Source organism: Girardinichthys multiradiatus, chromosome 19, assembly GCF_021462225.1.
Source record: "Girardinichthys multiradiatus isolate DD_20200921_A chromosome 19, DD_fGirMul_XY1, whole genome shotgun sequence".
NCBI lineage: Eukaryota > Metazoa > Chordata > Actinopteri > Cyprinodontiformes > Goodeidae > Girardinichthys > Girardinichthys multiradiatus.
In genome coordinates this window covers 27771208-28051421 of record NC_061811.1, presented here as the reverse complement: position 1 = coordinate 28051421, position 280214 = coordinate 27771208, and the positions used below count along the sequence as shown (strand labels likewise).

Genomic DNA, 280214 nt, shown 5'->3' with positions numbered 1-280214 from the left:
TTTAGAAAATAGCAGTGAGTACAAATACTTTCCATACTCCTGCTACCTGTCTGACCCCTTCTCTTTTCCAATGGTTATAATCATTCTGACAGAGGGAGGTATCCCAATCCTTGTGGTTTTTAGTATAACAATGACCATCAGTGGGACCCTTTGTGGGGTTCCTTGAGACGACATTGTTGTAAATAAGCGCCGTTTAACTAAATAATCTGAACTGAAACTTTCTGTGTAGTTATGCTGCTATAGGCTTAGGCTGCTGGAGGACATAACAACCACTTTCACCCTCTTTGCTACATTCTCACACTACTCTCCAATTTTGCATTATTTGCTGTTATTTCAGTTTTTAACTAAATGTTCTCTCTCTTTTCTCTTCCTAGAAGCTACACCTGGCCTGACTCTGTGTCTACCTGTGACACCTTTCTGGAGGGGGGAATCGTCCAAGCTTCTGCTGGCAACAACTTAATGCTCACCCTCTACCGATGATCTACATAGCCCTGTCTTTCAGTGTTTAACCCTTTCTCTCTCCTAGACATGGCGATTGACTGAGCTTTACTGTGACTAACTCTATGTGCTCTCTTTCAGACTCTTACCTTGAAAACTGGCTCAGAGTTTATCTGTTCTTTCTTTCTAGGTGAAACGACTAAAGGAGCTACATCCATTAACATTTACTTTTCCTCCCCATAGAAAGGATTCCTGGATCAGTGCTTCTTTGTTCTCTTTGTGTCTCTGCTCTGTTCTCTCAAACCCCCAGTCGGTCGTGGCAGATGGCCGCTCACACTGAGCCTGGTTCTGCTGGAGGTTTCTTCCTGTTAAAAGGGAGTTTTTCCTCTCCACTGTCGCTACATGCATGCTCAGTATGAGGGATTGCTGCAAAGTCAACGCCAGTGACTGTCCACTGTCTCTACATGCTCATCCAGGAGGAGGGAATGCTGCAAGTCACTGACTGGATGCAATCTGCTGGGTTTCCTTAGATAGAAAAACTTTTTTTCCAATTTGTATAAAAAGCTAACTCCGACTGCACTGTTCAATGGTTAAGATTAATTGGAATGTATGAACCTGACTTTTGTGAAGTGCCTTGAGACGACATGTGTTGTGAATTGGCGCTATATAAATAAAACTGAATTGAATTTTTCCATTCATATCCTAGACCTGGAATATACTAGAATCAAATTCCAGACCTTCCCCAAAAGCATAACCCTGGAAAACCTGTTAGACACTGGCTAAGACTTGAAACTGGGACGGAGATTTACCTTCCAGCAGGTCAAATATTCATGTTTTCAAATGACCTAGTCAAAGTCCAGACCTAAAGTCAGACCTGAGAATATGTGGCAAGCCTTAAAAATCACTTTTCAGAAACGCTCTCCATCCAATCTGAATGAGTTTGAGCCATCTTGGAAAAAACTAAAAGCTCAGGGCAGTCTCTAGACGTGTCGGCGCTTGTGGAGACACACCTACAAAGTACTAACTTTGAAGGATTGAATACAAATGTAATAAAATCCCAATAAAACATATTAAACACAGTGATTGTAATGTGACAACAGCTGAAAAATCCAAGGCGTATTAATACATTTGCAAGGCAATGTGTTTAAACCTTTATGCATCCAAGGTCTGTTTTGAATATGGCCACAAATGTGCTCGTCGGTGCTTTACAAGAACATGCATATGAAGTAAATGATACTATCTAGAAACAATTGTAAAGAGTTGCCAAGTGGGGAAAATTCAGGTTTTCAGGCTGAGGAGAGACAGAAAAATGTATCTGTGAGTCAGGCTCAGGGTGCAACAGTGTAATTACTGTCAAGAGGAAGAGTCGCTCTTGCTGTTGTCGTGAAACAGAGGGACAGGGCCTGTCCAGGCTCGGTAGACCAGAACCACGCTGAGCACCAGGGCCCACGTACGGACGGGAGACAAGAAAAAGGCAGTGACGCCGTAGGTCTGCAGGAGGAAGTAGCAGGAGTGAGCCTGCCAGGTGAGCAGCAGCAGCATGAGGAGGTGCACCGCCACAGTCCAACCGTGGCGGCCTGGCTGCACAAAGTGGGATCGTAGGCTGTTGCCGTGCCAACGGTGGTGAAGGCTCCAGCAGAGGTAAGAGGTGAGGGGAATGTTGAAGAACAGCAGCTGCCAGAAGGAGAACAAGAGCACTTGTGAGTCTTTTTTTAACCACCCAAGTCTTGACAAAATTGCATTTTCATATAAAGATACGGTCCTTGTACATGATCTGAAACACACTTGTTTAACAGTCGCCTTAAGTTGGGATGTACTTCTAAAAAAGCTACATTTGGGCAGTGAGGCTTTGAGCTAGCTAAGAACTGCTGATGAAATGTTTAAATGGACTTTTCAATGACATATTTATCCTTATTGTTGCACGCAAAAAATATGCCCCCTAGGAGGGGGCACACATGCACTGTAAGAGAGATCAATGAAATCAATAGTCTTACTTGAAAGACTCCAACAACATAAGTGAGACTTCCTTCCAGGAAATGACCATCGATGAACACTCCGAAGGCGAAGCAGGCGCCACTGTGTCCATCTATCAGCTCTCCAATGAACCACGGACCTGACAGAAGGCACATTAACGCTTTATTATACTGACTTACAGGGAAATACTGTATCTGTAATTATAAAAGATCTCTTGATTCCACATTTAAGTAAAAAAAAAAAAAAAATTTGATTTCATTTAATAAGTAAAATAAAGAACTTCAGAAAGAGGCATCTACACTTTTAGCACTTCCCTTAGAAAAACAATATAATTTTATTCTCTTTATTTACAAGTAAATAATTGAAACAGTCCTGAAACTCCTGACGGGATGAATTTATGAAAGGGATGATTCCAATTGTTTGTGGATGGGTCCTGTTAATCTTAGCATTTTCCTGTTTAAATACAGATTAGATGTTTCTGGAGGCTAAAGCTATCACCTAGACTAAACAAGACAGCACCAAAGGGAACTTTTGCAATTTCAAAACAACTCCAGTCTCCAAAAATGTTAAAATTCATTGAACGTTTGTTATTTTTCCACATCAAAGTCAATTAATATTTAAAAAGGAAGACCAATGTGGCTCTGCAATCAGTCACAATGACTCTCCCGTGTTTAATTACCTGGTTGAGAACTTATTGAGGTCAGTTATCTGTTTTGAATGCAGATAAAGAGCTGTGATATATCTGGCAATTATTTCATATGTTGGAAACAAATTAAACTTTTAGGTCCAAATCAGGGCTGCAGTCTTCTGTGGGAACCTCTAAGATAAGAAAATGTTCTAGAAAGATTTTGCATTTGCTTTACAGATATAACATTCATCTCTAAATCCCGCTTATTATTTTGGATATTTTTTAATACTTTTGGGAGGAAATAAAGATAAAAATTCACTGTAAATGTAATTTCAAAACGTTAAATTCTCATTTAAATTGCATTAGATCATTACACAAAACCGATACACTCAAAGTCTTGATTTTTGTTCATTTTGAACAATTATGGCTTACAGCTAAAACAAAAACCCAAGATTCGGTTCTGCAAAAATTGTGATAATGATATAAGACAGATGGTTGATTGTACATTCTGAAGATCTCCATACAAACAATTTAAATATCATTTTGGATAAAACAACATAAGCTTGAAAAGTCAATGTTATACTGAGGAAGTGCAAGTTGCCTACCTAAAGCTGTACAAAGGTTGAAAAGCAGCAGAGGGTAGTAGAAGAAGTCCATTTTACTGATCAGGTGGAGGGATATACATATTTGGGAAAAAAGTGCTGTAAAACAAGAAGAAAACAAAGTGAATGTGTAGCTATTTTCAGGTTGACAGAGAAGGCTATCATGAACACAACATTACAACCGATGGTCTGCAACAGCTCACCTCTGCTTGGGGGAACACGAAGGAACCTGAAGGCGATAAGCCCGCCAACATTCAGCAACGCTGTGAGTATGAAGAGTGCTCGTCCCAGGATGTAGTGGTCTGTGAGCAGGATGAAGGACTGCGCAAAACCGAAAGTGGGAGTCAGGCTGTCCTCCAGCGTGAAGTGCTGCTCCCGCACAACTGACCGGCCTGCTGAGTCCTGATGCAATCCCATGCAACAGGAAATGAGTTAGAAGCATTAAAACTGTGTCTCTAAGCAACAGCCCCACAAAAAACATGTTACGGTTTAGCCCAACAAATCAACTGAACTTAAGACTCGTGAACTAAAAAAAAATTACACATTTTAGAAACACAGTAGACTTATAAGCGGAAGCAGCACAGACCTCCACTTTAACTCTGATTGTGTGCAGCCCAGCGAGGTAAAGGGACGGCTCCCACAGCAGAACATAGAGGGGACCTCCAGCAGAGCGGCCCATCCCCAAAGATTCCCCATCTATGCTCACGTGAACTGCAGTGATTGCAGCCTCTGAGAAGGCCAAGATCCTTCAGATGTCAGAAATCACAATAAGTGAAAATTTAATCAATAAAATGATCACTTAAATCTGTGATTGCACCGTAAAAAACAGTTACGCACAGGGTTCCTGCACAGTATTCATGTCAGCATCATGTCAATTTCTCAACCATTTAAGCACATTTAAGGCAAGGCAGCAAGAAAGAAAGAAAGCAAGAAAGAAAGCAAGAAAGAAAGAAAGAAAGAAAGAAAGAAAGAAAGAAAGACATTTGTCCAAACTCCACCAAACTTATGTTTATGTTCCAGACATTTCCAGATTGTGTAGGAACCCTGTACTCAAACAAAAAGGAACAGAAGGAACAGGCACCTAATGTGCGTTGATCTCCGTATCCGGCTCAGGGGCTCCACCCCTGGGTGGAGGTACTGTGCATCTTTAGGGTTTGTGATGAGTACTGCAGGCCACTGCTCAAACTGGAGGTCAGAGAAACTCAGCAGGTCATGGTCAAAGGCCAGGACCCTGAACCTGCAGGAACACGTCAGAGGAATTCTCTCAGCAAAAACAGCGAGGGACAAAAACTACAATTAGGAGTATTCTGTGATCTCACACACCTGCGGTTGTCCATCCAGTCGCCCAGCTCCAGCTCCAGAGTGCCGAGCGGATGACGGCTGTGGAGGACAGGCATCAGGCCGCCAAGTGTGTGCAGGTGGCCACACAGATACGCTACTGCAGATCTGAACAATAAAAGTCCATACATGAGAAATAAGAGTCTACATGTAAAACTCTGGCCTGTAGGTTCAGCCTTCAGGTAAACATGTGCACCATTACAGCATAAAATAATATACATTTCATTCATTCTGGCTTTTAAACTGGTTTAACTTCCATACCTCATTATGTCTCTGACTCCAGGAGACGGGGAGACGATGGTGGAGGTGGTGTAGTGGCCGAACCAGAGCGACTGGTTGCTCCTCAGACTCTCAGCTCTGAACGTGTCCAGCAAATCCATCTGAGTCTAACAGATAAATCCAGAAAATAAATAACATTTCTTCAAAGATAAAAAAAACAAAAAACAGAAGAGTAGCAGAGTGATCCCAATAAAAGACAAATGACTAAATGTGAAAAGGGGACAGAAATACGAGTGCTGGGGACTAGCAGCCCAGTAATGGTTTGAGTTAGACCTTGAAACAATGTGGAAAGAAAAACGAGGCTGCGAAGGATTGATCTTTGCTGTTTCGCCAAATCACCAATATGCTTCCTAAATGTCAGCCATTCATTAATCTGAAGAGCCAAGAAGCCTTAAAGCTACAATGAGAATGTTGCATGATCATAAAACAAACATATTTTAGGGGTTTATTCCAGAATGTGGATTGCTTTCAACAAAAATGAAGAGAGCAGTTAAAATGTGTAACTTTTTTAAATGACATCCAACATAATCGGATAGTCTATGGTGGAGATTTAAAAATAGGTAACTCTCAATGACAGAAGCTCATAAAGCTGCGTTTTTGTTAAAGCAGTCCTTGCTCCACAAGGCTAAATCGATTTCAATTAAGACAATGCAATTACACCTCTATTACCTGATTTAATGGGCAACCTGAATTTACAAGAATATTATATGATTTGACAAAACTGCTCCAGGCAGTCAGTTGCAAAATAAATAAATAAATAAATTAGAACATGTTAAAAACTGAGCTTACCTGACTGAGGATGCCGAAGAAATTGTATGGTCTCTTGGGTCCCGGGGTCAGGGTGGCATCCACACACACGAAGGAGTAGTTGCCAAAGGGGGTTGTGTGAACATAATGAAAAGAGCCTACTTTCTGATTGGCTGAGTATTTTCTAGGAGAAAACAAAACCAGAATAGACAACGTGAGCTGCAGGACGACGGCACAGCCTGAAACTCTGAGATAATCCAATCCATTCTAAATAAATAAATTAGCATTGTCTCACAGAGGAAAAAATCCGGACATTAGGGATTATTAGAGAAGCAGAAGACAAATGAACAGTAAAAGGGGATGCAATGTCACCATAAAACATAATAACTGTCAAAACACAAACACAGTGAGTCTGATCGTGCAGATTCAGGTTCTATTTTGGTCCATGTGAACTTCAGTCAGCTTATGCTTCGAGATTCATGTTTCAGGAGCAGCGGAGACACAAAACAGACTGATTAAATTTAAACTGTGAATGCTTGGGTAGACCTTAGCTGGACGCTAACCAGGAATTCAGCGCCATTATGATTTTAAACATACCTGTAATAATTGTTGACGCTGTCCAAGGAAATGATGTTGAAGGCATCTGTAGGCAAATTGAAACGGGAGTGAGAAGCCCTCGTAATATCTAAATCAGAGATAAACTAACACGATATAAATAAGCTGTAGATGATAGTGACTGTTTGAGACAATAGAAGTAGCCGTTTTGTGAGTTTTTTTTGTGGCAAATTTAAAGTAAAGATATCTTGTTACACATCCTCCTTCAGGGATCCTAAAGGGGATTTCCCCACCGTGATTTCCACGAATGTCGATCCACTTGGTGCGCTCCATCACTCGCGATGTCTTCAGGACGTTGTGGTAGGCCTGCCATTCCACCTCATGCTGGAGGGAACCCACCTTACTCTCAGTTTTAGCATCTGTCAGATCTCCTGAGTAACAACAACAACAAACAGTCATCTTTTTAGACTGTATGAAAAGTACCTAAACCCATTCACTCCCACACACGTTTCCAGGGACTTCACCTGTTGCAAGCACTAGAGCTGGTTTGATCACCTCCATGGTGTGGCTGCAGAACTTCTCAAAATCCGGAATACGTCTTGGGTCGTGAAACCGACTGATATGAATGTCAGACACCTTGAATTGGGATAAAAACAACAATGTAAACTGGTGTTAGACTACAGAGTGTATGATGTGTTTAAAAAGTATTCACACCCCTTGAATTTTTCTCATATTTTGTCCCTTTTCAACCACAAATAATATATTTTATTTGGATTTTATGTGATAGAGTAAAATGGTGTATAGTCGTGAGGTGGAAAGATGGAATGTCAGGTGGAAAAGTAAGATATGTTGAAAACATTTCTTACCTCAGAAAAGCTGAAAAATATTGCATGCATTTATATTCAGTACTTTACTCTGATTGCCATCAGAGTAAAGAAGTCACTAATGTGACTGCTCGAGCAATTAGAGCACGGGTGGACAACTCCAGTCCTTCAGATGTGTCTCTGCTCCAAGACAGCTGAATTAATAACTGAATTGTCTTCAAGTTCTGCACCAGTCTGGTAATTATTTATTCATTTGTTTCAGGTGTTCTGAACCAGCAAAGCATGGAAAACATTTAGGACACTGGCTCTTGAAGAATGGAGTAGGCCACACATAAATTAGAGCATTATTCAGACAAGCAGCCAAGAGGCCTATGGTAAGTCTGGAGGAGCTATAGTGATCCACAGCTCAGGTAGTAGGAGAATGTGTCCACAGGTCATGCATTAGTCTTGCACTCTACAAATCTGGATCTTATGGAAGAATAGTAACAAGGAAGCCATAAGAAGTTTGGACACAAGCCATGTAGGAGACAGGTGTAGGAGACTGGTTTCACCTTCCACCAGGACAACAGCCCTAAACATAGAATCAGAGCTACAATGGACTGCTTTAGATCAAAGCAGGTTCATGGGTTAAAATGATTAAATCAAAATCCAAACCTGAATCCAATTGAGAATACACTGAAAGGTGTCATTTTAAAGTGACAAAGGGTGAAAAGGTTAAATACTTTTGCAAGGCAATACAAATATATAAGCAAGGACAGCTGTAAAGCAAGAGGTCAAGGTATGTCTACAACCTGCTGTGTTGTTGAATCTCTTTTCATCTGCCATACTTCTGTGGACAGTGACCCCTTTCTGTCAATCATTCAAAAAGCCAAAGCCGGTTTTTAGCTCCGCAAAGATAAAATCCATCATGTTCATACGAAAGCACGATTATGGGTTTGTTAAAACTGCAACCTGGTGAAAAAATAGCTAGAAAAACAAAATGACAGCCCACCTGTACAAACCAGAATATATTGTTCAACTCGTCGCCGGGAAATGGTGGCGAGCTCTCTTTAGATTCACCTCCATCACTGACAGCCGGGTGCCGAATGCTGCGTTTAGGGTGCCAAGCCGTGTCATAGCTGTCCAACAACCAGGAGGTGAGACACGCCAGGGCCAGACCGAAGACAACCAGCGCGCCGAACAGCTTCAGCATCCTCCTGTAGTGGCGAGAAAAGGGGGGGCTAGCTGCCGCCGTCTATCCCGGACAGAAAAAAAAGCTAGCTACTGGCGGAAACAGCCGAGAGCACGAATCACACTAACATTGAAAATACACAACACCTAGCTACATGGCTAAAGCTAAGGCTCAGACCGTTTCTGTCGCTGCCATCGCGGCCACAGGAGATGCATGGATGTGCGTGGTTCATTCACGGCTCCGTTCGGCTGCCTTCAGGGACAGACGGGAGGAATGTCGGAGGTTTGGCCAGCTGTTAACTTCCTACAGCTCTATAACCGGTTACAGGGGAAACGTCACCACCAGGCGAAAAGAGATTATGTGACAGCAGGAGCTCCCACTCTGGCATTATTTTCAGAGTATCGCTGAACCTGCCTCTCTCTTCTCTACAAATCCTTTAGTTGGTTGCCTTCGGTAAAAGAAATGAACATAAGATTTTACAAGCCTTGTGAGTAATGAGGAGTCTAATAAATAAATATAATATATAGCCAACCATTTTTAAGATTGTAAGTGAACCAGTCTACACGTGACCCGATCATCCAGCGGTCTACTGGTGAGAAGCAGGGTACACCCTGGACAGGTCGCCAGTCCACCGCAGGACAAATAACCATCCACACCTAAGGGCAATTTAGCGAGACCAACAATCAGACCTAACAGACATGTTTTTGAACTATGTGAGGAAGCCGGAGTACCCGGAGAGAACCAACGCAGGTGCGGGAGAACATGCAAACTCCATGCATAATGCATAATGACCCAGGGCTGGCTGCAAACCTACGGTCTTCCTGGCGAACGGCAACAGTACTACCAATTGCACCACCACGCTGCTCCAGGTTTGATCAATCTGTAAATGCATCAACTAACAGGGTCTTATTTGATGCAATTTGTTGTGAGTTTAGCAGAAATAAGATAAAGGTTAAGGACCTATCATTGGATGCATGAAGATGACCTTGCAGTTTGTTCATTTTCTGTTGGATTGAAAATGTCAACCTCTATCGAGGATCCCGAAGCACATTTTCCATTTCATGGCCAGTGTTTGTTACGATAAATTATTGAACTGAATTAAAGTTTACACAAATGGGTTTAGATTTGGTATATTCCTTACAAAGACATTTGGAATCAGTAGCTTCAAACCCAGGTGCGTCGTTAGACCTGGGATACAGTAAGCCCCGGATGTTTTCTGAATAGCCCCGGACTTCTTGATAGAAGAAATTTAGAAGTATTAAAAAGATTCAGCCACAAAATGGTATTGGACTTTACATTTTTAATTCAAATTAACCAGTTTTTTTCGGTTGTGTTCCATATAATCACTTCCCACTCCACCAAATCTGACAATGAGTTAAAAGGAGAAGACAAAAAATACTTATTTGCGCACCGCGAATGCGCAACTACGCGCACAGGAAGAGACGGACTCCATTCTGGAGAAGTCCAGAACAGCAGTTTACTCCAGGGCCGTCGACCTCCCTCATTCATTACCCGAAAAGTTACACTGAGCGCCTCGAACAGGGCTCATTTAAGAGCAACCGCGGAACCAACGTGAGAGTGGGAGCCTGGTGCGTGTGTGTGCAGGAACACGTGGAAGCAGAGCGGTAACACCTGAATGCTCACTCAGAATGGCCTAATTGTAAATTACAGCAAATCATTTATTCACCCAGCAAGACGAGGTGGAAGTTCACTCTAATGAGGATCATCATGGTCATGATGAGGAATAGAGGGAGGGACTTTCCTGTGACATTAAAACGCCTTCAGATCAACACATTGCACCTCATTGCAACAGCCAGTCTCATAGTCTACACGTAGACAGAAAAAAGTGTTGCTCAGTAAACCAGGAAAATATCTCCTGGTGCCAGTAAGACGTAGTAGAAAGAGCAAAAGTAAGCCTCCCTATTCTCTTTCATATCTTCTGTGCTGATTCTAAACATACAGCTCTGGGTTTAAAGGTGCAGCATAATTAAGAAATAAATCATAGCTATTAATCACAGGTGGACCATTAATTAGTTAACTATTATACTTTTCTGAATTACACATGTAATATTATATAACTAAACTAATTAAACAAGGATACAGTTTTACTGAAGGTGAGCCTGATAAGGTCCAGGATGAGGTTCTATGCTATATTTTAAACACCACAACTTAACACCGTTTCCTCTCAGTTTATTTTTGGCAGGCCAAATTTCTTTAGAAGTGGAATGAAGGGCTGAAAAGATGGCGGTAAAAGAGAAAAGGATAATAAAAGAAGGAACAATTTTAATATGTTTCAAACCCTTTTGGCATAATTAAAATAAATGTAGGATTTTACCATTTGACTAAGATTTAAGAAAATCAACTTTATACCACTTTTGAAATGTAAGAATAAAGACAATGGAGCGTTAGGAGTGGAACAGTTTGTTGAGAATGTCATGTTTAAAAAGGTAATTTTCATCAGTCCTTAACTTTCTCCTTATCCTTCATTCAGCTTCTAACAAAAATAAAAACCAAGTAAAATTATTGTAAACCTTTTTTGTTTGATTCACGATAATTTACATTCAGTCTAAAATCAGCCGAGACAGAGAACTGGTACAATATGTCCTATGTTATTTCAACTTTTAATTACTTATAAACTGTCTTATGGAAATTTAAATATTTTGGGTTTGGGCAAAAGCCCCCAATGTTTTGAGACTCTAAAACACCCCTGTTAAAACCTCTGAGAAAAACGAGAATTGGTACTAGGACAGGATCTGAACGGTGTTTGTTTGAAAAATAACCACATACATACACTGAACATAACACACACATGCAAACAATTTAGTTAAAAACTATTTAAACCATTTTTGGTTTATCTGTAAGAGCTTTTGAGAACATACTTAAAGTTCATACAAACAAGGTCTTTAGATGTGCCGTCAAACACACTGTGATTACTTTTTTGTAACGTTTTTAGCTATGGTAGTTGTGGGTTCTTCATAGAACATATAATCCCTGTATCCTTATATCAGCTGTTTTATTACGCATTTTGTGAGGTCAACACCTGAGATTATACCAGAACCCCCTATACAATTTCCGAACATTAAAAAGACACCAGAATCCAATTTCTCTAAACCAGATTCTTAATGGTAGATAGTCCAGCAGCCATCTTTCTAAAACCACTGTTTCTAAAAACACCTGATACAGAAGAGGACAAATTTGTTCCTCATCAACAATGAAGAAAACAAAGAGTCAGAAATTACTTGAAACTGACCTATGTTAATGGCACCCTTTACTGTTTATTCCATAATTACCACAGACTAAATCAAACTTTGCTTTCGATGCCCAGTAGAATAATTCAAATAAATCAAATAAGAAAAGCATGGAAAAAAAAGATAGTAGCCTGACGCTACTGTATTGTGGCAAAACATTTAGTAGTATTACTAGGTGATCCCCATACTTCACAATGAGACATCTGCAAATGATTCTTTTGCTTCTGCTTAAAGCCTGTGATCTTCTTTGTTTCTGACCACACTTCTCTGAAATTTGTTTTGTTGGAGCTTCTTCTTGTACACCTCCTTGCTGTCTCTTATCTTGACTTTAAGTTGCTTCTGTAAACTCCTCAATAATTCTCTATCTCCCTCTCTGAAGGCTCTTTTTTTCCTGTTAAGCAGGTCCTTCAGGTCACTGGTGATCCAGTGTTTGTTATTGGGGAAGCATCTCACCGTTCTGGTAGGGATGATGTTATCCACACAGACGTTTATATAGTCGGTTACACACTCAGTCATGGCATTGATGTCCTCTCCATGTGGCTGGCACATTGCATCCCAGTTTGTAGCCTCAAAGCAACCTTGCAGAGCTTCTTCAGCTTCCTGTGACCATCTTCTCACAGTTCTCTTTATTACAGGTTACCACTGAACACGGGGCTTATATTTCAAGCAGAGAAAAAAAAGATTGTGACCTGATTTGCGTAGAGGAGGTCTTGCTTTATAGATGTATGAGTCCTTCACATTTGCATAAAACAAATCAAGCGTTTTGTTTTCTCTGGTGGAGCAGCTGACAAACTGTTGGAAGTGTAGCAGAGAGTGAAGCATGGTTAAAATCACCAGATATTGCCACAAATGCATTGGGGTGTTGTGTCTGTAGCTTACCAACAACTGAGCTGATGGCATCACATGCAGTCTCTGCAACAGCTAAAGGTGGAACATAAACTGTTGTCAAAATAACACTGGTGAACTCTCTGGGTAAATGATATGGACCAAACCTTACTGCTAACATTTCAATATCTGGACTGCAGAGATGACACTTCACAGTATCAAGTCCTGGATGACACCATCTGTTGTTCGCAAGTACTGCCAGTCCACTTCCTTTGCATTTGCCGCTCCTCTTTAAATCTCTGTCTGCTCATATGGTTAGAAAACCCGGCAGAGATACGCTGGAGTTGGAGATATGATCCTGCAGCCATGTCTCAGTGAAACACATAATACTGCATTCCCGATACTCCTTTGTAGGGCTTGGAGTTCATCCAACTTGTTTCCCAAAGATCTCACATTGCCCTTTATAATCGTTGGAAGAGATGGTTTGAACTTCCTCCTTCTCTCTCATCTCTTTGCGCCTGCTCTGCATTCACGGCGCCTCCTTTTCAACTCATCAGGGATTTGGGGCTGTAGTTGAAATATTATTAGAGCTTTTGAGATATTAATCAGCTGCTCCCAGTTGTAGAAAAAAAACAAAAAAACACCTTGATGCCATGGTGACGCATCATAACTGATATCCAAAAGTCAAAAAGTATCAGCAAAAATCCTACCAACTGCACAGCATCTGACACCAACGAGGATAATCGTCCAACAAATCAATTTAATCCATCAGAAGAGGAATTTGAGTTCCTAAAAATAATTAATATACTAATATACATACAAATTATATGTATGCTGTGTCTACCAATCAGCGAAAGACAGTCTTCTGACGTCGCATTTTCAGCACAAGTTGGAACCGCATGCAAGCAGGTACTAAAAATAGTAACAGTTCCATGTAACCATTACTAATGGAAATGCCTAAAAACGCTGTACAAACTAAGCTGAGGGACTAGTGGAAAAGGGGCATATCACTTGTTTACAAGACACCGAGATGTTTAACTCTTCTGGTTCAGACAGGGACTGAATCCCGACTCAGAGCATGGTCTTTTGCCCATTTGTCAAAGTGAGTAATCCACATGTTGTGGCTGAGAAACATGGCCTCAGACTCAGAGGAGCTGATTTTCATCCCGCCACTTCACACTCAGCTATGACTGCACAGTGGAGGTCATAGCTTGAGGACAGAAGCACTTCATCTGCAAAAGCAAAGAGAAGACTATGAGGTTCCAAAACAAGAACCTTCATCTTCAAACTATGCGTTAAAATCCTGTCTATGAACACCTCACAAAAATCTGGATTGTAGACAGTGAGGAGCCCTAAAGGGCCATAAGCAACTAGGAACAAGCTCGACTTTGTGCTGAGAATGTGGATACAGCTCTTAGTTTAGTTATAAAAAATACTGAACAGCCTTTACAAAGCATCCATGCCACCCCAAACTCCCATAACAGACCCCAAAAAAAGTCATAGGGAAGATGGTCAAAAGCCTTCCCCAGATCTACAAAACCAGACACCCAAAGTCCCATGGTCACATCAGCAGTACCATGGGGGGTAAAGATGTGCTTCACTGTTTCCTACCCAGAAAGGAACCCACACCTCTCCTGAATCTGAGGTTTGATAATTAGTCAGAAACGTCTTTCCAACACCTTTGAGTAAGCTCTCCCTGGAAGGCGAGGAGTGTTATCCTCTTTCTTAAAAACTGAGCAACCATCCCCATCTGCCTGTCTACAAGGGTTGTCCTAGTCCTCCATGTGACATTAAAAGGGTGTGGGATACTAATTAAAGTTAAACAGTTTGAAACATGACTATAATGCAAGGGTTAACAGTCTACTTAGGGTTACCAACAAATCTGTCCCTACTGTTTTTAGATATCATTGTCAAATAAACAACAAATAGTTTATTTTAATAATTTACTTTCTTTACTGCATCAAACACTGATAGATTTATTGTTGAATATTGTTTTTAACTGAAGAATTTTCTGGAGAACTTAAGAATTGTTTCAATGAACTCTAAGGCTCCAATCTGTTTATTGTATCATGAACCTCAATGATGCCAAAAGCTGCCCTATTTATAGCACAGGAACACTGTTACAAATCAGCTCACAAGCGTTGAATAAGATCATTTTACATATGTATTTATCATGGGATATCTGCAGAAACCTGCCTCACCTCATCAATTGCGCCACCGTCTGGAGTTCCAGAAGTTACCCATGTCCTTGCAAGATGTTTTTCCACTGGTTTTCACGAAGGGGAACTTATTTCTGCTGCAGCTTTAGACAAATTTATCCTTGACTTAGAGAGAATCCTGCATTGAATCAAATTTCTCACATAAAGACAAGTAAAGTGAGACCAGAAAACATTCACTTTCTTCTTTGTAAGTTTATTCTGGGCATTTTATAATTTATAATAATTGTTTTCCCTTAAAATGTTACATTAACTCTAAAAAACAACAACCCTCTCAAACTTTCTACACTTTCAGCAATGTAAATATTAAATCCTCCCAGCAGGTCCTGAAGTGCTTTAAACATTGACACTTCAGTGGTTTCCATTTTAAAGTAAAATATAAAAGCAAATACTTAGGTCATTGGATATTTTTAAAGTGAAATCTTGATACAAAATAATAAAATTTCTTAGACCTCTGCATCTTATTGGAAAGTGACCAAATCTGAAGGCCTTGGTGGACTGGTTCTAAACTTTGTCCGAATTCTACAAAGGAAATGGGTAAAGTTACTCCCCTCCGAAATGTTGTGGTTACAACATGATTTAGTATTTAGTATTTTAGTGGTAAGCGCACCACTAAACTGCTGTTATGTGTCAGGATCTGCCATTTTGGGTTTTTTGTTAGCTTACTTTTTCTCTGTTAGGTGTTTTTCTGTTCCTTTCTGATTTATAGTTACTTCTGGTTAAGTTATCACTTTCGAGATTATGGTGTTCATGTGTTTGTTTACTTTTCCCAGTTAGGTTTTTCCTCATGTACTCAGATTACTCTTGTTAGTTGTTTACTCTCCAGATTCTTATATTTTATGTTTGGTTATAGTTTTCCTTAGATCTGGTTCCCTGAGTTTGTCATTAGTCTAGTTTCTTTCCAGGTCTCTGTGTTGCCCCTGCACATGTAGCCATAGCAACCTTATCTCCCTCAGTTCCCTGCAGCTGGTTCTCACACCTGTTCACTATTCAGCTGATTACCTTTCTCCCCTTCTCATTGGTTCATACTCCACCTCCCTCTGTATATAAGCTTGTTCATTTGTATTATTCCTCACGTTAACTACCCTGTATCTACCCGAGTTCTTCCTAATGGTTTATTTTTTTGTTGGCCTCCTGACCTGTTCCCTAGGATTACCTGTCTGTACTGCACTTTGTCTGCCTGCCTGTAAGTCTGCTGAGCACCATCTCATTAAACGACATCTACTCACCATGCGGCCTCCTCGCCATGTTCTGCATTCCGGTCCTGCCACCAAACCCACGACTTTGACAATATGTTATTTGTTCTGTAACTTTCTATACGGGAATCATAGTGATTATGCTCGCATCACTGTTTATACAAAACCGTTCATTTTCTTACAAAACAAAATCGGACTAGGTTGCCGTCCATTTGATACCCCTAAATAAAACCCATGCAACCAACTAGTAGCAGGAGTTGCCTAAGTAATAAATGTAGTCCACCATTGTGTAATATAGTCTCAGTATAAATATAACTGTTCTGTATAGACCTCAGATGCTCGTTAAAGTCGACAGGTCAAAGGTAAAGTTGCGGAACTGTCCCTTTACTCTGATGAACATCACATAAACGCTGTTCAATCCATCATCTGAAAATGGAAAGAGTATGACAAAAATGCAAACCTACTAAGACAAGGCCATCTACCTAAACTAAGTGACCATGAAATGATTGCATTAATCGGAGAAGGGACTAAGAGGCCAAAGGTTACTCTGGAGGAGCTGCAAAGATCCACAGCTAAGGTGAGGGAATCTATTGACAGGACAAGAGCAATGCACAAATCCAGCCTCTATGGAAGAGTGACATAAAGCTATTGTTGAAAGAGAGCCATAGGAAGTTCTGTTTGCAGCTTGCTACAAGCTCTGGTCAGATCCGACCAAAATTGAAATTTGTCTGCTACTTGAACCTCCTCCCCACAGTGAAACATGATGGTGGCAGCATCCTGCTTTGGCACTGCTTTCCTTCAGCAGTGTCACAGAAACCGGTCAGAGTTAATGGGGATGTGATTGGGGCTAAATAGCAATCTTGCAGCATACTTTTTAGACTTTTGTTTACAACATTTTTTGTAATTATGGATTTCTTTGTGTTGGACTTAGTTCCCATAAAATACATTGCAGTTTGTGATTGTAGGGTGGCCAAATTTGAGAGTTGTGAATATGTTGCAAGGTGCTTTACTTACTGCCATAAGACTGTACGCATGTAGGCCACTGTTTTGCAGTGTAATTTTAATAGAAACGTTCGATTTAATTTATACTTTTTTTCAAAGAGGAAGAAACACAATCTATAATATCCTATTATAATCTGCAGTTCTACAGATTCTATTTATCATTTAAGTATTTTAATAGGGTTCACCTGACTAACAGTAAGACTAAAATACTTATTCACGAGTTCTCTTGTTAGACTTATTTAAAATATAACAGGTTTTCTAAATCTTAAACTGAAGTTACAGTTGGTCCTCAGCTCACAGGTTCCCTCTAGTGGCATTTTTCAAACATTGCATCATCGATTGCGTCATTAGATAAACCGTTTTTTTAAATAATACGTTTTTTAAATTCAGAATTTTGCATTGCGTCATAATATGTCAGCTGTCAAAATAATACTAATAAAAAAAAAATAAAAAAAAAACAGATTCAAACACCGCCTACTGCGCGTGCGTGGGACTGTAAACTGTCAGCGCGCTTTAAATGTCTCTCCAGCGCGCGACCGAGCTGTTGCGAGGGGCGATCAGATCGGGGCCGCGCGCAGGAAAGCGGATGACCACCAAAGAGCTGTCACGTCACGGATCCGCAGCGAGATGCTGAGGTGACAAGCAGAAGAGGGAACGGCACGACTCTTTTTACCCACAATAGTCTCCCCCTTCTCCGGTTCTTTATCTGCAACCACCAACACCGCCTCCCTCTCCCCTGTGGACGGTCCGCGCGTCATGGCATTCCTCTCGATGTCGTCCTCACCGCTTCAAAACCTTGAGGATATTTTGTAACCACACCCGGCTGTTTGGATCAAGCATTGCCGAGGTAAGGTCTGTTCGCCTCTCTCGGTTATGCCTATTTCCAGCACAGTAAACAGCCGTTCCTATGCTGCTGCTGCTGCAGCATGAGCAGGGTTTATCCCGCACGGCGCCAGGCAGGCATTACAGCCTAACCTCATCAGCGCTGTAGGCAGGACGAGTTTGCGTGGCCTGTGGACGCGCCTGAGTAAAGAGGTTTGCTAATTTTTCGATGCAGCATGATAAGTAATGGCCTTTGGCTTATGCAGCTATGTATTAATCACAAATCTGATATTTTTCATTGTCATTATTATTTTACGTATACCTAATGGATTAATACGTTTAACAAACCAAATGCAGCTGTTTAGGTGCCATTAAGCGCGCAGATTCAGGTCTGAATCTCCAGAGCCGACCCAAGGTGTTGTGAGGCCTAAGGCAAAATCCCCCCACCCCCCAATTTAAAGGTACCGGTTTGGCTTCTCTGTAAAAACAGTAAATCTGCATATATTGCAAATTCTATAATACATGAAAATTATGTATAATGTTATGTACATATTTCTCACACTTATCAGTATAATCAGTCAATCAGTCATCTTCTATACAGCTTCTTCCATAGTGGGTTGCAGGTCAGCTGGTGCCTATCTCCAGCAGTCTATGGGTGGGAGGCGGGGTACACCCTGGACAGGTCGCCAATCCATCGCAGATTATTATTTTTATTATTATTATTATTGTTGTTATTAGTGGTATTGGTAATTAGTATTAGTACTAGCACAACATTACGATTGTGCAGACCAAACACACACAACACCAGCATTCAGACTGTTATGTTTACAAGCAAAGAAAATACTGCAAGCTGTTTTAATTGGCTTGAAAAGGTTTGTTTGAGAGTCCAGTATATTTACACACATATATAATCATTTTAAAGGTTTACAAGATGTTCTGTTGCAGTTCATTGTCTGTATTTTTCTTTATTTTATTCCAGTCAATCGTTCTTTTCCACCAGAAAAAATACTAATACTGAAACATAAACCCAAAACCAAAAAGGTTCGGTTTAAACAATTATTTTACTTACCCTGTATCCAATTATCTTTTTAAACAGATTTTGACAGAAAGTTAACAATACTTTAGTCAGTTTATAATTTGCAAATTCTCCATAACAAGTTTGATGAACAATGGAACCGGCAAAAAAGACCAAATCATCATTATTTACAATTCTACCCCGCCTCAATATGAATTAAAATCTCTGCAAAGTTTTTGAAATGAATTTCACAATTTAACCCCTGCAACTGAAACGTGCCGTTTTTCAAAACTTCAATTTTCTCTCACGTCATACTTATTTTGTTGGATCTGGAACAACTTCTGGACCCTATATTTACACTTTTACCAAAGCAGACGGTCATCAGACTGCTTCAGGCAAAATGCTCACATTGTTTTGGCAGCTGAGCACAATGCTGGTAGTCCAAGAACTCTAAACAGACAGACACAAGTTAAACACAAAAACTGGTCCGTCCCGAACATTTGCAAACATTCATTCTTTGCTATGTAATGAGCAGTAAACTACTCACGATGTTTCTTTCTGCAGGCAGAAAAAGCAGAAACATCTTTAAAGTCCAAGGTAAAGCTACATTAGCACTCCTTCCTTATTTGGATAATCTAGATAAAATCTGCTCCCCCAAAAAACAAGGTAACATACCAGAACTCATTTTAGTTAGTACATCCGTTTGTATTTATCTTGTTGGTTATTTTATCTAAACTAGTTTCTTTAGAGGCGTGGTGGGCATTTACTTTCCTTGAACAGTCACATACTCAACTGTGAATGACAAACCGATGGCTGTTCCTCAACACATATTTTCCAAATATTTATGTGCTAATAAACTGCAAATGTCACTTTTTTCTTCTTCTCGCAACAGTAAAACCCTGTAACTAAATGTCACATTAAATAAATGTGACATTTAGAAAAGAGCTTTACAAAAACAATTGTCAAAGATTACATGTTTTTTTTAATTTTTTATCACTATAACTTCAACTCCTGTAAATATATATTTAGTTCCATTTTAAGAACCCTAGATTATGGCTTTTTTTTTTTGCTGACATCTTAGGGTTTATGACACTCTCTGTTTACTGATGTAAAACCTGCTTACATTGGCATACTGGAGGATCGTATGGGTGTGCGTTACCAAAATACAGTAAGTCAAAGATCTCAGTTGAAATTTGAGATTTTGCTCTGAGATGGACTTCTGGCTTCTGTTGTATTCAGCTTAAAAAAAGTATAGTTAAAACCCTTAACGCAGGGCAGTTAAGTATTGGGCAATTGTGACAGAGGCTCTGTGTAAGCTTGGTTTTTGGTGGTTTGTTGCTGCTGTTTTTATGCTTAAAAGGGTCATAATGTTTTAAAGGAGGTCTGCTTCATTCAAATAGGATGCTGTAGCCCCTTTTGTTTTTTTTATGTCAGTGTACATTTGTTAGTGAAAGAACTACATGCACTCATAGTATCTTTAAGCTACCAGCCACCACTGACCTCCCTTTTGTATTGTCTTAGCTTGATAATTTTGTATTACATCAGTCACAATAAATAAAGACCTTATTCTAAACGTAGTAGATTTTTTCAGAAATAATTTCCATATTTATTCTCTAAAGCTTTTCTAAGCTCAGGCGTTAACATGGGGCAGCAACGATGAGACGGGATCTTGAACTAAATTATTATGTGAATTATGTCAGTTCCCATAAAGGAGAGATTAATACCAGAAAAAGAAAAGGAGAGAAATGAATAAAAATGTACAATATTCCGAAATTACCAGGCTACAAACAACATTCCTAGCTCCCCAAAAGCCTCTAGGTACAAATAATAAACAACAAAGCTCTGTGTGGTGCTCAGGGCGCACCAAACGGCCCTGATAGGTGGATTCTTTTTTACTTTTATACCGTTACAGAAAGCCATAGAAAGCCAAATAGTTTATTGGTTCAGAAAAAAACACAACCAAGTCAGGAATTCCTTTAGGTTATTTTAGGCAGTATCTTACTCGAAAAGTATGAAACTGACCCGTTAGTTATTCAGATCAGATGAGGAGCCATGCTTAATGTTGTACCTACAAACAGCCACAGAAAAAGCTCTGTTACTCGCTGTTCTATACGCAACAGTTCAGGCTTGCGTAATACGCTCCTCAGAGCAGCAGATATCATTCAATTAGCTTTATGTATGGATATGTGTTGATAAGTTTTCAGCTAGTTTTTCCAAGTCTCAAGTTGGTGTCTAAACATTGTCTCGTGAACACTTAAAATCTCCATGTTTTTCAGAACATTTCGTTCAACATGTAAAAATAACCTTTGTATTTAACTGCTGTGAATTATATTGAGAATTAAAAAGCCAAAATATTTACATAAATAAAACTTTTAGAAAAGGTTAAATAATAACCACAAAAGAGGAAGTGCTTTTATTTTGAAGAGCCAAAAGTGTCGTTGGAATGACTCAGAATGGGATGTTGGAAATAAGCTAAGCTCTATTTTTTTCTGAAAGGACCCAAAGTCATTTAACGTGGAGTTGGGTTTGAGAGATATTCATGTGATTATGTTACGATGCTGCTGCAAACATGAACAGGTTGTCATGAAGTATTAAAAGTCTGCGGTCTGTAAGGTCCCTGGTAAATAAATCAAACACACCCTATACCAGGGGAATCTCTGTCAGAGCTGCCATCTGTGGCTCACTTACTGTAAATACTTGCATGATGGTAAAAAAGATGGCCCTGGTAGATACTCTTGGCACGTACTGTCAAGAAACATTACAAAGAAGCTATAAATACTGAGCGTAATGTTACGACAGACATTTGTATACACTACGGTAACTCAGAGGGGACAACATTAATCATTTGAGCTGCAATTACTGCCTTACTTTCACCACTGAGCATCTTTGAGCATCAAGACCTGCAGTGTGAACATAGCCTAAGTCAGGTCTAAAGTCCTCATGTTTGCAACTTAAGTCTGACTCGAGTCTAGTACGAAGACCCAAGTTCCCATCTTCGGTTCACAGTCACTATTCAATGCTGCTACTGCAGTTCGATCATTTTAGCTGTTTGTGTCTAAGCTTGGGTCAAATTTAATGTACATTGTTGGTGTCTGCAAATGAATCTAAACAAGTACTTGATTATTTCCTGTGTGCACTTGTAAGTAATTAAACCTGAAACATCCCAGTCCACTTTCTAAAATACTCTGTCCCAAGTCTCATTTTGTGAATAAATGGTCTATTTAGCATATTCATTGTTGACGCACCAGCTCTTAAATGGATAATGTGCAAACAACTAAACAGTTTGGAGTTGTAGTAGCTAGTGGACAGTCATCTTATTGGTTAGTGGGCTCCTAATGCCCAGATCCTGCTTAGGGCCCAATTCAACCTAGAGCCGGCCTCGGTCTTAATCATAACCTGCAGCGTCTGCCAGTGCTGGCTCCTATCCAGTTTCATACCAAACTCTTCATCCAGCCGCAGCCTGGATATGCACCCTTATCCAACTAAACTGAACTAGGCCATTCTAAGATTAGAGATGGAATACATGAAACATTTGAAGTTCCTGCCAAATTCTCCTCATTGGATTCCTGTCCTCACGCACATGCATGGACTCCAGGTTTTCATGATGGTTAAGCTAAAAATTTGCAGTTTCCAGCACAGCAAAAGGGCAGAGGTGATGACGAGCTACATCAGCAAATGAAAATGGCTCTACACCACTGTCGCCATGGAGATGCTGGGTCAGGAAGCATGATTCATGATTGAAGAGGGGAGCAGAGTGCTGGGGGTTTTAGGTCTGCTACTTCTGGTTTGTGTTTCTTTTTCTATTCATTGATGATGAGTGGCATGGATGAAGAGGAAGAGCATAGCCTTGCCTCTTTGTGACGTGTTAGATTAGCCACTGTATGTGCAAACCTCCACAATGCGTGTATAAGCTGGAGTTTAAAAGCATGTGTATATATGCAGGGGTGGCTGGCAGGTATTAAAACATCAGATTACAATAATCTGAGGGATTCAGGTTGATTTTTGAGGGAAGATTACTTTTTTTAACATTTTCATACCTCCATCACAAACGTTAGTTGTCTTTAGCTTTCTTTTTCAATCTTAGTGCTTCTCAAATCGTCAACACTCCTATAGAAAAAACACCTTTGACTATGCATGGCAATTAATTGATCAATAGACTTTAAAAACTGCCGGGTTACAACAGCCCAATATTGCTTATTTTGCTAAGCCAGACCTGGATCAACCAGTGAACCAATCAGAAGGTGGGTTGATTTAAGACCACAGGGATGACTCATGAGTGTGACCCAGCATACATGGTTGGTTGTTTAGCCAAAAAATGGCTTGAATTGCCTAATGCTTAACAATAAAGCTAGAGTTGAAAAGAATAGCCCATAACCTAGATTTCTAAACAAGTAATATTTGGTTTAAAGTGAACAGGTTTCATATTTCAGTTTGCACAAAAAATATGTGACAAATTAAAATAACTTCTTAATTCCTAATAGGGTTTCCAAAATTATAAATATTTCGATATAAATGATTCTAGAAAATTAATTATTCAGCTAATTCGATGTAAGCTGACCCCTTCACATTTACCCAAAATTGTTGCATTTCTTCCAGCAGCAGCGCTGCAATATCAGACAAACTCAGTCCCTCGCTGCAGCCTCACCTGACCAAAACAATAAGCTGCTGCTGGAAGGTTTAAACTCTGCTAACATTTCCAATACAACGAGAAAACAAACCATATGTGACCCTCTTTAGGCAACAAGGCAAACATAAAAGCGTTGCTTGGACGTACTTTCTCTTTGAGGAACCTAAAGGAAATGCTGAAGGATGCCACGTGCTACCTGTGCTAACACTACAAGCTAACGCTATGATACTGATGTTTGAGAGCAATTCGAAGTTATCTGTTTAAATATCATGGACATGGACAGCCCAATGTCAGTGCTGATGGTCGTAGAAAGCAGGTGCGCAACTCTGCACCACGGAACGCTCCACGTGACTGTGGCTCAGTGGGAAGAGTACTCATCTTGCAATTTGAAAGTTGTGGGTTCGATTCCAGCTTCCTCCTGCTATATGTCGATGTAGCCCTGGGTTAAGTGCCTTACAACTTGAAGCGCCTATCGATCTGCACATCTATGTAAGAATGTGTGCGCATTTGTGAGTGCGATTGGGCGAATGTGGCTCTAGTGTAAGCGCTTTCAGTTTGACTGGTGCTATATAAGTTCAGTCCATTTACTCAAGTACGAATTAACGTTAATCAGCTGACTGCTTGGTCAGCTACTAAATAGCGAAGCAAAAAAACTCGATCGCCATTTCATCCTACATTCCCTGTGTAAATGACTTAAAAAAAACAATCACAGATCAACCACCTTTTAAATCCTAACCCCGGTTTGAATTCCTTCTCATCATCTCCACAGTTTTCCAGTCCTACCTCCATCCAACAACCCTGGCATGGTGCCTCCTCAACACCCAGCTTCATGCCCTGTAACCAAATGGTGTTTTGAAGGTTGTTGCATAACTGTCATCTTCTGCACTTGCCGTGTGTGTGTGTGTGTGTGTGTGTGAGTGCAGAATAATGACTCGAGGTCGGTCTTGCTCCGAGTGTTTGAAGGCAGAGCAGAGAAAGTTACCAGCATGTGCTCTCCAAAGGAAGGCTTATCCATGTCATGGATGTTGAATAACACAGGGACAAAAGTGCAGCTAGGAGTTCAGACTAGTTTTATAAACACAGTTTTTTAATGTGAAATGAGCATGCACAAACACAGTGATATCTCTAATTTATCAAACATTATAATGTTACAAATGGCTTTATTAAAGTAGTAGTACTCTGTACTATTGTCCAAAACCAAAATATACTCCAGCACGAGGCCCTCTGTTGTCTCTCTGTGCCTTATTTTATTAAATATTATTGGTCCAAATAATATATCTAGAGGGAAATAAGAAAATATATATTTGATGCAAAAATGGCAGAAACCTGCTAATGTCAGCAACTCAGAGTGGCCATGTAAGGGTGCAAAGATGATGGCCGTTTCCATGTGAAAATAATAGTATAAGATTAGACATACAATGTCTTGTGAAAGTATTTCTATTCATTTTTAACATTTTGTATGTCAGGACCACAGATTTTAAAACATTTCATTGGGGTTGTATAAGTTAAAAGTACACGACATATAAGAGCACGTTAAATTGGGACCAAAATTGAACTCTTTGGCCAACATGTAAATCACCCTGAACATACCAAACCTCAATGAAACATGGTGGTGGCAGCATTATGCTGTTCTTTTTCAGGGACAGGAAATCTAGTCAGAATTGACTGGAAGATGGATGGAGATAATTACAGGGCAGTCCTGGAAGAAAAGCCTTTAGAGGGTCAAAGGTATTGCTCAGAGTGAAGCATATGCATGTGTTAAAATAGCCCAGTCAAAGTCTAAATCCAACTGAGAATCTGTGAAGAATCTGATGTGACTTGAAATTTGATGTTTTCAGCCATTCTCCAACCAATCTGACGGAGCTTGAACTCTTTTGCCAAGAAGATACAAATTTCAGTTTCTTAATGTGCAAAGCTGCATCAAATGGCTTGCAGCTGTAATTGCAGTAATAAGTGGCTCTAAAAAGTATTGACTCAGAGGTTGAAGACAAATGCAAACCACACTTCTCAGACTTTTATATTTCTTTCTTATATTAAAACCATGTATTAGTTTCTGTCCACTTAACAATTATGTACTGATTTTAGCTATTTTATTAAAAAAAAAACAATAAAATGCATCAAAGTTAGTGTATATGATGTGACAAAGTATAAAAGTTTAAGGAAAATGAATAGGCTGTAACAATTTGGGTATTGCAGTTTAACCTTATTTATTATATTAATCATCCATAGGCCATAGGAAACGTTTTGTTTTTGTGTTTGTTCGTAAAGGTTAACACATAGTAAGTGAAGAAAAGCAAACCTTTCATGATTGTTTGACTGTTGTGATCCATGCAACCAACCAGTCACTGCTGAAAACTGACATCTTAATGCAAAATGCTGCAAAAACAAACAGCTTATTTCAATTTTAAGGTACGTTCTGCTAGTTCACTGTCATGTTGAAAGGATAAACAGCCTGAGAAAAATTATCCAGTTCAGAAATGTTATTTGTAACTGAAGATGTAGGACTTTTGCTGTGAGTTTGTCTAGAAAGACAGCTGCTGGCAGAACAGTTGTTGCAGCTGCTGCAATGGTTGAGGATCAGAAAGCTCCAGCCAGTGAGCGCCTTAGTTCTGTGTTGTTTTTCACGATTTTTGCTGGTGTGTCATATATTTATCAGCTTAACCACAGTTTAGTCAATTTCTTTGTGCTTCTCCCGCACCTTTCTAGGACTCTCCATCAGTTTCCAAATGCCCGGCCCAGTGTGAGGCTCCTGGTCAAAGGGAAGCAGTGAGGGCAGGGTCCCTGATCCACAGACGGGGATGAGTGGGGGAGCAGAACAAGCTGACATCCTGAGTGGCCTCTCCCTGGTCAAGGAACGATGGAAAGTGGTAAGTGTGTTGTTTTCCAGCTACAATAGGCACCGTGTTTGTCCAGCCCCATCTCCGCCTGTCCCAAGTCATCCCCCTTGTCTCATTAACAATGAGTCTTTGTCCTCAAAAAAAAAAGATTTGCCATCTTTTCACCTACGGTTTCTACAGTTCGAGCTTTTACCTCTTTGTCCAAGTTTTCCTGCTGCAGCATGGGAAATACCAAAATAGCCCGTGTTACTATTTGTGACAATGCAGTGTGCTATAGGTAGAAGTTCCCCATAGGCCCGTGTCTCCTGCTGCTGGGGGCCAGTTTTGATGATGCAGTTATTCCAAACTGACAGCCTGGCATCACTTCCTGTCTTCTCAGCAGCCTAGTTACGTAAGGATTCTGCAGCTAATTCCACCCATCCAGCTCTTAGAGCGACACAAAAACTCAGAGACAGCTTGGAGGACAGTGAAGGACACAGGAAGCTTAGGAGAAATGAAGTCTTAGGAGGAAAAGGAGCTGAAGTCTGAAATAAACTACAGAGCTCAATAGATCATTATTAATGATAGTAAAGGATTACAAATATTTCAGCTTCATATAGGACGCAGTTGAGTTAATTATGAAGTCACGTAAGATTTCTCCTTTGTGACTTAGGTATACTTGGGATTTTAGTGGATATTGAATAGACCAACAGAACGGTGTACATAGTTCTTAAAAGTGTGGTGGGCATTTGTATTTAGCCCCCTGACTTAATATTTTTTAGAACAGCCTTTTACCTCCATTACAACAGAAAATAATTTGGGCCATCTCTCTCTGAGCTTTGCACATCTAGAAATTGAAATCCTTGCCCGTTCTTCTTTGAAAACATTGGATGGACACCTTCGGTGAACAGCAATTTCCTCGATGTTCCCCAAAACATGATGCTTTCATCATGTTTCTACAGTGGAGATGGTTATGTGCTGTGTTAGTTTTCAGCCTTACACATAGTTTTGCATGTAGGCCAAAAGCTACAGTTTAGTCTCATCTAACCCACCCAACGTTTGCTGTGTCTTCTACATTGCTTGTGGCAAACTGCAACCTGAACCTCTTATGGCTTTCTTTTAACAATGACCTACATATCACTACATTTTCATAAAGGGTCGATGTTTGAAGTGCACAAATAGTAGCTGTATCGTCTACAGATTCTTCAGAGTTGTGGATCTCTGCAGCTCCTCAAGTGTTACCATGGACCTCTTGGTTGTTTCTCTAAATAGTGCTCTCCCTAAGCGGTCCGTCAGTTAAGGTCTGCAATACGTTTTCCATTTTCTGATGCTTTTTAATATTTTCTGTTGGTATCACATAAAATCCCAATAAAATACATTGAGGTTCGTGGCTTAATGTGACAAAATGTGAAAAGGTTCGAGGCTTATTAATAGTTTGCAGGCTACCATAGATGCATGTGTGTAAAAACAGCACTGAAATCATAATGCGTTTGCTTTTTCATATATTGTTTTGTTGAATGAAAATCTTCTTGTTCTTGCTATAAAAACAACAGAGAAAATAAAAGAAATGTGTTTGCGTTACCTTTCTGGGTTGCCTATCTAGTTTCTGCTCTCCCCCCCACCCCTCAGGTAAAGAAGATAGGGGGCGGCGGCTTTGGGGAGATCTACGAGGCCCAGGACCTGTTGACGCGGGGCAGTGTGGCGCTGAAGGTGGAGTCGGCCCAGCAGCCAAAACAAGTGTTAAAGATGGAGGTCGCCGTTCTGAAGAAGCTCCAGGGTGAGTCGAAATGGGCTCAGTGGATTCAGTTACAGGAACCAATCGATCCGCGCCGACTCAATGACCTATTGAGTCACTTCCAGATGGATGTATCATTATTGTTGGGCAAATGGTGTAGAGAGTAAAATCATTTCTGCACGAGTCTCTCTAAAACACAGGAAATGGAATTTGAAGTAGAGAATCCAGGGGTAGCATGTGTGGATCTGTTCTGGGGACAGATTAGTTTCTTCTGAGGACAAATACAAGTCAGCTGACAGGAAAATCAATGAGCTGGGATCATGTTTGCTATCTAACGGCCTTGACCTGCAGCATTGTGATTCTCTTGCTTCCTAAGGGAGCCTGTATGTAACTTGAGATGAACTGAACTCCAATCCCCCCAACATTGCTGATCCACGCAGCTGTCAAGAGTAAACATTGACCCACAGCCGCATCAAAAGGATATTGGGTCATTCTGCACGTATCACAGGAGCCACAAACCTGCATTAGTTAAACTTATTGTTGCCTGAAATAAGAATTTGATGACAACAAATAAGTATGAATGTTTTTATTCAGAATGTCCTTTAGCTGTTTCTGGAGGACGGCTTTGTGGCTTCACCAATGCAACAGTGTCCGCTGAGGTCATGCGACACATACTTTTATCCCCCAACATGCACTCTGGGCATTCATGGTCTATGCACGTGTTGACCTGTTGGTGCGGGTTTTATTTCGGAAATCAGAAGGGATGGTGCTGACGGGAGAGCAGGGATCCCTAATAACTCAGGAGAGAGAGAAGCAGAAGTATGGACAGTGGCAGTTCTTGCATGAATGTCGCCCTAGGCAGGCCCCATTTACTGCAACCAGAATATATCGAGTACCCAGAAAGATTAACTAGAGTTTTAAGAAAATTAAGGATCCCCCTTTTGTTTGTTTTCACAAGTAGCTTTTATAAATCAAACCTACTTTATGTTTTGGAAAAAATCTGATATCATTGTAGAATAGTTTAGTTTGGGTCCTGAATCCAAAAAGCATAAAAAATGCTGCTTTGTTTGAGAAATGTAATAAAGATGTCATAATATGAAACTGTGTTTTTTCGAGGCTCTCTGTCCGATGAAAAACAATACTGTAAAGATTTGTAGTATTTTTGATTTTGAACTAGAGTTGTTAAAACAGAGTCCAGATTACATGGGGGAAAAATCAACACTAGCTAAATAACTCTTAAAAAAAATATGAATAGGAATATTGAATCAGATAACAACCTTTGAGCCAGCTGCATTATAGAGATATTTTCTTACAATACCAAATCCCTATGGGCTAGTAAACACAATGGATCAAAATAAGCTAACATCCTCTTATTGGAGGAACAATCAATGGTAAGGCTAACAGCTCTTTGAGGAAACCCTCATAATGAGCTACAACAACATTTAATTTCCCTTTGGGATTAATAAAGTATTTTTCAATTGAATTGAATTTGTTTGCAACAAAGTAGTTGAAACTAACTGGAAGGCTGGACATTTAGGCTCTCTGGATACCTATATGTCCAGGCTGGGTAGGATGAAGTTTAAAAAAATGTTAAGGTAAAACAAAGAAAGCCCATGAAGAACAGCTGTGCCCACCTCCATTTATTTTCACCTCTACTGTTTAAAGGCCAAGTACCCGGATGAGTATTTTGAACCGTAAGCAACAGAAAACCAATTTGGACCCAACTGGCACAGTCTTCTGAAATATTCTCGCCCAGGGTGGTGAGCCATAATACCCATATTAAAAACCTTCAGTGAGTAAGGACATCATGTGACCAAACAATGCTGCTGATGTCTGGTGAGGTGGAATTGTGCCTTGTGAACCTTTCCTGAAACAGTTTCGTCCTCCTTTTCTCAGGTAAAGATCATGTGTGTCGCTTCGTGGGATGTGGGCGCAATGACCGCTTCAACTACGTGGTGATGGAGCTTCAGGTCAGTCTTGGTGGAGGAATACAAAACAATCAAGGCCAAGGCCAAACCGAGGGTCAAGTTAGAGTTAGATGACATTAATGGAGATATAACTTAGCATGATGACCTATGATTATCTCTTACTGAGTAGGTTCTTAGTATGATTTGCTGTTGTGACTGAAAAATCCATAAAAGGTAGAGATGAACTGAGCAATCAGTTACTGATGGGAGTGGGACAATGTTTAGCTGGACCTGCCCTGACCTGTGACAGACCACAATCTTTTTCTGACCTGAGTGCCAAGTAGTCCCCCTAACAACACTCTTCAGTGTAGATATTGTTATGAAGGGAGGAAAACTCAAAGTTAACTACGTTCAATATGAGTGAGTTGTTGAAAAATTAAGTTAGAGGAAGCATAGGCACATGTGGAAGAAGCTGGTAAACAGGAAACTATTTACAGAGCAATGCCCATTGGTCATTAAGGGTCTAAATTTCCTAAGAAATACAGGGAAAGCATGCAGAGCCTGCTGTTTACAGCCAGCAGGGTTCTTACACACCTTTCATTTCACAACTCAATACTTTTTAAGACTCAGATGTCTAGATTTTGTTTTTAGTAGTTCTTATAACATTCTGAGCATTTGAGTTCAATGTTTTTAACCTTGAACTGTTCAAATAGTATTCTTATCTGTAGGTTTCTCAGGAAAAAACTCCAAAACAAAATACTGAAACTAGCTTTTGAATGGCATCTGGACTTGCTAAAACCAGCTTTTTTTTAAAAATCTGCAACTATTATTCTTGTCAATTCAGAATTGTAGAATGCTACAATAAATACATGTTCTTTATTGCACAGTTTGTAAAGTTTGGCATCTTTATTTTGCTTTTTAAAGTTCTAAAAAGCACCACTTTTAGTGCTTTCTTTTTTGATACTTTAATAAAGTTTGCATTTGGTCAGAAAGGAAAAACCTAAAATACTAATGGATAAAAACTTGAAATCAAGGTGTGATGACAAAAGATGTCAATTCAAAAACAACTTTATTCTTTAGAAAACTGAAATGAGTTAAGACTTTGGAAAAATCAACACAAATCCAAACACTATTTCTGTTCTTCCGCATTTCATTTCTGGAAAATGGCTGGAAAGGAATAAAATTCAAGACTTTTATAGATTTTTTTTAAGACTGCGTGAGTTAGTGATGTTTGTGATGCTAAATTAGCTAATCACTAATTTAAGAGTCTAAAGAAATAAAGCTGGTTAACAGCGGCTCCAACTACTAATAAATACAAACAGGAAGAGAGGAAGGAAAATATTTTTTATAATGTTTAATTATAGTTCTTGAGAGAAATCGATACCGGCAGGTTGGAGCTTTAGAACTGGAGGTTGGAAATTGACCATAAAACTCAGATCAGTGCATCTCTACTAATAGGCCGTTAAAATGCAAGACAATGACTTCTGTTGTTTTTGGTTTGATTCAGCTTTGCTCATATTGTTCCTGCTTTTAGTCGTTACATAAGTCCAAAATATGATTTAGTTTTCTGAAAAAAGATTTTCTGGATATATGTGTGTTGTTTGCCACAGTATCTCCATATCCCTGCCAATATAGGGTTAGGGTTAGGGTTAGGGTGTGTTTGGATTTTATTTTCAATCAAAATCCCTCATACTTTATATTTAAGACATAAGCAGCTCATATGAGATCTGCATTTTTCAGTCTGACAGATTTCTTATTTTTCCACATTGTTAAAACAGATATATTTTGAGTGAAGGTGTGTGATTTTGCTCAGTGGCTTAATGAGTCTCATTGCTCTGATCTTGGTGTGACTTTGTGCTGACACCTGAGACGCATCATGCACGTCCCCTGCTGCATGTTACTCATGTCTGGGAGTTGTTTACAGGAAACTGAGCCAAATAAATATTTCAGAAAAGTTTAAAAATACAGCTTCTTGTGAATAATTGATTTACTAACCCGCAGACTACCGACTTAAGGGTGTCACGCAGAAACCGTTATCCTGGAAAAACACCAGCAGAGCACCTACCAGATGAGGCCATTAGCCAACTCCTAGTCCTAAACGTATACAGGCAGTTTGTGCTTTTAGCAGTCTGATTTTGTGTTGGGATTTTAATTCAAACATTCACAGAAACTGTTTTTGTACTGTGCTGGCTGCTGTGAAGTTTCCTTTCCATCCAGTCATCAGATATATCATTCAGTAGCATCATCTGATGAGTGAAGGTTGTTCGAGTCCGACTCTTTCAGACCTGCTGTTGGACTAACAAATATGGCGTGCGGTCTTTCAGGGTCGAAACCTGGCAGACCTGAGGAGAAGCATGCCTCGGGGAACGTTCAGCATCAGCACCACCCTGCGTCTGGGCCGCCAGATCCTGCAGGCCATCGAGAGCATCCACTCCGTCGGCTTCCTGCATCGGGACATCAAACCGGTGCGTTGCAACAGCCTGGGAGCAGTTTGCTTCCTGCAATGTATTGTTCTTTCTTTATAGTCTACAGCATATAAACTGTGTGACATACAATGAGTATATAGGAATATTTAGTCTTCTATGGTCTGAAAGCTGCTGTGTGATCACTACTGACTGCTGATTTTGTTGTTGATTACTTTCTGTAAGCTGGCTCAACAGGAGAGTTGGCTAAATGCCCCGAAGTACCAGAATGTAAATGTCGTTTACCCTCTGAGCTGCTGTCAGAGTGCTTATCATCATCTGGAAACTATTTGGACAGAAATAAATATCACAGAAACTCATCGCCTCATTAATTTTTTATTCTCTTACCTTCTCATGTCCGTCCTCTTTCCACTTCAGTCCAACTTCGCCATGGGCCGCTTTCCCAGTACTTGTCGGACCTGCTACATGCTGGACTTTGGCCTGGCTCGTCAGTTTACCAACTCCTGTCAGGAGGTCCGCCCTGTAAGTGGCCTCCTCTCCTACTGTCTAGTTATTGATCATAAAGCCATAGATCAAATTTCTGTATCAATTTCATTGGTGAAAAAAAAGCATCTACCACAGTTTCACTTTGATGCTTTATATTTAAAACCTGCATGTTAACTGTTTTAATTTTTCTACTGAAAAGCTTTCTGATTTGGCTATGATTAATTTCCTAGATTTGACCAAATAACAAACATTATTAATAGAAATCTGTTTATCTTTATTTTTATAACAGTGGACTTTTCCAAATCAAGGTTGAAAATCAAAAGTATTAAACTGAAAATGTGTAAAAACTCAGGTGTGCATCTGTTCCCTGATCTGAAACCTGCTCCATATCCAGAATTACTTATCTCTAATTATGCATAAAAGTTTGGGGTTTTTTTGTTTTTGTTTTGTTTTGCAGAATTTGGCCTTTTTGTACATTTCTTTAGCATCTTGGAGTTAGTTTTTATATGCATTTAATTGCCATACCTGGTTTTTGTCAGCCTCGTCCAGTCGCAGGGTTCAGGGGAACCGTTCGTTACGCCTCCGTCAACGCACACAAGAACAAGGTCAGTACATCTGTTCAGAGGGTTTCACACGGGGCCGTCCAGAGTGCTAACCCAAATCCTGTTAATGTTGCTGAGAATAGACTAAATAGTTTTGTTGTTTTTTTTTAAATCGAGCCCAAAATCTTTTGCAAGCTGGATGCCTTTCTTTTAATGGGAAAAAATAACGATATAATGTTTGTGATTTTTTTGTGTTTAAAATGATAAAAAAACTATTTTGGCCCATGAGTCCTCCCGAGTTGTGAGTACGTCACAAAACGTTTGGTCACCCCTGGTTCAACATCCGTTTAATCCGAGATGCTCCCCTGGGAGGATCTATAGTGATATGCCTTGCAAAAGTGTTCATACTCCTTGAGTATTTATACTTCTTCACATTTTGTCACGCTTCAGCCAGAAATTCAATTTATCAGAATTGAATCGAAGCAGACAAACAGAAAGTAGGGCCCATGTGTTAATTTGCATGAAACGTGGTTCTGAAAATGTATGAATAAAAATCTGAAGAATGTGACTTGAATTTGTATTCAGCTCCTTTGAGTCAATACTTTGAAAATTCACCATTCGCTGCAAGGTTTTAACCCCTTAAAACCAGAATTTATACCCATTTACAGAAATATGTTTTTTGCTCTTGCTCTCTACCAAATTAATAAGAGAAATGCTGATTTGAAAATTGCACCTACAATATGTGTAAATGTGTGTATGAGGCTAATTAGCAACACAAAGCACATACGGTTTACAACAAAGTGTTAACAGCTTAATTCCTGTCCTTTTCTTTGCAATAAGAAAACAGTGTTAAAAATTGAACACCAACAAATGGTTTTAAACATCCATTGATCTTTTTATGACATTACATCATTACAGCTACAGTATTAGTGTATCTAATTATGCTATAAAATATTTATTCATCATCTAACTTAATCATTTCATTCCTTGTTGCATATTTGAAATATGTAGACAGGATTTCTAATTTATAAAATTCTACCAAAATTCTATGTATTACAATTTAATGTTGACATTACTCATTTGCATTCCATTATTACCTGACGTCAAGACAAGACAAACAAATAAGTCCAAGTAAATTTAGGAATTTTGTCACATGTCTTTCCTGATATATCAGTTGTAGAAGACATCAGTAAGCTGGAATGTAGGTTTTCTTTTATTGCCCAGACTCAGTTCTGGAGAATTAACAGAGTTTATCAGCCAAAATTCATGGGCTATGCCAAGTGGCACTTACACGCTCCTGAAACAGATGTAGTTTGCACTTTGACCCCTGGGTGGTGGCAAAACACTTTTGATAGTTTAGTTAGTGAGGGAGACATTATGCCAGAATCAACCAGAATTCGCGGTATACATGCACCACCTTGGCTGTGTTTTATAAAGCTTTAGGAAAAAAAGGTGGATGTTTTTTGTTTTGTTTTTCCATTACAGAATAACGTTGAAATATTGAAAATAAAGTCAAATATTGATTTCAAGGAAAACGTTGGAAAGTTGAGAGAACAGAGTTGAAATCTTGAAAGAAAAGTCAGAAAATCTGTTTTGTGATGACATTCAAAAATAATATCTTGAAGAAATGTTGGATGTGTGTCTCATATCAAGTGGGCATCCACAGGATGTTCAATATGCTTAAAGAGAAATGATTTATTTGTTATTAAATCATATTCAAAAGCATAAAGTTTCAAACTCACAAGGCATGACAACAAAAAAAAACAAAAAAATTCCTCCCTATTTTGTTTCCTCCAAGTGACCCTAACATCCCATCGTAGTATTTAGACCACAACTGGATTGATGCAAATTCCAGAGACCAATCCAAAGGGGGTTCACAGGTTTTTCACTAGAATTGCCCAGTAATTAGCTCCATTCATCTTCCCATCAACTATGCTTCGCTGTTCCTGCTCAAGAAAAGGATCCCCACAGCATGATTCTGCCACCACCATGTTTCACCTCCTGGATGGTGCATTCAGGGCGGTGCGCAGTAATGATACTTTTGCAAGGCACTACATTTAACAGAATATTTTCCTCTTTTTCTTCATCGTGATGAAATATAAACATGGTGTTTATTTAATCCTGCAGGAGATGGGTCGCCATGACGACCTGTGGTCTCTTTTCTACATGTTGGTGGAGTTTTTGGTTGGACAGTTGCCGTGGAGGAAGATCAAAGACAAAGTGAGGCTATTCTCAAATCAATTGCTCTTTTAACTCTCCTCGAGTGATGAAATACAACCAAATTTTTTAAAACTGCTCAATCTCAGGAACACGTGGGGAAGTTGAAGGAGACTTATGACCATCGCCAGATGCTCAAACATCTGCCGGCAGAGTTCGGTGTATTCCTGGAACACATTTCCAGCCTTGACTACTACACCAAGCCAGACTACCAGGTTGACATTTTCTCTGTGCAGCTCTGAAGGATTTTCCTGAATCAATAACTCAGACAAAAAGGTAGATCATGTCTTTGTGTGTTGTTGCAGCTGTTAATGTCCGTGTTTGACAACAGCATGAAAACTTACAATGTTGTGGAAAATGACCCTTATGACTGGGAGCGGACCAGCACAGATGGCACTCTAACGATCAGTACCAGCGCCACAACACCACAGCATCACACACGACTCACTCCTGCACAGATGGGGTATGAGGCTAAAATTCCTTCGTAATCTCTATAGTGCATGAAAACCGGTCTTTGGAAGTTATTTATGTTCAGTAGCTTACTGTGTGTGCGTGTTTTGTTCCTGTAGCATGGTGAATGCCTCTTTGATCCCCGGAGACCTGCTGAGGGAGAATACAGACGAGGTCCTGCAGGACGAGCAGCTCAGTGACGTGGAGAACAACCCCGCTCCCGAACGCGTCCTGGGTTCCCCTCACCACCAGCATCGCATCCAGGAGGCTGACGTCTGGGAAGAGTTAGACCGAAACCGGAATCGGATCAGGACAGGACACTGGAAGGTAGATTACAAAAAGTGCCTTGCACGAGGGCTTATACAGTTTGTCATGTTACATCCACAATTTTCAATGCATTTTATTAACACAAAGTAACACGTTATTATGAAGTGGAAGGAAAACAGCAAGTTTTTTTAAACCTTTTTACTGATAATAATCTGAAAGGTGTGTTGTTGATTGATATTCAGCTCCATTGTGTCAATACTTTGTAGAACCGCCTTTCACTGCATTATCAGTTGTAAGTCCATTCTTTGCACACTCACTCAAACACTTTGCTCCCTCTGCAAAGTCTCCCCTCTTTTAATGGGGAGAGGAGGGAAATAAATTGGAGCAGCAAGATCAGTCTTACAGCATTCGTTCTAGTGCATTTCAGTAACTGGTTTTAACAGTGCTGTTTATTTATGAATATGAATACTTATGAATAAATCATGATCTTGAGGGCCACAGAAAATTATAAATCCGGCTATGTGTAGCCCGCAGGCTTTAAGTTGAATATAAGTGATGTAAACTACTCAGTTGCAGGTTTGATTGCGTGTTATATAATGATTTTCCTGCTAGAAGGTGAGCGATCACTTCAGTCTCAAGTCTGTTGCAGCCTCTAACAGGCTTTATTTCAGGACTGCTCCCTTTCCCTGCTGACAAAAAGCATCGACACAGCATGATGCTGCCACCACCATGTTTTGCTGTAGGTATGGTGTGCTCAGGGTGTTAGCTTTTTAGTTTTGATCAACATAACATTTTGCATATAGGCTAAAGTTAGACCAGACCATCTGACCAGAGAACCCTCTTCCACATGTTGCCTGTATCCCCTTCATGGCTTGTGGCAAACTGCAAACAGGATTTCTTTTGACTTTCTTTCAACAAAAGCTTTCTTCTTGGCCACATTTTTGGAGTGCATAACTAATAATTGTCCTTTCAAATGAATTCTCCGACCTGAGCAGCGGATCTTTGCATCTCCTCCAGAGTTACTGCTTTTCTGATTAATGCTTTTGTTGCCTGGCCTATTAGAGTTGACTGCAATGTCTTGGTAGATTTACAGTTGTGCCATACTATTTTTGGATGATCAAGGGGAGATGTTTAACAGGGTAACGGTGGCTGAATACAAATGCACGCCACACTTTTCAGACGTTTGTCTGTAAAAATGTTGAAACCAACATATCCTTTATCATCTTTATTTTATGGCAAGTACAGAAAGTTCCAATAAAATAAAGTAAATTTGAGGCTGTAACATGAAAAAATGTAGAAAAATTAAAGGGATAAAAATCCCTTTTTTGCAAAGCAATGTCTGATGAATGACCAACTTTTTCACACACAAATGTTGAATCTGAAATCCATTAAAATTTCTAAAACTTTTCTTGGTTACACAGACTGCGGCAGAGGAGGAACAAAGCAACAACCAGGGCAAACAAGGACACCAGAGCCCCTACACAGGACTAAGTCTGGGCTCTCCTGTCAAACTGCACGCAGAGGTGGTGGCTACAGATCGGGATGGCCCTCTGCTGAGAAAGCTCCGCAATATTCACAGCTTAGAGCTGGAGAGGAGGGTGGGTCTGGAGTCAAAGTCCAGCCCAGAGCGTCTCCTGGATAACTGGTAAGTCTGTCCATAATTCAGCTCATTTTTGTTTTTATACAGTATTTTTCTTTAAGTTGAACCAGGAGTTGTTTTTTGCATCTGTCCTTTAGTTCAGGAAAACAGCAGTTTGGCATCCAGCACCACGGAAAGGAGGCTGCAGCTCAGGGTGAAATTGTAACTGCTGGGGAGCGTCCTGACAGGGTCTGGCACTATGACGAGGAGTTTCGGTCCGGAGCTGGTTCTCCTAAACCAGCTTCACCTGGGTCTTATGAGCAGGGAGAGGGGGCGGCCAGTAGTGGTGGCTTTGTGGCGCTTAATCTGAGCTCTGGGAGGCAGGAAATTGACTCAAAAGAGTGGGTAATGGTGGAGCGACCCAGTGGCTCCCCTGGAGCCAAAGCTACAACCAGCCCTTCGGAGGAGGAGGAGGAGCCAGAGGTGCTCCAACCAGAGGAACCATCTCCTGGATGGGAAAAGGGAAGCCCAAGCCCTAATTCTGGCAAAGCTAAGCAAGAAAGTACTGCTTCCTCCAAAGGAAGTGCAAAAGTGGACAAGTTGGAGCTCAGTGTGGGACCTGTGGGGGCTCTGCCTCCTATCACTCCAACCAGCCCAGCTGAAGCTCTGGCCGAGGGAATTCTCACTCAGGTAAGCTCCTTCATTTGAAGGCCACTTCACAACATGGCAAACATAATGATGACTGTAGTCAGCATTTTACAAAGATAAAAAGCTGCACAGAGTCAGAGTTCTAGGTATAGAACTTCAATGCTTTTATCATACAACGATCAATGTTCCACCAGCTGCATCTTGCTGTAGTCTGAAGGTAATTGTTACTGCTTTGTGTGTGCTTGCTCTTTCACTATTAGAAAAAGATACAACACAACCTGACTGCTTTAATGAGATCGCAGCATGGGAAAGGGAGCTTATGAAATGCTGTAATATTCAGTTTTATTTGTAGTAGTTGTGCACATCTTTACTTTGTTTGCAGTATTTTTGTTTCTCTTATTTTGCTTTACAAATTTGTTTCCAAAGGTTTTTTTTGGTTTTCTAAGCTAAATATTTTGCTGGTTTGCTATTCATATTCTCACAGTAGGCCACTAAGTTCAGTGCTATCTTCCTTGTCAATCTGTAATTCAACTTTGAACACATACAGTGCCTTGCAAATGTATTCATACCCCTTGCATTTCTTCATATTTTGTCACTTTATAAACACAAACTTCAATGTATTTTATTTCGATTGCATGCGTTAAAGCCCCCTTTTATAGTCATACTCTTAACATAAAATCCAGTGCAACCCTTTGCCTTCAGAAGTCACTACACTTTAAATAGGATCTGCTTTTGTATAATTTAGAGTTAGGTTATAAAACAATATCCTAAGCTTTGAATGGAGCATTATTGAATCCATCATCTGGAAATAGAACAAATATGGCAACAACTGCCAACCTACCAAGACATGGACGTCCACTTTAACTGACAGGCTTGGGGAGGAGTGTATTGATCAGAGAAGTGGCCAAGGGGCCCGTGGTAGCTCTGGAGGAGCTGCAGAGATCCAAAGCTCAATTGGGAGAATCTGCAGACAAGACAATGTTTACTTGTCCATTCAAGGAATCTGAAAAAGTGAGTAGAAGAAAGCCATTGTTGAAAAAAAGCTAAAAGAAATGCTGTTTGCAGTTTGGCGATAAGTCATGCAGAGGACACGTCAAATGTGGATGAAGGTTCTCTGGTTAGATGAGACTGAAATGTGTGGCAGAAAACTAACGTTGGACATTACCCCCTAACCCACAATCTAAAGGGTGTAACATGGTGGTGAAAGCATCATGCTGTGATGATACTTTCGTGCTTTTATGGCCTTGACAGAGCAGCTGCATTTACACTGGGCTTAAATTGCTAATTAGTTGACTACTGAAAGCTGTTATTTGCAATGGATTTTATTTAGGGGTATCAGAATAAAGGTTGTTACAAATACCCGCCACAATTTTAAGATTTATATTTTCTACAAAAAGAAAGAAAACCTTGTTTTCTTTAGCTTTGTCTTCACACTTATGGACCACCTTGGACTATCATGTGAAATCCCAATAAAATATATTCAAGTTTGTGATTTTAATAGGAGATCATTTATATAAGTACTTTTGCAAGGCACTTTAAGAGCTTATTACCAAGCTTCCTTACCTTGTACAAGCAAAACTACAGCTTATAATTTAAATATATGCACCTCCCCTTTACCTAAAGATCCGGCCTCACCTCCTACGTCCTGTGCCTCTTCTGATTAGAATAACTCCATGTCACACTCCCTGCCAGAGCAGCTCGTCTTTTCTGCTTCATAGCACCTCCATCTTCACACACCCTGATCAATCTCACAGTCCCTCCTTTTTTTCACCCCCCACCCACCCTTAGCTCCCCACCTCTCCTCCATCTCTACCTGAGGAGGTCATGGCCCGGACATCCAGCCCCATCCCACTGCGCTCTCCCAGTCCTCACACCCTCCTGACCACCTTGTCGGACCCGCTGCACCAGCGCCAGTCAGCAGGCTTGAGGCGCAGCCAGTCCGCCGACCAGCAGCCGCAGCAGGATCGCCCATCCTCTTCCTCCTCCTGCCACGCCTCCCTCCCTCTACCAACAAACCCCTCCCCCGGCGCACGCTCACCCAGTCGAAGGAAACTGCCGGCCATCCCCGCTGGTACCGCCAATACCAAGTTCCCCTCAGTCATACGTATCACCCGTGCCCAGCTTCAGCAGGTGATGAATCTCCATCACTGTCCTGTTGAAACAAACAAGCCTCCATTCAGCTTTCTCTACACCTGTAGTAATACATTTGTTATAGTTTTGTTTTCTTTCTTTTCTTCTGTTGCTGGTTATCACTGTTTTTGTTCATTTGGCTTGGCTTTTTGTGCAGCTCTCTCCCAGAACCATGTAGGGGGCACTGTGCAGGCCAGACAGAGCATGGTTTCAGATGTGTCCTTGTCATGTGAATATGGGGTGTGTCTTTGTCTGACTGTGGCATGCGTGTTGGGAATGTGGAGTCATGACTACAGGTTGCATGGTCTCTTTTGTTTCAGATCGTCTTTGTCCTCTCTATCTTCCTCTTCCTCTCTCTCTCCCTGTATTTGTTCCTCACCCTCTCTTCGCTGAAGCCCCCTGCGAAGTTGCGTGAACGTTTCCTGTCCTTCTTGCTGGTTTAGTACTCACAGCTTGACTGACACTGCCATAGCACTCATGTGTTTCGGTCTGATTAATGGTAGCTATAGTATTGCATGCTGTTGCTAAACTAATCACCATTTATTTACCATTTTAATATCAAATTCCTCTCTGTTCACACATCTGCATCTGGCTCTTGCTGCGGATCTACAGCACAACTCCACATGTTGTAGTCTACCAGCAACAGACCTTTATATTATAAGCAATTTATTCCCATTTTTAAGGTTACGTTTAGTTAATTAACACCTGTTTTTGCTTTTTTCCCTTCTCCTGTTCACCTCCTCTCCCCTCCAGCTGACAGCTCAGCGTCCTTCATGTCTGTCCTCGCAGTCGGGATCAGACAGCGCTCCACAGTGCCTCCTTCTGGAGAGGTGTGGTGATGCTGAAGCTGAGGCTGAGGCTCAGCAGATCAAGGAGCTCTCAGGTGGAGTCAGCTCCCAACAGGAATATGTGCTCACCTATCCAGTGACAGCAACGGACCCTCTGGCTGAAACAGTGGTGAATGGGGATGCTCACACCAAAGCTCAAAGCCCTGTGCCAAGCTCACCTCGCTCCCCCCGCTCGCCTCATTCGCTTCACTCGCCTCCCCAGTTCTCTCCTCGCTCCCCTCGAAGCCCCCTGTTTACCAATGGCTGTTCCTCCCCTCCTTGTGATGCCCAAACTGCTGGAGCTCTCTCAAAACTAAAAGACCCTGACAATAATACTACCCCTACTCCATGTGCCGAAGAGGCACAGACCAGGGAGGATGGCAGGGGCAATGTGAATCTTAACCCATCTTGCTCTTCACCTGCTGCTCCACGCAAGGACCCCAGCCGCAGACAAAGTCGCATACCCGTGCTTGAGCCCGCCAGCCTGCTTGAGCTCCCTCCTCCAGGATCCGCCAAGGAGAAACTTTTGCAGAAAAAAGCCAGCCACCAAGGCCCCGTCCCCTCTCCTACCGCCTCCCCATCCCTCTCCGACCGGCGTGGTCCAGTCGTAGCGTCCCTCGTTAGGGATCCGCTGTCGTCCACTTCCGACCGCTCTCAGGATGAGGACTCTCTCATGGGCTCACGCTCCGACCGCCAGGGGGACGAGGCTCCTTCTCTGTCCTCCTCCTCTAGCCCCCTCTCACGGAAGAGCAGGATACCTCGTCCCGTTCATTCGGCCACCTCCGCAGAGCAGCTGACCGCCCAGTTCCTGCCACGCCCACCCCCTGGAAAGCCACCGTGTCGCACCCCAGTGGAGGGCAGGTAACAACTTTGATCTTTCCCTGGCACAATGTACACTGCCCTGCAAATGAAGATGTACCTCTTGATCTTTTTAACATTTTGTTATGTTACAACCAAAAACTTCAGTGCATTTTATTAAGATTTAGTTATTCACCAACACAAACTAAAGTTTAATTGTGAATAGGAAGGATGCATGGTTTTCAACCTTTTTGACAATTGCAAAGAAAACTACAGCATGCATTTGTATTCAGTCCCCTTCTGCTCCAACACTCCTAAAAATGTAATGCAGCCGATTGCCTTCAGAGGTCAATAAATTAAATTAAATTAAATTTAATCTCAGAGGTTTGTTAGAGAACAAGCTGAACAAGCAGGATCATGAAGACCAAGGAACAGGGCAGGGATAAAGTTATGGAGAAGTTCAAAGCATAGTTACATTCTGAAACAATAGTCCGAGCTTTGAACATCACACACAGAACTGTTCAATCCAACATCTCAAAATGGAAATGTGGCATAACTGAAAACCTACCAAGACACAATTGTCCATCTAAACTCACCTAAACGGGCAAAAAAACATTGATCAGAGAAGCAGCCAAGATGCCTGTGGAGGAGCTGCAGATATCCCCTGCTCAGGAGGGACAATCTGTTGATCGGATAACATTTGGTTGTGCACTTTATTAATCAGGACTTTATGAAAGGTTGACAAGAAAATTTGTGCTGGAAGAAAGCCATATAACATCAAGCTTCAACATTGCCACAAACCATGTAGGAGACAGAGGAATTGTGGAAAAGGTGCTCTTGTCAGATTAAACCAAAATTGAACTTTTTGGCCTAAATGCCAAAAACTTTACTGTTAAATCTAAACCAGCACATGACCCTGAACACATCATCCTGCCTGTAAAACATGGTGGTGTCAGGGTCATATTGTGGGGATGCTTTTCTTCAGCATGGACAGGGGATCTGATCAGAGTTGATGAGAAGATGAATCGAGCTCAACACTGGGTAATCCCTGAGGAAACCCTATTGCAAAAGACTGGAAACTGGGGTGGAGGTTCACCTTCCAGCAGGACAAAACATTCTGCCAGAGCTACAATGCAATGAGTTAAATCAAAGAACTTTCACATGTTAGAATGGCCTAGGTAAAGTTCAGACCTAAATCCAAATAAGAACCTGTTCCAAACTTGAAGATCGTCCACAGAGACCAAAAGACTCACAGACTCAAAGTGGTTCCGCAAAATATTGACTCTGGAGGTCTGAATACTAATGCATGCAATGCTTTTTTTAAAGTTTTAAAAGAAAAAATTTTAAAATTTCAGTGGGGATTTTTTCTACTTTAAAGTTAAAATAAATGATGTTGGTATAGCGCAGAGATTAGCACATTTTACAGTCAAAAAAGACAGTTTTGTCCTCAGTCCTACAAAATAACATTTTGTAGTACAGTACAGACGTCCCTCTCCGCAGACACTTCCTCCAGCTCGTCCGGGGGAATCCCAAGGCGTTCCCAGGCCGGCCGAGAGACATAGTTCCTCCAGCGTGTCCTGGGCCTCCTCCTGGTGGGACGTGCCTGGAACACCTCCCGAGGAAGGCGTCCAGGAGGCATCCGGTATAGATGAGATCTGGGATCTCGTTCTTTCAGTCATGACCCAAAGTTCATGGTCATAGGTGAGGGTAGGAATGTAGACCAACCGGTAAATCCAGAGCTTCGCTTTTTGGCTCAGCTCTCTCTTCACCACAACGGACCGGCACAGTGCCCCCATTACTGTGGCAGCTGCATCGATCCGTTTGTAGATCTCCTTCTCCATTCTTCCCTCACTCGTGAACAAGACTCCGAGATACTTAAACTCCTCCACTTGAGGCAGGAACTCCCCTCCAACCTGAATAGGACAAGCCACCCTTTTGCGGTCGAGAACCATGGCCTCAGACTTGGAGGAGATGATCCTCATCCCAACCGCTTCACACTCTGCTGCAAACCGCCACAGTGCATGGTGTCATCTATTATTGAAATAGATTAACTTTTCAATAATATTCTAACTTATTAGTTTGACTATTTATGGAAAATAAAAAAAAAACAGCTTGACTAAAAAACGTTTTTTTTAAAGTAAAGATTAGTGAAATAAAATGTGTCATTCTGTTGTGGCAATTCTTTGCAGATGTTACATAAAATACTTCTTTATGTCTTGGTGCTTTTCAAAGCCACTGTGGAGGACTCAAAGAGTCACATTGATACTTTGGTAAAGTTGAAGGGGTGTGAATGTTTTTGCAAGGCACTGTATGGTGTCAAATTAATATTAACATATTCTTGTCAAATCTGCTGATAAAAACATTTTTATACTTCACCTTCCCTTTGTTCCCGTGTAGACTCAGGCGTTACCGCATCAGGGCTGGCAGCACCAGTGACTCGGACCTCCTGTCATGCATCGCTCAGCTGATGCATGGCTCCCGTGGTTCCCCTCTGCACCACCGCTCCTCGCCCCATCACGGGCCCTCCAGGATGGGCGTCTGCAGCCTGACCAGCTCCCCGCACCACCAGCACCACCGCAGCTCCAGCGCCTCGCCACGCAGCTCCTCCTCGCTGCAGCGCTCCGTCAGCTCCTCGCCCTCCCGTCACGAGCACCGCGGCGGAGGGGGTGGGGGCTGTCTGGGCCGGTGCCACTCACCTCCCAGCTTCTCGGGGTCGCCACCTCCCCGTCGCTTCTACCTCCACCACCAGGAGACGTGTTGCAGTCGACAGGCGCGGACGAGCCCACTCCACCTGTCCAGGGGGAAGGGCTGCAGCCGAGAGGGCAAGTGCTCCAGCAAGCTGAGCAGATAATTTCACACCAGATTGTAATGCCATAGAAATGGAAATAAGGATTAAAGTAATGATTGGATAGACATCAGTCAGAATAAAAGCCTGAGTCTTCCTGTTCAATCAGTAAAATACCTTGTTTCCCTTCTGTGTTATTAGTTTGAGACCTGCTCTTCTTCCAAGCGTTCTTCTCCTCCCGTGTTTGCACACAGGGTTTGTCTAACCTTCCAGATGTTTTGACTACTTTATAACTAAAATATCACCTTTCATGTCAATTCCATCTTTCAAACTGAGCCTCACTGGTATAAGTAACGAGACAAAAAAGTTGCATCAGGATCCTCCTTTTATGTCCGCCATAACATCGACTAAAGCTGTGTCTTTATCATGCTGCAGGCAGTAATATAATGTAGAACAATAGCTTAGTTGAGCCTCTAACTTTGCTCTATCCTGTACTTTGATATACTCTGATCAGTTATAACATTATAACCACTGGCAGGTGACATGACAGCTGTTACTGGGTGGGATATATCAGGCAGCAAGTAAATATGTTGCCCTCAAAGCTGAAGGGAGGCAGGAAAAACTGCCATGTGTGAGGATCTCAGCGAGTTTGACAAGAGCCAAGTTGTGCTGACTAGACAACTGGGTCTGTATTTCCATAGCTGATGCTCTTTTAGGTTGTCAGCAGTCTGCAGTAGTCAGCATTAATCAAACGTGGTCCAAGGAGGGAGCAATGGTGAATCTACGAAAAGGGTCATGATCAGTCAAGGCAGATGCATCTGGGTGGCCTGTGTGGTTCATGTGTTCTGATCCAGCAAATTAGCTACTCCAGCTTGATTTGCTTAAGAAGATCGGGCTGTTTCTGATGCAATGGTGGTTTTGTTGTGCATGCGGCAGCCTGTACCACCCACCACAGCATGATGCTGCCAACACCATGTTTGCCGACCTGTATCCACTGCTGAAAGAACCAACAATGGCCAGGTTGGCATGGAAGAAGGTGGTCTGGTCTGATTAATCACCTTTTCTTTAAGATCAACATTGAAAGCCAGGTGTGTGCGCAACGCTTACCTGGGGAACAGGTGCGATCATAGACATGAGCCATGTGGGCAGTTGCACAGGGTGGCATTCATGCAACAACCGGCACTGCCTAGGAACACATGGGACCAGGATTCCCTGTTGGAAGAAGGCAAAAGAGGAGATGATCCACTGGGAAATTTTGGGTCCTCCCATCCACGTGGTTAGTACTCTGGCAGACACCATCTACCTAAGCGTTGTTGCAGACCATGTACACCCTGTCATTGAAGTGATGATCCCCGGTGGCTTTGGTCTCTTTCAGCAGCCTACATCAGAACCAACCTATTCCAGGAATGGTGGTGTTGACTTAACCTCCAATTTCCCCAGAGCTCACTGCAATCAAACTATTTTTGAATGTCCTGGACCAAAAGGGTCCAGTCCTCATCTCACAACTTAGAGGACCTAAAATATCTGCTAGCATGTTGGTCCTGGATACCCTGGAGTCCAATCTTCGATGGGTCAGGGCTGTTTGGCAGCTAAAGAGGGACCAACCCTCTTTTCGGGCAGGTGGTTATAATGTTATGCCTGATTTGGTGTTAGTAGCAGTTTAATCCTCAGTTTTTATGCACTTGGGAATTGCAGTGTAGTTCACTGCATCGCAATTAAGAATTAGCCTCAGTTGTGCTTTTGGAGGCTGCAGCAGGGTATAATAGTTACTTTTTGCTAAATTAAGCTATACTTTGTTCAATTTTTTTATTGAAGTATTTGTTGTAAAGCTGCTTCAAAGCTCTGCCCCCAGATGTGTGACCGTCACATTAGTTTTAAGTGTTTAATTGAAGGGATCACTGAGTGGCCCTCTATACAATCAGTCGTGTAAAGTGCGTGACGACGCGCTCTGTTTTGTGCCTACTGTGATGCTGTGAGGTTATCTTGAGATCTCTAAGACAGGAATAAGTGGATCATGCTTTTGTTTCCAGTGGTGAATGTTGACGTAGCCTGAACAGCATACGGTGCATTAGTGGTGTGTAATGCACAGACAAAGATGTTTGTCTCAGCATGTGCCTTGGCACTTTGGGCAGCTTAAAGATTCACTCTCAAGTGAGTGTAATTTGGGGAATAAAAGGCCAAAAAGACTTGTGCCAGCACTTAAAAGATGAACCTTTTCATTAATCTTCATTTCTATAAACAAGGTAGCAAGACAAACATTTTTTAGATTTTGGACAAAGTAGCTCTTACTCTTTAAAAAAAAAAAAGGGGGAATATTTTTAGGTTTCAGTGGTGCTGTGCATGTGTGGCTCGCAGTTTTTGGCAAAAACAAAAGCAACCTCAAAAAACCTCTCATATTACACAAAATCTAGGCCATATAAACATGCATTTCACAAAACAAGAGAATGCTTTAAGTCTCCATGTCGAAGTGTTTTGTATCCCTGCACTGAAGATCGATCATGCCTGATGTTTCAGTTTTATCTTTGCTCAGACTCCAGCCCCTCTGCTCATATGATACTGCTAGCCAACTTCAACTCCCTTCACCTGCTACTCTTTGAATGCCAAGAAAACACATACAGATACACCAGCTGCTGATTAAAAAGCTGCACAAAGCATTGAATCACGTGGTATTTTTATTTTACCAAAATGAGAAAAAGATAAATAAATTGAATTTCTGTGACCCTGTGTCTTTGCGCCTGCTGTCCTGATGTGGGTCGGTTGTGTTGCTGCTACAGTGCCTTGTAAAAGTACTGACACGCCTTAAACTTTTTCACATGTTGTCACATTGCAATCACAAACTAACGTATTTTATTAGGATTTTATGTGATGCAACAAAGTAGTGCATCATTGTGAAGTGGAAGGAAGTGGTACACTGTTTTCAACATCTCTGCAAATGAAAGGGTGAAGAGTGTTACGTGCAGTTGTGTTAATACTGCGTAGAACCAACCTATGACTGCAGTTACAGCTGCAAGTGGTTCTGGCGATGGAAGTTTTGGTCCATCCTTTTTAGCAAAGCCCCTCAAAATCAGTTAGATTACATGGAGAGTGACTGTGAACATACATTTTTTAAAGTCTCAACTGGATTTAGGTCTGGACTTTGACTGGGCCATTCTAACAAATGAATATGCTTAGATCTAAACATTCCATTGTAGCTCTGGCCCAGTGTCCAGTCTTTTGCAACCTTTTAATTGTTTTCCCACCTGAATTGCTCTGGATTTACCTCATTCCTTTTATCCACCCATCAAATATGACCAGTGTCCCTGCTAAAAACAAGGATCCCCACAGCATGATGCTGCCACCATCATGGTTTAACACGGAGGCTGTGTTACAACAGCAGACCTCAAGGCATTATATTTGGATTTTATGTGATTTTATTTGACTTCCATTTGTTTTCACCCCCTATTTATTCTGATACCCCTAAATCAAATCCAGTGCAACTGATGTCTTCTGCACAGAACCCTAAAGGCGTGACAAAGTGTGGAAAGGTTAAATTAGTATGAATATTTTTGCAAGGCACTGTAAGGTTTACTGTTTTTACCAGTGAATCTCTCTAATCTGATGCGCAAAATGGAGGAATAGACTAGTCTTGTAAAGTCCTATATCATGGAATATTTGATGGGACGCTGCTGTGCATAAGGACAAAGAAAACAATGATATTGCTAAATATTTTTGATGGATTTGATGAGCTGTGGCGTGTAAAAACAGATGAACCTACTTTGTATACAGATGTGAAATGGGCCTCATTTGACTCACGCAGATTAATCTCACCAAGCAGATCTGATAACACATCCTGAAGGCGGGCAGCGTTCAGTCAGAAAAGCCTTAATGCCTCTTCCTTGCCCCTCTGTGCATATAGCGAGGGATGACTGAGCCTTGTCTATGCTGGAGATCATTTCACCACTAGAGCAAAAACCCAGAGAATTCCTCTCTTCTATGCTGTCCATAAAAGGCACCTGCTACCATCCCTCTGAGGTCCAGAAAAAAGCAAACGTATGCACCACCACCTTGAAATGTACCAATGTTTTACAAATTAAACAACAAAACTTGGGGAGAGTTGGTCAAACTCCAGGGCGTGTGTTTGCATTGTTGTAAACAAAACGATTTTTTTTACTTCAAATCTGTGAACTGTCCCGTGTCAACTCACCGACATCAAGATATCCTCAGCTTTTAAAATTCATTACGCAGACTTTTAATAGCTACCTGTAAGATATTTAAAGTCATATTTAAATAAAAAACAGTGTTGTAAAAAAAACAATAACTTATATGCTTCAGTGAGAGGAAGGAACAGATGCTAAACCATGCTGCTGGTTTTTAATGATAATCAGATTTCTTCATAGCTTTTATTATTAATACACAGAAGTGGTGTGTGTGTAGTCGTAGTGTTAGTGTTTCCGTCGAGGTTAGATTTCCTTTGTCACTTTTGAAAGTGGCTCGCAGGTAGAGGTGTGATATTTACTGTAGCCTTTGTTTTGCTATTAGTGGTCCCTTCTACGCACAGAGCAAAAGAACAAATGGATCTGTTCTTGTTTTTCTTTATTTCTTTTTAAAAAGTGTGAGAAAAGAAAACGCTGCTCATGCCATAACATTGGAATACTTGTCAATGACTTAAAAATGCTTGACTTGAATTTATTTAATGTGACATTTGCCCCAACATTATTTTGAATTTAAAAATCTGGATTGTTTTTTATTTTTAATGTTTGATCATTTTCTTTTTTCAGTGTTATTGTCATAGTTTTGAAATATTACTGTACAGCATCGAGAACAGAATGTAAGTGGGGGTTTGCATTGTATATACCTGTAATTATTTATGTTTGATATTTTCTTTGTATCATAAATGCCTTGTACAGTGTTTCTTTTTTCTTTTTTGTTCGTTTTAGAATTATTTTGTATTTTATTTTTATAAACTGGTTATGAATAAAATACTCATTCCGCATGCAGACATTCTTGTTTAGGATCCTTGGCGCTAGACGAAGAAATAATTTATACAACGCTGCTGATGTTGTGTAGAATGTAAATAAAAACCTTACAGTAAATCACTGGATAACATGTAGAGTTAAAGTGGTAGTTTTTTGTTTTGTTGGGTTTTTTTTTTATCCCGAAACACTTTGCACGACAATCTTATCAAATCCAATTACATTCAACTCCGTCCAGTTCATCCTATTACAATTCAACCCAACAGTCAGTATCATATTCAAATCCAGTTGAAAACACTTCCATCCAAACATATTAGTCTGACTGAATGGATCATGAAATGCCGGTTAGTAAAAATCAGTGAACATGAGCAAACAAACAAACTGCATTGAATCTGCATTGTTGAAAAATGTCAAGTTTGGTCCTGCACTCTGGAAAATACATATAAAATAAAAAAGTTAACTTTCTATTCTTTCATAAAATAATCTTAATCATTTCACTTATGTTTTTTCATAGTTTTTTATCCTTTTGCAGTCTTATGTGGCAAATAACACATATGTGGAGCACAGTCTGGGGAGGGGGCAAAGGACAATTACATGAAAATTAATCCCTTCAGAAAAAAATAATAAAAGCCTAACTTAAGTGGGGCGGTTATCAATCAAGTAAAAACATTAGACCGTAGTTTAATCGTTATTGCAACTACGGAAGCCAATTTCCGTCGAACCAAACGTCTTAACCACCGGCTGTAATAAACAGTAGACACAGAAAAACAGATAGATGCCGCAAAAGCGTCTGGATCATAAGTCAACATTGTTGCCATACTGTGAGTGCCATTTTGTAAACAATAAATGAGCAAATAAATACTCATGAAAATGTACCGCTATAATAATAATGATACGCAAGAATAGATATAACACTTGCTATATATATAATATATATATAAAAGAGGACAAATTGTTGGTACACGTCTTGCTGGCACATCTGTGACCAAGACAGCAAGTCGTTGTGATGTATCAAGAGCCACGGTATCCAGGGTAATGTCAGCATACCACCAAGAAGGACGAACCACATCCAACAGGATTAACTGTGGACGCAAGAGGAAGCTGTCTGAAAGGGATGTTCGGGTGCTAACCTGGATTGTATCCAAAAAACATAAAACCACGGCTGCCCAAATCAAGGCAGAATTAAATGTGCACCTCAACTCTCCTGTTTCCACCAGAACTGTCCGTCGGGAGCTCCACAGGATCAATATACACGGCCGGGCTGCTATAGCCAAACCTTTGGTCACTCATGCCAATGCCAAACGTCGGTTTCAATGGTGCAAGGAGCGCAAATCTTGGGCTGTGGACAATGTGAAACATGTATTGTTCTCTGATGAGTCCACCTTTACTGTTTTCCCCACATTCGGGAGAGTTACGGTGTCGAGAGTTAAAGTTTTAACCTGAGATAGCTCTACAGGTCCTTCTCAAAATATTAGGGGGGGGCCGCCATGTTGAGAAAGGCAAGTTCATACCAAATATATTCCCAAGCAAAAGACAACAACAGGTCCTTCTCAAAATATTAGCATATTGTGATAAAGTTCATTATTTTCCATAATGTCATGATGAAAATTTAACATTCATATATTTTAGATTCATTGCACACTAACTGAAATATTTCAAGTCTTTTATTGTCTTAATACGGGTGATTTTGGCATACAGCTCATGAAAACCCAAAATTCCTATCTCACAAAATTAGCATATCATTAAAAGGGTCTCTAAACGAGCTATGAACCTAATCATCTGAATCAACGAGTTAACTCTAAACACCTGCAAAAGATTCCTGAGGCCTTTAAAACTCCCAGCCTGGTTCATCACTCAAAACCCCAATCATGGGTAAGACTGCCGACCTGACTGCTGTCCAGAAGGCCACTATTGACACCCTCAAGCAAGAGGGTAAGACACAGAAAGAAATTTCTGAACGAATAGGCTGTTCCCAGAGTGCTGTATCAAGGCACCTCAGTGGGAAGTCTGTGGGAAGGAAAAAGTGTGGCAGAAAACACTGCACAACGAGAAGAGGTGACCAGACCTTGAGGAAGATTGTGGAGAAGGGCCAATTCCAGACATTGGGGGACCTGCGGAAGCAGTGGACTGAGTCTGGAGTAGAAACCTCCAGAGCCACCGTGCACAGGCGTGTGCAGGAAATGGGCTACAGGTGCTGCATTCCCCAGGTCAAGCCACTTTTGAACCAGAAACAGCGGCAGAAGCGCCTGACCTGGGCTACAGAGAAGCAGCACTGGACTGTTGCTCAGTGGTCCAAAGTACTTTTTTCGGATGAAAGCAAATTCTGCATGTCATTTGGAAATCAAGGTGCCAGAGTCTGGAGGAAGACTGGGGAGAAGGAAATGCCAAAATGCCAGAAGTCCAGTGTCAAGTACCCACAGTCAGTGATGGTCTGGGGTGCCGTGTCAGCTGCTGGTGTTGGTCCACTGTGTTTTATCAAGGGCAGGGTCAATGCAGCTAGCTATCAGGAGATTTTGGAGCACTTCATGCTTCCATCTGCTGAAAAGCTTTATGGAGATGAAGATTTCATTTTTCAGCATGACCTGGCACCTGCTCACAGTGCCAAAACCACTGGTAAATGGTTTACTGACCATGGTATCACTGTGCTCAATTGGCCTGCCAACTCTCCTGACCTGAACCCCATAGAGAATCTGTGGGATATTGTGAAGAGAACGTTGAGAGACTCAAGACCCAACACTCTGGATGAGCTAAAGGCCGCTATCGAAGCATCCTGGGCCTCCATAAGACCTCAGCAGTGCCACAGGCTGATTGCCTCCATGCCACGCCGCATTGAAGCAGTCATTTCTGCCAAAGGATTCCCGACCAAGTATTAAGTGCATAACTGTACATGATTATTTGAAGGTTGACGTTTTTTGTATTAAAAACACTTTTCTTTTTTTGGTCGGATGAAATATGCTAATTTTGTGAGATAGGAATTTTGGGTTTTCATGAGCTGTATGCCAAAATCATCCGTATTAAGACAATAAAAGACCTGAAATATTTCAGTTAGTGTGCAATGAATCTAAAATATATGAATGTTAAATTTTCATCATTACATTATGGAAAATAATTAACTTTATCACAATATGCTAATATTTTGAGAAGGACCTGTAGTTGTCTTTTGCTTGGGAATATATTTGGTATGAACTTGCCTTTCTCAACATGGCGGCCCCACTAACGTATCGAAAGAAAGCCAATTCAGCGTCTATTCTTGTATGTCTATGGCTGTCGGGCCAGTACGCCTGCGCACACGCTGACCCCGCCTCCTTCTGTCTCCCAGCTACGCATCCCAGAATGGCGGCCCTTTTAGAATGTGTTCTGTCGCGGAAAGTGGGCAATGATAAGGTTGTGGGCTGGTTAAAAAACGTTCAGGTAGGTCTGAATCACTTTGTACCAGTATCTTAGCAACGTTGGCTGCACCTGTGCCCTCACGTGCGGTGCTAAATGAGATGTCACAGACCGCAAGGGATTGTAAACAAAACTTTTAGCTGCTATGCTAGCTAGTTACTGGAGCGAACCTCGCCCGCTACACTCGGTACTGTTGTATTTACCTGTGAATTAAAGGAAACACGCAAGTAGACAAATGTTAGCTGGGGTATTGGGAGCTAGGTTTGACTAACTTGTAAACTGTTACTTTTTCTGATCCAACAGGAGGGTGACAAGTTGTCTTTGAGTGAACCTGAGCTGATTATCCACAAACAAGAGTTTGTCGCTTTCCTTTTAAACTTCCTGAGAGAGCAGAGCAGTGAAGCTCTCACTCATGGTCCTGCAACACCAGCCAAAACCCCCAGCCGCCCCAGACCCCCAGCACAGACTCAAGGCTTCTCTGACAAGACTTCCTGCAGGTCTGCTGGGAGTGAGGTTGGATCTCGCAGTGCCAGTCGTGTGCAGCTGTTCTCTACAGCTACATCTGTGTCACCTGGAAATGAGTCGGATTCTGCTGGTCAGTCAGGTCTGAGTGGAGTCGATGCCTTCAATAGTCACCCCTTGTCTACAGGGTGGAGTCCTGCTTCTAGGCCATCAGGCTCTGAGCGCAGGCATGGCCAGAAAGTCTGTCTCGGCGACTTCATGGTTTCCCCTTCTGAGATGCGGCATAGCCCCAGCTTCCAGCCACACAAAGGGCGCAGAAAGAGTGGTGGCAGCACAGCGATCGGAGGGCAAGCCAGGCAAGGAGGAGGGCGTGGGGTCCCTCACAGTGATGAGGCTGGTGGTAGGCGATCAGCAAGAGGAGCAGGGTATGGCAGGATAAGTGAGCAGGTTTCACCTTCATCTCCAGCTCATCTCAATTTCAACAACTTGGAAGACTTCCCTCCTGTTGGTTCATCGGCCATTTTCCCTGGGTGAGTTAAACACTTCTCTTAAATGAGTAAAATTGAGCATTTAGGTATCTTTTGAAATCGCCTAATTGCTTCCGTTACCCCCCAGGGCATCCAAGCCGTCCAGAAGAATAAACCCAACACCGGTCAGCCCAGACCGGCCTCACTCTAAACCAAAGACGTGCTTCACATCCACCCCTCTCCAGAAAGCTTCCAGTCCTCCACGAGGAATGGAGCCGCTTGAGGGACCGACAACGGTGCGCACTCCAATGAGCCTACAGGAAGAGAGGGAATTACTCAAAATGGAAAAGTAAGCTCACGTGTGTGGTTTTCAAATGCAAAAGATGTAATATGAGAAGCAATCCTTTTACTCTTTAAACCTGCATCCCTTGCCTGTTAGTACTGCTTCTATTTTATTGAACTTTTCTATGCATATGTAATCAACCCGTCCAAGACAAGACTTTGTACAACCACTCTTGCTGCCATTGCATCTGCTAGTGTGAATCTCTGGAGACTAACATGTTTTCAGATTCTTTTTTTCAAAAAGACTCAAAAAGGAACAGTCAGATTGGATTTGGATAATCTGTGTGGGTCAGTTGTCAGGTCTTGCCACAAACTCTGATATGGATTAAGTTTTGAGCTTTAACTAAGCCATTCTATTACATGGATTTGCTTTAATCCAAACCATTCAAGTGTGGCTCAGGCTGTATGTTTAGGATTAATGTTCTGGCTCTCTGTATTTAGCTCCATCCATCCTCCCATCAACTCTGAACAGCTCCCCTGTCCCTGCTAAAGAAAAGCATCACCACACCATGATGCTACCACCATCATGTTTCACAGTGGGGAATCGGTTGTGTTCCTTGCTCCCCATGATGTTGTTACTTTTTAACAAACCTGTAAAGCCTTCACAGAACATCTATAGGCTGTTGTTTGCCCTAGATTTTAATTAGAAGCATCAATGTAAGGGGGCTGAATACAAATGCAGACTGCACTTTTTGTTGTAAACTATTCACAACGTTTTTTCTTCCTTCCATGTTGTACCATGACAAAATGTGAAGAACTTCAAGTTTTAGCAATTCTTTTGCGAGGTACTGCATTTAATTGTTTCACCACCTGCAGCATTACTTGTTCTGCACTCGTGCATCCCTGCCATTTTATTAGGATGTTTCTGTTTGTAGGACAAAGCTGGCCCAGCAGGCGGCCTCTCTTCCTCCGTGCTCTCTGGATCCCTGTACTCCTACCAAGACGGGAACTAGGATAGAATCTAAAGTTACACCAGACCCTCAGACGATGTGTCCTGAACCATCCAAAGTCACCTTCTCCTCAGAGCTCGATATTTTGGCTGAGCTGTACTGTACCTGCATTTCTGGTAAACGACCACACGGTGGTGGTAATGAGCTTCAAATTGGTGCTGATGGAAAATGTTCTGTGCATGGTTTATGAGTGAGGGGTTTGCATTACGCAGGTGTGTTAAAAGGAAATTTAGCTACACTAATTAAAGTGTAGCTAAAAAAATGAACAAATGCTATGACACCTTTTATGGAGGATCATACAAATAGCATTCTTTTAATTGTTTCTTTATGTTTTCACAGAAAACCTAGTGCCAAACCTTTTCCTCGAGCTTTTCTTTGTGATGCAGCTGTTGACATCCCGGTCTCCTCATAAACACAGCGATGAAGAGCAGTTGAGTTTGTGTTCAGTAAATTCAGGTGAGCAGTGGACCTTTTACCACTCATAGCTTAAACAAATCTTGAATTTTTGAGAAATGATCGCCCTTTTTTATTTGCAGATGTCCTAGAAAGATGTTACCTGAGACAAGTGCACAACTGTGTCTATTTTGCAGTAAAAGTTTTGGAGAATCAATTTCAGTGAGTGTTTATTTTAGTTATTATTTACTTAAAGCTTTAAAGCCCACAGATCTATCCTGTCTGGTAGACTTCTGTATAGTCCTACAAGACAGATTCTCAAACATGGTTTCTTCCATTTTATTTTGTCAGGTTGGTCGTTCATTTGGACAAGTGCACTTTGCGTCTGCTGGCAGAGAACGATAGGGTGGCCTCTTTCTCTCCAAAACTTAAAGACTGCTTCACTCAGGCTCAGGACAGAAGCACAGCCAAGGTCTGGCGTTTATTGAACAGCTACCGGGTTTTATGTCATTAAAACATGTTCTTAAGATTCTGTGCTGTTGCATCCATGCATTAAAGATGGAATGGGAATATCTTCCCATTGTATGAATTTAATTTCCATGCATGCCTTTATTTATAATAAAGGTGGAAAAATATTTAAAGTGAATCCCAGTGGGAGCAAAATTCGAATAAACATGGGTTGATAATTGAATCGTTAACTGGACATGCTATATGAGTCACATTCTAAAAATGTGCAGCGATTTCTACCTTGACTTGGAAACTGGAACGTTGTGGTTATTCTTTCATGCTGTGGTCCATCCAGCCATACAGATCCAGATGCAGTTACATTGAAAACGTCTAAGGGCAACTGAACCATCAGCTTTATACATCATACTCTTCCATATCATGGAGCTATGTTGGAAAAACGTTCAGTATTTCTATATTTTACTAAACAGGTTTTCTTTCATCCTCTTCAATATTCAGTAGTGTTCAGCCTCTCTCTGTGTCACTCCTAAATCCTCCAAGTTCCTTCCACTGCCACACTGTTTGCAGACAAAGACGCTTTGGAGAAGTAAAGTAAACATGGAAAAACTTTCTGGAATGAAAACATGATGGCGTAGCGACACTGACAGGGTGTCATCACCTGTTCATCTGGTTTTTTTCCACCGCTCCTGGATGTCTGATTCCACCACAGATATTCTCTGGCTTTAAATTTTTAAATCTGGGGCTCTGTAGGGTTCATGACCTAAAAGGGATCTCTAAGTAAAAACAAAACCCCAAATGTGAAGCAATTTTTGAGTCTTCTACCATATATGAACTGTAACTTGATACAATCTCTCATTTAGATTAAAGACAACTTCAAGATTTGTTTTTCTAGCTGGTGCCAAACACCTTTCAGCTGGATGTGACATTCTGATCCAATGCTTGAGACAAGCAGATAACCAAGCCCAAGCATGATTTCAATGTGCAGAAGCATCATTTATGGGGGAAAAGAAAATGAGAGGGCTGGTCTTGGAGTTAAATATGTTTGCTGACAAAATCATACCTCAAAGTATAAGATTTTAATTATTTCTGATTGTTACTCTATTCCAGCTCTCTCCTTCAGCGTCCACTTTCATCCATTCAGTCCCATTCCAGCCTGCTACTGACAACCGTTCCAATTTTGGAAGCGACAAGGCCTTCCACACCTTTAAGAAACAGAGGTACAACCCAACTTTTTCTTTTGTTTAAAGTGTCCAGACTCTGAATTCAACAAGCAGTGAAACAGTTTTTTTGGCGATTTCAGAACCTGTTTAATTTGACATTTTCCCCCTCCTCAGAGATATTTTCTATGAAGTGCTTCGAGAATGGGAGGACCTTCATAAAGAGCCAGGCTGGAACTTCGATGCTGTACTTGGAACTAAAATCAGGCAAGTCCAATCAGTTATGAGGCTATTTATGCTGTTTCAGTGAATCAAATCTAACTCATAGGGATTTTGTCCTTGCTACCAATCATTAACAAAAACAGGCATTTGCTAATGCAGACTAACAGCTTGTAGATGTTTGAAAATGCAGTAAAATAGCACTCAGCATTTCATCATTATTAAACCCTACTAAACTGGCACCCCCATGATGTTCTGAAGACCCTTGGATCTGTTTCTGCACAGTAGCAGATATTTTGTTGACGCTCATTTACAGTCTTCAGTAAACTCGTATCCATGTCTAAAGCATGTTTACGCTCGGCTTTGATTTGACTCGTTGGCAATTCGGCTCCGAACATTTTTCGACTGTTCAAGTTAGGAATATGTGGACAAACCATCAAGAAAAATAGTTGCTTCTGTACCTTGGTGCTACGCTCATGAATATCCCAACATTTAATGCTGAGATCTTCCCTACGCCGACAGCTGGCCAGCCAAGGCATGCAGAGCATCCTGTAATACAATTTTGCAAACCATACAAATGAAAAAAAGACATTATATTTAAACTTTAGCTCCTCACCTCACAGAAGATGACATCAAATCAGACGGTGTACCAGCTAGAGGGACGAGGAGTTTAGTCCACTAACACAGATCAGTTTAAAGGGTCGTAATAGGGCCATAACTACTAATCAGGATTTAAAAATCTGAGTCCGTAGCAACGATAAAATAATTTCCTGTCTTCTTTCTTAGAGGAATGATGAGTCAACTCACTTCTGCTGGAAATCATTCCCACTTTGCACGTCTGTTTTTGAAGCAGCTGGTTCAGGTAGACTGGCACCTCAGAAATTTGAAATCCAAGATCCTCTGCAGCTTTCCAACTTGCTCCCAGATTCACATCGAACAACATTAAGCTCCTAAATGTGTCGCTTTGCAGATGGGTAAAGGCCCTCGTACGAGCAACCCGTCGGTGGATACACCCGATGCTGACCTGCTGGGAATGCTGGGAGCTGACAGCCTGGGTCGTCTCAAGCGTCTTGAGGAGCGTCTCATTCAGCCTCATGGAGTTGTCGGCCCCTGTCCTCCTCCGTCCTTTCCTGGCCACCAAGGGTTCTTCAGGAACTTCATTCAGACAGCCAGCTGGTGAGGAAGCAGATACCATTGTTTTTTTAAATAATGTTGATTTCCCATTAAAAGGCAACTTTAACTGAATTTGGCCTTTATGGAATAATGGAGGAATAAATAAAAAGAAATGCAAAAAAAAAAAAAAAAAAACCGTGGCACACAAAAACAAAACTTTGTATATCAAATATTAAATAAATAAAATCTTTAGAATTCAAATCTGTCATGCCAGTAAATTGACATTGCTGCATTTGCATTGTAATATTAGCTAAGTTTGATAATTTGATAAGATTACTTTGACGAAATAGCTTTCTAAGTGTCTCGTATCATTATGTCCCAGCTGCCAGATGAACCAGCACCTTCAGGACAGCCTGTGTCAGCAGCTACTCCACTTGGATGAGGTGTCCATCCTGAGTCCTCCTGCTTCCATTGGGGAGGGAGAGGAGGAAGAGGATGGAGATATGGAGCAGCAGGTGTTCTGTTTAAGTGCTTTCTTTACAGCCAGATAGCGCTTTAAGCAAAATGTTAGCATCCAAGTTGCAGTTGAAATGACAGATATTTGGTTATATTTTGTTCTCTTTCCAGGATGAGAAGCAGCGGTTCGCCTCAGTGCTGCTCCTAGCTCGTCTTCTGGCAAAGTTCCTGGGATTCATCTCCTTTCTCCCCTACCAAACATCAGAGAAACCCTCCAAAGAAATACAGGAAACATCGGTAGCCCTACGCAGCAAGGTAATAGAAATGATGCCTGTAATGTTTCTATTAATGAGCCTTTTCCCTTTGAATGAGTAGTTTAATCTCATTAAGGAAACTCTGATGTTTTCTTTTGTTCTGGGTTTTATTAAAAATGGATGTTTTCCCTCCACAGAGTGTTCAGGTGCTGGATGTTTGTGCTGTGCTGAGAAACAGCGTTAGGAGGAGGCGCACCATTTTGACCGTGCCCTGGGTGGTGGAGTTCCTCTCCATGTTGGACTTCGTTGGGCCTCTGCTTCTCTGCTACAGAGTGGCACTGGCTACACTGCTTCTACTATACAGGTTAGATTCTCCTCCTCTCCCACACGGTGGACACCTTCAATGAAAAGAACCTGTAAACAGAGTTTTCTGACTGGTAATTACATTTTTATTTGATATTTTTTCAGGGTTCTTTCCTACTGCAGAAAAACAACCTGAATTTCTGAAAATAATGAGTTTCTACATAGATTTATGTTGGCATTCTTTATCCTAAATTTGTGACACAAACAAAACTGATTATTTTAGTTTTTGAGTTTCAATCAGAACCCACAGATAAATGTACCTTCATTCGGAAATAAAAACGGGCCATTTCGCTGCTTTTCTGGCCTCTAGGCCTTCATTTTTAAACTGGACCTGTGGTTCCTAAACTGGGCCTGATTTAAATCATTGGATTAACATGCTCATATTTTTGTGACTTCTACAAACTCAATAAAAGTATCACAGATCTCAAACTGTGATTTAAATAATTAAGGATGATCCACTCCGGATTTTACCACTGTAAATATATCAAAGTTTGAAATACAGATGATGTGAGCTGTTCCAGATGCCTAAAGAAGCTGTGAAATAGTCCTTCACCTCTTTGCTGTACTGGAAGTCGACTACAGCCATGTGTTGTTTCATGACAGATGAAAACACCTGAATTTGAGTCTGGAATAGTACAGAATTCCTACATGAAAAGTTTGTTGTTTGCTTATAGGAGGCTGCAGCTGAACCGAAACGAAGAAATGTGTTACCTGAACAAGCTGCTGCTGGTGTCAGTGTTGGGATGGCTCTTTCAGGTGAGTCGCAACATGCAGTCCTACAGAGACACGTTAAAGTATGAAACTTGGTCTAGGTATGTCCCAGATTGCCCAGACTTATTCCCTTCAACATTCTGTCCATTCTAGCTAGAACTATGTGCCATAAACGTATTGTAAACTATTATATTTTTTACAAAAATTGGCTGAAACAGGATTGAGAACTCTGGGAAAGTTGCCGTGAAAAATGCGGGAACCCCTGATAAATTGCGATTCCCTTTCTTGTTGTAAATTACAGTTAAACTTGTGCTTCTTACTCGTGTAGATTCCCGTGATTCCTGAGGACATTTTCTTCACCAGTGAGTTTACTGCACTGGTCAAGGAGGAGGGCGGTGACACGGGTTCTCTTGGACTTGTAAGGACAAATGTTCTTCGCTTTTGTCAAAAAATAAAAAACAAAAAAGGTCACAGTTGGATTTAAATTATTTCTTTTCATTTTATTTCTTAGGACTGCATTCCACTGGTGGATCAGCAACTACTTTATACATGCTGTCCATTTCTTGGTGAGTGGGGGTAGCTAAATGCAGGAAAATCTTGGAAGAAAACCTGTTAGAAGCTGCAGCGAAAAGTAGTTCTGCAAAGTGTTCTGGTTTTTTTCCCCCCAGATTTTTATTTGTAAAAAAAAAAACAAAACACAAACATGCATCCATTTCCCTTCAGTTACGTGACATAATGTGCAAAATGTCCCCCTCCTTTCACAAACCACCATATATTTTCTTGCGGGAGCTTTTCATAGAAAACAGAGCAACTTAAGTGTTTAAATTTGCTTTTGATGTGAACCAAGAGACCGTAACATCCTAGTGTTACAGGAGTGGATTAATGTTCTGGCTTGTTTCCGCCTGTTCAGGTGAGTTTCGTAAGCTCCTAGCAGCTTTCGTGTCTGGCAGCACAGCCAGGAGTGGAGGAATTATCCGCAAGATTACCCCCACTTCTGCAGAGCTCAAGGACACACCGACCGCCAACAGATCGCAGCAGAAAATGCAGGTGAATCAGCATCACGGAGATTCTGTGCACACAACATTTGAAGCAGCATCACATGTCTGGGTGTCTGACCGAAATGCCTGAATGTGACAGGTGGACCTGGAGCAAGCCTTCTTCCACAATAAGCCTCCGTCGCTGCGCCGCACAGTGGAGTTTGTGGCTGAGAGGGTTGGATCCAACGCTGTCAAGCATATAAAGTTAGTATTACTGGAATCAAAGGGAGATTTGGGCTGATAGCTCTTCAATATCACTGAAGTCATTAGTTGCCAAATCAAGCTTAACTTTGACAGTGCTTTATTTTACTTTGACATGTCCTCCAGGGCATTGTCATTTCAAATCGAGTAATAACTTTTGATATAGTGATTAATAGACCCGTGAATGTGGTTCGTGGCCCACCTAAGAGGCTAAGACATAACATTACCAGCGCTTTCAGGCTGATTTAAGCTCACCCTTGTTTCTAAATGTGTTTTTTGTTTCAAGTGTATATTAAAAAGCATCCCTTATCCTTTCTGTCTAATTGGTAACTTTCACAGGGCTACATTAGTGCAAGAGCTGGTGGAGAGAGGAGAGAAGATGCTGAAAGACGGGCTGCAGTCGGCAAATTCAAATTCTTCAAAGCTGAACGACTCCATATGTGCTCAGCTGTGTGATGCTGGCTTGGAAGCACTTGCGAAAGCCACCAGGTACGACATGACCTCTGCTGTGATTAGATGCCGATGCTTGATCGGTTTTAGTTGTGGGTTTTTATAAGAAACATAACCAGGACGAATCATTTCAAAACCATCTACACCATTAATGTAACATGTATCTTCTATATTTTATTGAAAAACTAATCTGTGGGAAATGTATTTAAAAAATGAAAAATAATCTGGTTACACAGACGTGTGAACTATTACATTCATCTGTCAGTATTTTTAAAGTTCTTCAAGTCTGAGACTGTAAGAGCATCCCTTGACCGTACAGCTCTCCTGTCAGATTTTATTCTGGACTTTGGCTAGGCCATTCCAAAATGTAGATTGTTCTTCTAATAAACCCTTTCTTCTCTTTCTAGTGGACACCAGTAGAGTTAGGGTCAAAACTGACTGGTATCTTAAATGTTTCACAGTTTCATTCCTCTTTAAAAAAAAAAAAAAGAAAAGAAAAACCTAACCGTTGCATCTGAAGAGAAGCTACCCCACAGCATGATGCTGGCACCACCAACATCAAAACAGAACTTTTTAGAATTTTAGGACAAGAGAAAATTGTTTCGAGAGCCACAAATGTTGGAAACCCCTGGTTTAAGGTTTCACATACATATAGTTGAATTGTACAGAATGTATACAGGCCTTATTGTTTTACGTCTCATATGTGTACAAAAACAGGACTCTGAAGCTCAGACTCGCACCATTAATAATCTCAGGTCGTGTTTGTTTTTCTTTTCTGTAGGTTTTGCAATGAAAAAAGCCCTGACGCCATACGTATACTGCTCCCTGTCGAGACCACGCCGCCGGTAATGAAATTACGTTTTATCAAACCTTTTCTCTAAGTTTGGAAGTGAAAGGGGAAAAACTGAAACCAAAATCAAATGTAACATGTTTTATTTACATGGAAGACTAAGCATGTTATCACGGTGAATATCAGCGTTTATGACCATCACGAACACGACATTGTTTTTTTAGGTCCTGACTACATCTGAAAACATCACCAGGCGCCTAGCTGCTGAGAAAGCGTGCAGCTGGCTTTCTGCCAACATTACGGGTAGCTCGTTTAAGATTCTGAAAACTTGAGTTGGACTTCCAAATTAAAATATAAAAATGAAAAATGCTGTTGCCTCTTGAGGACATGAATCTGATATTTCCTCCTTTTTTTCTTTTTTTTTTTCTTTTTTAAAGCCCTGATCAGGCGTGAGTGGAAGAGCAGATATGACCGTGTGATAAAGGCTCTTGGCAGTCTAGTAGCTCCAGACTCTGTGGATGCAGAAGGCGCTGTGGTTGAACTGGTCCGGCAGGCGCAGATGAATACTCCCAAGAAGAAACAAGAGAAAGCGGAGTCCTGCCCTCCTCTTTGTAAACACAGCTCTTTCCTCCCCTCAGACATCCTCATTGAGATTAAGGTATGTCTTTTATCTTTTTGTACGAGGCTACTTTTCAAAAGTATTTACACCCCATGATCTTTTGTACATTTTGTCACGTACAACAATAAACTTTGCGTTTTGTTGGGATTGTATGTGATTGATCAGCACAAGTTAGCACATAATTGTCAATTTGAAGGAAAATGCTACATGGTTTGATTGAAATTGGGCCTTCACAGAATAGCTGTATTCATACTGAGAGTAAATGACACACTAATGGACTCCATTTACTTGAAGAGGATTTTATGTAAGGATATCAGAGTAAAATTGGGCGAATACAAACAATGACTCAACATTTTGTGTTGGTCTTTGCATGAAACCTAAAAATACTCAGAAGTTTGTGGTTGTGAAATGACAAACTGTAGGAAAGGTCAAGGAGTATGAATGCCTTGGGAAGGCTGAGTGATTAACTTTTACCTCCTTATCTTATTTACTGCACTTTAACCTGACTGTATGAGCAGTTTGCTTGACTCAAATGTAAAAATGAATTTCTGGTATTCATCTGGAGTTTGTCTGATTCAGGAGCTGCTGAGCATCGCGGTGGGGCCCAGAACAGACGAGGAGCTGCCAACTGGCTCCCAACTCAAAATCCTGCTTCAAAGAGTCAGAGACACATTGGAGTGCAGAAAGGTTCAAAAAACCCTAACAAACATGTAACAAACACATATGCATGTGGATCTCACTTTTCTTTTGTTTTTGTCTCGATTCAGTTCTTAACGCCTGTGTCAGAGCAGATGCTCCAGAACTGTACTGTGCTGCTCGCCTGCAAACTGGGTAAGAGATTCAAGGCTGCGATTATAGAGGCATAATCTGTACTTTATAATGTTTTTCAATGTGTTTACTGTTGTTTAGTGTCTGGAGAGCTGCCAGTGCGCTCTTTGTCATGGTGTAGCAGGCATGGCGGGGTTGCCATGGATCCCAGCGCCGGGCCAGAGCCCCCCGAGTCAGATGTTTTGGAGCAGCTTGCTGAGCTGTGGGAGAGAGGCTGCTGCTCCTCAGTCCCTCTTCATGAGCTCTTCACCCCACTCACAGTAACCGCTGTGCTGAAGGCCAGAGACACAGAGGCATGTTAAACACTGTGGTGTTGATTCATACACTGCATCCTCTTTGGTTTTAAAGCTTCTTCAGAACATAACACCTGGTTCTGTTAAAATATTTAGATTACCTTTAGAGAGCTATTATAACGTAGTGATGTTAAAATCTTGCCAGCCCAAAACACCTTTTTGTAAAGGTTTTATTGATAAAACCAGAGCAAAACACCTTTTTGTAAAGGTTTTATTGATAAAACCAGAGCAAAACACCTTTTTGTAAAGGTTTTATTGATAAAACCAGAGCAAAACACCTTTTTGTAAAGGTTTTATTGATAAAACCAGAGCAAAACACCTTTTTGTAAAGGTTTTATTGATAAAACCAGAGCAAAACACCTTTTTGTAAAGGTTTTATTGATAAAACCAGAGCAAAACACCTTTTTGTAAAGGTTTTATTGATAAAACCAGAGCAAAACACCTTTTTGTAAAGGTTTTATTGATAAAACCAGAGCAAAACACCTTTTTGTAAAGGTTTTATTGATAAAACCAGAGCAAAACACCTTTTTGTAAAGGTTTTATTGATAAAACCAGAGCAAAACAACTTTTTGTAAAGGTTTTATTGATAAAACCAGAGCAAAACACCTTTTTGTAAAGGTTTTATTGATAAAACCAGAGCAAAACACCTTTTTGTAAAGGTTTTATTGATAAAACCAGAGCAAAACACCTTTTTGTAAAGGTTCTATTGATAAAACCAGAGCAAAACACCTTTTTGTAAAGGTTTTATTGATAAAACCAGAGCAAAACACCTTTTTGTAAAGGTTTTATTGATAAAACCAGAGCAAAACACCTTTTTGTAAAGGTTTTATTGATAAAACCAGAGCAAAACACCTTTTTGTAAAGGTTCTATTGATAAAACCAGAGCAAAACACCTTTTTGTAAAGGTTTTATTGATAAAACCAGAGCAAAACACCTTTTTGTAAAGGTTTTATTGATAAAACCAGAGCAAAACACCTTTTTGTAAAGGTTCTATTGATAAAACCAGAGCAAAACACCTTTTTGTAAAGGTTTTATTGATAAAACCAGAGCAAAACACCTTTTTGTAAAGGTTTTATTGATAAAACCAGAGCAAAACACCTTTTTGTAAAGGTTCTATTGATAAAACCAGAGCAAAACACCTTTTTGTAAAGGTTTTATTGATAAAACCAGAGCAAAACACCTTTTTGTAAAGGTTCTATTGATAAAACCAGAGCAAAACACCTTTTTGTAAAGGTTTTATTGATAAAACCAGAGCAAAACACCTTTTTGTAAAGGTTTTATTGATAAAACCAGAGCAAAACACCTTTTTGTAAAGGTTCTATTGATAAAACCAGAGCAAAACACCTTTTTGTAAAGGTTTTATTGATAAAACCAGAGCAAAACACCTTTTTGTAAAGGTTTTATTGATAAAACCAGAGCAAAACACCTTTTTGTAAAGGTTTTATTGATAAAACCAGAGCAAAACACCTTTTTGTAAAGGTTCTATTGATAAAACCAGAGCAAAACACCTTTTTGTAAAGGTTTTATTGATAAAACCAGAGCAAAACACCTTTTTGTAAAGGTTTTATTGATAAAACCAGAGCAAAACACCTTTTTGTAAAGGTTCTATTGATAAAACCAGAGCAAAACACCTTTTTGTAAAGGTTTTATTGATAAAACCAGAGCAAAACACCTTTTTGTAAAGGTTTTATTGATAAAACCAGAGCAAAACACCCTGAATGTATCTTTAAGCTCTTAGAAGGTCCAGTTGTATTAATGTTGGTTAATGTTCAGATGGGTCATATAACAACTGAATACGTACAATTTGCTCTGGTTAGCTTAATATGTTTCCTGCCTGGGTGCAGCAGTAAGGCAACACGGTAAAGAGTACATCCACCTACATTTGCAGGTTTATTTTCTTTTAAGCTCCATTGTGGTGTGATACAGTTGAAACAAAATATTTACATACACTCTATATAAAAAAGCAAACATGTATTCTTACCCGCTGACTTTAAATCAGACTGAACAGACAGACTTTCCCTTCTCTTGGTTAATTAGGATTACCAAAATTAGGTCTGTTTGATAAATGCCAAAATAATGAGAATACTTTCTTCAGAGTCTGATGTTTACATACACTTAGATTACTGTGCCTTCAGAACATTTGTGAAAGGCCAGATGATGACATCAGGGCGATGCCAGGGTTGACAACATGCGACATCTGAAATGGAGGCAAACCTGTGGATGCATTTAAAGGCAACACCTCAAACCCACTGCTTCCTTGTGTGACATCACAGAGAAATGAAAAGAAATCAGACCTGATACCAGAAAGAAAATTGTGGACCTCCACAAGTCTGGTTCATCCTTGCTTACTTTTCCAGATGTCTGGAGATTCAACCTGTTCAAACAATCGTATGCGAGTATAAACACCGTGGGAATGACCAGTCATATCGTTCAGGAAGGAGAAGAGTTCTGCGTCCCCGGAGATTAACGTATTTTGGTGCAAAATGTGTGTATTGGTCCCAGAAAATAAACCAAATAACATGGTGAAGATGCTGACTGGGGCTAGGCATTATCTAGTGACATGCCAAGTCTAATCAAATTATAATTAGAAATGACCATTGTTACATTTGGAGGAAAAAGACAGAAACTTCCAGAACAACCAAGTCAATGTTTTTGAGTGGCTGCCATAAATGTCTGATCTCAGTTTCATGTGAAATTTGTAGGCAAAGCTGAGAAAAGGTGGGTGCCAGCAAGGCGGCCTACAAACCTGACTCGATGAAACTGGTTCTGTCAAGAGGAATGGGACAAAATTCCAGTGTGAGACACTTGTTAAAGGAAACCTAAAACGTTTTACCCAAGTCACACAGCTTAAGAGGCAATTCTACCAAATACTGAGGTGTATGTAAACTTCTGAATCTGAAGAAAGTAAAAATAACTAACCTTTAAAAGAAAAAGTATTGTTTTTCATTCATGCATATAATATTAATTTTTGTGTAAAATGCCTAATAATAATAATAATAATGTTTTATTGTAGTAGGGTTATCTAACACTGAACATTTTGGGAAAATTCAACCTTTACTTTTAGAACATAGTGTGGAGAAAGAAACGGTGGAAAAAGAAAATCCCATGTTAAGAAATGATTGTTTTTAATGATCATTAGTGAAACAATTAAAATAGAATAAACAGAAATGAAAATGAAACAAAACTCTCTGGTCAGTACATAGAAAAATAGATCATTTATGTAAAATAGAAGGATTTTGTTAAAAAAATAAAAATGACATTTACACACATTCATGCTGATTGCACTATTGCCACTTTGCCTCCTTCTTTACTTTCAGTCTGTGTTTTGCTGTTGGATAGAAACTGTTGCTGAATCTGCTTATCCTCGCTTTAATTCATCTGTAGCGTCTGCCTGACTGTAACAGACCAAACACAGCGTGACCTGGGGTGAGAAGTGTCATTTATGATGTAAAGGGCTTTTTCGAGACAGCGGGAACTGTAAAGCTCTTCAAGTTTATGGAGAGGGCAGCCAACAATCTTTTGGGCCACTTATATTTATAGCAATAGGTCATTATGCTTTCAACAGAGCACCGATAAAAGGACACCAGCGGTTTTTGTGTGATGTTATTTCTCCTAAGAACCCTCAGGAAGTGCAGTCTCTGCTGGGCCCTTTTCAGCAGCTCAAAGGTGTTCGCGCTCCAGGTCAGGTCCTCCTAGATATGGACTCCCAGGAATTGGAAGTCAGCCACCCTCTCCACACAGTTCCCCCTGATGATCAATGGTGAAATGTCCGTTCTCTTTTTTTGCTGTAGTCCACTATTATCTCCTTGGTCTTAGAGATGTTGAGCAGCAAGTTGTTCTCTACTACGACGAAGGACCAATGATGCTATGAGCCAGTTTCTCTTTCAAAGGCAACATGGTTAGAGTCCATGGCATTGTGAACTCTTTGAAATACCAGGAGATTTTAAATACTAATCTGGTGGCCTCTGCCATAAACCTGAAACTGGTTTGTCATTGGGTCAGGATATCGATCCAAAATATAAAGGCAAATCAACACAGAAATAGTTCACCAGGCACGAAATCAACAGTCCTCCATAAACATCTTAGTCCCCACTTCCAGTTCCTATTGAAAATGTGTGAGGTGAGCTGAAGAGAAGAGATTGTATTAAGAGAAATGTTCATAGGTCACTCTCTGTGTATGCTCCAATCTTGTGAAATTAGTTCTGTCCTGTTGGCAACAGGGGCTTCTACAAAGCATTGACACCACTGACACTGATGCCAACAAATATGCCACTCGCAAATTTGTTAATAATAACCTCATGATCTCAATTTCTATTGAGATTGTGCTTCTGCAATAAAGAGGGAATTTCTGTTGAGGGTTTTTAAGCATCTTTGCTAAAGGTGCCACTAAATGGGGCTGGTACTCTGAAATATGCAACTAATTCACTTCAATTCAAAAATACTTTATTAATCCCAAAGGGAAATTAAATGTTGTTGTAGCTCATTATGATAATAATGCCTTTGTCCTGAACTCTGTCGTGCAGTCTCCAGCATGTTCCAGTATTTCATGTGATTTATCATTTATGTGATTATTTCGTTTATCTTTTTAGAAGAAGAACTACCTGTTTCTTGTTAGAAAGCTGGTCGACAAAGGAATATTGAGTGAGGAAGAGGTCACGTCATACTGGAGGAAACTAACGGACCTGACCTTGCCTGCAGTGAGATTCTGTTTTTGTCATCATAGGTTCCTTTCGCAAAATCTCTTTACCATTGATTTTGACCTCTTTGACACGTTTTACTTATTTCTTGATCATTTCTCTCTCTTCTGCTTCTTTTCAGCAGCTGATTGAGACTTTCCAGCTGCAGTCTCAGAGTATTAAACTCTCTCTGCCTCTGGCTGAGATGCAAACGTGCTCAGACATGCTGCAGCTCTCTCATCAGACAATAGAGGGAGCAACCTGACAACAATACTGCCCAGTGTTCCACTAACAACTTGTGTGCTTTCACCACAGTGTCTTTTAAAGTTTCATCATGTTAAGTCATAAAATGGTCTGCTCCTCACCTACGATTCAAGCAACAAACAGAAAGCCGCGACACTTATGACTGGAAATGATGAACCACATCATTTCTCATCTCATGGAGCATCCTGAGAGGAAGCTTGATCAGAGACTTTTTTTTTTATTTATTTATTTTGGGAACGATACAAAACCCAGAATAGTAATGCTAAACAAACCTAATTATTTTATCACAGAAAAGGCTTTGCTATTTAGATGCTTTTTAAATGAAATCTGAGTGAAATCCAGAGAGGCTAAAACGTGCAAATATTACAGGTTTTTAGATGTAAGTGCAGTTTGAGAGACAGTAGTTTAGCTCTTTCACATATTGCGTTTGACCACATAACTAGTGATTGTTTCATGAATGTATTTACAGCGTTTGTGATAGCTATTGTTCATGTTGAACAGCGATGTTTTCCTAGACTCTTTTAACAGAAGGATGTATTGACACAGACTGAGAATATAAGTAAAGATTTGTTCCAGTGTGCAGCAGCTTTGGTTTGGTGTCTTTTTTATCAGATCTGGAATAAAAAAATAAAAAAAAATCCTAAATGCTGGGTTTATACACAAACTGGAAAGGTTTGGAGTTGGATTTAAGCATTTTACAGACCTGGAGAAGTTTGGAAAAAATAACTATCCATGCCTTCATATATTCTTTCTTACATACATCCATCTGTTATTTTATTTGTCCACCTTTAAAGGTTTTCCTCTAAGGCTGTTTGCCATAAATTTATTAAGAATTTTTGTATTAATACTTATATGTAAAGTGCTTAAAAAAAAAAAAAAAAAAAGGCCAGCACTTTGGAAATCTGAGTCAGGAGAAGTAAATGATTTTGGCATGTCAAATGTTAAGAAACCCTGTAAAGGAGAGACACAAATACAGTAGTTCTATTAACGCCTGGTGTACTGTCTATAAACACAAAGAAAACTGTTGGGATTCAAACCCTGACAGACAGCAGGTTTAAATGTGGTTCAGAGGGAGGGGTGTTCAGCAGCATCTCGTTCCTCCCCTTCCATGTCTGTCCTGGAGGAAGTTTCACTTTTCTGCCCAGTGTTTTTGGAGAGACACGGCGGGCGGTTCGACCTACAACACAACAGGATGGCTTCAGCTGTGAATGTTGCTTTTTCGCTCTGTTTTTTTTCCACATAATATACCAAAAAAAGCCAGTATGGTGACGGGAGGTCCGTTAGTTTTTACCCGCTCCGTCCCAGTCAGCTGCTGAGCGGAGTGAGTTGAACCAAGGCGGGCTGCATCATGGCAAACGTTAAAGTTGCCATTCGGGTCCGTCCTCTCAATGCAAGGTAAGTAAGCTCATTTATTGATGTTTAACTCAGCAACTCCAGCTTTATTTAGACCTATAGTTTTTCTCCTTCCTCTTCATGACTTGATGTGGTGGGTTTTAGTCCTGGCATTTTATGTCAGATGTGGAAAATGCCTCTTTAAAAGCTTTGTGTCCTTATTCCTGCCATATTGTCTTCCTGCGTCACTTCTATAAACAATTGTTAAGCTAGCTGGACTGCTGGGGGTAACAAGTGGTGCACATGTGAGTAATGATGTCCGTCAGTCTGAATGCACTCTGTGTTGAATAAGTGTGGTTTAACACAACATACATTAAGCTAATAGTATTAGTAAAGTATTGGCTTAGAAGCCTATTTATGTTTTGTGTATTGTCATTAATTGTTTGATTTGGGCAGTATGGCTCTTGGCCCAGGGCGCCACTTGTGGGGGACTTCACACATGGCTTGCTTGGTGTATGCCATTCATGCTCATTTTTAGGAAGCTGGACTGGTTTTGATTGGCTCTAATTCAAAGTATACACAAGGTATTGGTTAAACCTTAACTGGATTATTCTATTATAAGAGCTATTCTTTAAAACACCTCTTCAAAAATGCAAAACCAGCATTTTATGTTCTTTTGAAAACTTTGGATACGAACAAATGTGGAAACCGCACTGTATAGGCATAACTGGACTGAATTATTCCACACTGCACTGATTACAGATGTTTGAAACACCCATCGGGTTGTTAAACTAATTTGAGAGAACTAAAAATTCTTATCTCTCTCAAAATACTTAATAGTTACAACTGGTTAGTATCAGTGTTCCTGTAAACAAACCACCTAATGTGGATTTATCTTGTTGAAGAAGCTTTCCACTTCAAAAAGAAATCCAAAAATATAGTAATCTAGTGAGCAATTGGGTTTTACAATTCTACATTAATCAATCAAAATACTTTTTTTATCGCATGACTTTTTAAATAGTTTTAAATTTTAAGCAAAAAAAACTAAAAACTAAAAGTTGGTTGTGGTTGTGAAGTTGCTTTGCTTTCCTTGACTATTTTAACGCATCAGGAACATCGGTGCGGGATGTTAAATGAAAGGTTTCTTTGAACTCCTGCAGGATTGCTTCAGCTGTAGGCCACTACTGTTCCATAACAAAGTATTAATCCAACACAGGGTGAATAATTGTTTCAGTTGGTCATCCTCCTACTTTGCATAACAAAATACTGACTTATATCAAATGTGTGGTGCTCTATCATGCAAATCAGTCCTTCATTGGTGTCTGTATGATTATGCCGTTCTCACTCTTCTCTGCTCATTTCTATTTAAGCAAAGGATGTGTATCCTTCCTTCATGTATTTGCAGAAGAATCTGCTGCCTTAAAGAGATAAAGCGACCACCAGCCTGGTGAGCTGCATTCCTACCTCACCGGGGCAAACAAGTCTGTTACTCATTGTTTTAGTTGACCAGTAGTATGCAGTGGGTGCCCCCTGAGAATATGGGCAGCATCTCACATGTGCGCGAACCATGCCAACCCAGCTGTGAAATTTCTCGTTTGTATCGGAGCAGACTTCTTTTCTTTTTAAGTTTACAGTTTTCCACTCAGAGTTTTTCTCCTTCATGCTGCTTAGAGCCTGACATTGAAGGTTGGTGGTTTTGGGTTGGGCTTCTGCTGGAGTTAGCAAAATCAGTCCCACGTGCTGAAGCACAAGGAGAGCTGAGGAGTACAATTACCTCCTCGTCTGCCCCTTACCCACCACGGAGCGTTTGCACTGCAGCCGTCGTTATCACTCCTGGAGATGGGAGTTCTCTCAGCTTCACGTTGCATTTAGTTTCCTTTGTGTTGCATCAGTCCAGCTGCTGAGGCACATACACAGCTGGGGTGACACACACATTTGTATGCACTCCCTCAAGTTTGTGGAAACGGCTCAAGCTGCCTCACCAGTGAAAGTCTCTGAAGAGCACGGGGGTCTGTTTTCATTTGAATTTCAAACTGGTCAGTCGAACTTTTATTCGTCAATTTCATGGATCAGACACACACACATATACATACAAAGATTCATTGTGTTAAATGCCATATGATGACCTAAGTCGGGGAACTTGCCTAAATGTATCTGGACACCGTCTCAGTTATGTGAATCTCAGTAAAAAGGGGATATTTAAACCAATGAGAAATAGTGTGTAATCTGTTAAAAATAAAGTGTGATGTTCTTGTCCCTTTGTCCGGTTTGTAGTTGGAAAGGGAGATGCTGATTGGCACTGATGGTGTCACTAAAATCTAGCTGCCTACTGTGGAAATGCAGTGCTACGCAAAAGTATTCATTCCCGTTCAGACTTTTCACATTTTGTCACAGCCACGACCTTCATTGTGTTTTATTGGGGTTTTATGAGAGAGACTAACACACAATACATGATAATTGTGTAGTGGAAGGAAAATGATACCTGTTATTCCCAATTGCTTTAAAAATAAACCCCTGAAAAGTGTAGCATGCATTTGTATTCCCCTTTAGAGAATTAATTAGAGGAGCAATCAAGAGGCCTGTGCTAACTCCGGATGAGCTTCAGAGATCCACAGCTCCGGTGGGAGAATATGTCAGCAGGACTGGTATTACATTCCACAAATCTTAATGGCAAGAAGAAAGCCATAAAGTCCGGATATTCTAGCCTACATGCAAAACATCATGTGTGGACTACACATTACCATGAACACATACAACCCCACAGTGAAACATGTGGTACGGGGAAGCTGGTCAGAGTTGATCGGGGGATGGATGGTGCTAAATAGAGGGAAATCCTGGAGGAAAACCTGTTGAAGATTGCAAAAGACTTGAGACTCGGACAAAGGTTCAACTTCTAAGAGGACAACGATGCTAAACATGGAGCCAGCACTACAGTTGAAATGGTTTAGATCAAAGCATATTCACATATTAGTATGGTCCAGTCAAAGTCCAGACCTAAAAACAATTCTGAATCTGTGGCAAGACATAAAATAGATGTTCACAGACACTCTCTACCCAACCAGACTAAGCTTGAGCACATTTTGTTTTGCACAGTTATCTACAACTTTGTGTTAGTGTATCATGTACTGTCCTATTTACATGTAACAGTTGTAATGTGACAACATGTGTAAAGGTTAAATGGCATAAATACTTCTGTAAGCCACTGCCTGGCTTCATGTTTTCTCCATTCTAATGTTTCCACTTTCATCAGCATTCATCGCATTCGCTCACACCTAAATTACATCCAGTTGTTTACCGTCTCATCTTGTTCTCAGGGAGACCGCCGATGGAGGAAAGCTAGCTGTTCAAGTGGAGGGGAAATTAGCGAGGATCCAAAATGTGAAGGTGAGTGTTTCTGCGTGCAAGGTGAACAGACACCTTTTTATTGCTTCAATTGGAAATGTTCTTTTTGATCGGATCAGATACATTTCGAGCAGCAACGTAGAGGAAGATTATCACAACACCAGGATGTTTACAGCCACGGATCAGCCTTTTCCTGCTTGTTTTTGCTGCTGTTTATTGTTCATTTTGAGCTTGCGCAGTCACATTTAGAGGAGCATCCTGTCAAGGACATGTGGTCTGCAACAGCCAGAAGCGTTATTGTTAATCGGGTGATTTAATGTAAAATCCACCTCTGTTATTGATCCATTTGGTCTTGTATTTTACAGTAATTTAAATGGGTTGTCTGTTTATTTAATTTCTATAAAAGTTCATAATTACAAGAGCTTCTCTGCCTCGCAAGAGGATCCCTTTACTACAGTACCAACCAGCCATGTCAGATAGCTGAATAGACTTATATCATTAGTGAACCCTGATTGCCTGCAGACAGTCTGCACACTGCAGACACGGGACACTTATCACCTCTTTGCCTCTTCTTAATATTCTTTAGAGTATCGAGATGATAAAACTCTGCTCCATATTATCACAGCTAAAACCAGCTTCGTGCTTGATAAGCATGTCTCATGTTACCGCTTTCGTTAAAGAGAACCTTTTTTTTGTTTGCATTTTCATTTCTACGCACAGATTTCTGTGAAGGAGTTGGGTGTGGGAGTAAAAATTTGTAAATAATGTGAAAAGAGACGAACCACATATGGCCTCCCTCCGCCATGGAAAAAAAATCCAAACTCCAAGCCTCTAGATGGGCTCCTGGGAGTAATTATTTCTGGAAAGGGGGACAGGATCTGAGACAGAATAAAGCACATATGACTTTTTACAGTAACTATTATAGGGAGCAAGAGCTGCAAGCGATAAAGACTTATTGAATTTGACTTGAATAAAACAAGAAAGATTAAAAAGGGAAGATTGTACTTTTAAGTTGTAACTTCAGTGGTTGGAGGCTTGCTCAGGATAGTTGAGATTGGCTGATGTTCCTCTCGTCTCATCACTCTTGCTACATGTGTCCATTGTTGAATTTCTTAAAAGGACAGAGTAGCTAAATGGTCAACCTTACAGGCAAGCCAACTGCTTGAAGCAAAACTAATTCTGTGAGTTTAGCTTTGCAGTCAGCAGAAGAGAATTTGCTTAGATGATAAAGTCAACCAGCTATTTGGGCTCAAATCTACCACTTCTTAGCAGCTCTGACCATGGTCTTTCAATTCAATTCAATTCAATAAAAAATACTTTATTAATCACAAAGAGAAATTAAATGTTGTTATAGCTCATATTATGTAGGTTTCTTCAAAGAGCCGTTGTAGATGCTGATGGCTGTGGGCAGGAAGGATCTCCTGTAGCGCTCCGTCTTACAGCAGATCTGAAGAAGCCTCTGACTGAAGACACTCTGTTGCTGTAGGACAGTCTCATGAAGAGGATTCTCAGGGTTCTCCATAATGTTCTTCATTTTATGAAAAATCCTTCTTTGCACAATGATCTCCAGAGGTTTTAGAGGAGTCCCCAGAAAAGAGCCAGCCTTCTTTATTAGCTTGTTGAGCTTTTTTAAGTCCCTGGCTCTGATGCTGCTTCCCCAGCAGATGATGGCAGAAGAGATCACATTTTCCACAACAGACTTGAACCATCTTGCTGCAAACACCGAAGGACCTAAGCTTTCTCAAGAAGTACAGTCTGCTCTGTCTCTTCTCATAGACAGCTTCACAGTTGCATCTCCACTAAAGTCTGTTGTCCAGGTGTTTATACTCCTCCACCACATCCACCTCTTCTCCCATGATGGAAATACTGTTTGACCTATTCGGGTTTCTCTTCAAATCTACAAGCATCTCCTTTGTTTTATTCAAGAGATGAAGCCTCTGAACAAGGGGCTTATATTTCCAGCAGAGAAAAAACAAGATTGTGATCTGATTTTTGTTGAGGAGGTCTTGCTTTAGAGATGTATGAGTCCTTGACTAAGTTACTCTTACCAAATGAGATTTTAGATTTTTTATTTTAATATCAAATATTTTTATTGAAATTGATCTCAGTTTACATCATTTATTAATATTACATTTTGTTATTTAAGATGATGGTACTTTCTTGTTATTGTGATTCTTTGCTAGGTAAACTGCTGTATGTCTTAAATGGTAGGTCAGATTGGTCCAATTTAAGCATGTCTTTATTTAAAAAACAAAAGTTAACTTGTTTAAATTCCATTCACAACTTATACACTAACAAAACTATGTAAGAGATGACAACAAAGATGGTAAAACAAATAGAGGGTTTTGAAATAATCAGTAATATATCGTTAGCATAATGGGGAACTTTATGATCAGTGTTGCCTCTCCAAATGCCCTGAATGAGCTCACAGTTTTATGGTATTATTGTCTTGGATTTAATAACCAGATTAAATATCAGGGGGCTAATCAGACAACCCTGTTGTGTGCCTCATTTAGGATCGAAAGATTTTTGATTTTAAATGCATTGTCCATAAAATAAGAATTTAACCTAAACTGAATCTTTCCAACACAGCAAACAGATTGTTCCAAGAGAGAGTATTAATTGTGGTAAGTTTATCAGCAGGAGTGTATTGAAAATTTAAAAGGTGGAGCAGTGACAACTTTTACAACACTGGATTAATTTGCACAACTTAAAAAAAAGGCATTTAACATGAGATTTTTTAAAGAAGACTATGCCTGACGAGTTCTGGATAGAGCATATTTATAGACAAAGAAGGTTTTTCATCTTAAATTCAAAATGGATGCATTTTTTGTAAAGTTTTGGCTTAATTACAGCTCTGAGTAGGTTGTTCTTTCAGCAAATTTGATTACTAAATTAGTTGACAATTATTTCACTAATCGATTAATCACGATTAACCCAATTAATTTTTTTAGTCCAACGTAGACTAAAGGACTGAAATGATGATGGTTATTGATATTTTACTAAACAATTCTAAGTGTGTTATGATTCCTAATATGTAATTACAAAAATTAAGAATTTTGTTCTATTTATTAAAAACTCAAATTTGTAAAACATACCTAAAACAGGCAAATTAAAATAATAGAAACTTAAATATAGTTAGGTTACATTAAAGTATGCTTGGCGAATTGATGGGAGCTTCTTCAACAGACTGGATACAAAGCACCAGCATCTTAAAAAGATGCATGGCCATATTGTTCTGAAGTTGTTTTCCAACAGTAACCTTCATAGATCAAAGGTTTATGATGCAATGAAAGCATAGTGTTTAATCGTTAGGTGTCTCATTTGTATAGTCATGTCATGACTGTAATGATTAACTTTTGCTAAGATTCATCTTAGCAGATTTGAATAACCTGAGCACCACTAGTTTCTATGTTGAATGCAGTGACTTAGGGGAGTTGCTGAGATGCTAGACTGATATGTCATCTGACTGTTGTTTGCTCTAAATGCTGCTGCGCTGTTTTTCCTCTGCCCATTATTTCATCATAGTAAGCAGAAAGGTGCTAAGTGTCAGCGCACTGAGGCATATCAGGGACTGCAGGAGTAAGTGCCTTGCTAATGAATGGAAACAGCTTGCTCGTGATTCCACTCTGTAGTTGGTCCATTGACAGAACATGTTGTATTAGGTTTATCACTGGGATTGATTTTGTTTCTTTTTCCCATACTTCTTGACACTACATCTGCGAAAGTCTGTTTCAATATGCAGTGAAGTAGAATGCTGTACTGGCTGTTGCAGAAAGAACTGCAAACCTAATATTTACTTCCTTTTTATGTGTAAATGAATCATTGCTTAATTAAGCTCTTAACTATATGCTAATGAGAAGTTGCATGTCTTTTGTCTCTTCTCTGCAGTTGGATGGGCGTTCAGAGGGAGCTGTAGATTCCAGGGAGAAGCTCCTGGAGTTCTGCTTTGACTACTGCTACTGGTCTGTGGACCCCGCAGACCCTCATTACGCCTCGCAGGAGGAGGTAACGGCCTTACTCAAAAACAGCCTGTTAATGGAAACTATGGTTCCCCAATGCCAAGCGATGAAGCCATCATCCTGTGTTGCCTGATATTTAGCTTCATCCACCTTCCATTCAGTTCTGACCAGCTTCAATGTTTCTTTCAAAGAAAGACACCCCCCGAGCATGATGTTGCCACCACCATGTTTCACCATGGGGATGGTGTGTTTAATGTGCAGTTTTAGTTTTCCCCATGCATAGTGTTTTGCATGCTGGCGAAGAGTGTTTAATGTTTGTCTTTCTGACCAGATCGCCTTCTTAAACATTTTTTCAGCTAACAAGACTGTATCATGCCTTCACCTTGCAACTTTTCCATAAAGGCCAGATTTTTTTTGGAAGTGAAAGACTAATAGTTGCATGATTCTCCTACCTGAGCTGTGCATCTCTGCAGCTTCTCAGAACTTACCATGGGCCTATTTATCTGATTCCATGATGTAAGATTTCAAAAGCTTGCAATATGGGAGTGGTGGCCTAGTGGTTAGAACAGGAGGTTTGCATTCTGGAGGGGACACAAGGGGCCAGGTTTGTATCCCACAGATTGCCACTCTGGGTCCCTGAGCAAGACTTTAGCCCCAGAATGCTCCCCGGGCGCCGCACAATGGCAGCCCACTGCTCCCTATAAGGGATGGGTTAAATGCAGAGGACAAATTTCATTGTAATGTACATGTGCAATGACCAATAAAGATGGTTATTATTATAATATTGTTTTACACCCTAACCCTGCTTTAAACTTGTTCTTCTATTTCCTTCTAATTTATTATTATGCACTGCTTTGAGTTAGTTTGTTTGTGCAGTTTGTGGTTGTAACCTAACAAAAGGTTTATAAATACCTTTTTTGATGCCTGTACATTGTATTTTCTCATGTTTTGGCATTTTTCACTCTCCTATTATGGTCGGAGGTCATGTTGATGTAGTTTTCTATCAACAAACACATCTCAGCTGTTTAGAAGAGGCACATAGAAATCACCATCCTTGTGGGGAGAATAAGAAGGGATGTGTGTTGTGTGGGTTTTACACAGATGGTCACTTGGGGACATGATATCAGCTCCATCTGTTGCCCAGAAGTCTGTTTGCCTCAGAAGTTGCGTGTCTAGAGTCAGCAGGCTTTTCATGTCCTGGTTGCGATCGGGGCGATTAGATATCTTTGGGTGGCTTTGATTGGAGGGTGTTTCTGGAACCTGAGACGTGGTGGAGATAAAGTGTGGCTTATTCCATTACAGGAAATTTCTCCAGAACCAATTTAAATTGAGTCGTTTTTTTTTTTATCTAAGCTTTTAATTAGTAAATTTTAAACCAGTGTAGCAAGTCAATGAAAGAGTTTACTTCACTTTTTCTCCTCTTTGTTCTTCAAGTTTACTCTTCTGCCACACCCTCTCTGCTTGTCTCCCCTCATGTAAGAGCTGCCTTTGTATGGCAGCTCTGACTTTTTTCCCTTTTTTTTCCACCACGCTCTGGCTCTGGCTTTATCTGCCTCTCTCTTGAGCAGAATTATGTCCACTCACAGTGGCCTGGTTGCCTGAAGGCATTCCTCTGATGACCCTGGGTGGGCGACAGAGCTCTCATGGAGGACAGAGCTGGTGAATTTAAATCTGACCTCTTTTCCTGCACCAAGAATTGTCTCTTTCACAAAGCATCTTCTGTGCCAACACATCAGCTTTATCCATTAAGAATTCACTGAGATTTAAATTGCACATTTCTCTGATGGATGACGGATGAATAAAAACAGTAATAATGAGAAAATCCGAATTGTTCCTAATTGTTTAACAGATGAATCACTTTTAGTTCAAATGGCAGATTTCATCCTTGTAACTATATTTCCGGCAGTGTTCTGTGAACCTCTTATAAATAGTTTTGTTTTAGGTTTTATGGATTTCTTTCAGCTTGATGAGTTGATTCTATTTTTGCGAACCAGTTTTTTTTTTCCTACTGAAGAGTAGGAATGACAATCATTTCTCTTTTACACTGCATTCCCCCTGGGGACTGGGACATTATAAACCAAGGGGCCAAATCAGATACAGAAGAAACCGGTTCTGAAATCCTGCTTTTCCAGTCCTCACAGCACCCAGCTCCCTTCGGTTCCTCAAAGGGCCTCTGGCCCCTCCAACCCCTGTGCTTCCATCTTTATTCCTCGTCTATACTGTGTACAGTAAATACTATATAGCGAGAGCTTACATCCATTACTTTTTGGAATTTTCGTCTGTACTGACATCAGGAAGAAAGGGGAAAAAGTAAAAAAAAACAGTTCCTTGAATATTTTGAATGTCATTGTGTTGCAAGTGCAAAGTTCAGTATAGTTTATTGAGATTTTATGTGATAAACTGATGCCCATAATGACACCATTAAATTAATCATATTTATATAGCACCGTTTTACAATAAATGTCGCCTCATGGCACTATACAAGACAAACAGATCCAGAAATATATATACAATTCAGTCTAGACATTTAGACAGATTCAAAGTCAATTTCAAACATTCCAGTTTAACCCTTGTTATGAAACAGTAAAGTTCAGTTTCTTATGCCAATTGGTAAAACGTTTTCTATCTAGGGAAAGGCACCTTATACTGACCCTGCAAGTGGTGACAGTGGAACGGAAAAGCTCTATTTAATAGGAAGAAACCTGTTGCAGAGTCCAATTCCGTGTGAGCAGACATCAGCCGTGGCACACTTGGAGTTTGAAATGATAGAGCAGACACACAAAAAAAAAAAAACCAAAACACTGAAACAACAAAAATACAAAATAAAAACCCATCTGTACTGTGAAGTCCTCTGTTAGAGAACATTAGTGGACAATCAGCATCTTAAAGACCATCTGAACATGAAAAGACTATGACACAATTACAGACAAACCAACACAGTTGTAACCCTAAACTGACAGGCCAGTAAGGAGAGCATTGATTGGAGAAGCAGAAAAGAGGCCCATGGTAACTCTGGCGGAGCTGCATGCATTCACAGCTTAGGTGGGATAGGTGGGATGTTAATCGTGCTCTCCACAAATCTTGCCTTTATGGAAAAGTGTGAAATAGAAAGCCAGTGTTGAAAGACCGAAATTAAACCTACATATAAAATGTTTTGTGTGGTGGAAAACTTGCAATGCAAATTACCCTGAACACACCATCCCCAATAAAACATGGTGGTGGCAGCTTCATCCTGGGAAGTAGGTTTATTTAGAAGGGACAGAGAAGCTGGTCAGAGCAGATGGGAAGATGAATAGGGCTAAATACAGGCCAGGCCTCGAGGAAAACCTGTTAGAAGCTGCAAAATATTTAATACTGAGGAGGAGGTTTGCCTTTCAACGGGACAAAACCCCTAAAGACAAAGCGAGGGCCGCTTTAAATCAAAGCATGTTCGTATGAATGGTCCAGTCAAAGTCAAGACCTATTACTAATTCTGAATTTGTGGCAAGAGGTGAAAGACTTTCAGCTGTAATTGCACTGACAGGTGGTTCTCCAAAGTATTGGCTTAGGGAATCTGAATGAAAATGCACCCCAAAAAACGTTTTTGAAAACTATACATGATGATTTTTTTGCCTCACATTTACGCACTTCTTCATGTTTGTAAAATACCAAAATATGTAGACATTTGTGGTTGTAATGGAAGAGGATTTTGAAAAAATCCAACAAGTAAACATACTTTGCAAAGAACTGTATGTAACTACATATCAGTGTAAAACACAGTCCCCAGGGGGAATGCAGTGTAAATATGTTTGAATTCAGTCTCTAATTATTTTCCTGTTGGGAATTCAGAGAGTAGGGTAGTTAGATGGCTCTTGCCAAGTGAAGGAAGTTGTTTTGGAAGGGAGTCAAAATTCATAATGGAAACCAGCTGTGGAGTTAAAGCAGAGCAACTAAACACAAGCTTTTTTAGGTTTTCACAACTTAATAACTGAAACCCAAAGCTTATTTATTGTGCCTGACAACAAGACATGGTGAGTATGGTGTATGGACGGAGAGTGAGTGACAATGTGAATTCTTTAAGTAACGGAGAAGGGAAAGAAAGGGGAGGAAATGGACAGTGGGATCCACATTACCTGTGCAGCCCTCAGCTCTCATTTGCCAAAGTCACAGCTGCCTCACTAAGTCATTTTTCACAGTCAAATCTCAGTGTGAAGATGTCATCGCTGAGGACTTGGCTTTGAGCACTTTCTTATCACTGCCAAATGAAGTCAGTTTGCTGGGGTTTTTCCCCCTCCACCTCCCTCTTTCTGTCTCTCTGTCGATACAGTGCGAGGTTTGAAATGCTCGCACTGTTTCTAGGTCTGTGTGTCAGTGGCGCAGCAGAGTAGAGAAGAATAGCGTTTCTGTGTCCTGGAGTAATCCTTCATGCGCATGTGAGAATTCAGTCCTCAACTCAAAGCTGGAGGGAAAGCCAAAAGTGCATTTTAGGCTGGTTGTAGTTGGCCACAAACAAGACAGCAAATAAACCACAAGCTGTCAACAAGGAAATGAGATTTCAGACCTTTGGATTGAGGACACATGCTGTGATATTTTGTATCAGCATTGACCAAGGATTAAAGATTTTTAGAGGAGATAATAGAAGTAACTAGAAAATTTCGGAAGAAATTTAGAAGGGGCCTGCCTCTTGGTGCGTGCTTCTGGGACCACAAAGTTTCTCTGGCCGTTATTTAAAAATCATTATGTATGCAATAATCACCTTAAAAAATTACTAGTAACTCTGGAAGACTGAGGGTTTTATTTTGAAATTTTCAGTAAGCCTTATTTTAAATGGCCAACATAGTCCCATTTCCAACACTGGATGAGCTCCAACATTAGTGTGAAGCCCAGTGCTGCAATCATCTATTGTTTAAAATGCAAAGGCTTTTATTTTGTAGAGCATGTTTTGTCTTATTTTGAAAGTCCAGCATGGTTTTCCCTTCAGGTCTGGGTTAGTTCCATTAGTTAAATAGAACCCGCTTGCTATTTAAAAATCATTTTCTATGCACTTGTCAGCTCACAAAATCCATAGTAACTGTGGAAGGTGTGGGCTTTTATTTTGGAAGTTTCAGTAAGCCTGTTTCAAAGGACCAGCATAGTCCCATTCCCATCACTGGGGGAGCTCCAACAGTAGTGTGAAGCCCACTCCTGCAATCATCTACTGTTTAAAGGCTTTCATTTTGTAGAGCATGTTTTGTCTTATTTTGAAAAATCTAGCTTGGTTCTCCTTTAAGGTCTGTGTTATTTCTATTAGTTATATAGAACATGCTTGCTATTGTAAAACCATTCTGTATGTTATTATAAGCTTTAAATAATCATTAGTAAGCATGGAGGGTTGATGAAAGAAATTGCCCTTTAGGGTTAATCACTGTTGTCTGGGTGTTGGAACAGCAGTACATGCTGTTTAAGTTCCCCACACAACATGGCCGCCATGTACTTGCCCCCTATGAAGCTGGTCAAAGGGGGTCAGGTCAGGTTTAAGCCATAGAAATGAATGAAAATCAATGAAAGTCAATGCAAAGTCCTCAGAAAGATAGTAATCCATGCATGTGTGGGTGGGTGTGTGTCTGTGTGTGGGTGTGTGTGAGTGTGTGTGTGTGTGTGTGTGTGTGTATGGGTGTGTGTGAGTGTGTGTGGGTGTGTGTCTGTGTGTGAGACACAGAGAGGCAGAAAGAAAGACAGAATCCCATCCAGACATATACAGTAGGAGATACACAGAGCTATAAATAGAACAGTGAGGAATGAATCAGCCAATCAGCAAAGAGCGTCAGTGTAACTTGACACCTGCTGTTTCTCACTCACGCAGCACCTCTCTCTCTGTCTCCCCTGGTCTAGGTTTTATAATATGGAGGCGCATGCTCCCGAACAACTGGCCATAACTCGGAAACCGTAGGGGCGATCGATGTCATTCTTGGACCGTTTTTATCAGAACGGACAGGGGAACATTAATATTCATCCTTTATTTTTGAAAATATAATAATAAAGACACGACACTGGGTGAAAAGAGAGGGAAAATGGAGAAAAAGGCAAAAATTCCTGAACATGCTCCCGAACAAAGTCTAATACATGGTATTTGAATTTTTCTTAAACTGTGGGCGACAGCTGTCCCTCGTCCCCAATCATGGAGATTTTCATAGCTCTATGTCATTCACAGTATAAAATAGGATTATGGAAATAAATGGTGTCACTCATGGATTACAGGTCAAGCTCTCATTGAAAATACATGGGAGAAGGCCTACAGAAATCTACTGACTCTTGGCGATCGAGGGGTGTTTGACAGAAAACTATGAGACTTGGAACAATTTTGAAGTTATTGTGTGAAAGCAGAGGCCCAGCCCTACAAACTGACTGAATATTGTGACTTTAGAGCGAAATCTGTGGCCATGAGTACCAGTTAAAAATCATTTTTTCCTGAAAAAATCCCCTTTGTACACTCTTGTTAAACTGCCATCTGCAGAGTGCGATTTTCTCGCAAACTTTGTGTCGCTTGGAGTGTAATTTTAGCGAAACCGTAGCAGTTATCAACAAACCGTTTTCACTTCCGAAAAGCCGGCGGATGTTTCTACAAACTGAAAGTCAAACTGTGTTTCTAGGCGAAAGTATGGCGATACAGTAGAGCCTCAAAAACAGTGAATTTTGAGGATTCCTCCGCCCCTGACTCCATTCATTCCTATGGGGATTTTGGGGGGGGTGGTTTTTCATTAATTACGTTGCCACGGTAACTCGAAACGCCAATAAAAGTAATGGCACACCTCCCGGGACCGAGCCGGACGTTTTGATGTACATATCGTGGGGGTGCGCGCTGCGGTTCGGGCCGCATTAACGGAGATAGGTTTTGACCAGGTGAATAGTACTCTCCTATGCATTGCTATGGCAAGCCCCAATTAGTCAAATAAATATCGCAAAATCTGAGTTTGATTCTTGGAATGAGGAATAAAGACTTCAAGAGACACTAAATTGCCAAAGTATTCCTTCCAAATCTCTAGATTTACTTGTTCCAGTCACTTCGATGGTGACTGGTTTATCAACTCCAGCACCTATGCATGCAGACTGCATCTACAAACACCTTTGAAAGACTGCGTCGCTCTCAGCAGCTTAGTGAATTTTAGCGTGGTACCGCGATTGGATCCCACCTGTGCAAAAAGTCCAGTTGCCCTGCTGCTTAATATTCCACAACTGTTAGTAGGCCACATAGTGGAGGGTCAGTGACTGCTGCACAGTGAGCAGAGGTCGCGAACGTTCTGCAGCAATAATAGCTACAGACCTTCAAACCTCGTGGTCTTTAGATTAGGCTATAGAACTATGCTGAGAGAGATTCATGGCTTTTTCAAGAGTTGGACTCAACCCCTTTTTCCCAATTAATGGAACTCTTAATTCTTCAGCATAGCAACACGTTTTGGACAATATTATGTTTTCCTGTTCCAACAAGACTGTGCACCACTGCACAAAGCAAGGTACATAACAGCTAGGGATGCACTGATATCAAAATATTGGCCAATATTGACATCCAATATTAATATCACTGTTATGGCCGATAACTGATATTTACCGATATTATATACATATATACAGGGGTTGGACAATGAAACTGAAACACCTGGTTTTAGACCACAATAATTTATTAGTATGGTGTAGGGCCTCCTTTTGCGGCCAATACAGCCTCAATTTGTCTTGGGAATGACATATACAAGTCCTGCACAGTGGTCAGAGGGAGTTTAAGCCATTCTTCTTGCAGGATAGTGGCCAGGTCATTACGTGATACTGGTGGAGGAAAACGTTTCCTGACTTGCTCCTCCAAAACACCCCAAAGTGGCTCAATAATATTTAGATCTGGTGACTGTGCAGGCCATGGGAGATGTTCAACTTCACTTTCATGTTCATCAAACCAATCTTTCACCAGTCTTGCTGTGTGTATTGGTGCATTGTCATCCTGATACACGGCACCGCCTTCAGGATACAATGTTTGAACCATTGGATGCACATGGTCCTCAAGAATGGTTCAGTAGTCCTTGGCAGTGACACGCCCATCTAGCACAAGTATTGGGCCAAGGGAACGCCATGATATGGCAGCCCAAACCATCACTGATCCACCCCTATGCTTCACTCTGGGCATGCAACAGTCTGGGTGGTACGCTTCTTTGGGGCTTCTCCACACCGTAACTCTCCCGGATGTGGAGAAAACAGTAAAGGTGGACTCGTCAGAGAACAATACATGTTTCACATTGTCCACAGCCCAAGATTTGCAGTCCTTGCGCCATTGAAACCGACGTTTGGCATTGGCATGAGTGACCAAAGGTTTGGCTAATGCAGCCCGGCCGTGTATATTGACCCTGTGGAGCACCCGACGGACAGTTCTGGTGGAAACAGGAGAGTTCAATTCAATTTAAATTCAATTAAGTTCAATTCAGTTTTATTTATATAGCGCCAATTCACAACACATTGTCTCAAGGCACTTCACAACAGTCAGGTACATACATTCCAATTAATCCTAACAATTGAACAGTGCAGTCGGAGTTAGCTTTTTATTCAAATTGGATAAAAAGTTTTTCTATCTAAGGAAACCCAGCAGATTGCATCCAGTCAGTGACTTGCAGCATTCCCTCCTCCCAGATGAGCATGTAGAGACAGTGGACAGTCACTGGCGTTGACCTTGCAGCAATCCCTCATACTGAGCATGCATGTAGCGACAGAGGAGAGGAAAAACTCCCTTTTAACACGAAGAAACCTCCAGCAGAACCAGGCTCAGTGTGAGCGGCCATCTGCCACGACCGACTGGAGGTTTGAGAGAACAGAGCAGAGACCCAAAAAGAACACAGAAGCACTGATCCAGAAGTACTTTCTATGGGAAGGAAAAGTAAATGTTAATGGATGTAGCTCCTTTAGTCATTTCACCTAGAAAGAAAGAACAGATAAACTGAGCCAGTTTTCAAGGTTAGAGTCTGAAAGAGAGCACATATAATTAGTTACAGTAAAAGCTCAGTCAATTTCCATGTCTAGGAGAGAGAAAGGGTTAAACACTAAAAGACAGGGCTATGTGTATCATCGGTAGAGGGTGAACATTAAGTTGTTGCCAGCAGAAGCTCGGACGATTCCCCTCTCCAGAAAGGTGTCACAGGCAGACACAGAGCCACGCCAGGTGTAGCTTCTAGGAAGACAAAAGAGAGAACAAGGTTAAAAGCTGAAATAACAGCAGACAATGCAAAATTGGAGAGTAGTGTGAGAATGTAGCGAAGAGGGTGAAAGTGGTCGTTATGTCCTCCAGCAGCCTAAGCCTATAGCAGCATAACTACAGAGATAGTTTCAGTTCAGATTATTTAGTTAAACGGCGCTTATTTACAACCATGTCGTCTCAAGGAACCCCACAAAGGGTCCCACTGATGGTCATTGTTATACTAAAAACCACAAGGATTGGGATACCTCTCTCTGTCAGACTGATCACAACCATCGGAAAAGAGTAGGGGTCAGACAGGTAGCAGAAATGGAGGGTGTGTTTGCACCTCAACCATAACTGAGCCGGTTTAGGCTAAACCTGACTCCCCCTTATTCCAACCAACAGGGAGGGAGGACTAGGGATGGGAAATCGCCCTATTTTCTGATCGTAAGATCGAGGCCACTGGCTATCGCCGATAGACGATCCAATCGGCTGATGGGGCGGGTGCAATTATGTCATAAAAAAAAAATCTTGGTGCCGAAAACATGGCGGAGTCAGACAGCAATTTGGTGCCCAAAAAGAATGCTAAGTCGGTTATTTGGGCATATTTTAGGTTCTATCCAAATGCTAACGGTGAGCCTCAAGACCTAACACAGCCTATTTGCACATTATGCAAATTATGTGTGCCTGCGAAGGATAGGCAAACCACAAATTTATTCGCGCACATTCGAGTCCATCACCCCGCCGAGGCCGCAAAACTGTCTCCGACCAGCAGCGCTGCAGGTGCTTCTGGGGGACAGCCACGGGGGCAGCCCACAATGTCAGCAGCTTTTGCTAAATCAACTAAATACAGGCCAGGCAGCGAAAGATGGACCAAGTGTACAACAGCTGTTGCAAGATTTCTGGCGAAGGAGTGCATCCCATTTCAGGCGGTTGAAAGAGAAAGTTTCAAAAAAAATTTGACTACACTGGATGCGCAGTATGAACCGCCTGGGAGGAAATATTTCTCGGAGACTGCTGTGCCAAAACTGTATGAACAGCTGAGAGGGGAAATAGTTAATGAATTAAAAGAGGCCAACTTTATTGCTTTGACTACGGATATGTGGTCAAACATTAACATGTCTCCTTATATGTCCATAACTGCGCACTATGTCTCAAAAGACTGGACATTAAAATCCAAATGTCTCGAGACAGCTTTTACCCCAGAGAGTCACACCGCGGCGGTGCTAGCTGAAGCACTCCAGGATGGGTTGCAAGCATGGGGAATAGGAGAAGAGAAAGTCGTCTGCATTACAAGCGACAACGGAACCAACATCGTTGCAGCTGTTCGTGATCTTAAGTGGCCATGGATCAGTTGTTTCGGGCATAATTTGAACTTAGCCGTCAAAAATGCCTTGAATAAAGAAAAAAACAAAACGGACCGGGCTTTCGGAGTGTGTCACCAAATAAATGGAGCCTTTTCACACAGTTGGCAAAGGCGACAGCAACTCAGGAAAGAGCAAGAGCAACAGGGGATAAAGAAACCGCTTTCTTTAATAACTGTAAGTATTAACATATAGCCGTTATCCCACCAAGCGATAACAAACTCAGTTTCAATCATATGTTTTCTGTTAAAAATGTACAATTTCATCACTAGCTTAGTGTTGCCACTGTATTATTACCAATAATAACATAACATAGATTGGAGGATAGTTTTATCGGTGTCTGCATACAAACATACACACAGAAGACAGCGCATTTAGAAAGTAACAATACGCACATTGCTTTTACTCAGCCTATAACTGCCCTTTGCCCATTATATTTTCTCTTATAAAACAGGATTGTGCAACGCGCTGGGGCAGCAAATATGCCATGACAGAGAGGATCCTCACCCTGCTGCCTCACATCAGAAGGGTTTTTGCTGATGACAGGAGAGGAGTCGGCGCACACTACCAACCATTAGCTGGCAAGATGTAAGCGTGCTGGAGGCTGTCACAGAAGGCCTGAAGTCTGTATCTGAATTTACAGACATCTTGTCAAGTGAGCGTGACGTCACCATCTCATCGCTGCTGCCTCTGCTTCATTTGATTAAAGATACTCTCAAGAAAAAAGAGATTGATGCCAAACTGACTGCAGCCATTAAACAAACGATCCTGGAGCAACTTGACAGTAGATATGACAACGACAAGATCATCCAGTTAATGCGCTCCGCTGCCCTCCTTGACCCACGGTACAAAGCTACTCACGTGGGCAGTATTGACCTGGACTACATCAGAACCCAGCTGGAGGATGAGATGGTGCTGTTCTGGAAGCAGACTACTTCCGGACCACCTGTGACTGTGCGGGACTCTACGGATGACGACGATGCACCTCCTTTCTCCCAGTCTCAGCCAAGCAAAAAGAAGAAAACACTTGGCAGTCTCCTTGGCACAATAAGACCTGCTTCTGTTGCAACTCCTGAGCAGCAAGCGCAGGCGGAAATGGCGAATTACCTCCAAGAAGAGGTAGTTGATGGAGAAACCAACGCTCTTGAATGGTGGAAAAGGAACGAAAGCCGCTTACCCTTAATGGCAAAAATTGCACAGAAATATTTGTGCATTCCTGCGACCAGCACGCCATCGGAGCGCATATTCAGTAAAGCAGGGAATGTTGTAACCCGGTACCGCAGTCTGCTAAAGCCAGATAAAGTTAACATGTTTGTTTTTTTGTCAAATAATTTGTAAAAGTAGGTCATATATTTATTTTCATTTGTTTATCATACGCAGGCTGCAATGTTCTATTGTTTAATGTTTTAAGCTTTAAGTTCATTCGAAATAATTTCTTATGAAAGGCAAACCCCTAAGTAGGTGTCATATTTGAAGTGATTTCATTTTGTGGTAACATTCACATTTTCTAAAAAATTCTACCGTTTAAGCTTTTTTGTTTGTACACATTATTTATTAAAGCCAGTTTATTTCACACTGTAACTCTCGATTTGTAATAAAGTTACTTGTTCAAATGTATGCCTGTCATGGTTTATTCGTTTTGTGACTATACAGGTCCTTCTCAAAAAATTAGCATATTGTGATAAAGTTCATTATTTTCCATGTCATGATGAAAATTTAACATTCATATATTTTAGATTCATTGCACACTAACTGAAATATTTCAGGTCTTTTATTGTCTTAATACGGATGATTTTGGCATACAGCTCATGAAAACCCAAAATTCCTATCTCACAAAATTAGCATATTTCATCCGACCAATAAAAGAAAAGTGTTTTTAATACAAAAAACGTCAACCTTCAAATAATCATGTACAGTTATACACTCGATACTTGGTCGGGAATCCTTTGGCAGAAATGACTGCTTCAATGCGGCGTGGCATGGAGGCAATCAACCTGTGGCACTGCTGAGGTCTTATGGAGGTCCAGGATGCTTCGATAGCGGCCTTTAGCTCGTCCAGAGTGTTGGGTCTTGAGTTTCTCAACGTTCTCTTCACAATATCCCACAGATTCTCTATGGGGTTCAGGTCAGGAGAGTTGGCAGGCCAATTGAGCACAGTGATACCATGGTCAGTAAACCATTTACCAGTGGTTTTGGCACTGTGAGCAGGTGCCAGGTCGTGCTGAAAAATGAAATCTTCATCTCCATAAAGCTTTTCAGCAGATGGAAGCATGAAGTGCTCCAAAATCTCCTGATAGCTAGCTGCATTGACCCTGCCCTTGATAAAACACAGTGGACCAACACCAGCAGCTGACACGGCACCCCAGACCATCACTGACTGTGGGTACTTGACACTGGACTTCTGGCATTTTGGCATTTCCTTCTCCCCAGTCTTCCTCCAGACTCTGGCACCTTGATTTCCGAATGACATGCAGAATTTGCTTTCATCCGAAAAAAGTACTTTGGACCACTGAGCAACAGTCCAGTGCTGCTTCTCTGTAGCCCAGGTCTGGGGAATGCGGCACCTGTAGCCCATTTCCTGCACACGTCTGTGCACGGTGGCTCTGGATGTTTCTACTCCAGACTCAGTCCACTGCTTCCGCAGGTCCCCCAAGGTCTGGAATCGGCCCTTCTCCACAATCTTCCTCAGGGTCCGGTCACCTCTTCTCGTTGTGCAGCATTTTCTGCCACACTTTTTCCTTCCCACAGACTTCCCACTGAGGTGCCTTGATACAGCACTCTGGGAACAGCCTATTTGTTCAGAAATTTATTTCTGTGTCTTACCCTCTTGCTTGAGGGTGTCAATAGTGGCCAATAGTCGGCAGTCTTACCCATGATCGGGGTTTTGAGTGATGAACCAAGCTGGGAGTTTTAAAGGCCTCAGGAATCTTTTGCAGGTGTTTAGAGTTAACTCGTTGATTCAGATGATTAGGTTCATAGCTCGTTTAGAGACCCTTTTAATAATATGCTAATTTTGTGAGATAGGAATTTTGGGTTTTCATGAGCTGTATGCCAAAATCATCCGTATTAAGACAATAAAAGACCTGAAATATTTCAGTTAGTGTGCAATGAATCTAAAATATATGAATGTTAAATTTTCATCATGACATTATGGAAAATAATGAACTTTATCACAATATGCTAATTTTTTGAGAAGGACCTGTATGTGTATACAGCACTATCGGCACCACTTGTGGCGCACAGAGTATAGCGCAAGAAGATGACGAGCGGAGATACGAAGAGGAGCCGCGTTGGCGCTTACTCCGAGAAAAGTGAAAGGAAAAAAGAGAAAGACGCATTTTATTCCCTCTATTGCACAGATCACGGGGATGATGATTAAAACATTTTAAATTACAGAGAAGCGCGCATATAAAATTGATTTTACATCCCCAGCACGGCATTAAATTAATTAATAAAGATCGCCCTTTGAAAAAATAAATCATGATCCAACCCTTCAATCGCCGATAGACAATCCAATCGATAATCACGCCATCCCTAGGGAGGACGGCTCTTGCGTCCACAGTTAATCCTGTTGGATGTGGTTCGTCCTTCTTGGTGGTATGCTGACATTACCCTGGATACCGTGGCTCTTGATACATCACAAAGACTTGCTGTCTTGGTCACAGATGCGCCAGCAAGACGTGCACCAACAATTTGTCCTCTTTTGAACTCTGGTATGTCACCCATAATGTTGTGTGCATTTCAATATTTTGAGCAAAACTGTGCTCTTACCCTGCTAATTGAACCTTCACACTCTGCTCTTACTGGTGCAATGTGTAATCAATGAAGACTGGCTACCAGGCTGGTCCAATTTAGCCATGAAACCTCCCACACTAAAATGACAGGTGTTTCAGTTTCATTGTCCAACCCCTGTATATACCACTATCCTTTCAATATAGTGAAGAAACGAGCACACTGCTGATTCTCTGCTTCAGTTAAACACCCAACAGTCCTGGACTGCATCAATATCACGTGCCCAAACAAATACCATATGTGCATCCCTAATGAAGATTGGGATAAGCACAGAAAGGCATCGTAAGGAAGACCTCGACAGGTCTGCACAGAGTCTATCAAATGTGCTTCTGAGAGAATGGTAAAACAATTTCCATAAATACACTTCTAGGTGCAAAAAGTGGGATTAAGAATCGAACTCCAATCCAATTCATACATGTGTAAAGGCAGATGAGCAAATACTTTGTCAATATAGCTTATGTTCAGTTCCAAGCTGGACAACCTTGCACACCTTTGCAACATTCTTTAGTTAGTATGTTACAGCACACACCTTGCACGTTCGGGTTTGTAGGCAACTGCTTCCGACTCAGCCCCTTTGGTTCAGGAATATGCATTCCGCCTCAGAGAGATCTTATGGGACAATATGGAAGCATGCTTCTCCTGATAGTAAGATACTGAAGGAAGGCTTAAAAGAGAACCTAAAGTAGCCTTAGTTCTTTCACAGTTTAAGCCATTTACCTCACCTATTCACCCTTCTTGCTTGGAAGTGTAGTATCTGGTAGAATAATGGAGTGATGCAGGGCCTGGTTTATTTGTATAAAGAGGGAATCCCTCCTCTGGGCATCAGCATCATAGCTGCCCGGCCCATCATCGCTGGCATAAATAGGTGCGTCTGATGATTACATTGGAGAGGGTACCCCATAGCAAGGCAAAACAAATGCTTGAAAGAGAACTTGCAATGCACCCCACCCTGAGCATTACAATCCCTGCAGTGAAACATAGTGGTGGCAGCATCATGCTGTGGGTATGGTTTCCTTTAGCAGGGACATGGAAACTAATCAAAGCTGATAGTAGGATGGATGAAGATAAAAACAGGGCAATCTTGGAAGATCACTTGTTAGAAGCTGCAAAAGATTTGAGAATATGGCGGAAACTCTAATAACCCTGGCCAGTAACAATAGTATTCCCCCAGCTTATTCCACTGCGGGGAAACCTGTCATGTATCTGTACCCTATGGAGATTCCCCAAGGCTCTCATCAGTCTAAAACCTGGAGAGGTCATTGCCAGCTTGCATAAAGAGTCTGATATGTACCTCTACTTTGTAGTGTTCTACTTTGCCCTCTTTAACAGGAACTGGGGGGAGAAGGAACAAATCTCCAAACGGTTTCCAGATATACCTTTATGTAAATCCAGCCATTTGCCTCAGTGTCAGGAGTGGTCTGTAAGGTCGGACAACCCTCTTCCCTTCCCTTATTTTCCTTCACTCTTTATCCACCATTCCAGTCTGTTCTGCCGTTCATCGTTCCCATGTGGAAACAGAGCTTCCCATGATGAGATGCCTCTCCGTTTGGTCCACACATAACTCTCCCTCCTCCCTCTCTCACAGCCCCACTGCTCTCCCATGCTAATTTGACCTACAAATGCTGTCCAAGTGTGACAAACGATAGCATTGTTGAATTCTGGCCAAGCAGCTTCCTCCCTGTCTCCTCTGGCTGTATGCAATTTTCGTCTCTCCTGTCCTCATTGTCTTCGGGCCTCAGCCTCTTTTTCCTCCCAATATTTCTGGAACTCCTCACAGGAAGGCCAGGGATCTCCTGTGACATTTTTTTCCCCATGTCTAAAGAAAGGCATTTAGTTTTGCTTCAAGCCCAGCTGTTGTGTTTGTGTAACCCAATTGGACACTGTGGTACAAGAACTGAACAACCCTCGCCCCTGCTGCAGCTGTCCCCTCTTGGACGCAGACAGCTAGAAGAGTATCTGATTGGAACACGTTTATGTATAGCTTATACCTGATTTCACAAACAGTCTCTTGTTTCTGCATTTGTGCTCAGTGACGCTCTCCTACTGAAATTGGTTGTTGAGAGAAGATTAATTTTGTTATTTTAAGAGCCAAATTTGTATCACTTTTGCTTCAAACCTGACTCAAGCTCTGAACATTTAAGGTTTTAATTATGACAGAATGTTTCCATGTACTGGCTTTCGCCATCACCCTTGACAACATCTTAAACACACACACACCGCCTAAATACTTTTCCAGGGTTTAGCGTAAAAACAGGCTTCGTAAAGAGAGACCAGCAGTTGGCATTTACTAGTGATTACAGGAGCTGGCTCTTTAAAAAACAGTACACTATCACTTTAGCTCTAATAACCATCTTCTTGTGTATAGATGTTGAGATTTCCAATTCTTTCCAACATTTATCAAACACATAATTGCCCTTAAACATTCTTTTTTTTCAAGTTGATTGGTCAGCAGCTCAGCTCAGTATTGTTGTGTCCATAGTTAAAAACTAAAGTGAAACATTGTGTTCATTATATTCTGGATCTCTGGCATAAACTCCCATCCAGCTCAGTTGGACATGCACAGAATGCTTCAACGTTTAGAGTTTAATGGCTAGTTTGGATTATAACCAAGCCCACATGCTCTTTACAACAACTTTTTTTGTGATGTGTTGTGCAACTGAGTCTTGTGCAGCTGTTTGCATTGTAGCTCCTTTATATGGTGCTTCGCAAAAGTCTTCATACCTGTTGAATCTCTCCTATTTACAATGCTGTCCACAAACTTCAATGTAAATTATTTTATTTCTAATGCAATAGACCAATGCAAATTACTGCATAATTGTGAAGGGGAAGGAAAAGGATATGCTTTCATAATTTTTCTTTTTACAAATGAATATCTGAGAACCGTGGGAGGCATTTATACTCAGTCCACTTCAATCTGATACCCCTAAATAAACTCCAGGTCAACCGACTGTCCTCCAAAGTCACCATGTTAGTAGAAGGAGTCCATCTGTGTATCTCAAGTCTTATGCCGCCTCTAGGAGGGTTTTTTTTTTACGTCCAGGGGTTGCTCTGTTTTCAAGACCATCCATGTTCCTACCAACTCAGACCAGCTGCCCCGTCCCTGCTGAAGAAAAATATTCCCACAGCATGACGCTGCCACCAATATGTTTAACCATGGCAATAGTGTGTGTTCAGGGTGATGGGCAGTGTTAGTTTTCCACCACACATAGCACCTTCTTGCCCTGCGTGGTGAATGGACCGAGGTTTTCAAACCGACCACTGAAAGGTCTTTTAGACTACAGCATCTGCAGGCATCTTGGGATTAAGGGCACGTGAACATGTGACAGCCTACCAGTTGCTCTTACCATTTAGCCACATGGCTTTTGGCTAAATTTTAATAAGACTTTTTTTGACTTCCCTTCAACAACAGGTTTCTTCTTTGCTCTCCTCCTTAAAGGCCAAATTTGTGGAATTTCCAGCTAATTGTTGTACAGTTGTCTTGTCTCCTTTCTGAGCTGTGGATCTCTGCAGCTCACCCAGAATTATCATGAGCTTCTTCCTGCTTTTTTGATTAATGCACTCCTTCTGCGACCTGTCAGCTTAGGTGCACAGCCATGTCTGTGCAGGTTTGCTGTTGTGCCATGCTCTTTCTACATTCCAATGATTCAATGAACGGATCTCTGTGAGATGTTCAACACTTGAGATATTATTTATAACCTAACCCTTGTATTGCTGATGGGATTTTAATGCAGCCCATATTTTGCCTTAGCTACTCTTACATGCGTTTCCTGCATACGACAGAAGTCTATATCCTCCTGTTCCCTGCATTCATTGTACGACTGCCTTCTTTTACTCAGAAAAGGAAGCAAAAGTTTGAGGCCTTTGTTTTTGTCTTCCGCGCTTTTTCCGCTTCGCCTTAACTGAGTGAACATACACACATACAATGAAACGCACTCATGTGCAGCGGTCCACTGTTGAGAACAGCCTTGCTGAGCATAAATGTGTTTAGTCTGTCCCGTGTGTTGTTTTCAGAACTCCGACTGCCCGGCCCACTTTCCGTGGCTCTGGCCCAGTATCTTTATCTTGAAGCTCTTTCTCCTGCTTCATTTGAATACGAGCACATTTCAGTACCCAGAATGCAACCTGCTTTTTACCTCACCTACTTTGTTAGTCCAAAAATATCTCCCAGTGTTGCAGGGTATTTCAAACTTGGAAAGTAGGTAGTGACAGAAGGCCATTGTAGCCAAGGCAGACATAGTACAGGATCACAGTTTGATTTTAATTAGATGTGACAGTTATGATTAAACAATAGTATTGTTTTAATGTTGCCTGACTTTGCCTGTCTAGACGCACTCATGAACTCAGTATTATTTCCCTTAAGATTTTAGAGATTACTTTAATGTTTGTGTTTTTTTCCCGCGGTCATTAAAATGGTTTTGCTCACTTAAGAGTCAAAGCAAAAATGCTAATTATGGTGGAAAACTATAAGAATACTGTTCAGCAGGTTAGGCCTTTTTCAGATTTAAAGGCACAGACAGTTAAAGGAAACCTTCCCTTTATGAAGAGTCAAAGGGGACCCTCAGCATTGCTGTAGCACCTATAGAGAGAGTTTAAAGGGTCAACCTTAACAACAGTCGTATTGATTCTATGTTTGGGAGAGTAGAGAGTGTGTCTGTTTTTGAAAAAAAGACAAGAGAGAAAGAGCGCAACTTTTTCTCTTTTTGTTTAGGTCTCCATTCAGTTAATGGAGGTGGTGGTGGTGGGTGGGGGGGCAGGTGGTTTAATCTCTAGGACTACAAGCTTTATTGAGTCATAGTTACACTTTTATTTACATTTATCTAGATTTAGATGTTCTTCATAAACTCTGTTGTTGCAACATTATAAAGTCTACATTTATAAGCATACAAAGTTGAAGTACCTGTTGATGGGCCCATATGTTCTTAAAACAAAGATGCATCGATCAATCAGCCACAGATGAGAATCAACAGGTTTTCCTTTGATTGTGCCTGATCATTGATTGACAGGTCATATACATAGAAATTCTCTGTTTATTAAATGTATCAAAACTAAGACCTCCCACCATTTTTAGCCTATCCATCTCATACCTGGCAGGACTGCTGGAGTATTGATTAGGTTAGCAACTTCCGGTATGTTAGCTGCAGGAGGTTTGTTTTGGTATGCAGTGAGCTACTCTGTAAAGACGGATCGCTCCTGCGATCAGTGGATTATTTTCCATCGGTTCCCAACAGACAAGGAATCAAAACGAATGTGGATTAAGAATCTAAACTTAAAGTGACCACCAAAAACCCTGCAAGTTTGCTCTTTTTACCTGCAGACTAAATCCCAGGGATTGATGAGCATCCTTGCCCCACGTGTGCTTGGGCCATGACAGATCCCCAAAGAAAAACCATTGGTTTCTGAGAAGGATCAACAGCGCTGCTTAGAGATGGTCGATATGATTTTAGGTTTCACAAATAAGAATGAATAACATAGTTTTGTCATTTTGCTATAGGTAATAATTAGTCTATTAAATCCAGGACTTAACCTGTTACAGAAAATTACCACTTTAACACAACATTTAAACATAGCAGGCTGCTGGAGCTTTGAGAGCATTCCAACTTTCCCTTATATGTGCACCTATTTCGCCTTCTCCATAGTCCAACTTTGAGCCTGGGGCCAGGGAAGGGGGCCCCTCGCTGATCCCAGGGTGTGTTATGGTTCAGAGGTAGAATATGCTGTGTCTCAGATGTGGTTTGGATCCGGTTGCCGCCACTTTAAGCATGTGTTGCTTTTGGACTGTGGATTGACCACATGCCTTCAGGAGCTGGTTATGATAATAACTTTTAGAATATTTCTTGCTTTTTAATTGTAACTGACAAAAACTTCACACCTTTTTAGGCAATTTAAATAGTTTTTTTACATTTACACAAACACCAGCAGAGAAGGAAACACAGATGGACTTTCAGTTAATCTGCTGGGCTTAGAAAAATACTCTCCTAACACATTTTGTGGTATGGCAGATTTCTTACCTTGGGGAGGCCTCCGCTTGCAGATCTGCAAGTGTTGTGCCTTACTTTGCAACAAATATGGTTGATATATGTGTCAATTTAATTTCTAAAAAGTGGTGATAATTTAGTTTTGCAACTAAAGCTCAAAAAAGAAAAAATGAAAACAAAGGGTCTTGATTGTTTTTACCTGGGTTTTCTGGGATCCCCAGTCTCAAAACTGTGCTTCTAAAGCCTGTTTATTTTCCTGACCCAAGCATTTTTCAGCCTTTTAACCCTCACATGTGCTTCAAATTCACATTCTGTAAAGCTGTTTACTCGGGGCATTAGCTGACCTCCTTGCTCCTTGCACAAACACTTCTTCAGGAAGCAGCAGTACCTCCCCATGACTGGCCTGGTGCCGCTGCATTGTGATCATAAAACCTTGGTGTAAGTCTACACTCTTGTAAAAAACACAAAGCTTTTCAGACCAAGGGCATCTATTGCAACACTGTAAACACTTCAACACTCTAGAAGATCTCAAGCCTTTTCACTGACAGAACTTTTTATGTATGCTTCCAGCAATCTTTGTTTTTCCTACAGTTTTCATTACCACTCAGCACTCTCCTACGTCATCTAAGACCCCGTTCTCTACATGCTTCTGTACAATACTTGTTTATGTCTTTGTGTGTGTGTCTTTCTCCTCAGGTCTTCCAGGACCTAGGTGTGTCAGTGCTGGCCGGAGCATCCGAGGGCTACAATGTGTGCCTGTTTGCTTACGGCCAAACAGGATCCGGAAAGACGTATACCATGATGGGAACCCCGGTGAGGATTATGCTATAAACGTTGCATTATAAACTCAATATAGGAGAGAAACAACCTTCACTGTGGAGACAACTACTACGATTTGAAATATAGCAAAAACACGTTTAACTGGACGGAGAAATACCTAGAATCTATCATGTTTTCTGTTTCTAATCCATCCATCCGCATGTTAATTTGTCTGTCCACTCACCCATCAATCAGTTTGTTTGTCCGTCCACTCTAGAAGTCTAGAAAAGTATGGTATTTTGACATGAAAAAATTGTGAGAGCCATTAGAAAAAAACCAAAGTGAACTCTTCTTTGTTTGGTTTTCAGGAGTCCATTGGCTTGACGCCTCGCATTTGTCAGGTAGAATAAATCATTAATGCATGTAGAAATATAAATGAAGGGTTAATTTACCTTCTGAGTTTGCAATGGTTATTGGTGTTGGATGATTTTCAGCTATTATTTCCTTTACAGGGTCTGTTTTGTCCTGAAGACTCATTCTCTGATGGTCAAAACTCAAGCAGAGTGGAAATCAGGTGGGTTAGTGCGGTACTTTGTTAGATCTTTAAAATTAAACTCACTGACAAAAACACCCAGAACACCACCACAGCATTCTTAAGTGCTTAAGTAGAAGGCAACTGGACTAAGCCTTTTGGATGAGAGGCAAAACATCTTCAGGAAATAGGAAAAGAAGTCCAGTTGCCATCTACTGAAGCACGTCCTGATGGCTGAGAATCTACACCAGTGTACCACCACAGCATGGCAACAGAAGCTGAGCAATGTCTTACAGGCAGTTGTCTGAGCGCCTGACAGTCAGGGTTACAAAACACAGAGGATGACGTTTTTTTGATGTCGTTTGCTGTGGGTCACATTTTGAACGAGACAGTGGTGTTATGCAGTTGCTTAGCCATGAAGTGTTGGGAAAACATTATTCCAGTGTCATATGTTAGAGAGATGAATATTTGATGGTACTGTATTCAGACCCGCTGTTAAAGTAGCATGGTTATAGCAGAGATCAAATGTACTTCAAATGATCGATCTTTGACTTTGTCCTCTCTGATGTTGTCCTGTTCTGCAGCTTTTTGGAGATCTACAATGAGCGTGTAAGAGATCTGCTGAGAGGAGAGCAGAAGAAGAGATCTTCGCTTAGAGTCAGAGAACATCCTGAAAAAGGGCCATATGTTCAAGGTATTTAAGCTTTAATCTGTGATATGTTTCACAACTATGGTATACTGTGTTCTTCCTATGGCTAAGCTCAGTTTTAAGAGATGGATTTATGCAATATAATGCTTAACCACTGCACACCTTGGTGCTCTAGAAGGGATATTTTATTTATTTTTGTACTCAAATATTCCTACTCAGTGCATACCCCTATGGTAAAAACTCAAGGTACCATAGTCACGTATAATTTAAGTAGAAGCCTTTATTTCAGCTGCTATATTTCTGGCACAACAAAAATGTTTCTCAGAGAAAATTAGGAGTATTTTGAAAAAGGCTTTTGCCTGTACATAGGGATTATAATTGTAGTCATTGAGATTAATTTGTTTTCTCTGATATACTTGAGACAGATTTCAAAAGTATAATTCCTAATATATTATTTAGGTTCTTGATAGTTTGTCCTTCTTCCATTTTTACATCTGTTTACTTTCCGAACCGTGCAGCTGTTTGTGTTGAAATCCCGACATCCAGTCATTGTCTGCGTTGGGAGAAATCCCTGTTGTCCACAGGAAGTGAGGTCATTTCCTTGTGCTTCTAAGGAGAGCATTTCATCCCATATGCAGACACTCACTCACATGCAGCACGAAGAGTTAGCCATCTCAAGTGCTTTGTTTCAAGGCATTTGCCCCTCTGTCCAAATTTAACCATAAGTTGTATTGATTTTTTTATGTTGATTGCATACCTTCAACGTTGTGACACAGAAGAAGTAACCGCACATGCTGGTTTGATGTGTGCCTGAATGTAGAGCATCGTTACTAAATGTACTGGGAAACCTGTCAGTGGTATCCTTAGTGGAGGTGTCGATATGGATTGTTTGTGTTTTATCTCCCCAAATAAAAGCTGTTTATTAAAAGTTTTACTTTAATGAATCATTATAACAGACCAATATTTTCCTGGAACCTCCCAGTAATAGTTTCAATGGGATTGCTTTCCACTGTGGAAAACTGGGTAATTAAAAAGGTAGATTTCACAGTTTTCTCTTTCTTGTTAAAATCAGATCTTTCACAGCACACCGTCACCGACTGCAAACAGGCCATAGACCTTTTGGAGGAAGGCATTGCTAACCGCATTACAGCAGCAACCCACAACCACGACACCAGCAGCCGATCCCATGCTATCTTTACTATTCAGTACACACAGGTTGTTATTTTTCACATTCTTTCTTAGCTAATCTGTGTAATATGCATGCAGTGATCATATTTTACAGCTTTTACCCGCTTGTGCAGATTACTGATTGCAGATTGAGTTGATTGTCTCTTCTCCACAGGCAATCCTAGAAAATAACCTACCTTCAGAAACTGTCAGCAAGATCAACCTGGTGGACTTGGCTGGAAGGTGAAGCAGTGTCTTTATGTGCAATCGTTACTAAACGTTCCCGCTGGTGGATATTAACTGCTGCCCTCAGATTTTCTAAACCAGGATGGCATTAATCTCATTTAATGTTGATGTTGTGTCTGACAGTGAGAGAGCAGATCCCCAGTACTGCAGGGACAGACTAACAGAGGGATCCAACATCAACAAGTCACTGGTCACTTTGGGCATTGTCATTTCTGCTCTTGGTAAATACAATTATTGTTTAATAATTTTACGCTTGGGTTGTTGACAGTCTAACAAATCAGAATATATAGGGCACATTATACATTGTTTTCACATGATGTGAAAACAATGTATAACAACAAACTTCAATGTATTTCATTGGGATTTTATATAATAGACCAACACAAAATTGTGCCTAATTGTTAAGTAAAAGGAAACGTTACACATGGTTTCGTAGTATTCATCAAAAATAAAAATCTTAAAAGTGTGGCGTGCAGTTGTATTAGTCAGTATTGTGCAGAACCACCTTAAGTTTTTACCAGGGATAGTCTTCACTTTTAGACAGTTCTTTGTAAAATAACTTCAAGGTCAGTCAGATCGGATAGAGAGCATTCCTAAACACCAAGTCTTGCCACAAAATTTCATTTGGATTTTGTTCTGAACTTTGATTGGTCCTTTCTAACACATAAATATGCTTTGACATAAAATATTAAATTTTAACTCTGTATATAGCTCCATCCATTGAATCATCCGTCCCGCCCCTGCTTAGGAAAAGCAGCCCCACAGCATGTCCCACAGAAGTGACTAAGAGGCTATTTGTAATGGTTTTATGAAGGGGTTACAACAAGGGGGGGGGTGAACGCTAATGCATGATCCACTGATCAGATTTGTAATTATCCTTTGCTTCCTCTTTACGGTTATACCTTGTGTTTGTATATCACAAAGAATCTCAATAAATACTTTGAAGTGTGTGGTTGTGATGTAATGAAATGTGGAAAAACACAGTGGGCGTAAATACCAATGTATGGCGCTATATGTTTTTCATTTGGATTAAACGTTACATTATATGTTCCACTGTTCCCGTTCCCTCCTGTTCATTTTACATTCTTTGCACGTCCTTCCATCTTCTTACCTCGGCTGCCGCAGCCCAGAACTCCCAGATGTCAAGCAGCTGTCAGAGTATCAACAGTGTGGCCTCTGAGGGTGACGCCAGCATGTTGGGCAGCCACAGCAGCTCCCTGTCTGGAGGAGGTGGAGGTGGAAGAAGGCACTGTTTCATTCCCTACAGAGACTCGGTCCTCACTTGGCTATTGAAAGACAGTCTGGGCGGCAACTCGAAGACCATTATGATCGCAAGTCAGTATTGCTTTTCAGATTAGAGCCAAATGATTGCTCGTATGCATGTACTAAAGCAAATGACTTGAGTGGGCTAAATGCTATCATTTGTATACACACACGTGCATTTGTAAACAGTGTTGTTATAGTTTTGCTGATGAAAATGTTACTTTTTATTCATGTCAGATGTTTTTATTCTGTTGTTTTTCTATGTGTTATTGTGTTGCAGCGGTGTCGCCCTCTGCTAACAGCTACAACGAGACCCTGAGCACCCTGCGCTACGCTGCTCATGCGAGAAACATAGTCAACAAGCCCCGAGTTAATGAGGTCAGTGGCTCCTCCGGTTATTAAAAGCAACCTGAAAATGTTAGAATTAATAATTTATTCTTAGGTTGTAATCATATATGTTTAATTTGCCGAAACTTTTTTGCTTTTCTTAAGTTTTTAATTTATTGAGTTTTTTGATGTTACTTTTTTGATATGTTTTATCAAAAAATTTTACTTTTTAGCTATTTTGGCTTAATCAGTACCCTATTTTTATCTATTAAACAAAATATTTACCTATTTTATTACTTTGTATTTATTTTATAAATACAAAGTACGCCTACGCCAGGGTATTGGAGAGGAGAGTCCGGCCGATAGTCGAACCTCGGCTTCAGGAGGAACAGTGTGGTTTTGGTCCCGGCCGTGGAACACTGGACCAGCTCTATACCCTCTACAGGGTACTTGAGGGTTCATGGGAGTTTTCCCAACCGGTTCACATGTGTTTTGTGGACCTGGAGAAGGCATTCGACTGTGTCCCTCGTGATGCCCTGTGGGGGGTGCTCCAGGAGTATGGAATCGGGGGCCCTTTATTAGGGGCCATCCGGTCCCTGTACGAGCGGAGCAGGAGTTTGGTCCGCATTGCCGGCACTAAGTCGGACCTGTTCCCAGTGGATGTTGGACTCCGGCAGGGCTGCCCTTTGTCACCGGTCCTGTTCATAACTTTTATGGACAGGATTTCTAGACGCAGCCAAGGGCCGGAGGGGGTGTGGTTTGGGGACCAGTGGATTTCGTCTCTTCGTTTTTCAGATGACGTGGTCCTGCTGGCCCCCTCTAGCCAAGACCTACAGCATGCGCTGTGGCGGTTCGCAGCCGAGTGTGAAGCGGCTGGGATGAGGATCAGCTCCTCCAAGTCCGAGGCCATGGTTCTCGACCGGAAAAGGGTGGCTTGTCCTCTTCAGGTTGGAGGGGAGTTCCTGCCTCAAGTGGAGGAGTTTAAGTATCTCGGGGTCTTGTTCACGAGTGAGGGAAGAATGGAGCGGGAGATCGACAGACGGATCGGTGCGGCTGCCACAGTAATGGGGGCGCTGTGCCGGTCTGTTGTGGTGAAGAGAGAGCTGAGCCGAAAAGCAAAGCTCTCAATTTACTGGTCGGTCTACGTTCCTACCCTCACCTATGGCCATGAACTTTGGGTCATGACTGAAAGAACAAGATCCCGGATACAAGTGGCTGAAATGAGCTTCCTCCGTAGGGTGGCCGGGCACTCCCTTAGAGATAGGGTGAGGAGTTCGGCCATCCAGGAGGGGCTCGGAGTAGAGCCGCTGCTCCTCCACATCAAGAGGAGCCAGTTGAGGTGGCTCGGGCATCTATACCGGATGCCTCCTGGACGCCTTCCTCGGGAGGTGTTCCAGGCACGTCTCACTGGGAGGAGGCCCAGGGGACGGCCCAGGACACGCTGGAGGGACTATGTCTCTCGGCTGGCCTGGGAACGCCTTGGGCTCCACCCGAAGGAGCTGGAAGAGGTGTCTGGAGAGAGGGACGTCTGGGCGTCTCTGCTGAGTCTGCTGCCCCCGTGACCCAGTCCCAGATAAAGCGGAAGACGAGTACGAGTATTTTATAAATTTTGATTTGAATAATTTTAGAAATATTCACAACACAGACATTTTAAATAAATGGTTAATTAATTATTCTTAAATTTCTTCTCGTAGATACAGTGTAGAAAATGTGTTTCCTCTCCAACTATTTAGAGATTTAACATCTGTTGGTGCATAATAATCGATTTTGACACGTGTCAAACAATGTTGTGCTGCACAAAATAGTTTCAGTGGTTGAGTTAAATGTGTTTCGTGTTAAATCAGTTTTTTACACTGTTTTTTTTATTTCAGAGTTTTTGGTTATGCTTTAATTTTTGTGCAGGATGCAAATGTTCGACTCATCAGGGAGCTGAGAGAGGAGATCGACAGGCTGAAGAGCATGCTGCTCAGCTTTGAGTTGGTATGTTAACGTTTCACTCCTCAAGCATGGCGGCTGAGTTTACCCCCTTTCAAATAAAGAACCCCAACACATTTTTCTGTAATGATTTAAAAAAAAGGTGACCCTCAAATCACATGATTTTTATCAAATCTATAATGCAGTTCACTTGCTGTTGTGAGATGTTTATTCTACTGTGGCAACAGCTGCAATGCATTATGATGTGTGCGATGTTTTTTAATTGTGCAGCATGTTGACTGATTCTTTTCTGCCCTATAATTCAACAGCAGCGTAATCCCAGTCCGTCCTTGAGTGATGAGAGGGATGGAAACCTCTCTGAAATAGTGCTACAGAATGAGCTAAAGGTAGCGAAGAAACCAAAAAAGCAAACTCGCATCCACCTATGTCTCAGATTTCCAGCCAGAACTCTTTTATACTATTTGCTTTTTTGTCTCTCCTCGCAGGTGCAGCAGCTGACAAAGGACTGGTCGGAGAGCTGGAGAGACAAGAAAGAGCTTCTGGAGCGGTACAGTGTGGACATCAACAGAGACCGGGCCGGTTTCCTCATCAACTCCTTTCAGCCACACCTGGTTTCCCTGGATAGAGACGTTTTCAGCACTGGGGTTATTTTTTATCACCTCAGGGTATGATAACAATAAGAAAAAAACTTTAAATGTGCAATATCCATGTATGAAGCATTAGGGAACAGACAGTTTTTCATGTTTATGTGGTCAGATATGTTTACAGTAAGCTTGCTAATTACTAATTACCAGTTTTGGCTGAGTTTATAATGTGATAAAAAAGGGTTTTTGGGGCTTGTTTATGTCTGCCTTAAATTTTTTAAACCTTAGAGAGACATATCTATCATACACTGTTAAGAAAACACTTGTAAATACTTTTAAATGAACAGCAAGATCTTGCCCCACTTTTTTTCAACATTGTCGGTTTTCCTGACTCAAACCTTCTCCTTGTTTCTGTTTAGATTCCTCTTCTTCTCCTCATACTGATATTTGTCTCTTCTAAAAAAAACTCTTGACTAAAGGTGCGTTCTGTTGTCTTCCTTCTGTCCTGTCAGTTTCCCCTCTCAGCGTGTTTCAGTGTGTCTCTGCTGCTGTGCACAAAGCTTGGTTGGATCAGACGCTCTTAGCTCTCAGATCAGGATTCTGGGGAGCTTAAACTGTCTTCATTCTGACATTGACAAGCATATCCTCAGGCTCGACAGTCACACTGTTTCATGCATGCGAGAAGATGAGGCCACTTGGGAGCTCATGTGATCCGAACGTCATATAAAAAAACCTTTAAACTCTTGCGATAAAACTAAAAAGTAAACCATGCATCTTTTTTCTGGCTAGTCAGAGATTAGAATGGAAGACAGTTCTTGGTAAGTCGCTCGACTTATGAGTTATCTTTGTCAGCTGCACAGCTGTGTGACAGCTCTGTTTGGAGCACCATGCTTCTGCAGGTTTGTTTTAATCTGAAAATTGGTGGCACAGTTTTTTTGCCACAGCATTAATGTTTTCTCTAGAGTCAAACTGCACTCAAACTCTCAACAAGTGTTGTGTTGGAACTTTAGGTGACAAAGTTGCAAATAATTATGAAGTGAAAGGAAAAGGATGCACGAACAAACAATACCAAAACTCAATACCCTTTAATCTGAAATCCCTAAATAAAGTCCAGTGCAACTAATTGCATCCAAGAGGTCCATGGTATCTATGGAGGAGCTGCTAAAATCCACAGCTCGGGTGGGAGAATCTGTCAGCACAACAATCAACAAATCTGGTTTTATTGAAAAAATAGCAAGACGGAAGTGACTGTAGGAAGAAACCCAAATAAATTCTGTTTTAAGTTTTATGCCACACACTATGTAGCTGACACAGCAAATATGTGGAAGAGGGTTCTCTGGTCAGATCGGACAAATGTTGAAATTCTTGGCTTGCATGCAGAACGCTGTACTTTGAGGAAAGCTAATGCTGCACATTCCACTGAAACACACCAGGCTAGGGGTGGGCGATGTGAAATAAATATTTTATACCAATATGTTGTATTTATTTTGATAAGGACTTAAAACGGGTTCTTTGGGACATCACTAACATAAAAACTGTGATTCTTATCACTAATCTGCAAACAGTAACTGCATTTCATAATATTTTTTGAATTTCTTGATATTTATTTGATGATCTAATGGAAAAAACAATGGAGAAAATAGAATAAAATAAACAATTCTGACAATACAGCCAGTTTTTGAGGGTTTTCAAACATCATTAATTGTAAGTCATTGTTGTCACAATAAATAACAATTCTTATAATGAGAAACATTTATGCCCATTGTAAAAGATGGTGGTAGGAGCATCATACTGTGGGAATTTGTTTCCCTTTAGCAAGACACTGTATGCTAAAGCTACTGAATCAGGAACAGAATAAAAACGTTATGTCAGAGATTTTGGGTCATTAGTCACCCCTTCTACTGAAACGCATGCACTGTTGGAGAAAAATTATTTATTCAGACCATTACTACTACTGTTGTGGCTTTTTTTATTACAACTCCTTCTTTTACATGTTTTATTATAGGAAGGAATTACCCGCATCGGACCTCAGGAGCAGTTTGAAGAACCACATATAGGTATTTTAATTAAGTTGTAATTTCATAGAGGAGATACCATTCTTAAAATGTACAGCTTGCACACATTGTAAAAGCTGAATATCAAAAGTTACGTCGGAGATAGGTAATGAAGTGGAGCTTTAAAATGACATTTAGGCTGCTTTTTATGATCCTACATGTGCAGTTATTTTGTTCTTGAATGTTGCACTGAGTGCTGATCTTGTTGAGCCATCAGGCAGCTCCATCAGCCCAGCTTTCTACATCACAATGTATGAAGCCATCTCTGAATCCTGTTTCCAGTCCTTCAGGGCAGTTCCCGCTGTGAGATTGAAAACCACGGGGGTGTGGTAACGCTCCGACCGCTGCCGGGCTGCGCTTGCCTGCTCAATGACAGAGAGGTCACTGAGCCTTGCAGGCTGGCTCAAGGTCAGTTTTTGTCCTTAAGAAAACAGTTTGATCGCAATGTGTGTTTCCACATCGGACAAAGATACAGAAAAAGGGGCAGTGAAGTGTTATATTTTAACTGTCTGCGGTGATGATAAATACTCGCCTTATCTCACTAGCACCTGTGTAAAATTGTGTCGGTGAACCCAACATAAGACGTTGTTAGGTATTAATTAGTCAACTCAGAGGCAAGAACGATTCAGGTTTACTTGCAGCAAGGGTAGCTCACTTTTGCAGTGCAGACTACAAAGTGTTGGCACCCCTCTCTCTTTATTTATACATGCTGGTTCACACACAGTTCAACAAACATTCAGGGTGTGTGTGTGGGGGGGTCAGAAAGGTTAGGGTTCATGCGTCTTGATTTTAAACAGAGAGGGAGTGAGGACTTGGTAAGCATAACTCACCCGTCTCCCCCCTATCCCTTTCTGTGGCATGTAGGAGGGAAAAGCACTTAGAGCAGACATGAGTGATAAACAATACAAACGTTTTCAAACCCTAACAGACGTAAAGTGATGTAAAATTATATGAGCAAACGTTTTCATTAAAAACTTGTCAGATATAGGTCAGTGTACAGTTATATGCCAGGACTCATCATGTGGAGGAAGGAGCATGCCAACAGACAAAAAACAGCAGCAAATATACACATCTGTGTCCTCAGCTCGCAGCCATTCAATGTGACGAGCTGAGTGCAGCACGTTATAAAGAATACTTCTTTGCACCTACAGGGACGGTGATTACCTTGGGAGGAGTGCATAAATTTCGCTTCAACCACCCGGCAGAGGCAGCAATCCTTCGGGAGCAAAGACGGGTTGGTATTAGCATCTCCTTCCTTCATCATAATCTGCAAAAGTATTTCATTTTGTCTGATAATATCTTTTAAATTAAAGTAGCTTTTGTTTTTGCCGTTTTCAGGTCAGTGAAGGCGGTGTGACGTGCTCCTACGTTGACCTTTGCCACCTCACCCCTGACAGCGAGTAAGTACTATCCCCAAACAGAAGACAAACTCAGAACAAAAGCAATTACCTCTCACATTATTCATCACTCAGTGTGTATGCGTGTGCCGAGTACAGTGGGATCTTTTTGCGGCATATATATTTAATAAGAGTTAAGAGTTATAGCAGCATTCAGGCTGCAGAAATAGGCCAATGTTTCATGTTCCTGTTGGTGTGGTTTTATCAGCCCAAACATATCAAACTGTCCCTGGTTGCTGTTTACAGTTCGGCCTCAGGAGTTGCTTAGTTACTCCTGACGACAGCTTTTGCTTTAAACCTCCCACACAGTCAGCAAACCATTTTCTTGCCTTTGTATCAAACAATCCATGGGTAAAGTGAAAGTATTTTTACATGTTTTGATTGCTTCATTAATTCACGTTTTCTCATTCCTTGAGTCCTGATCCTGTTTTTTTTTAGTGACAAAGAATTGAAGCTTGATTCCACCGAGGAGCTTAGAGTCAGGCGACGTGTGGAAGAGCAGAAGCGGTATGTGGAGAGTTTGCGACAGGAGATTCAGGCTGAGCAGAGAAGGGCTGAAGGAGAGCTGGACAGGGAGCAGGCCCAGCTCCAACAGCAGTACTCTGAGAGTAAGTTTTCACTCTTATTAAATATTCTAGGTATAATTCAAATTTCTAAAGCCAAATTGGACATATTTTAAAACTTTTTGCATCTTTATACAGTGCCTTGAAAAAGTAGTCATACCCTTCAGCTTTTCCACATTTGGTCTTGTTAAAACCATAAATCTTACTGTATTTCATTGGAATTTAATATGGTAGACTAATAGAAAATATTGCATAATTGTAAAGTCAAAGGAATATAAAAAGGACGATGTGTGTCTGCGCTGGCTTTTCTTTGTCACGGTTCTGCTGGAAAATAAACCTGTGCCCAGTTTCAAGATTTCTGCAGCTACACGCAGGCTTTCTTCCATTAGTGCCCTGAATATACCTTCTTTACCAGTTTTGCTGTCCTGCAGAAGAACAACATTTCCATGAGCATGATGCTGCCACCATCATGTTCTATAGTAGGGATGGTGTGTTCAGGGTGATCTGTAGTCTGTTTTGCAGTGCAAAACGTTCAAGTTTGGTGTCACCTGAAAAGAGGTTTGCTGTGTCCTCTTTAGACTTGAATTCTTATTGATTTATGTCAACAGTGGCTTTCTTCTTGCTACGTTTCCATAAATGCTAGATTAGTAAAGTGCATCACTACTACTGTTTTTTTTTTTTTTCATCTGAGCTGTTGATCTCTGCAGCTCCTCCAAAGTAACCATGGGCCTTTTGGCTGCTTCTCTGTTTAACACCTGGACTCCCAGAATTCTAACTCTACTAGAACTCCCAAGCCCGTCAATTTGACGGCGAGCATTCTGGATGCGAGGGCTTTGATGACGTCATCGCGTTACATTGGTCAGAAGGTTTTCTTGCACGCTATAAAATAATGGTTTTGACAAGAATTAATAATAGTGTTTGATCAAAACCTATTATGTTTTATTATTATTTATAAATAGTACTGAAAAATAATACAGAATAGCGGGTACATTTAAAAAAAAAAAAAGCTTTACTAATCTGACTAAAAGCTGGACACCTCCATGTTACGCCCCCCTTTCACTCCGTGGACATAAACTAGTGCTAAAGATGCCTTCAGCTCATCCACACTCAGGTCCGAGGAGGAATCATCTCCTAAAACTCTGTGGGCTTCAGCCATCCGGCAGCCCTGAACGTGGATGAGCATTTCGGCATCCACCAAGCAGAGGAACGAGGTCTAGACATCTTAGATCTGGAGCTCTATCAACGCGTTCTGGCTCTGACGCCTCCCTCTACTTTCTTCCTCCCCTACTACTGTCCACACAGTGCCATCCTTTCCTTTCTCCTCCTCCTTCCCAGGTGTGCGCTCGTCTTGCGATGAAAACGCTGTGAAGCGCAGAGTAGATTGTTGTTACTGGGCTACTATATCTATGACCTAACTTTTTGTTTATTTCTTTTTCCATTATCAGTACCTTGATTTGTAGTTTCTCTCCTGCCAGTGAGCTGGATTGCTGGGTTTATAACTGGGCACTGGGCACTAGGCTCGTCTCCCTGTCTCTGAACCTGCGCTGATTGTGGCACTGTTGCTATAGTTTATATATTATTAGTTTACTAATCTGTAAACTATAGCCTAAAATGATAAAATCATTACATAGGCTAGTCTTTTACTACCTTGAAATAATGCGCCACAACCTCCTGCTAACGGGACGACTCGTGTTTTTTAGCCGGGGGAGGTTCACTCTCTGACCCGCTGTCACTGGAACTGAATACTGACCAAGAGCTGTCAGAATCCCTCTCGACCCCAGAATCACAATCATATAATTTTTGAAGCATTTCCAATGCCTCTTGAGCAGAAAATATCCTTCTGGAAGCCATTTGTAGGATACCAACAATCTCTTCCTCAGACTGCGCTCTAGAGTGGCGGTTGCTAGGCAACGCTGGCGCGTATACTCAGCTGCTGGAAAAAAATATGAATGTAAATAATAGGGTCGTCAAAATAGCAGCTGTGGTAGTTAGAGGTAAAAATACTTAGATCTTTTATTTACTTTGTCATTTTTTAAAAATAGAGACATAGGAATACAAAAGACACAGGTTTAGAAAAAGTCAGGATGCCAGGAAGATAAGAATTTTAATAAACCAGAGTTATGGCATGTCTAACTTTCAAAACCGTCAAATTGACGGCCCTGGGAGTTCTAGTGTTAATACTCTTCTTGGCCTGTCTGTCAGTGTAGGTGGACGGCCCTACCTTGATAGATTTAAAATTGTGCTGTATTCTTTTGGATGATGGATTGAACAGTGTTGAAACCCTAACCCTATGTTGAAAACTTGGGATTTTGCTTTATAGCATCGCCTGCTTTAAACTGATGTCCCTGCTGTGTTCCTAAGGCCTTCACAGAACAGCTGTAGATTAATTTTTCGGAATGAGGGGGGCATGCCATACTGATTTTGAATTATTAAAATCCTTCCAGCTGTAATTGCAGTGAAAGGCTGGTTCATGACTTGTTTTTTCCACTTCACATTGATACAATCATTGGTGTTTATCTATCCATAAATCTGACATAATATGAAAAAGTTCATGAGGTATGAATATTTTTGAATGGCACTGTTCCTCGTTTTTAGTGCTTATCAACATGTTTTTTTTCACAACAGTGCAGCAGTGGATTTTGCATGAGGAACTTCACCTGAAAACAGCACAGGAAACAGTAAAGCAGGACTCTGGTGTTCAAACCGACCTCCTCCCTGCCCCCCTTCTGGAGAAACTTACAAGCCAGGTGTTCATTGGTCAGAAAAATATCATTGTGGAGTATCCTTCCAAGGTGGTGAGGGCCAGGAAGAAAACCGTGGAGGATGAGTTGCTAAAGCATTACGCCCTCTGCCGCGCCGAGGGTCGCATCCGTCAGAAAAAGCTGCACTACCAACTAAAGAAAATCGCCAACAAGCGCCATCTCCTGGACGCTAAAAGAAAGTTACAGCAGCTGGAGAGTACGCTTCCCCCAGGAGAAAGCCCACAGTCTCCAGAGATGGGATCACCCTCAAAGCTAGAAGAACAACCGTTTGTATCACGTCGACACTCGTTTTCAGCAGATCTGTTGTCTCGGCTCTACCCACAGCACACACCTATCTTTAGGTACGTATATTAATTTTTTTCCCTTGGTTTAAATTTCCAAAATGTAAAATCTTTGCTTTCTGTTTCTCCAATCATTAGGCACTACCTCAAGAGGAACAAGTCTGTGGAACGATCGTTAGATTCATCACCTACGGCAGATTCCATTAGCAGCAAAATGTGGGTTTCAGAATGTGTTCCCCGAGGAAGGACCCAAAGTTGCTCAGGCTCTATCTCCACTGGACAAAATCAGGGTATAGTAAACCCTTACGGAAACATCATACAAACATCTAAAGAGGAAGCGCAGCCTCAGCCATGTTTGTGGGAGCTGGGAAGAAAACCTTTATTGCCAAACCGAGACGTGTTGTTTAAGAACAGATTAGATAAGAAATCTGCAGCAATACTGAAATCACCTCTCAGAGCTTTGTCTATGCAAGTCAGCAAAGAAAATCTTCAACTATCCAAAACAGATGAGGTCGTCTCTGACAAAAGCTGTTTTAAGGATGGAAAAGGGTTTTGCCCTGCAGGTAACAATGGAATTAAAGCCATCAGCAGATCATTGTCTCATTCTGTGGGGCCCAGGATAAAAACTGCTCTGTCCAGAGTTTTCAGAAAACCATCCTCAGGTGTAAAAGGACGACGAGTTCTTAAGCCTCTGGGAGGAATTGCAAGTAAAGTTCCTTGGAGAGGAAGAGAAGACAAGAGCCTGAAAGATCCTTCAATTAATCAGAATGTCGGTACAATCAAAGCCACTGCGTCATGTGAGGAGCTTGATCAGAGGAATCTGTTTGAGAGCCACAAACACAGACGCTGGCATAGCACCGACGCCCTGATGAACAAGAGTAACGAATATGTAGAAGGACATCAAGGACTTTCCGGATGGTTCGAAGAGCAGGAAGAAAGGGATGAAGGAACTTCAGATTGCGAGAGCCTTTATTCTCTCGACTCTCTGTCCTCTGCTTACGCGGCGGCCCTAGCCGAGCATTTAACACGTGACGATTCAGGTCCGAGTGAAGCAGAAAGCAGCGATAGCGAAATGTCTGTGGAGAACAACAGGAAACTCTCAACAGTTAAAAGACGCAAACAAGCAGTGGTTCCAACTTACTCACAAGTAACAGATTTGGTGCTGTCTTCTATCCAGAACCGCGCAAGAGAACCCAGCAGAGATTTGTGCTGGTCCAAGGAAACTGCCGTAACCTCAGCTGAGGCATATTTGAGCCGTGATGCAACAAGGAAGCCCCAAGGTCAGAGCTCATTAGGAGCAGAGACTGTGCACAAATTGATAGATGATTTCAGGAAATTACAGACAACTTTGACAAGCAGTTACAGTGTGAGAGAGCCAGAAAACTTGCTGGCCCTCACTGATGTTTGGTCCTCCGCAGATGTGACTGAAAGCCCGAGGATTGACGGGGATCCTCTGCCTATTCCAAGAAAAGTTTTGTTCTTGAATGCAGAAAGTAACAGCAGCAGTCCGAGTCCAGGTAGCGGTAATCTGTCAAACTCACAGAGTAAATCCAGACATTTGAGCTCCAAGGCTTTAAATAGTTCAGAACTGGATCAGTTCCTTGAAGGGTCAAGGGAGTCTGAAGCTCTTGTAGCCTCAGAAAATACAACACCCTTTAACACACCTTTAGAATCTCCGCCAACGTTGGATCCAACTGGTTGTATGTTACCAAAAGACTTCCTCAAAGCCCTGAAAGCAACGTCAGATGCATTTCAGCAGTCTACATTTGTACCAGATGGTGGGCTTGCTGTCTCTGCATCAAGTTCTCCATCAGTAGCCATGTTGAAAGAAACACCTCAACCTTCAATCAAAGAAGAAGCGCAGGGTGTAGAAGTTCAAAATGGCCGAGATTATTTTAGGAACACAGAATGGGAGGAAACCAAAAGCAATGAGCCGTCCGTTTCTCTCCAGCACGAAGTTGTTAAATTGGCCTGTAAAAATTCCAGGAAAAGGAACAAAGACCACAGGAACGCTTTTATGGGCTGCCTGAAAATTCCAAAAAGGAGCGACAACGGGGAGTTGGAAACCTTTTCCTCTGCACCAGGTGACAGCTTGGAAGGTGTTTGGTCCGATGACTCTAACAGCAGCAGTGACTCCAAAGGGAAGAGTAACAGCCAAGGATTTCACTCTTCTTGTGCCGATGGCAATGATAGACCAGATTCAGCTGTGTCACTTTCATCGCCAGCTTCTGATGTTCAGAGCATTGAACTTGAACAAAGCGGCCAGATCTTAGAATCGTTGCCTAAACATGCGGACACGAGTTTGCAGTATGACACCACCGTTAGAGATAATGAGTATGTAAAGAGGGGAGATGTAAGAGTAAATAAAGATTTAGAAGGTACAGGAAGAGTTAAACACGACACTCATAACGACAGGAAATATCAGGAAAAAGCAAAGCACATCTGCAGGTCAGAAGCCATCTGCAGCGCTATTGATCTGAGAATTTCTGAAGTGATAAAGGAGCACATGGAATCGTCAGGAGGAATTAGCAAAAGTCAAAGTCTGAGTATTTTGTCATCATCTGCGTGTCATTTTAGCTCCGATTATAATGAAAGTAGATGGATGCATGACCAGCTGAGAGAGGAGAGGAGTAAATATGTGAAAGAAGGAGAAATTTGTGCAGGTGAGCGTACATTAATCACAGCTGAACATTTGGGATCATATATGCTTGTTGAACAGAGTAGTGGCCATAAATACATAGAAATCCCAAAGGGGAAAAGTGCTCTTCCTCAAAAAATACCTGATGAAGCTACATGTAACAAAACACACTCTCCTGAAATGATCATCAGTGACATTTCCTCAAATAAAGAAGTCCATGATTTTAACTGTGATCTCATTCCCGAACTCCAACCTCAACACTCAAGTCAGCCGCTCCACAAATGTATCCATGAAACAGCTTCCAACTCAAGTTACAGCAATGTGAGCTGTCGCTCTTCTGATTCAGAAGATGCCAGTATGAATATCAAATCTGACAGTTCAAAAATGTACAATTATTCTTCCAAACAAAGCCCGGCACAGATAATTCAGGCAATCCGAACCAATGCTCATATATCTGCAGCAGAAACTTTAGCTCATCTGGCAAAGGCAGACAAACAGTTCTGCAGCCAGATCACGTCTGCTCCTGTCCATGGAGAAAATGTTGAGCTGGACCACAAGATGAGAGGCAAACCTTTCATAGCACAAGATCAGCTGAGCTGTCAACAAATTCATGCAGAGAACATTGCTCAGGCTTCTAGTAGAATCATTTCAGTTGACAAACATCAAAATTCCCAGTGCCACTTCAATGAAAATCATCAAATAAACGTCACAGAGCTTTGTTTAACAAAAAGTGATACAGGGGCTGGGAATTTTCCTTTCAATCCAAAGGGAAAAATATGCTTGCAGGAGTCGAATGTTAAAAGTATTTCCTCTATTAAGGAACTCCAAATGCCACAGGCAGGTTCTTCTGTAATGTCCAGAGAAGCCACCTTAAACACAAGAGTTATTCCTGGTAATCTTGCTCTGAAGAAGAAAAACATCAAGACAAAGAGGTTCAGAAAGTCTGATGTCAAAACTCGTCCCACTTATTCCTCTGATTCTTCTCTTAAGACATCCGATGAAGATGATGAGGAGATGGAAGGGGACAAGAGGCATCACTGCCGGCTGGAATCTAAATGCTTTAAGGTGGGACGTAGCAATGAAGAAAGCTGTACTTCTCTGTCTACACGCAAATGTGAGATGGGAATCTTTAAAGGGAATTCTGGTGAAGGTAAAAAGTCTGACAGGGACTGCATCCCTACAAGGCACTCCTTATCTCTCCACGATGCATCCAAGAGGATGGAGCGTGGGGAGGAAGAAAAAAGCTGCCTGATCGCAAAGCAAAGTGAAGCACAACATACACTAAATTGCCAGGACTCTCTTATCCACTTTGCATCCAGTGACATTAACCCATTTGTTCACCAGTGGCAACACAATGATTCAAACCAGCACTGCTACCGGACCCCAGTGTTTGGAAGTGCTGCTGACCTATCCTGTAAATCTCCCCTCTTGAACAGCTCTGAGAAACGTATAGTAAGATGCTCCAGTGCTGATAATGGTTTGAATGGGCAGAACTCTCCTTTTAACTCCCACCTGAGCACATACGCCACCAACAAGGGGCTCTCCAGTACACTCAGCAGCATTGAGGATTACAGAGAAGGAGTTGTCACACAGCTTGCTGTCAGTCAGAAATCACAGGCAGAGATCTGCAGTCAGACAATAAACATCAGTTCTTCTGGCAACAACGTTACTGGTTCTGGTATTAATTCAAGTCAGGTGGATGAAATCATGCTTGTTTATTCATCTGAGCAAGAGTCAAAGACGAGCAAAGTGCAGGTTCAAAGGAGAGAGATGCATGAACACGGCACGCAAACTGAGTGTAGGCTTGGCCCGATCAGTAATGGTGGTCTAAAGAGGAAAGACCGTCACAAAAGAAGCAACACCGATGTTCCTTTATCCCAGAGGAACAAAGTGGATATAAAAAAATCCCCAACATGGGCAAGTATGGAAACCATGTCAGCTCACCTCTCCAAGCTAATCCACAGCACTTCAGACCTGCTGGGAGATGTCCAGGAGATGAGGACAGGTGAAGTGAGCAAAGCCACTCCTAGGAGTTTCAACCTGTCACATCATAGCTTGTCATTCAGTGATCCAAATGGAAGGAGCAAGAACGATTGCTCAACTCAAACAGCCTTAGATGTTGGAATCCAGACGGAGGAGTTGGTAACACCAATAAAGAGCAAGAGTGGTATTAATGAAGCAGGCAGAGAGCAGTCTAGATCCTATGAAGTTAAGGTGATAGTGAAAGTTATTGGTCCAGAAGACAAGAGTGTGCACAGTGTGGTTAAAAAACATACAAACACAAATGAGACAATGCAAAACATGCCTGACCTGAAGTTCAACGTTTCTGCTGTTTCCCAGTCAGGCGATGACCCTCTCAGATCGCCGGGCACGGAGGCAGCCACTGGATCTCACAGGCGTGCAAAATCTGCTTCCTCTCAGGTCTCAAAGCATGGCATCATTGAAGACCTGGGCCGCAGAAATGCCACGGTCACCTCTAGATCAAGAAAATGTTTTCAAAGCCCATCTTTAACGAGCAATCCATCTGCTTTTTTCAAAAAACAGGCAACCTTTACAGACCAATCATCATCTCCCATTCTTCCTGTGGGAACAAGACTAGGTTCTAGGCAGAGAGGAAAACAATCAATACACTGTCAACCAAAATATAGGAATCCACAAACAAGCCATTCCTCCAAGGAGGACACACTAGCTCCTTCTGTTGAAATGCCTAAACAGGATTTAAATGTTTTTTCCACTAAATCAGAAACTATGTTGCTTGAGAGGGTGACTGAAATGAGTTGTTCAAGTCCTCAAGAATCGGGTACGAGTTCTTCAAGTCTTCGATCATCACTGGATATAAACACAGACATTGTGAAGAAAAAAGTGAGCTGTAAGGAAGAAGATAACCACCGAGCCGGCTCAGAATGGCAGAACCACATTTTTCTTACCTTAAGACAGGCCGATGTGCCTGAGCAGCAAGCATCCAACTTCACATGTGCTTCTGGAGATTTTTGCGTTGATTCAGGCCATCCTCTACCTTTCAGCAACAGTAGGAATCAATTGAAAGACGATGACATGGTATCGCTGGTGCAGAGTGAGTGCAGTACAGAGGTTCTTGTGAACACCGAAGCTGCCACAAGTGTGTCTCCTTGGGATTGCCATCAGAAAGTCCCAGATGACCTTCCCTTGCACAACAAGTTCACCAACTGGTCAGGCGTCAGGAATCAGCAACAGTCACAACGCTCAAACAAAATGAAAACGACGCTCACCAAAGATAACAGAAACTGTGCTGATTGGGACGAGATGGAGAACAGGGCCTCAACCCTGGAAGTTGTGGCACAAAGTGACAGAAGATCAAGAGAGATACTGAAGCTGCAGCAGGAGAGGGAGCGGGTGATGGCGACTGTCCACCTCAGTACTGGCCTGACCCCTTTGACTGTGGAGCTGACGGAGGCTAAGCTTCATTATGGGCTGGGAGAGACAGATGCGTTGTTGAAGATGCTGTCCCCAAGGTCCAAAGAGGAGCTGCAACCGCTGACCTCAACTGCAACCAAACAACAGCTGTATGACAGGTAAGGGCCAAGAAAACCCACTTTGACATAGTGAGCACCGACTTACAGTGTGTTGCCAAAGTACTCATGCTGCATAAACTTGTTTTGACATTCACTTTAAAGTATTTTATTAGAATTATATCTGTTGTGGTGTGGAAGGGAAAGGAAACATCCAATTAAAAAATCATTTAAACAAAAATCAGAAATGTTTGGTACCCCTGAATACATTCCATTATAACCAGTTGCTTTTAGAGTCAACTACATAGGAAATATGATCTCCTAAAGACATGGGAACACAGCAGGCATGTCAGGGATAAAGTTGTGGAGAAGTTTAATGCAGAATCAACTTATTAAACAAAAACACAAGTGTTGAACATTTTACCATCTGAAATTGGAAAAAGTATGGAATGAGCATGACAACCAGAAAAGCAACTAAAAAGACCCATGGTAACTCTGGAGCAACTGCAGAGATCCACAGCAAGGATGAGAGACCCTGTTGTTGGGACAAATATTAGTTGTGCACTCCAATCATCTGGCTTTTCTATAGGAGTGGCAGGATAAAAGTACGTCTTCATAGTTTACAAGAAAAATGTGTCATTTTGATGTGGCACAGTGGAGCACTCAAACCCACCCACACATTTAGGTTACAAGGTAAATTCAATGCTGCCAAATCACCTCAGACATGTTCTTTATCCTTAAAGGTGTATCCTTAAAGGCACTTAAATTTCTTGATCCTCTCAGGCACCGGCGGAGCATTGAGGTTTTAAGGCAGGAGAGGGAGGAGCGCCTCCTGACTTATCGAAGAGCTCGGAGTCTGAGCCCCAGCAAGCATCCCCCTCCTCCAGAAGCTGCTCCCACACCCCGCTGCCGCAAGGAATACCATCAGCTACTGGGCGAAGAAGTCATAGAGGCCACTAGGTGAGGCACTGGGTTTCACAAATTCACAGGACAAAAGCTACACTGCCTTGCCCAAAGAAAAATCCCCACCAAAAAAAAAAGGTCACACACTCTAATATTTTGTTGGGCCGCCTTTAGCTTTGATTACGGCACGCATTCTTTGTAGCATTGTTTCGGTAAGCTTCTGCAATGTCACAAGATTTATTTCCACCCAGTGTTGAATAAATGTTTCACCAAGATCTTGCATTGATGATGGTAGAAACTGACCGCTGCACAAAGCCTTCTCCAGCACATCCCAAAGATTCTCAATGGGGTTAAGATCTGGACTCTGTGGTGACCAATCCATGTGTGAGAATGTCTCGTGCTCCCTGAACCACTCTTTCACAATTCAACCCTGATGAATCCTGGCATTGTCATCTTGGAATATGCCCGTGCCCTCAGGGAAGAACAAATCCATTGATGGCATAACCTGGACATTCAGTATATTCAGGTAGTCAGCTGACCTCATTCTTTGAACACATACTGTTGCTGAACCCAGACCTGACCAACTGCAGCAACCCCAGATCATAGCACTGCCCCCACAGGCTTGTACAGTAGGCACTAGGCATGATGGGTGCATCACTTCACCTGCCTCTCTTCTTACCCTGATGCCCCCATCACTCTGGGACAGGGTAAACCTGGACTCATCAGTCCATACGACCTTCTTCCAAAGCTCCAGAGTCCAATCTTTATGCTCCCTAGATAATTGAAGCCTTTTTTCCAGTTAGCTTCACTGATTAGTGGTTTTCTTAAGGCTACACAGCTGTTCAGTCCCGATCCCTCAGGTTCCTTCACATTGTGCATGTAGAAATGTTCTTACTTTCACTATTAAACATAGCCTGGAGTTCTGCTATTGTTTTTCTTCGATTTGATTTCACCAAACGTTTAAGTGATCGCAGCATACGATCATTCAGGATTTTTTTCCGGCCACATTTCTTCCTCAAACTGACATCTTTTCCACGACCACGGGATGTGTCTTTCAACGTGGTTGTTTGAGAAATGAGAAGCAACTCATTGCACCACTTGGGGTTAAATAACTTGTTGTCAGCTGAAACATAATCGCTCATGCAATAATTATCCAATGAGAGGCTCGTACCTATTTGCTTAGTTAAATCCAGGTGACGACTTTTTTTTTTGGCCAGGCTGTGTATTTCAGTCCTAATGGAATAATTTTAATCCATGTTGATAAGAGTGCATATGTATTTAAGTGTAGGAATAAAAAAATAAAAACAAAATTTAAATAATGTGTTTTTCTTTTTACAAAATCATCTGTACCACAGTTTAGCCGATCATCTAAAAGGAGCGGGACAGTGTCCACCTGACATTGAGCAGCTGTTGCGGGACTATAGCCGAGCCCGGGAAGAGGCCAGGACGGAGATCGCTAAGGCTCGAGAACGGCTGAGAGAGAGGACTGAGCTGGAGAAACAGAGGATACAGCAGCAGACTCTGTCCCAGGGAATGAAGGTCAGTTCTCATGTCTTTAATTGGCAGAAGCATAATTAACTTCCTCCAGGTGTAATATGACATTGTGGTCCCTTATCTGTGTAGAGCAGCTAAAGATCCCCTCTCGTAACGTTCACAACCTGTAAGATACTTCACTGTGGATAATAACATCTGTCTTGTAAATATTCGATCTTGTTTGTGCATTTTACCTTTAAACTAATTGAAATGTTTGTAGTTACTAATAATTACATTTTACTTATAATATAATCTATATTAGTTGGAAAGTTTCTGCTACATGAAAACGGTAAATCTGACCTTTGTTGACTTCTCAGGATGACCTGAAGCATCGGACAATAATCAGCAACAGCACTTTGTGCACAGGATCCAGCCTGAGTCTGTCCTCTGGACCAACATCTGGATACAACAGTGGCAACACTGCTCAACCACAGCTTTGCAACACACCAGTATTAAATCAACAGGTTTCCACAGTCATTTGTTAGATTATTTGGGATTTAAAATGCTGCTTTAGTCTTAAAATTCCCAGTGAGGGTTGTTGCAGTGTTTTTCATCTTTAATATGTAAAACTGGGACTTAATACATGGTTGATGTTGTGTGTTGGCAGGTTGTTGGGGTCCAGGGATTGAAGCTGAGGACACGCCCTCCTGCCTGTGGTTTTCAGAGTGTGAAAACAAAGCAAACGTGCCTGTCAGCTCTGGGTAACTGCACCAACACGCATTTATAATCTTCAAGCAGACCTTTTGTAGTTTTATAGAACTATCTATAAGTTGAAGTTGCCCATCTTAACTTTTAATATTTAACTTTAAAGAGAAACATGTAGATAGACTGGCTGCTTCAAACATCAGTATTATTTAGGCTAGAATGCAGCTTTTAGCCTGGTCTGTATCTTTATTTTCATTACCTCCTGCATTTCCTCTTGGTTTAAATTCCTCGTATTATAAATGTGTTTTATCAGATGTTCGCCTCGAGCTGCCTGTTAGCAACTTTGAGCCATTGATGACTTCCTCTCCATCACCCCCTGTCTGCGTACGTCGGCGCACTGCTTCCTTTGGCTCGGCCTCTTCCATATCTACAGGCTATCAAGACATCACGTCCACCCTCATCAGTCAGGCTCTGAATGAGGTAAAGTTAACAGAAAATTGATTTTATTTTTCCACTTTTGCATTTGAAAAGTCTTCAGTATTTATACAATACTGTACATAATTCAGTTTGGAAAATGTTTCATATTATAGACTGTTTTTCCTTCATTTTCTTTAAAGCACAAACATCTAATAATGCTGAATAAATGAAGTGGGTTTTACGGTGATTTATATTAATTAAACATGCTACATCTTTGATTTGCCAAATCACAGCCTGATTTTAGCCTTTTACCTGTCAATATTTCCTTTTATTCATTTACTGAATGAAGGCACACTCATTCAAAAATGAAAATTGGGCCACTTTACTACATGTTTAGTTGCTAGACGATTCAAATTCAAGCTGAACTTGACCTGTAGTTCTTAAACTGGGTCTGAATTGCTAAACGAATCATTAACATTTTCATATTTAGGAATTTTTAGTAACAAAATAAAACTAGCAAAGTTCACAAACTGTGGTTTAAAGAATCTCCATTTAGTCAAGGTTACTTCATGCGTTATTTGACAAGTCCAAGATTAGGTGATCTAATTAGGTGATCTAAATACGTCCAGATGCCATGAAAGCAGTAAAATGACCTTTTAGTGTACCACACTCAAAAATCAGAAACAGATTTTAGCTCTGTGGTATTTTATTATTTGTGGAGTCTACAGATAAAACCTGACAATTGTATGGAAATTCTTAATTTACTCCTTTAACTTTGGATGGGGCCTTCGACCAGAGGAAAGAGTTGGGAGTGTATTGTGTGGGGGACTTACACATTCAGTGTGTGTTTGTGGTCTTCCAGCAGCTTCAGGAGAAATAGGGACTGACTAACACAGACGTCTTTAGATATCTACACCTTAGACACTTTGTGAGAAGTCATCTTGACAACTTTGTGTGTGCAACACCAGATAAAGTAGACCAGTCTCAGAGACTGTATAATTGAAAAACAGGCAATCTCATTTATCTATGATGCATTACAAGAACATAGATGGACTTGGAAAGACAACTGGGGATGGGAATGAGAGATGATATTTGGGAGACAGGTCTGAAATATGTTAATTTGTGTTCACTTAGTGCCAGACACAGTTTGATTGTTTGTATAGGTTACATTATTCACATTATTACACAAGCCCTTCCTAGATGTTTCACCACATATGCAACCAAGCAAATGCAGATTTATTACATAGTTAGGCAAAGTGTCCTGAGCTGCAGGAACTCTGGGATGCATTATATTCATTCCTTTCTAAGGTACTAAAAATTAAAATCAGACTGGATGCACTTTGGTTAGATTAGATTTTCAGAACAAGCTGATGCTCTGAAGAGTGCACAGCAACATCTTCTGTCCCATTTAATCCTTTGTGCAAAGAATTTATTCCTGTTGCTGTGGAAAAAGGATGACCCAACTTTTAAAGCCTGGATCACAACACTGACTGAAACCCTGGACTTGAAGAGGATTGGTTACATCTTTAATAATATTGGAAACTAAATGAATACTTTATTCTCAAATTACCAGAAACTTATAAAAAAACTGGAAATGTGGTTCTAGAAAAGGTCTGGAATAAAAAATTGTGTGGGAACCCTGAGAAACTCTACAAAAAAAATAATGTTAAGTAATGAATCCAAATGTTAGAATCTATGGATTAAATCATCTTCAGTACGCGTGAGGAGATCCATTTTTGAAAGCATGGTGGAGAATATGTCGTGTGTTAGAACTGTGGCTCAGCCAGTGAGGTTTGGATCAAAACATGGTGGGAGTCAGAATGCAAAAATGTAATGACTGAATTTTGAGTCACAGGTTTGTTTCTTGTTAAAAGCTACTGATTGATGTTTTCTTTATTTTTCAGCATAAAAATGATGATGATCATAATCCCAAAACATCCTGATGGTGTTCCTCAGCCTCTTTATAAGCTATTTTATTATATATCTGTGTTGGAGAGTAGTAATGGTGGTACCAAATACGAATTGCAATTTTAATGTGCAGAAATCACTCTGTTTACTATTTTTACTAGTAATGTATAAAGAAATTTTGTATCGTGGTGTTTCGAATTTTTGTTCTAATGAGCTTAATTGAGAACGTCTTTCTCACTAGGTCCGACTCGCTTCTCTTGGAGATTTGGGCAACCTTTTCTCAGGCAAAGCCTCTGCTGGGTGGAGGTGAGCTTCCTCTGGTTGGACATTTTTTAAATACTGTCAAGCTTTTTGACAGGTTGTGAAGCAACTGAAAGACTTCCTTCACAAACATCAACTAAACTAGCTAATGTATGCATGTAGCCTACTTAAAACTGCTAATGCTTTAGGTCTGTGTTTATTCAGTCACCAAGGAGAAGAACGAGGAATTCAGGCGTACTACAGGTGTTCCTCCAGTCCCTCTGTCCATGGTTTTCTTGGGGCTGGGGAGTTGGAAAGACCCCTGGACAATTTGTGGAACATAATCTGCCAGATGTCCAAGAGTCCCATGTATAATCAATCAGTTGGTTCTGTTTGGACACGGCCACTAGATGACAGCACTCAGCTGGGTGAGCCAATAACTTTATCCAGTCTACCCTGCAGCGTCTTATAGGCTTTACTGACTTATTTATTTCAAGCACACTTTGATCAATAAGCTGTAAAAATGTGATACAGTCTTAGTAAGTAAAAAGTAATATATTAAGCCAACATAAGGTCAATGTAGGCTTTGCTGAAATTATATCTTAATAATATACTACTCAAAAAAATGAAAGGAACACTTTTTAATCAGAGTATAAAATCAAGTCAGTTAAAGTCCTAAAATATTAATCCGATCAGTTCAGTAGGAGAGGGGGTTGTTAATCAGCATCAGCTGTTTGGGTGTTAATATAATTCACATGTTCACTAAAGAGGCAACAATGAGACGAGACCAATCACAAGATTGGTTTTGCAGGTGGAGGCCACAAACATTTTTCCCGTCTCATTTATTTTTTTTTTGACTGCTTTTCAGTAGTTTTGCATTTGGCCAGGGTCAGTGTCATTACTGGTCGCATGAGGCGACACCTGGACCCTAAAGTGGTTGGACAGGCAGTCCAGCTCCACCAGGATGGCGCATCAATACGTGCCACTGGCAGAAGGTTTGCTGTGTCTCCCAGCACGGTCTCAAGAGCATGGAGGAGATTCCAGGCGACATACAGACCTGTACAGTATAAATAATGGACCCTGACTGCCATTAGGTATTGGGATTAAATCCTTAGACCCATTGTTGAACCCTTTTCTGGTGGATGATAATGCCTGGCCTCATGTGGCAAGAGTATGCAGGCAGTTCATGGAGGATTAAGGAATTGATACCATTGACTGGGCTCCACGCTCCCCTGACCGAAACCCATAGAACATCTCTGGGAGATCATGTTTCAGGTCCATCAAACGGCACCAGGTTGCACCTGAGACTGCGCAGGACGTCGACGATGGTCGGGATCTGGGAGGAGATACCCCAGGACACCATCTGTCGCCTCATAAGAAGCATGCCTTGATGTTGTCAGGCATGTGTACAAGCATGTGGAGGCAATACTGACTACTGAGTACCATTTTAACTTGCTGCAATGACATTTCAGCAAATTGGACTAGCCTGCTGCATCAGTTTTTCAGATTACATTTATCTGTGACTTCGGATTAAGCCCTTTGTAGGTTGATCCTTTTCATTTTTTCAAATGATGTGGCTTCCTTTTGTTTCTAACATATTACCCATTCCTCATCAGGATGGCTATCCAGCATGATTTGTTTCCAGTTGAGATCTGAAGTGTTACCAAAGTGTTCCTTTAATATTTCTGAGCAGTGTATTTATATCTTTTGTCTTTACAGCAAAAATGTGTATTTTTTTAGTGGTTTTATCAGACCTTGCAAATTCACCTCGTATGTCTGCATCCTCTGACCGTGTGTAGTGTAGTGTAACCTCATTCATCACCGACAGGACCGAATTTGCTTTTACACCTGCAGCACCGTTGCATTTACATCACCAGAGCTTTTTTTAAATTTGTTTTCCTGTTTGCTTTAAGGATGAACAGCTCCTTGCAAACGTAGTCACATCCCACATTTTGTCACATTACAACCACAGACTTCTAAGTGTTTTATTGGGATTTTATGTGAACAACATAAAGCAATGTCTAATGAAGTGGGAGGAAATGTTACATGATTTGAGGTTATAAAACAATATCCCAAGCTTTTAGCATCTCCCAGACAAGGCTGTCCACCTAATCTGTCTGACTGGATAGAGAGAGCTTTAATCAGAGAAACAGCCAAGAGGCCCATGGTAACTCTGGAGGGGCTGTAAGTGCACAGCTCAGGTGGGACAAGCTGTTAATATGACAAATATTAGTCATGCATTTCAAAAATCTGAACTGTTATGCAAAACACTCAGTTTCAAAGGAAATTAACACTCACTATTAACCATCCCTATGGTGACTCGTGGTGGTGGCAGCACAGACTTTGACACTGAGGTGGAAGTTTACGTTGCAGCAAGACAACAACATACAGCTAGACCTAGAATGTTTTGTTATAGATCAAACCATATTCATGTGATAGAATGGCCTAGTCAAAGACCACACCTAAATTCTAGTGAGAATCTGCAACAAGACCTGAAAACTACTGTTCACGGATGCCCTCCATCCAAGCTGACAGAGATTGAGCTATTTTGCTAAGAAGAATGAGTAAAAATTCAATTTGTAGATGTGCAAACCTAGTAGACATAACCCAAAAGACTTTGAGCTGTAATTACATCGTTTTCTATTTAGCTCTACAAAGTATTAAAGATGCCCCTTCAGCTGTGCACAGCTTTTCGTTGATCTACTACATAAAATCCCAATAAAATACACTGAACTTTGAGTTCGTACCGTGACGACGTGAGAAAGTTCAAGGCACTGTAAATGTTTTTACAGAAAATAACTTTTTATGTTACAAATTTATCATCACAGATATTAAGCTTAAAAATGTAAAACTTACTGTTTAGTCACTTCATTTGTATTCACTTCTAATTCATGTGATACATCTTTGTGCTTTGCTTAGTTTACATCCTAACAGATTCGTCCACCTGCCACCTTAGCCAGTCGCGGGACTTCTGCTGCATCGGCACTCAGTCCAAACAGGTAAGCACGGCTGCAAAATTAACCAGGCAGTGCGGATTAATGCATCTGCTCTCCCTTGTGTTGAGGTCAGGCGGGCATTGGCAGCAGTTGCACACTTTAGTGTGTGGAGAAAATGTAATTTCCTCAGCTTAGATACCATGCAGACAGCAGTTCACTGGCAGCCTGTGGAGTTTTTCCTTCCACAATATGTACAACATGCACTTTACAGACACCTCACGCTCACTTAACAGAACGCGTGGTCAACACTGACCCAGAGGCAGTGTTTGCGTGTGTGTCAGCTATTTGTTATCTGTGTCAGAGTAGAGTTGCCTCTTAACTGATCAAAAGGCTTTACCGGCTATTTTATTGATGGTTTTTTCCCCTCTGGCTCAGGGTGGCTTGCATGTGCTGGCTATGCAGTCAGTGTTTGAGGAGTCTCTGCCTCGCCCTAGTGTTGATGCCATCCGGGGGGAGATGCTGCCCAGCTGCAGGATCCTGCAGCCAGTTACACGTGGGGGTCAGGAGCTGACCAGGGTCATCTATTTGCTACAGGTCAGATGTGATTGTCATTTATTGGTACATAGAAGTATTCATACCCCTTGAACTTTTGTCAAGTAACGATCACATACATTCAATGTATGTTACTGGGATTTTATGCGAGAGACCAACATGAAGTAGTGCATAATTGGGAAGAGAAAGGAAAGAGATGCATGGTTTTTAAAAGAAATAAATAAATTCTAGTGTCTGTAACTGCTGTCAGAAGGTACCTAATTACTACAATGAGTTGTCTCTTGTGTGCAAAATGCTTTGTGCAACAGAAACTTAATACTGCACATCAACCTGTACACAGAATCCCTACTGTGAAACATGGTTGTGGCAGCATATTGTTGTGGTGTTGTTTTTCTTTAGCTGAGGCACAGAAGCTGGTCATTGTTGGTGGGAAGATGGATGGAGCTCAAAACGGGACCATCCTGGATGAACACCAGTTGGAGGCTGCAAACGATTTGAGAAAAGATCAGACGTTCAGCATCCAGCAGGACAGTGAACATAAACACACTGCCAGAGATACAGTGTATTAGTTGGGTTAAATGCATATTCATATGTCAGAATGGTCCAGTCAAAGTCCAGATCTTTATCCAATTGGAAATCCGTGGTAACACTTGAAAATTTCTGTTCGCTGGCATTCTCCATCTAATCTGACTGAGTTTAAAGCTATTTTACAAAGAATGTGCAACAATTTCAGTCTCTAGATGTGCAAAGCTGGTGGAGACATACCAAAAAAGACTTGCAGCTGTAATTGCAGGTAAAGGTGGTTCTACAAAGTACTGACCCAGAGGTGCTGAAAACAAATATGTGCCACATTTTTCAAAATTATTTCCCCTTCACAACTATGCACTACTTTATGTAGGTCTATCACATAAAATCCCAAAGAAATACATTGAAATCTGTGGTTATCATGAATATAAATGTGGGGCATAAGTTTTTTTCCAGTAAATCTTGTATCTTTGCTCTGATTTCTTTAGCTGAATAACTTAATTAGCTTCGTCTGGCAGAAAACTGTTTTTCTCTCATGTTTCTCTCATAATCCGGCAAACATGAGGTTTAACTCATCTTGAAGTCCATGATCTATCACTAAGACATTATTTATAAAGTACTTGTCACTTAATATTAAAGCAGTGTAGTAAAAGCCAGGAAATACAGTAAGGGTGTCCAGCTTGGGTTTTGGAGGAGGTTCAAGATCAGATATTGACTTTCAGTGCTGATCTACAGCATGATGAGTTTATAGCTCACTATTGGCAGGGCACTCACTATTAATGAAATTAGTTTCATTGAGCAGAGGCTCATGGATTAACTCCTGCCAAGGTTTACATTGAAAGCTGCAGCAGCTGATTCAGGCACAACAGAGAAGTTGATGCATTTCTCTAAAAAAAGGATTAAAGCCTGCCAGAAACGTACCTGTGAATTTATTCATTGTGGTTTTTTTTTGTCAATGTCGTCAAAACTGTGACTTTTAGGCGGACATCGGAACGCCATCTTTTCCTCAGCGGCTCTTGAACACAGTTGCCAGGAGACAGGCAGGCGTCATCGCTGATCTCGATGTTTTCCTTGCGTCATGAAACCCGCCAGCCATGAGCACTTTGGCTAAACTGGCTCCAGCATGGAGTCCTACATGTGAATTTGCACCTAGATCTTACTTGACTTTCCTTATGTCAAACGGCACTGTCTTGTTCCAGACAAAAAAGTTGTAGCAGCTTTGTTTTTTATCTATAAAGCTATTTCTTTTTTTTTTATAAAATATTGATGTTTTTATATTTGTATATGAATGCTTTTAGCAATCTATTTTACCAAAGACACATCAAAGGTTTAAACTTAAACAGTTTAATATTTTTTGACCACTTCTGGCAATAAAATAACAATGTGTGCACCATAAAGTCACTTTATTGAAATGGCTATAGTTTTAATGATATTGTAGGATAAAATGAAAGGACTTTAGAGGACAGCTACTCATATTCACGCTAATTTGATATGCACTGGGTATCACATGAAATGTTTGTGTTTTATTCAGTCGTTTTTGATAATCGATTGATAGACAAAGCCAGTTGTGTTTATATACCCCAACATACACACAGTAATGCTTCCACATGTGCAAGTTAGATAAAAATAACCCAAGGAAACCATTCATCTGATTTTTGCATGTCTATATTTTTTTTCCTACATTGACCTTACATTTTCACAAAAAATTGATTTTAAATGCTTTGCTGCAGTTTGTTGGCAAAGAATTGGAAAGCACATGTATGCTTCATGCTTACATAGCAGCACTATGTAGTTAACTGGCAGACACCTCCTGGAGGAATGAAAGGAAATAATTTTACCACTCAGGAGCTTTCAAATGTGATGTGTTTATCTGTAAGAGCACTAAAAATGTTAACCAGCTCTCTGTAGGAAACTACAAAGAACCTGACAAATGATTTGGATGTAATACATTTTAAGGACAGGTTTAAGCAGCGTGAACATTAAACTGAAAACCTCTTGTGCATGAAGCCAGCTACTGAGGTTTGCAATATGCCGACAGGCTCCAGAAACCGAGCTCTCTCACTTTACTGAATTTGCTGAAAAAAGGGGAGTTTTTTTAATGACTTTTTTCCCCCTTGATCCTAGTCTCTGACTTTTTTTTAAATGTGTTAAATGCTTCTTTTAATGTGCTGTGTTTTACAGCTGCATGCAGGAGTACTTGGTACTTGCATTTGTTATCATTACAGATGAAAAGGTGACTTTGTTTAATTTGTGCAGAAGTTGGTGCTGTCTCAGTTGCAGCAGGGTCAGCTGTATCCACATGTGAAGCCATAATATTTAATTGAAGGTTCAGCAAGTTCTCTTGGCCCACAGACACCAAAGAGGGATGAATAGAGTGAAGGAACTCAGAGAAGATTTTGTTCTAAAATATATTTTTTATGTGTAAATATTTCCCATTGTGTCATTCCTTTGTGAAAATGTATTTATATTTGGGCACTGGGTTGTACAGTTATTGTGCATAACGTTTATGCTTTTTGTCACTAATTATCTATTATTATCTGTTATCTTGACAATTTTTTATATTCAAACAATAAATTTTTGTAACTGAAATACGTTTTTTGGTCGAAATGTAAAATCCTTAATAATTTATTAATAAAAAATGATAAAATGTGGGATTTGACTTAACAGTTCCGGTCAGAGGTTTTAATACACATGCATATCATATATTTTTGACTTATTAATTTGAACTCATGGGATGGTGATACAACATATTACTAACAAATTTCAAAAACAAGAATTAGATGCGCAAGTGTGAATTGAATGGATTTTCTCTAATGCACCCAATGTCAAAATTATACATGGTAGATGAAATACATACATTCATCCCCACTGACATTTAGTTAAAAGGCCTTTAGCTCGTTGCACCTCAACCTTGACCTTTTAGAATCAACAAACATCTGGCTTGGATATTTGACCAGAGTTATTGGAGCTCACTGAAATTGGTTGGTTTCCTCCCACGGTCTCAGTTAAGCATAGTCCACAAATCTTCAGTTTAGTTGATGTCAGGCCTGATTGTGCATAGAATCGCTGTCTTTTTGGAACATCCAGTTACATTATCTAGTTATAGACTAGAGACTTATAGAGTCATAGTTATAGACTCTACTAATTTTGCCAAAAGTGGTGAAATTTCCAGCTAGAAATATGCAAAAACAAATTGTCCAAAAAGCATTTACGCAAGGTGCAACTTACTGAGGGGCAATAAACCAAACGTTAGTGTCTGGTCTACTGTGGCTCTCAGAAACTGAGATCACAGTAAATCATTTGTTTTTTTTGCACATACATGACATTTAACCTGTGCAATTAGCCTAAAAATATACAGTTAGGCCCAGAAATATTTGGACAATTACATAAGTTTTGTTATTTTAGCTCTTTACGAAAACATATTAGGAACATATAGAGTATTCACATCCAAATTGGACGAAGGGTTTAGGAATTACAGCTTTTTAATACGTAGCTGCCTCTTTTTCAAAGGACCAAAAGTAATTGGACAAGACTCAGGAGGCTGCAAAAAAATAACGAGGCTGCATGGGCTCTTCCCTCATTAACTTGTCATCAATTAAGCAGTTAAAGGTCTGGAGTTGATTCCAGGTGTGGCGTTTGCATTTGGAAGCTGTTGCTGTGAACACACAACATGCGGTCAAAGGAGGTGAAACAGACCATCCTGAGGCTGAAAAAAAGAAGAAATCCATCAGAGGGATAGCAGGAATGTAGGAATGGTCAAATCAACAGTTTGGTACATTCTGAGAAGAAAGGAGTGCACTGGTGAGCTGGGAGCTCAAAAAGGCTTGGACGTCCAAGGAAGACAACAGTGGTGGATGATCCTGGAATCCTTTCCGTGGTGAAGAAAAACCCCTTCACAACGTCCACACAAGTGAAGAACACTCTCCAGGAAGTAGATGTATCAGTATCTATGTCTAACATAAAGAGAAGACTTCATGAGAGTAAATACAAAGGATTCACCACAAGGTGGAATCCATTAATCAGCTTCAAAAATCAAAAGGCCAGAATTAACTTTGCCTTTTCCTGACTCGTACCTTTATACATTGCGATCAGTTTCATCCTTTGTAACCTGTCTGGTAACTTTCGTTAAAGGCTGCAAATGAGTAGATGTCCAAAAAATCCTCCAAGGACAGCTAAGCTTCATTTCGAGATAGTCAGATTTATTCTAGTTGACAGCAGGTGTGGACTTGACAACACAGGTTGAAACTGAATCAAAAGGAGCTTCAACAAAGTTTTTGCACATTTCTTTTTCTACCAGGTTTTTGCAGTTTTCAATTGTCCATATCTTTCCTCAAGTAAATTTGTTTTAAAGTTGAATAATACAGGACATATGTCAAATCATATGTGGAAAAAATACTTATCAAAGGAGCTTTTGTTTGTTACTTTAACCTGACATTTTAGCAGGCTGTTTTTGAGTTTGTATGTTTAATATTGCCTTTGTGTAGATAAGAGAAACGTGTAATCCCAGTTCTTGCTTTTAAATTTCACTGAACTTTGTTGTTGTTCGATCCTTTCACTCTGGAAGAAAAAGGTTCAAATAACTAATCCTAAAGCCCAAAATTACTCATAGCGATGAGTGTAAACATCTGACCAGGAGTCAAGTACTTTCTTGCTCTCATAATGTTTGGAGTTTCGCTTATTTATGGATTACAGTCCTCGGTTTGATTTGGGTGTAAACAATAATGTGGCATAGAAAGTACCGCATCATATTAACTCACCTGCAGCAGCATTACTGCCTGTAAAAGTTTCCATTCTGGTCACATGTAGTAAACAGCCTCCTGTTGTCCTGACGGCTCCCATTTGTCCTGCTGGTGGAATGCAGAGGCAGCGTTGGAGGTGACATCTCTGTGAGGGTCTCTCAGGACGGGTGGGTGGCTGGGTGGGTGCGATTAGAGCCCGAGCTGGGCCGGGCTGTGGTGGGAGGGGTGGGGAGTCGGGGTTACTGAGAAGATCAGAAGCGCCTCTGCCATTTAGAGTCGTCAGCTCTTGTCCGGAATGTCCGTCCCCTGCGCCTACAGATCATGTACTGGATGCGCCAACTTTATTTTTAACCCGGCAGGGTGGGTCAGTCGCTGGCTTTCGGAATGACCGCGGAGCGCGCCGTGCCATCAGCCCTTCTCCCTCGCCCCCCTTGCAGGACCGTGCCCTCCTCCTTCTCCTCTTCCTCTTCCTCCTCCTCCTCCTCCTCCTCCTCCTCCTCCTCGCGCAGTGGACACCTCCGCACGCTCTGACCTGCAGCCCACCGTGTCAATAGGATTATAATTGGTTTATTGGCGGAAAGAAGATACAAGAAACACGTTCAAATAGGATTACAATTACGTAAGTAAATATAAAACAGAGCTTATTGTTTGTTAAATAATGACTTTTGACATAAACATCATTAATCTACAGTTTACTGAGTAGTTGTTTTTCCTTTTAGCACGGCAGCTGTGTTTGCCAAGTTTCTAACTTGAACTACCTGTTGAATAGAGTCAGGTTTGCAGTGGTGTCCGGTTTTTAAAAAACATATTTCTGTTCATTTTAATCATGGTATGTAAGTCAGACTCGTCTTTTTGTCAGTAAACAAACCTGTTAACTATTTAGCTGTACGTTTGTTATCTGGTGCTGCAAAAAAGGCCGCAGCAGAGTGCGGTGAAAAAACTGCGCAAAAGGTGCGGTCTTATTGAAGAATGAAAGCCAAGTTTACATAGCTGAAGTTACAATTATTCAGTAAAAATCAAATCATTATCCAGGTATTTTAAACGCCAACCATTAGGAACCTGTTGGCAATACTTAACCTTATTAACAACTTCATTTTCAATTAAAATTAAAATAAACCCATTTAAAAAAATGTGGATGCGAGTTTTGAACTAACTAGAGGAATGGTTTCGTTTTACTTTAGTTTTAAAAAGTTGCTTAAAAAACCTCTACACTGGCCATTCAAAGATAACAAAGTCATCTAGGGCTTAATGGTAGTTTTACGATGTAGTTTAAATGTAGTTGCATTCAGTTATCTAAAAATATATATATTTATGAAATATGTCAAATATATTTTATTATATTCATATATTAGGTAAATGAATTTATTAATTACTAGGGGAAACACTGGCTAGTGTCTATATACTTTTAGGAAGGATCAAACAAATCAACAAAAACAAAACCAAAGCAAAACTATGTCAGTGCAAGTGGCTACAATGGGGAAACAGGCCACAAATCTTTACTTTAAGTCAATAGTTATGTCCAAGTTTATTATGAGCCTTAGTTTTGCATTTCTTCTTCCTTTTTCCAACCTCTTCCTATTTTATTCCTGTATTATATATTTAAGATTATTGTTCCCTTGTGTCATTTTGACATTTTTTAAACTTGTCCGTTCACAATCTAAAGAAATATATAAACCTTTCTATTTCTTCCACACACTGTGGAACCTTATCCAGCCATCTCTTTGTTGGTGTTTTTCATGCTTTACTTAAAACAGGGTTTACAACTATCTGCCTCCTTCTTCTGTTTTTATGTGGTTTAAATGCTGTGAATCCCTAAGAAGTGGCCTATAAGGTCACATGAATCTGAAAAACCCAAGTGAAGAGCAGGTACTATTTATATGCACACTCCACCAATGCTTACATAAGCTGAAGAACTTTACTTTTTCACTTTTCAAAATTTTCTTTCTCCTCCAAATAAACCTCCAGTTTCACTCTAGTTAAACTTTTTGCGGGAAACACTTTATTGGGTTTTGAAAGAAATAAGATGTTCCCTGCTTTAAAAAAGGAGTTCCTTCTTATTGCCCTAAAAGGACATGCATGAGCATGTTGCTCAGTCTGGAATAGCAGAGCCTTTAGTGTTAACACTCTCCAGATATAATTCACCATTGATTTCTTTTACCCTTCTCCCAAGATCCAGTTCTCTCTTGCCACAGTCAAAACAATACTAACCACAGCTAAAGGGTTTTTCTACACAGCTTTTGTACATAATTAGTGTACAGTTGGGATTTGTCCTAATAGCCTCTAAATATTCCCATTTGCCTTTGTTGCTTCCATGAGCAGCAAAGTAACCCAGCTCAACTTGTGTTTAAGATTCACTGTGAGCTGGACCACAGGTCTCATTCTCATCAGTACATGAGCCCTCGCTAGTTTAGACTTTGCGGGTCACTCATCTTTGGCCACACCCATACATAACTCTCATATTCAAGCTTCGTCCAACTCAGTGCACTTCACAATAATGCTCTTTCCCCCAGCAGTCTAATGTGTTTTTCTGCTCAGTGTGCAGTTTGGGCATGTGTATACAGTTGAAAGAGGGTTTGTTTTTCTTTTCTCAAAGCTCAGGTTGAGATCAGCTGCTGCTTTGCTGTTTGCATCAAGGCTATTTTTAAAACGGACAGAAATAGTTCTAGTTACAGTAAATACAAGCAAGACTTAAGTTTGAAAACCTAACTTAAGGTTTGTTGTTTTTGTGCTTAATGATTATTTTATGTTGTTTGCATAAAATCCAAATACATCTTCTTATTGCAATGCTCTGATAAAATAAACAAAGAACATTTCATGGTCAGGCAGCTCTTAGGTATCTGCAAGAGTCCCAGTTGGCATTTTTATCGCCTCTCTTGACGTTTTCTAACTTCAGAGAAATGATCCAGAACACAGTGCAACTATAAAATTGTGTATCTGCACATTTGTGTTTTGTTGCTTTTTATAGGGAACGCTAATAATAGCTTCAGAAATGGTTTTCTGTGTCAGCTGCATCATATTTGTGCAAAAATAACTATTAACAGGTTTATTCATTGAGACACAAGTGACATTTGCTTTTGTGATATAAAATGCATAGAAATTAATGGAATTCTTAGGTTTGGAATAACAGACATGGCCATTCATTCATCATAAAAGCATTTTTCCTGAAGAATGCCTCATTTATTCTGAAATTAAAATCAACCCCCCTGCTTTCTGTGGTTTTATAGATATTTTGCTTTTTTTTTACACAAATTGAATATGTTTTATGGAGTTGGCAATCCTGCATTCTAAAAACTGCTGTGTTTGATCCTGCATACTAGGTTTTTAACCGTAAAGAATGAGTTCAGACTACTAATGGTAAGGTTGGTGTTGCGCACAAACTTGTTCAGGGCAGTGTTAACTTTTTTAAGAGTCTTAAATTAAACAATGCTGTTTTTGCATGATGAGCTTTAGAGAAGCGCAGCGTTCACTGGCACCATTAAATGCCGCTTTATTTAGGAGTGACTGAAAGACCCAAACTAAGAAACCTTAAGACAAACTTTAACTTCTTTATGCAGAAAAGAGTCTTGAGATTTACCATGAAAGGTGAGAGCTTGGTGACTGCTGTGTTTTAGGGTAAGTGTGTCTGTATATCTGTGTCTGTATGTCTCTCCCTTGCTTTAAACTTGACTTTAGCACGTTCATCTTCACTTAAAATGTAAAAATTTGAATTGCATATTGGTGCCCTATCCATTTAAACGGCACCTTGTTTCTAATGCAGGTATGGAGATAGAGTTTTCTTCTCAAGCAGAGACAAACAGAAGAAGGAAATTGCAGCTTCGTGCATTCACTTGAACTTACACGAGTGAAGGTTATGTCAGCTGTTGTGTTTAAACAGTCAGGATTTTATGAAAGAGGAACGCTAACTTCGTAGTGATTTAAGTGTGGCGGCATTTAAAAACATGGTCTCAATGGACATCTTTTCAGTTAAAATTTCTTTTATTTGGCAGTTTTGAAAAATTAAAGTATGTGAATTAGAGAAGCCTTTTAAAAAAGTGCCATATAGAACTTTATGTTCTATATAACATTAAAGACTATTTTAATGCAGAGGTTGATAAATGAATGAGAACTAGTTCATACTGGGACTGTGAACTTAGAATGTGTAGACGGTGAAATATGAACAGGACATAAGTTTTAACGCTGAGAGCTGAAGCTATACTGTTTCTTTATAAGGGTGAACTGGCTCAACCTGGTTGGGTGGGCTGTGAAAAGTAACTCGAAACCCTGGATTACTGAACAAATAATATTTTGACTAAAATAATGTAGTGGGTAAATCAAATCAAATAAAATAAATTAAATATAGTAGGTTCGGATAATGGATGGGTGAATGCTTTTTATTTTTAGTTAAATTTCATGAAAAATGTAAAGAAAAATCTAAATGTTGGATAAACATTTTTAACTACAACCTTTTGAAAATGTAACATATAATACTGTATAAATATTGCCTGTCTATACTGACTTTGGTCAAAGTAAAGGTAACTGTTAAACATATCTAGCGCTAGCTTGCGCTAACTAATTAGCAGATAAAAGGCTAATGTTTTCTAAAGTAAACAAAGTCATTCTCTATTGTCTTAAACACCAGCTTTACCATCCAACCACTTGATAACTGTACAGACTCTTCTCCAACCCATCAAACTGGGTCACAATATTAACCCAGTGTTTGGGAAACTACTGTCCCAACAGGTTAAATCTAGTGTTTGGTTTCAAATAACCCAGCAGTGTTTTGTGTGTTGTGATGATTAAGACATTTTTATAAAAGAAAGAAAAAAAAACTTTGAAGAACAAAATTTCTACGGACCACGAGCATCATAATATGCAGATGCTGGTGGTATGCTGTTATCCTACTCAGCATCTTCCATGGAGTTTTTCCTGTTTCCCTGCTGACAGGATAACCTATTGTTAGCGAGCAGGTGTGTTAGGACTCTTCATCCTCAAGGACACAAAGAGGAGAGCTCGCACTGATCTCAGTTAACTGCTGGCCTCTTCATTTCTCTATATACCTCCAAATGGAGTTAAACGAGGTATCTCCTTGTAGACAGCATGCCTCGGCACACACACTTAATTTGCCGCTATTAGTGTTTACCAGCTAAGTGGAGTCAGTCTTCAGACAAGATTAGAGAGGTATATGTTTGTGCACAGCTGACAGGTTGGGGATGGGAGTTTGAGCGGCGTGTAAAGAGGTTTTTATGCTGTAGTTCTGGCTAGGTAATGTGTTTGATGGTGATAAGGGGATCCCCTGGTGGCGGGTGGAGCGTCCCTGTGCTGATAGCAGGCCTCTGCCGAGGACTGATACCGAGCAGAAGGAGGGAGACCTGTAGAATGGCATCATTGTAAAGGATGGAGGGCCTCTTCTCTGAATATATTGAACAAGCAGCCACGTTGGTTAAATTGAGAACCAGCCAAAAGTAACTAGAGATCATTTTTACCGATTATTTTACATACACACCATATAATTTCAGAAAAATTGAATGCATCAATAAGAATAATCAATTTATAATGGATGTAGAATTATATGCAAATAACATAAAACAGGTAAACTAGAGGGGGCATAATGTTAATTCTACATTTTGGAAATTCAGACTGGATTGCCTTGCAAAACAGTAATGATAATAAGTAATGATAGCAACTTTTCAAATGACAACTGCAAACTTGTTTTTTTAATAGGAGTTTGTTTGATGTACAACATAAAGTAATACATAGAGCAAAGGAAGGAAAATAATACATGGTTCAGAAAGTTTTGTGCAAATGAAAATTTAAAAAGTGTTGCAAATCTATTCCACTCTCCTGAGTCGATCTTTGCTGCAGTCACAGCTGCAAGTCTTCTGGGGTATGTCTCTACCAGCTTTGCACATCTACAGGCTGAAATTTGGTGAAAAAGCATCCCCAAAGCATGATACTGCCGTCACCTTGTTTCACTGTGGGGATATGTTTGGTGGTAGGTTTTCTCAGCACATGGTCTTGCCTTAACAATATCCTTCCCTTAAATGTCAGATTTGTACAGTTCACTCTCACTTGAGCTATGGATCTCTGCAGCTCCTCCAGAGTTACTACGAGCCTCTTGGCTGCCTCTCTCTGTTCAAAGCTCGGGATATAGATTTTTTTCCTTTTTTTTTTCTCTATATGTTTGATGTTCAGAATTGCAATGCAAATATTTCAGGATATAGATTTTTAACTTAACTCTGCATGAAACGTCCGTAAAACTTTGTCCCTGACCTTGCATGTCGTGTTCCTTGATCTTTATGATGTTTGTTGGTTAATGTTTTCTGACAATCTGCCGAGGCCTTCATAGAAAGCCGAATTTACTCTGAGATTAAGCTACATATAGGTGGAGTGTATTTACTAATGAGGTGACTTCTGAAGGCAATTGGTTATTTATGGGTGATATACTCAAAGGGGGCTTAAGTCTATAGGGGTTTTTCCAAAACGCTGTAATTAGGGACCCTTCAAATGAATCCTTGTGTGAAAGCTTTTTTCAAGTTTCAAAATAGCAAAAAATTAACTTTAGCTATAAAAAATATATCTTAAGAGTAAAAGGTTTTCTTACTCTCTAAAAGACATGGGATGTTTAGTGCTCCTAATCTGTATAATAGAAACAATATTTAAATTTGACTCTCCCACCTTACTTCACTCTCCTAACAAATCCCCACCAACGGAAACACACACGTCTACAATTCAAACTACATGAACAGTTCAAAAGAAGGCGGTTTCGTCAAGCCCTGCTCCTCAGAGGGGTTGTCCTACCCCCCGTGCAGCAAGATAAGAGAGTTATGCTGCATATAGATAGAGCTATCAGAGTGGCTACCCTTTAGCCGCCATTCCACGCAAAGAATATACAGACACCATCTGGGCTGTCGCTGTCGAGCAGAGTGACACTCACAAAATGGAGCGAGTGGAGGGAGAAAAGCCTAAAAGATGATGGGCTCTGTTTAAAGGGCTGCTTTTTGTGTTATTTCTGCATAAAAAGGTTTTTATGTCAAACATGTTTGAACAAAGAGCCTGAAATTAAATTCTGGTGACAGGTAAAGATGCAATGTCTTCCAGGTGATATTATCTAGCAGATATTTTATTGAAATTTGAAATATATAAATATGAATATTGAAACCCAAAATAGCAGTAAAATGTAGCTATAAAGCTCTAAGCTGAAAACACTGGATGCTCAGATCAAGAGAATTTGTCTTTGTTGTCCCTGAAGTTTGTTACATCCATTAGTAACTGGTTTGCAGCTTATGTTTCAGAAACAAAGAGAGAGGTTGATCTTTTAAGCTGTCATACTGGAAAATATTCATTTGTGTTGTCATGTTAAAGGTGATATTGAATGTTTCAAGTTTGTCCATCAAAATGCTACAGATATTCAATTTGCTGTAAAATATTAGACTTCCAGTCTGGGGTTTTACATACACTCCTCATTAGCATGGATCATATTAACTTTGGGCTTTTAAAGATCCATTTGAATGGTTTTCCATTTTTCAGGGTGGATTGATTATAAAGGATGCAACTTTAAGGATTTTTAAAAGCTAGAATAAGGTTAAGAGGTTTTTCTTGATTGAGGATTTTCTCTAATCCAGCAGGGTCAGAATTATACATACAGTCTCAAATATATACACTACCGGGCAAAAGTTTTGGATACACTTTCTCACTTAATGGGTCTCTTTATTTTCATGACTATTTACATTGCTGATTATCACCAATAGCAACAAACTATGAATGAACAAACATGGAATTATGTAGTAAGCAAAAAGTGTGAAATACCTTTAAACATCTTTACATTTTAGATTCTTCAAAATATTCCCCCTTTGCTTTGATTACTGCTTTGCTCTCTTAGCATTCTCTCCATGAGCGTCTTGAGGTGGTCACCTGAAATGGTCCGGAGAGAACTTCCCAGAGGTTCATTGAGATACAGCCGGAGGTTAACATTTCAGTCATCACAGCAAAGGGCGGCTACTTTAAGGAATCTAAAATATAAAACATATTTAAAGTTTTTTTTATTATTTTACAATTTTTTGTTTGCTACATAATTGCATATGCATTCATTCACCATTTTGATGCCTTCAGTGAGAATCTAAGCACAATGTAAATAGTCATAAACATAAATAAAACCATTAAAAGAGAAAGTGTTTCTAAAACTTTTGACCTGTTGTGTACATACACCCTCACTAACTACTATTTGGATAAATCTTCTTTAGCAAGTTGCAGAGAAACCATACTTTTTGTAGACATCAATATTGTCTTTTTTTGTAATCCTGGCTGGGTCCTTGATTACTCTTTTTATCAGAAGTGGTAGAGTTCCTTTAAATTAGACCCAACTTTGAAGCATAATGCCTACATTTTCAATAGAGTTTGGGTTGAGGCCATCCTACGCTCATGACAGTCTGCTTTATTCTTTCCAAAATCAGTTATGGTGTGTGTTCGGGAATTTGTTCTGTTGCAACTCCAAATTGTGTCCAAGTTTCAATCATCTGACCCAAACTGTCAGCCTCACATGAAAAAGAATTTGCTAGGTTAATTAGGTACAATCCAGGAATTAATAATGCTCAACCCGATCATAAACTGGAAGATGCTGGAAACACCAGTTTCACTTTCCACAGTGAAGCCAGTTTAACATCATGGAGTTAGGAAGTTGACATATTCAAGCTTGACTGAAATTTGCAGCAATCCATGTAGACAAGCCAAATGTGTCATGGGAAAACGTTTCATGGTCGGATGAGATAACAGTTAAACTCTTTGGTCACAATAATGAGAAGATTATCTGGAGGAGCCAGTGTGAGGCTTTCAAACTGAAATACACTGCAGCACCTGTGAGGGATGGTGTTAGTAGTATCATGCTAAGGGTCTAGGTGCTGACAGTGGTACTAGTGCATTGAACAACGTAGGGATAATGGTGAAGATGGAGAACTTATAAGTACTTCTAAGTTCACCTCCACTGCTGTTTGTAATTTTGACATAACTGTGTGTTTTTAACAGAACAGTGATCCCAAACACATATCAAACCTGATTTCAAAATGCATAAATCAGAATAACAGACATTTTTTAATACAGACATCAACCCTATTGAAATACTGTTTGTTAAGATGGGTCTGTGCCAGGAAACCAACCAAATGAGTTCTATTAATGCTGCCAAGAATGAAGAACAAATTTCCTGCCAGAATTATGAAAATTCACAGTAATTTCAAGCTTGCATTCCAAAAATATTTTATTTTCAAAAAAGTTGCTTTTTAACATCATTATTTAAGATCAAATGAACATAATATTCATGCCAGTAACGATTGAACTTGAATTTGAGACTTGCGTTTTCATTAAGAAATATGTCAGTTCTTGGAGCAGCATACCCTTCTGGATTCTTATAGCAAATCTATAAATTTAACTTTTTCTAGAAATGAAATTAGTCAGTCCAATTACTGTACCATATATCAGTAACTATAGATCTTTTTATTTTCAATCTGTTTCAGGCTTTCTCCATATTTACCACCCATCCTCCCATTTAATCCCATCCATTCGCCTGCTTCTTCCTCACCCAGAACAACTGAGGACGCCACCTGCCGCCCCCCGCCCTCCTGTCACGCTGGCTACCGCCATGACTTCCACCACGGACTTTGACAATGTGGAAATCACGCAGCAGTACAGCCGCATCAACACCCGCTTCGAGCTCTCCGACGAGGAGCTGGACAACGACAACAGCTCCGCCAGGCTGTTCGAGCGCTCGCGCATCAAGGCCCTCGCAGGTGAGCGCCTGCATAGTAAACAGGCTGTGTCCTCCATGTCAGATTCTTGAGATGAAAGTCTTTTTAATAGTGTGGGAAGGGCACAGAGGGTGAGCTATAATGAGAGAACAACTGTGTAACTTTGGCAGGGTTGAATGAGCTTGAATAAAAAACACCTCTACTTCAAAAAAAAAAAAAACTTCTAAACCGCTCTACTGCTGATATTCAAAGCCTCAGCTCTGCACAGTTTGTTTGAAAAGTGTGTTTCGGTGTGGATTTCTGTTATGATATCACACACACACAGCCAGCAGCTGAGCCCTGACACCGATTCACGCACTCTACGAGTAACTGGGATCACTTGCACATTCCCAGAATGTCCACTGTCTGACCGATCTGGACAGCTGCCCTAACCGTCTGCCTCCCATCGCATGAATCTGTTGCATTTGTAGCTAAGCCGGTAGGCCGTGGCCCACCTGTGGGTCGGCTGCTTGGGATTTTAAAATAGCCGTGTTTCTGCTGTGGAAAGACTAGTAATGGAAAAGTCGGGGTTGGAGGTCATACTATTTTCATGTCTGCGAAGCTACAGATGCATAGAAGTTAAACATGAGTGGCTAGCATATAAATGCAGCCCTGAAGAGGAGGGGCTTATGTGTGGGACCTGCTCTCTCCAAAAGTGTTATAATATGGATGGAAAATGTATTACTCCACTTTGAAATGTACTTCATAAATAAATTGTCTAATTACTTGCACAGTTTTGCAAACCCAATGTAGCAAGTTTTCATACTTGTCTGGAGTTCACTTTTTGTTCCATACAACACCATAAAGCCTTGTCTTCACTCACCTATAAGCTCTTGTTTCTGGTTTCCACCAACATCATAGCAAACACATCTCCGCAGATACAGAATCCTGCATTCACATCATCAACCAGTTCCTTTTCATACTGAGCCGCTTGTGTATGCAATGCTTATTCAGTTTTTATTCTTGAAAACAGATGCCTGCTTGGGCCAAGAGTAAGGAAATGTGCTGGAGAACGGCTATGACATTAATATTATACAAAGCTAAAGCAAGAAATTGTTGTGTGATTCCTTGTGTCCCGCGACTCATACAAGATGATTTAGCCGCTTGTAGAAGTACCAATGGCAATGGTAACATATAAATAAAGTAGTTGTTATTTGGTATGGTTTTTATCAGTCTCTCACATCTTCATAGAGGAATTTTGGGCCACTTTTCTTAACAGCATTGGTTCAGCTCATTGAGGATTGCAAGAATTTATATCTACACATCTTTTCCCCCCACATTATGTCAATCAGGTTGAGGCCTTTGACTTGTCCTTCATTTCTTTTATTTCAGTCATTATGTTGTAAATTCGCTGCTGTGTTTTGCATCACTGTCCTTTTGGTGACCTAACTTTGACCAAATTCAGCTGTCTGACAGTTCGCTTCACAGTTGACTCTAAAATACTTGGAAAAATACAGGAATTGATGTTAGACTCAGTGAATGCAGTGTTCACGTACTGTAGCGGCAAAACAAGCCCAAATTATCACTCCTCTACTACCACGCTTTACAATTAGTAAGAGGTGTGGTTTGCCAAACATGGTGCTGTAGATTTTGGCCAATCGTCTCTACTTTTTTTTTTTACATCTAATCACAGATCTTCTTTCAAATGCAATTTTGCAAACCATATGCCTTTTCAAGACATACTCGTTCAGCTTTTTTCCTAATAGCACTTTAATCAACTTTGACATTTAACATGCTAAATGAAGTCAATAGAGCTGGAAATGTTGCTCTTAGGTTTTTTCTGTACTTTGTTTTAGCATTGCACAGTCTGATCTTGGGGTGAATTTCCTAGGACGTCCACTCTCAGATAGATTAGCAACTGTTTTAAATGTCTTCAACTTCTTCTTTATTGCTGTAGAATGATCAACTTCACATTTTTAGGAAAAGCCTCATAACTCCTTGTATTATAATGGGGAGCAACATTTGCTTCCCTCTCAGGGTATTACTGATGTCTTTCTAGCCTGGTATTGTGTTGACCCACACCTGGATGGTCCAGACCAGCAATGTCAAAACATCTACTTCAAGTTGAGCTGGTCAATGCCTGGGTGCTACACTTTTAGAGCAAGGCTATAGGTAGTTTTGCTCAAGACTTTATGGAGAGCTGCTGGTGTAAGGTTAATATCACTTCCTTTATGCTTCCTGTGAGCTTTAAGTTGCAAATTAATAACACTTTTCTGACTGTAATGAGCTGCTTTACATCTGCATTCTTATGACCAGGACTACGAGATTGTGTAGAGGCATGCTGTTCATGTAAGGATAAAGAGTTCCTTACTGTCCTTTCACTCCTCTTAATTTCCAAATGATTTGCTGAAAATTAGTGTTCATGTATGTACTATAGATGCAGTTATCAAAGGTGGGACTTGTTCCTTGTTTGGCTCTAGTCGGCAATCAGTTGGTCAAATACTGAGAAATAAACATTTTTTCTGATTTATTAAATGCATCTGGACCGCTTTAGGTCTATATTAACTAAAACATGCACTTTGATGCAGTTAAGAAGCCTTCATTTTCTGTTGGATTCAAAACTACTACCTCTATCAAAGAGCCTGCAGTACATTGTTTTTCTTTTATTTGTTGTTGTCCTTAGAGGGAAAAAAATCGGACTTGGTCAAAATGGTACTCTGCAGGTCAGACCTCAAAGAAAGCTGGAAATCTATATCTGATCTTTGCAGTCTCTTTGTTAGTACACCAGCATGGATATCAAAAGGGTCAGAGCTGAGAATCACCTGCCATGAGATCAGACTGGGTTCTGTTTTAGGCACCTATTGTTATCTCCTCTGTCTGGGAGTCCAGGACAGTTTTCTTCCCATCCAGGACTGTTATTGGACCCTGTTCTCGCTACATTTCTTGCTGCCTCTTCCTGTCTCTTTAAGTAATGAAAGCTTCAGGTTTGAGTGTCAGTTGGTGATATTGTGTTAGAGTGCTGCTGCTGCACTGATGCTTCTGTAATGTAATCAGTGTTTCCTGTCAGGGAGTGAAAGAGAAAGGGTGGGGATGGGGGTGCAAGAGATGGGAGAGGTTCTGAAAAGCACCTTGTTCTGGTGTACAGCTTGTGAACTCAAAAATATGCAGTCATTATACTTTCAAAGCAAATAAAGAATGTATAAGAGATCCATTGTCTCACAAAACCTCAATAAATGTTCTTTCGTGCTTTTACTTTTTTGCTTTTTATGCGGTTGTCTCATGTTGGGATTGTTGGCACAGGAACTCAGGATCATGCCAGTTGTGTACTTCATGTTCAGTATTTGTACAACTGTGTGGGAGTCGTAGGAACACGTGTATGCATTGAAACATACTGTATGCATGGATGGGGCTGCAAAAAAAAAAAATCACTCTGAACCAAACCGAAGGCTCCCCGAGCCCTCAGACAGCCTGAAAGTGGAGGCAGAGCTTCATCGCTGTAACAGTGAGGAGAGAGTAAGAAAGAAAGAAGGAGAGGAGAGAGGGAGGGAAGGAGGGAGAGAGGGAGGGAGTGGGAGTTAATGCGAAAGGCATCTGGAAAAGAGGACAGAGAGCCAGAAGAACGAGAGAGAAGAGGTGTGCCAAGCTCCTCGGCTGGCTCCCGTGGAGGTTTTTGTTCCTGTTGTAACTGTTTGGGGGGGTCAAGATGAGCAGCCCATGCCTGCTGCGAACTGCCCCCATAAGCCAACCCCGGCTCAGAGAGGTCAAGATCAGCCTAAAGGCCAGCAGCAGGGATGCTGGAGCTGTCCGGAGCACCAAGGAAGCGGCAAGCCGACCCTTTACTCCAGCAGAGAAAGGGGCCCAAGTTCGGGTCGGGGTGAGCAGCAGCCGGAGCAGGAGCACCCCGCCGATCCATCGTGCCCTCAGACCCGAGAGCAGGAAGGCAACAAGCAAGCAGCAGGTACCGGAGCACCAACCTGAAAGGAATGGCACTGTTCTGCACATCCCACTTACTTCTGCGCCCACAGGGCTCTCCCCCTTTTCCTCATCATCATCCTCATCTTCCTCCTGCACCCCCCGGCGTCCGCGGGCCTCTCAGACCCACCCGGACCTTGCCCCCATCCTCTCTTCATCCTCCTCTTCCTCATCAGCCAGGAGCATGAAGCGAGCGCGCTGGCTAAGTTACAGCACCTCGAACATCTGCTTCAACTCCATCCTGGATGGGCGCTTCAGGCAGCTGCAAGGTAACCGGTCTTGACCGTTGGCCATGTGTGTGTGTTTTCTAAGACAGCTGGTCCATCATCTTTGCCTCTCAGATGACTCTTCTTAGATCATGCCCCTCCCTTTTTCCATCATGTGTTTATGTTCATGTCTGGGCACTGGGGGAGGCTGGAGTGTGATGTCAGCATGAGGTTAGTTTGTCATTAGAACTTGTCTAAACACCTACAGAGGAGTATGTCTAGTGGTAATTTATTTATTTTAGGGAAGCTGTGCCTCTACCCTAATTGTTTACCATCTTGTCTTTAAATAATTTAAATAACACCTCAAGATAACAACCATTTATCTTTTCTTACAAGACTAAGCCTTCTGTATGGCCTTTACCTTTTACAAACTGCTCTAAAACAACAAGATGTCTTATCTCTTTTCAAAGAATAAAGAAAACAATCAATTTTTTAACTCCTTCCCGCCTTCATTGTTACAGTTTTAAGAGAGAGGCCTCCCATCACCGTGAATTTGTTTTTTCTGAGCTTGCACTACGCTATCCAACTCCCTGATGACAGGAATGCATTAGTGAGAGGAAGAAAATGGAGGAGACGATGCAGGAACAGAGGGAAAGTCTTTCTGTTTTTTCCTCCTGCCTCTGCTACATTTCAAATATCGACTGAGGCTGCATAGCCAACTGATACGCAAAGCTGCAAACTTCTGAAGCTTTTTCTAAATCAGAGCTGTGTCATGAGATGGGCCAAGCACATCAATTCACTAACTGTATGTCAGGACATCTAGCTTACATGATTTTTTCATCGGCTGTTACGAAGATTTTGACAGGATTGCAACAGAAAGGACAACTGTGATTAAAAAAATATCTGATAGATAAAGAGGGAGAAAACTGCTTTCTTTGCATCTATTGATGTGAAGCATTCCTTTGTTTTCTGACTCTTTAGACATTTGACATGACTATTGATGGGTATTTCTGCTGTTCTGCCTGTGAACAAGCATTTCCCCTTATTTCTTATTGTGCTTAGCAAGAGTATTCTCACCCCTTTAACTTTTTGTTTACATTTTGGCATATTACAACCAAAAACGTCCATTGATTTTACTGGGATCTTAATAGATAAACCAACATAAAATGTGAAAGAAATGATACATGGTTTAAAAACCGTTTTACAAATACAAATCTGAAAAGAAAACTTTCTGTCAATTTTTCTTCTCAAAAAGAGTTAAAGTCTGTCCGACTGGATGCAGAGCGTTTGTGAACATTTTCAAGTCTTGCCACAGATTCTCTATTAGGTTTAGCTCTGGACTTTGACTAGGCCATTCTAACATGAACATGATTTGATCCAAACCATTTCAGTGTAGCTTAGTCATACTTCTTTTGCAGCTTCTACCAGGTTTTCTTTCAGGATTGCCTTATATTTAGCTTAACCCATCAACTCCGACCAGCTGAAGAAAACCATCTCCACTGCATCATACAGCCACCACAATGTTTCACTGTGGGGATGGTCAGCTTAGGCTGATGTGCAGTGTTAGTTTTCGCCACAATTTTTCATACAAGCCAAAAAGTTCACCTTGGGTCTCCTCTGACCAGAATATCTTTTTCCACATGTTTGCTGTGTCCAGCTTATGACTGATGTTTGCCAGGTTTTGCTTTTCGCGTGCCTCTTTTACATTCCTAGCTCTAATTCTCCTAATGCTGTGTCAGACATTAATAAACTGAGCAAACATCAAATGCACATTAGGCTCAGCTGCTACAGACAGCTCTTTTAAAAGAGCAGATAAAGTATTTGCTTTGAGAACATGTCTAAAGAGGGTATGCAAGCGGGTAAAAAAAACACAAGGAGAGGCCGGGTTTCATCGCAAAGCCTTGCTCAGGTCTACTTGTCCTAGTGTCATGGTGTCATGGCTGCAGGACAGGCTCCTCTGGCTGTGCCATGACAGGGCCATGTAATAGGGTGCTCTGGGACTACTGGGCCACTTCCAGTATGAGCTGGCTGTAGGAAAAAAAACATATCAAGCTATGTACAGGGAAAATCCATCAACATCAATAAGTCATGGAGCTTTCACCGGAGTCAAAGAGTGGCTGAGAGATTACGAAGTAAAAGCATGTGAAACAGAAGAATCTTTAGTTAGACTGTACTAATATAAAGAACAGAAATAACAAAAGAAAGCTGGTGCACGCAAGTAAACAGATGGAAGTTCAATTCACATTGTGCAGATAAAAAAAAATGCTGAACATGTACACTGCTCAAAAAAATAAAGGGAACACTTAAACAACACAATATAACTCCAAGTAAATCAAACGTCTGTGAAATCAAACTGTCCACTTAGGAAGCAACACTGATTGACAATCAATTTCACATGATGTTGTGCAAATGAAATAGACAACAGGGGGAAATCTTTGGCGATTAGCAAGAAACACTCATTAAAGGAGTGGTTCTGCAGTTGGGGACCACAGACCACTTCTCAGTACCTATGCTTTCTGGCTGATGTTTTGGTCACTTTTGAATGTTGGTGGTGCTTTCACACTCGTGGTAGCATGAGACGGACTCTACAACCCACACAAGTGGCTCAGGTAGTGCAGCTCATCCAGGATGGCACATCAATGCGAGCTGTGGCAAGAAGGTTTGCTGTTTCTGTTAGCGTAGTGTCCAGAGCCTGGAGGCGCTACCAGGAGACAGGCCAGTACACCAGGAGACGTGGAGGAGGCTGTAGGAGGGCAACAACCCAGCAGCAGGACCACTACCTCCGCCTTTGTGCAAGGAGGAACAGGAGGAGCACTGCCAGAGCCCTGCAGAATGACCTCCAGCAGGCCACAAATGTGCATGTGTCTGCACAAATTGTTAAAAACCGACTCCATGAGGATGGTATGAGGGCCTGACGTCCACAAATGGGGGTTGTGCTCACAGCTCAACACTGTGCAGGACGCTTGGCATTTGCCAGAGAACACCAGGATTGGCTAATTCGCCACTGGCACCCTGTGCTCTTCACAGATGAAAGCAGGTTCACACTGAGCACATGTGACAGACGCGACAGAGTCTGGAGACACCGTGGAGAGCGATCTGCTGCCTGCAACATCCTTCAGCATGACCGGTTTGGCAGTGGGTCAGTAATGGTGTGGAGTGGCATTTCTTTGGAGGGCTGCACAGCCCTCCATGTGCTCGCCAGAGGTAGCCTGACTGCCATTAGGTACCGAGATGAGATCCTCAGACCCCTTGTGAGACCATATGCTGGTGCGGTTGGCCCTCTGTTCCTCCTAATGCAGGACAATGCTAGACCTCATGTGGCTGGAGTGTGTCAGCAGTTCCTGCAAGATGAAGACATTGAAGCTATGGACTGGCCCGCCCGTTCCCCAGACCTGGATCCGATTGAGCACATCTGGGACATCATGTCTCGCTCCATCCACCAACGTCACGTTGCACCACAGACTGTCCAGGAGTTGGTGGATGCTTTAGTCCAGGTCTGGGAGGAGTTCCCTCAGGAGACTATCCGCCGTCTCATCAGGAGTATGCCCAGGTGTTGTAGGGAGGTCATACAGACATGTGGAGGTCACACACAATACTGAGCCTCATTTTGACTTGTTTTAAGGACATTACATCAAAGTTGGATCAGTCTGTAGTGTGTTTTTCCACTTTAATTTTGTGTGTGACTCCAAATCCAGGCCTCCATTGGTTAATAAATTTGATTTCCATTGATGATTTTGTGTGATTTTGTTGTCAGCACATTCAACTTTGTACAGAACAAATTATTCAATGAGAATATTTCATTCATTCAGATCTAGGATGTGTTATTTTAGTGTTCCCTTTATTTTTTGGAGCAGTGTAGTATAATTGCTCCCCTCACACAGCATCATTAAATAATGCTGAAAAAACATTATAATTGTTTCCTGAAATAATCGGTGGAAGGTCAGCAGTTATACACATTGGCTGAATATTTGTCAACGGGTATGGCCAGAAAATCCTACTTCTCATATCTGCGATTTGAACAGCAAGCATTAATAAAACCTCTGTTTCCCTGTGCATATTCTCAGAGCCTCCATTATACCTCAACTTTGAAATTACCAAAAGGCTACCCACATCAAATCCAGAGTGTCTGTGGCAGACAGGTCGAAAGCACAAGAGAGTAACACAGGGAAACTCCTTGTACTCTGTTTAAGCCTTCCTGTTATCTGCTGAAAATTTTATTATCTTGTGACCTGAATAAACCACATGTTGTAGAAAATACAGTTTTCCTTTTAAATATCTTCTTACATCTCTGTGCGACCTTACAAGAATACGCAGGAATAGACAATGTATGAATTTAAAGATCTGTGTGCTTCCTCTGACCTCAGTGATCCTAAAAATAGCTAACTTTGAGTCTTATTCCCTCAGTAACAGCTTCCACACTGAAGAATCTTGTTGTCAGTGACCTGTCTGTATGGTGCGTTTAACTGATCGGAAAAAGACGGAATTCAATATAATCAATATAACAGCAGAAAAAGGGTCAACGATATCATTTAAGAAGTGTTTAATAACACTTTAGTGGTATTTAAAGAATAAAAAATTTGATTTTATAACTTCATGTTTTTTAATTTAGAAAACTTAATAAATGAGATGCACCTTGACGCACAAAGAGTTTGTCACTGTTTGGCTGTCAAACACTGTATAGATTTGCAGTGGTCCTAATAGCTAGGCATAACTGCTGGTTTAAAAAATCTCTTAATAGTGCACAGCTGCCAATAGTCATGTTGTTTTACAACTCACAAATAAATAAAAAGACAGAATACTGTGGAGATTCAAAAACACATCAAACTCACCGCTGCGGTCAAATGACCGCTGTCATCCATTGTTGTGCTGACTAGATTCAATTAAAAAGATCCATGTGACACCAATATCACTGCGTGCATAAAACGTCATTTTCTTATGGACCCACTTTGACACTATTAAAGTTTTACCTCACGAGGGGACCAGAAAAACCTCTTAGCATGGGCAGCTGAGGTGGGGTAAAACAGTTCCATAAGCTTGTACACTTCCTTGAAGCAGCTTTTGATCTTACATTTGTCACATCCATTGCTGAAGCAACAGGTGATAATGACTGAAGTCTGGGCAGATAATCAGCTGGGACCAGTAATGGGACTTTTAAAGAGAAAATCTTCCCAGAAAAGCAGAGCAACCGGAGTCGGTCGAAAACAAAACAGGAGCAGTAAGGCTAAACAGCATCGTATGTAGAGAGGATCTTGTTTGCTGAGTCAGAGGCTCCAGTCACAGTCTATCATTGAAAGCAACAGTAGTCTGGAACAGTTAGGGACTGGCAGATGTGCAGATTCATAATTACGACTCCACAAACATTTAATTGTTGGTTTAAGGGTTGTCAGGCCACTTTCCACCGTTAGTTTAACCTTTTCTGAAATAATCTGCCATTTTTGTGTTTGATTTGTAGGTAAAACTTAAAAATGACACAGTGACACATTTAATGACTTAATTTATCTATGGAATTCTTATTACTTTTGTGTTGTTCTGTCTCCTGTGTTTTTTTTCTCTTCAAGATGCTCAGAAATAGGTAGGGCCATGTGCTACTGGTCCCATGGTCCTTGAATAGTGTCCTTGGCAGCCCCTCATTGCTTTGACCCCAAATCAATCGAAACGCATGAAATCATATAGATATTTGAGCTGGACAACGTACAGTTCAGTCCTGCACCAAGCATATAAAATACTGTCCCTATGTTTGCAGCGAGTGGGGGGCATCAACTCTCCAATGACTCCACATACATAAAAGCAATAGAAATCTTGTTCAAGGCACAACTGTGAAAAGGTTATATAGTTTTTGCCAATTTCTTGTGTGCCCCTTTTTAATGCTGCCCCGGGCAACTGCCCAAATGATCCTAAAGATGGTCCTAAAGATAGTCCTAAAGAAATGTCCCCGCTGTATACATTCTAAGGACACGCTTCATAATTAGATGTATTTGTCATATTTCTAATACTAATTTAATAACTTCTGCAGCATGGGTTTGGATATATAATATAAGTATATGGTGATGGCTGTTAATGTTTTTTTTTTTACTTTCTAATTTAGTGACAGTACAGAGTGACTGTGGCTCAGTGAGAATACTAATTGTCTTGCAATCCAAAAGTTGTAGGTTCCATTCCAGCTTTCTCCGATCATATTTCATTCAGTCCATTTACAATTTACAGAGCCTAAAATACTTGAAATATAATATTTTATTTTTGCATGTATACTGATATATATTCAAATCCTATATAGCATTGTATGTCGTATCACTAATCACATTGATATTTTTTAATCTTCTAAATAAAAGAACCACAGATGGAATTTAAGGATTAAACAGAGCATATTTTTCAAAAGAGCGCTTGAGGCTTTGTTCATTTATCTCAGAGCTGTTGTCATATTAAGCTATTCCTCATCAGCATTAAGTTTAGCAGGACGCATGAAAACAACTCCCCCTCTATTGCTCTCTGTTTTTCCATTGCTTCCCACTTGGCCAAGAACTTTCCGGTGCATGCATGCTGTCCCTTCTCAAGGTCTCTTATTGTGAAATCATATGGTAAAACAGTGTGGGAATGCACTTTAATTCGCCTCTCATTGGCTGTACTGTGAAATCCTCTGCACCCCGGATAGTTCAGAGAGGATTTGTCAGTTTTTAATCATGCTCTTCCTTTGTCTCTTTATTCTGTTTTTACTCTGGTAGCATTTGTGTTGCTGATGGAGCTTTGAGTTATTTGCATTTTTTAATGTCCATTACTTTTTCATTACGTCGGTTATCCATGTGGATGCAGCGGAGCAGTGTGTGCTGTTGTTGTTCTGCTGAGGGGAGCAGAGTGGGGCATGATTTATTTACTGTACCCTGCTGCACCATGTGTTGTACATACTGTAACTCTTGATTCCTTCTCCTGGATGGTGCTGGGAATTCAGCTGGAGCTGTAAAGGAGCTTACTGGGTGTTTTTTGCAGCAGTAGGGGAGATACTGTGGGTGATGTGTTTTGTTCTGTTTATCTCACTGTGCCTCTGCACAGTAAACCTGAAAGGCTGCATCCCAGGGTCCTCTTCCTCTTGCCAAGTTTTCTTCTGTCCAGAGTTTGTCTCCTCTTCAATTTCACCTGGCGTATTGCCGCCTACTTAACCTGTAATACAATACCTCTAACATCTCTGCTCTGGCTGTTTCTTACTCGTTCTGCACAGTCTTGAGCTCTGCCTCATTTTAGTTAACAAGTAATTATGGAGTCGGGGATGAACAGGTCAGCTTTCAGTGAGGAGACTAAAGGGAACTGATGTGTTGCATGCTGGGACAGCTAAGGCTGAGAATGTCCCATTGCTGACATAATAAACCTGTGAGATCTGTGCATGTGAATAAATGTGTGTATCTTAGCTGTAGGTAAAATCAAAGTTAGTGTAATGAGAAAGCCGTTCTGCCCTTCTGTTCGCCTTGCTCTGGCTAATTTTGGTTGCCACAGAAATATGTTGAACAGATGGAGATGTAACTCACTTGATGAAATGTTTACCTGGTCAGCCTCAGTTTGTCTCTGTAGCAATGTGCCTTGCAGATGTATTTACACCTCTGGAAATATTTCATTTTTATCATGTTGCAACCTCAAACGTCAACATATTCTACTCGGAACAACACAAAGTAGTGCATAGTTGTGCAGTGGAAAGAAAATCACAAGTGGTTTTCAGACCTTTCAACAGACAAAATCTAAAAAGAGAGTAAGAAGATATATGTGAATAAAATGCATCATGAACACATAGAGAACAGCAGATAGATCAGGGATACAGTTGTGGAGAAGTTTAATGCAGGGTTAGATTATAATGTAAATTCCTCCCGAGCATTAAACATCTCACTGAGCTCTTCAGTCCATCATCTGAAACTTGAAAGACTACTAACCCACCCAGACATGGCTGTCCACTGACAGGCTGGGCAAGGACAGCATTAATCAGAGAACTAACCAAGAAACCCTTGATAACTCTGTTAGTTGTGCACTCCACAAAACTGCCGTTTAGTGGCAAAAGGAACCAGTGTTAAAAGAAAGCCATAGGAGGGGAAGCAGCAGACATGTGGAAGAATGATCTTGTCAGATGCAACCAAAAGGAAACTTTTTTGCCTAAATTCAAAACACTATGTGTGGTGGAAGCTAACATCAAACATTGTCCTGAACACACCATATCCATGGTGAAATACGGTGGTGGCGGTATCATGCTGTGGGGATGCTTCTCTTTGGCTGGTCAAAGTTGATAGGACGATGATCTTAGGTAAATACAGGACAACCCAGGAAGACAACCTGTTAGAGGCTGTGACTCTAAACAAACAGTCAAAGCTGCAATAGAGGGGTTTAGAACAAAGCATATGCATGTGTTAGAAAGATCCAGTCAGTCCAGACCTAAATCCAATTACTATTCTGTGGCAAAACTTGAAATTGGATGTTCACCAATGCTCTCCATCTACTCTGACTGTTGCTGACCTAGTGTGTAAAGAAGAATTGACGAACTTTCAGTTCTAGATGTGAAAAGCTGATGGGGACAATGACCTGCAGCTGTAAAAAGCTGCTTCGGCAAAGTATTGACAATGGGGGTCTAAATACAAAAGCATGCCTCACTTATCGCAATTTTTATCATAAAAAGATTTGAAAAACATGCATAATTTTCCTTCCACTTTACAATGAAGGAGTACTTTGTGTTGTTGCATCACATAAAACACTATGTAATATGACAATATGTGGTGAAATTAAAATGGTATAAATACTTTTAAAAGGAACTGTGTATAAGGTTAATCTTTTTACTGAGCATTAATTTACACACTAAGAGTTTTCCTCAGACAAACACTGACATGTACAGCCATCTTTCAGTTTGAAGTGCCATTGTTGGAGACAGTAAATCCCTACCAGCTTCTGTGATGCTGCTCTGCAGCTGTGAGGGTGGTGCATTATTCATGGGGCTCATGTTCTTTCTTAACCGTGTTCCCTCTCCAGATGAGCGTGAGGCAGTTCAAAAGAAGACCTTTACTAAATGGGTCAACTCTATCCTTTCCCGAGTTGGCTGTCGCATCTCTGACCTCTACCTGGACCTGCGCGATGGACGCATGCTAATTAAACTGCTGGAGGTTCTGTCTGGAGAACGTCTGGTGAGCTATGCTGTCGCAGCTAAGAGTTTATCATCCTCAAAGTTTATGTTATCTGTAAAATATTTGTGGTTTCTTTTCTTTTCAGCATTCTGATTTTCTGTTTTCTTCTTCCTTGATTCCTTAATAGCCAAAACCCACTAAAGGCAGGATGCGAATTCACTGCTTGGAAAATGTGGACAAGGCCCTGCAGTTCCTCAAAGAGCAGCGGGTCCACCTGGAGAACATGGGCTCCCATGACATTGTCGACGGCAACCATCGCCTCATCCTCGGGCTTATTTGGACCATCATCCTGCGTTTCCAGGTAAACTGAGGTTGCGAAACTCCCAAATGTTAAAACAGGAAGCAGCAGAGTTGCAAATTGTAGTCACTCTTTCCAGGGGCCTCATGTAGCACCTGGGCACCTATGCACAGAAACCTGGCTTACTCCATTTTCCATGCAAATGTTTAAAATGTAATAATAATGAACTGTCTGTCATGTGCGCATCTCAACTGCAACTCCATGAGTTGCGAACCCACATTTCTAGAGTAATAAGCCTTTTTGGCGACACCAAGAGGGCACATTGCAAAGCTGTTGATGTCAAAACAAGTACAGTCATAATCAATAAATTAGATAATTGAAAAGTCAGTTTATTACAGTTACTCAATTCACTAAGTAAACCACATTATGTAATTTAATTACATGCAGATTGATATTTTCAAGACTTTATTTATTTTATTTATTACTGGCTAAACTAGTCTCAGAGCATTCTGTCTGGTCCCCAAGTACCTCTATGTTTACAGTAGTTATATGAATAAACACATGAGTAAAGTTTAAAATGCTGTAGCTTCACCTTTTCCTTGGTGCACTTTATTAATTTATAATAGAATTTACATTTAGGAGCACCTCCGACTTGCATACCTTTTAGTTACTTTTATTCCGATGAAAAGACATGATTTTTCACTGTGGATGCAGGACAATCACACTTGTGGAGCTTCTGTATGTGTCTGCATACGTTAAAGGAGGTGTGTCATGGGAGGAGTCTGGTAATCCCACATATGCACTGATTTCCCTGTTGATTAGGATGTACTAATGGAAATGTACTTTGATGCCTGCAAACACACAGTTTCATATATCTGGATTTTTTTTTTTTTGTGCGTACAGAGTTTTCTTGATTTCATAATACACCAGATTTGAGCAGGAAATCCACACGAGTTCTTGTAACTGAGGCTCCCGGTTTCCTCTTTAAACCCTTAATATATTAGGATGACCACAAGAAATGTAAAACAACCAAAGTCTTGAAGCAGAGTGAAGCAACTGTTGAAACAAAAACATTTCTTGCTATATTACCCAGCCTATACTGTTCATCATATATACTATGATACAGTAGTTTCTAATAGAGATGCTCCAGTCCATAAATCCAGTCCAGTAAATAAAACCCAACTAAAATAATTGCAGTGTATCTCTTTCACTCATTTATCAGCAGGGCTGGTTTTAGGAGAATGTGAGCCCCTGGGCTGGGGTCAGTTTTGGTGCCCCACCCACACTAGTTTCTTTTAGGCATGCAAACTTCAAGGTTTATGGGCCTATTGTAACTAAACAGGAGCATAAGGAGGTCTTTATTTGATTGATCATTATTTATTTATATCAGGACCAGAGGTGATGTCACCACTCAGTGTTCCACAGCTCTGCCAATTGGCAGATAGGCACAGTGGTGTCGGTGGTAGAGGTTTGTTCTATAACTGGTGGGTTGCCGGTTCAAATCCCTGCTCTGTCCGTCTCAGTCCTTGGGCAAGACATTTTACCCACCTTGGCTGCTGATGGTGGTCAGACGGCTCACTTCTGTCAGCCTGCCCCAAGGCAGCTGTGGCAATATCGTAGTCTACCACTGTCAGTGTGTGAATGGATGGAGGACTGATTGTAGTGTAAAGCGCTTTGGGGGTCCTATGACTTGATAAAGCGCTATACAAGTGCAGGCCATTTACCATTTTACCATAAACAGAGACCCACTATTAGCTGTAGGTAAAGAAAAAGAAAAATTTTACGTTTTAAGCTGTAGCATCGTATATTAGCAACTAGCGCAATTTGTGGTATTAGGGTTCTTATCTCTGTTTGCATTCCCTATAGAGTAAAGCAGCCCTTACCAAAACTGTGAGATTTTATAAAAATAACTGTCAATAAATAGAAAAGAGAAATTCTGCTGTAATATACATGGGTTGGACAATGAAAGTGAAACACCTGTCATTTTAGTGTGGGAGGTTTCATGGCTAAATTGGACCAGCCTGGTAGCCAGTCTTCATTGATTACACATTGCACCAGTAAGAGCAGAGTGTGAAGGTTCAATTAGCTGGATAAGAGCACAGTTTTGCTCAAAATATTGAAATGCACACAACATTATGGGTGAAATACCAGAGTTCAAAAGAGGACAAATTGTTGGTGCACGTCTTGCTGGCGCATCTGTGACCAAGACAGCAAGTCTTTGTGATGTATCAAGAGCCACGGTATCCAGGGTAATGTCAGCATACCACCAAGAAGGACGAACCACATCCAACAGGATTAACTGTGGACGCAAGAGGAAGCTGTCTGAAAGGGATGTTCGGGTGCTAACCCGGATTGTATCCAAAAAACATAAAACCACGGCTGCCCAAATCACGGCAGAATTAAATGTGCACCTCAACTCTCCTGTTTCCACCAGAACTGTCCGTCAGGAGCTCCACAGGGTCAATATACACGGCCGGGCTGCTATAGCCAAACCTTTGGTCACTCATGCCAAACGTTGGTTTCAATGGTGCAAGGAGCGCAAATCTTGGGTTGTGGACAATGTAAAACATGTATTGTTCTCTGATGAGTCCACCTTTACTGTTTTCCCCACATCTGGGAGAGTTACGGTGTGGAGAAGCCCCAAAGAAGCGTACCACCCAGACTGTTGCATGCCCAGAGTGAAGCATGGGGGTGGATCAGTGATGGTTTGGGCTGCCATATCATGGCATTCTGTTGGCCCAATACTTGTGCTTGATGGGCGCGTCACTGCTAAGGACTACTGAACCATTCTTGAGGCCCATGTTCATCCAATGGTTCAAACATTGTATCCTGAAGGCGGTGCCGTGTATCAGGATGACAATGCACCAATACACACAGCAAGACTGGTGAAAGATTGGTTTGATGAACATAAAAGTGAAGTTGAACATCTCCCATGGTCTGCACAGTCACCAGATCTAAATATTATTGAGCCACTTTGGTGTGTTTTGGAGGAGCAAGTCAGGAAACGTTTTCCTCCACCAGTATCACGTAGTGACCTGGCCACTATCCTGCAAGAAGAATGGCTTAAAATCCCTCTGACCACTGTGCAGGACTTGTATATGTCATTCCCAAGACGAATTGATGCTGTATTGGCTGCAAAAGGAGGCTCTACACCATACTAATAAATTATTGTGGTGTAAAACCAGGCGTTTCAGTTTCTTTGTCCAACACCTGTATGCAGCTTCCTGTTATTTGTCTCATTCCCAGTTGTAGCAGCCTGAATAAACATCAGACTTTACCCTGCAGAAAATATTGTCCTTTATAAATAAATACATCCCACATGCTGAGTCTTATTCCCACAGTAAACTTCCATAACTATTATTACCATGACCCAACAATGTATTCACTACATTCACTGACCAGAAGGAAGATCTGATTTCTGATTGGCTGATCAATGATCAACGTAAAATCATGCAATTCAACTCACCAGTTTTATAACTATTAAGAATCGTTCTGTTTTAATTTAGCTTTCATAGAATTACACAATTCATGTTTTGTCTTAATTCTCAGTTCATATTTGCAGTTAAACCAACAGCCTCAAGTTTTAGAGTGATTATTGTTCTTCAATCTGCAACAATAAACTTCTCTCACTTCCTGTTGTTTTAGTTTAGATGTGTCCACAGGCCGGCAACAGTGAGGAACATTCAAACTTCACCTCTGGGATTATTTCTTCTGGAAATGATGCCTTCAGGCTCCACTTTTTTTTTTTTCGTTTTTGAGAAGCACATCAAACATGTCACTTTCATTCCTACCATCCTGGAGAGGGGACATATATTTATTTTTAATTTGACAGCAGCATGGTTATTTTTAGAAATGAAGGTTCAAACAATAAGACCTGCTCCATTATTCAGCTTCTGAATAAGATAAGTAAAAGAAGGAAAGAGGCTGTATTTTTTGGTCTGCGTTAACCAAGGAGAACTAAGGCTGGCTAAATTTAGCAATCTCTCAGGAGCTGTCTCTTGTATCACACCACTGCTCTAATTACCGGCCCACTGTGTGGGAAAAGAACTACAGTCATTACCACCTATTTTCCACCCATCTTAGCCGCTGTTGAGTTTTGTAACAATTCTTTCTGACTAATAACATTAATGATATATCACTGGAGATTAGTTTAATTTTACACAAAGAAGAAAAAGAGTGCCAAATTATTCCCTAATGCAGCATCCTCAGTTACCTGTTTTTCGTCCTTCTTCCATTGTAAAATTCAAATATTAGGTAAGTTTTATTATTTATTGTCCATCTGTGCTTCCTGTTCTTCATCAGATCCAGGACATTATTGTGGAAACAGGCCAGGCAGACCAGAAGGAGACGCGCTCAGCTAAGGATGCTCTTCTTCTGTGGTGTCAGATGAAAACTGCGGGGTAAGTACTTTATGTGACCCCTTAGCATCGCCAAGCTGCTGTAAACATCCAGTGGGAATTATTATGGGAATTTGCAACCAGGTGCACGTCTGTTAGTGGCTACATTTCAGAACTCTTAGTTTAAATTCCTTAAACTGTGTTCAGAGTGTATACGTTGCATTACAAAAGTATTCAGACCCCTTGAACTTTCACCCCTTTTTATCCCATTACAACCACAAACCTCAATATACAGGTCCTTCTCAAAAAATTAGCATATTGTGATAAAGTTCATTATTTTCCATAATGTCATGATGAAAATGTAACATTCATATATTTTAGATTCATTGAACACTAACTGAAATATTTCAGGTCTTTTATTGTCTTAATACGGATGATTGTGGCATACAGCTCATGAAAACCCAAAATTCCTATCTCACAAAATTAGCATATTTCATCCGACCAATAAAAGAAAAGTGTTTTTAATACAAAAACGTCAACCTTCAAATAATCATGTACAGTTATGCACTCAATACTTGGTCAGAAATCCTTTGGCAGAAATGACTGCGTCAATGCGGCGTGGCATGGAGGCAATCAGCCTGTGGCACTGCTGAGGTCTTATGGAGGCCCAGGATGCTTCGATAGCGGCCTTTAGCTCATCCAGAGTGTTGGGTCTTGAGTCTCTCAACGTTCTCTTCACAATATCCCACAGATTCTCTATGGGGTTCAGGTCAGGAGAGTTGGCAGGCCAATTGAGCACAGTGATACCATGGTCAGTAAACCATTTACCAGTGGTTTTGGCACTGTGAGCAGGTACCAGGTCATGCTGAAAAATGAAATCTTCATCTCCATAAAGCTTTTCAGCAGATGGAAGCATGAAGTGCTCCAAAATCTCCTGATAGCTAGCTGCATTGACCCTGCCCTTGATAAAACACAGTGGACCAACACCAGCAGCTGACACGGTACCCCAGACCATCACTGACTGTGGGTACTTGACACTGGACTTCTGGCATTTTGGCATTTCCTTCTCCCCAGTCTTCCTCCAGACTCTGGCACATTGATTTCCGAATGACATGCAGAATTTGCTTTCATCCGAAAAAAGTACTTTGGACCACTGAACAACAGTTCAGTGCTGCTTCTCTGTAGCCCGGGTCAGGCGCTTCTGACGCTGTTTCTGGTTCAAAAGTGGCTTGACCTGGGGAATGCGGCACCTGTAGTCCATTTCCTGCACACGCCTGTGCACGGTGGCTCTGGATGTTTCTACTCCAGACTCAGTCCACTGCTTCCGCAGGTCCCCCAAGGTCTGGAATTGGCCCTTCTCCACAATCTTCCTCAGGGTCCGGTCACCTCTTCTCGTTGTGCAGCGTTTTCTGCCACACCTTTTCCTTCCCACAGACTTCCCACTGAGGTGCCTTGATACAGCACTCTGGGAACAGCCTATTCGTTCAGAAATTTCTTTCTGTGTCTTACCCTCTTGCTTGAGGGTGTCAATAGTGGCCTTCTGGACAGCAGTCAGGTCGGCAGTCTTACCCATGATTGGGGTTTTGAGTGATGAACCAGGCTGGGAGTTTTAAAGGCCTCAGGAATCTTTTGCAGGTGTTTAGAGTTAACTCGTTGATTCAGATGATTAGGTTCATAGCTCGTTTAGAGACCCTTTTAATGATATGCTAATTTTGTGAGATAGGAATTTTGGGTTTTCATGAGCTGTATGCCAAAATCATCCGTATTAAGACAATAAAAGACCTGAAATATTTCAGTTAGTGTGCAATGAATCTAAAATATATGAATGTTAAATTTTCATCATGACATTATGGAAAATAATGAACTTTATCACAATATGCAAATTTTTTGAGAAGGACCTGTATTGTATTAGATTTTGTGTGATAGGCCAACACAAAGTTAACTGAGAAGTGAAAGGAAAATAAAACATGGTTTTCAAACATCCATACAAATAAACACCAGTAGCATATTTAACCCCCTGTACCCTGATGCCCTTAAAAAAAATCCAGTGTAACGTCTAGCTGTCAGAACTCACCTTATTAGAAATTAGAGTCCATCTGTGGGTACTTTAATCTCACTGTAAATACAGCTGATATGTAAAGGCCTTAAAGGTTTGTTAGCTTGCCATTATGAAAGAGTGCCAGGGAGAAAGCTACGGCTGAACCAAGATTCATAAGAAATCCTATTTGCAGTTTGCCAAAAACCATGTAGTGGTGGATGAAGGTGCTCTGGTCCCTTTTTTGGCCTACATGCAAAATGGACTAGGGCTGCTGTATTGTTAATTTATCGTTATCACAATATCCCTGTATGAAATATGCATAGTGTAAAGAATGGCCTGTTCTGCAATAGGTTTTAGCTAATTATTTAAGTACCATGGAGTCAGGCTCTCCATGCCAGTAATATATTTGGTTATCAATGTTGTTTATTGCAACATAAAAAGTTTTAGAAGCTAAAGTGGTGGTCCGGTGGTCAATTGCTAAAACAGCAGACGTTGGACAGAAACAATTTTTGTAATTATCAGTAGTTAAATAAACAACTCATTATCTGGGGTCTATGAAACAAAACAGAAGACAGTAACACGTTTCAATTATTCGTTTATTTATTGCAGGTCATATCATTATTAGGAAAACACTGCAAATCACATGGCTTCCTAATATCGGGCAGAACTACTGCACATCACCGTGAACACACCAGACCCATGATGAAACATGGTGGTGGTAGCGTCTCAATGTGGGGAATGTGTCTCTTTTGCAGGAACAGATGAGCTAATCAGAGGGCAATGCTGGAAGAAAACAAGCAGAGGTTGCAAAAGAATCAAAGCATATTTGTCTGTTAAAATGGCCTAGTGAAAGCTCAGACCTATCTCCGATAAGCCACAATTATTAGATTTTTATTTGTTCACAATTATGGATTACTTTGTGTTTGTCCATCACTTTAATAAAAAAAAAATACACTGAGTTTTCAGTTTTAGGTAATGTGAAAAAGATTTAACTGTGTGAATTCTTTTTTTAACTACTAAAAATGGTACGTCTAAGAAAGAGAATCAACATGAACTGGTGAAGCAATAACAAAAGCTAAAGCTTAATACAGAGAAATATAAATAAATCTGTATAAAACATATTTCTCTTCAAGGCTTAAAGCTGTGGATGTAAAAGCGTCAGCGTTATACAGACCCCAGACACTGATTTAAAGCTTGAGCTTCACAGAAATATTATTTCATGTTCAGTAAATGACATCTCATCACTGTTATTCTGCAGATACCCGAACGTCAACATCACAAACTTCACCACCAGCTGGAAAGACGGAATGGCCTTCAACGCCCTCATACACAAACACCGGTAAGGAAAGATGAATAATGAAACCTGCTCCTAACCTGCCTGCTCCGTGTCTCCCCTCATTTTTCTCTTCCATCTCTCACCCTGTTTTGTGTTTTTTGCTGTTTCATCTCTCTCCTAGGCCAGACCTGTTGGACTATACCAAACTGAAGCGGTCCAATCCAACCCACAATCTCCAGAAGGCTTTTAATGTGGCAGAACAGAAGCTTGGTGTGACCAAACTGTTAGACCCAGAAGGCGAGTGACTGATGATGACTGTGAAGACCTTCATGTTGAACTAAATGTTTATGAGCATTAATCTTAGTGGAAAATAAACACCTCAGGAGAGGTGATGTCTCTTGCTGCTGTGATTAACTCTCTTGCCATTTTGTTTTGTAGATGTTTTCACAGAGAACCCAGATGAAAAATCCATCATCACATATGTTGTGGCATTTTACCACTACTTCTCTAAGATGAAACAACTCGCTGTTGAGGGAAAGAGAGTTGGAAAGGTGAGATGGAAACACAGCGTGCACTCAGTCTGTCGAGCCAGCACCCTTGTTTATATTTGCCTTCCCTCTCCAGGTTCTGGATCAAGCTATAGAGACGGAGAAGATGATCGATAAGTATGAGACATTGGCTTCAGACTTGCTGACGTGGATCGAGCAGACCATCATCGTGCTGAACAACAGAAAGCTTGCTAATTCTCTGACTGGTGTCCAGCAGCAGCTTCAGGCTTTCAACTCATACCGCACTGTAGAGAAGCCGCCCAAGTGAGTCAGGAACTCTTATTTATATCAGTCTGTTCTAGTTGGGATCTAGATGTTTATCTTGTCTCTGCAAACCCCCTTGTAGTTAAAATGTTTTTTATTTTTCTCAGGTTCCAGGAGAAAGGAAATCTGGAGGTGCTGCTCTTCACCATTCAGAGTCGCATGAGGGCCAACAACCAGAGGGTCTACACGCCTAAAGAGGGAGCCTTGGTTTCAGACATCAACAGGGTGAGAGGTTTTTCTGGGACAAACAAGAACTCTCAACAAATGTTTCATTGTGTCTGGAAGTGAAAAAAAGCCACATTAAGACAAAAAACATAAATAAAGATGCTAAATAAGGAACAGATCAACAGTTTTTACTGTGATCAAATATTTTGAACAATGCATTATAGAAGCTCTGCAAATATTGTATTGATCACCAGACATAAAATACTGACTACATGCAAACCACACAATGCTGCGCCAACATATTCACAACATTTTCACTATAACATCAACAATTCAGTGTTTTAAATATGATTTTATCGAATAGACCAACACAAATTCTTATGTAACTGTGAAGTGGAAGAAAAATGACACATGGTCTCAAATTTTTTACAAATAAAAATCTGAGGCACCTCTAGAAAGTTTTTAATGGGTTGTTCAAAATGTAAACCTCTGTAATTCTAGGGGTGGCAGCCCAAAATCAAAATCCAAAACACAAATTCAAGAGTTTAATTAAGTTGTTTCATTCTTAGAGACGTTAAAGGGGGATTCAAAACTGTCACAGAAGATAAATAAATAAATAAATACAAAAGTAAATAAATCACTAACAGTTCAATAATGTTATGCCTGTCTGGCCAGGGGATTGAGGTGGCCTTCAAAATTAATTAGGGCAGCCATAGCCACCCACAGCTCACCCTTTGCAGTGCCACTTATAAAAACCACAAAAGTGTTTTGTACATTTGTACTTATTTAAATTCTGTGCAGTCAAGGGGGCTGCCACCACTGTGTTTAATAGTGGAGATGAGGTGTTCAGGCTGCTGCGCAGTTAGTTGTCCACCAGACACATATCTTTTTGCATGTTGGCGAGAAAGCACCTTCCCTCACATGTTTCCTTTTCATGGCTTGTGGCAAGCTGCAAAAAAGGACCTCTTATGACTTTTTTTTAACAATGGCTTTCTTTTTCCAATTCTTCTATAAAGGCCAGATTTGTGGAGTGCACAAGTAGTATTTGTCCTGTTGTCAGATTCTTCTACCTGAGCTCCGGATCCCTGCAGCTCTCCCAGAGTTAGCATTGGCCTCTTAGCTACTTTTCTATTTATTCCTTTTCTTAAGCTTCTGTACAGTTTAGGTGGATGGCCATGACTAACTATAAATTTTCCTCCACTTCACAATTATGGACTACTTTGTGTATGTGTATCACATTAAATTCCTGTAAAATCCATTTATGTTTCTAATCATAACATGCTAAAATGTGAAAAGGTTCATGGGGTGTGAATACCTTTGAACGGTGTGTGTCAAAACAAAAGCAATCTATGTCTCAGCACATACCCAAATTGTGATAGCTGGAAATTCTTTAACCTCATCAATGATGAGATCAAGCAGAAGGGAGCATCTAAATTTTCAAATGCCTCACATTGCTGTTGATGCTAAAACGATGAGCCTCGCAAACACTACAAAGACCCAGGATGCTTCTCATCATCCCTGTGCAGGCCTGGGAGCGTCTGGAAAGGGCGGAGCACGAGCGGGAACGTGTCCTGAGGGACGAACTGATCCGGCAGGAGAAGTTGGAACAGATGGCGCGAAGATTTGACAGGAAGGCGGCCATGAGGGAGACGTGGCTCCTGGAGAACCAGAGACTAGTGGCTCAGGTTTGCCAATAACTGTAGACCAAGAGCTGATTTTAAATGTGTTTTTATTTTGTTTAAATTAAAGGTTTAGGTTGATCTTAAAACGTGAAGATGAAACGTCTACCATTCATTAAAACCATAAGGTTATACAGGTCCTTCTCAAAATATTAGCATATTGTGATAAAGTTCATTATTTTCCATAATGTCATGATGAAAATTTAACATTCATATATTTTAGATTCATTGCACACTAACTGAAATATTTCAGGTCTTTTATTGTCTTAATACGGATGATTTTGTCATACAGCTCATGAAAACCCAAAATTCCTATCTCACAAAATTAGCATATTTCATCCGACCAATAAAAGAATAATGTTTTTAATACAAAAAACGTCAACCTTCAAATAATCATGTACAGTTATGCACTCAATACTTGGTCGGGAATCCTTTTGCAGAAATGACTGCTTCAATGCGGCGTGGCATGGAGGCAATCAGCCTGTGGCACTGCTGAGGTCTTATGGAAGCCCAAGATGCTTCGATAGCGGCCTTTAGCTCATCCAGAGTGTTGGGTCTTGAGTCTCTCAACGTTCTCTTCACAATATCCCACAGATTCTCTATGGGGTTCAGGTCAGGAGAGTTGGCAGGCCAATTGAGCACAGTGATACCATGGTCAGTAAACCATTTACCAGTGGTTTTGGCACTGTGAGCAGGTGCCAGGTCGTGCTGAAAAATGAAATCTTCATCTCCATAAAGCTTTTCAGCAGATGGAAGCATGAAGTGCTCCAAAATCTCCTGATAGCTAGCTGCATTGACCCTGCCCTTGATAAAACACAGTGGACCAACACCAGCAGCTGACACGGCACCCCAGACCATCACTGACTGTGGGTACTTGACACTGGACTTCTGGCATTTTGGCATTTCCTTCTCCCCAGTCTTCCTCCAGACTCTGGCACCTTGATTTCCGAATGACATGCAGAATTTGCTTTCATCCGAAAAAAATACTTTGGACCACTGAGCAACAGTCCAGTGCTGCTTCTCTGTAGCCCAGGTCAGGCGCTTCTGCCGCTGTTTCTGGTTCAAAAGTGGCTTGACCTGGGGAATGCGGCACCTGTAGCCCATTTCCTGCACACGCCTGTGCACGGTGGCTCTGGATGTTTCTACTCCAGACTTAGTCCACTGCTTCCGCAGGTCCCCCAAGGTCTGGAATCGGCCCTTCTCCACAATCTTCCTCAGGGTCCGGTCACCTCTTCTCGTTGTGCAGCGTTTTCTGCCACACTTTTTCCTTCCTACAGACTTCCCACTGAGGTGCCTTGATACAGCACTCTGGGAACAGCCTATTTGTTCAGAAATGTCTTTCTGTGTCTTACCCTCTTGCTTGAGGGTGTCAATAGTGGCCTTCTGGACAGCAGTCAGGTCGGCAGTCTTACCCATGATTGGGGTTTTGAGTGATGAACCAGGCTGGGAGTTTTAAAGGCCTCAGGAAACTTTTGCAGGTGTTTAGAGTTAACTCGTTGATTCAGATGATTAGGTTCATAGCTCGTTTAGAGACCCTTTTAATGATATGCTAATTTTGTGAGATAGGAATTTTGGGTTTTCATGAACTGTATGCCAAAATCATCCGTATTAAGACAATAAAAGACCTGAAATATTTCAGTTAGTGTGCAATGAATCTAAAATATATGAATGTTAAATTTTCATCATGACATTATGGAAAATAATGAACTTTATCACAATATGCTAATATTTTGAGAAGGACCTGTATTGTAAAAGTCAGTGGGGCTGAGCTACATACAACTAAAGTAAAATTCAACCTTCACTCTGCACGTTTTCCTCAGGATAACTTTGGTTACGACCTTCCAGCTGTGGAAGCAGCTAAGAAGAAGCACGACGCCATCGAGACAGACATCACCGCATACAAGGAACGTGTTCAGGCGCTGGTGAACATCTCCAAGGAGCTGGAGTCTGAGCGTTACCACGATGCCAAACGGATTGACGTACGAAAAGACAACATCCTGCGGCTGTGGGACTACTTGCAGGAGCTGCTGAAGGCCCGAAGAGGACGTCTGGATATGAATCTTACCCTGCAGAGGATATTCCAGGAGATGCTTTACATCATCAGCTGGATGGATGAAATGAAGGTAAAAATTGTATATATTTACCCGGATAAAACATTTTTTCATAAAGAATCCTAATCCAAAAGCTTTTGTTCAGGCTCGACTGCTCTCTCCTGACTTTGGGAAACACTTGTTAGAGGTGGAGGACTTGCTGCAAAAACATGCTCTGCTAGAGAACGACATCGCCCTGCAGACAGAGAGGGTACAGAGTGCCAGTGCTGCTGCTCTGAAGTTTGCAAATGGAGATAGTAAGTGGAACACACTCATTGCACCTCTGGGAAAACATTGCTATCATGTCTTTTTGTAAAACAAACAAAAAAAACTTTAAATGCTATGCATTGATTAGACATTTGAAATGAACCAGAATATGTTGCCGACCTGGAATTTATTGTACAATGTAGAAATGTACAAGGGACTTTCTATTTTTCACTCGTGCATTTATTCTAATTTTGAGGTTTTTTAACCATAGTTCACATATTTTAAATTTTACTTTAGTAACGTCTATATATGGGATATGATATCTACACTGTAGGAACTTTATGTTAGAAAGGTTTTGTATTTTTGAAGCTGCAACTTTCTTGGGATACCCTGATATTGGTAATTGACCTATGCCTATTCACACTTTAACATACCAAAAACAAAATATCCCAATATCCTTTATAAAAAAACTGTTTTAATGATTTTCTCTTTGCAGGCTATAAGCCATGTGATCCCCAAGTGATTCGTGACAGGGTGCAGCACCTGGACCTTTGCTACCAGGAGCTCTGCGCCCTGGCTGCACAGAGGAGAGCTCAGTTGGAGCAGTCTCGCCGCTTCTGGAACATCCTTTGGGAGGTGACTGAGCTAGAGAGCTGGATTAGGGAGAAGGAGCAGCTTTTCTCCTCCCTGGATTATGGCAAGGACCTGACAAGTGTGCTGGTGCTCCAGAGCAAGCACAGCGCCTTTGAGGATGAGCTTGGAGCTCGCCGCACCAATCTGGAGCAAGTCTTGGCTGAAGGGGATAAGATGATCCAGGCCAAGCACTTCGGTTCTTCAAAGATTCATGAGTGCATGGACGACATCAGGAGGCAGTGGCAGCAACTCGAGGACTTGGCCGCATTTCGAAAGCAGAACCTCAAGGACGTACAGGTATTTTTCCAGTTTCAGGGTGATGCTGATGAACTTAAGGGCTGGCTGCTGGATGCCAAGAGGCAGATGAGCAGTGACGATGTAGGCCACGATGAGTACACGACTCAACGACTACTGAAAAACATGAACAACTTGAGAAATGAAGCCATCAAGAACGGAGCCACCATTGATGCGCTGTCCAAACAGGCCAACGCTCTGCCAGAGGAGCTACAAAACACCCCTGACATTCAAAGATGTCTAAAAGACATCAAGGACCTTTACATGGAGCTCCTGACTCTGGCTGACCTTAGACAGAAGAAACTGGATGACACCATGGCTTTATACACCATCTTCAGCGAGACGGACGCTTGTGAGCTCTGGATGAGCATGAAGGAGACTTGGCTGGTGGGCTTAGAAGTGCCTGAGAACCTGGAGGATTTGGAAGTGGTACAGAACAGGTAGACCTGGAAGATGATGTAATTGGAAATCATTCATCTAAACTGAAATTGTTGGCTGAATGTTTCTGCATCATTTTGAATGCTGCTGTTATTTTAATTAACAATGTTCTTGTTTGCAGGTTAAGCACTCTAGCTCAAGAAATGGCAAACGTTCAGTCAAGAGTAGATGATGTCAACAAAGCTGCAAAACAGCTTGAGGACAGCAGACACCCTCGCACCAAAGAGATCAAGGAGTGCCAGATACGACTGAATAAGAGGTACTTTTAGTAGCAACTTTAGTTGCATTGATAAAAACAGATGGCATTTATGTTTTATTTACATCATGGGAGAACATATGAAGCTACTGTACTTTTTTATTGTGTGGTAGTCACCTGATTTAATTTATCATTAATTAAGTGGAGCTTCTGACCAAGTAACAGCTTCATGTTATTTACACAAATATTTAAAACTGAGATGTTTAACATGATCAATTTGATTTAATTTAAAACAGAGAAGCAACAGTAGTTCCCACTGCTACTAAAATGGTCCAGTGCATATTTATTGATTACTGCTGCTATAACGATGATCTAAAACATAAACATTGTATTATAATACACTGACTTCAGAAAAATATAGAATAAAGACTTTATTAGTAGTTAATAAGTGCTTCTTGTCGTTTTGCTCTTTTTATAGTCAAACGTACACCCAGCCAATATTAGCTAGGTAATTAGTCAGGACATCTGCTCAGGTAGCTAGCCTGCGGCCTGCTACTTAACAGATTTGTGGCTCAAACCTTACAAATTGTATAGAAAGTGGTATCTTAGAAGACTGAGCGGTGAGGGATGATGCTTGGTGTAGCTGTAGAGTGGGCGATTCATATACGATGGCTGTTAGCCATTAGCCATCCGACGTTCTAATACCAACCTTAGGACCTTTGATGTATTTCTTCCTCCCTTTCTATGTTTTTAATCTAGTGTTAAAAAAGGCCACTAGCATCACAAAATCTAAAAAATAAATGAACAAAAACTGTGTTTTTCATAAGACTGGCTTACTGGCAGTATGCAGCAACAGGTGGGGGAGGGGCAAAGCATTACTCTATGCGCCGTAAAGCCAGAGAAAGAAACACTCGACATCTATTGAAAATAATTTTAAACTGTTGAAACATTGTGATATAAAAATTTGACAGTTTTGGCAGTGCAAGATTTTTAAACCATGGTAACCCAACTAGGGTTGGTTACTAATAACATAATAAATAATTTCAACCTATTTAGGGTATAGATTGTCATTTGTTTTTGATAATGCATACATGAGAAACATTTACTCTTGTTTATTCAAAATAAAATAGTTCCTTTTCCCAAATTTATTCATTTTTTCATCAGTATAGTTATACTGAGAAAATTAAAGGTCCAGAAGATGAGGTATAAAAACATTTTTACATATAAATGATGAAATTACAGTAATTTAAGCATTTAATAAATTATTTATTTCTAGATGGGAGGCATTCAAGGCTATGGTAGAGGACAAGAAAAGGAAAGTTGATTCTGCTGTTAGTCTACACAACTACGGGTTGGAGTGTGATGAGACAGAAGCCTGGATCAAAGAAAAGACACGGGTGATCGAGTCCACACAGGACCTGGGCAATGACCTGGCAGCTGTCATTACCATCCAGAGGAAACTATTCGGCATGGAGAGAGACTTGGCTGCCATCGAGGCTAAGCTCACCTTCCTTAAAGAAGAGGCAGAGCAGCTAGCCCATGACCACCCGGAGAACGCTGCGGATATTTTAGCCCACAGGAGAGAGCTAGACACGGCCTGGGATAGACTTAGAAAGACGCTAAAAGACAGGGAGGACTCTCTAGGCGAGGTCAGCAAGTTACAGACCTTCCTCCAAGACACGGATGACTTCCAGTCCTGGCTTTTCAAGACCCAAAAAGCTGTTGCATCTGAGGAGATACCCACCTCACTGCAAGAGGCAGAAGAGTTGCTCAGCCGTCACAACACTGTGCGAGAAGACATAAACAACCATGAGGAGGACTATCACCGTGTGAGGGACACCGGAGCTCAGGTCATCCAGGGCCAGGAAGATGATCCTCAGTATCAGCAGCTGGAGCAGAGGCTGAAGGGCCTGGACCGTGGCTGGTATGAACTCCAGAAGATGTGGGACAGTCGCAAGCGCTTCCTGGACCAGGGTTTGGGCTTTCAGCAGTTCTTGAGGGACGGCAAAGCTGTAGAGGCCATCCTCAATAATCAGGTAAACTTTTCCTAATTATGTCTTTGTGACATAGTGGAGGGTCAGGCTAACAAAGACAGCTTGAAAACTTCAGGTCAGCAATGCTACAGGAGTCTTGCAAGAATGTTGAGTGTAAGAATGCAGCACCATCAGTTCCCACTCTGCATGTTTGTTATGTAATTCAGTCAGCAGGTAATGGGTTTCTGGACAGTCCATTTTCTTGTTTTCAACATTTTTTCTCAATCCCATAATGTCAATTTTCTTCCAGGAGTATACGCTGGCCCACATAGACAAGCCCGACACATTGGCAGGGGCAGAAAAGGCTTTGAAGAAGCATGAAGACTTTGTCAGCACGATGGAAGCCAACGAAGATAAGATTGATGGTGCCCTGCAGGGCGGACAGCGACTGGTGGACAGTAACAACCTTTACTCTGGGAAAGTTCAGGAGAAAATGGACTCAGTGCGGGACAGGTTGTGTATTGTTTTTGCTTAACTTCAGTTTTACCATAGATGTTTGTGAAATGATAATGTATTATCTATAGCTTAATTTTCCCAAAAGGCTATATGTTTAACTGTAGTTGGTGTTTAGGGCCAGATCATAGGTTGGACTCACCGTAACTAACTTTACAGATGTAAATTAATGTTTAGTCTGACAATGTGAATTTAAGCTGTAATGTTAAAGAACAGCAATTTGTTCTCTAAAAACAGAGCCATTTTAACTTTGAATTTAATAAATTAATACTACAGCATAGGACTGCATTATAGTAGGAAATTGGATTGCAATATTACTGCTTCCAAAGCTTTTTCTGTGACTTTTATCCTCTTGGGTGATAAAAGTATGTGTCAGATGTGGGAATCTACTGCAGTGAGACTCTTAACTGGCTGAATATAGTATTGTTTAGAGAAGGAGGTCCACCAGATGAAGAAATGTAACTTATCAGCATTGCACCCTGAACAAGTTTTCTATTGCTTTTCTGTGCAGTCAGTGGGAAGATGAGTTCAGTATTCGCCCCCTGCTTGCTGTTTACAATAGCAAGACTAGGTCACGAGGATTGTGCAGAACTTCATTGCATCTTATCCTGCCACAGAATCTAAGGTTACTTCCCGCATTTTGGTAGGTTAGGATGCTGCAGAAGGAGGGGCTTACCCAGAGTGCCTTTCGGAGTGCTAACGTAGCCAATCAGAGAAACGACTACAGACGTCTTTAAAATAAAAGCTGTTTTGTTTTAAATAACAACAAGTAATAAAGTACACAACATGTAATAAAGCTCTAAAACAAGAATTTAATTTATATATGATTATATATAATTTATATACAGTGGATTATTTGGTGTGGAGGTAAGTCAAATCAGTGGTGTGTTGAAAACATTTTATAACAAGTACCAGGTCAGAAAATACCACGTTTTTCCAAGTACCATCTTCACAGACATTTTAAAACAGTTGCAACAGGTCTTGGACCTTTTCATTTTGTTATATCTTAGAAATAATAACAAAGAACATTTTTTCCACCGGTAGGCTACTGCTTGATTGGTTGAATGAAGGCAGTTTAAACTTTCCAACACAAAGGTCCTTAGAAATAGGAATTTCAGAGTGGGTCCAGTAGCTGTCTTTCACAAAAAAACGCAAACCGTTAGAAGTGCAAATAAAATGCTTTTAGCCTCTTATAGTGAACGTGTTGCTATTGTGTTTGAAAAGCAAAATTTATGCTTATTTATTGCTTGTAATAATTAGCGAGGTCATTAATTTCTACTTTAGAAATGTGCTTTACTGATAGATAAATGAGTAGAATTAAAATTTAACGATCTTTCTAAAGTTTTAATTTAGGCTGAAATTTGAGCTTAAGCAGAAATATCTCTCTATGTACTTTAGAGTTCTGCCTCAACAGTGAAAATGTTTTTTCTAGCCTCTGTGTTATTAGCTTTAGAAAGAGCATTGGACTTTCTCTGCCAGCATTCAGCTTGATAGACAGGCATCTGCAATAATGGATATTGATCTTTAACAGAGAGAGCTTTTCTTCTCTGTGAAACGGAGAAAGACAAGACTTTTTCTCAGTGAAGGGGGAGCTCTGGTGGATTTGTCTACAGTATGCAGCCTGAATTATGTCACAGAGAGATTTGTTAAGCAGAGAAGAAAAGGCCAGCTCTGTCAGAAACTGTTATTAATGTATGGTATACATTTGCTTTTGCGCTTCAGGCATAACAAGAATAAGAGACGAGCTGTGGAGGTGTCTGAAAAGCTGAGAGATAACCGTGACCTTCAGCACTTCCTGCAAAACACTCAAGATGTGAGTTTAGTACAATCTCAGGAAAATATCTATTAATACCTTATTTATGTTTACATTCTTTATCTGTAGCATTATTAGGCTATTATTTTTTATTATTACTGCTCCACTGTAGGTATCTTTCCAGCAGCGATGGAAAAAGATGAGTTATCTATGCTATATGGGATCAGGATTATTGTTTCTCAGAAGGTCCCTGTTTAATCTGCATTATTAATGCATAATATTCTTTATTTGACGCCGTGCTTCAGCTGACTGTGTGGATCAACGAAAAGATGCTGACAGCTCAGGATACCTCATATGATGAGGCCAGAAACCTCCACAGCAAGTGGCTCAAGCATCAGGCTTTCATGGCGGAGCTGGCCTCCAATAAGGACTGGCTCAACAAAGTTGATCAGGTCAGTAAGTGCTCCATGTTTTTTATTTTTTAATTAAAGGGCTTCATTTTCTTCCATTAACATCTAAAAGGAGCTGTACACATGCCTTCAAAAATATAGGACAGTAATGAATTATTACAAAACATTTCTTACCTTTAGTGTGAAGTATATACCGTATAGATCAACTAAAAAAATCGCACATGCCATTTAGTAAATATGGTAATTCATAAATAAAGTTTAGCTGTCCTTGTAAGATTTTGCAGGTATTTGCTTGTTTTCATCCTTAACCAAAAGCTGTTGAAAGCTGACAAGTTACACAAGATCTAAATGATCTAATTGTGCAAAAGTATTAGTCAGGAAAAGAGTGTGAAAAATGTCACTGAAGTGTTATAGCATGGCACAGTGAAGACAGTCATAAGTGAATGGAGAAAATATGGGAAAACATTGGCACTACAAAAACTGGATATTTCTCCAAGCTAGACAGGGAAACTGCCAAGAGCCGACAGAATGCTGTAAGACTTGCTGGAACATCTAGCAAGAACTAATTGGGTTTTTGAGCAGCCCCAAATTCCAGTCAGTTTTAACCCAAAACCTACAGAAGGCTGAATATTTACTATAACTTTTACTTTAACTTAGCTTTGAAGTATATCATTAGTTTTTTTGCTTTGTTTGTTTTTTATTGATTTTGTGTCACTAGTGATATTTATTTCACAGAATATAGACTGGAAATAGAAAACAGGCAGAAAGAGAAAGGAGGAATACGAACTGTAAATTATCCCAGGGTCGGGTATTGAACTCTGGACGGCTGCCTCGAGGACTAATTTCCTCTGTGTATGGTCCGCCCCGATGTATTTCACTCCCATAGGGCTTAACTCCCTGTTAAGCCCTATGGGACTCCACATCTGTGAAAGCTGCTGTATTAATATAATTAACTTATCTCCTTGTTTTTTAGTGGATTTTGTACGACAAATTTCACAGGAACGTGTAAAAATGTTTTGAAATAATTTATTACTGTCTACTTTTTTACAGAAACCTAACATTTTAGCAGGGCTGTGTAAACTTTGAGACTCAATGATCATACATTTTGCCAACTAAAAACATGCAGTGGTTTTCAACTACAAGGAACTTCCAGAACAAGCATTTCCTCTGTTTTTTTTGTTGTTGCAGGAGGGTCAGGAGCTCATGGAGTCCAAGCCCGAGTTCGAGCCCGTGGTGAAGGAGCGTCTGGCCCAGCTCCATGAGCTGTGGGACAAACTGGAGTCCACGACTCAGGAGAAGGACCGGCTGCTGTTTGATGCCAATCGCTCAGAGCTTTTCGACCAGAGCCAGGCTGATATGAAGAAGTGGCTGGCCAAGCTTCAGCAGCAGTTGCAGAGTGGGGATGAGGATGTGAAAGATCTTACAAATGCCAATATCCTGCTCAAAAAGCACCAGGTCTGTATGGTCCTAAGAACATGGAGTATATTCTTCATGTTATCTGGCTTTTCTCTTTGGAGGTCCTTCTTGATATTAGCGTGTCCCATTTAAAATCCCACCACTTGAATGAATGTGATTCAGTTGTAGCTTTACTTTGAATCTGTCTCCTGCCCTCCCCAAATCTGACCTGCTTCAGCTCTGTGTCTTGTCTTTCTTTTTGGAGCCTCTTTTTGCATATCTTCCAACATTCTGAGTTATGGATTTGGTCAGCTGGTCTCTCAATGCAATTGATAAAATGTTCTCGACGAGAAGACAGCGTGAAGGGGAACCCTCTTGTCCAGAGGGGACATTTTTCTCCGGATACACAATGGACTCCTGGCAAAGGTGGAGGATTGTGTGTCTGTCGATATTGTCAGTCGAAGATGTCGAAGATGGGTCCACAATTGGATGTTTGATTACAGGATTTCTGCTTTTTGGAGTTGGGGGTTACCTGGCATATCGAGAAATTTGAAAAACGTCGGCAGCTGTTCTGGGCATTGTAAGGCTGCCTGGCATGTATGATGGGATCTGCAGAGCGATCAATACTCAGACTGAGATGTTACGTGAGCTGAATTGCAGACTGGATGTGATCCTTACACAGGATCGCAGGCAGGTTGCAGTTCCTGGACTCAGGGGTGAAATGGGATAAATCTTGGAGAAAGGTGTTCGCTCGGATCTGGCGGAAAGGACCTGGAATTTGGCTGTTTGGATTCGCCTTTGAGATGAACCAGCGAGTCTCTCAAGGCAGACAGAAAATTAAGAGTCAGCCTAACCCAAATAATTGTTGTTTTTCTGAATCTGGCTCCCCTGCACGGCCTTGATGGCTGGCTATCTTCAACTTCTCCTGGAAGTTACGTAAACATGACGCTCTGCTCCCTCTGTCCCCTCCCTTCCCTGAGGACATCTGTGGACCTGCTCAGAACTTTGTGGCCGGTTGATGAACACTCCAACGTACCATCAAGGACAATGGCTTCTGGGACAGTGCTTCATAGACTTACTTGCACACACTCACATGCTCAAGATAAACATATGCACCGCTTCACACCGCCTTCACTGGATCCCCTGCATAATGTTGTTTCGTATATATGTTGCTTCTTTGTGCTGAGGTTTTTTTTTTGCAAACAAAAACTGTATCCTGCTAAGGATAAAGTGTGAAATATGATTTTTTTTCCCTCTTCTTACCTAATGTGGTCTCTTTTCTCATCTGCTTAAAAGTATGATTTCATTACTTTTCATAGATTGTCAGATTTCTCAGAAGGATAACCAGAGAAAGCCAAATATTATTAGAATTTGAAAATTTGGACTAAAGCTGTTTTTACACCAATGACCAGAGAATTTTAGATTTCTTAAAAGGATTGTATTACAACTATAACATACCAGTGACAGCCAAACATTATTAGTATTTAAAAAGTTTGGACTAAAACTGTTTTATACCAGTGACCCAGCTTATTTGAATGATTGGACCACAACTGCCTCATACCAGCGACCTCAAGGATTAATATTATCCTTTTTCTTCTAGCACAGGATGAATTCCTTACCACAGAGGACTTAATGAGCTAATTACCTCTATTAGAAAATTGGATTAGAACCAGCTCTTACCAGTAAACTCCCAAGGATTATTAGTGTTATTTGATTTGTTTTTCTGTGTTTGATTTTCTTCATCTACAGCGCCTTGAGTGCCTTGTTGCTGAAAAGCGCTATATAAATAAACTTGACTTGACTCGACTTGTATTTGTTCCACAGGCAAGCTAAACACAGTTATAATAAATAAATTGCTTTTATTAAAACTTCTTCATGAACTAATAGAAGAAAATTTGCAAGAGTGTAAAAAGCTGTGGTTTAGCTTAGTTTCATGCTTAATAGGCAGGACTTACTTTAGTGAATGTCCCCCCTGCTGCATCTTGATTAGGCTTTTGAAAGGCTATTCATCTTTGTCTTTTCATCACCGTTTTCCCATGCCAGATGACGGAAAACCAGGTTCGTGACCGGGCACGGGAGCTGGATGAGCTCCAGGAGGCTGTCAGGAAGCACGGAGGAGCCAGGGAGGACCAGCCAGAGCTGGAGGCCGAGCAGCAACTTCTGCAGAGTGAGTTCCAGCAGCTCCTCATGCCGCTGTCCCAGCGTCGAGGCAAACTGGAGGCTGCCAAAGCCGTCCATCAGTTCTACAGAGACCTGGCTGATGAACTTGTAAGTATGGACGTCATTTAGGAGGGAATGGAAGAGTCAAAGCGCCTTGCTTTCATAAGATGATTGATAACCCAAATTTGGAATAATGAGGATCAGATTTTAACTTGTCAGGACGTTGGATGTCCTCTGTATGTATCTAGATGAAGTGAGACAGTCTAATATCCTAAACATCTAAGGAACGTGATCTGAGTAACTGGGATCATGTCTTTATTGCAATTCTGATTTGTTTTTTGCATTAATTTCAAGAAAATTTAAAGAGGCGTTTCGCTCTTGCTATCCCCTCTTTGTTCACGACTTAAATCTACAGGATCCATGAGATCAGTTTTGATTTACTTTGTGAAGGGGCAATAAATCTGTATAAGGAAGATGGCTGTGGAGATTATTTTTAAAATTTCATGCACACGAGAGATCTATGAAGCAACTTTTCACATTCATCTTTGGTGCATTCTGTGTTCCTATTGTCACAAAACCTTTTTTTTTCACCTTTTTCTCTCTGTTTCCTTCAGCTCTGGATTGATGAGAGGATGCCCCTGGCAATATCACAGGAGCACGGTAACAATCTTCAAACAGTGCAGATGCTGTTAAAAAAGAATCAGGTAAGCATCTGTCTGTCAGTAGTCCTCTTGGCATAAACTGCTTTGGAATAGTTTATTTATACATTTATGGGTTAAATCTTAAAATTGTAAATTTGAATGCAGTGCCCTTTTAGTTTTAAATTTACATTCAGGGGCTTGCAAAAGTAAAAACCTTTCCACATTTTGTCACCTTACAACCACAATTTACAATATATTTTATTGGGCCTTCAGGTCACAGACCAGAGTTCAATTACCTTTATCATCCCAAGAGCCATTTTTGCCCTCGCCGCTGCGACGTAAACCTTGCTTAGACCTAAATAAATACTGTAATTGAAAAAAAAAAATTTCTTTTATTGTGAAATTGAATTATAGAACCACAAATAGTTTTAGCTTTAGGTGTAAAGACTGGATAAAAATAAAATTTAACCTATGCTATGTGAGAAGAAATTTGCATTTGTAAGTAGAATGAGGCTGACTGAGTGCTTATCTTTATGGAAATAGAGAAAAATAGGTTGCTAACTTAAACAATAAACTCCTGGATCAGCTTCCTCCCCGCCACACCGCCTGCTGGTGGTTGGAGTCTCTGCCCGCTGGTGTACTTGGGGTTCTCGGTGTCCGCGGCCGGGTGCTTTGGTGTGTGCTGGCTCACTCCCGGTGGCTGCTTGCCGGGGCCTGGCCCCCTGGGCTCTGTCGGGCTTCTGCTTGGGGGGTGGTGTGTCCCGGGGTCTTGGGCCTCTGGGTCCATGGCTGGATCTGCTCGGGCGTGGACGGCTGCCGGCGGGGCCTGTGGACTCGTCGCTGCAGCTCCCTTGGACTTCTGCACTGTCGCTGCTGGGTGGTTCCCCTGGGACTCTCCACTGCTCTTCTCTGGGGGGGTTGCGGTAGTCCCGGCAGTGGTTCTCCTGGGGTTCCTGTGCTTTGGGGGGCCTTTAGATGTTTGTGACTCGGATCTCCTCAGTGTCCGTCCAGGGACCATGGGGCAGGCCTGTGGGTCTTCACACTCGCTATTGCATATTTTTGTGGAGAAACCTTGTATACAAAAGCGCGTCCACACCCATACTCACAGGTGTTAAGCTTCAGGTGTTGACAGATACACAGATGTTTTATATTGGGCTGCACCTCTCACTAAGTACATATTACATTCAGAATTACTTTGTACTATTTTGTTAAAAAAAACAAAAAACAGCTGCAGGTGTATAAGCAAGCAGAGTGTAATCTTGTATTCTCTTCATCCTTCTTTCTCTCCTCCACTCTTTCCTTCTTTTCTCCCCTTTTTCCCCATCTCTCTCTTTTTTGAGCTTCTTTTTTCCTTTTCATTTCAGTCTCCGTGTCCGTAACAATTGAAATATTCCCAAAGAAGTTTATAATAAAGTTTCTTTTATAAATATCAAGCAGAGCTTTAAAGCATTAGCTGTGATGCTCTGCTTGTGAAAGTAAATATGTTGGGCAAGTTCTTGGCACTCAGACAACAATTCTGAGCGATATTCTGCCGGACAGGACACGGTAAAAAAAACACAAAAACCATAAAGCCCATTGTCTGCAGCATTATGCACTTTTTTCAAGTTTATACTTAAATCCATAAAGTGCAATCTAGTGCACGTCAATGTTTGAGATTACTTCTAATGGTACTACAAAGAAAACATAACAATTCATATTTAAGGAACTGAAAGCTGGTAAATTTCAGTTATTTTGGCTCTACTGACATTTCTGTACCCGTCTAAATCAACCCACTGTATTATTCTCCAGTGAAGTGAGGTACATTTGATGTCTTTTTTCTTTCCGTCAGACATTGCAGAGGGAGATCGAGGGTCACCAGCCTCGTGTCGACGAAGTGTTGGAGCGAGGTAGAAGGATGGCGGCCGCAGCCAGCGAGGAGGACAGGCCAGAGGCGGAGCGAATCAGGGACCAGATGCAGGAGCTGGAGCAGGCCTGGGCCCGGCTGCAGGATGAGATGGCCAAACGACGAGAGCGGCTGAGTGGCTCCAACTTGACCCAACAGTATTACAACGATGCTGATGAGGCTGAGGCCTGGATAGGAGAGCAGGAGCTCTACATGATTGCGGATGAAAAAGCTAAGGTTAGGAAGGGAAGACATGCTGTGAATGTAAGAGACAAGAAAAGGGCCTGATTAGCTCAGGGAAGTTTCCAAACATGTTTAAAAATCAGATCTTATTATCCTAATCAAAGTAAAGGCATATCAGCCTGTTCAAATACCAAGTAATGAATTTATCAGCATGATTACATGGTTTGGGTTCTCTTCAATTAAGTGGATCCGCTTCTCTTAAGTGGCACCTCTACGGGGAGCTAATTTTGAAGTAATTTGTTTTGCTTTGATGGGTGTTCTCCTCTCCTGTCTTTCTTCACCATCTTCCTGTTTCTTTCCCATCCTCCAGGATGAGCAGAGTGCCATGCTGATGCTGAAGCGCCACATGATCCTGAAACAGGCAGTAGACAACTATGCTGACTCCATTCAGAAGCTGTCTGATCGTGCCCAAAAGATGTTTGCAGAGGACCATCCTGATGGGTTCGTGTTTGAACTCTTTATAGTGATCCTAATTTACTCTTCATCGCAGTCAGTTGTGGTTTAGGCTGACTGGAATGACAAGCATGTAAATGTGTACCCTAATCAGCAGCCTCATTTAGAGGTAACCAAACTGTGACCTCTTGACCTGGTTTTTAGTCTCTCCAAAGTCGCTGAATCTAATTTCCTTTCACCCTCTGTCTTCATTTCCTGCTATTTTTCAGTGAGGAGATCATAAGGCGACAGGGTCAGGTAGATAAGCAGTATGCAGGCCTGAAGGAGCTGGCAGAGGACCGCAGGAAGAAACTGAAACACACCTACCATCACTTCCTGCTGTGCAGAGAGGTGGAGGACCTGGAACACTGGATTGCAGAGAGGGACGTTGTGGCATCCTCGCAGGAGATGGGTCAGGACCTGGACCATGTCACGGTATCATAAATCAGAAAAATAATTGGAGTGTTGGCACAGTCACAAACTAAGGGAAAAAATTTGTGTCACCATCTCTTTCTTCAAGCAAAACAATTAGACCGCTGCATGTTTTTTTTTATTAACTGAGTAAATTTTTTGCTCCACAGCTTCTGAGGGATAAATTCAGAGAGTTTGCACGGGAGACAGGGATAATAGGTCAGGAGCGGGTGGACATGGTCAACCAGACCATAGATGAACTGATTGAAACGGGCCACAGCGAGGCGGCCACCTTGGCAGAGTGGAAGGACAGCATAAACGAGAGCTGGGCTGATTTGCTGGAGCTCATCGACACTCGCTCTCAGCTCCTTACGGCATCTTACGACCTGCTCAAGTATGTGTCTTATCACGTTACAACCACAAAGTTCAATGTATTTTGGTGAGGTTTTATGTGATAGGCCAACACAAAGTAGTGCATAATTAAGCCCAAGCAAAATACTTTGTATTTGTATACATTTGCATTCAGCCCTCCTTAAATAAAAACAAGTACAACAGATTGTCTTCAGAATTAACCTAAATAGAAGAGTCTTTTTGTTTGCAGTATAACTGTAGTATAAATACAGCTGTTCTGTGAAAGTCTCAGAGGTTTGTTAGAAAACATTAATGAACACACAGCACCATGAAAACCAAGGAACACACAAGGCATGCCATGTTTAACCACCACAAAACACATCCCACGCCCCAGGGAACTGCCTTTTTCCAGCAGAAACAGGGAAGCTGGTCAGAGTTAAGGGTAGGCTGGATGAACACAAACGCACCTATTTCTACACGTATGCCCACCAACTATCATACATACACACGCCCACACACCAACACACGATTACTCCAAATAGTTGAAGGTCATACAAACACAGGTTACTACAATATAAACGGGGCCTGCCCACTTTGATGCTGGATTAAATCAGAAATTAAAAGTTATTCACGCAGTTAGGATACTGTTTTAGGATTTTGTTTTTTTTAGAGCAAAACTGCCTTGGCACATGTAGGCAGCCATCTGCTACATATTAATGTGCCTGAAATGCTGTTACATTTACAAAATAAATGGGGGAGGCTGGATCAAGCTAATTACAGGGAAATGTATAAAAAAACCTGCTGGCGATTGCAAAAGACACCGCACAGGTATGCACTGATTTGTGATGCTTGATGTGTTACATTAAATTTCAATAAAATACTTGTAACAAATTATGAATACTTTTTGCAAGGCACCGTAACAGGAATGAAATCCAAACAGAAAACATCTGCATGCTACAGCAGAGTAAATTAAATATTAAAATGGCGCCTACATCTCCTAGATGTGACGATCATGATAAATGCAGTCCAATCTTCTTGAAGGTACTTTGATGATGGAAAGGAGTTAGTGGCACAGATTCACGAGAAGCAGAAGGAGCTGCCTGAGGACGTGGGTGAAGATTTCAGCAAAGCCGAGTCCTTCCACAGAATGCATGCCGCCTTTGAGAGAGACATCACTGCCCTGGGCAAACAGGTATAACACAAGAGAAAGGCTCGTTTACTCTGAGGGAACACAGCAGGCAGCGGCCAAGAGGTGCACTTTGATGATTTCTTTCTGGTGGGGACAGAGAATGCTCCAATATATGTGTAACTGTGGAAGTTTAGAAGTCATCATTTAAAATCGGGATTCTTTCCAAAACCCTTAACTAGGAAACAATGCAGCTTAAAATTACAGTATAATCATACCTGAGAAATTTTTATATGTAATCGTTGGGGTGCACTATCTTTATGTAAAGATAATGACTAGAAAGTAAAATGATATTGAGCTCCTCTCAGCTCTTGTTGTGGTTATAATTATGACAGTAAAGATGATTATTCTGACAGCTTTGTTTTCTCTGCTTAACTGTTAATAACTGACTGAGAAACATTTAACACCAATCCTTTTTAAAAGCTAATAAACAACAGCCACAAAGCTAAAGGCATTAAATATACAGGGCTGGTAATGAAGTTTACATCTGCTGATCATTTTGAACGTTGCCCTCTTTCATTATTTCTGTCAGAGTTTGAGGCTGTTTTGGACCAAAACACAAACAGGGACTTGGGCTCAGCATGTTGTTGAGTGAAATCAACTTTAAGAAAGGCTCGTATTTAAGCCCCCACATGTTCGCTGGAGATTCACAGACAAAATACTCTGTTAGCACAATGCAAGGAATTGTTAGGAGCTCGAGAAGAGACGTGACATTTCATGGCTTGTATGACGTGAGAAACCAGTAGAGAATAATGAGTACGACCAGGTATAAGAGCAGGGAGAGGAGGAGAATGGACCAATGAGAGGGAAGCTTAGGTAAGCAGAAGAGAAGTGAGGACAGGTGTGGGAACCGGCTGTGGAGACTGAAGGAATTAATGTGGTTACAATGGCGATAAATGCTGAGGGACGCAGGGACACGAGAAACTAGACTGAAAATGTAAACAAACTAGAAACCAGGAAATGGGAGACTGGTTAAGAAAGAGACAATAAGTACAGAACTAGAAGGGGGAAGCAGAGAAAGCGAAGACTTAAAATAACAGATAATTAAAACATAAACAATAAGTGGAAACTAAACCTATCAGGAACAAATAATCAAATACTAATAACTCCCAGAGAAGAACTAAAACAGAAGGGACTAAAACAGAGAACTATACTACGGTAATAAACTGGGAAGGGAGAAATAAACATGAACTAAGCGAGAGAAAGCTATACTAGAAGTAAAACTGGGGAGTACAACAAATCTGAATGGAAACAAACCTTTGAGTAAACAACTCAAGGGGATCTAAGGAAAAGGGGAGGAACTTCTAGGGGGCACGAGTGAAGGAAAATCAGAACACAGGAAGACAGAAGGACATAAATAAACCAGTGAGTGGGTGGACTAATAAATACGAAGAACGTAGAAAGAATAAATGACAGAAACTATAACCAAACTAAGAAGCACAACATAAGGAAACAACATTTCACAACAAAACCAAAACAAAGACAAAACTGGCAGATCCTGACAATTTCATCCTCTTTGAGCAAGCACCACTGGAAACAAAGCAGCCCCACAGCATGATGCTGCCATCACCATGTACGACAGCAGTGTTTGAAAGCTTCAGCTTAAATCTTCCCAACCAACTTTAGACTGTCCCTGGTCAATTTAACTAATTTCCTTTTCACAGAAGGTGACAGTTGAGGTTTGATGGTTAAATCTCAGGCACAGTACAGTGGTCCACGAGGACACTGTGATCAGTGGACACTGATCACAGACACAATAGAAAGAGTAGGGTACCATTAAGATTCTGTAATGATCCAGACCTCCATCCTATTAGAAAGTGTATGGACTATCTTTAAAAGCCTTGTCTGTCCTGGAATCCAACCAATTTAAATGACCTCTAAGAGTTCTGATAGAAAAAGTAATCAAAGATCCAGAAGCTTGCTGATGGCTACAAAAAGTATTTGGTTTTTCTGCAGCTTGCTAAATTGCCAAGTTTCCAACTTGTTAAGTCAAATATTAGTGGGTGTGTATGTATATATTTGAGCATACACAGGTCCTTCTCAAAATATTAGCATATTGTGATAAAGTTCATTATTTTCCATAATGTAATGATGAAAATGTAACATTCATATATTTTAGATTCATTGCACACTAACTGAAATATTTCAGGTCTTTTATTGTCTTAATACGGATGATTTTGGCATACAGCTCATGAAAACCCAAAATTCCTATCTCACAAAATTAGCATATTTCATCCGACCAATAAAAGAAAAGTGTTTTTAATACAAAAAACGTCAACCTTCAAATAATCATGTACAGTTATGCACTCAATACTTGGTCGGGAATCCTTTTGCAGAAAGGACTGCTTCAATGCCGCGTGGCATGGAGGCAATCAGCCTGTGGCACTGCTGAGGTCTTATGGAGGCCCAGGATGCTTCGATAGCGGCCTTTAGCTCATCCAGAGTGTTGGGTCTTGAGTCTCTCAACGTTCTCTTCACAATATCCCACAGATTCTCTATGGGGTTCAGGTCAGGAGAGTTGGCAGGCCAATTGAGCACAGTGATACCATGGTCAGTAAACCATTTACTAGTGGTTTTGGCACTGTGAGCAGGTGCCAGGTCGTGCTGAAAAAGGAAATCTTCATCTCCATAAAGCTTTTCAGCAGATGGAAGCATGAAGTGCTCCAAAATCTCCTGATAGCTAGCTGCATTGACCCTGCCCTTGATAAAACACAGTGGACCAAAACCAGCAGCTGACACGGCACCCCAGACCATCACTGACTGTGGGTACTTGACACTGGACTTCTGGCATTTTGGCATTTCCTTCTCCCCAGTCTTCCTCCAGACTCTGGCACCTTGATTTCCGAATGACATGCAGAATTTGCTTTCATCCGAAAAAAGTACTTTGGACCACTGAGCAACAGTTCAGTGCTGCTTCTCTGTAGCCCAGGTCAGGCGCTTCTGACGCTGTTTCTGGTTCAAAAGTGGCTTGACCTGGGGAATGCGGCACCTGTAGCCCATTTCCTGCACACGCCTGTGCACGGTGGCTCTGGATGTTTCTACTCCAGACTCAGTCCACTGCTTCCGCAGGTCCCCCAAGGTCTGGAATCGGCCCTTCTCCACAATCTTCCTCAGGGTCCGGTCACCTCTTCTCGTTGTGCAGCGTTTTCTGCCACACTTTTTCCTTCCCACAGACTTCCCACTGAGGTGCCTTGATGCAGCACTCTGGGAACAGCCTATTTGTTCAGAAATTTCTTTCTGTGTCTTACCCTCTTGCTTGAGGGTGTCAATAGTGGCCTTCTGGACAGCAGTCAGGTCGGCAGTCTTACCCATGATTGGGGTTTTGAGTGATGAACCAGGCTGGGAGTTTTAAAGGCCTCAGGAATCTTTTGCAGGTGTTTAGAGTTAACTTGTTGATTCAGATGATTAGGTTCATAGCTCGTTTAGAGACCCTTTTAATGATATGCTAATTTTGTGAGATAGGAATTTTGGGTTTTCATGAGCTGTATGCCAAAATCATCCGTATTAAGACAATAAAAGACCTGAAATATTTCAGTTAGTGTGCAATGAATCGAAAATATATGAATGTTAAATTTTCATCATGACATTATGGAAAACAATGAACTTTATCACAATATGCTAATATTTTGAGAAGGACCTGTATGCACATAACTTGTTTTTACAATGCATTCAAGGTTGTTGCATCATCATTCCACCTTGGGCAAAGAATGGTCCAAATGCCTCATTAAGAGCCGTAAATTAACATGATAATGGTGTCCATGATGAGTGTATGTAAACGTCTTAACGGCACTGTATCTTTGACAAAAACACTTTAGAACGACTCACTAAAATCACATTTGTTAATTGCTCTGTCCTTCCTTTAGGTTCAACAGTTCCAGGAGACAGCCATGCGACTTCGAGCTCAGTATGCAGGGGACAAACAGGAAGCCATCCAGGCCATGGAGAGGGAGGTGGTTGAAGCCTGGAAGGGCCTGCTGGATGCTTCTGATGGCCGGCGGACACAGCTGGTGGACACAGCAGAGAAGTTCCGCTTCTTCAGCATGGTGCGAGACCTGATGGCCTGGATGGAGAGCATCATTCAGCAGATAGAGACTCAGGAGAAACCCAGGTGTGCACCTTTCAAATAGTGCCGTCACCATTACTGCTGGGATCAGAGGATGTTAGAGAAGGATTTTCTTTTCTTAGTGGATGTTTTTGTATATTGAGATTTAAGTTAAAAAAAAGCAAAATATAGAAAAAAAACTTAAAAGTTTGGCTTTTTTTCTTTTAAAAATTACTGTTTTCTGTTTTCATGTCTGCAGCTGTGGCATATTGCATATTTTATAGCTCTGTGTATGGCTTTCACTATAGTTTTCTAAATGAAAAGTTAAATACATAAAGGTATAAGGAATCCCACGTATTTATGTGCAATTTATTAGTAATTTTAGAAAATAATAAATGAATGCATTAGACAAAGAACATTGTGTTATTAGAACCATTATTTGAGTAGTTCCTACTCCTACCAACAGAGGTAGAATAGTTTCATGCATTATTGCTCCTGTTTCTGCTTTCAATCCTCTCCTCTCCTCCATCAGGGATGTCTCCTCTGTGGAGCTGCTGCAGAAGTACCACCAGGGGATCCGTTCAGAAATTGAAACCAGGGGAACAAAGTTCACGGACTGCATAGACCTCGGCAGGTCCATGTTGACCCGCAAGCACAGAGACTCTTCTGAGGTAAGAACCTTAACTTAAAGAAGCTGCTTTTCAGCTTTTTGCATTTGATTTATTTACCTTTCTAGGAACAATTGTTCCTAAACCAACTGGGATGCCTAGAAAAGAAAAAGTTCGACTTTTTTTACATTCATCAAGAAAGTTAGAAAAGAAAACACTTATTAGAAATGGATAAAGACAAAAAGAATTTAAATAAGCAATTGACCCTTGCCTGAATTGAGTGTTCAGTTAATTACTTCACAGTGCTAATTCTTAGGGTAATAGGCTGATTTTTTTTATATTGCTGATATGTAACTGTGACTGTAAAACATTTTGTGTCAGATCAAAGAGAAGCTGGTACAGCTGATGGAGAAAAGGCAGGAAATGATGTTCAAATGGGATGACAGATGGGACTGGCTCCGACTCTGTGAGTAATGCATTCCCCCGATCCCCGACTTAATGATGGAGCAGCACGAGTATCTGCTTCATTAAAAATAAGCTATAAAAAGCTGTCATAATGATCTGCCTTTGCTGCTTTTAGTGCTGGAGGTGTGTCAGTTTGCACGGGACGCTTCGGTGGCAGAGGCCTGGCTGATTGCTCAGGAGCCCTACGTGACCAGCAGGGACCTGGGTCAGACTGTGGATGAGGTCGAGAAGCTCCTCAAGAGGCATGAAGCCTTTGAGAAATCCACTGCCACATGGGAGGAACGCTTCTCAGCGCTGGAGCGTCTCACTACAGTGCGGTCAATTCTACACGTGTATTTCTTTTTTAAAAACATGACTAATTTACTCTGGTGAAAAGCCCACAGAGACTACTGGATGGATGGATGGATTGATGGATGAAGGGGGAGGGGACGCAGGAAGGAAGGAAGGAAGGACAGAATTTAAAATATAGATATTCTTTCCACGCTCTATTTTACCCTACCATAAATGGAAAGTAAAGTACTAAAGTGTAATTCCATACTTTCTCCCAGCCATGGTAGGAATCCTGATTCAGTGAACCTGCTGGAAACCTACTACATGAGAAAAATATCCAGCCTTTCACATTAAACAGTTTCAGTTGTCAATAAATGTGTGGGCAGTAAAGATAACTACAGGCTGCTGTGTTGCAGCTGGAGCTGTTGGCGCTGAGGAAGCAGCAACTGGAATTGGAGCAGTTCATTAAAGACGAGCAGCGCTCCGATAAAGAGAGCAGGTAAAAGCATGTTTTGAACTGTCAAGTGGGTATATGAGCACTCTAAATTACTTTATTTTTGACACTAAGGTGAAAAGATAGAGAAGAGTCAGAGTAAAGAATTCAAGACAAAAATGTCTAATTCTTTGTTGGTTTTGTTCTTTCTGGAAACTATTAATACCAACACAGTGTCTCCCTGCCTGTCATTTCTTTTTGCTTAGGAGAGAAGACACAGGCTTTGTAGAAGAATCTTCACAGCTCTACACTATTGAGGAACAGACCCTGGTTAGTAATTAATAACCCCCTGCCTCCCATTGTTCCAAGCCCTGGTTTCAGTAAATTGAAAGCTTTGAGGACAGAAAATGGCTCTCTCTCATGTGTAACTATTAATAACTGCTTCTTAAAATTGCTTCCTTTTTATTTATACACTCTTTCTTAAAAAAATAAATAAAAATCCCAACCTTAAAAAGTATGAACACTTAAGTAATTAAACTTTTTCTATTAAAGATTTAAAGTTTTTTTTTTCTGCTCCAGTCTGGTGCAATGGATCCCAGTTCAAGTCAATTGGATGGAACCGCTGGTGATTCCACGGTGCCTATAGTGTCAGAAATTAGAGAGAGCGCATCGCTAGAGCTGGAGCCCTCAGTCTCGGTTCTGACTCCGCAAGAACCAGAGAGGGCGGCCACCATGCCATCAGAGACCCAAAGGACCCAGGCAGTGCTGCAGGAGGGGATGCTGTGCCGCAAACATGACATGGAGGGCTCTGGAAAAAAGGCTTCAAACAGGTGACGGCTGTTTTCCTTGAGCCAACAAATCCATCCCCACCACACCCCAGCTCAAGCACTAGGTTAAAAAGTTAAATAATGCAGTTATCAGCATGTGCATATGCATCTTGACCGGATCTCTTCATCTACTGTGCAGTTATAGTGAGACGTTTACAGACATTCATCGTGAGCATTATTAGTTATTTATTAGAACTGTTCTTTCTCCAGGGTAGACGTGGGCACACAAATTTAAATTTGCTGCAGATTTTCTCTAATCCACATAGGGCCAAAATAATGCTAAAATGGATACAAACACAGTCACTAATATTTTGTTAAATGCTCCTTAGGAAGCTCCATCTTGACTACACACTTTACAATGCCATCAACTAACTTCTGGCGTAATTCTGACCTGATGTTTGACAGCTCTTCTGATCAGAATTGGTGTCATCACATGGATTCAGCTTCGAAGCAAAGAACAATTCCCAAACTACAATATGGTTGAAGTTGGTATTTTGGAGGTCAATGTCAGCGTTCTTTATCTATTCCAAAACTTTTGAAACTTTTATTTTTGATCGTGTTTGAGATCTTTGTCTTCTTGGCACATTCAAGTGTGACCACGTTTGAGAGCCAAACTCTCCCTCTTAGTTGAAATAAAATTGCTTAGGATGTTCAGGAATGATACAGGAACCCCTTAGGCTCAAGCCTACCCTGAACTGGAAACCGCTTGAACACCAGTGTCATGGTCCACAGTGAATCAAGTTGGAGTTAGAAGGTGAGACTGAGGCTGAGAGTCAACCAAGAAGAAAGACCCTTTTCCAAAAACAACACCTCTAAGCTTGATTGAAATTGGCAGCTGCCCATGTGGACAACCCAAGTCCCTACTGGAAAAAAATACATTTTACAGAGAGGCAAAGGAAAAATATTTGATGTTTGGCCACAATTACAAGATTTTTTGAAGGAGGAGTCATGGCAAGGCTCTCAAACCTTAGAACACTGTAACAGCTTTCAAGCATAGTGGTGGGTGCATCATACTGAGGGCCTGTTTTGCTGACACTGCCACTGGTGCATGTCACAAAGTGAATAAAATAATAAAGTTGGAGAATGTCTTCAAAATTTATTTACCTCCAATCAATAGGTAGATGATTAAAACTTACTCACAGCTGCATTTTTCAGTAGAATAATGATCTAAAAACACCTCAGAACTGGTTTTGGAATAAATAAAGGAGGCTAACATTAGCCTTCTGAAACAGCCCTGTTAAAAAAAATATAAGGATCATGCATAAAAGCTGGCATTAAACCTACAAACTTCAATTAAATCTACCATTTCTGGTAAAAGAGTTTAAAAAAAATCTATCTAGAAGTATTTCAGGAGATCGCTGACAGCAACACAAAGTGTGACTTGTCTTTGCAACATTGCAATAGAGACAATATTCCAAATATTAGTGCTGTTGATTCTGTATGTACAGTTTTAACCAAGTATGAATTTAAGAAAACTGACAATAATTTCAATCCAATTCTTGTTTTTGACGATCATCAAAGTTGCATGTTGTATAATCAGCCCACTCTGCAAAAAGAACATTTCAAATGCATCATTTAAGGGCAGTGATGAGTGTATGCTGCTGACTGGAACTGTACATTTCAACAGATAATTGGTACTGAAACATGCCCACTGTATGTCGGAAGAAAAAAGTAATTTAAAGGGATATTTTACTGTAGCACATACCATGTTAGGGCCGTGTCTAACATGTGTTAAAATGTCGGTTTTATCCCTCATAAGGTCTGGAGCCAGCATCCAATTATGGGCTGGCACAGTGAGGGCCACAATTGCCTAGAAAAATGAATTTATGAATATAAATGTTTTCCAAAAAATAACTACCATAAATTGCAAGAATTACATCCGATTATTTTTAAATAATAGTTATTTATTTATACAGTTTGCATGGTCCCTTTAAATGCCTAACAGATAAAGTCAGCTGCTGCATGTAAGAGGAGCAATGTTTGTGCTTTGAAGTATTTTGTTCTCTCTTGAAAAACCGCAAACCAGCAAAGTCACTGAGAAAAGCTTTTAAATGGGCAAATGTTTAAAGCTTTCTACAATCTGGTTTCATAAAAATAAATAAAACATGAAATCTGTTTTCAGTTCACTAATAAAGGATGTTAAACATCTCCATGATTTTGTCCACAGCTTTTAGGCTAGACAGAGTTTTAATGAGTGAGTGTCTGTGGTCAAACATCAGCAAAACTATAGTTCTGTGTTATTGCCAGACATCAGCCTGTCAGGATCTTCATCGCTCCTGCCTTTGTCTCCTTACTCCCAGGTCCTGGAACAACTTGTACTGTGTACTGAAGCCGGGTCAGCTCTCAACATATAAGGACTCCAAAAGCTTTGGTCATGGAGTAACATATCATGGTGAGGACCCTCTATCCCTGAGTAACGCCACCTGGGAGATCCTCACCAACTACAAGAAAAAGAAGCATGTTGCCAAGCTGCGGTAAGAATAGTGTCAATCTCCCGTCTTCCATGAAATGGTTTATATTCAAGCACATTCATATTGCAGTCTTGAGATGGGTTTTGATGAAAAAATGACATTTGGTTATATCTGTCACATATCATTTCTATACTATCTAAAGCCCTCTGACAGCTTTTTTTTTTTGGAGGAAAGTAATTGAAATATGACAGCCGTGGCAGCTTTTTGGGGATTTCACATCTTTAAGAAGTTTCTGAAGCGTCCAGCAGAGACATTCGGTGACTGCAGAAAGTCACTGCCACTACCCTTCACCTTCCAGCTGAGAAACAATCCTAAACTTTAACTTTGTGCAACAGCACTACCTGTTGTTTTCAATTACTGTCACCATCAAACAGATCGGCCATGGTCTATACAGCGCTGTGAAAAAGTATTTTACCTCCTTACAGATTTTTTTTTTTTTCTGTTTTTGGTTGTTTGTCTCACTTAAATGTTTCAGTTCATAAAACAAGTTTTCATGTCAGACAAAGAAAACATGAGTAAATACAAAATGCAGTTTTCAAATGATTTTATTAGGGGGAAAAAAGAAGTTACTACCTGAGCTGTACAATCAACAAGTCATTTAAACAGAATCTGTCTAACTGCATGAAGTAGGCTAAAATATGCCAAAAACCAGCATGTTGTTGCTGGTATTATGATGTGGGCAGCTTTTCTGCTTCAGGACCTGAGCGACTTGCTGTAATCGATGAAATCTTGAATTCTGCTCTGTAAATGAAAACCCTTAAGGAGAACGCCCGGCCATCAATTTGTGACCTCAGTCGGGTTATTCTGCAGAACAATGGTCTGAAGCACACCAGCAAGTCTACCTCTGAATGGGTAAAAAAGAAGAATATTTTGGAGTGGCCCAGTCAAAGTAAGGACTTAAACCCAATTCCGATGCTGTACCCTGAGCCTTTGAAAATGATCAGGTCGTACATGTTAAAAAACCCTCCAAAGAGACTAAATTACAACTGTTTTGCAGTCGATAGTGGGCTAAAATCCCTCGACAGCAAAGTAAAAGACTCATTTCCTGTTATTCCAAATATTGCTGCCTAGGGTGGCTTTTCCACATAGGGCCAAGTTGGTCTGAAGAACCTTTTTCCCTTATTAAATGAAATCATCATTTAAAAAGTAAATTTTCTATTTATTTAGGTTATCATTGTCTGCTTTTAAAAACAATTGATGATCTGAAACATTTCAATGGGACAAAAAATGCAAAAACAGAAGAAATCTGTAAGGGGGAAACGTTGATTTTTATCCATCACAGTTAATCTGTTTCAACTTGTTTTCGGGCTAATCCATCCACCTGGAGGGTTATATCTTAACTGCACAATACAGCCTTTCTACTCATCTAATTCTCAGCAAGATAGCAAATAAATGTACTTTGAGCAAATCCTTAATATATCCATCTATTCATTTTCTATCTCCAGCAATGGGTGAGAATACTTGATTCATCTAAATAAATCCTGTCAGGATGGATTTTTTTGCTCTGTGGGGTTAGTAATACTGAAGATATGGTTCAGTCTTTGCCAACTGTATTTTTATTTTAGTTGTAGAAACTCACAGCAGCCTTCTGATGCATCAACAATAATCAAACAAATCAGTTGCACACACACAAACATTTCAACCACCAAGAAAACTCAAGCAAGGCAGGAAAGCATTGTGTCAGAGTTTGGCCTGAGTCCTAAACAGGTTTCCTATTTCTTATTAGCATGTTTAGTTACTGGAGAGCGGGCGCCTCCCTGTGCTGTGCTGTCAGACAATATAAACGTACACGATGGCTCTCTAATGATGGTTAGATTACAAATCTGTGCTAAGCTAAAAGGGTCTTCCACTAGTTTTTAAGGATTCTGGACTGTATTGGTTATTTATCAAAGTCTATAATACTTAGACTGGTCAAACGTAAATGGATTATTCTTCATTGAACAGAGAAATGGTAAAACACAGTTTGAGATATAAAGTATGAACTCTTTATGAACTCAAAAAGAGCTTTTTCCATGTCTTTGTGGCAGCTAGACAACCTTTTACTGAGACGAGCGTGAATGGTGCACCATACTGTGTGTAGATGGGTCAAACCTAGACTGAAATAATTACAGGTTCTTTTAAAACACAGTTTTAAAAAAGGTTTTCTAATACAAGAAAGTAAAATCTAATGTCTCATTCGTGAGTTTAAAACTTCTGCCTTCAAAAAATGACAGAATCTTTGGTTTCCGATCTTCTAATTAATCTTAAATGTTATTTAGAGAGATCAGCTGAAGACAGCTCGGGGGTTTGATTAATTCTACTTCCTCTCTGTGGTTTCACTCAGTAACACTGGGTTCCTCTTAGCAGCTGATGGGGGATTTTAAAAGATAGATTATTCCCTTACAGCAGAGGAAGGTTGTAATATTTGTAAAACTTTTTCACTATTCCACCATGAGCAATTGTATCTATGCAGAAGATGATTATAGTCATAATTGATTCATACAGTAGAAGTCAATATAAGAACTAAGAATTGAAAAATAATCAATTCAAATTTATTTTCTTTTAGACAGAAAGTCAATCCCAAATGAAGCAAAAGCTGAATAAGGAGTGGTGGTGCAAGAACTAGATTGTAAGAATAAGCTAGATTAGGACAGGTGAAGTCAGAAATGAGCTGTTTTATTGCTGTAAGCCTTAGGGAACATTTTTGAAGGGAACGAGGATCACCATTTGACAAAAATCCCTTCTCCGCTGTTGGATATTGGGGTTGAAAATACTGTGCGACAAGGCTGTATGACAGCCAGGTATGAGTAAAGCTGTACAGCTTCAACAAAGTATCAGCAAATTCTTGATACAAATACCATAGTGCCACTGAAATAAGGGGAATCTAGGACAATCTAAGACAGGAGTCATTCAAGCAGACAAGAAATCCCCAAAATGAACCACTTCAGGAAACACAAGCTGAAGCTTGGCAGAGCCTAAATATACTGTGCACAAAAACATCTTCAATGTAAGAACTTAAAGAATTTCTGTATTGAATACTGGCTGAAGTGCTCTTATTCATGAGTATTATTTAAGTGACATTTTGAAGCTGAAGAGATTCTTATAAAATGTCAAATAAAGCTTGATGAAGCAGCTGGCTCAAAGGAAGGACTGGAAGCCTTACCACCTGCCAAACGGGGAGATTACTCAACTCATACATTTAGAAATACATACAATAAAGAAAGACTTTATTACAGAGCTGTTGCTGCAGACTTTAACCTCAAAAAGGATTATAAATGCCTTGCAAAAATATTCATACCCTTTAACCATAATTACAAATCACAAAGTTTATGCCTTTTGTAGGGATTTATGTGACAGACCAACACAAATGAATCCATAAAGTGGAAGGAAAATGACAAATGTCTTCTTACAAAAATGAATCTGAAAAGCGTCGGATGCATTTGCAATCAATTAGGAAACCGACTCCGCCTGTGTAATTTTTCTCTGTAGGTTTTTCCTAGAGAACATTGGAGCACAAACAGCATCATGAAGACCAAAGAGCACAACAGACAGGTCAGGGAGAAAGTTGTGGGGACAAAGCAGGGTTAGGTTAAAAACAATATCCCAAGTCCCTCTGCTTAATCCATCAACTGATAATAGAAACAATGTGTCTCAACTGCAAGCCTATAGACATGGTCATCCGCCTAAACTGACAGGCAAGAGCAAGGACAGTTTTAATCAGATAAGCAGCCAAGAGGCCTTTAGTAACTCTGGAGTAGCCGCAGAGATCCACAGCTCAGGTGGAAGAATCTGTCCACAGGACGACTATTATTTGTGCACTCCATAAATCTGGCCTTAATGAAAGAGCATCAAGAAGAAATCCATAAATCCTGTTTAAAGTCTGTTGCAAACTATGCAGAGGAAACAGCAGCAGCAAAAGCTGGTTTTACACTTTCCAGATTATTGATGGACAGACATTCTAAAGCTCTGTATCCTTTTCTTTTCCATCTCACTATTATGCACCTATTCATATTGTTTTATCACATTAAATCCTATTAAAATACAGTGAACTTTGTGTAAAAAGGTAGAGTTTACTGTAAGATTGTGACATGTGACCCCTTTCACAAGATGTGGAACAGATGTGGAACTTTAATCTCATCACAGAATTTAAATGTGTGCTTACATGTAACATTCGCTAATAAATAGAAACGGTTTAATTAAATGTGTCTTTCCTTTCGCAGTCTTGCAGATGGCAGCGAATATCTGTTCCAGTGTAAAGATGAGGTACGTTGGGAAATAATGAGCAACTTGCACGTCTTTTTTATGAATCCCATGACATGTCAGGGTCAGAGATGGTTACTATTTAAACCCAGAACACTAAGTACAGCCTGACAAACATTAGTATCTCCACCTGTTCAGCTAACCGAAAAAAAAAGAGAAAAATACAAGACAAAACCACACACCACTTCTGTGGGGGTAAACGTCCTTTTCTAAGCCAACTCCATGTGGGCTTTTTCTGTTGAATTCCAGGAGGAGCTCCAACGTTGGAGCCAGGCCATGGAGAAGGCTGTTCAGACCCTGGCAGCGGAGGAGGGACCTGGCCCCTCGGGGTCCAAAACCCACAGCCTGCCCGCCGCTCCCTCCTCCTCAGCTGCCCCTCCTGTGACCGGCTCTGCCAAGAAAGACAAGGAGAAGAAGTTCAGCCGCTTTGCCAAGAAGAAATGAATGAAAAAACTAGAGTTGTCTGGAGAGTCAGTAGTCTGGGCAACCTGGAAAGAGAAACTAGTATGTGTGCACGGCCAGTCGGAGCAAGCTTTTTATCACCTGAGTTTTTTTTTTATAAGATTTTTGTGACAAATAACAAATAGTGTAGTTTAGGTTTAAAGCCATCACTATTGCCTGTATTTAAGCGAGAGTATGATAACAAAGGTCCCTTTTTGTTTGCATTTAGAAATGCTAAATTAAAGCACAGGAATGCTTCACACTCAACCAAAGATTGTTTTTAAAACTTTGCTTTTCTTAGTTCAGCTGCAGTTTGTTTGTGTGCTTTGTTTAGGCATGCTTTGATAAAGCCACGGAGGACATTAAGGTATTTTTAATGAATTTGCCTTATAAAATGGTTGTGAACTGTAATACTGTGCTATTTGAGTTCAGAGCACTAAATGCAACAAACAGAAGCAGAGTGAAATAGATCATGTTTGAGAGCAGCTTTGTAAAAGGCAGCGTAAAGATTCGGAGCTGATTAAAGCATGACGCAGTGCAGAACAGTGCACACACTGCAGGTGTAATTGCAGTTATGCAAACTAAACGCTCTATGCACTGGGAAGGATCTGAGTGAGGAGACCTTTTTTTTGATAGTAGCGATAATGTGACATCACAATATGTGGGTTCAGAATACAGTCCTATTCAGGCTGTATTCTCAACCTGTCTGTGGCCGTCATTATTTTTGTGAATTTCAAATATACTCAACACTTGTGTAATGAACTCTGACTTTCATATCTATTCATTGACATGTATACACTATATATCTGCAGATGCATGGAGTATGTTTTACATTAGTTTGACATGGTGCTATTGAGATATTCCTGAAGCAAGACCAACTTGATTGCTAGCACTCTTACATCTGTGGGGTGTTTCATAAAGGTGGCTCACATCTGCGGGTGTTCCAGTAAAAAGCTTACAAACTGAAATATTGGTCAGATTTCCACCACATGCCTCAGGCAGAATTCTGAAGATTTGTTGGGAGGCTCAGGCCTGTACGAATCTATGGATTAACACATCAGCACTGAATCTTTTAGATACACTACTGGGAAGCCTGACAATATGGGTTCAAATCATAGTGGTGGCAGCATCATGGTGGGGATGCTTTTCTTCAAAGGGACAGGAAAGCTGGAGAAAGTTGTTGAACTAGAAGGTTCAGAAGATTGATGGAGCTAAATGCAGGGAAATCCTGAAGAAAATCTGTTAAGAGTAGCAAAAGACCTAACTGGATTAGAGGTTCGATTCTGTAGCTCAAGCTTTTCACAAATGCAGGGATGAACACAGAACCACTGAACTCTGTTGTTGCCCTACCAGAAGGCTTGACTTCAAAGGCTCCTTCCTGGTAGCTGGCAGCCTTGAAAAGCAAGCTTACTTTGAAGCCTGGGGGGATGAAGGCCAAGCAGGTATTTTCTGCAGATGGACTAAATTCAACGAAGAAAAAAAGCTAATAGAAAAAAAGGTCACAGGGCGATGCCAGCCTTCCTCAGGCTGAAGGAGAGAAGTATAACGGGTTCCTCAGCAGCAGGGAGAGAAGTTATTTTGGTCCCATAAGGCATTCAAAACATGGTGGTGGCCGCATCATGCTGTGTTATGAAAAGATGGGTATAGGCTTTGTTGTATAGAAACGTATTTAAGTAATGTTAAAAACACTTCAACGAAATATTACCCAGGATTTCATAATAGGAATTGGAAAAAAGTGATTTGTTATAATAGAAAAAAAACTGTTAGTCTACAATTATCAAAGGCACAAAACAACTGTTAATGGGTGTAAAACTACAACAACCAGAGGCCTTTCTGCTCGTTAACACTTTAAGTGACAAAATATAAAACATTAGAAGCCACTCTTTATGAAACACCTGGCATCTCACTAGATTTAATTTAGCTCAATGCACAAACACAACCAGTAAATAAGAGTCAAATAATAGCAATCTAGAAATGAATCCAGGGCCTGTTACTTATGTAGGTATATATATAAAAAACTCCACAAGAGGACCAGGCATGGCTCAAGCAGCAGCACTATGAAGCTGAGGGTGTTTATGATGTGAATATAACGGAGGGAAATTTCACAGCAAAACACTGCATAATAAGGGCACATAATTAACACATGCAAACAAGAAATCTAGAGTATATAAGCCATACGAGTTAGTGCGGTGGCACTAATGCAGTCTCACGCTGCCGTCTTGCCTTGTGCTACGGGCTCTGACCCTGAGCCACAATCTAACTCAAGTGACCTCATTAAAAGCCATGTTCAGAAAAATGAACGAGATCGTTCACCGCAAGAGCTGTCATGATGATCTCTGTTAAAAAGGTATCGACCTAGTGAACATCTAGTCTTCTCACAGACATTGCAAAACAATGATAACTCTAAATTTGTACAGAAAAGCCACACCAGAAAATGGTTTGAAAGACTTGCATTGTTTTTATTTTGTGGTTTTCTTTATTGGTCACTACATCTACAATAACTCAGAATGTGACGCTTCTACTCCCACACCTCCATCCACTCCTTACCTATGTGCCATTTCTGTTCAGTGGTTTTTAATCTGCATTTTGTACTCTCCAGCTATGTAAAATATCCAACAATGTTTAGAGAAGACATCAGTATACATTTTGAGAATAAAGTTTAAAACTAATATCCAGAAAAAGTTGCCTGGTTTGACTCATTTTCAGATAACATTTCTCTATACGGTGTTTAGGAGTGTTCGACTCATTGAAATTTTCCATTTTGTTGCATTACAACCAAAAAACAATGTTTTGTGTGATTAATCAGCACAAAATGGTGCATAGTGTTCAAGTGGATTTGTGCTTAGCCTCCCTGTTCTGCAATTTCTTATAGCACCACCTCTCGCTGCAGTTATTCTTCTATGCAAAATTGGTCGAAGCTCAGTCAGTGTTTACAAACCTTAATATCCAAGTCTTTGCACAGATTCTCCTCTGGATTTTTATCTGGACTTTGACTAGGCCATTCTAACACATGAATATGCTTGGACCTAAATTATTCCGTTGTCACTCTGGCTGTATGTCTATGATACAGTAGTTGGCCTGCTGGAAGGTTTTCTTCCAGAATGGTCCTGTATTTAGCTCCATCCATCTTCCCACCAGCTGTGATCAGCTTCCCTGGTTCATGATAGAGAAAAAACAAGAAAACAATTATTTATCTCTCAATAGAGAAAAAAGTTCAATGGGTAAAATCACTTTTGCAAGTCACCCAATTATATCCACCCATCCATTATCTTCAGCTTGGTCCAAGATCGGGTTGTGGGGGGAGCAGCTTGAGTAAGGAAGTCCAGACATGTCTTTCCACAGCCACCTGTTCTAGAAGAACCTCAAAGCGTTCCCAGGCCAGCCAGGAGATGGTCTCTCCAGCGTGTCCTGGGCCATCCTCGGGGTCTCCTTCCAGTTGGACATGACGGGAACCCCCTCCTTAGGGAGGTGTCCAGGGGGGATCCGTACCAGATGGCCGAACCACCTCAACTACACAATTTTAACATTGAATCCTAAAATCCTTAAACAGCTGAAAATCAAGAAAGGTGCATTAAAATGAGCTTCAGAGTATAGTTTATTGAGAATAAACAGTTTGATAGAGATACATGAAACAACTGGAATGAATTTAAACAGACGCTGTTAACCAAAAGTCAAGCTGCATATGAATATACTAAAAACAAACAAATGTGCTGCATTTACATTCCAGTAGCTGTTGGTGACACCAAGAGGAGACGACTACAGGGCAGCTTCAAACTCATTAGATCTCATGTCACCAGTAACATGCTGAGGATGATCACTTACAGCACCACAAAGCACTAAACAATTTTTGACAATCTTTACAAACTCCGTAAGCGCATGCCTGCAGGCAAACGATTCTTGTTTTTCAGAATAAATGAACCAGGAGATGCTGATAGGAAACAGGTTTAGCATGCAATGTTACTTATTAGCCACCTCGTTGTGAGAGATCATGACAGGACCCATCGGATACATTCGGCTTTTACCCCGTAAGCAACTCATTTACACACTGTGTATATTTATGCATCCTGCTGCCAGCTGTAATTTCTCAGCCAGGCTGTTTTGATAAAACACACTGATATAATGGTTTTTAATCACCAGATATAATAGTGTTTAATGCAGCTGTGCTGTTAAAGCAGAGTGCAGCAGGAGCCTTCGGTGATACAACTGTTACAACACAGCAATTGTAATTTATAGGGGGAGGATCATATGTTTCTAAAAAAAAAAAAAAAAAAAAAGCTTTTCTGGAAACTATAATTTGTCACAGAGCTGCAGCATATTCCCACAAAAACCAAAAACAATGCCAGAGTGATATGAAAAACAAAATATGCATTACAAGTGTGTTTAAGGACTGAACATTTGTTTTTATATGTTTAACAGATTGTACAATTATAGAGCAAGAGGAAGTGAATTTTCTGCACATTACATGATTTGTGCAGCAGCTCTGCATAGGCTGGTAAATCTCCAGTTGGGAGCAGTAAATCTTTATTAGCCAACATTAAAGAGATACAGTCCGATTAAAAGAATGACTGCAGGCAGTCAAACAGTTCCAGAATATTCCATATTTACAACAACACTGGGATCAGACAGGAAAACCCTAAATACAAAGACAAACACTAAAAATAAATGTAAGACAGTGGATGTTTTAATGGTAAACCCCTGCCATCTATTTTGAAATTCAGTGTTGATGTTAGACTAAATGCTTCAGGAACAACTAAAATTAAGTGATTGGTATGTATGCCTTCTTATAATAGGATATTGTCATATTTACACAAAACCCTCAACTTGACCTCAGTCTGAAGCATATTCAGTAGGAAGATTTTTAATTCCAGCATGAAAAGATTTTGTTCTGATTCCCTCCAAAAGGCACATTTGGGATTTTGCTGTTTTTTAAAATAGCATTTACAGGTGCATCTCATCATCAAAAGGTTATTTTTATAATTCAAGTCAAATAGTGAAACTCATTTATACATTTAAAGTTTATTTAAGCTAATTTTGATTATTATGCCTTGTATCTAATGAATACACAGAAATCCCTTTTCACGGGCTGATCACCATGCCATGCTGCACTGATGCAGTAATTCATGCAGTTACAGTATATGCATTTCCATATGCTGTACAGTACATGGACATACTTTACTGCTGTAATTCCTGTATTAAAAACATTTTTTATTAGACTTATGGATTTTTTAAATTCACAAATACCCCACTGTTTATTTTGAGTGTATATAAGAGTTTCACTTTTGAATGAAATTACTGAATGATATTCTATCTATAATTTCTTGGGATACACCTCTACATCTTAAATGGCAAAAACATCATGGAAACAAAGTGTTAAAAACAGACAAAGTTATTTCTGCTTGCCAGATAATTAAATAGGGATATCAGATCAAAACAATACGCCACACAATGAACTTCAATGCTGGGATTTGAGCATCTGATTTTAATTAAGTTGATGTTTTCATTTTAGATTTTGTTAATTACAGCTTATCAGTGTGGATCAGTGACCTCGGTTATTCATATCATAACAGCAAATCTGAGGACGAAAATGGTAGGGAAGCCAGCTGACCTGTGCATCTTCCCTCACTGTGAATGTTATTTAGACGCTGCCACGGGCCTGGTGGATGTTTGGTGTCAAACAGCAGTGATGTGGAGTCGGTTACGTCCTCTTTAGTCCTGTTTCTGATTCCCACACTGCTTCAGACAGTCCAACATGGCTATTTACAATGCGTAGTAGATGGTGTCAAAGGCACACTGCTGGCAAAATGTCTTCATGATCCAATTTGTTCTTATTTTATCTCAGAGTGTGTGTCTGACTGTGCAGACGTAGACAATGTGCATGTATGAAGCAGAAAAGACTCAAAGTGGATGTATGGGACTAGCAGGAGGAATCCTCGTCTATTTGACGAGCTTGTTGGCTCTCTTGTTTGCTTCATCGACGCGCAGTTTGTTCATGTCCGCCTGAATGAAATAAGCATTGGGTTAAAAAGGAACAAACTGTCTTGTTATAGATGCAAAAACTAGAGATGTATCAATAAAGATCTGCTAATTAATCCCCTTGATCAGCAGGTGAATACCAAAAAAACAGATTTTATTTCTCTCCTACTTATTGAATGCACTAAAACCTAAACTAAAAAATTCCACTCTTTCCAGTCTATATAAGATTTAGGAAATATGCTTAGATCCATAAATCAGGATAATATTGCAAATGCTTTATTTTCTGCTGGATTTGTTACTACTACAGCCATCAAAGAACCTGCAGGACGTTTGTGTTGTAGTTGTTAGAAAATAAAGAACAAAATCAGTAAAAAAAAACTGAATCCGTGGTCAGAGCCAAAGAAATCTGAAAATCTGTATCAGCCGGGAAAATCCTGAATGGTGGATCTCCAGCAAAATCTTTTGTAATATCCACTGAAGAGGTTTTACTGCACAAGTGTGAAGATTTTCACATCAAGTCCTGCAATGTCTGCAAAATGCAAGCAAGCTCTGGGAAACTAAGATCACCAACAAGGGAGCGTTAGATGGGAACAATGTACAAACTGCTACTGAAAAATTCTAATAGCAAATGTGCTATAAGGAAATACAGCAGTATTATTTGCAATTAAATTAAGATTTCCATGTTTTTAAAAACGTCCAGTGCCAAAAAAAATAAAAAACACTCAAGATTGTTCAGCATTTTTAAATTTTCATCCTTGGGACTCGCCACATTATCAGAGGTTTGGTGTTTTGCTGCTGTCTTTGGTATGACCACTTAAGAAGATCCAGACACAGGCTGAAGCCCCTTCAGTGCCGATGTCTTGGCTCTGGCTGGTATCCCAAATTAATGAATGATTCTTGTGCCTGTCCTTAGATTCTGACCAGACTCCACGACCCCGGAGCTGTTAGGCACTGGAATGAAGCTTCAAACACAGTGTCTCAAAACACACATGGATTTCCCCAATTTGGTCTCTGTTGTATTTCATCAATATTTCTAGAAAAGGACTAGAAACGGCAAAATTGACCAGATCTTACATGGAAAAAGACACCATTATCTGCCTTCAGACTCACCTTTTTAGTGATGTCATCAATATGTTGGTTCTGTTTGTCAATCTCGCTGCCCATATTCACAGCCATGTCTTTCAGGTTACCAATGATGCTGCCAACTGCCTGAAGGTTATCCTCCATTTCATCCTCCCTTGCATCATTAGTTACCCTGAAAAACACAATAACTATAACGTTTGTTCCTGCCTTGCAAAGGTTTTCACTGCTTTACCCATTTCAAATTTTGTCACATTGCCACTAGAATCTTTAATGTATTTTAACATTTTCTTTAAATGTGGTGTGCATTTGCATGCGACCCCCTAGAGTCAACCAAGCAATCCTCCTTTTTGCTGCAGTCCTTTCGGAGTAAGTCTCAAGTATTCTGCAGCCTCTAACGTGTCTTCTTGCAGGATTATCCATTTTAATCATTAGCTTCCCAGTTCCTGCCAAAGAAAAGCATCCTCACATCGTGATGCTCCTGCCACCAGGTTCCATTATGGAGGTGGTGTGTTTAGGGTCTCATCTGACCAAAGCAGCTTCATTCATGTTTGTCGTGTCCCCTGCATGGCTTGTGGCAAACTGCTAATGGGGCTTCTTAAGGCTTTCATTCAGCAACTAAGCTTGCATGTATAACAAGCTTAAATCTTACACATAGGTGGACTCTATTTACTGATTAGGTGACTTCTGAATGCTGCTGCTGTCAGTGAAATTTATTTAGGTTAATCACAGTAGAGAGCGGTGAATATGAACGCATGTCACACTACAGATTTGTGGTTGAAAAAATGAACACAACATTATATTGCCAGTGAACAGAAAAAACAATCATTTACAATTGGTTTCTGATTTCTGTTTTGACAAAACTTTAGGTTAAGGATTTAACCCCGGTTCTCTGAAACATGAGTGAGGTATCTCACTATGGGACACGCCTCCAGCGCCTGTCCCCCAGAAGCTCTATTACATTACGCCAGTCTTGACTGGCAGGCGGAAGTGACGTCCGCTCCCATGGGAGGGACTTCCTCCCAGTATAAAAGTCGACGTCACGTAGGTGATCTTCAGTTTAATAAGCACACCTCTTCCTCGCTCCCTGCAAGGAGGGTGATCTGGTGAGATACCTCACTCATGTTTCAGAGAACCGGGGTTAAATCCTTAACCTAAAGTTCTCTTTCAACATTCGTTTCGGTATCTCACTATGGGATATTTCTGCTCCCGTATTGCCAGATAAGCTCACTCGAAGACCAACAGATTGCATCTTGCATTCATGGCAATGTGGAACCCACACCCAGAACCGTGTGAGCCAGTGTGGGCCTGGTGACATCCAGTTTATAGAACCTAGTGAAGGTGTGAGGGGTCGCCCAGTTGGCAGCCTCACATATTTCCTCCACAGGTATACCCTGGAACAGTGCCCATGATGATGCCACACCACGAGTGGAATGAGCCCGCAGACCTGCAGGGGGTGCACGGCCTCTGCTCTCATAAGCCATAATAATAGCTGCTCTGATTTACGAAAATCTGCTGTTTTTTTCACATATAACTGCAGAGCTCGTACTGGGCAGAGCGTATGCAGTCGTTCATGCTCCCGAGAGGAGAATGGTGGTGGGTAGAAAGCCATTAATTCAAGGGCACGGCATGGCAGAGCCGTAGCAACCTTAGGTATAAAGGCAGGATTAGGTTTCAGTAAAACCCTTGACTCACCCAGAAACTGCGGACGGGTTAACTGAGAGTGCTCGAATGTCACTCACACGCTTAGCAGAAACCAGAGCAATCAATAAGGCCGTTTTAAAGGAAAGCACTTTGAGCTCAACCTGCTGCAACGGTTCGAACGGTGCACGTGACAACGCATCGAGTACCATAGGTAAATCCCATGAAGGAATGAGGCTCCTCGACACTGGACGGAGCCGTCGTGCACCTTTCATGAATTGACACACCAGGGGGTGCTGCCCCACTGTTTTGTCACCAAAGCCAACGTGACAGGCTGAAATAGCAGCCAGGTACACCTTCACAGTGGAAAAAGCCAAGCCTTTATCCAACAGTGCCTGCAGAAAAGTTAAAACGTCCGACACAGGGCTTTGCATTACGCTCACCATAGGTTTTGCGCACCAACCCACAAATGCCTGCCATTTACCCTCATACACGTTACGCGTGGAAACGGCCCTTGCATTTTGAATTGTGTCAATAACGTTCTGGGGAAGCCCACTGGCAGCCAGATTTAACCCCTCACAGGCCAGGCCCATAGGGCCATGCGCTCTGGATGCGGATGAAATATTTCCCCGCGTGCCTGCGTCAGGAGATCTCTGCGGAGGCGAAGCCGCCATGGCTCGCCGTGTAGCATCTGAAAAATCTCCGCTAGCCAATGTTTCCCTGGCCAGCGGGGAGCTATCAGAATGAGTGAGTGTTTTCCCTCTCGCACCCTGGCGAGAGTAGGAATGATCAGTTCCAGCGGGGGAAAGGCGGCCATTTGTGCGCTAGAGCATCCAGTCCAAGCGGAGCTTGTTGCTCTGTCAGTGAGAAAAACATCGGACACTGAGCATTTTCCCCTGATGCGAAGAGGTCGACCTCCGCTCGACCGTACCTCTTCCATATCTGGGACATCACCTCGCTGTGGAGTTTCCACTCTTTGTAGCGGAGATTGCCCCTTGACAGCAGATCCGCGCCTCTGTTCATTACCCCTGGCACGTGAGTCGCTCTTAGCGACAGCAAGTGTGAGCTGGTCCAGATTATCAGTCTGTATGCCAGCTCGTGTAAATGACGTGAGTGCAGACCCCCCTGTCTGTTGATGTAAGCAACCACTGTTGTGTTGTCCGTTCTGACCAAAACATGGTGCCCTTTGATAAAGGGCAGAAAGTGTCTCAGTGCCAGCATCACGGCCAGGAGTTCCAGACAATTTATGTGAGCTGTCTGTGTTTGTGGACTCCAAACACCGTTTACCATCATCCCCTTGTGAGTGGCTCCCCAGCCTGTCAGCGAGGCATCTGTGGTAATTACCTTCCTCGTCAGGATGGTTCCCATGGTAACGCCGGTGTTGAGAAAACCGGGACGCTTCCACGGGCTCAGCGCACGTGCACATATGAGAGAAACCAGGACGCTGCGGTGAGCATGGCGTGTGGGGCTCAAGCTGAGTGACGCCACCCACCTTTGAAACGGGCGCATGTGTAGACGGCCGAGTGTGATGACCGCCAGCGCAGACGCCATCAGACCGAGCAGTCTGAGGCATAACCTGAATTTCACCTGTGTGCCTCTGCGAAAGAGTGCCAGACAAGCCTGAAAGGCTTTTACTCGTTCCGCTGAGAGGCGCGCTCTGAACTCGACTGAATTCAGGGACAGGCCAATGAAGGTGATTGTTTGTACTGGGGTTAAAATGCTCTTTTCCCAGTTTATTGTGAATCCCAGGGCTGTCAGATGTAAAGTAAGCATCTCGGCATGCGTCCTGAGCTCCTCTAAAGACTGAGCTGCAATCAGCCAATCGTCTATATACGTCGCCAGACGCATCCCCCTTTCCCTCAGAGGCGCGATGGCTGACTCGGTGCATTTCATGAACACACGTGGGCTCAGTGAGAGGCCAAAAGGAAGTACCAGGTACTCGTATATCTCTCCCTGAAACGCAAATCTGAGGTATTTTCTGTGAGGGGGGTATATAGGGATATGGAAATATGCGTCTTTCAAGTCTATGGAGACAAACCAGTCTCCTTGACGCACAAACTTTATCAGAGCTGCGTGTGTTAGCATCCTGAACGAATACCGTCTCAGATATGTGTTCAGAGCCCGCAGATCCAATATCGGTCGCAGACCCCCGCCCCTTTTCGGCACGAGAAAGTATCTGCAGTATAACCCGTCTCTGCTTTGCTCCTGCGGTACCAGCCGGACAGCTCTTTTGTGCTGCAGGGAAATTATTTCCTCTTGCAGGACGCGAGCGGACTCTCCCCGGGCGTATGACTGTATTATGCCCTTGAAACGGGGTGGGGCTGTCACAAATTGGAGCCTGTATCCCTTGGATACAGTCTTTATCACCCAATCTGATGCTCCACACACTCGCCACAGCTGAGTCTTGTTTGCCAGTGGACCTAAAGGTGCTTCCGTGTAAACACTGCGCAACACCGGCTGAGGGATCTGCTGTTCCGCTACAACTGCCAGCTGCGCTCGTCCCAGGTCTGCTTCTTCCACAGAAAAAACAGCCTGCTGTGTTAGAGGTAGGGTGAGAGCTCCCCCTTGAGGCCTCATGTGCAGCTGTGGCAAGGGTGGAGCGGGAGCTCCAGCCTGCCGCTGTGCCAAAGCTGGAGCGAGAGCTCCCCCTTGTGGCCTCATGTGCAGCTGCACGGCCATGTCCTGTCCTTGTGTTATTTTTAACATATTTTTCATGTTTTTTTGTTGTGGCTGCGCCCTCGGCTCCAGGCCTGGATGCGTGCCAGAAAACAACTTTATTGAACATGTTGTGAAGGGGGAAGGTCGTGTTTTTAGACACCGGCATGTGTTTGTGCACTGGTGTGTGCTTTCTGGCCACAGCTGCGGCTCCACTGAGCTCTCGGTGGCTTTGATCCTTCTCCGCTTCGGTCGGCTCTGAACGATGAGCTCCAACGTCGGCTCTGCAGGCCGTTTGAGTTGCCTTGAACGTGGCGTTCTGAACTCGAACTGGGACAGGACGTGTCCTGGTAGGGGGGGTGCAGGTGTCTGGCAGATCCTGCTCTCCCACCCCAAAAACAGCTCCCTAGGTAGCGCGCTTCTTTTTCTTTGCACTCACAGTAGCGGAAGGGGTTGCTTGGTTTCCCGGCGTCGTCGGGGGAGCATATGGCTTCCTTCCCCAAGCACCTTTGAGCTCGGTTTGTTTCCCACGGTCCGCTGACTGCAGCTGAGGCTGGCGTTTGGGGATGCGGTAGGCCGGTCGAGCCGCCGCTCTCGGATGTGGTAGTTTCGGTGAGGGTTTCCGGCCACTCGATGCCCAGCTTCTTTGCTGCCCTTCTGCAGACATCATGCAGGTCCGTTGCAGTCGGGTTTGGGGAACCGCAGCGGCTGGTGTCATCCGTCACCGAGGGCTTTGCAACCGACTGGATGGCATAAGGCCCGCAGTCCAGCTCGTCGTCGTCAGACCCGAGACTGATGGACTCCACTTCAGATTCGGACTCGGCATTAGCAAGAGTGCTGAAAACTGGAAGTGCGGCCTCGTTTTCCTCTGGGTCAGTCAGTGGCGCGACAGAGTCGAGCTGATCACCCCAACTGGCTCCAGCCAAAGTGGGCTCTCTCTCATCAGTACCAGGAAGCTCCGGTGGCGGGGGATTGGCTACCCCCATCATAGGATCAACCTCTGACAGGCTAGCTTGGCGTGCTAGCCTGCGCCGACGAGACTTAAGGGTGAGCCGTGCACAGTGCTCGCAGCTCGCCGGTGACGCCAACGCGTCCTGGGCATGTTGCAGCCCCAGACACGAAGCGCAGACAGAGTGGGTATCTGCCCCAGCTATGAGATTGCCACATGTGCAGGTTCTAGATGGTGGTTTGACTCTGTTCATGGTGAGAACGAGTGCAAGTTACACAACTTCTTAAGCTCCGTTAAGGTTGCAGCTAGTTTGGTGACCAGTTGCAGCGCTGCTGTTTGGCGACAGACCAGCGTTGAAAGGGACTCAGAACAGTCGAGCACAGTTATTGAGAAGCGCTCGGCGACCGAGTTGTTAGCTCGCTCTGTGAACAGTTAAGCTAGCTCAAGTTACTGTAATGACCGTCTGAGAGGTGCTTCTGGGAGCGAGAAGAGGTGTTAGACTGAAGATCACCTACGTGACGTCGACTTTTATACTGGGAGGAAGTCCCTCCCATGGGAGCGGACGTCACTTCCGCCTGCCAGTCAAGACTGGCGTAATGTAATAGAGCTTCTGGGGGACAGGCGCTGGAGGCGTGTCCCATAGTGAGATACCGAAACAAATGTTGAAAGAGAACCAAAGTGAATAAAGAGTTAAAAATAGGAATGATCAGAGCCTCACTTTTTGATGTACGGGCCGGATGATGGTGGGGCGTTCGTCTGGGTGGTTTGGCCGTTGCGAACACCTGAAGGCTGCTTGGAGACGGCTTTTGAGTCTTTGCCGTCACCTTGCCCCTCGCTGGTGCCCCACGTGCGTTTGTAGCGTGAGTCATTCTCGATGGATGACACCCTGGAAATAAAACCCCCCAAAAAAACAAACAGAAAACTTAAATTATGTTTCCTTAAACACACCAAGCTGACATAGCTCATTCTAAGCAGGTTCAATGGTCAACTGCTGAAGATATGGATCAATAAAGCTTCAAGGTAAAACGTTCCCTACCTGATGTCTTAATAATCAAAGTATCTTCTTTCCCAAAGCGAAAGCATTTCAGAAAGATTTGGTCCGTGTTTAGAATCAAATGCACAACGATTTTCAAACAATACGCAGCCATTACTTCACTACAAACGCATATTTGCCAAGTAGATTTATTAGTACTCTATTATCAACATTTGTAACATTGCACCCCAGATGTGTGCAAAGCTATCAACAGAGATAGTTCTGTAGCTATGCTGTTCTATTACACCTCATTTATGACCAACTATATTCATAACTGCGGGAACACTACAAAATGAGGCATCATGGGGTTAAACAGGAAGTAGTTGCTGTTCTAAACAAAGTGTGAGACGAACAGTAAAGTGGAGGACTGCACCACTAGGAGCGGACCGGTTACCTGTCACAAGGACAGACACAGAGGCCGCAGCACTTAGACAGGTCGGTCAGGTTTTTCTCAGCCTCTCTCATGTCTTGGTTGATCTGGTCCATACCTCGGTCCACATTCTTCAGTTGCTCTAAATAAGAACATCACAATGTTATTTTTTAGGTCATTTAAATAAACTCTCTTCATCATCACCTTAAGAAAAACAAATATAAGTGAAGATTCTGTTAAACTCATAAATATATTTAGGGTGGAGCAGAAAGTATGACAAATTAAAAAAATATATACCAGTTTAAAACATTTTATCTTTACACTAAACTTAAAAGAGCCACTTAAAAGTTTACATTGACCCACTATGGACATGGATGTCAATTATAGATTTTTATAGATTCATCTCTTAAAGGAGGGTGGAAGGAATTTGCAAAACAAGGATTGGATAGAAAGTTTTGAATGTACTGTGGATAATCTATTGTGGCATACATAAAAAACAAAATACAAACATACGTCCCCGTAATGTGTGTTCATATGTCTCCGAGCAAAAGGATTGTCCATAACGAACACCATGTTCAAACATAAGGGTGTCCATCAGTGCACTTGGCACCAGGACACCCTAGGCAGGAGGTCGATGATCGACTTTGTTGTCGTATCATCAGACCTTTGGCCGCATGTTTTGGATCCGCTGGAGGAGGAGAAAGCCGGACAGACTTGGCAGGCCCAAGCGCATAGTGAGGGTCTGCTGGGAACGCCTGGTGGAGCCCTCGGCCACCTCCCACCTTCGGGAGAGCTTCGACCAGATCCCGGGGGATGTTGGAGACATAGAGTCCGAGTGGACCATGTTCTCCGCATCTATTGTCGATGCTGCTGCCCGTAGCTGCGGCCGTAAGGTCTGCGGTGCCTGTCGCGGCGGCAATCCCAGATCCCGGTGGTGGACACCGGCAGTAAGGGATGCTGTGAAGTTGAAGAAGGAGTCCTATCGGCTGTGGTTGGCTTGTGGGACTCCTGAGGCGGCTGACGGGTACTGTGAGGCAAAGCGTGCTGCGGCCCGGACGGTGGCAGAGGCAAAAACTCGGGCCTGGGAGGAGTTCGGTGAGGCCATGGAGAAGGACTACCGGTTGGCCTCGAAGCGATTCTGGCAAACCGACCGGCGCCTCAGGAGGGGGAAGCAGTGCTTCGCCAACACTGTTTATAGTGGGGGCGGGAGACTGCTGACCTCGACTGAGGACATTATCGGGCGGTGGAAGGAGTACTTCGAGGATCTCCTCAATCCTTCCATCACGCATTCCGTGGTGGAAACAGAGGCTGCGGACTCGGGGTTGGACTCTTTCATCACCCAAGCTGAAGTCACCAAGGTGGTTAAAAAGCTCCGTGGTGGCAGGGCTTCGGGGGTGGATGAGATCCGCCCTGAGTACCTCAAGTCTCTGGATGTTGTAGGGCTGTCATGGTTGACACGCCTCTTCAACATTGCGTGGTGGACGGGGACAGTGCCTCTGGACTGGCAGACTGGGGTGGTGGTCCCCCTTCATAAGAAGGGGGACCGGAGGGTGTGTTCCAACTACAGGGGGATCACACTCCTCAGCCTCCCTGGTAAGGCCTACGCCAGGGTATTGGAGAGGAGAGTCCGACCGATAGTCGAACCTCGGCTTCAGGAGGAGCAGTGTGGTTTTCGTCCCGGCCGTGGTACACTGAACCAGCTCTATACCCTCTACAGGGTGATCGAGGGTTCATGGGAGTTTGCCCAACCGGTTCACATGTGTTTTGTGGACCTGGAGAAAGCATTCGACTGTGTCCCTCGTGATGCCCTGTGGGGGGTGCTCCAGGTGTATGGAATCGGGGGCCCTTTATTAGGGGCCATCCGGTCCCTGTATGAGCGGAGCAGGAGTTTGGTCCGCATTGCTGGCAAGTCGGACCTGTTCCCGGTGCATGTTGGACTCCGGCAGGGCTGCCCTTTGTCACCGGTCCTGTTCATAACTTTTATGGACAGGATTTCTAAACGCAGCCAAGTGCCGGAGGGGGTCTGGTTTGGAGACCAGTGGATTTCGTCTCTTCTTTTTGCAGATGACGTGGTCCTGCTGGCCCCCTCTAGCCAAGACCTACAGCATGCGCTGTGGCGGTTCGCAGCCGAGTGTGAAGCGGCTGGGATGAGGATGAGCTCCTCCAAGTCTGAGGTCATGGTACTCGACCGGAAAAGGGTGGCTTGTCCTCTTCAGGTTGGAGGGGAGTTCCTGCCTCAAGTGGAGGAGTTTAAGTATCTCGGGGTCTTGTTCACGAGTGAGGGAAGAATGGAGCGGGAGATCGACAGACGGATCGGTGCGGCTGCCACAGTAATGGGGGCGCTGTGCCGGTCCGTTGTGGTGAAGAGAGAGCTGAGTCGAAAAGCAAAGCTCTCAATTTACCGGTCGGTCTACGTTCCTACCCTCACCTATGGCCATGAACTTTGGGTCATGACCGAAAGAACGAGATCCCGGATACAAGCGGCTGAATTGAGCTTCCTCCATAGGGTGGCCGGGCACTCCCTTAGAGATAGGGTGAGGAGCTCGGCCATCCGGGAGGGGCTCGGAGTAGAGCCGCTGCTCCTCCACATCGAGAGGAGCCAGTTGAGGTGGCTCGGGCATCTATACCGGATGCCTCCTGGACGCCTTCCTCGGGAGGTGTTCCAGGCACGTCCCACTGGGAGGAGGCCCAGGGGACGGCCCAGGTACACGCTGGAAGGACTATGTCTCTCGGCTGGCCTGGGAACGCCTTGGGCTCCCCCTGGAGGAACTGGAGGAGGTGTCTGGAGAGAGGGACATCTGGGCGTCTCTGCTGAGTCTGCTGCCCCCGCGACCCGGTCCCGGATAAGCGGAAGACGACGACGACAACGTCTCCGAGCAATAATCACCAACCTTCTGATCTACGTCTGACTAGGGCTGCTCTATAAATAGCAGTCGTCTGCAATGCGATATCAGTGCGTGCAATGTCCATATCACAAAGGACTCTGTGGAGTGCAATAGGATCCCTAGAGCCATCATGGATTTTGCATTAACATGGACTGAGCGGGTGATGACCAAGAAGAACGAGCCTGCTCCAAATTCAAAACCTTAAAGCCAAACTCCTTCAGAAGGAAGGTTTTATGTTCAGATGATACAAAGATCGAGCTGTTGGGTCACAATGTCAGGAGGAATGTTTGGAGAAGTCAAGGTGAGGCTTGAAACATGGTGGTGGCAGGATCATGTTGAGGGACTGTTTAGGTGCCAGTTGTACTGAAGCATGGTACAAAGTGGAAGGAATAATGAAAAAAGTGGACTCCCATCAAACCTTTTGATTCAAATTTAACAACTTGATAGTTGGTCCAACAGGAAAATGATCCCAAAAACACATGAAACCTGGAAAAGCCCCGACCCCAACCCTGTTGAAAGGTCAATTAAAACAACTAATTTATGACTGGAAGAGCAGTAGAGTAGAGAAACAAAAATCTATCCACTTCTGCATTTTTCTGAAATCCATTCAAATAGTCTGTTCTCTTATTATTCCACCCATTTCCTTCACACTGCAATGACAGACGTTTCCAGTACTTCGTGAAAACAAATAAATCAACTGTAGAATTGAGGATATATTAAATTTCCTCCACTGTTATGTGCTCAAACAGAAACCATCTTTCTGCTTGCTTTTTTATAGTTTCCATATCCTTGAGGCTTTTAATCCAACAGTTATTTTTCTTCTTGCCTCAGGTGGAAAAAATATCATGAACGGTTTCCATTCTAAAGCCAAAAATAGCTCTTCCCCCCTTTAGTAATGATGGAAAGTTTATGAGATACAGAAACGCTGTGTTTATGTTGTGAATTGACCTCCTTGGTGGTCAAGCATCTCCATGGTTTTGTTGCCTGTCTGTTGGCTCTGAAAAAGAAAAGAAACATTAATCAGCACGACCCCGACCACACTAGACAGAAACAATAAGAGGTAGAGACAACCTAATCTGACCTTGCTTAAAAAGAAAACAGCTCTAATCTTAAGATTTAAAATGGATGAAAGCCACATTGGTGCATGTGACATTTTGACACTTTCAAGCTGATAAAACAATGCCTGATTTAATAAAACCGTCTTAAGAGTGAGTAAGAACAAAAATGTCAACCGTCTCACCTCCTCTGCCATCTGCAGCATCCTCCTTGTGCTTTCCAATGACTGTGGAGGGAAAATATAGTCAATCCTTTTTGGAACTGTTTTATGTAACTTTAATTCTAAGTAGACTATTGATTTAAGAAAATGGCTGAAGCATATGATTTAATTTCTCTAACCTTAAAGGTTTATCATCTATGTGCTTTTAAAGATAATTCTAACCGATGGGATTCATGCACCAGTGACCTCTGTCTTTAGAGACAATTCATTCATGCTTCTGCAAGTGACTGGCATTAACAGCATACGAATAGGATGGACAACATAAGGGATAAAAGGGGAGTCATAGTGTAAACATACAAGGAAATCAGTAATATTTACAAAACAGGCAGAAAAAAAAAAGACCATAACTCAGCAAATAAAGCAAAGGCATAATTCTATATAATCTGTATTTGTTTCTCTACACTCTACCTGCCTTTTTATCCAGGACAGCTGTCTGATTTGGGGTTTTACTTCTAATAAGAAAGTTACAGGCTTCAAGTGTAATCCTGCACATGAAAATTAGTTCAAACAAATCAAATTTCTAACAATTAAGCCTGATTAGTGCACCAGTTAATCAGACGGTTTACTGGAAATGGCTGCGTTTCCCTTGACCGGCAAATCAAACCTAAATTAATTTTTTTAATTTTCTTTATTTTAAATCTTTCTGTAACAAATATCATGTTTTCCCCACAGTGCCTTGCAAAAGTAATCACCCCCCCCCTTGGCTTTTTACCTATTTTGTTACAGTACAACCTGTAATTTAAATGCTTTTAAATCTTATTTTATGCGATGGATCTGCACAGAACAAGTGAAATGAGAAAACTATTTGTAAAAACAGGAATAAAAAAAAAATAAAGAAAGAAAAACCAGAAAATTGGCATGTGTATATGTATTCACCCCCTTGACTGGCACAAACCTAACACTTTCCATCAGCCCAGGAACACCATTCCCACAGTGAAACATAGTGGTGGAAGCATCATGCTGTGGGGATGTTTTTCAGTAGCAGGGTCAGGAAACTGGTCAGAGTCGAGGGAAAGATTGATGTTGTTGAATACAGGGATAGTCTTGAGCAAAAGTTAAAAAAGGTTATGCACACTGACATTTTCTGTTATTTTGTCCTATTTTATGTTTGAATCACATCATCAAATGGGATAAACAGGGTTGGGGTTGGAATAGTTTTGAAAGGCACTGTAATCCCTTCATTTTCTATTGAATTCAAAACTACTAACTCCATAAAGGAACCTGCTGTTTATTTTCTATATGGACAACGTTCTGGTCATTTCATTGTTGAAATAAAACAGCATCTTTACAGTTGTATGTGTTATGAATCCACAACAATAATCAGCAAGGCAGAACAAAAAGAAAAGTGGAAGCTGGTATCAGCCAAAGTTCTGATTAGTGCTTTCTTTAAGTATAAAGAATATTCTACGAAATATCATAGACGTTCAAAGAAATATCCCTCTCACACTGAAATACAGTTAAATATGTCTTACAATCAAGAAATTACTAAAACAATTTAAATAACTGATTTGAATTTTTTTCCTCAGAATTTTGCAATATATTTGGGATGTCTTAGTTGGAGCTAGAGGGTGACACGGGAGTGGATTTTCTCTCCTGTCCCATCCCGCTCCCACAGAAAAATGTCTTGTCCCATCCCAATCCCAGGCCAGCATAACGAAAAAAATCCTGTCCCGTCCCACTCCTGGTAAATTGACTCCCACTCCCGTCCCGCTCCCATTCAGAACGACTCCCACTCCTGTGCCACTCCCATTTTTGTTTTCTTCATTTAGTCTTTTGGCAATTTCTTTCTTTGAAGGACCAGTTAGGTCCCTGTTTTTAGTTGTAGTAAAGGCCAGTTAAAGTAAAAAGAATAATAATGAAGAAATAATAAAATATTAAACAAGGAAACAGACCATGCCTATCTTAGTTGAATAAACAAAATGTACATAGTTGTATTTTACTTATTTATTAAGTGATCGTTTCCTTTGAACAATGACATTACTTTTATGTTTCAAGTTGCTGGAACGAAAGAAAAATGCACCTAGTAAGAGAACTGTACTTGTTGAACAAAAGGCCAAAAAGGCATTACCTTCATAATTTAGAAACTGTACCTCAATGGTTCACAGCCCTGGTCCTCAGGGACCCCTTCTCTGCAAGTTTTAGATGTGTGTCTGATCCAGAACACCTGATTTAAATTCTGACATGATCTCCTATACAGGCATCAAGAATGGAGGGTCGAACTGGACAAAATTAATACAATAAAATCATCATTAAATAAATAAATGTTGTGAATGTCCCATAAGTGAAGTAAATGTAACATGAAAGAAATGTAACATTAAATGTGCCATTAAATTAAAGGTACCATTTATTTATTTAATACATCATTAGAAACAATAAATGTACCATTATATCATGAAATGGACTATTATGCAATTAAATGTGCCACTGAATAATTAAGTATAATTTTAAAGATGACATGACGTAATTAGTGGTACACTTAATATGTAATGATGTATTAAATAAATTGTACATTTAATGGTACATTCAATTTTTTTCTATTTCACAACATATTTATTTAATATCTTCCCTTGATGAAGCCTTCTACGGAGTCCGCGAGGGGACATGGGGAATTTTTTCTTTTTTGCGTTCCCACGCAATAGTCTTTGCGTTATTTCGCAATACTTTGTGGTATAGTTTCCAAACCAGATAACTGCAAAAATGAAACAAACACTACACCTGTTTTGATATTTATTGAGTTTTATTTTGAAATCAGCATTAAATAAAATTATCTTCAAATCAGACTAAAAGACAGTTTTTATCCACAAGCTGTCAAACAAACTACTGAACTCTGGAACATAAAACTGCACGAAACCACATCTGTGACACTTTATTTCCTTATTACTGCTGCATGATGTGTACCTTTTTTTGTACCCCATTAGTGTTTTTGTTTTTATCGTGATTTGAACAGTTCTTCTTATCCTAAGCATTTAATCGCATTGTTTACTGCGTGTTAACCTGCATATGACAAATAAACCATATCAATGACATATCAGTGTTTGTTTTATGAGCAGTTTATCATCTGCTCCAAAATGCCGAACGCAAAAGTATTGCGTGGATACGCAAAAGAAATACATTTCCCCCATGTCCCCTCACGGGCTTCCGTACCTTACCTCTTAAATCTTTAGAGCACATGCAGCAATTTTGTTGGTCAGATGAGACTTGACACATGATGGTACTTTTGGTTTGATGAATGAAGAGATGCAGAGCTGATTTAATCCAGAATCTGTCTTACAAGTTTCCATTAATCACTGGTGAACTTGATTACAACTAAACACGTTTTACAAGCAGCAGACTGCGTGTTAACAGCGCTGCATTCAACTCTCCTGAAGTTCGGTAATATTTGTGACTTTCCTGTCAGCTCTATGAGTTTAATAGATAAGTCCTTATTTCTGACTTTACGTTACAAATCCAATTTTACCACGTCCAGTTCTCCACCTGCGTTTGTTCCCTCCATTCTGAATGCAGGTGGAAAACATCGAGCAGAAGCACTGTTGGCTTGTGGGTCGTGTAGTTCGTTAGACTCACATTATAGTATAGGCTTCTTGGAAAAAAACTACACAATGGCGGCGTCGATCCAAGTTTTTTTTCTTAAAGTTTGTAACAAAGTCTCAGTTTACATTTCCAAGGACAATTGATCCTAGTTTATTTTCCCTCCTATTGGTTAGCTCCCGTTCCCGTCTGCTCCTGTTCATTTTTTATCCTGTACCGTCCCAATCACGGGATCTTTACTGATGCTGTCTCCCGTCCCGCGGGTTTCCCGTGGGAATCCCGTGACCCGTGGGACTCCCGAAAAAATGTCAGCCTCTAGTTGGAGCCTCATAATGTTAGAAGCTCAAATACTATTATTTTAAACATGATTATCTTTTTCCAATTATTCCAACCAGCAGACTCAGTCAGGTTTTGTGAATTATTGTGGATTACATGCAGAATACCAGCCCCTGAAGTCTAAAACTGGCCCTCCGTGGTCTAAACTAATCATCATTGGCAGAGATTTTTCAATTTCAATGCCAACAAACTTAAGAGATAAAAACTTTTTATGATTAAATAGTTTTCATAGGAAGGGTGATGTAGGGAGGCACAGCAATGAAATACGAATTGATTGACTAATATAAAGTGTACAATATTTTTGAAGAATGAGTTATATACACTGTGTTAATTATTGAATGGATCAATGAATGGAGTCTTTTTCTTGTCAAAAATCTCATAGTTTTTCAGACCCAAACCTTGAGTTCTCAGTCTTTTCTTACCATATTTTAATCCATACCATTTACAAAAGTAATAAGGAAGGAAGGACAAATGCCAAATGGGTGGAATAAATGGATGGATGGATGGATGGGTGGTCAGATGGACGGACCAACAAATTGACAAATGCATGGATGGATGGCTAAACGCATGGGGGAATAAACAAATGGATGGATAAATGGACACCAATGGATGGATGAACTGGAAAACAGATGCATAATGGACAAAGTTGCATGGATGGATGATGGTTGAACGGACAATCAGACAGGTGGATGGCCGAACTGATGGATGGACAAAAGGATTGAGGGACGGAACATTTAAACAATGGGAAAAGGAAAAAGTCTGGAACTACAAATATTTCCCATACTTATCTGGAGTTGGAAAATACTTAAAATATCATACTTTATAAAGCTGTATGAACTATTTAGAAAGACATAGTCCCCCACCCAGACAGATATGGAATAGAGACTCTGATCAGGTGACAACAGCTGATCAGGTCAAACTCACACAAAAGTAAATAGACAAAAACACAAATGAACATTGAGAATAAAAGTATAAAGAAGGAAAGGAATGTGGTCAGTTCAGGTAAGCTACGCCCTTTCTGCATCTATTAATAGAAAATACTGCAGAGAATCCTAAGACCTGAAGCAGTTTAGCACAGGACTGCACAGTTGCTATGACTAATTAGGAGTTAACAGAGAGGAGGGAACAGATTCATCATTTTCCCTGTTATGTTTGCTCTGAATACATTCATCAGTGAGCTGAGAAACAGACAAACACAAATTGGCTATGGAGATGTGTTGAGCTCAGCCAGGTTTCTGTTGACTTAGCCAGAACATCCCTTGTTCGGATGAACATTACATCATTTCTTCTGCAATCCTTGAGCATGGCCAATTAAGCCTAAAACTGTAGTTGCTGCCAACGTTTCCAGATTGGTGTGCTGTGCCAAATCTTAGTTGTAGAACATTTTAACTTATCATTGGTCTTAGATAACTTAAATGGCAACCTATATTTATGCTGCAAGTTGGTACAAAGAAAGCATAAAGCAGAACTTTCTCACATTTCAGCCACATTCTTAGACATAATTTGTTTGGATTTCATGTGATAAACCAACACAATATACCATATAATAATTGTATAGTTGGAAAAAAATCATCCCTGGTTTTCAAAATGTTTTGCAAAAAAAAAAAAAAAAACTAAAAAGGGTGACATGCATTTATTTCTAGCTTTGCAATTACAGGTGCAGGTCTAGGTGTAGTTTTGTCCATTATTTATTTATTTATTTATTTATTTGCAAAATAGCTTAAACTCCCTGAGAATGGATGGGTGCCGTAAGTGAACATCAATATCACACGTTGCCATAAATTATCAAAAGGATTTAGGTCTGGACTTAGAGTAGGCCATTTCAGAAATAGGCTTAGCTCTAATGAGCGCTGCTACCCATCAACTCAGAACAGCTACCCTGTCTATGCTGAAGAGCAGCAGGCCCACAGCATGATGCTGTAACAACCCTGTTTTACAGTGCAGATGGTAAGTTCAGGGTTAGGTGAAGAGTTATTTTCAACGGCACACAATGTTTTCATCTTTGGCCAAAAAAGCATCAGTTTTACTCTCATCTGATCAGAGTACTTGCACACTTGCCATTTCCCCTACATGGATTGGAGCAAACTTTGGTTTTTATTTCAACAACAGTTTTCTCTTTGTCAATCCTCCAGAAAGACGAAGTGAATGATTAACAATTGTCCTGTCAACATATTTTCCCACCTGAGCCATGGATTTCTGCAGCTCCTCCAGAGTTACCATGACTACTGCTCTTCCCGCCCAGCCTGTCAGCTTAGGTAGATGACCATGTCTCTGTAGGGTTGCAGGTGTGCCATATTCTTTCAGTTTCTTGATGACTGATTGAACTGTACGACGGATGGTTGGGATTTCGCTTTGTAACGTCACCCTGCTTTAAACTTCTTCACAAGTTTCTCTATGACCTGTTTGCTGTGTTCCTTGGGCTTCATGATTCTGTTTGTTCATTAATGTTCTTCAACATGAGGCCTTCACAGAACATCTGAATCTATGTTGACATTGAACTACACACAGATGTACTTTCTTTACCAATCAGCAAACTTCTGAAATTGTTTTATTTAGGGATATCATAGTAATTTGCTATTTTGTGTTGATCTTTCACATTAAACTTCAGTAGCATGACAACCTAAAAAGGGTTGGAGGTAGAAGAACATGTCTGCAGAGCACTGGATTTTAATCCCCAAACAAGAAATGAGAAAGTACTGATACACTTTCAGCCATGCTTCAAGTGTTTTAGGAACGGGCAGTTACCCAAAGCCAGAGTGGTTAGCAGAACTAGTAGAGGGACGTTCCCATGCTCCTGTGCTTGGTATGACCTCCTTAATCAACCAAGCAGCAGCACAAGGAAGAAGAAGACAAAGGCAGAAAGAAAACCACAGGTTTAGTTAAAACACAGATAGCACAAAAACACAGCTGAGAAAAACAAGAGAAGTTTTGAGCTGAGCATTTATATTTTGGGGTTTTTATTTTAGTTATAAGACTCATTATATGGTGCCCTGTAGTGCTGATTAAAATATTAACTCCAGGATAATGAAGCAGATAAAGCTGACAACAATCAAAATGTAAAAAGCACTGACAGGTCAGGGAGCTATCAGATTAAATCAGGGGCCATGCCTGATGTAGAGATTATTAATCTAATTTTTTTCTTCTGCAACAAACTGATGGCTAAAATAATTGCTTCATTATATAAAATAATATTTTTCTCCAAGTATGGCAAAGTTATTGATTATTGCTGTTAAAGAATCAGAAAAACAACAGAACTGATAATCAGATTTATGGCTCTAATTTTTATACATTTAAATTTTCATGATTTGCACATTTAGAACCTTCCTACCTTCCTTAGCTTTTATGACATGATGCAATTCACTTTGTTTATATTACATAAAAAGTAACCTACAGCAGGTCACTAGATTAGGACTGGATCTGGTTTTGGATGCATTCAACAAATGAGTTTCCATGTTCATGGATGTTTGTGGTGGACGGTTTTAATCTTTACTTATAACCACGTATCCATCCCCACTACTTCCTCTGTTTATGCATCTGCTTCACAAGAATTCCTGCTTTACATATTCAGATTCTCTTGCTACATTAGTTTCCATTCATTTCCATGTAGAAAAAATAAACTGGTTGGCTTCTAGAATGAAACACCTGTTCTGACTGTGTTTATTGACGATCACCTCTCCATTGGTACCTTGTGTTTGGTATTGTCTGTTTACAGAATTACTCAAAAGGTTCAGCAAAGATTTGCACGAACATCTCACCAATTGTGAAACATTTTAGGTTTCATTTAATTTGCCAAAAATCTAATATTTGTTCAGAGAGAAACGGACAAGAGAGTAAGAAAAATACTTCAGTTTCTTTCACTCAGTACCTCATCAGTCACATGGTTGGCTCTAGCGGCCATTTGTTCCACAGTCATGTCCTCCATGTTGCTGCTGTCCTGTTTACCGGCTCCGCTTTTGGCCCCGAGCTCAATATTCTGCGGCCTGAAGAGAGAGAGATCACAAGTCAGTAAATAGTCCCCTATGAAACTTTATAGTTAACCATTAAGTTTTACTAACAGAACACCCAAATGAGTATGAACTCAAGAATGATGGGTATGTATACGGAGAAGCAAAGTATGTTAGACAGCAAAATAACTTGGTGCAGGTTTTACTCACCATGGGCTAAATAACTAAAAGGTTTGGCTAAAAACAGAAATCAGGAGGAGCAACATTTCCTAAATGTGACTCTCCAGGGACTGTTTGGTTACTAGTATTCAAGGTATACCAATGTTATAAAGTAATATCACTGTTTGCAAAGAACTGCCTGGCCTGCAATAAATGGCTGCTGACCAGGTCAGAACCATGCAATCAGGTTATCTGTCCTTGTGGTATATTTAAACGTAGCATAAAACGTTTTAGAGGTAAAGAGGTGGCAGGGTGTTAAAATCACTGTTCTGAAGAATTTTTTCTGAAACCATTAAATTGAGCTCAAGGTTACCATACAGTGAGTCTCCTACTGGCCCATGCCTAGTCTCCATTTTTACATTTTAGGAACTGTGCGCACCACATGTACAAAACATAAAAATAAAATAAAAACATAAAAATAAAATAAAAACACAAGCATGACACCAGTCAGGTGTTTGTGTTTTATGGGAAGATAAAAAAAAAGCAATCAAAAGAGGCCAAGTTTAAATGACCTAAAAATCAATGACCTTACAACATCCTGCAACATATCAGCTGACATGTATGCTGATATTCATATATATATATATACACAGGTCCTTCTCAAAATATTAGCATATTGTGATAAAGTTCATTATTTTCTATAATGTAATGATGAAAATTTAACATTCATATATTATAGATTCATTGCACACTAACTGAAATATTTCAGGTCTTTTATTGTCTTAATACAGATGATTTTGGCATACAGCTCATGAAAACCCAAAATTCCTATCTCACAAAATTAGCATATTTCATCCGACCAATAAAAGAAAAGTGTTTTTAATACAAAAAACGTCAACCTTCAAATAATCATGTACAGTTATGCACTCAATACTTGGTCAGGAATCCTTTGGCAGAAATGACTGCTTCAATGCGGCGTGGCATGGAGGCAATCAGCCTGTGGCACTGCTGAGGTCTTATGGAGGCCCAGGATGCTTCGATAGCGGCCTTTAGCTCATCCAGAGTGTTGGGTCTTGAGTCTCTCAACGTTCTCTTCACAATATCCCACAGATTCTCTATGGGGTTCAGGTCAGGAGAGTTGGCAGGCCAATTGAGCACAGTGATACCATGGTCAGTAAACCATTTACCAGTGGTTTTGGCACTGTGAGCAGGTGCCAGGTTGTGCTGAAAAATGAAATCTTCATCTCCATAAAGCTTTTCAGCAGATGGAAGCATGAAGTGCTCCAAAATCTCCTGATAGCTAGCTGCATTGACCCTGCCCTTGATAAAACACAGTGGACCAACACCAGCAGCTGACACGGCACCCCAGACTATCACTGACTGTGGGTACTTGACACTGGACTTCTGGCATTTTGGCATTTCCTTCTCCCCAGTCTTCCTCCAGACTCTGGCACCTTGATTTCCGAATGACATGCAGAATTTGCTTTCATCCGAAAAAAGTACTTTGGACCACTGAGCAACAGTCCAGTGCTGCTTCTCTGTAGCCCAGGTCTGGGGAATGCGGCACCTGTAGCCCATTTCCTGCACACGCCTGTGCACGGTGGCTCTGGATGTTTCTACTCCAGACTCAGTCCACTGCTTCCGCAGGTCCCCCAAGGTCTGGAATCGGCCCTTCTCCACAATCTTCCTCAGGGTTCGGTCACCTCTTCTCGTTGTGCAGCGTTTTCTGCCACACTTTTTCCTTCCCACAGACTTCCCACTGAGGTGCCTTGATACAGCACTCTGGGAACAGCCTATTCGTTCAGAAATTTCTTTCTGTGTCTTACCCTCTTGCTTGAGGGTGTCAATAGTGGCCTTCTGGACAGCAGTCAGGTCGGCAGTCTTACCCATGATTGGGGTTTTGAGTGATGAACCAGACTGGGAGTTTTAAAGGCCTCAGGAATCTTTTGCAGGTGTTTAGAGTTAACTCGTTGATTCAGATGATTAGGTTCATAGCTCGTTTAGAGACCCTTTTACTGATATGCTAATTTTGTGAGATAGGAATTTTGGGTTTTCATGAGCTGTATGCCAAAATCATCCGTATTAAGACAATAAAAGACCTGAAATATTTCAGTTAGTGTGCAATGAATCTAAAATATATGAATGTTAAATTTTCATCATGACATTATGGAAAATAATGAACTTTATCACAATATGCTAATTTTTTGAGAAGGACCTGTATATATATATATATATATATATATATATATATATATATATATATATATATATATATATATATATATATATATATATACTGTACAGCAGTATCTGCCAGTGGATAGCCAGGATGGTTTATTGACTGATGTCACTTTTTAATGCATTTATTAATTATTCAGGAGATCAGAGCACAACACACTTACTGGGTAGAAACTTAGAAATGAAAGGTTCACTTAGCTTTTATCCCTCTCATCTCAAGTTAAATTGATTACTTGACAACTGAATACATGAAGCAGCCTGACACTGGGAGATTTTCTTTTAATGAAAACTTGTCATAGATTTTACAATATCATCTGCGTATCTAGTCCATGCTGCAAAAAAAAAAAAAACCTTACCCCAAATGTGGAAGACAAATTAAATTACATATACTTCAGACAACAGAAATGAATTGCAGCATGTTTGGTGCTAATTTAGCCCATATTTGAGAGGCGAAAGAAAAATGCTAAACTTAAACACAGCAAGCTTTGGCCCTTAAGAAGCAATAGGAGGCTCAACACATTCTGCATGCCCACAAATACAGAAAGTACATTTTACATGCAATCTTATGCTGCAAATGACATGAAAGCTGTTATCAGGAAATCACCCCTGAGACTGAAAATATATTAAACATTTCAACAATGTAAAACTGCACAAAATCTCAGCTCCAAGAAGCTACAACTATTTTTATGTGGATACTAATGAAAATACTGATTACTATTAACTCAAATTTTTGTATAGCATCAAACAATGTCCCCACCACTCCCCCTGACCTCTAGTATCTCAGCCAGTTAAAATATACATCAGGTACGGGCACTTAGAGTCCATCCAACAGGCCAGATATATTACCGATATGCCGACCTTTAAGCATATTACTCAAAATACAGAATCCTACCAAATATTGCATACAGGCAGACATTGATATTCTGATGTCGACTGAAATCCGATATGCCATGAAGTTCTAATTAACACTAAGCCTTTTATTGCTACGCTATTGTACTGTAACCACATCATTAATATTGTTTCCTCTTTGGATTATTTTCAATGAAAATGCTTGCAACAAACCGGGTCAAAGCTCTGATTTTTGAAGGAACATTTGATGAAGGCTTTACATGACTGAAAACACTGGGTGTTTATGGGGACAAACATGTAATGCCATTAAAGTTAATGATCATCATCTGTAATATGTAATTAGGAACATAAACAGAACAAACTCTATGCAACTTATGAAAAGTGCATAATAATCAGAATATTCCCTTTGAAGAAGATCAATAGTCTGAATATTGTTCTGCATGTAAACACAGCCATTGATGTGGGATCTCCCAGTGTGACTTGTACAAGTTTAATTATTCATGATTTAATCTCTGTTCATCTTCAGTTTGACTCTGTATACTATATTGATATTTTTAAGCACATCTGCCTTTTTCAAGCCTCATTTTGTTTACCTGTTTAAGATTAGGACTTTAAATGCCTTTTACATGTCTATGGTTCTTCGATTCATGCAACACATCTAGTGCCTCTTGTACCTTCAGATCCACAATACCGGGCTACAGCTCAATGCCAGTAAAACCTAACACAGGATGTCACTCACCTCACATCCAGCATGTGCAGTTTTGTGTAACAGATACTGAGAAGCATGCTGCTTCTATAAAACACAAATCAACCCCAAAAATAGTCTGTTTTATAAACCTTGTAAGCATTTTCCACAACATAAATTATAAATACCTGCATTCAAACAGAAATTTAAGACCTACTTCCTGATTCAGAATCCCCTTCTTAGCACTGCAAAAATCAACCGATGAAACATTTCTTTTACCACAACTTACAAATGAAAAGCTGTTGTGTCATAAAAACCAGAGGTGAAATACAGGTCCTTCTCAAAAAATTAGCATATTGTGATAAAGTTCATTATTTTCTATAATGTCATGATGAAAATTTAACATTCATATATTTTAGATTCATTGCACACTAACTGAAATATTTCAGGTCTTTTGTTGTCTTAATACGGATGATTTTGGCATACAGCTCATGAAAACCCAAAATTCCTATCTCACAAAATTAGCATATCATTAAAAGGGTCTCTAAACGAGCTATGAACCTAATCATCTGAATCAACGAGTTAACTCTAAACACCTGCAAAAGATTCCTGAGGCCTTTAAAACTCCCAGCCTGGTTCATCACTCAAAACCCCAATCACGGGTAAGACTGCCGACCTGACTGCTGTCCAGAAGGCCACTATTGACACCCTCAAGCAAGAGGGTAAGACACAGAAATAAATTTCTGAACGAATAGGCTGTTCCCAGAGTGCTGTATCAAGGCACCTCAGTGGGAAGTCTGTGGGAAGGAAAAAGTGTGGCAGAAAACGCTGCACAACGAGAAGAGGTGACCGGACCCTGAGGAAGATTGTGGAGAAGGGCCGATTCCAGACCTTGGGGGACCTGCGGAAGCAGTAGACTGAGTCTGGAGTAGAAACATCCAGAGCCACCGTGCACAGGCGTGTGCAGGAAATGGGCTACAGGTGCCGCATTCCCCAGACCTGGGCTACAGAGAAGCAGCACTGGACTGTTGCTCAGTGGTCCAAAGTACTTTTTTCGGATGAAAGCAAATTCTGCATGTCATTCGGAAATCAAGGTGTCAGAGTCTGGAGGAAGACTGGGGAGAAGGAAATGCCAAAATGCCAGAAGTCCAGTGTCAAGTACCCACAGTCAGTGATGGTCTGGGGTACCATGTCAGCTGCTGGTGTTGGTCCACTGTGTTTTATCAAGGGCAGGGTCAATGCAGCTAGCTATCAGGAGATTTTGGAGCACTTCATGCTTCCATCTGCTGAAAAGCTTTATGGAGATGAAGATTTCATTTTTCAGCATGACCTGGGACCTGCTCACAGTGCCAAAACCACTGGTAAATGGTTTACTGACCATGGTATCACTGAGCTCAATTGGCCTGCCAACTCTCCTGACCTGAACCCCATATAGAATCTGTGGGATATTGTGAAGAGAACGTTGAGAGACTCAAGACCCAACACTCTGGATGAGCTAAAGGCCGCTATCGAAGCATCCTGGCCCTCCATAAGACCTCAGCAGTGCCACAGGCTGATTGCCTCCATGCCACGCCGCATTGAAGCAGTCATTTCTGCAAAAGGATTCCCGACCAAGTATTGAGTGCATAACTGTACATGATTATTTGAAGGTTGACGTTTTTTGTATTAAAAACCCTTTTCTTTTATTGGTCGGATGAAATATGCTAATTTTGTGAGATAGGAATTTTGGGTTTTCATGAGCTGTATGCCAAAATCATCCGTATTAAGACAATAAAAGACCTGAAATATTTCAGTTAGTGTGCAATGAATCTAAAATATATGAATGTTAAATTTTCATCATGACATTATGGAAAATAATTAACTTTATCACAATATGCTAATTTTTTGAGAAGGACCTGTAGTTACACTAAAATGAAACACTACATCCTCTTTGTATCTTTGTAGAATGTGAAGCAACAGCTGTGAAACTGTTGCACTTCAAATGAAACAATGTGTATGGTGACATTAAAATGCAAATAAGATACAAGTTTGGTTCCTTTTATAGTGCTTGAGAAACCTCTTAGACCATTAAAGCTCGACACCCGCAACAGTTTAGTGACTTAACTCCAGCTGTCTGGGTGGTTTCTGAGGGCGTGGCGTCACTGTGTTTTTCAAGTATTGCCTAATAATTCTGTTTGCACTGTGTAATGATAAAACCATTAAGCACAGACTATTTTAGTAGGACAGGAAACATTAAAATGACTGGCACAATATCAGCCTCAACACAAAGGTAGCATGAGAGTCAGCTCATGGTAGGCGAAGATTTATCTCTGATTGTTCCGTCAAGGGATGAGAACCAGTCAATCATAAAAACCAAGTTCGGTTTTTTTTCATTCCGACACTAAAGTTTTTAGATAACATGAAGGAAGTACAGCTTTGTTCACTACTGTGTTTCTTCCGCTCTTGTCAGTGCCTTTTCTTTTAAAAGTTCAAGCGACAATTTTCTGTTTTGCAAATAGCCTCCAGACTCCGGTTTCCTAGTCAAACCTACAGCGGGGAGAAAATGAGGTGGAAAAATGGGTAGTCTGCTTGGCAGGCAGCTCAGAGATTTAATGTTGTTGACTCTGCATTTATATCTTTTTTCTTGGACCAGAGAACACATGTTTCACAGAAACTTAGCTATTTTCTGACAGAACATTACACTTGAAATGACACAGATGGAGGTTTACATCTATAACACTGAAGGCAGATTTATTAGGAGCTACAAGAGAAGCTGAACATGTCGATAGAGCTGCCAAAATCATTTTAGTTGATGATTTAATGAAGGAACTAAGTCTGTCCAACAATTTATTAATCAATTTAGATCATGACTACGCTTCTTCATTAGTTTCAGATTGTGTTAGTGTCACTAGTCATCATCCTTTTGCCATTAATTTAATAATCACCTGTTTCTTATGCAAATTGAAATCTGCCCACAACAATCCTGTGTGATGATTTTCAGCTTTGTAGCTAAATGTTATTTTAGTAAACACGAAAGAGATAATCTGTCTGTTCAAATTAAGTATTATAAAGGACAAAAAAATAAATAAAATCACAAATCACAGAAATGTAAAGTTAGCTTGTTGGTTTTTATTCATCAGGGGTCAGCAACCTTTACAAACCAAAGGCTCGTTGTTTCCTTCACTCTGGCACTGACATTGAGGAAGTGGAAGAGAGGGCGATTTTCCATGTTGGACATGAACACAGCATTGCACGCACAAGAGCGTAATGACGTCAGTAGCTGCTGGTACCGTCAACAAAGCAAGGCTGACATAAAGCGTTCGAAAGTATGGCTCCACTTTCCAAAATGCGATGCAGATTACGCTCGCTGCAATATTTGTGATGTGTAGTGCAAGGCCAGCGGTGGGAATACTTCTAATCTGAGGAAGCACCTGGTGAAGCACCAGGTTTTTCTCAAGGCTGAAGAGTGCAAAACTTCCATCAGCCTCAGATCTACGGCTACAACTGCATTTGTTCGTCGTCTGCAGCCAGAAACATGTGAGAAGAAATGTTTGAAACAACTGAGATATTAATACAAACAGTTGGATGTTATGATATATATACAGTACAGACCAAAAGTTTGGACACACCTTCTCATTCAAAGAGTTTTCTTTATTTTCATGACTATGAATATTGTAGCTTCACACTGAAGGCATCAAAACTATAAATTAACACATGTGGAATTATATACTGAACAAAAAAGTGTGAAACAACTGAAAACATGTCTTATATTCTAGGTTCTTCAAAGTAGCCACCTTTTGCTTTGATTACTGCTCCGCACACTCTTGGCATTCTGTTGATGAGCTTCAAGAGGTAGTCACCTGAAATGGTTTTCCAACAGTCTTGAAGGAGTTCCCAGAGATGCTTAGCACTTGTTGGCCCTTTTGCCTTCATTCTGCGGTCCAGCTCACCCCAAACCATCTTCATTGGGTTCAGGTCTGGTGACTGTGGAGGCCAGGTCATTTGGCGCAGCACCCCATCACTCTCAAATAGCCCTTACACAGCCTGGAGGTGTGTTTGGGGTCATTGTCCTGTTGAAAAATAAATGATGGTCCAACTAAATGCAAACCGGATGGAATAGCATGTCGCTGCAAGATGCTGTGGTAGCCATGCTGGTTCAGTATGCCTTCAATTTTGAATAAATCCCAGACAGTGTCACCAGCAAAGCACCTCCACACCATCACACCTCTTCCTCCATGCTTCACGGTGGGAACCAGGCATGTAAAGTCCATCCGTTCACCTCTTCTGCGCCGCACAAAGACATGGTGGTTGGAACCAAAGATCTCAAACTTGGACTCATCAGACCAAAGCACAGATTTCCACTGGTCTAATGTCCATTCCTTGTGTTCTTTAGCCCAAACAAGTCTCTTCTGCTTGTTGCCTGTCCTCAGCAGTGGTTTCCTAGCAGCTATTTTACCATGAAGGCCTGATTCACACAGTCTCCTCTTAACAGTTGTTCTAGAGATGTGTCTGCTGCTAGAACTCTGTGTGACATTGACCTGTTCTCTAATCTGAGCTGCTGTTAACCTGCGATTTCTGAGGTTGGTGACTCGGATGAACTTATCGTCCGCAGCAGAGGTGACTCTTGGTCTTCCTTTCCTGGGGCGGTCCTCATGTGAGCCGGTTTCTTTGTAGCGCTTGATGGTTTTCACGACTGCACTTGGGGACACTTTCAAAGTTTTCCCAATTGTTCGGACTGACTGACCTTCATTTCTTAAAGTAATGATGGCCACTCGTTTTTCTTTACTTAGCTGCTTTTTTCTTGCCGTAATACAAATTCTAACAGTCTATTCAGTAGGACTATCAGCTGTGTACTGTATCCACGTCCTGGACAACACAACTGATGGTCCCAACCCCATTTATAAGGCTTGAAATCCCACTTATTAAACCTGATAGGGCACACCTGTGAAGTGAAAACCATTTCAGGTGACTACCTCTTGAAGCTCATCAACAGAATACCAAGAGTGTGTGGAGCAGTAATCAAAGCAAAAGGTGACTACTTTGAAGAACCTAGAATATAAGACATATTTTCAGTTGTTTCACATTTTTTTGTTCAGTATATAATTCCAAACTTGTTAATTCATAGTTTTGATGCCTTCAGTGTGAAGCTACAATATTCATAGTCATGAAAATAAAAACAACTCTTTGAATGAGAAGGTGTGTCCAAACTTTTGGTCTGTACTGTATATATTAAAGTTTATATATTGAGAAATAAATGTTAAATTAAAAAATTTTGAGATTTTAATATTAAATGAAGTAACATTTATCACGACGTAAACACAAAGTATCGAAAACTGGTACCGTTGAGTACCGATACCGATTTCCAGGTACCGGGCATCGGTACAAATGTGAACTGTGCCCAACTTTGTGTGTTTGGAGATATTTCACGGACAATCAGGGTTTCTTATCAAGATTATGCCATTTTTAAATAGAAGTAATTTGATCATGTCATGAATTGTCTTTTATATTATTGCGTTAACCATCATGATATACTGTAAATGCTGAAGTGACCAGCAGAGAGCTCTGCTTCCCGAACGTTTCACTGTGTGCTGGCGGTCAGCTGGATGAGCCAAGGCTGCTATATTTTTAATTCGCTAACCAAAAAAACAAATTTGGGTATTTGGAAAAGTTTATAGAGGTAATAAAAATGGACAGTCATGTGTTGGGACCCACAGCCATGAGTTACAACGTGAAAGGCCAGTACAAACTTTCCTGGAACTTTCAAAATAAATTGCATTAACCTACTTCCGGCACAGCAAGGAAACGGGGTAACTGTGGACTTCCTGTGACATCGCTGGCCAAATAAAAGCACCCCCTTTCCGATGGTCCGATGTCTTCCACTGTTCCTCTTTGTGGGACCGGGATCGGAGAGGCAGCTAATGTCTCCTTGCTGGCAAAGACAGACAAACTCTTCAATGGGATCCAAGGGTGTCATAAGATCATGCGATCATATGCACAAGATAAGTAGAAATAAATCACTGTCTGCATATCCGGTGATTTTCATTCATGAACGGGGAAATCAAGGTACAAGCATTGCTTGACTGTTGTCTCTGAGATCTGCAGAAGCGAACTGTTTCCAGAGAGTTCCCAGCACGACACCGAGTGCAGCTGTTCCCCAAGGAGGACAACAGAGGCCGCATCACCGTGGTTACGGTAACGTGCAGTGTGGTTGGCGGACACAACGAGCTATCTTTCATCCACAGCTACGGAGGTTAGCTGGAAGCTAACCATTTGTTGACTGTGGACATTTCTTCAAACTTTGTCGTCGCCCTGGACAGCTTTTCCTCAGCATGGTCAGAGGTTAGGTTTGGGCAGAACAATAATAGAAAGATTTAGATTGAAATAATCTAAACGTTTTTCATTTTATGAAGTTTGGTTTTGTTTGTGTTGAACTCAGCTATCTTAGTGCTAGCAGAATATCTGCAGCACACGTGTTCAGGTTGTGTTCTTTGTTTGTGTGTTCTAAAGTTAAGACTAACTTTATTTAAAGGGTGATTTTAACACAGAAGATTGATCATAACTCGCTGTCCGCGCTTATGCATTTTAACCCTTTTATTAACCCTGGTATTTTAAAGGTATGTGTTGATTCTGGTGCTAAGCTATCAGCTTCTTTTGTTAGCTCAACTGCTAACCGGTAAGAACACGTGTATTTAACAGAAAGGTTGTTAGTTTTCAAGCTAGTAAATAATAGTCCCTAAACAATATTTTACTAAATCTGATAACTAAGTAAACACCATTAAGCCCCATTTCTCCAGAAAGATTTGTCTCTTTTCCAAAATATTCCCTTAATAATATTTCTTTAAATATTATTTTAATACATAAAGGCAGCTAATGAGACCCTGTTGAGAATTAGTCATCCAGAAGGTTGGTTTTATTCAGCAGATCTTTCTTAAAACATTATTTTATTAAAATAATATTTGATCTAATCATGCATTGTGAATGGTTGTCTAAAGATATGCTGATTATTGCTTAAGTTAGTTCCAAGACTAACTTAACTTCACTTCCAGATTCTTCAAGATAATCCTTGGTTCTCAAACATGAATAACATTGAATGGTAATGTTGCATCACTCCTTCAGTCATGGTTCTCAATCATCTTTAATCAACTTGTTGATATTTTACATAGCCCATTAGTCTTCGTTATTCTTTAATTCTGCTTGGTAGTTTAGTTGGATTGTTTTAGCATAGTAAAGAGTTTGTTGATTGAAATATGTTTGACTTTGAGTTGACTTATTTTTGTTAATAAATTCTTGTATTTTAAGAAATTGTTTGAATTCATTCCATGTGTGTGTAGAGTTTATGCTGTTCAATAATGTCAGAGCTCATCTCACACCTTTCTATTTTTGTCCTAATACCATCGCTTTACTGGGCTGGTATTCACAGGACAACCCTTAACAGACCGAAATATTATTTGATAAAATATTAAAATATTAATATTAAATAACATTGTCAGATTCATAATCTCAACACATGACTATAGGAGCACCTTCTATCACTCTAAATAAGGTAACACCATTTTAGAGCCAAACATCTATCAAGCAGCCAACCGCAAGCTGGCAACCAGAGAAAATAGCTTGAATAATATCATCCCAATATACTTCTGTTACTCTAAAAAGATCAAAACAACCACAAAGGGTATAATTTTCTTTTCAACAACCACATTTACTTGAAAACTCTTAAATTTATCAAGTATGTGGTCTAAATTTTTACTTTTGTATATATAGTTTGTATATCAGTATCATAAATAAACATTATAGGTAACATAACCGCAATAATTATATTATTTTAGCAACAGTGAGAATAATTGTTGCTTTTCTGTTTTTATCAAATTAAATTATTTGACGCATTTGCATTTTTAGCGTAAATACAGTCTAACAATTTAAACAAATGCGTCTATCAGTTATGATATCAGCTCCAACCACAAAAACGATGTAACTGAGAAACAAATAACCATCAATATAATTTTGCCAAATTCCAATTTGTAACTATACTCTTATTTGATTATTTAACTGCAATACGTTTTCAAACCAAAGTGATGATCATGTTAAATTATGTTTATTTCAATAATGACCGCAATAAGTGTTGGTATGTTTTCCCCCTATAATCGAGGAGCCCTAGCCTTAAAAAAAAAAAGAGGTTGCACATATACCAAGCAGGGATAATAGATTTTTTTGGTAGCAACCTCATTTAATAAATTAGCAGAAACATTAAGGATATAACAAGCCTTAAAGACAAACCGACTCATGTTGAAGGTGTTCACTGCACCAACAGAAAGTGGATGAAAACAATAACCCCAACATGGAAACGCATTTCTTGTTCTTCTACCCAAACTTGTTCCTCCAGATCTTACTGATGAACAAAGTGACGTCTTTTCTTATCCCAGTCACATTGAGTTAACAACTTAGTACAAAGTATTTTTACTCTGGCTGTAATTAAATGTTTGTTGTCATAAAAGTAAAGTTTGAAATTAAACGTCCAAACCAGTCAGATTCTTTGTTTGTGCACAAAATCTTGCCTAATAAAGCCGATTCATTTAATTCTTTAAGGTTTAAACAGGGTTAACTGTTATTTGTACTATGAACACACAACGTGCTGACATATGACATCATGCTGAAAAATCCCAGCCTATACGTTTCGTTTTTCCGAGTTTACAGATGACACAGTTAGTGCCCAGGCTTGGTTTCCCCACAGATAAACAAGCTTAATGGCACCAAAAACAGGCTGGTTAGTCATGTCCACTGACACATTTACATTGAGGCAATGCACTATCCAGACACCTGATGACACCCAAGTCACATATGGATCACTTGAGAAACAGGTGACGTTTGGTTGGACGAGAAATATTAACCAAACGCATTTAAAACTGGTCTGAACCAGGGACGTCAAAACACGCCCAACACAAGAAAAGCTCAACACATAACTCCATTAAACAAACTTTTAAAGTTACAAACAATGCCTTGTAGAAAGAGAGAATAATCTATGAAAGGTCTCTTACATTGTTTAAAATGTTGTAGTTGCTCTCCTGTATCCTGGTTAGGACAAGATCCGGAGAATAAGACGGGGACTCGTCAACCTAGCTAACGTCCAGCTAGCTCGCTAGTTCCGCTTTCCTGGTAACTTTCTAACGACACCGCTCAAACTACGCCTAGGGGAAAAAATGACCAGATATTTGACAAGGTAGTCGGCACTTACTGTTAACCAGGTGAGGGAAAACTCCTCCTTCTTCACGGTATGTAAAGTTGGCGCTGGTCACTCCTGGATTCCTCCACTGGCTCCGCTCCGCCGTGTAAAAGAACGTGAAAAAATGTGGGTAGACGCGTTAGCGTCTCGTCGGAAATTCCACCACTCCTTCAACACTAACGCTTTCAGTGGTTTCAAAAGTTTGTGGTTCAATCGAAAAATATATTAAAAATATATGAAAAGTAGATACTTAATTTCTTTGTTAGTTTTTATTAAACTTTTATTACGAATTCTTTACCATGTTAGACATGTGTAACGAGTTTGTTTCCCCTTTTTTTCTCCAGTTCATGCTGAAATTATAGTTGTTCATTATTCAAACTGCAAAATACATTCAGTTTTTACGTAATGTGGTTGTCAGGTTTTTTTTTAATTACTTGTAATAAAACAATAAAAGTATACACAATGAGCACATGAACGCAGCACATGGCAGGCATGTCCTGTCATATAACTTAATAGGGCAAAAAAAGTGGCACTGCTCAATTTCCCCACATGAGTGCAGCATTTACCCTTCACCCAGGCCTCCCCTTCTACCCCATACTCCCCCCTCTCCTCCTCGGGATATTTTACATGAAAACACACCAGATATCATTTGTAGTGCTTCTGAGTGGTGCTCTGAAATCCAAGCCTCTAGCTCTGACTCTGCAGTGTAATTCCCAACTTTTTTATGCTTCAAACCACAAAAGACTTTTTCAAGGTGACTGCAAAGATTGTAATTTATAGGGGGAGGATCATATGTTTCTAAAAAATAAAAAAAAAACAAAGCTTTTCTGGAAACTTTAATTTGTCACAGAGCTGCAGCATATTCCCACAAAAACCAAAAACAATACCTGAGTGACATAAAAAACAAAATATGCATTGCAAGTGTGTTTAAGGACTGAACATTTGTTTTTATATGTTTAACAGATTGTACAATTATAGAGCAAGAGGAAGTGAATTTTCTGCACATTACATGATTTGTGCAGCAGCTCTGCATAGGCTGGTAAATCTCCACTTGGGAGCAGTAAATCTTTATTAGCCAACATTAAAGAGATACAGTCCGATTAAAAGAATGACTGCAGGCAGTCAAACAGTTCCAGAATATTCCATATTTACATCAACACTGGGATCAGAATCAGAATCAGAAAAGCTTTATTGCCAAGTACGTTTTTGGACATACAAGGAATTTGTTTTGGCGCAGTCGGTGCAATACAGTACAAATTAAACAGTATAAACATATCTAAAATATAATATAAATATATGTGCACAGTTTTAAGCGAGTGAGAGTAGATATAGAGCAGTATTGGGTGCGAGAGCAGTACAACAGTGCAGGTGATCATTGTGCAATTATGGCAGTGCAAGTAAAGCAGGAGTCCAAGCTGAGCGTTAATGTAACGCATAGAGTTACAAGTTATAAGTGTCCTGTCAGCAAAAAAGGGGGGGTGTGGGGGAAAGGGAGAATGTTTCTGGGCTTTGTTAACCAGGCTGGTGGCAGATGGGAAAACCCTAAATACAAAGACAAACACTAAAAATAAATGTAAGACAGTGGATGTTTTAATGGTAAACCCCTGCCATCTATTTTGAAATTCAGTGTTGATGTTAGACTAAATGCTTCAGGAACAAATAAATTAAGTGATTGGTATGTATGCCTTCTTATAATAGGATATTGTCATATTTACACAAAACCCTCAACTTGACCTCAGTCTGAAGCATATTCAGTAGGAAGATTTTTAATTCCAGCATGAAAAGATTTTGTTCTGATTCCCTCCAAAAGGCACATTTGGGATTTTGCTGTTTTTTTAAATAGCATTTACAGGTGCATCTCATCATCAAAAGGTTATTTTTATAATTCAAGTCAAATAGTGAAACTCATTTATACATTTAAAGTTTATTTCAGCTAATTTTGATTATTATGCCTTGTATCTAATGAATACACAGAAATCCCTTTTCACGGGCTGATCACCATGCCATGCTGCACTGATGCAGTAATTCATGCAGTTACAGTACAGGTCCTTCTCAAAAAATTAGCATATTGTGATAAAGTTAATTATTTTCCATAATGTCATGATGAAAATTTAACATTAATATATTTTAGATTCATTGCACACTAACTGAAATATTTCAGGTCTTTTATTGTCTTAATACGGATGATTTTGGCATACAGCTCATGAAAACCCAAAATTCCTATCTCACAAAATTAGCATATCATTAAAAGGGTCTCTAAACGAGCTATGAACCTAATCATCTGAATCAACGAGTTAACTCTAAACACCTGCAAAAGATTCCTGAGGCCTTTAAAACTCCCAGCCTGGTTCATCACTCAAAACCCCAATCATGGGTAAGACTGCCGACCTGACTGCTGTCCAGAAGGCCACTATTGATACCCTCAAGCAAGAGGGTAAGACACAGAAAGAAATTTCTGAACGAATAGGCTGTTCCCAGAGTGCTGTATCAAGGCAACTCAGTGGGAAGTCTGTGGGAAGGAAAAAGTGTGGCAGAAAACGCTGCACAACGAGAAGAGGTGACCGGACCCTGAGGAAGATTGTGGAGAAGGGCCGATTCCAGACCTTGGAGGACCTGCGGAAGCAGTGGACTGAGTCTGGAGTAGAAACATCCAGATCCACCGTGCACAGGTGTGTGCAGGAAATGGGCTACAGGTGCCGCATTCCCCAGACCTGGGCTACAGAGAAGCAGCACTGGACTGTTGCTCAGTGGTCCAAAGTACTTTTTTCGGATGAAAGCAAATTCTGCATGTCATTCGGAAATCAAGGTGTCAGAGTCTGGAGGAAGACTGGGGAGAAGGAAATGCCAACATGCCAGAAGTCCAGTGTAAAGTACCCACAGTCAGTGATGGTCTGGGGTGCCGTGTCAGCTGCTGGTGTTGGTCCACTGTGTTTTATCAAGGGCAGGGTCAATGCAGCTAGCTATCAGGAGATTTTGGAGCACTTCATGCTTCCATCTGCTGAAAAGCTTTATGGAGATGAAGATTTCATTTTTCAGCACGACCTGGCACCTGCTCACAGTGCCAAAACCACTGGTAAATGGTTTACTGACCATGGTATCACTGTGCTCAATTGGCCTGCCAACTCTCCTGACCTGAACCCCATAGAGAATCTGTGGGATATTGTGAAGAGAACGTTGAGAGACTCAAGACCCAACATTCTGGATGAGCTAAAGGCCGCTATCGAAGCATCCTGGGCCTCCATAAGACCTCAGCAGTGCCACAGGCTGATTGCCTCCATGCCACGCCGCATTGAAGCAGTCATTTCTGCCAAAGGATTCCTGACCAAGTATTGAGTGCATAACTGTACATGATTATTTGAAGGTTGACGGTTTTTGTATTAAAAACACTTTTCTTTTATTGGTCGGATGAAATATGCTAATTTTGTGAGATAGGAATTTTGGGTTTTCATGAGCTGTATGCCAAAATCATCTGTATTAAGACAATGAAAGACCTGAAATATTTCAGTTAGTGTGCAATGAATCTAAAATAAATGAATATTAAATTTTCATCATTACATTATAGAAAATAATTAACTTTATCACAATATGCTAATTTTTTGAGAAGGACCTGTATATGCATTTCCATATGCTGTACAGTACATGGACATACTTTACTGCTGAAATTCCTGTATTAAAAACATTTTTTATTAGACTTATGGATTTTTTAAATTCACAAATACCCCACTGTTTATTTTGAGTGTATATAAGAGTTTCACTTTTGAATGAAATTACTGAATGATATTCTATCTATAATTTCTTGGGATACACCTCTACATCTTAAATGGCAAAAACATCATGGAAACAAAGTGTTAAAAACAGACAAAGTTATTTCTGCTTGCCAGATAATTAAATAGGGATATCAGATCAAAACAATACGCCACACAATGAACTTCAATGCTGGGATTTGAGCATCTAATTTTAATTAAGTTGATGTTTTCATTTTAGATTTTGTTAATTACAGCTTATCAGTGTGGATCAGTGACCTCGGTTATTCATATCATAACAGCAAATCTGAGGACGAAAATGGTAGGGAAGCCAGCTGACCTGTGCATCTTCCCTCACTGTGAATGTTATTTAGACGCTGCCACGGGCCTGGTGGATGTTTGGTGTCAAACAGCAGTGATGTGGAGTCGGTTACGTCCTCTTTAGTCCTGTTTCTGATTCCCACACTGCTTCAGACAGTCCAACATGGCTATTTACAATGCGTAGTAGATGGTGTCAAAGGCACACTGCTGGCAAAATGTCTTCATGATCCAATTTGTTCTTATTTTATCTCAGAGTGTGTGTCTGACTGTGCAGACGTAGACAATGTGCATGTATGAAGCAGAAAAGACTCAAAGTGGATGTATGGGACTAGCAGGAGGAATCCTCGTCTATTTGACGAGCTTGTTGGCTCTCTTGTTTGCTTCATCGACGCGCAGTTTGTTCATGTCCGCCTGAATGAAATAAGCATTGGGTTAAAAAGGAACAAACTGTCTTGTTATAGATGCAAAAACTAGAGATGTATCAATAAAGATCTGCTAATTAATCCCCTTGATCAGCAGGTGAATACCAAAAAAACAGATTTTATTTCTCTCCTACTTATTGAATGCACTAAAACCTAAACTAAAAAATCCCACTCTTTCCAGTCTATATAAGATTTAGGAAATATGCTTAGATCCATAAATCAGGATAATATTGCAAATGCTTTATTTTCTGCTGGATTTGTTACTACTACAGCCATCAAAGAACCTGCAGGACGCTTGTGTTGTAGTTGTTAGAAAATGAAGAACAAAATCAGTAAAAAAAAACTGAATCCGTGGTCAGAGCCAAAGAAATCTGAAAATCTGTATCAGCCGGGAAAATCCTGAATGGTGGATCTCCAACAAAATCTTTTGTAATATCCACTGAAGAGGTTTTACTGCACAAGTGTGAATATTTTCACATCAAGTCCTGCAATGTCTGCAAAATGCAAGCAAGCTCTGGGAAACTAAGATCACCAACAAGGGAGCGTTAGATGGGAACAATGTACAAACTGCTAAACTGAAAAATTCTAATAGCAAATGTGCTATAAGGAAATACAGCAGTATTATTTGCAATTAAATTAAGATTTCCATGTTTTTAAAAACGTCCAGTGCCAAAAAAAATAAAAAACACTCAAGATTGTTCAGCATTTTTAAATTTTCATCCTTGGGACTCGCCACATTATCAGAGGTTTGGTGTTTTGCTGCTGGCTTTGGTATGACCACTTAAGAAGATCCAGACACAGGCTGAAGCCCCTTCAGTGCCGATGTCTTGGCTCTGGCTGGTATCCCAAATTAATGAATGATTCTTGTGCCTGTCCTTAGATTCTGACCAGACTCCACGACCCCGGAGCTGTTAGGCACTGGAATGAAGCTTCAAACACAGTGTCTCAAAACACACATGGATTTCCCCAATTTGGTCTCTGTTGTATTTCATCAATATTTCTAGAAAAGGACTAGAAACGGCAAAATTGACCAGATCTTACATGGAAAAAGACACCATTATCTGCCTTCAGACTCACCTTTTTAGTGATGTCATCAATATGTTGGTTCTGTTTGTCAATCTCGCTGCCCATATTCACAGCCATGTCGTTCAGGTTACCAATGATGCTGCCAACTGCCTGAAGGTTATCCTCCATTTCATCCTCCCTTGCATCATTAGTTACCCTGAAAAACACAGTAACTATAACGTTTGTTCCTGCCTTGCAAAGGTTTTCACTGCTTTACCCATTTCAAATTTTGTCACATTGCCACTAGAATCTTTAATGTATTTTAACATTTTCTTTAAATGTGATGTGCATTTGCATGCGACCCCCTAGAGTCAACCAAGCAATCCTCCTTTTTGCTGCAGTCCTTTCGGAGTAAGTCTCAAGTATTCTGCAGCCTCTAACGTGTCTTCTTGCAGGATTATCCATTTTAATCATTAGCTTCCCAGTTCCTGCCAAAGAAAAGCGTCCTCACATCGTGATGCTCCTGCCACCAGGTTCCATTATGGAGGTGGTGTGTTTAGGGTCTCATCTGACCAAAGCAGCTTCATTCATGTTTGTCGTGTCCCCTGCATGGCTTGTGGCAAACTGCTAATGGGGCTTCTTAAGGCTTTCATTCAGCAACTAAGCTTGCATGTATAACAAGCTTAAATCGTACACATAGGTGGACTCTATTTACTGATTAGGTGACTTCTGAATGCTGCTGCTGTCAGTGAAATTTATTTAGGTTAATCACAGTAGAGAGCGGTGAATATAAACGCATGTCACACTACAGATTTGTGGTTGAAAAAATGAACACAACATTATATTGCCAGTGAACAGAAAAAACAATCATTTACAATTGGTTTCTGATTTCTGTTTTGACAAAACTTTAGGTTAAGGATTTAACCCCGGTTCTCTGAAACATGAGTGAGGTATCTCACTATGGGATATTTCTGCTCCCGTATTGCCAGATAAGCTCACTCGAAGACCAACAGATTGCATCTTGCATTCATGGCAATGTGGAACCCACACCCAGAACCGTGTGAGCCAGTGTGGGCCTGGTGACATCCAGTTTATAGAACCTAGTGAAGGTGTGAGGGGTCGCCCAGTTGGCAGCCTCACATATTTCCTCCACAGGTATACCCTGGAACAGTGCCCAGGATGATGCCACACCACAAGTGGAATGAGCCCGCAGACCTGCAGGGGGTGCAAGGCCTCTGCTCTCATAAGCCATAATAATAGCTGCTCTGATTTACGAAAATCTGCTGTTTTTTTCACATATAACTGCAGAGCTCGTACTGGGCAGAGCGTATGCAGTCGTTCATGCTCCCGAGAGGAGAATGGTGGTGGGTAGAAAGCCATTAATTCAAGGGCACGGCATGGCAGAGCCGTAGCAACCTTAGGTATAAAGGCAGGATTAGGTTTCAGTAAAACCCTTGACTCACCCAGAAACTGCGGACGGGTTAACTGAGAGTGCTCGAATGTCACTCACACGCTTAGCAGAAACCAGAGCAATCAATAAGGCCGTTTGAAAGGAAAGCACTTTGAGCTCAACCTGCTGCAACGGTTCGAACGGTGCACGTGACAACGCATCGAGTACCATAGGTAAATCCCATGAAGGAATGAGGCTCCTCGACACTGGACGGAGCCGTCGTGCACCTTTCATGAATTGACACACCAGGGGGTGCTGCCCCACTGTTTTGTCACCAAAGCCAACGTGACAGGCTGAAATAGCAGCCAGGTACACCTTCACAGTGGAAAAAGCCAAGCCTTTATCCAACAGTGCCTGCAGAAAAGTTAAAACGTCCGACACAGGGCTTTGCATTACGCTCACCATAGGTTTTGCGCACCAACCCACGAATGCCTGCCATTTACCCTCATACACGTTACGCGTGGAAACGGCCCTTGCATTTTGAATTGTGTCAATAATGTTCTGGGGAAGCCCACTGGCAGCCAGATTTAACCCCTCACAGGCCAGGCCCATAGGGCCATGCGCTCTGGATGCGGATTAAATATTTCTCCGCGTGCCTGCGTCAGGAGATCTCTGCGGAGGGGAAGCCGCCATGGCTCGCCGTGTAGCATCTGAAAAATCTCCGCTAGCCAATGTTTCCCTGGCCAGCGGGGAGCTATCAGAATGAGTGAGTGTTTTCCCTCTCGCACCCTGGCGAGAGTAGGAATGATCAGTTCCAGCGGGGGAAAGGCGGCCATTTGTGCGCTAGAGCATCCAGTCCAAGCGGAGCTTGTTGCTCTGTCAGTGAGAAAAACATCGGACACTGAGCATTTTCCCCTGATGCGAAGAGGTCGACCTCCGCTCGGCCGTACCTCCTCCATATCTGGGACATCACCTCGCTGTGGAGTTTCCACTCTTTGTAGCGGAGATTGCCCCTTGACAGCAGATCCGCGCCTCTGTTCATTACCCCTGGCACGTGAGTCGCTCTTAGCGACAGCAAGTGTGAGCTGGTCCAGATTATCAGTCTGTATGCCAGCTCGTGTAAATGACGTGAGTGCAGACCCCCCTGTCTGTTGATGTAAGCAACCACTGTTGTGTTGTCCGTTCTGACCAAAACATGGTGCCCTTTGATAAAGGGCAGAAAGTGTCTCAGTCCCAGCATCACGGCCAGGAGTTCCAGACAATTTATGTGAGCTGTCTGTGTTTGTGGACTCCAAACACCGTTTACCATCATCCCCTTGTGAGTGGCTCCCCAGCCTGTCAGCGAGGCATCTGTGGTAATTACCTTCCTCGTCAGGATGGTTCCCATGGTAACGCCGGTGTTGAGAAAACCGGGACGCTTCCACGGGCTCAGCGCACCAGGACGCTGCAGTGAGCATGGCGTGTGGGGCTCAAGCTGAGTGACGCCACCCACCTTTGAAACAGGCGCATGTGTAGACGGCCGAGTGTGATGACCGCCAGCGCAGACGACATCAGACCGAGCAGTCTGAGGCATAACCTGAATTTCACCTGTGTGCCTCTGCGAAAGAGTGCCAGACAAGCCTGAAAGGCTTTTACTCGTTCCGCTGAGAGGCGCGCTCTGAACTCGACTGAATTCAGGGACAGGCCAATGAAGGTGATTGTTTGTACTGGGGTTAAAATGCTCTTTTCCCAGTTTATTGTGAATCCCAGGGCTGTCAGATGTAAAGTAAGCATCTCGGCATGCGTCCTGAGCTCCTCTAAAGACTGAGCTGCAATCAGCCAATCGTCTATATACGTCGCCAGACGCATCCCCCTTTCCCTCAGAGGCGCGATGGCTGACTCGGTGCATTTCATGAACACACGTGGGCTCAGTGAGAGGCCAAAAGGAAGTACCAGGTACTCGTATATCTTTCCCTGAAACGCAAATCTGAGGTATTTTCTGTGAGGGGGGGTATATAGGGATATGGAAATATGCGTCTTTCAAGTCTATGGAGACAAACCAGTCTCCTTGACGCACAAACTTTATCAGAGCTGCGTGTGTTAGCATCCTGAACGAATACCGTCTCAGATATGTGTTCAGAGCCCGCAGATCCAATATCGGTCGCAGACCCCCGCCCCTTTTCGGCACGAGAAAGTATCTGCAGTATAACCCGTCTCTGCTTTGCTCCTGCGGTACCAGCCGGACAGCTCTTTTGTGCTGCAGGGAAATTATTTCCTCTTGCAGGACGCGAGCGGACTCTCCCCGGGCGTATGACTGTATTATGCCCTTGAAACGGGGTGGGGCTGTCACAAATTGGAGCCTGTATCCCTTGGATACAGTCTTTATCACCCAATCTGACGCTCCACACGCTCGCCACAGCTGAGTCTTGTTTGCCAGTGGACCTAAAGGTGCTTCCGTGTAAACACTGCGCAACACCGGCTGAGGGATCTGCTGTTCCGCTACAACTGCCAGCTGCGCTCGTCCCAGGTCTGCTTCTTCCACAGAAAAAACAGCCTGCTGTGTTAGAGGTAGAGTGAGAGCTCCCCCTTGAGGCCTCATGTGCAGCTGTGGCTAGGGTGGAGCAGGTGCTTTCTGGCCACAGCTGCGGCTCCACTGAGCTCTCGGTGGCTTTGATCCTCCTCCGCTTCGGTCGGCTCTGAACGATGAGCTCCAACGTCGGCTCTGCAGGCCGTTTGAGTTGCCTTGAACGTGGCGTTCTGAACTCGAACTGGGACAGGACGTGTCCTGGTAGGGGGGGTGCAGGTGTCTGGCAGATCCTGCTCTCCCACCCCAAAAACGGCTCCCTAGGTAGCGCGCTTCTTTTTCTTTGCGCTCACAGTAGCGGAAGGGGTTGCTTGGTTTCCCGGCGTCGTCAGGGGAGCATATGGCTTCCTTCCCCAAGCACCTTTGAGCTCGGTTTGTTTCCCACGGTCCGCTGACTGCAGCTGAGGCTGGCGTTTGGGGATGCGGTAGGCCGGTCGAGCCGCCGCTTGAGCGAACGGCACACGGGGTGCTGGAGGGGGAGGAGACTGCGCTTTCCTGGGCAGACACAGCTTTAGCGCTTCACCTTCTCTCTTCTTTTCCTCACAGCATTTTTGCATGGCTGCCACAGTGGGTCCGAATAAGCTCTTCGGGTCCACGGGGGTGTCCAGGAGATGGTTCTTCTCTCTTTGAGACAGGCTAGAGAGGTTCAGCCATCTAGCTCTCTCCTGAGGGACCATCAGGGCCATGGCTCTCCCGGATGTTTGGACAGCGCTTCTGCGGAGACGCACGCAGGCATAGGTCTGTCACCATGCACAACTCGTCCCACAAATCGGCCATCGGTGTGCCAGTCATCTGCTCCTGTAATTCCGCTTGGTAAGCGAGGAGAAGAGATGAAGCGTTTAAGGCCTTGTAGCTTTTCTCATTCAGAACGGACTGAAAAGAATCAGCTTTGAAGGGAAGGGTGGGTCCTGCCGCTGTCATGGCTGACTTCTGCGATGGGTGCAGGTGAGATGCCAACAGAGGTTCTACGGGAGGCAGATGTGAAAAACCGCCGGCCTCCATGCCCGTCCAGTCCAGCGCCGACCCTCCCAGGGCAGGGTTCTTGGCAGTGAGAGGATTGCTCCAGGACCGGGTTGCTTCCTCGAGGCACTCGGGAAAGACCGGCAACAGCTGTCTGCTGGAAGATTTGGCTCTCGGATGTGGTAGTTTCGGTGAGGGTTTCCGGCCACTCGATGCCCAGCTTCTTTGCTGCCCTTCTGCAGAAATCATGCAGGTCCGTTGCAGTCGGGTTTGGGGAACTGCAGCGGCTGGTGTCATCCGTCACCGAGGGCTTTGCCACCGACTGGATGGCATAAGGCCCGCAGTCCAGCTCGTCGTCGTCAGACCCGAGACTGATGGACTCCACTTCAGATTCGGACTCGGCATTAGCAAGAGTGCTGAAAACTGGAAGTGCGGCCTCGTTTTCCTCTGGGTCAGTCAGTGGCACGACAGAGTCGAGCTGATCACCCCAACTGGCTCCAGCCAAAGTGGGCTCTCTCTCATCAGTACCAGGAAGCTCCGGTGGCAGGGGATTGGCTACCCCCATCATAGGATCAACCTCTGACAGGCTAGCTTGGCGTGCTAGCCTGCGCCGACGAGACTTAAGGGTGAGCCGTGCACAGTGCTCGCAGCTCGCCTGTGACGCCAACGCGTCCTGGGCATGTTGCAGCCCCAGACACGAAGCGCAGACAGAGTGGGTATCTGCCCCAGCTATGAGATTGCCACATGTGCAGGTTCTAGATGGTGGTTTGACTCTGTTCATGGTGAGAACGAGTGCAAGTTACACAACTTCTTAAGCTCCGTTAAGGTTGCAGCTAGTTTGGTGACCAGTTGCAGCGCTGCTGTTTGGCGACAGACCAGCGTTGAAAGGGACTCAGAACAGTCGAGCACAGTTATTGAGAAGCGCTCGGCGACCGAGTCGTTAGCTCGCTCTGTGAACAGTTAAGCTAGCTCAAGTTACTGTAATGACCGTCTGAGAGGTGCTTCTGGGAGCGAGAAGAGGTGTTAGACTGAAGATCACCTACGTGACGTCGACTTTTATACTGGGAGGAAGTCCCTCCCATGGGAGCGGACGTCACTTCCGCCTGCCAGTCAAGACTGGCGTAATGTAATAGAGCTTCTGGGGGACAGGCGCTGGAGGCGTGTCCCATAGTGAGATACCGAAACAAATGTTGAAAGAGAACCAAAGTGAATAAAGAGTTAAAAATAGGAATGATCAGAGCCTCACTTTTTGATGTATGGGCCGGATGATGGTGGGGCGTTCGTCTGGGTGGTTTGGCCGTTGCGAACACCTGAAGGCTGCTTGGAGACGGCTTTTGAGTCTTTGCCGTCACCTTGCCCCTCGCTGGTGCCCCACGTGCGTTTGTAGCGTGAGTCATTCTCGATGGATGACACCCTGGAAATAAAACCCCCCAAAAAAACAAACAGAAAACTTAAATTATGTTTCCTTAAACACACCAAGCTGACATAGCTCATTCTAAGCAGGTTCAATGGTCAACTGCTGAAGATATGGATCAATAAAGCTTCAAGGTAAAACGTTCCCTACCTGATGTCTTGATAATCAAAGTATCTTCTTTCCCAAAGCGAAAGCATTTCAGAAAGATTTGGTCCGTGTTTAGAATCAAATGCACAACGATTTTCAAACAATACGCAGCCATTACTTCACTACAAACGCATATTTGCCAAGTAGATTTATTAGTACTCTATTATCAACATTTGTAACATTGCACCCCAGATGTGTGCAAAGCTATCAACAGAGATAGTTCTGTAGCTATGCTGTTCTATTACACCTCATTTATGACCAACTATATTCATAACTGCGGGAACACTACAAAATGAGGCATCATGGGGTTAAACAGGAAGTAGTTGCTGTTCTAAACAAAGTGTGAGACGAACAGTAAAGTGGAGGACTGCACCACTAGGAGCGGACCGGTTACCTGTCACAAGGACAGACACAGAGGCCGCAGCACTTAGACAGGTCGGTCAGGTTTTTCTCAGCCTCTCTCATGTCTTGGTTGATCTGGTCCATATCTCGGTCCACATTCTTCACTTGCTCTAAATAAGAACATCACAATGTTATTTTTTAGGTCATTTAAATAAACTCTCTTCATCATCACCTTAAGAAAAACAAATATAAGTGAAGATTCTGTTAAACTCATAAATATATTTAGGGTGGAGCAGAAAGTATGACAAATTAAAAAAATATATACCAGTTTAAAACATTTTCTCTTTACACTAAACTTAAAAGAGCCACTTAAAAGTTTACATTGACCCACTATGGACATGGATGTCAATTATAGATCGTTATAGATTCATCTCTTAAAGGAGGGTGGAAGGAATTTGCAAAACAAGGATTGGATAGAAAGTTTTGAATGTACTGTGGATAATCTATTATGGCATACATAAAAAACAAAATATAAACATACGTCCCCGTAATGTGTGTTCATATGTCTCCGAGCAAAAGGATTGTCTATAACGAACACCATGTTCAAACATAAGGGTGTCCATCAGTGCACTTGGCACCAGAACACCTAAGCAGGAGGTCGATGATCGACTTTGTTGTCGTATCATCAGACCTTCGGCCGCATGTTTTGGATCCGCTGGAGGAGGAGAAAGCCGGACAGACTTGGCAGGCCCAAGCGCATAGTGAGGGTCTGCTGGGAACGCCTGGCGGAGCCCTCGGCCACCTCCCACCTCCGGGAGAGCTTCGACCAGATCCCGGGGGATGTTGGAGACATAGAGTCCGAGTGGACCATGTTCTCCACATCTATTGTCGATGCTGCTGCCCGTAGCTGCGGCCGTAAGGTCTGCGGTGCCTGTCGCGGCGGCAATCCCAGATCCCAGTGGTGGACACCGGCAGTAAGGGATGCTGTGAAGTTGAAGAAGGAGTCCTATCGGCTGTGGTTGGCTTGTGGGACTCCTGAGGCGGCTGACGGGTACTGTGAGGCCAAGCGTGCTGCGGCCCGGACGGTGGCAGAGGCAAAAACTCGGGCCTGGGAGGAGTTCGGTGAGGCCATGGAGAAGGACTACCGGTTGGCCTCGAAGCGATTCTGGCAAACCGACCGGCGCCTCAGGAGGGGGAAGCAGTGCTTCGCCAACACTGTTTATAGTGGGGGCGGGAGACTGCTGACCTCGACTGAGGACATTATCGGGCGGTGGAAGGAGTACTTCGAGGATCTCCTCAATCCTTCCATCACGCATTCCGTGGTGGAAACAGAGGCTGCGGACTCGGGGTTGGACTCTTTCATCACCCAAGCTGAAGTCACCAAGGTGGTTAAAAAGCTCCGTGGTGGCAGGGCTTCGGGGGTGGATGAGATCCGCCCTGAGTACCTCAAGTCTCTGGATGTTGTAGGGCTGTCATGGTTGACACGCCTCTTCAACATTGCGTGGTGGACGGGGACAGTGCCTCTGGACTGGCAGACTGGGGTGGTGGTCCCCCTTCATAAGAAGGGGGACCGGAGGGTGTGTTCCAACTACAGGGGGATCACACTCCTCAGCCTCCCTGGTAAGGCCTACGCCAGGGTATTGGAGAGGAGAGTCCGACCGATAGTCGAACCTCGGCTTCAGGAGGAGCAGTGTGGTTTTCGTCCCGGCCGTGGGACACTGAACCAGCTCTATACCCTCTACAGGGTGATCGAGGGTTCATGGGAGTTTGCCCAACCGGTTTACATGTGTTTTGTGGACCTGGAGAAGGCAGTCAACTGTGTCCCTCGTGATGCCCTGTGGGGGGTGCTCCAGGTGTATGGAATCGGGGGCCCTTTATTAGGGGCCATCATGTCCCTGTATGAGCGGAGCAGGAGTTTGGTCCGCATTGCTGGCAAGTCGGACCTGTTCCCGGTGCATGTTGGACTCCGGCAGGGCTGCCCTTTGTCACCGGTCCTGTTCATAACTTTTATGGACAGGATTTCTAAACGCAGCCAAGTGCCGGAGGGGGTCTGGTTTGGAGACCAGTGGATTTCGTCTCTTCTTTTTGCAGATGACGTGGTCCTGCTGGCCCCCTCTAGCCAAGACCTACAGCATGCGCTGTGGCGGTTCGCAGCCGAGTGTGAAGCGGCTGGGATGAGGATGAGCTCCTCCAAGTCTGAGGCCATGGTACTCGACCGGAAAAGGGTGGCTTGTCCTCAACAGGTTGGAGGGGAGTTCCTGCCTCAAGTGGAGGAGTTTAAGTATCTCGGGGTCTTGTTCACGAGTGAGGGAAGAATGGAGCCGGAGATCGACAGACGGATCGGTGCGGCTGCCACAGTAATGGGGGCGCTGTGCCGGTCCGTTGTGGTGAAGAGAGAGCTGAGTCGAAAAGCAAAGCTCTCAATTTACCGGTCGGTCTACGTTCCTACCCTCACCTATGGCCATGAACTTTGGGTCATGACTGAAAGAACGAGATCCCGGATACAAGCGGCTGAATTGAGCTTCCTCCATAGGGTGGCCGGGCACTCCCTTAGAGATAGGGTGAGGAGCTCGGCCATCCGGGAGGGGCTCGGAGTAGAGCCGCTGCTCCTCCACATCGAGAGGAGCCAGTTGAGGTGGCTCGGGCATCTATACCGGATGCCTCCTGGACGCCTTCCTCGGGAGGTGTTCCAGGCACGTCCCACTGGGAGGAGGCCCAGGGGACGGCCCAGGTACACGCTGGAAGGACTATGTCTCTCGGCTGGCCTGGGAACGCCTCGGGCTCCCCCTGGAGGAACTGGAGGAGGTGTCTGGAGAGAGGGACATCTGGGCGTCTCTGCTGAGTCTGCTGCCCCCGCGACCCGGTCCCGGATAAGCGGAAGACGACGACGACAACGTCTCCGAGCAATAATCACCAACCTTCTGATCTACGTCTGACTAGGGCTGCTCTATAAATAGCAGTCGTCTGCAATGCGATATCAGTGCGTGCAATGTCCATATCACAAAGGACTCTGTGGAGTGCAATAGGATCCCTAGAGCCATCATGGATTTTGCATTAACATGGACTGAGCGGGTGATGACCAAGAAGAACGAGCCTGCTCCAAATTCAAAACCTTAAAGCCAAACTCCTTCAGAAGGAAGGTTTTATGTTCAGATGAGACAAAGATCGAGCTGTTGGGTCACAATGTCAGGAGGAATGTTTGGAGAAGTCAAGGTGAGGCTTGAAACATGGTGGTGGCAGGACCATGCTGAGGGACTGTTTAGGTGCCAGTTGTACTGAAGCATGGTACAAAGTGGAAGGAATAATGAAAAAAGTGGACTCCCATCAAACCTTTTGATTCAAATTTAACAACTTGATAGTTGGTCCAACAGGAAAATGATCCCAAAAACACATGAAACCTGGAAAAGCCCCGACCCCAACCCTGTTGAAAGGTAGATTAAAACAACTAATTTATGACTGGAAGAGCAGTAGAGTAGAGAAACAAAAATCTATCCACTTCTGCATTTTTCTGAAATCCATTCAAATAGTCTGTTCTCTTATTATTCCACCCATTTCCTTCACACTGCAATGACAGACGTTTCCTGTACTTCGTGAAAACAAATAAATCAACTGTAGAATTGAGGATATATCAAATTTCCTCCACTGTTATGTGCTCAAACAGAAAATGATCGACCATCTTTCTGCTTGCTTTTTTATAGTTTCCATATCCTTGAGGCTTTTAATCCAACAGTTATTTTTCTTCTTGCCTCGGGTGGAAAAAATATCATGAACGGTTTCCATTCTAAAGCCAAAAATAGCTCTTCCCTCCTTTAGTAATGATGGAAAGTTTATGAGATACAGAAACGCTGTGTTTATGTTGTGAATTGACCTCGTTGGTGGTCAAGCATCTCCATGGTTTTGTTGCCTGTCTGTTGGCTCTGAAAAAGAAAAGAAACATTAATCAGCACGACCCCGACCACACTAGACAGAAACAATAAGAGGTAGAGACATCCTAATCTGACCTTGCTTAAAAAGAAAACAGCTCTAATCTTAAGATTTAAAATGGATGAAAGCCACATTGGTGCATGTGACATTTTGACACTTTCAAGCTGATAAAACAATGCCTGATTTAATAAAACCATCTTAAGAGTGAGTAAGAACAAAAATGTCAACCGTCTCACCTCCTCTGCCATCTGCCGCATCCTCCTTGTGCTTTCCAATGACTGTGGAGGGAAAATATAGTCAATCCTTTTTGGAACTGTTTTATGTAACTTTAATTCTAAGTAGACTATTGATTTAAGAAAATGGCTGAAGCATATGATTTAATTTCTCTAACCTTAAAGGTTTATCATCTATGTGCTTTTAAAGATAATTCTAACCGATGGGATTCATGCACCAGTGACCTCTGTCTTTAGAGACAATTCATTCATGCTTCTGCAAGTGACTGGCATTAACAGCATACGAATAGGATGGACAACATAAGGGATAAAAGGGGAGTCATAGTGTAAACATACAAGGAAATCAGTAATATTTACAAAACAGGCAGAAAAAAAAAAGACCATAACTCAGCAAATAAAGCAAAGGCATAATTCTATATAATCTGTATTTGTTTCTCTACACTCTACCTGCCTTTTTATCCAGGACAGCTGTCTGATTTGGGGTTTTACTTCTAATAAGAAAGTTACAGGCTTCAAGTGTAATCCTGCACATGAAAATTAGTTCAAACAAATCAAATTTCTAACAATTAAGCCTGATTAGTGCACCAGTTAATCAGACGGTTTACTGGAAATGGCTGCGTTTCCCTTGACCGGCAAATCAAACCTAAATTAATTTTTTTAATTTTAAATCTTTCTGTAACAAATGTCATGTTTTCCCCACAGTGCCTTGCAAAAGTAATCACCCCCCCCCCCCCCCCCTTGGCTTTTTACCTATTTTGTTACAGTACAACCTGTAATTTAAATGCTTTTAAATCTTATTTAATGCGATGGATCTGCACAGAACAAGTGAAATGAGAAAACTATATGTAAAAAAACAGGAATAAAAAAAAAAAAAAGAAAAGAAAAACCAGAAAATTGGCATGTGTATATGTATTCACCCCTTTGACTGGCACAAACCTAACACTTTCCATCAGCCCAGGAACACCATTCCCACAGTGAAACATAGTGGTGGAAGCATCATGCTGTGGGGATGTTTTTCAGTAGCAGGGTCAGGAAACTGGTCAGAGTCGAGGGAAAGATTGATGTTGTTGAATACAGGGATAGTCTTGAGCAAAAGTTTAAAAAGGTTATGCACACTGACATTTTCTGTTATTTTGTCCTATTTTATGTTTGAATCACATCATCAAATTGGATAAACAGGGTTGGGGTTGGAATAGTTTTGAAAGGCACTGTAATCCCTTCATTTTCTACTGAATTCAAAACTACTAACTCCATAAAGGAACCTGCTGTTTATTTTCTATATGGACAACGTTCTGGTCATTTCATTGTTGAAATAAAACAGCATCTTTACAGTTGTATGTGTTATGAATCCACAACAATAATCAGCAAGGCAGAACAAAAAGAAAAGTGGAAGCTGGTATCAGCCAAAGTTCTGATTAGTGCTTTCTTTAAGTATAAAGAATATTCTACGAAATATCATAGACGTTCAAAGAAATATCCCTCTCACACTGAAATACAGTTAAATATGTCTTACAATCAAGAAATTACTAAAACAATTTAAATAACTGATTTGAATTTTTTTCCTCAGAATTTTGCAATATATTTGGGATGTCTTAGTTGGAGCTAGAGGGTGACACGGGAGTGGATTTTCTCTCCTGTCCCATCCCGCTCCCACAGAAAAATGTCTTGTCCCATCCCAATCCCAGGCCAGCATAACGAAAAAAATCCTGTCCCGTCCCACTCCTGGTAAATTGACTCCCACTCCCGTCCCGCTCCCATTCAGAACGACTCCCACTCCTGTGCCACTCCCATTTTTGTTTTCTTCATTTAGTCTTTTGGCAATTTCTTTCTTTGAAGGACCAGTTAGGTCCCTGTTTTTAGCTGTAGTAAAGGCCAGTTAAAGTAAAAAGAATAATAATGAAGAAATAATAAAATATTAAACAAGGAAACAGACCATGCCTATCTTAGTTGAATAAACAAAATGTACATAGTTGTATTTTACTTATTTATTAAGTGATCGTTTCCTTTGAACAATGACATCACTTTTATGTTTCAAGTTGCTGGAACGAAAGAAAAATGCACCTAGTAAGAAAAATGCACCTAGCAAGAGAACTGTACTTGTTGAACAAAAGGCCAAAAAGGCATTACCTTCACAATTTAGAAACTGTACCTCAATGGTTCACAGCCCTGGTCCTCAGGGACCCCTTCTCTGCAAGTTTTAGATGTGTGTCTGATCCAGAACACCTGATTTAAATTCTGACATGACCTCCTATACAGGCATCAAGAATGGAGGGTCGAACTGGACAAAATTAATACAATAAAATCATCATTAAATAAATAAATGTTGTGAATGTCCCATAAGTAAAGTAAATTAAAGGTACCATTTATTTATTTAATACATCATTAGAAACAATAAATGTACCATTATATCATGAAATGGACTATTATGCAATTAAATGTGCCACTGAATAATTAAGTATAATTTTAAAGATGACATGACGTAATTAGTGGTACACTTAATATGTAATGATGTATTAAATAAATTGTACATTTAATGGTACATTCAATTTTTTTCTATTTGACAACATATTTATTTAATATCTTCCCTTGATGAAGCCTTCTACGGAGTCCGCGAGGGGACATGGGGAATTTTTTCTTTTTTGCGTTCCCACGCAATAGTCTTTGCGTTATTTCGCAATACTTTGTGGTATAGTTTCCAAACCAGATAACTGCAAAAATGAAACAAACACTACACCTGTTTTGATATTTATTGAGTTTTATTTTGAAATCAGCATTAAATAAAATTATCTTCAAATCAGACTAAAAGACAGTTTTTATCCACAAGCTGTCAAACAAACTACTGAACTCTGGAACATAAAACTGCAGGAAACCACATCTGTGACACTTTATTTCCTTATTACTGCTGCATGATGTGTACCTTTTTTTGTACGCCATTAGTGTTTTTGTTTTTATCGTGATTTGAACAGTTCTTCTTATCCTAAGCATTTTATCGCATTGTTTACTGCGTGTTAACCTGCATATGACAAATAAACCATATCAATGACATATCAGTGTTTGTTTTATGAGCAGTTTATCATCTGTGCTGCTGCTCCAAAATGCCGAACGCAAAAGTATTGCGTGGATACGCAAAAGAAATACATTTCCCCCATGTCCCCTCACGGGCTTCCGTACCTTACCTCTTAAATCTTTAGAGCACATGCAGCAATTTTGTTGGTGAGATGAGACTTGACACATGATGGTACTTTTGGTTTGATGAATGAAGAGATGCAGGACTGATTTAATCCAGAATCTGTCTTACAAGTTTCCATTAATCACTGGTGAACTTGATTACAACTAAACACGTTTTACAAGCAGCAGACTGCGTGTTAACACCGCTGCATTCAACTCTCCTGAAGTTCGGTAATATTTGTGACTTTCCTGTCAGCTCTATGAGTTTAATAGATAAGTCCTTATTTCTGACTTTACGTTACAAATCCAATTTTACCACGTCCAGTTCTCCACCTGCGTTTGTTCCCTCCATTCTGAATGCAGGTGGAAAACATCGAGCAGAAGCACTGTTGGCTTGTGGGTCGTGTAGTTCGTTAGACTCACATTATAGTATAGGCTTCTTGGAAAAAAACTACACAATGGCGGCGTCGATCCAAGTTTTTTTTCTTAAAGTTTGTAACAAAGTCTCAGTTTACATTTCCAAGGACAATTGATCCTAGTTTATTTTCCCTCCTATTGGTTAGCTCCCGTTCCCGTCTGCTCCTGTTCATTTTTTATCCTGTACCGTCCCAATCACGGGATCTTTACTGATGCTGTCTCCCGTCCCGCGGGTTTCCCGTGGGAATCCCGTGACCCGTGGGACTCCCGAAAAAATGTCAGCCTCTAGTTGGAGCCTCATAATGTTAGAAGCTCAAATACTATTATTTTAAACATGATTATCTTTTTCCAATTATTCCAACCAGCAGACTCAGTCAGGTTTTGTGAATTATTGTGGATTACATGCAGAATACCAGCCCCTGAAGTCTAAAACTGGCCCTCCGTGGTCTAAACTAATCATCATTGGCAGAGATTTTTCAATTTCAATGCCAACAAACTTAAGAGATAAAAACTTTTTATGATTAAATAGTTTTCATAGGAAGGGTGATGTAGGGAGGCACAGCAATGAAATACGAATTGATTGACTAATATAAAGTGTACAATATTTTTGAAGAATGAGTTATATACACTGTGTTAATTATTGAATGGATCAATGAATGGAGTCTTTTTCTTGTCAAAAATCTCATAGTTTTTCAGACCCAAACCTTGAGTTCTCAGTCTTTTCTTACCATATTTTAATCCATACCATTTACAAAAGTAATAAGGAAGGAAGGACAAATGCCAAATGGGTGGAATAAATGGATGGATGGATGGATGGGTGGTCAGATGGACGGACCAACAAATTGACAAATGCATGGATGGATGGCTAAACGCATGGGGGAATAAACAAATGGATGGATAAATGGACACCAATGGATGGATGAACTGGAAAACAGATGCATAATGGACAAAGTTGCATGGATGGATGATGGTTGAACGGACAATCAGACAGGTGGATGGCCGAACTGATGGATGGACAAAAGGATTGAGGGACGGAACATTTAAACAATGGGAAAAGGAAAAAGTCTGGAACTACAAATATTTCCCATACTTATCTGGAGTTGGAAAATACTTAAAATATCATACTTTATAAAGCTGTATGAACTATTTAGAAAGACATAGTCCCCCACCCAGACAGATATGGAATAGAGACTCTGATCAGGTGACAACAGCTGATCAGGTCAAACTCACACAAAAGTAAATAGACAAAAACACAAATGAACATTGAGAATAAAAGTATAAAGAAGGAAAGGAATGTGGTCAGTTCAGGTAAGCTACGCCCTTTCTGCATCTATTAATAGAAAATACTGCAGAGAATCCTAAGACCTGAAGCAGTTTAGCACAGGACTGCACAGTTGCTATGACTAATTAGGAGTTAACAGAGAGGAGGGAACAGATTCATCATTTTCCCTGTTATGTTTGCTCTGAATACATTCATCAGTGAGCTGAGAAACAGACAAACACAAATTGGCTATGGAGATGTGTTGAGCTCAGCCAGGTTTCTGTTGACTTAGCCAGAACATCCCTTGTTCGGATGAACATTACATCATTTCTTCTGCAATCCTTGAGCCTGGCCAATTAAGCCTAAAACTGTAGTTGCTGCCAACGTTTCCAGATTGTTGTGCTGTGCCAAATCTTAGTTGTAGAACATTTTAACTTATCATTGGTCTTAGATAACTTAAATGGCAACCTATATTTATGCTGCAAGTTGGTACAAAGAAAGCATAAAGCAGAACTTTCTCACATTTCACACGTTGCCATAAATTATCAAAAGGATTTAGGTCTGGACTTAGAGTAGGCCATTTCAGAAATAGGCTTAGCTCTAATGAGCGCTGCTACCCATCAACTCAGAACAGCTACCCTGTCTATGCTGAAGAGCAGCAGGCCCACAGCATGATGCTGTAACAACCCTGTTTTACAGTGCAGATGGTAAGTTCAGGGTTAGGTGAAGAGTTATTTTCAACGGCACACAATGTTTTCATCTTTGGCCAAAAAAGCATCAGTTTTACTCTCATCTGATCAGAGTACTTGCACACTTGCCATTTCCCCTACATGGATTGGAGCAAACTTTGGTTTTTATTTCAACAACAGTTTTCTCTTTGTCAATCCTCCAGAAAGACGAAGTGAATGATTAACAATTGTCCTGTCAACATATTTTCCCACCTGAGCCATGGATTTCTGCAGCTCCTCCAGAGTTACCATGACTACTGCTCTTCCCGCCCAGCCTGTCAGCTTAGGTAGATGACCATGTCTCTGTAGGGTTGCAGGTGTGCCATATTCTTTCAGTTTCTTGATGACTGATTGAACTGTACGACGGATGGTTGGGATTTCGCTTTGTAACGTCACCCTGCTTTAAACTTCTTCACAAGTTTCTCTATGACCTGTTTGCTGTGTTCCTTGGGCTTCATGATTCTGTTTGTTCATTAATGTTCTTCAACATGAGGCCTTCACAGAACATCTGAATCTATGTTGACATTGAACTACACACAGATGTACTTTCTTTACCAATCAGCAAACTTCTGAAATTGTTTTATTTAGGGATATCATAGTAATTTGCTATTTTGTGTTGATCTTTCACATTAAACTTCAGTAGCATGACAACCTAAAAAGGGTTGGAGGTAGAAGAACATGTCTGCAGAGCACTGGATTTTTATCCCCAAACAAGAAATGTGAAAGTCCTGATACACTTTCAGCCATGCTTCAAGTGTTTTAGGAACGGGCAGTTACCCAAAGCCAGAGTGGTTAGCAGAACTAGCAGAGGGACGTTCCCATGCCCCTGTGCTTGGTATGACCTCCTTAATCAACCAAGCAGCAGCACAAGGAAGAAGAAGACAAAGGCAGAAAGAAAACCACAGGTTTAGTTAAAACACAGATAGCACAAAAACACAGCTGAGAAAAACAAGAGAAGTTTTGAGCTGAGCATTTATATTTTGGGGTTTTTATTTTAGTTATAAGACTCATTATATGGTGCCCTGTAGTGCTGATTAAAATATTAACTCCAGGATAATGAAGCAGATAAAGCTGACAACAATCAAAATGTAAAAAGCACTGACAGGTCAGGGAGCTATCAGATTAAATCAGGGGCCATGCCTGATGTAGAGATTATTAATCTAATTTTTTTCTTCTGCAACAAACTGATGGCTAAAATAATTGCTTCATTATATAAAATAATAATATTTTTCTCCAAGTATGGCAAAGTTATTGATTGTTGCTGTTAAAGAAGCAGAAAAACAACAGAACTGATAATCAGATTTATGGCTCTAATTCTTATACATTTAAATTTTCATGATTTGCACATTTAGAACCTTCCTACCTTTCTTAGCTTTTATGACATGATGCAATTCACTTTGTTTATATTACATAAAAAGTAACCTATAGCAGGTCACTAGATTAGGACTGGATCTGGTTTTGGATGCATTCAACAAATGAGTTTCCATGTTCAGGGATGTTTGTGGTGGACGGTTTTAATCTTTACTTATAACCACGTATCCATTCCCACTACTTCCTCTGTTTATGCATCTGCTTCACAAGAATTCCTGCTTTACATATTCAGATTCTCTTGCTACATTAGTTTCCATTCATTTCCATGTAGAAAAAATAAACTGGTTGGCTTCTAGAATGAAACACCTGTTCTGACTGTGTTTATTGACGATCACCTCTCCATTGGTACCTTGTGTTTGGTATTGTCTGTTTACAGAATTACTCAAAAGGTTCAGCAAAGATTTGCACGAACATTTCACCAGATGAGGAGCATGACCCATTTTAAAAGTGATTAGGTTCTGATGTGCAAACCCAGCACTGTAACCAGGAGTTCTTTCTATAGCCTAGGCAGTGGATAGGACAGCTTGTTGCCGTAGATGCAAATATAATTTCCATGTTCCCTGGACAGACTCCAGCTTTTACAAACAATATTGACTAAAAAAACTGTAGATAACCTCAGTAATAGGCTTAAATGTTAGGGATCACATGTTTTCAATCCCCATATTCTCATAGGAAAGTTTATTTTGCATATTAAATTTTTATTTATTTGCTCAGTTTGCTCTAAACAAAGTGATCAGACTTCAACTGTGAAACATTTTAGGTTTCATTTAATTTGCCAAAAATCTAATATTTGTTCAGAGAGAAACGGACAACAAGAGAGTAAGAAAAATACTTCAGTTTCTTTCACTCAGTACCTCATCAGTCACATGGTTGGCTCTAGCGGCCATTTGTTCCACAGTCATGTCCTCCATGTTGCTGCTGTCCTGTTTACCGGCTCCGCTTTTGGCCCCGAGCTCAATATTCTGCGGCCTGAAGAGAGAGAGATCACAAGTCAGTAAATAGTCCCCTATGAAACTTTATAGTTAACCATTAAGTTTTACTAACAGAACACCCAAATGAGTATGAACTCAAGAATGATGGGTATGTATACGGAGAGCAAAGTATGTTAGACAGCAAAATAACTTGGTGCAGGTTTTACTCACCATGGGCTAAATAACTAAAAGGTTTGGCTAAAAACAGGGGAAAAAAAGAATGATTTCTTTCTTTTGTTCAAAAACAGAAATCAGGAGGAGCAACATTTTCTAAATGTGACTCTCCAGGGACTGTTTGGTTACTAGTATTCAAGGTATACCAATGTTATAAAGGTTACCGTTTCAAAGCCACTCAAGCTCTCCAATAAACCCCGATGGATTACCAAAAGCCTTTAATATGAGATACTGTAGAAACTGCCGGAGTGAGTGACGTTTTGACCTAAGTAGGGCAGTAATGAGCCTCCCCGATTTCTTGCTGCGCACTGCCCATCAGCTGGGAGAGAAAAGACAATCTCAGCCTTTCTTGCATGGATATGTTTCCAGACATGAAAAGCTCCTGGAGCAGACAGCCCTACTAATTTCACTCTTTTAAACTTGTTTTACTCTATAAGGATCAGAATGACGAAAGGCTTTAATACTCTGCACAACAAGCACGTGAAAAACATTTTATATTCTATTCTATATAGTAATATCACTGTTTGCAATATACTCATCGCAAAGAACTGCCTGGCCTGCAATAAATGGCTGCTGACCAGGTCAGAACCATGCATTCAGGTTCTCTGTGCTTGTGGTATATTTAAACGTAGCATAAAACGTTTTAGAGGTAAAGAGGTGGCAGGGTGTTAAAATCACTGTTCTGAAGAATTTATTCTGAAACCATTAAATTGAGCTCAAGGTTACCATACAGTGAGTCTCCTACTGGCCCATGCCTGTTGCACCTTCAGATCCACAATACCGGGCTACAGCTCAATGCCAGTAAAACCAAACACAGGATGTCACTCACCTTACATCCAGCATGTGCAGTTTTGTGTAACAGATACTGATAAGCATGCTGCTTCTATAAAACACAAATCAACTCCAAAAATAGTCTGTTTTATAAACCTTGTAAGCATTTTCCACAACATAAATTATAAATACCTGCATTCAAACAGAAATTTAAGACCTACTTCCTGATTCAGAATCCCCTTCTTAGCACTGCAGAAATCAACCAATGAAACATTTCTTTTACCACAACTTACAAATGAAAAGCTGTTGTGTCATAAAAACCAGAGGTGAAATAGTTACACTAAAATGAAACACTACATCCTCTTTGTATCTTTGTAGAATGTGAAGCAACAGCTGTGAAACTGTTGCACTTCAAATGAAACAATGTGTATGGTGACATTAAAATGCAAATAAGATACAAGTTTGGTTCCTTTTATAGTGCTTGAGAAACCTCTTAGACCATTAAAGCTCGACACCCACAAAAGTTTAGTGACTTAACTCCAGCTATCTGGGTGGTTTCTGAGGGCGTGGCGTCACTGTGTTTTTCAAGTATTGCCTAATAATTCTGTTTGCACTGTGTAATGATAAAACCATTAAGCACAGACTATTTTAGTAGGACAGGAAACATTAAAATGACTGGCACAATATCAGCCTCAACACAAAGGTAGCATGAGAGTCAGCTCATGGTAGGCGAAGATTTATTTCTGATTGTTCCGTCAAGGGATGAGAACCAGTCAATCATCAAAACCAAGTTCAGTTTTTTTTTCATTCCGACACTAAAGTTTTTAGATAACATGAAGGAAGTACAGCTTTGTTCACTACTGTGTTTCTTCCGCTCTTGTCAGTGCCTTTTCTTTTAAAAGTTCAAGCGACAATTTTCTGTTTTGCAAATAGCCTCCGGACTCCGGTTTCCTAGTCAAACCTACAGCGGGGAGAAAATGAGGTGGAAAAATGGGTAGTCTGCTTGGCAGGCAGCTCAGAGATTTAATGTTGTTGACTCTGCATTTATATCTTTTTTCTTGGACCAGAGAACACATGTTTCACAGAAACTTAGCTATTTTCTGACAGAACATTACACTTGAAATGACACAGATGGAAGTTTACATCTATAACACTGAAGGCAGATTTATTAGGAGCTACAAGAGAAGCTGAACATGTCGATAGAGCTGCCAAAATCATTTTAGTTGATGATTTAATGAAGGAACTAAGTCTGTCCAACAATTTATTAATCAATTTAGATCATGACTACGCTTCTTCATTAGTTTCAGATTGTGTTAGTGTCACTAGTCATCATCCTTTTGCCATTAATTTAATAATCACCTGTTTCTTATGCAAATTGAAATCTGCCCACAACAATCCTGTGTGATGATTTTCAGCTTTGTAGCTAAATGTTATTTTAGTAAACACGAAAGAGATAATCTGTCTGTTCAAATTAAGTATTATAAAGGACAAAAAAATAAATAAAATCACAAATCACAGAAATGTAAAGTTAGCTTGTTGGTTTTTATTCACCAGGGGTCAGCAACCTTTACAAACCAAAGGCTCGTTGTTTCCTTCACTCTGGCACTGACATTGAGGAAGTGGAAGAGAGGGCGATTTTCCATGTTGGACATGAACACAGCATTGCACGCACAAGAGCGTAATGACGTCAGTAGCTGCTGGTACCGTCAACAAAGCAAGGCTGATATAAAGCGCTCGAAAGTATGTCTCCACTTTTCAAAATGCGATGCAGATTACGCTCGCTGCAATATTTGTGATGTGTAGTGCAAGGCCTACAAATAAATCTGAGGAAGCACCTGGTGAAGCACCAGGTTTTTCTCAAGGCTGAAGAGTGCAAAACTTCCATCAGCCTCAGATTTACGGCTACAACTGCATTTGTTCGTCGTCGGAAGCCAGAAACATGTGAGAAGAAATGTTTGAAACAACTGAGATATTAATACAAACAGCTGGATGTTGTTATGATATATATACAGTACAGACCAAAAGTTTGGACACACCTTCTCATTCAAAGAGTTTTCTTTATTTTCATGACTATGAATATTGTAGCTTCACACTGAAGGCATCAAAACTATGAATTAACACATGTGGAATTATATACTGAACAAAAAAGTGTGAAACAACTGAAAATATGTCTTATATTCTAGGTTCTCCAAAGTAGCCACCTTTTGCTTTGATTACAGCTCTGCACACTCTTGGCATTCTGTTGATGAGCTTCAAGAAGTAGTCACCTGAAATGGTTTTCCAACAGTCTTGAAGGAGTTCCCAGAGATGCTTAGCACTTGTTGGCCCTTTTGCCTTCACTCTGCGGCCCAGCTCACCCCAAACCATCTTGATTGGGTTCAGGTCTGGTGACTGTGGAGGCCAGGTCATTTGGCGCAGCACCCCATCACTCTCAAATAGCCCTTACACAGCCTGGAGGTGTGTTTGGGGTCATTGTCCTGTTGAAAAATAAATGATGGTCAAACTAAATGCAAACCGGATGGAATAGCATGTTGCTGCAAGATGCTGTGGTAGCCATGCTGGTTCAGTATGCCTTCAATTTTGAATAAATCCCCAACAGTGTCACCAGCAAAGCGTCCCCACACCATCACACCTCCTCCTCCATGCTTCACGGTGGGAACCAGGCATGTAGAGTCCATCCGTTCACCTCTTCTGCGCCGCACAAAGACACGGTGGTTGGAACCAAAGATCTCAAACTTGGACTCATCAGACCAAAGCACAGATTTCCACTGGTCTAATGTCCATTCCTTGTGTTCTTTAGCCCAAACAAGCCTCTTCTGCTTGTTGCCTGTCCTCAGCAGTGGTTTCCTAGCAGCTATTTTACCATGAAGGCCTGATTCACACAGTCTCCTCTTAACAGTTGTTCTAGAGATGTGCCTTCTGCTAGAACTCTGTGTGGCATTGACCTGTTCTCTAATCTGAGCAGCTGTTAACCTGCAATTTCTGAGGCTGGTGACTCGGATGAACTTATCGTCTGCAGCAGAGGTGACTCTTGGTCTTCCTTTCCTGGGGCAGTCCTCATGTGAGCCAGTATTTTTGTAGCGCTTGATGGTTTTTGCGACTGCACTTGGGGACACTTTCAAAGTTTTCCCAATTGTTCGGACTGACTGACCTTCATTTCGTAAAGTAATGATGGCCACTCGTTTTTTTTTACTTAGCTGCTTTTTTCTTGCCATAACACAAATTCTAACAGTCTATTCTGTAGGACTATCAGCTGTGTACTGTATCCACCTCCTGCACAACACAACTGATGGTCCCAACCCCATTTATAAGGCTTGAAATCCCACTTATTAAACCTGATAGGGCAAACCTGTGAAGTGAAAACCATTTCAGGTGACTACCTCTTGAAGCTCATCAACAGAATGCCAAGAGTGTGCGGAACAGTAATCAAAGCAAAAGGTGGCTACTTTGAAGAACCTAAAATATAAGACATATTTTCAGTTGTTTCACACTTTTTTGTTCAGTATATAATTCCAAACTTGTTAATTCATAGTTTTGATGCCTTCAGTGTGAAGCTACAATATTCATAGTCATGAAAATAAAGAAAACTCTTTGAATGAGAAGGTGTGTCCAAACTTTTGGTCTGTACTGTATATATTAAAGTTTATATATTGAGAAATAAGTATGTTAAATTGAAAAATTTTGAGATTTTAATATTAAAGGAAGTAACATTTATCACGACGTAAACACAAAGTATCGAAAACTGGTACCGTTGAGTACCGATACCAATTTCCAGGTACCGGGCATCAGTACAAATGTGAACTGTGCCCAACTTTGTGTGTTTGGAGATATTTCACGGACAATCAGGGTTTCTTATCAAGATTATGCCATTTTTAAATAGAAGTAATTTGATCATGTCATGAATTGTCTTTTATATTATTGCGTTAACCATCATGATATACTGTAAATGCTGAAGTGACCAGCAGAGAGCTCTGCTTCCCGAACGTTTCACTGTGTGCTGGCGGTCAGCTGGATGAGCCAAGGCTGCTATATTTTTAATTCGCTAACCAAAAAAACAAATTTGGGTATTTGGAAAAGTTCATAGAGGTAATAAAAATGGACAGTCATGTGTTGGGACCCACAGCCATGAGTTACAACGTGAAAGGCCAGTACAAACTTTCCTGGAACTTTCAAAATAAATTGCATTAACCTACTTCCGGCACAGCAAGGAAACGGGGTAACTGTGGACTTCCTGTGACATCGCTGGCCAAATAAAAGCACCCCCTTTCCGATGGTCCGATGTCTTCCACTGTTCCTCTTTGTGGGACCGGGATCGGAGAGGCAGCTAATGTCTCTTTGCTGGCAAAGACAGACAAACTCTTCAACGGGATCCAAGGGTGTCATAAGATCATGCGATCATATGCACAAGATAAGTAGAAATAAATCACTGTCTGCGTATCCGGTGATTTTCATTCATGAACGGGGTAATCAAGGTACAAGCATTGCTTGACTGTTGTCTCTGAGATCTGCAGAAGCGAACTGTTTCCAGAGAGTTCCCAGCACGACACCGAGTGCAGCTGTTCCCCAAGGAGGACAACAGAGGCCGCATCACCGTGGTTACGATAACGTGCAGTGTGGTTGGCGGACACAACGAGCCACCTTTCATCCACAGCTACGGAGGTTAGCTGGAAGCTAACCATTTGTTGACTGTGGACATTTCTTCAAACTTCGTCGTCGCCCCGGACAGCTTTTCCTCAGCATGGTCAGAGGTTAGGTTTGGGCAGAACAATAATAGAAAGATTTAGATTGAAATAATCTAAACGTTTTTCATTTTATGAAGTTTGGTTTTGTTTGTGTTGAACTCAGCTATCTTAGTGCTAGCAGAATATCTGCAGCACACGTGTTCAGGTTGTGTTCTTTGTTTGTGTGTTCTAAAGTTAAGACTAACTTTATTTAAAGGGTGATTTTAACACAGAAGATTGATCATAACTCGCTGTCCGCGCTTATGCATTTTAACCCTTTTATTAACCCTGGTATTTTAAAGGTATGTGTTGATTCTGGTGCTAAGCTATCAGCTTCTTTTGTTAGCTCAACTGCTAACCGGTAAGAACACATGCTTGCTACTAAAGAGTATTTAACAGAAAGGTTGTTAGTTTTCAATCTAGTAAATAATAGTCCCTAAACATTATTTTACTAAATCTGATAACTAAGTAAACACCATTAAGCCCCATTTCTCCAGAAAGATTTGTCTCTTTTCCAAAATATTCCCTTAATAATATTTCTTTAAATATTATTTTAATAAATAAAGGCAGCTAATGAGACCCCGTTGAGAATTAGTCATCCAGAAGGTTGGTTTTATTCAGCAGATCTTTCTTAAAACATTATTTTATTAAAATAATATTTTATCTAATCTTGCATTGTGAAAGGTTGTCTAAAGGTATGCTGATTATTGCTTAAGTTGGTTCCAAGACTAACTTAACTTCACTTCCAGATTCTTCAAGATAATCCTTGGTTCTCAAACATGAATAACATTGAATGGTAATGTTGCATCACTCCTTCAGTCATGGTTCTCAATCATCTTTAATCAACTTGTTGATATTTTACATAGCCCATTAGTCTTCGTTATTCTTTAATTCTGCTTGGTAGTTTAGTTGGATTGTTTTAGCATAGTAAAGAGTTTGTTGATTGAAATATGTTTGACTTTGAGTTGACTTATTTTTGTTAATAAATTCTTGTATTTTAAAAAATTGTGTGAATTCATTCCATGTGTGTGTAGAGTTTATGCTGTTCAATAATGTCAGAGCTCATCTCACACCTTTCTATTTTGTCATAATACCATCGCTTTACTGGGCTGGTATTCACAGGACAACCCTTAACAGACCGAAATATTATTTGATAAAATATTAAAATATTAATATTAAATAACATTGTCAGATTCATAATCTCAACACATGACTATAGGAGCACCTTCTATCACTCTAAATAAGGTAACACCATTTTAGAGCCAAACATCTATCAAGCAGCCAACCGCAAGCTGGCAACCAGAGAAAATAGCTTGAATAATATCATCCCAATATACTTCTGTTACTCTAAAAAGATCAAAACAACCACAAAGGGTATAATTTTCTTTTCAACAACCACATTTACTTGAAAACTCTTAAATTTATCAAGTATGTGGTCTAAATTTTTACTTTTGTATATATAGTTTGTATATCAGTATCATAAATAAACATTATAGGTAACATAACCGCAATAATTATATTATTTTAGCAACAGTGAGAATAATTGTTGCTTTTCTGTTTTTATCAAATTAAATTATTTGATGCATTTGCATTTTTAGCGTAAATACAGTCTAACAATTTAAACAAATGCGTCTATCAGTTATGATATCAGCTCCAACCACAAAAACGATGTAACTGAGAAACAAATAACCATCAATATAATTTTGCCAAATTCCAATTTGTAACTATACTCTTATTTGATTATTTAACTGCAATACGTTTTCAAACCAAAGTGATGATCATGTTAAATTATGTTTATTTCAATAATGACCGCAATAAGTGTTGGTATGTTTTCCCCCTATAATCGAGGAGCCCTAGCCTTAAAAAAAAAAGAGGTTGCACATATACCAAGCAGGGATAATAGATTTTTTTGGTAGCAACCTCATTTAATAAATTAGCAGAAACATTAAGGATATAACAAGCCTTAAAGACAAACCGACTCATGTTGAAGGTGTTCACTGCACCAACAGAAAGTGGATGAAAACAATAACCCCAACATGGAAACGCATTTCTTGTTCTTCTACCCAAACTTGTTCCTCCAGATCTTACTGATGAACAAAGTGACGTCTTTTCTTATCCCAGTCACATTGAGTTAACAACTTAGTACAAAGTATTTTTACTCTGGCTGTAATTAAATGTGTGTTGTCATAAAAGTAAAGTTTGAAATTAAACGTCCAAACCAGTCAGATTCTTTGTTTGTGCACAAAATCTTGCCTAATAAAGCCGATTCATTTAATTCTTTAAGGTTTAAACAGGGTTAACTGTTATTTGTACTATGAACACACAACGTGCTGACATATGACATCATGCTGAAAAGTCCCAGCCTAGACGTTTCGTTTTTCCGAGTTTACAGATGACACAGTTAGTGCCCAGGCTTGGTTTCCCCACAGATAAACAAGCTTAATGGCACCAAAAACAGGCTGGTTAGTCATGTCCACTGATACATTTACATTGAGGCAATGCACTATCCAGACACCTGATGACACCCAAGTCACATATGGATCACTTGAGAAACAGGTGACGTTTGGTTGGACGAGAAATATTAACCAAACGCATTTAAAACTGGTCTGAACCAGGGACGTCAAAACACGCCCAACACAAGAAAAGCTCAACACATAACTCCATTAAACAAACTTTTAAAGTTACAAACAATGCCTTGTAGAAAGAGAGAATAATCTATGAAAGGTCTCTTACATTGTTTAAAATGTTGTAGTTGCTCTCCTGTATCCTGGTTAGAACAACTAGCTCGCCAGTTCCGCTTTCCTGGTAACTTTCTAACGACACCGCTCAAACTACGCCTAGGGGAAAAAATGACCAGATATTTGACAAGGTAGTCGGCACTTACTGTTAACCAGGTGAGGGAAAACTCCTCCTTCTTCACGGTATGTAAAGTAGAGGGTGACACGGGAGTGGATTTTCTCTCCTGTCCCATCTCGCTCCCACAGAAAAATGTCTTGTCCCATCCCAATCCCAGCCCAGTATAACGAAAAAAATCCTGTCTCGTCCCACTCCTGGTAAATTGACTCCCACTCCCATCCCGCTCCCATTCAAAACGACTCCCACTCCTGTGCCACTCCCATTTTTGTTTTCTTCATTTAGTCTTTTGGCAATTTCTTTGTTTTGAAGGACCAGTTAGGTCCCTGTTTTTTGTTGTAGTAAAGGCCAGTTAAAGTAAAAAGAATAATAATGAAGAAATAATAAAATATCAAACAAGGAAACAGACCATGCATATCTTAGTTGAATAAACAAAATGTACCTAGTTGTATTTTACTTATTTATTAAGTGATCGTTTCCTTTGAACAATGACATCACTTTTATGTTTCAAGTTGCTGGAACGAAAGAAAAATGCACCTAGTAAGAAAAATGCACCTAGCAAGAGAACTGTACTTGTTGAACAAAAGGCCAAAAAGGCATTACCTTCATAATTTAGAAACTGTACCTCAATGGTTGACAGCCCTGGTCCTCAGGGACCCCTTTCCTGCAAGTTTTAGATGTTTGTCTGCTCCAGAACACCTGATTCAAATTCTGACATGACCTCCTATACAGGCATCAAGAATGGAGGGTCAAACTGGACAAATGTAATACAATAAAATCATCATTAAATAAATGTTGTGAATGTCCCATAAGTGAAGTAAATGTAACATGAAAGAAATGTAACATTAAATGTGCCATTAAATTAAAGGTACCATTTATTTATTTATTTATTTAATACATCATTAGAAACAATAAATGTACCATTATATCATGAAATGGACTATTATGCAATTAAATGTGCCACTGAATAATTAAGTATAATTTTAAAGACGACATGACGTAATTAGTTGTACACGTAATATTTAATGATGTATTAAATAAATTGTACATTTAATGGTACATTAAATTTTTTTCTATTTCACAACATATTTATTTAATATCTTCCCTTGATGAAGCCTTTCTATACGGAGTCCGCGAGGGGACATGGGGGGATTTTTTTCTTGTATATGTCCCCACGCAATAGTCTTTGCGTTATTTCGCAATACTTTGTGGGATAGTTTCCAAACCAGATAACTGCAAAAATGAAACAAACACTACACCCGTTTTGAGATTTATTGAGTTTTATTTTGAAATCAGCCTTAAATAAAATTATCTTCAAATCAGACTAAAAGAGTTTTTATCCACAAGCTGTCAAACTACTGAACTCTGGACAATAATACTGCATGAAACCACATCTGTGACACTTTGTTTGCTTATTACTGCTGCATGATGTGTACTTTTTTTTGTACCCCATTAGTGCTTTTGTTTTTATCATGATTTGAACGGTTCTTCTTATCCTAAGCATTTAATCGCATTGTTTACTGCGTGTTAACCTGCATATGACAAATAAACCATATCAATGACATATCAGTGTTTGTTTTATGAGCAGTTTATCATCTGTGCTGCTGCTCCAAAATGCCGAACGCAAAAGTATTGCGTGGAGACGCAAAAAACCAAAAAAAAAACAATTCCCCCATGTCCCCTCACGGGCTTCCGTACCATACCTCTTAAATCTTTAGAGCACATGCAGCAATTTTGTTGGTGAGATGAGACTTGACACATGTTGGTACTTTTGGTTTGATGAATGAAGAGATGCAGGACTGATTTAATCCAGAATCTGTTTTACAAGTTTCCATTAATCACTGGTGAACTTGATTACAACTAAACACGTTTTACAAGCAGCAGACTGCTTGTTAACACCGCTACATTCAACTCTCCTGAAGTTCGGTAATATTTGCGACTTTCCTGTCAGCTCTATGAGTTTAATAGATAAGTCCTTATTTCTGACTTTACGTTGCAAATCCAATTTTACCACGTCCAGTTCTCCACCTGCGTTTGTTCCCTCCATCATCCTGAACGCAGGTGGAAAACATCAAGCAGAAGCACTGTTGGCTTGTGGGTCGTGTAGTTCGTTGGACTCGCATTATAGTATAGGCCTCTTGGAAAAAAACTACACAATGGCGGCGTCGATCCAAGTTTTTTTTTCTTAAAGTTTATAACAAAGTCTCAGTTTTACATTTCCAAAGACAATTGATCCTAGTTTATTTTCCCTCCTATTGGTTAGCTCCCGATCCCGTCTGCTCCTGTTCATTTTTTATCCTGTACCGTCCCAATCACGGGATCTTTACTGATGCTGTCTCCTGTCCCGCGGGACCCGTGGGACTAGGGTTGCCAACTCCTTGATAAATAAATAAGGGACACCTCCTGGTAGGGCCGTCCAACCCCACTGTCTGCACCTCTACCGGCCTGGTGATTTTTTTCACCATTTTTCTTTGTGTGAAATGACTTTGGAAACATTGGACTCAAACCCAAATTTAATTCGATGCATGTTTTTGACTGATACAAATATCCATGGAAAAACAATTATTCAGCAATTTATAAAATAATTTATTCTTTTTGCAAAATAAAATTACTAGACAAAAACAAATATCCTTCTAAAATAAATAAACCACTATTGAAAAGACCTCGGTCCTGCTTAACTTAAAACAATCTAAAAAAGCATAACAGTATAATGCAAAACATTTTCGTAATAGTGCATTTAGTGCAAACAAAAAGTCTGTAGAAAAGTTGTAAACATAAACACTTGTGCCTTAAAGGCCATGACTGTACAGGTGTAGTGAAAAAAATATTGAACTATATAGTGAACTAAAACGGCAGTGCTGAATTATGTAGAAACAACCTATTTTTTCCATTTATATTTCATTTGAGCTCTTGCTGCTGCAAGGAGTTGTTTGCTTTTCAGGACTACAGAGTAAAACTCTGAGCAGGACATTTCATTAATTAGACGACAATTAGCTCACTTCTCATTAATTCTGTAGAACATTTGTTCCTCACATCAGTCCACTTATTTTTCATGATGGAGAAAATATTTTCCACAAACCCACTAGAAGAAGGGATGCTGAGGACAAAGGGTACAATAGCCTGGATGTTGGGGATGTCAGCTGCCTGAAGAACTTGCATCCACCTCTCTACTGTTCCTATCTATCTATCTATCTATCTATCTATCTATCTATCTATCTATCTATCTATCTATCTATCTATCTATCTATCTATCTATCTATCTATCTATCTATCTATCTATCTATCTATCTATCTGTCTGTCTGTCTGTCTGTCTGTCTGTCTGTCTGTCTGTCTGTCTGTCTGTCTGTCTGTCTGTCTGTCTGTCTGTCTGTCTGTCTGTCTGTCTGTCTGTCTGTCTGTCTGTCTGTCTGTCTGTCTGTCTGTCTGTCTGTCTGTCTGTCTGTCTGTCGATGATGAGAGCACAGTTGCAAGAAAGTGGGACAACTTCGCCAAAACAGGTTACGAGCGCTGAACAAGCACGGACCTTTTTCTTTTTTGTCACGTAAGTGGCGAGGAGACGCTGGGGAAACCGTATCTGATGGGAAAACGCGACTCGACGTCTGTATCTATCCTTAGCAACGGTACCTGCTGGCCAATGAGATGAGCCGAAATATTCTGTCAGCTCATTGGTCACAGCAGGATATGGCTGGTAATGAATTTACCGTAATGTTAAATATAAAGCACCCCATCATTTATTGATTCTATTGACATTTTAGTGAAGATTTTTGATCCACCTAATAATACGGGACTACGTGCGTCCCATTTCAGCTCAATACGGGACGCGTACTTTTTATTCTAAATACGGGACGATTCCGTTTTTCAAGGGACGGTTGGCAACTCTACGTGGGACTCCCAAAAAAATGTCAGCCTCTACTCTGAAATCCAAGCCTCTAGCTCTGACTCTGCAGTGTAATTCCCAACTTTTTTATGCTTCGAACCACAAAAGCCTTTTTCAAGGTGACTGCAAAGATACTTTGCAGAAGGCCTGTATTAGCTGACAATGATTAAAAGGCAAGAGTTTTATCCCTGTAACTGTACATAAATGCTTTTCCACCTACTGCCAAATACTAACAAGGTAAAAAATGCAATCAGTTTACAGCCTCAAGTTTGGACAAATCATGCTTCAAAGCTCTCCTCACCAAGACTACCCATAGTTCCTGAATGATGACTCGCTCTCTTTGCCCATGTAACTTTTATAGAGTCTACATTGCATGCATTATTCAGCAATAACACAGAGACCATCTGGACGTCTGTGAGTGTGTTTTTGCCTGTGTGTCTATGGAGGGATGCTTCACAGTTAACTTTCCTGCTGCCAACATTTCACGCCACATCCAACAGTGCTTGAAGAACTAAGAATTAGTGCTTCATCTATAATTACAGCTAAGGTATAATGCACGTGCTCTCCCACAGCAGATGTGTACGTGGAAGAGGAAGAAATGTAGAGTCAGAGTACATGTATTAGAATCTACCAAAATTGAATGCTCAGGATCAAGCTCTTTCATCACGCCGTTCCCCATTAATATAAATGGGAGCGCTGCCCTAATTCCATAATTTCTAAATCATACCTGTTAGTCGAATATGAGGAGACAAAGGTACAAGGAAGAGCGGAGAATAGATTAATCTGCAGCCTAATGATGATGTGTCAGGGAGAGACTGAGAGCAGCAGAACAAGAGATGAAGGGATGGATGGAGAAAAAGAGACAGGAAAAGAATGCTGAGAGGTCTCCATCTGTATTTTCTGGCTTTGTTTTTTCTGCCGTTGCCAAAACCAACATCACACAGGCCAAATCTATTCTTGCCGATTCTTCTCCCCATGTGTATTCTGTCCAGTAGAATGTGCTAAAATAATTAAATGGTTCATTAGATCTAGAGGAGAGTACCAGGGTTACAGTTGTGCATAGGAGCATGCATGTCTGTGACTTGGTGCTGTGCATATGTCATGATTTCAAGGAGCACATCTGGTAATTTCTGGCTCTGGTCCAGTTGTATCACTCATCTATCTTTCCTCTCACAAGGGTTAAAACATGGGAATGGGGGAACGTTTCAATGCCTTGCTTGATTAAACTTAATTTTACATTTGGCTAATTCTGCCCATGCCTGATACTTGTCAGGACAAAGAATTGGCTGACCAAGCATGCATCTCAATATTAAGAGATAATTTCATTCCCTCATCTCTTCACTGCAGTCTACTCTTTTTTTCAATTTGAATTGAGCTCTCATATGAAGCAATTTGTTTGAAACTGGAGACATCAATAGCCATTAGCCTGCTTTACACGGGAGGGCCAATCATGGCAAGCTAAGACTCATATATTATTAATGCACCTCAGGTTTCCCTCAAAACAACGCTTCTTATAATTTTTTTTTTTTTTTGCATTATGCTGCCAAAACTGACAAGTCAGTGGTTTCAAATAATGCTTTTAAAGCAAAACTGATGAATGTTTTCAGCTAGCAGTACCCCCTATGATGGAAGAGAGATGATTGTGTCGCTCTGGTAGTGTCTGGATTGATGAAAGCCTGCTGAGGTAAAAAAGGCAAGGAGATGTTCAAATGAGGTTTAAAAATTTCAGCATGTTTAAGTTGGTCATTGTCCTGTGTCCTACAAAAGGACGAGGGAAGTTAAAATCCTGTGCTAGGTTTGAAGTGCTAATGTGCAGAATGATCCTCACATTAATTTGCTTCTTTTCAGGGCCAAAGAAGAAACATTTTTATTTTAATGAGACGCACTTTATGCAGGATTAAGATTATGTTTGACGATAAAAATCAGACAGACCGTGCATGATCTTTGCAGGGTTTTAGAGAGCTCTCATTGCACTTACAATTCTGTGCCCTGGGGAAGTGTAAATGAAAAGTAAATGATAAGACAATGAGTTTTTGCTGATCACAATACAAAACATTCTAACAGAGCAACATTTAGAGTTGAGTTGTGCAGTTTTGGTTCTGGCATTAGATTGTGCTATGTAATCTGTGGTTGTCTAATGGTTGTCTACATTGTATTTTAACACTTCAAGAAAGTACCAAAACAGTCTGTGGCAACATGCTTCTGGTTTGAAATCATCTTTTATTTGCTCTAATTTGTGGAAGATTACACTAAAACATTTTTATATCGAATGCATTTTAATCAACAACAACTAATAATGAGCAAGTTCTTCATGAGATACTAGGTTTTGGCACTATTTATCTAAGACGTTTGTTGAACTCTGGTTTATTTTGTAAACTGTTGAAAGTAAGTGTTTCTAAATTTACCTGAGCTTCACTAGAGTAAGAAAACCCTACATTGTACAGAACTATGTAAATGTTTTCTGGATTGGATGAAACTGGGAAAACCTCTTTAAGAGTGAAGGCACCAGGGTGCTGCTAAGTTAGAAATACTGACCAAACTCGTTTTTCTGGGGGATTCTATGAGAAGATACAGGTAAAAAGGTTTTTCTTTGAAGAAGGTTGCACACTTCAAATTGTGCAATCCAGCATGCTGCACCCAAATCCTCAAGACAGAATCCAAAATGTCTCTGTGTTTGTGCACTAATCAGTGTGATCTGAACACACAGGTTGAAGTTGTTTTTATTTTTGTAAGTCTCGCTGGAACAATTATGAAATTATATATTACAGTGCCTTACAAAAGTAATTAAATCCCTTACATTTATTTCACATTTTATGGTCTAACAACCACAAATGTCTGTATTTTTATGCACCAACACAAAATAATACATATATCTTCAAACTGTTTTTATAAAAAAAATATATAAAAAGTGTGTCATGCACACATATATATAAGTCCCAGATTTAACAGTTTGTACTAGGCCATCCCATCACATGAATATCCATTCATCCGTCAATCCAGTCCTACGCTTCTTTAAGATCAGGTAGGAGGTCCGGGAGGGAAACCCAGACATCCCTGTCCCCAGCTGCACTCTCCACCTCATTCTTGTGGATCCCAAGGTGTTCCCAGGTCAGAAGGGATTTATAGTCCCTTTCAGCGTGGGATGTGCCCAGAACACCCCCAAAGAAAAGCGCCCAGGAGACATCACGATCAGATACAGAAACCAATTCAACTGGCTGCTTTTGATGCAGAGAATCAACACCTCTGCTCCAAGCCCTCTAGCCAGATGACAGAACTCCTCATCCTGTCCGTAAGGGTGAGCTAAAGGTGATCCTAGCCACCCTATGGAAGAAGCTCATTTCTGATGCTTGTATATGGAATTTCATTCTTTTGATCCCCATGTTTCTGCAGACGAAGTCCCAATCCTACCATCACCGCTGAACAAGAGAGGGTTGTCCTGTATTTAGCTGGATCCATCTTCCAGTCAACTCCGATCAACTCCAATGTTCTAGTTAAAAAAAAAAAGCTTCCCCACAGCATAATGGTCCCACCTCCATGTTCAGGTCAAACATCTCAGATTTTAATTTGAAACCAAAAATGGAAAAAGCTGTATCCCTTTCCTTACATTTCACAGTTATTTTTCTATGTGTTGCTGGATCATCAAAAATTCCAATAAAACAAACTGAAGTTCGGGTTGTAACATGCCAAAATTCAGAAACAAATCAAGAGACATGAACATTTTGCAAAGCAAGTACCTTGGTGCAGTCAGAAGAAATCTTGTTCACAGAACCAAAATAGTATTTGTTTGTGTCACTGTGAGGTAAACACACAGAGGCTCTAAAGCCTGAAACTGTTGAATTTTTATGAGTCTTGCTGCAACTATTATGAAATCATATTATCAACCCCACAAGACCCTGGTTTTGATTTTTCCTCCTCATCATCTGTAAATATGATGCCAGGGCCTTTCTTTGAAAGCCAAACAGGTACACTCTGCAAAACCTCAACCCCTCAGGTTGTTGTTAGCTGTAAACATGGTTCATTCAGTGAAGCAGACTCATCCAATACATTCTTGTAATGTTTTTGTATTTTCTGCAGCCCTCATTTGATAAATCTAGTGAAAAAGGATGGGGTTGCTTGAAGTAAGTGGGTAAGGCTGGTATAAAACCCTAACCTGCTGTGGGAGGTATCAGCAGCTCCACGTGGGGCAAACAGTCTATAGGTGAACTACAGAGGCTCCCTACAGTTCTGGTTCTCCAGCCTTTCTCAAAGAAATCCAGAGTGCTCAGATGATCAAACAACAGCAATGACAGCGCTCAAGGATAGTGGACAGAAATGTTAAAGAGCAAAAGAGGATCCAAGAAACTGTTTGAGCAAAAAAGCTAAAAATCTTCAATTGAATGAAAACTCTCACTTAACCTTTATTTAGGGTTAAGTGAGCCGTAAAGCACCTCCTCTTCTGGTCGTATACATGGGTTATCTCTGATTGTAGGTATTTCATCATAAAATAACCTGATAAATATTTCAGTAAATGATTGTAATGTTTTTCCTTCAAGTCTTGAACAACTTTTATAATAATATTTCATTTTATCTGTATTGTTTTAGCAAATCCAATAGTTAACATTATTTGTTTTTTTTATCTATAAATCAGGATTGGTCCAAGGTGGTATGAGTCCATAGCAGAATTGCATTTTGGAGCCCAGTATTAGCTAGGCGCTCGCAATTAAACAGACTTTAGATAGTCAGGGATGGAGGGACGAAGTTTAATGTGACAGAATTGGTCACAGAAATATGACCACAGCACAGCAAAAATTATTAAATTATCATCAAAATGAGACTAACATGAATTGCAAATCATAAATGTTTTCCTTTTTGTATTTATAAGGCAACGATCCTTATGATGTCATAATCTTGAGTAAAAGTACCACGATTTTATAGTATCAGGATATTACAACTAGAACTCTTTTGATAACTTTAAACTTGTTTTTAGCTCATTGGCTGTATGACATGACAAAACTCTTACTTTACAAAAAAATCTCCTGCTGATTGGATGCCACCCCCATGTGAGTTCATGGCTCATAAGGGATGTTTTTGAGAATGACATTAAACCTTAGAACAAACCTTTGTTTGCACATGTACACTATGCTATAGAGCAGGAACATGTGGTTCTGAGAAAACACAGCCTGTTCTGACCCAAAATAAGCACTATATTTACCTGTTCTGTCCTTGTAGTTCTGGCCCAGTTCGCTAGATGTCCAGGTAGCTTAAAAAACGTTTTGCTCCTTATGTCTTTTTTCTCTATCCACATTTTTTTTACATCAAAGTTACTATAAGGTATTAGGACTCCAAATTAGAAAGTCAAAATAACCTGTGAGAACTAAACAGATGCTTGATAACTTTCATGTTTTAATCAACTTTATTTGGTAGAAGAGCTGCAGTTTCATTCCTCCTGCCAGGCAACAGGTGGCAGCCTACTTTACAATTAGCTGTTTGTCTTTTCAAGGGCTTTTACTTATTAATTGGCTAATTAGGCTTGCTTTGTTTTATTTTCTTTAATGTAGTCAAATAAATGTACAGTACAGACCAAACATTTGGACACACCTTCTCATTCAAAGAGTTTTCTTTATTTTCATGACTATGAATATTGTAGCTTCACACTGAAGACATCAAAACTATGAATTAACACAAAAAAGTGTGAAACAACTGAAAATATGTCTTATATTCTAGGTTCTTCAAAGTAGCCACCTTTTGCTTTGATTACTGCTCCGCACACTCTTGGCATTCTGTTGATGAGCTTCAAGAGGTAGTCACCTGAAATGGTTTTCCAACAGTCTTGAAGGAGTTCCCAGAGATGCTTAGCACTTGTTGGCCCTTTTGCCTTCACTCTGTGGTCCAGCTCACCCCAAACCATCTCGATTGGGTTCAGGTCCGGTGACTGTGGAGGCCAGGTCATCTGGCGCAGCACCCCATCACTCTCCTTCTTGGTCAAATAGCCCTTACACAGCCTGGAGGTGTGTTTGGGGTCATTGTCCTGTTGAAAAATAAATGATGGTCCAACTAAATGCAAACCGGATGGAATAGCATGCCGCTGCAAGATGCTGTGGTAGCCATGCTGGTTCAGTATGCCTTCAATTTTGAATAAATTCCCAACAGTGTCACC

General features: G+C 41.0%; 9 protein-coding genes across 21 annotated transcripts; 6 read left to right on the top strand and 3 right to left on the bottom strand.

Annotated features, from left to right (window-relative positions):
- Nucleotides 1-1577: 1577 nt before the first annotated feature.
- Nucleotides 1578-9254, bottom strand: tmem62 (transmembrane protein 62). 3 transcript variants are annotated; one of them, XM_047344711.1, is made up of 14 exons: nucleotides 8734-9254; nucleotides 8377-8619; nucleotides 7086-7197; nucleotides 6855-6992; nucleotides 6604-6649; nucleotides 6049-6190; nucleotides 5242-5366; nucleotides 4966-5088; nucleotides 4724-4879; nucleotides 4229-4388; nucleotides 3846-4044; nucleotides 3646-3741; nucleotides 2433-2551; nucleotides 1578-2112 (listed from the first exon to the last, which is right to left on the bottom strand). In XM_047344711.1, the coding sequence occupies exons 1-14, from the start codon at nucleotides 8749-8751 to the stop codon at nucleotides 1792-1794; spliced, it is 1998 nt and encodes a 665-aa protein (XP_047200667.1). In that variant the 5' UTR covers nucleotides 8752-9254; the 3' UTR covers nucleotides 1578-1791. The 3 variants fall into 3 exon arrangements, with proteins under 3 accessions (XP_047200667.1, XP_047200668.1, XP_047200669.1); XM_047344712.1 differs by having other exon boundaries at nucleotides 8377-8581; XM_047344713.1 differs by lacking the exon at nucleotides 8734-9254 and adding an exon at nucleotides 8177-8234 and having other exon boundaries at nucleotides 8377-8510.
- Nucleotides 9255-9406: 152 nt separating this feature from the next.
- ttbk2a (tau tubulin kinase 2a) lies at nucleotides 9407-50208 on the top strand. Of its 5 annotated transcripts, none has more exons than XM_047344707.1 (17): nucleotides 17518-17890; nucleotides 18223-18326; nucleotides 26214-26374; nucleotides 27953-28100; nucleotides 29955-30028; nucleotides 32290-32430; nucleotides 32806-32910; nucleotides 33414-33479; nucleotides 35544-35636; nucleotides 35723-35848; nucleotides 35939-36096; nucleotides 36203-36410; nucleotides 37772-37995; nucleotides 38088-38619; nucleotides 40366-40707; nucleotides 41461-42395; nucleotides 44730-50208. In XM_047344707.1, the coding sequence occupies exons 3-17, from the start codon at nucleotides 26306-26308 to the stop codon at nucleotides 45181-45183; spliced, it is 3675 nt and encodes a 1224-aa protein (XP_047200663.1). In that variant the 5' UTR covers nucleotides 17518-17890; nucleotides 18223-18326; nucleotides 26214-26305; the 3' UTR covers nucleotides 45184-50208. The 5 variants fall into 5 exon arrangements, with proteins under 5 accessions (XP_047200665.1, XP_047200663.1, XP_047200662.1 ...); XM_047344708.1 differs by lacking the exon at nucleotides 17518-17890 and adding an exon at nucleotides 17921-18078; XM_047344709.1 differs by lacking the exons at nucleotides 17518-17890; nucleotides 18223-18326 and adding an exon at nucleotides 9407-9425.
- Nucleotides 50209-53332: 3124 nt separating this feature from the next.
- Nucleotides 53333-70551, top strand: cdan1 (codanin 1). Of its 3 annotated transcripts, none has more exons than XM_047345833.1 (29): nucleotides 53333-53480; nucleotides 53760-54448; nucleotides 54534-54734; nucleotides 55483-55512; nucleotides 55603-55793; nucleotides 56017-56133; nucleotides 56214-56292; nucleotides 56422-56542; nucleotides 57643-57752; nucleotides 57870-57959; nucleotides 58698-58773; nucleotides 58882-59087; nucleotides 59407-59539; nucleotides 59652-59795; nucleotides 59932-60098; nucleotides 60772-60853; nucleotides 61137-61226; nucleotides 61320-61374; nucleotides 61719-61855; nucleotides 61946-62049; nucleotides 62386-62535; nucleotides 63278-63341; nucleotides 63511-63589; nucleotides 63724-63944; nucleotides 64485-64592; nucleotides 64673-64736; nucleotides 64815-65026; nucleotides 69616-69723; nucleotides 69845-70551. In XM_047345833.1, exons 1-29 carry the CDS (start codon nucleotides 53403-53405, stop codon nucleotides 69965-69967), a joined length of 4029 nt encoding a protein of 1342 aa, XP_047201789.1. In that variant the 5' UTR covers nucleotides 53333-53402; the 3' UTR covers nucleotides 69968-70551. The 3 variants fall into 3 exon arrangements, with proteins under 3 accessions (XP_047201789.1, XP_047201790.1, XP_047201791.1); XM_047345834.1 differs by having other exon boundaries at nucleotides 53334-53480; nucleotides 69848-70551; XM_047345835.1 differs by lacking the exon at nucleotides 55483-55512 and having other exon boundaries at nucleotides 53334-53480.
- Nucleotides 70552-70701: 150 nt separating this feature from the next.
- Nucleotides 70702-79249, top strand: LOC124855764 (kinesin-like protein Klp98A). Its single transcript, XM_047345836.1, has 3 exons — nucleotides 70702-71361; nucleotides 74613-74682; nucleotides 78532-79249. The coding sequence occupies exons 1-3, from the start codon at nucleotides 71315-71317 to the stop codon at nucleotides 78733-78735; spliced, it is 321 nt and encodes a 106-aa protein (XP_047201792.1). The 5' UTR covers nucleotides 70702-71314; the 3' UTR covers nucleotides 78736-79249.
- An 8820-nt stretch (nucleotides 79250-88069) lies between these two features.
- Nucleotides 88070-90749, top strand: LOC124855767 (E3 SUMO-protein ligase ZBED1-like). The gene is made up of 2 exons (XM_047345841.1): nucleotides 88070-89309; nucleotides 89587-90749. The coding sequence occupies exons 1-2, from the start codon at nucleotides 88314-88316 to the stop codon at nucleotides 89722-89724; spliced, it is 1134 nt and encodes a 377-aa protein (XP_047201797.1). The 5' UTR covers nucleotides 88070-88313; the 3' UTR covers nucleotides 89725-90749.
- Nucleotides 89949-131854, top strand: stard9 (StAR-related lipid transfer (START) domain containing 9). Its single transcript, XM_047345655.1, has 30 exons — nucleotides 89949-90251; nucleotides 99596-99712; nucleotides 100027-100059; nucleotides 100171-100232; nucleotides 100775-100884; nucleotides 101912-102054; nucleotides 102182-102249; nucleotides 102376-102473; nucleotides 103378-103587; nucleotides 103796-103893; nucleotides 105745-105822; nucleotides 106086-106163; nucleotides 106263-106442; nucleotides 108367-108418; nucleotides 108698-108823; nucleotides 109567-109649; nucleotides 109754-109815; nucleotides 110251-110420; nucleotides 113001-113478; nucleotides 113557-119607; nucleotides 120328-120504; nucleotides 121803-121986; nucleotides 122298-122444; nucleotides 122588-122681; nucleotides 122939-123105; nucleotides 125192-125256; nucleotides 125416-125618; nucleotides 128110-128189; nucleotides 128562-128720; nucleotides 130184-131854. The coding sequence occupies exons 1-30, from the start codon at nucleotides 89949-89951 to the stop codon at nucleotides 130283-130285; spliced, it is 9978 nt and encodes a 3325-aa protein (XP_047201611.1). The 3' UTR covers nucleotides 130286-131854.
- Nucleotides 131855-143430: 11576 nt separating this feature from the next.
- On the top strand, nucleotides 143431-201185 carry sptb (spectrin, beta, erythrocytic). 2 transcript variants are annotated; one of them, XM_047344879.1, is made up of 36 exons: nucleotides 143431-143697; nucleotides 156804-156955; nucleotides 157083-157256; nucleotides 161496-161593; nucleotides 164827-164907; nucleotides 165026-165141; nucleotides 165283-165395; nucleotides 165469-165656; nucleotides 165764-165881; nucleotides 167348-167506; nucleotides 169321-169623; nucleotides 169697-169847; nucleotides 170294-171164; nucleotides 171284-171421; nucleotides 172635-173394; nucleotides 173642-173844; nucleotides 175567-175657; nucleotides 175903-176049; nucleotides 177196-177462; nucleotides 179446-179670; nucleotides 180177-180266; nucleotides 182032-182322; nucleotides 182639-182769; nucleotides 182991-183195; nucleotides 183342-183565; nucleotides 184564-184714; nucleotides 188572-188816; nucleotides 189283-189421; nucleotides 189740-189824; nucleotides 189939-190135; nucleotides 190510-190592; nucleotides 190793-190856; nucleotides 191106-191356; nucleotides 193654-193827; nucleotides 198024-198066; nucleotides 198313-201185. In XM_047344879.1, exons 1-36 carry the CDS (start codon nucleotides 143550-143552, stop codon nucleotides 198505-198507), a joined length of 7071 nt encoding a protein of 2356 aa, XP_047200835.1. In that variant the 5' UTR covers nucleotides 143431-143549; the 3' UTR covers nucleotides 198508-201185. The 2 variants fall into 2 exon arrangements, with proteins under 2 accessions (XP_047200835.1, XP_047200834.1); XM_047344878.1 differs by lacking the exon at nucleotides 143431-143697 and adding an exon at nucleotides 147245-147875.
- An 896-nt stretch (nucleotides 201186-202081) lies between these two features.
- Nucleotides 202082-237446, bottom strand: LOC124855210 (synaptosomal-associated protein 23-like). 2 transcript variants are annotated; one of them, XM_047344877.1, is made up of 8 exons: nucleotides 237314-237446; nucleotides 224096-224210; nucleotides 216331-216372; nucleotides 216039-216087; nucleotides 212230-212347; nucleotides 211521-211688; nucleotides 205588-205732; nucleotides 202082-204501 (listed from the first exon to the last, which is right to left on the bottom strand). In XM_047344877.1, the coding sequence occupies exons 2-8, from the start codon at nucleotides 224150-224152 to the stop codon at nucleotides 204439-204441; spliced, it is 642 nt and encodes a 213-aa protein (XP_047200833.1). In that variant the 5' UTR covers nucleotides 224153-224210; nucleotides 237314-237446; the 3' UTR covers nucleotides 202082-204438. The 2 variants fall into 2 exon arrangements, with proteins under 2 accessions (XP_047200833.1, XP_047200832.1); XM_047344876.1 differs by lacking the exon at nucleotides 237314-237446 and adding an exon at nucleotides 237117-237271.
- A 3792-nt stretch (nucleotides 237447-241238) lies between these two features.
- On the bottom strand, nucleotides 241239-270360 carry LOC124884917 (synaptosomal-associated protein 23-like). Of its 3 annotated transcripts, none has more exons than XM_047392968.1 (9): nucleotides 270232-270360; nucleotides 261565-261679; nucleotides 253769-253810; nucleotides 253477-253525; nucleotides 249661-249778; nucleotides 249270-249314; nucleotides 248952-249119; nucleotides 242865-243009; nucleotides 241239-241776 (listed from the first exon to the last, which is right to left on the bottom strand). In XM_047392968.1, the coding sequence occupies exons 2-9, from the start codon at nucleotides 261619-261621 to the stop codon at nucleotides 241714-241716; spliced, it is 687 nt and encodes a 228-aa protein (XP_047248924.1). In that variant the 5' UTR covers nucleotides 261622-261679; nucleotides 270232-270360; the 3' UTR covers nucleotides 241239-241713. The 3 variants fall into 3 exon arrangements, with proteins under 3 accessions (XP_047248924.1, XP_047248922.1, XP_047248923.1); XM_047392966.1 differs by lacking the exon at nucleotides 270232-270360 and adding an exon at nucleotides 270081-270213; XM_047392967.1 differs by lacking the exons at nucleotides 249270-249314; nucleotides 270232-270360 and adding an exon at nucleotides 270081-270213.
- Nucleotides 270361-280214: the final 9854 nt, after the last annotated feature.

Coding starts and splice junctions, on each gene's coding strand:
- stard9 (XM_047345655.1), top strand. CDS start 89,949: ATGCGCTCCGCTGCCCTCCTTGACCCACGGTACAAAGCTACTCACGTG. Junction 108,824..109,566: donor GCCTTGCAGGCTGGCTCAAG/GTCAGTTTTTGT, acceptor TTGCACCTACAG/GGACGGTGATTACCTTGGGA. Junction 109,816..110,250: donor CACCTCACCCCTGACAGCGA/GTAAGTACTATC, acceptor GTTTTTTTTTAG/TGACAAAGAATTGAAGCTTG.
- cdan1 (XM_047345833.1), top strand. CDS start 53,403: ATGGCGGCCCTTTTAGAATGTGTTCTGTCGCGGAAAGTGGGCAATGAT. Junction 53,481..53,759: donor GCTGGTTAAAAAACGTTCAG/GTAGGTCTGAAT, acceptor CTGATCCAACAG/GAGGGTGACAAGTTGTCTTT. Junction 57,960..58,697: donor GTACTTGGAACTAAAATCAG/GCAAGTCCAATC, acceptor CTTCTTTCTTAG/AGGAATGATGAGTCAACTCA.
- LOC124855210 (XM_047344876.1), bottom strand. Junction 216,373..224,095: donor CCAACCATGTGACTGATGAG/GTACTGAGTGAA, acceptor TTCCCTCCACAG/TCATTGGAAAGCACAAGGAG. Junction 211,689..212,229: donor TGTGTCTGTCCTTGTGACAG/GTAACCGGTCCG, acceptor TTTTATTTCCAG/GGTGTCATCCATCGAGAATG.
- LOC124884917 (XM_047392966.1), bottom strand. Junction 249,120..249,269: donor TTTGATTATCAAGACATCAG/GTAGGGAACGTT, acceptor TTTTATTTCCAG/GGTGTCATCCATCGAGAATG. Junction 241,777..242,864: donor TTGATGACATCACTAAAAAG/GTGAGTCTGAAG, acceptor TATTTCATTCAG/GCGGACATGAACAAACTGCG.
- sptb (XM_047344878.1), top strand. CDS start 147,338: ATGAGCAGCCCATGCCTGCTGCGAACTGCCCCCATAAGCCAACCCCGG. Junction 188,817..189,282: donor GAGACTCAGGAGAAACCCAG/GTGTGCACCTTT, acceptor CTCCTCCATCAG/GGATGTCTCCTCTGTGGAGC. Junction 198,067..198,312: donor TGTTCCAGTGTAAAGATGAG/GTACGTTGGGAA, acceptor GTTGAATTCCAG/GAGGAGCTCCAACGTTGGAG.
- tmem62 (XM_047344711.1), bottom strand. Junction 6,191..6,603: donor AGCGTCAACAATTATTACAG/GTATGTTTAAAA, acceptor GTTTTCTCCTAG/AAAATACTCAGCCAATCAGA. Junction 2,113..2,432: donor ATGTTGTTGGAGTCTTTCAA/GTAAGACTATTG, acceptor TCCTTCTGGCAG/CTGCTGTTCTTCAACATTCC.
- LOC124855764 (XM_047345836.1), top strand. CDS start 71,315: ATGGCAAACGTTAAAGTTGCCATTCGGGTCCGTCCTCTCAATGCAAG. Junction 71,362..74,612: donor GTCCGTCCTCTCAATGCAAG/GTAAGTAAGCTC, acceptor TCTTGTTCTCAG/GGAGACCGCCGATGGAGGAA. Junction 74,683..78,531: donor CGAGGATCCAAAATGTGAAG/GTGAGTGTTTCT, acceptor TCTTCTCTGCAG/TTGGATGGGCGTTCAGAGGG.
- ttbk2a (XM_047344709.1), top strand. CDS start 26,306: ATGAGTGGGGGAGCAGAACAAGCTGACATCCTGAGTGGCCTCTCCCTG. Junction 30,029..32,289: donor ACGTGGTGATGGAGCTTCAG/GTCAGTCTTGGT, acceptor GCGGTCTTTCAG/GGTCGAAACCTGGCAGACCT. Junction 36,411..37,771: donor TCAGGACAGGACACTGGAAG/GTAGATTACAAA, acceptor TTGGTTACACAG/ACTGCGGCAGAGGAGGAACA.
- LOC124855767 (XM_047345841.1), top strand. CDS start 88,314: ATGGCGGAGTCAGACAGCAATTTGGTGCCCAAAAAGAATGCTAAGTCG. Junction 89,310..89,586: donor AACCGCTTTCTTTAATAACT/GTAAGTATTAAC, acceptor CTTATAAAACAG/GATTGTGCAACGCGCTGGGG.